The sequence below is a fragment of the Diospyros lotus genome, chromosome 7 (genome assembly GCF_014633365.1).
Source record: "Diospyros lotus cultivar Yz01 chromosome 7, ASM1463336v1, whole genome shotgun sequence".
NCBI classification, from domain to species: domain Eukaryota; kingdom Viridiplantae; phylum Streptophyta; class Magnoliopsida; order Ericales; family Ebenaceae; genus Diospyros; species Diospyros lotus.
In genome coordinates, this window is record NC_068344.1 from 2,469,898 (window position 1) to 2,701,006 (window position 231,109).

A 231,109-nucleotide genomic window follows, 5' to 3' on the forward strand; every position below is an offset into this window, starting at 1 on the left:
GATGCAGGTGTGGTACCCCAGATGACCCTCACTCGGGAGTGTGTGCGAAGGCGGGCGAAGATGTAGGTACGGGCAATAAGTAATGCATGTGAAGTCGTGCGAGCAAGTGGGCTACGTGTGTGGGGGTGCACAAGGCCGCGTGCGCACTAGGTTGCACGCGCGGCCCTACTATGGCAGCGTGCGCTCAGTACCTTGAGTGGGGTCACTTGGGGTGTCTTACCCCCGAGTGACCCCTACTCGGGGGTAACGTACCCTCGAGTGCCCTCACTCGGGGGTGGGGTTGCTTGCGGGGATGCCTCTCGCCAACCTACAACGTGGCGCCCGCGTGGGGGTTTCGCCTTATGCGCCCCCCGAGTGGCACTCGGGGGTGGCAGCCTCACACGAGTAGCCTCCCAAACCACCTATGGTTACACTACCACGTGACGCTTCTTAAGGCTGCCACGTGGCATTTCTTCATCTTTACTATTTTATGTTTTTGCCAATATTGTTGTCAGGCATAACAGTAGTATTTGTTAAAATAAGGATGATAAGATTATATTAAGATAATATTGAAATACTTTTCAAATCAAGATATAGAATGATTCAGATAAACCTATGAAACATTCAAATAATTTTATAAAACTATTTGTTAAATTTATTGAAATGCATTAGAAGAAATATGTGTCATTTTTTCTTATCTGAATGGGGAGAAAAATAAATTTATTTAGAAAAATTCAGATAAAAAATCATTTAACTTCTTTTTCAATGGTCGTCAGATAAATTTAACAAATACAATAGAAATCACTTTTGTTTAGAATATTTTTTATATCTCATTTTTTTTTGTCTATATATTGCTTAACAAACATTACCTTAATGATATTAATGTTGAAAGAAATATCGTCGTAATTTCAATAAAATTTTAGAACTCTTACAACAAAAAATCAAATTTAGTAAAAGTTCCATTCAAATGTATACAATTCAAATATTGTAAGGATAATTTACGAAAAATAGTATTTTCATACATTACCCATGAGGTTTGATTAAATGTTTGCTACGGCCTTAATGTTTTTGAAAAATGACGCAAACATCTCATATTGTTAATATATATGGTAATTGACTATTTTACCTTTATTTTAAAAGAATTTTATATGTTCTCTTATATTATTTCTTATATTTATTTTTTAACAACTCTTGTTATCACCACTTATTAATGCTTTGACATCATTAGTAACAATTGGCTCACAATTTTTATCAATTTTGTTGTTACTCTTTAAATCATCGATATTGCCTTATTTAATATCGTCGATGATATATAAAATTCCGCTCGGTCAAAATCATATGACCACCGCATCGTTGCCACCATTATTAACATTTTTATTGAGTTGAAGTAATAAAGAGATTCAGCTTACAAGTTATTTGTCATTCAATTTACATAGAGGTTTGAAATCAAACTTTCATTTGCAACTAATTGGGGTTTGATTTGTGAAAAATTCGGTTTGAAATCAAACTTACATGTAAATATAAATATAATAATATATGTATTTATATACATCATTTTCTTTATATATGCTTATCTTTTTATGATTTTATTCGAACTTATAAATTTGCGAAATAAATAGGTGGTCACAGTCGTCGGTGATGCAATTTATAGCCACTTGTAACTTTTGTTTATTATAAAAGGGAAACAAAAATATTTTTATTATTTTTTTAAAAATTTAACAAGTATTTGTTAATGACTAGCTTGCATAAAAACGAAAACGAGAAACGAATATAATATGAAACGAAAACAGAAAAATAATATTTTTTAAAAAATAGAAAAAATGCAAGAATACATATAAATAAAAGATGTACGAGTATTTTTTTGTAAATATAATTTTTAGTATAGAAAATTATAAAAATAAACATAATTCCATAATGCATTCAAATTAGAAATATATTTTTAATAATTTGTTAATATTTCAAACGACTCCAAAATATTATTGAAATTGTAGAAAAGACCTATAAATATTTTTTTTTTGAATATATTTTGGTGTTTTAGAAACAAAAACTCATGGGAAATGTCTAAACAATGCCTTTGAAACGTTTATGTGCATCATAGGTTAACGACAAGAGAGTAAGTGATCTATATTTATAAAACTTAAAATAAGTATTATTTTAAAAGATGCAAAGATAGACCATACAATTTAGTCAAACACATGTGTAATAAAAAAAAACTCAAAATAAACAGCAAATAAGTAAAAGCTGGGTGCCGGAAAAGAAATAAAAGGAAAATTGTCATCTGCCGAGGGCACGGAACAGCGCAAAAACTCAAAATAAACAGCAAATAAGTATAAGCTGGGTGCCGGAAAAGAAATAAAAGGAAAATTGTCGTCCACCGAGGGCACGGAACAGCGCTGGGCGGGAACGTTTTCATCCTTTTTCAAACTCTCACTCATCTCAATCTCCGCGATGCTTCTCCAGAAGGGCTGAGGAATCAAGCTCCACAACAATGGAATCTCTCCTGGAAATTTTGTCGAATACCTAGGGTTCGATCGAATCCAGGTGGCCTCATCGCCGCTACCACTTTCTGTGCTCGGCCCTTTCCCGGTTCCAGAAATGCGGAGGACTTGTTTGAAGTTCGAGAGTCCGATCCAAGACGCGGTTTCCAGGCTCAGATTCGCTCCTAAATCAAACAATCTCCTCATCTCGTCCTGGGATTCCGTCAGTATTCTCTAAAAATCTCTCTATTCCTCTGGTTTCTCTCGCTTGTTTGTATATGCAGTGGCGAAATACACGTGGTGGTGTTGATTTTGTAGAGCCTTCGACTGTACGACGTGGATAGCTTGACGCTTAGGGTGGAGGCTCGTTGTGAAGCTGCACTTTGTGACTGTTGTTTCCAGGACGAGTCTATTGCTTTTACCGCCGGTTCTGATTGTTGCATAAGAAGGTTCGTTGACCTTTTGCAGATACAAGTATTTTGGGACATAAAGTTATAATAGTTGACTGAGAAAATGCGACTGAATTAGCAGTATATAAAATGTCACAAGAGTATAGTTGCATATTACATACTATTGTAATTTCAAGAGACTTGAATTGTGAACCAAATGAAGAACTTTCTTTATGCTGCATTTGTTGAATTATGATTGGAGTCCATGGCTCAAAACTATGAGGAAGGAAAAGGGTCATGGGAAGGAGCAGCTGGCTCGAGTAGTATTACAATGCTTGCAGTTATTACCCAGGGCAGTACTTGGGGAACAAGGAAGCTCGGTCAAGAACAAAACTAGCATGTGGATGGGCATTGATGATGCGGAGCCGATCACCTTCTTCTGTCTTGGACCAAGTACCTGCAAAAAGGGTGGGGACTTGCTCCCCGTGATCCCTCCGACGCTCAAGTCAGTTCATAGGGTTTTTGAGGAGTATAATAGTAATGGAAAAATAATATATGAGTCCCTTAGGAGTCAGATCCCCCATACCTGTAGAGGTTGCCCTCTATTTATAGATGTCCCGTGGCCTTTCCAATAGGAGATAAGATACCTTTCAAAAATAGATGTTGATCCACTTTCCATGGCGAGAAAAGATAACCTTCACTAATGGAGATAATTCTTGGGATGTTGGAGATATTCTTGGTTGATTGAATCTTCCTCTCTATCTCTTCCAGTTCAAAATCATAATAAAGATTATAAAGATAAGTGGAGCTCCTAAGACTTGACATGTGGCGATCGCCCATTGGCCTTTACTAGCACACATGGCTCCAAGTTAATAGTAACCTCTAGGGGTAGCACAGTAAAATTGTCCCCCTATAAATATTCCCTCATCACTTGCCCCCCCACTCCTTGAGCTGATCGAGTAAGGAGGTTGGGCAGCTGAAGGAGTAATTGTCACTGTTTTTCTGAGCCTCTGTAAAAATGTTCTATCGGGTTAGCAATCTCGGATGCTGAATTCGCTTTTCAAGTCCCACAGTGCCCTTTCACTCTTCCCATGCAAAAGGTGATTAGGTCGCTCGAGGTGATAGAGACGTTCGGGGATTTTCTTATAGTAGAAAGGGGCCAGCTCTTAAATTAGTACATATATATATTTTTATTGTTATTTTTGGCCTAGGGCCGAGGCTATGCTGGTCGAGGCCACATTCCTTATCTTCGGGGGCCGCTGGTCGAGGTTGTGGTGGCCGAGGTCGCGTGCCTTATCTTCGGGGCCGCTGGCCGAGGCTGCTTGCCTCGTCTTCGGGGGTCGCTAGCCGAGCCTGCGTGCCTCGTCTTTGGGGGCCGTTGGTCGAGGTTGCTTGCCTCGTCTTTGGGGGCCGCTGGCCGAGGTTATGGTGGTCGAGGCTGCGTGCCTTGCCTTCGGGGCCGTTGGCTGAGGCTATGGTGGCCGAGGCTGCGTGCCTTGCCTTCGGGGCCGTTGGCTAAGGCTATGGTGGTCGAGGCTGTGTTGGCCGAGGTTTCCTTCTTTCGGTTGCTTTCCAGAGCTCATAAAATCTTGGCCCTTAACCATTTAGGTGTATTAGGATAAGCTCTACTATCCATTTGAGACAGCTTTTTCAGGTAGCGCTGCTTGCTTAGCGAGAATTTTAATCCTTCGGCTTTCGTTGGAGGTTTTTTCCGAACCGAGGGGGGGTTATATCGAACCTTCTTTTTGTTTTGGGAGTGATTCCTGGAATTGATTCCTTAATCATTAGGGGTAGTCCCCTTTTAACCTTCATTTGGTGGAGGTTCGTAGCCTCCGAACTAGTGCCTTAATTAGTAGGGGTGGTCCCCTTTGGTCTTCATTTGGCGGAGGTTCATAGCCTCTGAACTGATACCTTTTGGTCTTCATTTGGCGGAGGTTCGTAGCCTCCGAACTGGTGCCTTAATTAGTAGGGGTGGTCCCCTTTTAACCTTCATTTGGCGGAGGTTCGTAGCCTCCGAACTAGTGCCTTAATTAGTAGGGGTGGTCCCCTTTGGTCTTCATTTGGCGGAGGTTCATAGCCTCCAAACTGATACCTTTTGGTCTTCATTTGGCGGAGGTTCGTAGCCTCCGAACTGGTGCCTTAATTAGTAGGGGTGGTCCCCTTTGGTCTTCATGTGGCGGAGGTTCGTAGTCTTCGAACTGGTGCCTTAATTAGTAAGGGTGGTCCCTTTTGAGTCGTTCATGTTTTCTGGTTAGGGGTTCGAGGCCCTGCAAGGATCACATTTGATCCTTTCATCTTGAGTGTTCGGGGGTTCGAGGCCCCCCGAGGATCATATCTGATCCCTTGTTTTTCAGTGTTCGGGGGTTCGGGGCCCCTTGAGGATCACATCTGATCCTTTACTCTTGCGTTGTTGAGGCCTTTCGGACCTTCGGTTTTCATGCGCACATGCTAGCTTGGATTGTAGTTGATGACGGGATTTCAAATAATATCCTTATTTTATTTTCGCGGTTCGGTGAAATGCCTACGTCCGCAATTAAAGAATAATAATATTTTGTCTTCGTGGTTCGGCGTAACGCCTACATCCGCAATTAAAGAATAACAAATATTTTGTTTTCGCAATTCGGCGTAACGCCTACATCCGCAATTAAAGAATAACAAATATTTTGTTTTCACGGTTCGGCGTAACGCCTACGTCCGCAATTAAAGAATAACAAATATTTTGTTTTCGCGGTTCGGCGTAACGCCTACGTCTGCAATTAAAGAATAACAAATATTTTGTTTTCGCGGTTCGGCGTAACGCCTACGTCCGCAATTAAAGAGAGTATTTTATTTTTGCGGTTCGGCATAACGCCTACATCCGCAGGTGTTCGGAGTTTTAACAGGATTAATTAAAATTCAAGTCATTGGAGCATATATATCAAGCAATTCAAATTAAAACCTTTTGCCTCTGCCTATATATCTAGCAATTCTCCAATAGATAGTAGTTAAAACACTAGAATGATAAAACAAGGGAAATAAGTTTTAACCAAAGCGACATTAACGGAGCTTTCGTCGCAGCCATTATCGCTGCTTGCTGCGGCCATCGCCTGGCTCATCCATGGTGGTTTCTGGGTATATACCCTTTTTCCAGGAAGCCTTCCCCTTTAATATTATAATCTAACACCTCTTTTCTTACTTACTCTGCTAGGCTTCCATGATGAGCTTTTCTCCAACATATATATATATATATAATATGAATGTAATGGCAGAATTACGCTTCTTTTATGTGATTGAACATATATATATATATGAATCTTTTGGCCTTCTCTTTCAATTATTTTTACATAAAACAATAATTGAAAAATAAAATCGTAGGAGGCACAAAAAATATTAAAAGAGAAACAAGCGTACCCATGATGCAATCAGCAAATACGTGTAATTGAGTTGAATAGATTTCCTACGGCTTGAAATTGTACTTGGAAAACAGAAGGAAAAGATGAAGGCCCCACGGTGGGCGCCAATTGATGATGCGGAGCCGATCACCTTCTTCTGTCTCGGACCAAGTACCTGCAAAAAGGGTGGGGACTTGCTTCCTGTGATCCCTCCGACGCTCAAGTCAGTTCATAGGGTTTTTGAGGAGTATAATAGTAATGGAAAAATAATATATGAGTCCCTTAGGAGTCATATCCCCCATACCTGTAGAGGTTGCCCTCTATTTATAAATGTCCCGTGGCCTTTCCAATAGGAGATAAGATACCTTTCAAAAATAGATGTTGATCCACTTTCCATGGGGAGAAAAGATAACCTTCACTAATGGAGATAATTCTTGGGATGTTGGAGATATTCTTGGTTGACTGAATCTTCCTCTCTTTCTCTTCCAGTTCAAAATCATAATAAAGATTATAAAGATAAGTGGAGCTCCTAAGACTTGACATGTGACGATCGCCCATTGGCCTTTACTAGCACACATGGCTCCAAGTTAATAGTAACCTCTAGGGGTAGCACAGTAAAATCGTCCCCCTATAAATATTCCCTCATCAGGCATGCTGGACGCACGCTTCTTGTTGTTCTTGAGAGCTGCTGAGAACGATGTCCAAGATACTTCGTTAACATTGGTTTTTTCTTACGCATGTCATTATATTGATGGTATTGGGGTTGCTAATTTATTAACAGTCGTCAACATAAACTTTCATTCTCCATTCTAGACAAAATTCCTAGGCATACCACAAAAAGTTGACCTCATAGAGATTATGCTTATCAAAGCACACGCTCAATACCATGGTTGATAGAAAGAAGGAAAGGGAGCAACAAATTTCTCTCTGTCCAACCTTGTTGCTGTTTGCTAGTGTTTTGCATTTTTCGTTGTTCATACTTCCTCAAATGCATTTCCGTACCATGTATCAAATGCCTTTGCCTAAATATTTGATGTCAGGAACATATATTTCACAAAATTCAAAGAGTTCATATAACATCAAATTTATACAAATGTAGACATATTTCTATATTATATACATGTTCCAATAAATGCATCACTTCCATAAACACTCTGTATAATTTAGCATGAGCACCTCTTTTGCCAATGCTGGCTCATAAGATTTCATTTATGTTTGGCTCATTAGTTTTCTTTGATATCATTCCTCAGATGTACTAATTATTCAGTAATTATAGAGGCCATATAGCAGTTAATGCTTGTATTCTTAAAGCATATAACTAAATATGGAAAGTATTTCTCGTAGTAATCTTCTACTTTGTCATGCTGTTTTATATTACAATTAATAATTTCGTATTTATTGAGTTCCTTTTTTTTTCCCCATAGGTATGATTTGGATTCACAAATTCATGATGTCATAGGAAATCATGATGATGTAGTTAGCTGTGTTGAATATTCTGATGAAACACGTAAGCTACTGGTACTGCCTAACTTCTATATTTGTTAGATTCTTGTTTATGATCTCATTGTTATCCACCTTGTCTCTATATGCTTATGTATGAGTGGTATTATGTATGAGTTACAAACAGGTGTTGTGATTTAAGGCAAGCAAACAATACTGTAAATATCTTCTGTTTGTTTCCTTGTTACTTTTTATATTCTCTGAAAGGTACAATTTAGCATTTTAATCATGCACTATCATTGGCCCCCTTAAGGAGGAATCTACATTGGCAAAAATGAAAGCTCAAATTTGACTTACTAAACTTCAGTTCTTGCTTTCAGCAACAAGGGGTAAAATATGTTACCCATTTGCCCCTTTCTGGATAAAGAACAAAACCAAGTGCTTTCAGGTCTTCAATATACTAATAGGTTGATGGATATAATCCTTGGATATTCTCAACAAATGTTCAAGGAAGTCCTGTTGATGAAACAAATTTGTGTTAAGATGACCTGAATTTGTTATGGACGCTTTACAAAAAAATGATAATAAGTAAATAAGTGCACCGTAGTCATTTTAGTGGACTATGTATTAGTTGTGAGCAGGTTTTATTAGGCTTCATTTGTGGTTTCATTATACTGGACAATGTGATTTGCAATATTTTTAGGAGTACATATTGCAAGCTATTTCTGTTAAATCACTGGATCTTATTGATTTGAGGGTCAATGGAAAAATTGTAGGAAAAAATCTTTATAATCCAGGGTGTTAAATTTCACCTGTGTGCTTTAACTTTATTGGGCATGAAGAATTTGAGATTCTGAAGCAAGATTGTTTTGAAGAGACAGATTAACTATTTTATTCACTGTCCTCATCTATTAATATAGATATAATGAAGGTGTTCCTATAAGAATTATGGCTGGTTGGCTTTAATGGCATAATGACAGGATCATCTTCCCAAATGTTCTCGTATAATTTGGAAATTCTGCAGAAATTTATTCCTTGAAGATAACTTAAGGATTAGTGTCTTGAGCCCTCAATAGATGAGCAACAATCCTGAGATGTGGATGAAAATATAGATAGATAAGGAAACTCTTGTGGGTCTTTCTTTTTCTTGTGCTTTTTTCTTGTTGAAAACTGGAACAAATAATGAGAGCAAATCTGGATTGGAAGAACTTGGAAGAGCAAACCTACTTCCGTCATACCCTTTGATTATACCATAAGATGTTTAAATAGACTAAAGTTCCTAAAATCTAGGAAATTTAAAATACAAACAAACTTATTTAAAATACAAATACAACAACATATCTAATAACAAACTTCCTAAACTTTAGAGATAGATAAGATCTTATCTCTTCCTAGATTTTAGAGAGATTGGAGGAATTATCGATATTATCATATTTCAACACTCTCCCTCAAGCTGATGAATGAATATCTATCATTCCAAGCTTGCATATTAGATCTTCAAACCTCTTGGCTGCCAAGCCTTTTGTGAATACATCAGCTACCTGTTCTTCAGATGAAACATGAGGGATATAGATTAGACTTGCATCCAATTTTTCTTTAATAAAGTGTCGGTCTATCTCAATATGTTTTGTCCTGTCATGTTGAACAGGATTGTGTGCAATGCTTATAGTGGATTTGTTATCACAAGATAACTCAATTGCTCCCTTAGTTTTTATCTTCAAATCATCTAGGATAATCTTGAGCCATAACAATTCACATATTCCGAGGGCCATAGCCCTAAACTCTGATTTTGCACTTGATCCAGCCACAATACTTTGTTTCTTACTTCTCCAAGACACTAGATTCCCACCTAGGAATACACAATATCCTGTGGTCGATCTTCTGTCAGTGATAGATCCAGCATAGTCTGCATCAGTAAAGCCTTTCATATCAATTTCCCTTCCTCTTTTAAACAATAGACCTCTACCTGGATTAGTCTTGAGATAGTTAAGTATCCTCCTTACAGCTTGCATGTGCTTCTCAGTTGGATTATGCATAAATTGACTTATGAGACTGACAGTAAAGGTAATATCTGGTCTAGTATGAGAAAGATATATTAATCTGCCTACTAACCTTTGATATCTACCTTTGTCAATTGGTTGACTCTCAGGATTTTGCCATAGTTTTCCATTAGGCTCCACCGGGACACTAGAACCCTTACCTCCAGTAAGCTTTGTTTCAGCAAGTAGATCCAAAATATATTTACGTTGAGATAGGAAGATACCATCTTTAGAATAGGCTACTTCAATGCCCAAAAAATATTTGAGGATACCAAGCTCCTTGATTTCAAATTCTTGAGCCAGATTCCTTTTTAGCAGTATTTGTTCCTCCTCATCATCCCGTCATAATTATGTCATCCACATATACTAGTAAGGCTGTAATTTTTCTGTCTTTTGAGTGCTTCATGAAGAGTGTATGGTCACCCCGGCTTTGACTATATCCCATAGTTTTCATGGCTTTAGAAAACCTCCCAAACCAGGCCCTTGGAGATTGTTTGAGTCCATATAGAGCTTTCTTGAGCCTGCATATTTTTCCCTTTTCTTTTTCTTGAAAACCTGGAGGCATCTCCATGTATACTTCTTCTTCTAAGTCTCCATGAAGAAAGGCATTCTTAACATCAAATTGTTGTAATGTCCATCCAAAACATGCTGCCAAAGAAATCAAAATTCTTACTGTTGCCATCTTAGCTACTGGAGCGAATGTTTCAAAATAGTCTATGCCATAGGATTGAGTGTATCCTTTGGCTACTAACCTGGCCTTGTACCTGTCCAATGTTCCATCAGCCTTGTATTTTACATTAAAAACCCATTTTGCAGCCTACCGGTAAAATCCCTCTCGGTTGTGACACAATTTCCCAAGTCTGATTTTTATTTAAGGCTCTCATCTCTTCCATCATGGCTTGCTTCCAATTCTGATCTCCTAGGGCCTCTTCTACTGAGTTAGGAATGATAATTGAATCCAAAGATGCTAGGAACCCTTTGTGTTTTTGAGACAGCCGGTGGTAGGACAAAAAATTGGTTAGAGGATGTTTGGTACAGCTTCGGATACCCTTCCTAACAGCAATAGGAAGATCTAAATCATCAAAGCTTGGGTTAGAAAGGTTAGAGCAATCTGAAATAGGGAGTTGGGAGTCTGAAACAGGAAGTTGGGATTCATTTTCTGGAATAGAAGATTGTATAAATTCCTTACCTTGACTAGGATCAGATGGTGGCACTTGCTGTGGTTCCAGAATAGGCTGTCTTCTTCTGAAAACATAGGGAGAACCCTTAAATCGGCCTGGAAGCTGCTGGCTGGATTTTTGGCTTGATAGTTGCTGAAGTTGCTGGCTGGATTCCTGAGGAGAGAGAGAACTGGAAGAGGGAGATGGAGAACTGTTAGGTAGTTGAAAAATATCCCCAACCACTGCCTAGTCACCATCTAAATGCTCCCCCTGATGACCAGTCAGATAAGAAGAGAAAAAAGGTTGGGTTTCAACAAATGTAACATCCTTTGAGATAAAAAATTTCTTGGTTGTTGGATGATAGCATTTGTATCCTTTTTGGGTAGGAGAATAGCCTAGGAACACACACTTTAGGGCCCTTGGATCAAGTTTGTCTCTATTTTGCTTGGGAATATGGACAAAGGAGACACACCCAAAGACCTTTAGTGGAAGAGGAGAATGCTGATGTAGATCTGGATAATGATTAGATAGAAGCTGAAATGGTGTTTGATGGTTTAAGGTTTTTGAGGGTACACGATTTATTAGGTAGGCTGCTGTAAGAGTGGCTTCTCCCCAGAAATTTTTAGGCACATTGTGATGATGTAGAAGACTTCGTGCAACATTAAGTAAGTGTCTCATCTTCCGTTCTGCCACTCCATTTTGTTGTGGAGTGTGGACACAAGAAAACTCATGAATGATCCCTTCTTGTTGAAAAAATTGATGCAAATGATTATTAACATAATCCTTTGCATTATCAGTCCGAAATTTCTGGATTGAACACTTGAATTGAGTGGAAATTAACTTACAGAAATATGGCAAAATGGTGCTAACAGCAGCCTTTTCTTTTAATAGGAAAACCCAAGTCATTCGAGTACAATCATCAATAAATGAAATAAACCACTGAGCCCCAGAACAATTTGGTATTTTAGAGGGCCCCCAAAGATCAGAATGAATCAAAGAGAAAGGTGTAGATGATCTCTTATTACTAGGGGGATAGGACACTCGGTGATGCTTAGAAACTGCACACACATCACACTGAAATTCACTAAGGTCTAAGGACTGAAACAAAGAAGGAAACATTGTTTTTAGAAGAGGGAATGGTGGGTGACCAAGTCTGTAATGTTGCAGCCAAACATGAGCAGTGTGGTTAGATGAAAACTGAGAGAATGCAGCAGTCTCAAAGACTTGATTTCCAGCAGAAGGTTCCTCTCCTTTTCTTTCCAGAAAATACAGCCCATGCTGTACCCTAGCTGCACCAATCATCTTCCCGGTCTTCAGGGCTTGAAATTCACACACATTAGCAGAGAAAGTGGCATGGCAGTTTAGGTCATTAGTAAGCCTATGAATAGACACAAGGTTGGTAGATAGATTTGGCACATGTAGAACTTTTTGAAGGGTAATATTGGGACTGAGGGTGACTGTTCCTTGACCTTTGATGGGTACTGAAGTCCCATTAGCAATGGTAATATGTTTAGAGGTTACAATAGGCTCATAAGTGTCAAAAACCAATGGATTAGGAGTCATATGATCAGTGGCTCCTGAATCTAGGATCCAAATGTCATTCTTATCAGATTTAGAGGCATTAAGAGAGGCTGAATGTAAACAATTACCTTGCTGGGCGAAAACACAGTTTCCATTGTTGATAGTCTTAAGAAAAGCCTTAAGTTTGTTAATTTCCTCACCATCAAGTTGTGCAAGATCAGTACTTGAATTTGATTCTGTCTTACTGGTTGCTTCTCCTTCCTCATGCTGTTCTTTGGTAGATATGTAAGCCTGCTTTTGTGCTGCCATATGTTTGAAACCTCCCATCTTCTATAACACAGCCTCCTTGCCATGAAGTTTGAAGCAATTATCTTGAGTATGCCTAGGCTTGTTGCAGAAACTACACCATAGTCCCTCACGATTCTTTGCTTCTAGTTTACCCGCTCTGAACCGCGTCCCATCCTTTCTTGCTGTCACCATGGCTGATCCTTTGGTTCCACTATCATTCAACATGACTCCCCTTCGGTTTTCTTCACTCCTTACCATAGCAAAGACTTCATTCAAGGATGGTAGCTTCTCCCTTCCAAAGATCTAAATCCTAACTTGATCGAATTCAGCATTTAATCCAGCTAGGAATTCCACAATCCTATCTCTCTCAATGATTCTGCTGAGTGTGGCAGCATCATCACTACATATCATCTTGATTTCTTGATATTGATCTAGCTCTAACCAAAGGTCATTCACCTTGTTAAAGTACTCAGTAACAGTTAGAGATCCTTGTTTAGTACTATTAATCTTTGTTTTGATATCAAATATAACCGAAGCATCCTGTACCTTGGAGTAAGTCTGCCTAATGGTGTCCCAAATAGCCTTGGCCGAATCTAAAAACATATAGTTTTTACTAACCTCAGGTTGCATGGCATTCCATAGCCATGACATGATAAGGGAGTCCTCGATATCCCATGTAGGGAAGGCTGGATCAGTAGACTTTGGTGGCGAAGCAGTGAGATGTCCTAGCTTCCCCCGTCCTTTCAGAAAGGTTCGAACGAGTTGCGCCCATTGGAGGTAATTCTTGCCATCCAATCTGTAGGATAAATGCATGCCCGACAGTTCTCTACTGCCCAAACCAGGGAAGGTTCCTCCTCTTCCATTTGTCCCAGTAGTCAGATCTGGTTCTGACTCACCAGTAGCTAAACCAGGATTAATATCTGAGATTCCCGACATCCTTAGTACCAAGAAAACCAAGAGAGGGCAATGAAGGCCTAGGGAAGGAAATAAAGACCGAGAGGCAAGAGTGCAATGAAGGCACGATGAGATTCTATGAGCAGAATGAAGGCTCTGATACCATGTTGAAAACTGGAACAAATAATGAGAGCAAATTTGGATTGGAAGAACTCGGAAGAGCAAACCTACTTCCGTCATACCCTTTGATTATACCATAAGATGTTTAAATAGACTAAAGTTCCTAAAATCTAGGAAATTTAAAATACAAACAAACTTATTTAAAATACAAATACAACAACATATCTAATAACAAACTTCCTAAACTTTAGAGATAGATAAGATCTTATCTCTTCCTAGATTTTAGAGAGATTGGAGGAATTATCGATATTATCATATTTCAACATTTCTTAAAATCAACTATTTGTTAACTACTTCGTGAACAAAAAAAGTCAACCATGTAAATGATTAAATCATAGTTTCCTTATGTGTTTTATGTCAAGGTTCCTGAACTGTTCTCCCATTGTTTTTTGAAATGAAGATCACATTCTAGGTTTGAAGGCAGAGACTGAATGCTACCTTGCAATTTTTAAGCCTCTGTGGTCTTTCCAGTTTGTATTTATTTGTGCATTGAGCTTCCACAGGGTACTCAATGAATCATTTGACTAAGTTAACAATTTCATGTATAATAAAATTGAACTCTTAGATCCTTTTTCTCTTGATAAGTAAAAAATCAATCTTGTTAAGGCAAAATTTAAAGTCATAACACAAGCTGGGTTGCTAAAATTTATTACCTTCCTCCAAGAGGATACCAATTTGTTTCTGAACAAGGATATTCTCTATTTAAAGGGTTTGAGTTGGCTAATTGTTATATTGTGTAACTTTTGTTACAGCTGCTTAAATTTAGATATTACAAAAAAAATGCAGTTGAGATACTTTTGTTCTGGATACTGGAATTTCTGAAGATACAATATTCACATGCAATGCACATATGTCATTGGAGATAAAGGTTGTAGAACGTTGCTTTCCCATTGCTTTTACCCTGGAACTTTTGCAAGCTCCTGGAATACAAACTGACAAAAAACCAATATAGATAGAATCATCCATTCCATGAACATAAATCTCTTCATGTTCACTGTGTTCCAATCTGCTGTCAGTGTAGTCAAAGGCTGATTCAAAACATAAATCTCCCCATGTTTATGGCGTTCCTATCTACCAACTACCATTCTCTTGATGTTTTTGTGCTTCTGAAGCAATTATTAATTGTATGTTCTTTTCTTTCTCTTTTTGCTGCTGTAGGTCAACTAGTCTCTGCTGGTTGGGATAAAAAGATAATTTTTTGGGATGCACGCTCAACCAAATGTCTAGGATGCCTGAACACTCCAGGGGCAGAAGTGGAATCCATGGCCCTCTCTGGGATTAAGTTGATGATTGCTGTTGGGTCCTCTGTAGAGTTATATGACTTGCGTAACTTTAACAAATCAGTTTATGTGAAGGGATTATGTCCGGGCATTCAAATAAGATGTGTGCGGCCAATTTTTCATTCTGAAGGTTTGTTGGCAGTGATTTGCATAAGTTACAACATGTAGTTGCTGTTTTGCTCATGTATTATATCATGCAACAATCTTGTCAAACTCAATTGATTGTTATGTTGGAGCAGTCTTAGATTTTTGCATATGCATGCCATGTAAAAATTAATGCAACTAATTGTTCCAAATTTTTAGTTCCTTACATTTGTTCTCTGTCAATAATTGTGGCAAGGCATCCATTTGTGCAGGCTTTGTGGCCGGATCAGTTGATGGGCGGGTAGCTGTGGAGTATCTTAATTCTAATGATGCTGGGTAAGTTTTGGTTTGTGGTACATACACCTGTTGCCAGGAACTTTGGATATTGATTCCTCTCATAATTGTTAAAATTCTTTGTTTTAGTTTTGTAAGTGATAGGAATAACATGAAATATTGCTATAAACATCCAAATAAAAAGTCTGATAACATTCTCTATGTGATAATCTTATGAGCGCAAATAAGTGTATAAATATTGGATGATGGGCTTCTCCTAGGGTCTGATAATTGGGTGGTGTCCTTGTCCATGTGGCCGACCTTCTTAAACCTTTAATCTTAGAATATTGAGATGTGTGACTAAAGTTGGCATGTGTCTATGGACATTTTATGAACATGTACATTGCGTAATATGTTAGAGAAAGATAATGATGTTAATTAAAAATGTATAAAGGTTAAATGAAACTTAAAATGAGATTTCTCCTTCTTAATAATATTAGAGGCTTGAAAATATCTTTTCTTCTTTATCAATGTGAGTTTCCTCTCTGAAAAAGGAATATTATTAAAAATTAGAAAATCTGAGTGTCCAAAATTAGTACAAATGTTGTATGTATACCACGTTTTTATCGTTTTCACATCTATGGACATAGGTACACAAGGAGAAATAAAAAAGCCCATGTAATGTGCCTTTTAAGTTTATTTTTTTTAACCAAAGAAGTATCTTGTTGCTTAAGTTACTGAACTACGTATGCTTGTTATTCATATATCCAATTTGTTCATTTTGAAGTTGTGTGAAATTTCATGAGATTCATTTGATTTCTAGGAAGTCTAAATGGCAAGGCAGAAAAAAAAAAAAAAAACATTGACACAATGCTATAGTAGCTGCTCTATAACTTTTACAAGGTTCTGGGATTTTGTATTTTTTTTCCATGTCCCCTTATTAATCACCATATCATAGTTGTAAAGGTATCACTTTTATGTGAAAAACCAAAAGGTGCTTTTGAACTTTAGCTTCTAGTTTAGCATGAATTGGATAGCCTTAGTTTGGTTTGGTTCATGGTAGCACATGCTTGTTTGTTGGAGTTGGAAGGTAATAATTTTTTCAGTGAAGCTTCTTACCACAATACATATTTGCTAATTTATATTATGTATTTGTATTTTAGTATTCTCTTTGAGATGATTGGTATCCATGTGGCTGATTTCACCTACTAGGATTAAAGATTGATGTTGTTAGAAATTATTTTGTTTTGTTAAATGCAAGAAAAGTATAATGACATATGCCTTTTGCTTGCTGATCATGAAGCAAAAGTAAAAATTGGAGAATCAAGAGGATATACTAGGACCAACTTTGGACACAAGGAATTCAACATTCATAAAAGTTAAGTGGCTGTTTGATAGAGTTTCCGGTTTTCTATTTTGGTTTCTCTTCAATCTTTGTTTTCACTTTTCAAAACTTAAAACATTTTATTTGAAAATGTTGTTTTGTTTAAAATTTTGCTTTTGCTTTTATTTTCTTCTTGTTCTTCCTCCTCCTCTTCACTGCTGAAGGCAACTCTCAAATTGCTTTGGCAGTTGCTGACGACTGCCAGACCTGCTCTGGGGGTCCCAATGTCTCCCAATTCCCAAATTGCTGAAGGGTTACAACTTCCAAATCTCTGTGTACAAGTGCTGGCAACTAGGTTTTTTTTTTTTTTTGAGGGGGGGGGGGGGGGGGGATGGTGGGGGGGTTTGTCGATGGTGCCATATTTATGAGCAGCCTTCCCTTTCTTGATTGCAAAATAAGGGCTTGCCACATACTTCTACCATACACCGGCCATGTATAGGAGGTGAGTTGGCCCAAATTAAATTGGGCAGACCCTCTTGGGTTTAATAAAAAGAAGATCAGGCCCCAAAAAAATTTGGGCTAACATGTTAGTGTAGTACCAACTCATGAGAAGGTTTATTTGGATGCTATGGACACATGCATCAAAGACTTGTGCTTTCTTTGATTAGGAAGAATGACAGAGTCTAAGGTAATCCTGCATGCCACAGATGGCACCACCACCATTCAATGTATACGCATGGCTGTATGTGTATATGTGTGTGTGAGTAGGTTTGAGGAGCCTAGGGTTTTTCTAAAGGAATTGAGAGAGAGAGAGAGTACGCATAAATCATAACGTAGAGAGACAAAATGCGTTCCTAGTGCATGAGATTCCCCACTTTGGGAGGGTGGGGAAGGTCGTATTTGTAAGCAGCCTTCCATTTGCTTTTTGGCAAAATGAAAGGCTCTCCCCTTGATTTACCCCTTGTATAAATGGGCATGTGAGTCTCCCTATGGGCCCCATGTGGGCCATTTAGCTTTGTGCATGGTTTTTCATACAGGTGGGCCATGTATAGGGGGTGAGTTGACCTGAAATTGGGCCAGCCCCTCCTTGGCTTCATAAAAAAGAATATTGAGCCAGGCTTGTTTTTATTTTTATTTTTCAGCCCTGAAAAATTCAGGACCTAACATGTTAGATATGGTGCCAACTAATGATAAAAATCAGAAGATTTATTTATGTGCTTTGAACATTTGCATGAAAGACTTACATGTTTTCTAATCCAGGAATAGTGACACTGAGTCTGAGCTACTCCTCTGGGTCAGGGAATGCCAAAATTAATTTAGATTGAGATAATAAAGAAAAAGTCTCTTGTTTTAATTGAGTTTGGAGCAAGTGATAGACCTATGTTGCTGCCTCAAGTGGGATAAGATGTGTGCAAGTTTAGTTTCAATTTTCCTGATACATGATCTAAAGCAATGTATCTTATGCATTTCAAGATTTGTTTTGCAGATATATTTTCTGGTGTCATCCAAAATCAAAGGATGGAACACATCATGTTGTACCAGTTAATGACATTGCATTTAATCCACTGTATGCCTTCTTTCACTGATAATTGAATATAATTGATTACAAGCGACAAATGATTGAATAGGTCTTTTTCTTTTTCACCCTTTATAGCATCTTCAATGCTTTTGTCACTGGCAACAACATGGGTTATGTTGCCATATGGGATGCCCAAACCAAGAGGAGACTACTGCAGGTACTAGTGAGTTTAATAGAATTTTGCACTTGTCATCATGTTTGATATAATGCTTGACATTCTAACCTTCATGAAAGAGAAGAATTATCCAATCTATTACTGAAGGGAAAATTAGTTGCAAAAAGCCACCCCTTTCAAGTGAAGATTCTGAAGGTCCAAATGCAAAATTAGCATGGTAATTGATGACCTAATTCATTTTGGAGGGTCCCACCAACTTGAGAGTTAAAACATTTGGCACTATAAGTACTTACATGTTTGTCTTGTGTTTCCCTTATCAGTTTTCATTGTTGATGTACTGGTACAAAGTGTGCCATCTAATGACAGTTTCTCATATTTGCGTGTTGTTCAATTGTTTCCTCGTTAAAAAGTGCAAACCAAGTTTCTTATCCTAACAGATTGCATTTTCTTTTAGTTGATTTTCTATTAACCGCTTGTGTCTTTGTCGGTAGGCTAACCTTCTGATAGTTTTAGATGCCTAGGTACTCCAACAAGGTGGCATCCTTATCATATAACCATGATGGACAACTTCTGGCTGTTGCATCAAGCCACACATACCGTGAAGCAAATGAAATGTTAGTCAGTCTTTTCATAATTTTAGCTTTCTTTTGTTTGTCTATCATGTGTTTTTATTGTGCTAATTCTATATTTTTACCTACAATCATCAGCTACATGTTTATATTTGTTAGTAATTGTAGTATGTACTACGTACTTGCGTGAAATGTGTTCCTAGCATGTCATTGAGGATGGCTGTGCCCTAGTGACTAAATGGAGCACCTGGATTTCTTGGCTTCATGCAAACCAACATTTGAAGATCATTTAGAGCTGTGCTGCATATAGTGCTTGACATCCTGTTTTTGTCGTTAATGCTTTTGAACCTAATTACCAAAAAGCATTGATTGAAAATATACTTGTACTAAAATATGAAGATGCTAATCAATCTATAATAATGAAACGCATAAAAATATTGGAAAGGTATCACTAGCTTAACATAAAGATACTATTCAATACATAGTAATGATAGGATAAAGAGTAAATTGGACCCAAGCCCCCTATGGTTTGTGTTATTTGCTAGGAGACCCTCTATGGTTTGGAGTTCCTTGTGGTTTACTTTTTTTTGTTCAAACACCTTATCCACAAATATTTTTAAATTCCTATGGTTTGGAGTTCCTTATGGTTTACTTTTTGTTTTGTTCAAACATTGTTGGGTCGAGACAAGACTTGGCCAAAACACTTATACAAAACCCAAAAAAACAGAGCCTCACAAAACAATCAAGAGACTAAAAACTTGCATGTAACAGAAATGAAAAGTAATGCAAGAATAAACACAAAGCAATTTTACTGTGGTTCACCCGTTAATGAGGGCTACGTCCACGTTGAGCTTCAGCAAGGAGAGTTCATTGCACTATCGGAAGAAATGGACTATAGTCTCAATATACAAGTCTCACTCACTGTACAAACAAACGACTCTCTAATAAAAAATGCCTCATAACCACATGAATACAAATTAGAGGCGATAACCCTAGAGAGAAAACATAGAGAAGAAACTATACAGAGAGCAAGTCGTAGCAGAGAATGAAACAAAACCCTAAAGGTATACCCAATTCGGAGGCTGTGCATATTGGATCTCGAGGCGATGAGAGAATAAATAAGAGAAGGCAACAGTGAGGATTTAATCATGTAAAGGCAACATCAACGACTAGGATAACAACAGGCTAAGCGACAAGGAGATTGTGCAAGCTTGATGAAACGACATGGGGTGGTTGTCGTTTTGGCCCTCCAACTCATGGGCCCAGAACGACAGCATTTTGGGCATCCAATGGTGGTTGCCAAAAGACCATCTGACCCTTCTTGAGCCTTCAATCAAAACAGCATCGTATGACGCTTCACATTAATCCAACAATCTCCACCTTGAAGCTTCAACACTTCAGGGACACTCTTCCAAAAATAGTGCAACATGCTTTAGTCCTTGCCATCATTATTCTTGTTGGTTGTTCCTTCAACCAACTTCGACATGTTGTAAGCCTAAACAATGTTTGAACTTAGCTGCAGTCACTATTTTTGTTCCCATATATGCCGGATTGGTTTTAGTAGGAACTTTCTGAATGTTTATAATACCTTTTGCCACTTGATCCCTTACATAATGGTATTTCACATCTATATGCTTTGTCCTTTCATGGTACACTGTATTTTTACACAAATGGATATCACTCTGGCTATCAGAAAATACCACAACCTTACCTTGTAACATCTGAATTTCCTTCAAGAGACCTTGAAGCCAGATGGCTTCCTTAAATGCATCTATCACAACCACATATTCTGCCTCAGTGGAAGACAGTACAACTAGAGGCTGCAACTGCAATTTCCAATTGATACAATTACCACTTAAGGTAAAGAAATAGGCAGTAGTGGTTTTCCTTGAGTCTCTATCTCCTGCGAAATCAAAGCCTACAAGATCAAGTGCATCACGTCTTTTCTTGTAATTTAAACCAACATTTAAAGAACCATTGATATATCTTAATAAGAATTTTAAAGCTTCCTAATGAGTTTTTCTAGGGTTAGACATAAATCTGCTAAGTAAAGAGATTTAAAATACAAGGTCTAGCCTGGTACTAATCATAGAGTACGTGATGGTTCCAATTACATTAGCATATGGGATGGTTTCCATTTTTAATTTTTTAGAATCAGATGATGGGCATTGTATTTTAGATAAAATAAAATGACCAGCTAAGGGTGTGTTTACTGATTTACAACTTGACATGCCAAATTTTTGTATAGCCTTTAGCAAGTAGTCATGTTGGTGAATTTTTAAACAAGATTTACTTCTATCTCTCTCAATAACCATTCCTAAAACTTTTCTAGCAGGTTCCAAGTCTTTCATGTCAAAATTTGTATTCAACGTTGATTTTAGTTCACATATTTTTGACTTAGACTTGCTAACCAACAAAATGTCATCAACATACAAAAGCAAATAAACAGGAGTTTCCGAGAGGATAAAGTAAAGGCAGTTGTCATATTCATTTCTAATAAAACCAATCCCAGTTACAAAATTATCAATTTTTTTGTACCATTGCCTTGGGGATTGTTTTAATCCATACAAAGATTTTTTCAATAAACAAACATATTCAGGATGAAGTTTATTAACATAACCAGCTGGTTGTTCCATATAAATAAGCTCATCTAAGTCACCATATAAGAAGGCAGTTTTAACATCTAGTTGTTCTAATTCTAAGTTATACTAAACAACTAAGGCAAGCATCATACGTATAGTTTTAAATTTAACAACAGGAGAAAAAATTTCAGTATAATCTATACCCTTCCTCTGTGTGAAACCCTTAGCCACTAGTTTAGCTTTGAATCTTATAGGATCAGTGGGAGACATACCTTCTTTGAGCTTGTATAGCCATTTACACCTTACCAGCTTCTGTTTCTTAGGTCTTGTGACCAATTTCCAAGCGTTGTTGGCCATTAAAGAGGCCATTTCCTCATCCATTGCATGCTGCCATTTTGAGCAGTCATGAGAGCTGACAACCTTCTCATAGCAGGATGGCTCACTGCTTCTCATCTCCATACCTGCCACTAAGGCACAGTAGATTAGTCTGAATATGCATATCTAGCAGGAGGTCTTACAGTCCTGCTTTTATCAAGGGCCAACTAATAATCCCTTAAGTTTTGCTGGGGAGAGTCATGTTGCTCTATCTCAGCCTCAGGGACATTAGTTGACTCCTCATGATCACTTTCGTGGTCAGAGGTTGGATCAATGTTTGGGATGGGGTCCTAAGAGACTGGAGCAGCTAGCAAGTCATCAACACTTGTTGGTTGCTCCACTTGAATATGAGTATTACCATTTATTACAAAGTCATTTGGGATACTAGGTTTGGGATCTATTTCTAAGTTTTCTAATTTGCAAGGGAAAATAATTTCATTAAATATAACATCCCTGCTTATATGATTATTTTAACTCCACCTGAACTCCTATCCCACAACCTATAGCCCATAGTTCTGAAAGGCGCGAGGCACAAAAGGTCCTGGAGCTTGAGGCGCACGAGGCAAGGCGTGCCTTTGAGAAGTGAGATGCACCTTTTAAAAAAAAAAAACTCAAAATCTTGTAAAATCATAAACAACTATCAAATTATCAATAATAACACATTCATATCATTCATGATTCATTATCTTCAAATTCTATAAACTAACGACATCAAAGTTGATTCATTCATCATGTAAATTCTAAACTAGAAACATCATCAAAGTTCAAACTTAAAGTCTCAAATTCAAACAAGTATCAATCATAATGCAAAGTTCTAAACAAACGCATAACCACTACAAGTGCATAAGCACTACAAGTCCACAATCAATATAAAAAAGTGCGTTTGTTTAGAACTTTGCATTATGATTGATACTTGTTTGAGTTTGAGACTTTAAGTTTGAACTTGATGATGTTTCTAGTTTAGAATTTGCATGATGAATGAATCAACTTTGATGTTGTTAGTTTATAGAATTTGAAGATAATGAATCATGAATGATATAAATGTGTTATTATTGATAGTTGTTTATGATTTTATAAGATTTTGAGTTTTTTTTCTAAAAGGTGTGCCTCGCTTCGCAAAGGCGCGCCTCAGGCTCCAGGACCTTTTGCGCCTCGAGCCTTTCAGAACTATGTTCACACCTCAACAACAACAATCAAAAGCCATAATCCCACTAGATGGGGTAGGTTACATGAAATCTAGATCCCTAGCCATCTCTATGGATGATCCTACCATTATATTTTATGTTGTGTTTAAGTATTTCCGATAGAGTTGTTTTGGTTGTCTTCTCCCTTTTCTACTACAAACTTCATTTATTTCATCCACTTGCCTCATATGTGCGTTGATTTGTCTTGTTGTCACATGCTTAAATCATTTTAACTGTGACTTTTGCATCCCATCATCAGGAGGTGCCACCCAACCTTATTACATATGATTTTGTTTTTTCTCGTATGATTACACATCCACCATAACATTCTGATCTCAGCTACACTCATATTTTGCATATATTGCTACTTAACTGTTCAACATTCTAAGAATACAACAAAGATGGTCTTGTAACTATACATAAAATTTGCCTTCTAACTTTAAAGAGATTCTACGATCATGTAAAATGTTGGATGCATGTCTCTACTTTAACAATTCTTCCTTGATTGTATGAATAACATTTGCCATAATCTCCTTTTCGTTTTGAACAATTTATCCAAGATATCGAATTTAATCTTTTTTGGGGATACAATTGAATTTTCAAGTTTCACAATAACATCATTTGTATTTCTATTTTTATTGAACTTTACATTCCAAATATTCAGTGTTCGACCTTAATTTAAAACTTTTGGATTCTAAGTTGTTTCTCCATAATTCAAATATGATATTCACGTGTGTGTGCACGTGTGTTTTGTCTTACCCACCAAGGCAACATCTGAAAGTAACAAATGCATCCCGCATTTTACATGATCAATATAAAAAAGTGCGTTTGTTTAGAACTTTGCATTATGATTGATACTTGTTTGAGTTTGAGACTTTAAGTTTGAACTTTGATGATGTTTCTAGTTTAGAATTTGCATGATAAATGAATCAACTTTGATGTTGTTAGTTTATAGAATTTGAACACTGAGTATTTTGGGGATACAACTGAATTTTCAAGTTTCACAATAACATCATTTGTATTTCTATTTTTATTGAACTTTACATTCCAAATACTTAGTGTTTGACCTTAATTTAAAACTTTTGGATTCTAAGTTGTTTCTCCATAATTCAAATCTGATATTCACGTGTGTTTTGTCTTACCCACCAAGGCAACATCTGAAAGTAACATACACCAAGGCACGTTTTGAATGTGCTTTGTGATCTTTCACAAGGGCAAAGAAGTTAAGGGTCAACAATGTAGATCCTTGATGTAATCCAATTGTAACTGGAAAAGCCTTAGTATTTCCTCATCAATTCCTAAGACACGAATTTGCTTGATAATGCATGCCCTTAATAACCTTTATATATATAGACATCCTTGAGCTGCAATATTAATGGTCTATGGTCTAAACAACCTTCAACCATTTCCACCTTTCTTAGGTTTGTTGTTTATACCCCATACCCATGTCACCATTTTACCACTGCTAGCCATCATTCTTCCATCTGTTAGGCTAGCAATGAAACACCATCTCTTGAACCCACCACCAATTTTTTAAACCCATAACCACATCCAGCAGCCATTACTAATTTATGTTTATCTCACCCTCTGCCTGCCACAGAACATCTGGATGTCAAATCACCATCTTGCTCACCGCGGGGGAGGGGGGGGGGGGGGGAGTATAGTGGTAAGGTGCATGAGAGGGTAAATGAAGATGGGAATTTTTATATGGAGAGAGTTTGATCTGCGGGTTTGTGATAGGGCTCATGGAAGGATGGGGAGAAGAGAGAAAATGGAGAGGGAAGAGTGGAGGTATGATGATGGTATGTTGTATATATAGATGTATAAAAAATGGCTTCACTAATAGCGTTCAAAAAGAATATTTGATGAACATATGAGGGAAAAGTTGTCTAAGAAATCTCTGATGGTCTGTATGTAGTACTGTTCTGAAGTTGAATGCCTGAGTTTGTTCTTGCTTCAGTCTAGTGGTAGCCATTCTTCTACATGAACTAACCTTAGTATGCTTAAAATTGGACACATTCTCTGTGACAGAGAGGAGTCTCCTCAAATATGCTTGCATGAAATGGATGAGTTCTCCATTGGATCCGCTGGAAGTCCAAATTGAATGACGGAGTAGAAGAAGATGCTATCTGAAAGAAGGTGATGGCTTTCGTCTTTGGATTTTGCCTTTTTTTAAATTTTAACCATTTGATTTCCATGAATTTGCTGGATGGTTTTCCTGGTCAACCTATTAACAAACGACTTACCTGTCTCAGTATTACCAACCAGAGGGTATTACGGTGCAGCATTTGGTCAAAATGCATATCTCTGACTCCAAGCACAATCTCTCAAGTATTGAAGTCTAATCATTTCATATTATTTTCTTTCGATCTTCTAATTATTGGTAGGCCAAGTTAATTTACCTGTCTCAGTATTCCCAACACAGACTTTGTTCCCTGAAATTAAAAATCTGGATTCGGGCGAACAGATCTTAACTACTGTCTGATCACCCTCCCAAGGGTAGAGATTCCATTCTGTTGTAGCCTTTCTGGCAGAATGCAAGGGAGTCTCTTCATGGGGAATTGTTGTATTGTTACTATCATGGGGGACCAAGAAATCCTAAAGAGATAGAAGGCACGAAATGCAGCCGAGAGGAATGAATATATATTTGGCATTGTTGTAGGGTATTCTTATTTTAATTGGTTTTTCTTATGCAAAATGTCATGTAACAGTCGGAGTTCTGTTGCCTCTTGTCTTAAGCATTGATTGGATTTTGCTTTTACTAGTTTGTAAAATTTTCCTTTTGTTTGAGCACATTGGAAGTGGTGTTTTATCTATGCCATAGATGTGCAGTTGGCTAAACTGGGAGTCAATAGCAAAGTTAGGACCCCGCCCCGGGGGAGGGGCGGAGCAGAAGTCTAAGTCTATTGACATTACTTTATTACTCTTTATCTTTTTTATTTGAGAGGGATAAGTGTTAAAAGGTATAGTAATTTATGCATAATATCGAAGGCAATTTTAAAAATTAAGGGGGGGTTGTGGGGGCGCAATTGCACACCAATTGGACAAGCATATCTCATACTAAATGTGTATTTAGTAAAATAGGGCAACATAATAGGGATGGATGGGACCACTTAGCAAGTGTTGTTTTGGTGTTGACTAGCAAGTGATTGTGACAAGTGTAAATTCAAGAATTGATTCGAATTAATAAGATTTTTTTATTGTAATTGAGTTTAGTTTTAAAAAAATTGGACTTGATTGATGTTACTTTCTTAAATTTGGGTTATGTTCAGGTGAAGGACTTGACTTGAGTTAATGGGTCATTATGAAAGACTTTTAAAATTTAATATGTATTTTGGTTTTAAATTTGAGTATTTCAATTATTTTAGTTTAGTTTAATCTCTATATTAAAAAAATTAAAATAATTAAATCGATTAAAATGTTAAAAATAAAGTTATGTTTTCAATTTAAGTATTTATTTAATCGATTCGATTTAGTTTATAAAAAAAAATTTAGCCTATTTGATTTAAGCAACTTGATTGATTAATTCGATAATCGGATCAACTAAAGTAATCCTCTTTGAGATTAAATAAAATTTGAATTAATAAATACATAATCTTTTGTGATGCAAAAATGCTATTTAAGTATTTGTATATTGATATATTATTATATTTAATATTATATTAATATAAATATATTAATATTAAGAAGATGTCATGTCACAGCTAAAGATTTAAACGGGGACGCCACTTGGATTGGGTCGTGCATTGAGTTGATAGGCAGCCATGACTTATTCTTCTGAACCCATTTGAACTGCCACCGCAACCCGGCGGTTGCCTCAAGGCACCGCAGAAGAGCATTTTCTTGATAAGCACTGGCAAGAATTGACAGTAGCAATTTTGGAGTCAACTTATAAAATCAACAAAATATGCATTAAACTATTTATAATATTAAATATTTTATTTTAATATTTTTTTAAAAAATATATTAGACTATTTTTTAGTTAATTTTTATTTTATAAAAAAATATATTAACAAAAAAAAAATAGTTAAACATCAATAATTTATGTTAGGATATTTCTTGAACAAATGCAAAGAAAGAACAAATTTAACACAAATAAGATAATTTTTGGGTTAAAAATATGTAAAATTCTTCTTGATTTTGGTATATCGAATACATCGTAAGTACGTTAATTTTGATACTCGAAAATTCCTCTAAGAGTTTTATGTGAAAAAAAATGAATATTATTCATAAGAATCTTACATTTAGTGGATAATAAAATATTAGGATAAATTTTATTCCAAAAAATCTTATTTTCATTGAATTTTTTAATATTAGAATAATTATCATATGAAAGAATTCCAATATTACGGGACTTAGATAAATTTCATAATTCTCTATAAATAGATAAGTCCTTATTTTAAAAATAATGCGTCTCTTATACTATTTGTAATGTGACATTTAAATTTTTAGTATCTAAATTAAGTATTTAAATGTTAACGTAGGAACTATCATGCGCCCTTTAATTATTTCATTTCTTATAGAGTTTAAGTGATTTAATAACGATATTTTCACTTAGAGTGTGTTTGATTGTACATATTTATCATAGAAAATATGTAATTATTACATATATTTTCTATGAAAACAATCAAACACTCTTAATTTTTTATAAAAAAATACGTGTATGGTACAAGCATTTAAAATTTCTTTCTGTAAAATTCATTTTCCAAGAGGGTATAGTGATTTTTGTTTTTTAAATAATACAGTTAAACACATCTTTAATAAATTTTATGTCGTATTCTAAGTGACAACGATAGATGATGGATTAACTTTCATTTGTATCAATTAAATTATAAAAATCAATTAATTAAGATTAATTAAATCGAATTAATTCAAATCAACATCGAATTAATTAATCTATAATTAACTCAATTATTATAAAAAAATAAATTAATTAATTAACATTCAATGAATTGAAAGTTTTCATTTGAGCCCTTGACGAAGATGCTATGATATATATATATATATATATTATATATATATGTTGGGGGAGAGGTACGTGTCCCGCACGTAGCAAACGGGGCTTGGCCGTCAATGAACAGACGCAAGCTAACTTGAATTAAACAACTGCCAGTTGGCATTAAAAGACTACCCAATTTGCATTCATGCCTACATCATGCTCACAGATGTCAATCAAATCCATCCCTTGTTCGTGCCAACCCATCCATATGCCCATCACCACAACCCCCATCGTTATTCCCCCACAAAAAATATATATATATATATATATATCACTAAAATATGGTAATTATGGTTATATATTTGATAAATTTATATTTTTAAAAATTATTTATTAATTAAGATATAGATAAAAAAAAATGAGATATAAAAATTATTTTAGACACAAATATTTATTATTGTATTTGTTAAATTTATTTAACCATCATTGAAAAATAAGTTAGGTGATTTCTTATCTCAGTTTTTTTTAGATAAATTTACTTTTTTTTATGTTCGGATAAATTTATCTTGATTTTTACACATAAGAAAAAATGACGCATGTTTCCTCCGATTCATTCCAAAAAAATTAACAAATAATTTGATAAAATATTTAAATATTTTTCAGACTTATCTTAACCATTTAATATTTTGATTTAAAAAACATTCTAATCTTATTTTAATACAATATTATTTTACTCAATGAAAATAAAAATAATAGTAACAATCACGATGGTGGTATAAAAAGTAAATTAATCATATATTTATTGAATTATGATCGTTTAGTGAAGTACGTGAATTGACACTTGGAATGATCGCACTTGCACGATTCCATGTGTTCGTGTCTTCGATTATGCCAAGAGAAGTAAATTGCTGGTTGAGCATTTGACCCTTACGCAAAGCGATTATCAAACTCGCAACTCTCTAGATTCAAGCTATTCGTCTATATGTTTGTTGTCACTTTCTCTATACGTTCGTTGTCTACTCCTCTTATTCATGTTACTTAGTAATTGAGGGGTTAATATCATAAATACTAAATTTCACATCAAATTGTAGCTTGCGTTATGAATATGCTTTTAACACTCTAAACTAATATTCTAATGAATTCACCTAGGGTCGTCAGTATCGCTGATAATATCAAAATAATACTTAGGGAAATGATTTTCTAAGTGATTGGGAGTTAGCTTCGTAGTGTAGACTTTTGAAGAGAACATCCTCTTACACACGCACATACTTGTATAGTTTATTTTTAGATATTTTTATATTATTTTAATGTTAATATATTTTTAGATATTTTTAAAATAAGAAACTAATAATTTAGAATAAGGGGTTTTATCTCGATTTGATACTACTCTCGCATTTCAAATTGAAACAATTCTTTACTTTTAGATGTCTAGTCAATTGCTACGTCGCCTTTTAAGGAGAAACCAACTAGCTTTAGTTTGAGTGGCATTTCACCTTTAACCAAAACTCTAGTTGGTTTTAGCTGTTACAAAACTAACTAATCTTTTAAATTTTTAATGGCACTTTAATGAATAGTTTTTTTTACTAAGATTTTATAAATAAATTTAAATTTAGATAACAATAATCATTATCTTTAAAATAATAGTTAAGACATGATAAATATATATTATCTACATACAATATTTACTTATTACACCTTATTTTTAGATACGAAACATTTTTATTGACTAATGAAATGTTGTGAAACTCGAAACGCTTATTATCGACTTGTAAGGGTATTTTATAATTAAAAATAAAGGTTATAAATAAATATTATTTAAAATAAAAAATATTTATTACATCATTAATTAGCGTTAGCTTAAGTTTAAACCTAAAATCATTTAATTTTAAATTTATGGAAATAATACTATATGAAGGGCTAATTTTTCGTACCAGCTCCGTGGACTTTTTTCACTCGGAGTTTCAGATCCTCGAACCAGAGAGAAGCTGCGAAGAGCCAAAGCCAAGAAGAGAGAAGACAACGACGAAGAACTCTTATGGATAGAAGAAATCCCTAATAAGAAAGCACCAGACTGAGAGTTTCGAAGGGGTCTTTCACTGCAGCTTCAATGGCTAAGAACGAAGGATCATCGTCACCGCCACCGCCAAGGACTTCTTCGTCAGCTTCCCTCCGCCCCTCCACGATTACGCTGCCGCCACGTGGCGGCATAGATGGCCTGTTCGCCGGCCTCGAGGGCTTCAGTCCCGGCCCCATGACTCTAGTCTCCAGCTTCTTCTCCGACGCCGACCCTTACTCCGATTGCCGCTCCTTCTCTCAGCTCCTCGCCGGCGCTATGGCCTCCCCCGCCGCGAGGCCCGACGATCCTTCTTCCAGGGATAATAAGGAGTCCGGAGATTTCGATTTCCGGTTCAAGCAGAACCGCCCCTCCGGTTTGATGGTTCCTCATCCGGCGGCGTTCGGTGTGCCTCCCGGTTTGAGTCCCGCCGGCTTCGTCGAGTTGCCCGGCTGGTTCTCGCCTACTCAGGTATTCGATATTTGAATTTGATCCTTCTGTTTCCTTTGTTTTCAATCAAAAATTTAAACACTGCACTACAACCACCCAGGACAACAAAGTCTTAATTTTTACAATTAAGAAAGTTCGATTATATGGATCTATTTCATCAATCAGCTATAACCCTTTATTTGTAATTGTAGGCTTATCTCTTCAATCATTCTTAAATTGATTAATTTTTTTGGTAAAGCAATTCTACATTCCGTTCGTTTCTCTTCTTACACAATTTCAGCACTTGTCCATGGGGGATACCCCTTTTAATTCAAATCTTCAAGCCTGACCATATCATATACACTTCCATTTTTATTAAACTCATATTTCGTATATTTGATTTTTGACCTCTGAATTTGAAATCTTAAAGGCTGTTTGCTAAAACTTCCCATTTTATCTTTAGAGACATTTCTTATCTCGATTTTGTGAGTAACAAATTCTCAATAATTTCTCTCTCTCAACAATTGAATTAATATATGTAAATTATTATTATTGTTTTGAACTTACTCAATCTTCAAATCTAACCATTTCATCATCCATACTTTCATTTTTGCTAAGGTTATACTCTGTATATTCAATTTTTGTCTAGCTCAACTTAAAATTTTTGAATTCTAACTTGTCCCTTCATAACTTGAGTTGGTATTCACATTTTATTTATCAGGGCACATCTTTCGTTGGATGTATTTAGTGAGTTCATTTAAGAGCTCCTCGTTGATTTTTAATGTAACCTAATTTGTGATTGAAAAAGTCTCAATATTTCCTTCCCAAGTCCTATGACACATTTCTGCTCATTAGTTATATTTATATGAGGAACAGTTAATAGGATATTAAGGTTTTCCGTTTTAGTTCATTTTGTTTGCTCATTAAGTTACTATTTCAAGTTCTATGGTAAAAAGTCTCAATATATCTGTCTCTTGGTGATGTAGTCTTGACTATTTGAGACCAGGAGTATTGTCTTCTTTGCACCTGTTTAAACTGTTTGGAAAAGCAATATTTTCAATTTTCTGTTCTTTCTGCATTTTCAAGTCCTAACGAGCTGTTCTCTTTAAACATCCATGCTTTTACTGGATGTATCTTAAAAGTACATCAATGGTGAACTTCTGTCTCATAAAGAATGGGCTGCACCCTGTTAATTGTAAATTTGGTGGATTGATTCTGCTGGTGGTATTGCATGCTCTAAAAACAAAATTATAATTCTTTTATGCTTAGGATTGCCTATTGAAACAGGCTTTATGTATACAAGTTGGCTGGGGTTTAGCATAAAATGGTTGTAGTTTCATGAATGGTATAAATGATTGTTGAGAATCAATATAGACATTTGAAAGAAGCTGGAGAAGAAAAGCCAAGAATTAGGCAGTATTGGGCTTGTGAGAATCCGTCCTGAGACAGAAATTGCAGCCTAGAGTACTGATCCCTTTGAAGTGTTTTGGCACTACCATGGCTAAAGGTTAACAAGCATTTTGTGTCTCCTCAATTTTACTGGGATAGAAGATCTGTTCTCTTGATAATATGTGGGAAGGACTAAAGAAATGTGGAGTTTTGGTCATAACAATTAATGCTGAAAAAATGGAATTTTGCATTCAGGCAAAATATTATTTTCCTCCGGTGAATAGCCAATCATCAGTTATGATAGACTCTTATGTTTTAAGTCCTTGACAAGGTTGGTTCTTTCTGTTGAAGTGCAACTGCAGAATAATTGGTAGCTTGTGCTTGATCTATGCCAGATTTGCAAAAAATTTGGTCTCAAACTTTTAGTTGTCTCTCTCTCTCTGTCTGATAAGAAGTGAAATTCTCCTTTAATTGAATTTGAAATCGCAATAACTTGGATTCTGAGGCCTCTTGCTTTTGTTGTTGTGCTTGCACTTCAATCATAATGCCTTCTTTAAATTCATTGCACTGAGTGTTCTCTGTCATCATCTCCGATTGCCTCATGGATTCAGTGGTTTTTGATCTAGTTCCCTCAGGCCATGTCTTACCCTGCGAGCTTCCCATTACCAATTTCAATGGACATCAGGGACAGAGTTTAAATGTGGGTTCTGATACAGAAGCGCCAATGATAGAGGATTGTTCATTGCTTCAACCCAGTGATCAGATTCTTCAATTGAAATTGAGTTTAAGAAACTAAGAGAATGAGGATCAAGAGAGAGAAACACAGATTTTGAGGGAAGAATGGTAGTTACTTTTCATTACTGATTCAATATGGCTGGTTGGACAAGGTTGGACCATAAACTAGTCGCCGAGCTGGTTAGGTTCGAAAGAAGACCAGAGATGCATATAAACCAGTCCAAAATGACCTGGTTTTACTGGTTTATTTGGTTTTACAGGTTCAGAACTGGTCATATTAATTTTGTTAAAATTGCTGAATATCTCATAATTTTTAATGATCTATTTTCTTTAATAGATGGGTAAAAATAGAGAGGAAAAAAATAAAAAAAAATGAAGTTTTAAATAGTTCGATTCCTTTATTTTTTTAAAATCCCCAATCTCTATTAGTACAAACTCTTTGTTTTAAATCCCCAATGGTTTTCCTGATAAATGGCATCTCCATCCAACCATACCTTTGCTTCCATCACCAATAGTTTAAATTAAACTTTATTTGCATGTATTATGATGATGATATTTGAACACCTTTGTTAATTAGTTGTATTTTTAATTACATTGTAATCATGAAATGTGAACATTTAATTAGTGATTCATGTTTTATGATATTTTAATATTTTTTTGAATGTTACTAATTGCCAATAATATGTTCATATATAACCTAAACAATGACATTGTTATATTATAGGTATAAGTTTCTAAACCATTGGTTCGATCATTGAACCAATGAACTAGTATCCTGGCTAGTTCGATGACCAGTCCAGTTTTAACTATGTCCAAAACAGTTGCAGTGTGTCAACTAACCAGGCAACTGAAAACCAACCCCTGCTAACTACCAACTATCTATATAACAATCCTCAGCTACCATGTCCAAACAATAAAAGCTCATAGGAAATGGCGCCACAAGCTAGCTTAACTAGAGTTGTATCTGAAGGCATGCTATCAGAAATACTTGATTTCCTGCTTAAGTTTCCCTGCTCAACCTCAATCAGAATTCTTCAATTCCAGCTAGTATCTCTGCCTGGACAAGCCACCTTCCTCTAATTCTTCTACATACTGAGCTCTGCTCTTCTTTTTGGATTATGATTGCTCTTCTTCTTTTGGTCATCAATCCCCTTGTGATCAATTTGATCTCTTCCTTCTCCTAATTGCACGTCAGATTCATTGTCTCCTCCTAGGGGGTTTATCTTGATCTGCATAAGATTCAAGCAATTGTAGATTGGCAAATTCCAAAGTCTATCCATGATGTTAGCTGTTTTCATGGATTAGCTACCTTCTATTGTTGGTTTATTAACAGGTTTAGCATCATTATGGCTCCCATCAGAGAATGGATGAAAAGAGAGGGAATGCTACTGGACAAAATACGTGACATAGGCATCCGAAATCATAAGAAACACCCTAGTAATGCGACTTCTAGATTTCTCTAAGGAGTTTAAGGTGAACCGTGACGCATCGGGGATAGGCATAGGTGGAGTCCTTAGTCAAGAACACCGCCCCATTGCTTATTTTTTGAAAAGCTGAAGCCAAATAAAAATAATCGACCTATAGCAAGGAATCTTATGCAATCACCCAATCCTGTCATCGGCATCACTACCTGTTACCCCAAGTATCTGTCCTCTACTTAGACTATGAAGCTCTTCATTTCTTGAATTCTCAAAAGAAATTGAACTGTAGACATGGCCATTGGATTGAATATCCGCAAACCTATTCTTTTGCTGTGAAACATCGATTAGGAGTTGAAATAAAGTTGCCGATGTTCTTTGGAAATACATTATCTTCTTAACCACATTGAATGTTGAGGTTATAGGGTTTGAACGACTTAAAAGGGACACATGCCTTGACTTGGGAGAAATCTTTCTTGCCTAAAGGAAGGGCAACTTGACACCTTAGGTGATTTTTACCTTCAGGATGGATACCTCTTTCGTGTCAATAGGAGTTGTATCCACAGAACACTAGCAAGAGATTTCTTGTGTCATGCAGGAGCTATTTTTGGACACTTTGAGCATAAGAAAACCATTGAAGAAGTAGAATGCAAATCTTATAGCCAAGTCTAAAAAGGAGTTATAGTCAAGATGCTCATTCAGTCTTACATGTGTCAATTGGCCATGCATGAGAAGCGCAACACTGTATTGTACACTCTCTTACTTGTCCCTAGCTGTCAGTATGGATTTTGTCCCTAAATAGTATGAGTCAATTTTTGTGGTCATGGACCGATTTTCCAAAATGGCCCATGTCATCTCATCTAGCTAGATGTCTGATACCTCTCAGATTGTTAGGATTTATTTCAGTGAGATGGCCTTCCTTCATTAGTTATTTTTGGAAAACCTATAGCATCTGGTAGACACCACGTTGAAAATTTCCCATTGCATATAATCTGCAAATGGACAAACAGAGTTTGTCAACCATACCCTAGGAAACTTGTTGAGATGCTTAGTCTGAGACAGCCATAGGAACTGTGACTTGATTCTCCACACTGCATAATTTGCCTATAATAACTTTACTAAAAAGGTTTATTGGTATAAATCCTTTTGAAGTGGTACATGACTACAAACCTGAGAAGTCTGTAGACCTCATTCCCAGGTCACCCCATGTCTGATTGTCAGAATCCTTTGATGCATTTGCAATTTTGCACAACACATTCATGATTTACATGTTGAGGTCAATAAGCAACTCGAGGCAAGTGCTGCATTATACAGACTTTGAGCTAACATTCACATGTACCTTGTTGAATTTATGTTGTGGTCAGTTGTAGGCTGGAGTAGTTTTTTGCAGGCACAAATTAATCTCACTTCAGGGACATTTTGGTAATTTACCCCTTGGCTTTTGTTTTGTGTGTGTGTGTGTGTGTTTAATGTGTGGGCGAGTGTAATTTCACCTAGATAACTGGACTTAAACAAATAATAATATGTGAAACAGACAAGTAATTTAGGAACCTATCCTCGCATCTTGACCGTCATGATTCATTATCTTAACTGGCCAATTTCAGTTGGGGTCCAACATGCTATGGCTGCTAAAGTTATTCAGAGAAGGTTAAGACTGGCTAGGCAGGGTTCTATGAAAACAGAAAGTCAAAACAGGTTGGGTGTAATTTGTGACCTTCATAGTAGTGTCATGGTGGGGGGTAATAGTTTGGGTTAATTACAGCGGATTAAGTGCGTCACCCCAGACTGGAATTGGCCAAGTCATAGGTTAATTAATCACACTGGTCAAAGTCAGAGGATAGGTTCTTAAATTCTGTGTATTTTTACATATTATTATGTGTTTTAAGTCCAGTTATCGAGGTGAAATTACAAAAATATCACCACGGGCAAAATTACGACAATGCCCCAGAAGTGAGGTCCATGGCCCTGAATGGATACGAGGAGTCATGAATGTTTCGGTAGAGAATGTGTTATCCTCTTGTCTTGGGTTTAACTGGGTTCGTGGTTTCCCATAGATTCAGTTGAAAGATGATAAATCTTTGTAACTAACTGTGGCTAGTAGGGTTAATCTCATTTAGTTGATCACATAATGTGATCTAGAATCTTGAGTTCACTGCCTGCTTGTTCAGTTGTTTGGGCATGGTACAAAGATGATCATCTTGTTGATCTGTACAAGATGCTCTTGGGACTTCCGTTGTGATGGTCAATTTCTCTGGCCATCACCACTGTCCACTGAGGTCTCAATCCCCAAAATTGAAAAAAACAAAGAATAACAAAAATTTATGATTCAAAAGTTGAGATGATTTCAGCTACTAATTTTTTGTTTATGCATGTGCAGGGTGCGTTTGGAATGTCCCATCAGCAGGCTCTGCTTCAGGTTACAGCTCAGGCTGCACAAGTGAATTCCCAAATGCACAACCAAGTTGAATTTCTGCCTTCTTTATCAGCTGCTCCTGCTGGATCACTGTCTCAATTCCCATCCTTTGTTTCCAATGTGACAACACATCAACAAATTCCGCCGGCCATGCTAGACCCTACCACCTTGAAGGAATCTTCTGATCTCTCCCTCTCTGACCATAGATCCCAGCCTTCTTCCTTGGTTGTTGATAAGCCCACTGATGATGGTTTTAATTGGCGTAAATATGGGCAGAAGCAGGTGAAGGGCAGTGAATATCCTCGAAGTTACTACAAATGTACACATCCAAATTGTCCAGTCAAGAAGAAGGTTGAACGTTCTCTTGATGGCCATATAACTGAAATCATATACAAGGGCCAGCACAACCATGAGCCACCTCAACCTAGTAAGCGTGCTAAAAGTACTGGAAATTTGAATGAAAATATAAATAATCAGGGAAACTCTGAATTTCCCAAGGAAGGTCATATTGGGAATTTGAAGAGATCTAAAGAAGGGTTCGCTGCTTATTCACTGTCCATGAAAGACCAGGAGTCAAGCCAAGCTACACCTGAATGTGTTTCAGGATCTGGCGATAGTGAGGAAGAAGGTGCAGATGACAGTAGAATTGATGAGAGGCTTGAAGATGAACCTGAAGCAAAGAGAAGGCATACACTTTTTTGCCTAAACAGAAAACTATTCATACAGGAATAGATATTTATTTTCAACTTTTCCTTATCGCTACTTTTTTCCTTTCCATTTTTCCTTATGCAGGAACATAGAGTTAAGGGTTTCAGAGCCAGCTTCATCACAACGCACAGTTACAGAACCAAGGATCATTGTACAGACAACCAGTGAAGTTGATCTTTTGGATGATGGTTACCGATGGCGAAAGTATGGCCAGAAAGTTGTTAAAGGAAATCCTTACCCAAGGTAATACTTCACTTTTGATTTATCATCATGACCATGATAAAATATCAAATCTGTGGCAAGAGGTCCTGGTTGTAGCTTCTATGAGGATCTTTCAGAATCCATTTTCCTTATACCTCTTATACCAATTGACCCATGATCATCACTATTTCCGTTGCCCTAGAATTGACATTTTCAGAATCATTTTGCATCAGCCAGCCACAGTTTCATTCCTCTTAGTCTCTGTGCGGAAACAATTAATTACTGTGTTCCTTTTGTACAAGGCAGGGGAGGGGCTAGGAAACAAGAAGATTGGGACTTACCTTTTTTGCAAACAAATATGTTTTGTTAGACTGAGGCAGACAATAGACAATAATTATGTAACAGAACAAATTTGCAAGTCCTCATCTTATTGTAGATGCATACCTTATGGTTAACTTTTTGTTCTCTAGGTTGAAATGAAATTTTGGGAGGATTGTGGGGGACGAATATTATTCTCAGGAATAGATTGAGCCGTGCAATAGCAATTATGGTAAATACATAATTGACTAATTTCAGGTCCTAATATAAGGATAGGTGATGCAGTGCTTAAGTAATGTCTTATATGGGAGGTCAAAGCAAAAGAAAGCATTTTAATACTGTAAACCTTATCTTATCTCTGCAGCTTATTTTCTTATCTCCCTTAGAAACAAATCCATCCGGGCTCAGCCCCCACCTACACAGCTCCTCCTTGACATTTCCTTAGGGCTAGGCTCAATGTCCCATGAAACAACCATGGCAGGGAGGATAAGGGAGGATGAAGTGTTCCATCCTGTCTAAGCTGTCCATTCCCAACTCATTTCATATTTCAGATGTTAAAACATACCATAGAAAATGATAAAACTAAGCCAATTAATTATTTACAAAGACATCTGTAAAGGCAGAGTAAACTAAGAATTAAAGTTGTTATTACAATATATCAAGTCAGCAACCATCATCTAATACAATAAAGGAGGAGAATGAAAAAAATAGGTGAAGAAGAAAAGAAGTTGTAGCAAAAGAAGAACAAAGAAGGGAAAAAAATAACGCAAAGAAGAAAAAGAACTGCAGTAGTGGAAGAGGAAAAACTGCTTTAGCAGAGACAGAAGAAGAATTAAGAGGAAGAAATGCGACAGGGAAAAAAAAACTATTGTAGCAGGAGGAGAAAATTAGGTTGAGAAGAAAAAGAACAAGGGAAAGGAGGAAGAAGAAAATGGGATAAATTAGGTTAGCTTCTTCTTATATTCTTATGTTGGCTGCCTAATAACTAGCAAAATTAAGGCATAAAAAACACCAATTTTTTATTATATGATAACTGGGACAAATCAGGTTTGTCATTTTTGAATATTTTCACGACTCAATCCCACATTGGTAGTCTATTAGAGAGGTCTTGGGTATATGGGACACCGTTGGTGCTCCCTCAAAAGAATTAGCTACAGGTGGCTATTGGGTTCATGGGACCGTGATGTAATATACTCAAAACCTGCCTAGTAGATTATCAAAATGGGGGTTGGGTCATGACAAATATATCATTTAATAACCCTAAAAAACATTTCTCAAGTGTATCTAGCCCAATTTCTGGACATATATGTCCCCTGCATGTTGACAACATATCCAACAAAAAGAAATGGACAGCTTGGACAGTGTCTGCCACGTCACACGCTTGTCTGCGTTCACAGAATGTTTTGTACCTGTATATGTTGCACACGAGTCGCAAATGTTTCTGCTTTTGAGGCTTCAATCATTCTGTGCTGGTAATCTGTTGCTGTTGACTATATCCTTAACGTGTGCCAGGGTTGCTATGCTCTTTTTAACTGCTACTGCATATTGTTTTTTCTAGTATTTTTCTTGAAGCATGTTGCTGCTATCTGCAGGAGCTACTATAAGTGCACATACCAAGGTTGCAATGTCCGTAAGCACATTGAAAGAGCTGCAAGCGACCCTAAAGCTGTGATAACAACATACGAGGGCAAACACAATCATGATGTACCGGCAGCTAGAAACAGCAGTCACAACATGGCAAACAACATCTCACAATTGAGGCCGCAAAATGCCTTGATTGACAACAAGCATACTTTAACAAGACAAACAGATTTGGGGAACAATAATCCACAGCCTATAGCAGTCCTAAGGCTTAAAGAAGAATTAACATAGCTTCTTGGAATCAGATGACAGGGAAAGATTCAAGAGACTGGGGGAACTGAAGATTGGAAATTAATTCGCCAGAAGATGTGACTTCCATCTCTTGGTTGTGAACTAATGCTTGAGACCATGGTTTTAGTCCAGCCTCAACTTACAATGTGCAAAAACAATAAAGGACAGGATATACAAAGAGAAAAACAAGTAGATAGTTTGAACCAAAAGGCTGTCACTACAAGCATGCAAAGATTTAATTGCACAGAGAAATTGTTGTATCTATACAAATGTGATGGGGGTATACTGTAGCTGTAGTGTCATTCTTCTGTGCATTCTTTTGTTAATGATAATTTGATGGTAATGTTGTTGCAATTGTTACTGTTGCAGTTGGAATAAAGAGTAGGCATTTGGGCTTCTTCATCTTCTCTCTCTCTCTCTCTCTCTCTCTCTCTCTCTCTCTTTATATATATATATATATATCTGCTTCTTGCTATATTTCCAAGTTCTTCTAAACTTGGTTTAGTCTGACCAAAATGAGTCCATTTTAAGTGAGCTGATGTTACATGTAGTTTTTTCATGCCCTTTCTCCCTCTCATTTTCACTTGAGGTAGTGAATTCTACCCTGCAAAAAGAAGCCATCTTTTGACATGGGAGAGTTGAACATGGGAGAGTTGAACAAATGATAAAAATGAACACGTTTTTCATTGTTTTTTTTTTTATGTAAAAATAAAAATATAAAAATAGATATAAAAAATTAAAGATGAAAAGAACCCTAAAAAAATTAATTTTCTAATTTTTTAACTTTATACCATGAATTGGGAAATATATATATTTTATTTTTATCTAAAGTTATAGTAAATGAGTAATATGACTTTTTAAAACACTAAAAATTTAATTTTTAGTAAATGAATAATATGACTTTTATTAAAAAAATATTTAATTAAATATAAATATAAATTTCATTATCTATTTAAGTAAACATAAACATAAGTTATTTTTATCGCCAATGAGATCACTAAAATAGTACAGACATAATTGTTCTCATCTCTAATGTAATTACAAAACAGAAACATGTTTTTAAATTAAAAATACATTTTTAATATTTTTTTAATATTGAAAAACATCTCAAAAACGTTTCTAAAATTACGAAAATAGCTTAAAAATATTTTTTAGTATTTCTTGACATTTCAAAGAAAAAAAATGTTTCAAAAACCCGAAGCAACACCATGCAATATAGGATACTTCATTTATATTTAGTACAAAATGGTAGCAATACCAAATGACATTAAAGGTACTGTTCCGGGTATATTATTTATATATATAATAAAAATTGATAATATATATTATATTTGTAAGTAAGGTCGTAGATAAGGTATCAAATTTGCATTAAATACAGTATAATCAATGGGCGAATAAAGCATAACCATATCTATAATAAATAAATTATAAGCTCTCAAATAACATAATAATTAATTCAAATAAAAGATAATAATGAATAAATTCATCGTTATTTGTTTGCCAGCAAAAGAAATTTCAATAAAATAAAAGATATTTGGAGGTTGCCATTTTGGTACATTATTTTTTGGTACATTTGGGTCTAAATTTATCCTTTAGGTTTGAACCTAAGAAATAGAAGAATCAAGGGTATTATTGGAAATGGCAGATTTTCAAATGACATTATTTAAAAACCTTCTATCCCAATGCAATTAACATAGGCTCATCATAAAAATAATTCAATCTTTTGTGAATTCCTAATTTTATACAATCCTTTAATTTTGACAATTTAGTTTAAATTAACTCGATTGAATATAACTTTATCTATTGATTTAAAAAATATATATTCATACTTAACATGTCAGGTATTATATAGTAATACTATTAATTATACGTGCATATAAATAAAAAATATATATATAACTTTTTACATACAATCTGTTTATTTTTTTATTTATGTATATATATATATAAATATTATTATTATATAACATTTAACATGTCAAGTTAATATAAATACACTTCTTTTAAATTAATTTTATATATTTAAAAAAACTATACCCAAATAAACTAATTTAGATCAAAATTTAAAAAATTAAATAAAATTATAAATTCACGAAAATGATTGAATTATTTTGATGATTACCCCTTTACATAGAGAAAAACATACAATGTACAGGCTGATTGGTTGTGGTTGTCTCCATATGTTTGCTAATCTGATTTCAGTGTGGACACATTTCCACCAAAATACATGTTCTTTTTTAACATTAATAAAAGAGTCATCCACCTAAGGGGGAACAATATTCTTGAATAAATGAGCTCCAATAGCTATAATTTAACTGTAACAGAACTCAGTCAGGTACCATTACCAACAATAGCTTTGTATATCTGCGATTAAGTCCCAACAGCATCAGATATGTATACTCTAAAACGCTCTTCCATGAATGTAAGCATATATTCTTGGGTATTGTTATTCGTTTCAACGATACCCTAGGCTGCGAGACTCCTTGCTTTGTAAGAGTTGAAATATGATTGCATTTGTGTGCAAGTACTAAAATATAAAAGAAACCATATTTTCCAAAAACCTAGGTTAATTGGCTGGCTGCATCATACATCCACTTTACAGCCTATACCGGTGCGACCTAACCCTACTCAACAGGGATTAAGGCTCTACAAGTTGCAGGCCTTGCAAAGGCTGCATTGTTCTGAGTACATGGTGCAATACACACCCTTCTAGCCCATGAATTGAACAAGAACGATGCCAATTGCATCTCTTACCTCCATCTTAGTTTTTTTCTTTTTTCCTGTAAATTCCTCCATCTTAGTCCAGCAAATGTATCAAGCAAGACTCCTTAAGCCTATGGCAACGGGTTAAAGCAAGATTCCTTATGCCTGTATAAATTGCCTCAACCCCTTGTGGCAACAGGCTCTAATCTTGCATTATAACCTGATTTCACTATTAGCTTCTCTTTTCTTGCCATTATTTTGGATCCTACACAGTCTATTCTAGCCCTAGGGCTAGACACTCTTACCTCCTCATTTCCTTTTGTTGCCTTGGTTCTCTCCCTCCACATCTCATCTTAAGGAGCTTTGAGTGTCTGTGTAACTACCATTACTTACCAGGCATGCTAACATAAAATCCCAGCACTCATGTTGCTACTTAGTCAATGCTAATTGTACTTAACAGCTTAAGACAGCAATACTATATTGAAGTCAATATATATGGATGTATATCCAGTTATTTAGATCTTTCTTTGGCATATTAAGTTTTAGATTGATTCAGAATAAGGCCGGTAGAGAGCTTGGTTTCATTTTCTAATCAAGAACCTGAAATATACGTAATCCCACTGCCACATTTCAAAGAACTTATCCAGTTCCTGTGCAATTTCAAAAATATAAATTGGTATCACAACATCATAATTGTTAAGACAGAAATAAAGTTATTCTTGGTGAAGGGTTAGAGCTTTTACACGAACCACTTTGTTATAAGCACATGCTCAGTTCTCAAAATCCCACTTGGAATAGATTATAACCATTTCAATTTTCATCTACCAGATCATTCAGGATAAAATCAAGGTAACCATATTAGCAGTTACTACTTAACACAGGAAAGTTTTAAGAACCTATATCTCCATAATAATAATGAAACACACTAAGACAAACTATATATTACACAGCAAAACACTGACTCACCAAGTCCACTGGAAGACTAATCACATGACAGGCCACTAACCTCAAAATTCATTAACCTTGGATGAGAAACATGAGACAAAGACCATTGCATCCGCGAAAAGGCAAGCTAACAGTTACAAGAAAACTTGTAACTTCCAAAGCCGACTCCTAAGGCAAAGTTGCTACAAGTAACTGTATTTGAGGCACATCATATACCATTGTTAGGTACAATGCCTAAACCCACCAGTCTCTCCAAACAATTAGACGCATAAATGAAACTACTAGAGCTAGTTCTTGGGTCATTTCACATGAACCCAGCCAAGTCACCAAAAAGAAATTAGATGCATGATAGAGCAAGTTCTGGGGTAATTCCATATGAACCCAGCAGAGTCCAAAAAAAGGGAAGAAGAGGAGGGAGAAGAAGAAGACAAGCAGACACTCTCATCCCCTTTACCAACAGCTCCACCACACCATAACAGATGTCCATGTTGGTTGGACAACTACAATTGAATGCGCCGTACCCAATCAGGCCAATCCATTTCTAAATGAACTATGACCAGCACCAAAATAATTGAAAGCACAAACAAAATCCAATAAAATGATTTGAATTGGAACTGATCTCAAACATCAAAATTTCAACAGCTTTCGACACCAACCCAGTAAAAGCTCAAAAGCACCACAAACCAAAATCACCACAAGTTGGGAGGGACAAAGGGGGAAATGAATTAACAAGCAATTTGATAAAAAACCATGGTTGGTAATGAAGGATCAAAAAAGCATAAACAACAACGAGAGCTAGGTCTTTCAGAGAGTTGTTCAAGGTGGAGATGAAGTGTTGTACTTGTGGGTGTGGTTCAACTGCTGAAGACACTTCAGGGTGCTCCTTTTCAATTTCAAAGAAGTAGGTTCAAAGGATTGGTAAATGATGTGAGTTAAAGAAAGTAGGAAGTAGGATGATGGAGAGTACAATTGATGAGCGGTAGGCCTCCATAATTTGATCAGGCTGAAAGGGGATCTTAAAGAAGCTGAGGTCGAGGGGAGTCAAGAGTGTGCGTGGGCACATGTGTGTGTGTGAAGAGACAGAGTCATGGAATGGAACATGAAATATTCACTCCTTGTTTGGAAGAGTAGGGGATGAAAAGTAATGTCAAGTATTTACAGAAAAAAAAAAAAAGAAGAGAAAAGAAATGTAAAGTAATCAAAAATACATTCTCCTTATTCAGGAGAGTTATGAAAATGAAGAATAGAAGAAAATTAAACAACAATTGATGATTAATACCCTCTTAATGATAAGGTAGTGTTTTGTTAATGGGACATTGAAGAGAATGGACGGGAAGTGAATTCATCAATTTCCATTTCAGCCCATTACTGCTATCTTTTCCAAATGGGGAGATACCCTTCCATCCATTTCCATTCCACCCCCTCCCAAACACACCTTTAGGCATCATATGAATAATGGCCACACAAAACAATATAACCACAAATAGAGGATATCGGGTGATCTAGAATCCATATAGTTGACTGTACCTAGTGGGACTAAGACTTCATACATTGGTAGTGGTATTTGGAAACACATATTGGTAGCAAAAACAAAATAAATCACAATGACTGAGACGCATGTAAAAAATGAGGCCAATTCAAAACCTTGAAGTTTGTACCACAAAGCGGATTTGGTACCTGAAATGCTTCCTTAAAACTAAATAGGCTCATTCAAGAACTGATCAATACTGCCACAATCATTTCATTCCTCTAAAACCAAAGGAGAAAATCAAATTACACATACATTATATAAAAGCATTTCTAAGCTTTGATGAAACTACTGTCCACATCCACCGAATGTTGTATGTTATGCACAAAGATTAACAAACTACAATACACAAAGATACATCCACCCGTCAAAAGCGACAGGTAAGATTAGTCAGAAACAGGCCACTGACCTCACAAACCTATCAAGCTTGGGCAACAAAGACAACATGAGGGACCTTGGCATCATCGAAGGGCAAGCTAACATACTCACGAGCGAACTCTTCAGCAATTTCCCAAGCCAATTCCCCATTTAAAGCTTTGCAATACATATACAGCACTGTATTGGCGGCCACATTATAAAGCATAAACAAAGTCAGGAAACTCGAGCCCGCCACGGTCTGCAGAACGAAATTCAAACACTTCCACACATCCTCAAAGCTACCAGAGCTAGGAGTCGAGTTAATCCACACAGAAAATCCAATCAGAACCCCGAAAAGTAACAGCAAATAAAACGAGACCCTTCTCATCCCCTTTACCAAGTAACTGCTCCGGCGTAGCGGCTCGAACCCCCATTTCGACTCCACCACCGCGACCACAGGCGCCAGCGCCCAATTCACTTGCAGATGGACCAACACCAAGACCAAAGCCACCAAAACCACCACGCAGAAGATGATGAAATATTTAGAATCCAAAACATTATGAAACCCAAGAAGCTCAAGCCCCTTGGCGACCAACCCTAGGAAAAGCCCAAAAGCAGAGCAGACGAGGAGCTCCACGATTTGCGAAGCGAACGCCGTGAGAAGGAGCGGGAGGAACGAGTTGATCATCGATTTGAGGGCGGCGGCGAGCCTGACGGGCCGGCCGTAGAACCCATGGAAGGTGCTGTAGGTGATGGTGGAGACGGCGGAGAGGGAGAGGACGACGACGAAGAGGAGGTAGAGGAGAGGAAAGAGGATCGACGGAAAAGAGCCAGCGGCGGCTCCACGGAGCAGGGAATTGACGTGGTACGGCTTCGACTGGTGGGAGAGAGTGGTTTGGAGGGTAGGGAAGATGATGAGGGAGAAAGCGAGGGGCAGGAGGAAGAAGACGGATAGGGCCAGGAAGTGCCGAGAGTGGGCGCTTATTATGCGCTTCGATTCGGAGAGCACTCCGACGAGGTTCAGAGACTGGCCGAAGGGAGTTGCCGCCATGGATTCAAGCACAGTTTGCAGAGATAGAGAGACAGAGAGAGAGAGATGTCTGGATGGAAATGGTGAGTCGGCGAACGGTGACACAAGAGGAAGCTTGATCAATTATACTCTATTTTTTTTATTTGGCGTGCTTTCCCAACATTTAAAGAATAATAATGATAAATTTGCGTGGAAAGAGACCACTCGACCACCGGATCAAGTTTCCATCAGCACTCGCCAGATTCAGTTATGAATCAATTAAATTATTTTAATTAAATAAATTAATTTTTTTTTAAAACAAATTAAAGATGCTTAAATTAAAAAAATCAAATCGATCCTAAAATTTAATAAAAATAATGTCATTTTTAATATTTTAGTTAGTTTAATTATTTTAATTGTTTTTAATATCAAAATTAAATTAAACCAAAATAAAAATAGTAAAATTTATATTTTCCAACCGAAAGTTTCGTTGTCTCCTTTTCTTGTTCCATTAATAAAAAAAGTAACTAGTGGCGCTACTCTACGTGAAATAGTCAATTTTTCACTATTTTTATTATTTTTTTCTTTTTTTAGTAAAATGGTCATTTTAACAATTTTTGTTAAATTATATTTATTATTATTCTCTTACTACAAATATTGTTATTGGATAAAGAATCATGCTAGATGTACAACCATTTTGTACATCTTGGACTACATAAGAGGGTATTATGACCAAAATACCTTACACCTCACTTGCGCTTCACGCGCCTTTATGCGCCTCATGAAGAATATTTTTGTCATTGATACACCTTTATATAGCCCAAGATATATACAAAACTATACCAATAGTATTTTCCTTGGACAAATGTTTAGTTGGGCCGCGTCAATGCCGTTCAATTATGACTCGAGGAGCAATCTCTATGTTATAAGAAAATAAGATTGTGTTTTATGAATAATTTAAATGTTTAGTTTTGTGGTAAGCATCTAATCTCATGAATGATATTAAATTTTATTTTTATACCAAATATACTTAAAAGTGAGACATCTAAACTTTTGATAATATTCATGTATTTATATTGAGCCAATTTGCTCATATTAATTAAATTTTAATAATTAATAAAAATATTTTTATAATATAAATATTTTCTCTTATTCATGAAAAAAGTAAATTTATTTTGAATTAAAAGATAATTATTTTTAAACATATTTTCTTGTTTTAATCATTTATGTCTCAAAAACTTATATTTGAATTTTTAACTTTTGAATTAAATGAGAATTATTTTAAAACATATTTTCTCTTACTCATACAAAAAATAAATTTATTTTGAATTAAAGCAGATTGCTTTGAAACAAGTTTTCTAATTTTAATCATTTATGTCTCAAAACCTTATATTTAAATTTTCAAATCTTGATTTATCATACAAAAAGTAAATTTATTTTAAATTAAAAGTGAGACATATTTTCTTATTGTTTGAGAAAGTTTAAATATTTTTTGAATTTCAAACTTTATATTAACCCTTTTATTTAATAGCTAAGATGCTTATAAATACCTTCTCAAACTCATTTTTTGAACATTCAAATACTTGCATTGCATATCCAAAACACTCAAAAGCTCTCGAGTAAAACACCCAAGCAATCCGAGACTCTCAAAGCATTATTGTACATCCACTGAAGAGCCACAAAGCAATAAGAGAAAAGTTCTTCAAGTCTTCTACGACAAATCTAAACTTCTCCATTTGATATTATAAATTGATTTATTTATTTAAATATTATTATTTTGTATAATTTATTTTTAATTGCTTATTTGTGTCAAAATGTGGACAAATTATTTATAAACATTTAAATTATTATTGAGGATTGTATAGGTTTCCTAGATTCGTTAAAATCTAAATGAATCTAGTTTCTAAGGTAAGTTAAAGCAGAAAATTTTGGCATAGTAGTTGCTTAGAACCCGTTATAATATAGATGTGTATCTAGTTTTCAATGTAAGTTAGTGTGAAAATCTTTGTTAAATTATTTTAGTGGAACTCCATTTGTGGTTAGACATTGGGAGAGTAAATTAGGTGTATGTGAAGACATTGAACCATTATAAATTGCCTTGTGCCTCATTGTATTTATTTTTATTATATCTTGTGGCTTATATTTATTATTAATCTCAAATATAATTTATTATATTTATCAAATATATTTTTCAATAAAATCTTTAATCAATAATATTTATTAAAATTAAGAAAAAATTTATTCATTCAATTCACCCCTCTTGAGTCGTTATTTCCTAAGCAACCAACATGTTATATTTTATATTATATTAATATAAATATATAATATATCAACACATAAATATCATTAAAAAATTATAAAAACATTTAAAAATAAGTCATTTTCTCTCTTCTTGTTAGGAAAAGGGATTTAAGCAATTATAGAAAGTGGCCTCCAAGTCTTTTTCTTTCATTTTCTTGGCTCCCAAAACATATCCTCTAAGGTAGACACAAGTCGAAATTCAAGATTTATTCTTTAATACAGACACAAGTAATTACACAATTTTATACGAAAATAGAATTAAACTCAGGATCTCGTAATATTTTAAGATTCCGAACACATGAAACGAACCATCTAATGTTACCTCCAATTTTTTTTTTTTTTTCAAACTACTACAGATTTTCATTAGAATAGTTTTGAATGAATAAAAATTTATTCAAGTTTTTGTAAAAGAGTGTGTTTTATTTATATTTATATTTTAGAAATTCATAATAAAATTCATTCAAGTTCAAATCTTTAGATTTGTGGACCCGACTTGAACTAATTAATATATATATATATTTATAAATTAAAAATATATCATATAAACGTATAATCATTCAATGTTATTTGATATATTTTGTGAAATTATTGGTTATTTCTTGTGAGTTACTTGTTACTGTTTAACAAACTGCTAACTACTTTGTAGAGTGTGTAGTTGATTTTGTTTATTAAGCATTGGTATTATTGTTAAGTATTGATATTATTGTTTTCAAGATTTATATAATTTTTTTTAGATTAATAGATTATATGTAATTGAAATTAAAAATCGAGTCGAGCCAAACCAAATTAATCCGACTCTTAGCGAGTTGGGGTTGGTTTGATTTTGTATATTAATTAGTTTAATTTTGGGTCTAATTTTATGGAGCCAATTGAGATTTGAGTTAGTATTAAATTCAAATCAATTTGATTCATGGAGACTCTTTAAAGGTCTTTTACAAATGAAATAAAGAGTGGTTATAGGTGTATAGGTAATTTGACGATTTACGATCGATGTTGCTTTCTAACCGAGGATGTTCTTGGAATGTCTTCTCTTATAGGGACTTTCGCCGCTTGATTCCATAATTTTCAACCGAAAATGTTCTTCATTTTATTTGTGATTCTCATTGCACAAGGGAAGTGTTGGGTTTTGGCCATAACCAACTCTTTCGTGGGTAGACTAGGGATTGGCAAATTATACTCCAATGTTTGTTTACATTGGGGTATCATTTGCCCAAGACCCCTCTAGCAAAGGTTCAAACGCCCTTTGAGGTGGATATTTGTAAATTAAAGTGCCATCGGAGGCATCTTGATAGATAAATGCTTGGTTTTAATCAAATTACAATCCTTCTTTATATGGTCACTTTTTTATTACAATTATCTTAATTTTAAATAATAATTATATTTTTCAAACGATTTTACTATTACACCAATAATCATTTATTTAAGATTTTATTTAAAAAATTAAAAAATAAATTATAACTATCAAATGTCACCTCATGAATTTTTATTTAATTTTTGTAACATATATGTAGCATGAACTAAATTTCTATCGATTATATGTACAACATAAATTATTCTTAAAGAAATATACAAATAACTCGCTCTTAATCTATGGATCGTAGATAATTAGGAAAAAAAATTGTCTACAGACCCTAGATTATATTTATAAACAAATATTAAAAAAATAACTCAAACTACAAATAAATATTAAAATAAAATGTAATTGTTTTTTATAAATAAAATAAAATTTTGAATTACTTTTATTTTAATATCATCTTATACTTTGCCAAAGAAATGGACAATCTTTGCTTTTGAATATTCATATTGAGAATGTTGAGTGGTAGTTTACATTTTTGTTTCCATTTCAAAGTAATTTGGAAATGCTACTTAGACACTAAATTTAATATTTGTAGTGATATTTTGTGATGTGTCATAAGAAAATATTGTTGAACTATCACCTAAATTTCAAGAATATTTATGTCAAATCACTAAAAATAAATAAACAATAAACGAAAACATACATGTATCAATTATTATGATAGATCAAAACGAGCATTTTGATCTTATAATTAATACATAGTTTCTTTAAAATTTTTCTATTGATAAGAATGCAGAGATATTAAAAACTAACTATCAATTGAGGACCATAACTCATATATAACTGCTTTTAGCAATTAACAATTTTTAATATTTTCAAATTGACCTCTCATTAATTTAGAAATGCAACTTATGTCTTTACATATTAATCTCATGATAGTTTAATACCCAATAGTCCAAATATTAAACTTTACAAATCACTTTTAAATTGTTAAACTTTAAGATAGCATTACATATTTAAAAATACATTTATGACCATATATGTTGAATCATTTATTTTCAACAAATATAAAAAAAACTCAAAACAATTTTTGGGGGCTACAAATAAAAATTGAAATTGTTAGACTCCAAGAAAAAATGGTCTCCCAGAGACCACGAACACACTTCTACGGGACATTGTCAAACTTTGAGAGAAAAAACATTTCAGAGGTCAAGAACACGTGTTTCCCATAGACAATCCCAAAAATCAGTGGTCAAAAATAGGTATTTTGAAGAATTTTTGTCTCCCAAAATTTGTAAGATGTCGTTTAAATTTTCCCTTTATCTTGGTGGGTTCCTAAACAAAGCATAAATTAGATAACTCTAACATTTGAAAATATTTTTGAGAGTTTTATTAAAATGATATATATTATCCGTAAAAATTTTAATTATAATGAATTTCAAAGTGTTAAAATAAATATTATTCATAAAAATTCTAATCATAATAGATATTGAAAAGCTCCATACTCCTCTATAAATAGATAAACTTTCATTTCAAAATAGATATGCATCTGATACTAGTTTTAATATGATATTTAAGTATTTAGTATATAATTTAAGTATCAGAGTATTTGCGCAAATAATGGCTTATGCCTTCTGATCATTATTTTTCTTGTAGAGTTGAACTTGCTTGACAACGACGTTTTCAGTTAATAAATTTATTATTGTGTTCGAGTGATAATACTTTGCATTTATATTTTATATTTATTTTAAATTATATTAATATAAATATATAGGATACCAATACAAAATGCCAAACAAATTATTAAACTTAATTATATATAAAATATCTTTAATGTATATTGTTTAAAAATTAAAAATTAAATATATTAATAATATTTAAGTAATAATTAATTTTTAAATTAATTTTATCACTACACTAAAACACATTTTATTTAAAATTTACCTACAAAAATTAAAATATAAATTGTTATTGTCAAATACCAATCGATAAACTTTTATTTAAATTTGTGTATATTCGCATAGCACGAGCCACCTTATAATATAAATTTACTTGGTTTATGTAATTTATAAATTAAACAACAGAAATATTATTTGTCTATGAAATTTGTACACTTTATTATATTTTTTATAGCAACGAAATTAATAGTATTTCTTCAAAAAATTATCAAAAAGTATAAACATTTTTATGAACAATCTCTATGTACAAATTAACTACCGATTAAATAATGGATCACAAACCCTTTAAATTTTAAAATGTGATTAATTAGTTCATAAATTTTTTAAAATTAATCACGATATCTCTCAAATACCAATGTTGAGGAAGTGTTATAATAAGTTTAGGAGATCAATTTTGAAAAGTTTTAAAACTAACATGGCGAATTTTAAAATTCAATAAATGTGTTAGTTAAATGACAAAATTTTGAACCATGTTATTCGTACTCTTTAAATTATAGAAAATGCCACACACATGTTAAAATGACAAGATACCTTTATGTTCTTTGCAAATTTACTTTCCTCACCGAGCGACCCATGTCGCCTGCTCTTTAGTCTCTCCTTCTTTCTCATGGTCGCCTCTAGCAATCACCTCTCATTTCGCATGCCGACCTTTGCTAAGAAAATGGGGAGATAGTAGATGGCTATTGCATTGTTGGGTAAAAGTAAAAAGATGAAGAACAAGGAAGAGCTCTATAATTTTGCAAAATGAACGATTATATTTTTGTCATTTTAATTGCATTGTGTAGTTTAAGGAATATTAATAGTATTTTTTCAAAATATTAGAACATGTGATAAATATTATTAAAAAGAATACTAATGGTGATATTGACCAAAAAAAAAATAAATAAATTCATATAACACCCTTGAAGTTTATCATAATTGTAATAAGTACTTTTGATGTTTGGAAAAATATAGTGAATACGTTTAAAATTTAATATTATGTTACAATTTCCCTTTTATATTTAAATATTTTTTCTCTATTTCTTTTTTATTTAATTATTACTCTTACCAAATCTTTTATTTATTTATCTCTATTTTTTATTTTGGTCAGCAGCAGCAACAACGACATTTTAAATTATAGATCTGGATGATCATTTTAGATTTGTAATGATTTGACTATACTTTAAATCTGGATAATCATCATAAATATAAAATTATTTAAATAGTAGCAACAATAACGAGTAACAATGAAGACAACAACTCTTTATGCATGTAAATGCGAGCTTATAATGGATTATCCGTAATAAATCTAGATAGTTTTGGTTAATCATTATTCTAGATTTGGGCAATAATTCAAGATTGAAATAATTTAAATCATGGGGTGATAAAATGATTTGGTAATGAAAATTTGACACAGACAATGGTGATGTAAGTCTTTTTCTTTATCTCTCTTTTATAGAATGATGATTCATTGGGCCAAATTGGGTTTATTACAGTGATTATGGGCTTGTCATCATTATTTATCTTTTTATCTATAAAAAATTTAGGTTTATCGTTTTATTTTTTATTTTTTTGGAATAGCTTTCGATAGTCCATAGTCATTGGTTATTTTTTAATTTTAATCTTTAAATCAAGGGAGAGGGAAGAGAGATGAATTGTAAAATGGTTATTTATTTATTTTTAATAGTAGGGGTGACTATTGTTATTTCACAAACATTAAGATTTTTTTTACAATTTCACCAAATTTAAAAGGGTTTCTTTGCAATTAACTCAAATAAATAAAAATGCCCTAAAATACGCTGGTGCATGCTTCTGGTTCTGGTAGCGCTGTATCAGGCAGGTGACGTCGCATATACGTCGCATGATTTGCACAGTGATATCATAGGCGATAAAGGGAAAGCCCCAAGCCCGCTATGATCCTGCGCAGACGTCCATTCTCCGCTGCCTCTCTCTCTCGCCATTGGCTTTGGCGACTCTTCAGCACTCCTATTCTTTCCCCAATCTCCGGCGCGAGGCCTCTCTCACAAGCGCCTTCCGGCACGCCAAGACACGCTTTCACGTTTCCAGATCCAATCTGTATCCATGGAGGTATGTGTTGTGCCTTGCAATGTATTGGCTACTGATATGATTGTCTATACCAATGAGTATTTCATGCTACTAGGGCTTTCCTTGTGAAAAACGTGGCTTGGCGACATGAATTAAGGGGTTTGGTTGATACTAGGTGATCTGATTGAATTTCAGTGCCGATAGAAACAATGGAGGTTTCTGCCGGAATTAGTCCTAGAAAGCAGAAGCACGATGATCCGGATCTTCGAAAATCTGAAATCAAGTCTTCGGATCACGGTGCTGTGTCCGATCATCAGTTTCCATCAACGAGTGCCTTGGAGATTTTGAGGGAAACGGTTAGGGTTCTTCGGTTCAATTTGACTGGATTCATGGGTATAGCCGCTTTGCTTATATGTCCTGTATCCGCTGTTCTTTTATCAAACATGTTGGTTGATCATTCCGTTGTCAAGAGACTGACTATAAGGCTATTGTTGGTGGCCAAGGCCAGTGGATTCCCTCTCAAGCCTTTTATCAAACAGTCGTGCCAAAAGTTTTCTGAGATGGTTATCTCTTCCGCAATGTGCTTCCCCTTGTACATCACATTGTCTCTGTTGTCAAAAGCTGCGGTTGTTTACTCTGTGGATTGTACTTATTCAAGGAAAACGTTCAGCGCATCCAAATTCTATCTAATTGTTACTAAGATTTGGAGACGGCTTGTTTTGACGTATTTGTGGACCTGTATGGTGATTACTGGTTGCCTCACTCTGTTTCTTGTTCTCCTTGTAGCTGTGAGCAGCTTCTTTTCTATACTTGGGTTTGCTTCTGACCTAATTGTGTATCCTGCGCTGATGGTGGGGTTTGTTTTCTCCATCGTTTTTGCAAATGCTATCATAATTTGTAACATTGCTATTGTAATCTGTGTACTGGAAGATGTTTCTGGGCCCCAGGCATTGTTGAGGGCTAGTTTACTGATTAGGGGCCAGACTCAGGTGGGTTTGTTGATATTTCTTGGATCAACAATTGGCATGGCTTTTGTGGAGGGGTTGTTTGAGCATAGAGTGAAAACATTGAGCTATGGAGATGGGTCCTCAAGGATATGGGAAGGACCCCTCTTGGTGCTTATGTATTCATTTGTTGTGCTTATCGATTCCATGATGAGTGTGGTTTTCTACTTTAGTTGTAGATCTTATAGCATGGAAGCTCTAAATGGAGAAAGTCAATCGATATTAGAAGCCATGACCATTTCCTCTGGAACTAATATTCAGTGACATGTATATGATCTGGAAAGCTTTTTACTGAGTAGATGAGAAAAAGCTAGGTGCTGCAATGAGGATGTCACCCCGGTGTTACCAATCTTGCATTCTTGAGCACATGTAAGGGGCAGTATATCAGAGAACCTTCCCAACCGACAGGAAGATAACCTTACTTGGCTCTCAACTCTTCATTGGATATATGATTAAAAAAGTTGATCTTCAGTGATGAATAAACATGGGGACCTCTGGAGGTTGACATTTGACAGCCTGGTAACTCCAATATTGTTGAAGTAATTGTATTCCTTTAAGGAGAAAACTGGACATTATAGTTGAATACCCTATATTTCTTGTTTCCCTTCATACTTAATTCAAAATTTTTGAAGTCCTTATGATGTTGTTACATATCTTGAACATATGGAATGGCATTCAACATTTGGGCTCTACAGCTTCGAAAGCCAACCAGCTTGCGTGTAGTTTAAAAAATGAAATTACTTTTTATTTTGTAGAAGAGCTCCTAGTATGAGTTTGAGAGTTGGAAATATTATTCATGGAGAAAAGTTAACTTGTGTTGATATTTTAGGTGTTTGGGACAATAGTGGTGTACATGGACTTGCTTTTCTAGCAGCTTGTTTATCTTAAACAAATTATTCTAATTTATGTATTTATTCATGATTAAATAGATCCAGTTTATGAGCTGCTTCATGTTCCACTATTTGTGTTTGGATGAACTCAATTGATTTACTTAGCAGAAAACAAAAAAACTTAATTGATTTGAAGGGAAAATATAAAAAATTCATATCCTGCGAGTTGATATGAGAAGATATACCTGGCTGCCTCCAGTACATAGGTCAAGCAATTAAGATATTTATCCATCAAATTCTGTTGGTGCATGCTGAAAGATGGATCTACCGTAGTTGACATTTCTTGTACCTTTGGAAAATAGACTGATTTGCTAGATTCATGCCATCACAAAATAAAGGTGGAAAATTCTCACTGACATCCCTGTTGAGTGATGAGGGTTGTGCACTTGGGATTAGAGGATGCATGCACATATCATGGGATTTGACAAAAATGTGCCCTTCCATAAGTTGATGCATGCCAGATTTAGGAATAATATCCTTTAAAAAACGATTTTATTTGGATTATGGATCTATTTGTCCTGGAGTTCTATATGTGTATAATTTTAGTTTGTGAAGAAGGCTTGACTGAAGGTTGCCTTTGTCCATGTTGCAAAATACATTACACAAATGGTTGTATTAGAATGTAACAATGTATTGGAACATCCATAGAAAAAATATCAAGAGCCTATTGTCAACAGTAAAAGATCAGATCTTGTCCTTATTCTCGGACAAGATCAAATCAGTGATTGATTGATTGATATCAGTTTTTATGTTTCCTAAAACAGAATGTATCTTCTAGATTTGCTGCTGTATCTTTATGTTATTAGTTGTATCTTTCTAGTAGTTGTATTCCAAATTTGTGTAAGTTTCCAAAGGTATATTTGGAAGCATTATTATTAGGAACTTCCTAATCTGTGAAGGAAGTTTGTATATATTTGATTCAACCCGTCAAAGGTGAATAAGATTTATAGAAAACCTTTCTTTCCCACATCTTTCTTGACACATATTCATGTAATAATCGCCATACCTTGTGTGAGGATGCAATTATATTTGTTATCATAATTCTTGACATGTTTAAGAAGAGCTTTGAACTTGATGATTGTGGAACCTTTCATCAGAAACTAGTGGCTTGACGGTTAGACACCACATTCATTCATATAATTTGGACATTGATATAACTTTATAAGGTTGGAGTTGTAGGGTCCATTTCCGAATATTCGAAAGAAGGTCCTTACATAGATGATATAGAACAAAACTGAACTCAAGTAACAACTCATTTCATTTCTAGCAGCGGAAATTAAATTAAGATTCAATTACATTCCCAATATCTCATAACTCTAGGCTCGACAGCCATACAAAATGATAAGAGGCTCAAATGCTAATAACATAATAAATTCTCATTATTGCAAACCTCACCAAATCACTAACTAGGATCTTTAAAGTTAGGATGTGTCTCCGTACACCACTATCCCTGGGCTGTAGTTCTACTGGACTTGCTCCCAATAACATTCTTTCTTTCACCTGAAATGGCAAAGAAGATCAAGTGAGCCACAAGGCTCAGCAAGTTCGAGAAACAATAAACGATATATAGGATCCAAGAACACGATGACTCCAAGAAGAGTAATCAAGGACTCCACAATTATATACAAGATTCATAATTCATGAATTTATCAATTCAACTTAATATATCACGTCACCATGTATCACTGTGCAAATGTGCATAAAATTCCAATATCATTATCAATTCTCATAGGCTCGCAAGCCATCAATCAATACATGCAAGAGTGCATCATTTCATTATCAATATCAAATTTTCCCAGCTCTCAAGCCATAAATCGATGCATGCGAAAGTGCATAAATTCCATAGAATCTCACAAATAAATATGAAGCTAACCTGCCGGGCTATGGCCACCTCGTCCCGTGCCAGGTGCTTTAGGGTACCTTTTCTCCCTCCACGCAAAATAATAGGTGCGCAAAACATATATATATGAAACATGTACATGTATGCATCATGTATGCATTTGCCAACCACATGTATTTAAATTCTTGTTTCTGCGATATTCATGCTGTTAACATCACTTACCCATATCGGGTATTTTTCCATCATCAGATAAATTCAACATATCTTACTTCATAATGTTTATCACATTCAAGATGTAATTTACAACACAAGAATACTTCTGTGAGAGATGCTATTTAATATTAAAACTCGATTCACCAGCTGAGGAGTATTATAATTTAATAACTATTTTTTTTTTCCATCATAAGATTGTTGTGATTTCATTTAACTAGTAATAGTATGCATTTGTACTCATATCTTAATTTCATGATTTGTCCCCATGCAATTAAAATACCACACCATGCGAGTTTGATCATTGGCAAGCTAGTATTGATCTTTTACACAAACAGTGGGTGTTTAAGTTGATGACCATATTCTGAGAATTATTTAAAAGGAATTTCACTAAGGCATCTCATAATTTGGACATATTTGGGATAATTTAAAATAGATAAATTGTGCATTCAATACACTTACCATGGTCACACTTGTGTATTCTTATTTACCATCAGATTCGGCTTGATTTGCTAAAATGGTTTATAGCTTAAGGCAATTTGATTTCCAGAAGATGACCATGCTAAGTTATTATTTAATAGGTATATATATATGAGCATGTTGATAAAGTTCATTTGAATTTAGAGTGTGGTATTCAGAGGCCAGCAAAGGTATTTGGATTTAAGGCATGGTATTCAAATACAGTTAGGGTTATTCGTATGATTATAAGATACATATGCAAGGGGTTTCAAATGAAACAGTGAGGCAATTCGAATGACGTATATAAATATAGGTGGGTATGATTTGAATAGTTCAAGAGGCATTCGGATGAGTTATATGTATATATGTAGATCAATTCGAATAGGTTCTGAGGGTATCATTCGGATAAGTCAAGGGCATTCAAATGGGACAGCTGAAATTCGAATGGATCTTTAGGATTAAGGGCACACCATTCGAATGGCAGCCCAACCATTCGAATGGGCTTATGATATATATATATATATATATGCGATTCAAACAGTTGCAAGATTTTCAGATTTATTTTATCCAAGATTGACGGGGCCATTACAGACTCAATTCAAATCCAAATAACGCGGGTAATATATCAAAACGAAGCCTAGGATGTCTAGTTTACAACCCAAGAAACGGATCTTAATTTCGAGGTGGGAACATAAATTTATAGGCCAAAGAACACTATGTGGTCAGATTACACGAACAGAAAGTTACGAATTTCATGACAGAAATTAATCGGGTTGTTACGGGCTCAAAACATAACCAAATCATTCGAATAATATATCAAATCGAAGCCTATGAAGTCTAGTTTCCAACGCATCAAACAGATCTTAAATCGGATATCATCACAGGAAGATATACCAAAAAGAGTGAAGTATGGTCAGAACTGCTACAACAAATCACAAGTTTGAAAGGCACATTTGAATGACTTCTAACACATTCGAATGATAGAGAAATTCATTCAAATGAGGGAACTGTTGCATTCGAATGTTAGGCAAAAATCAGAGCAATTTGAACAGTAAATCATGAAATTCATTCGAATGAGGGAGGAACTCATTCAAATCTCATTCGAATGAGATTATTCTGGACAGATTCGACATTGATTGGTAATCAGGGCATAACTTTCTCATCTGAGCTCCGATTGAGCTGATTCAAGATGCTATGGAAAGTCAAGAAAAATATCTACAACTTTTGTGTTTTGAGATTTAAGACATACATGTTTGATCAAGGTCAAAAGCAGGATCAAAGTTTCTTTCATTGCAATTTGTCCAGATATGGCTATCCTTAAGTGTAGCATTCGATGGGTTTTATATATATTTAGATGAGGCTATGCACATTCTTTTATCTTTATACAAACTCACTCGGATGAAACACACACTCTTCCAGATGTTACTCACATGACTTCTCAAGAATCATCCGAATAAGATACACGTGTATATATATATATATACATATAATACACTGTTCCTTCAAATGTAGAACGAAGAAAGTTCATCATCCTTTTCTAGCTATATAAATGCCATTCACGAAAGAAACTTGGGATGATTCAAACCCCAAAGAGACATTAATGAGACCGTGAGAGAAAAAGTAGAGAATCCAAAGACAACAACAAAGGGGCATCACATACAGCAACCAACATTTATATATATATATATAAGCATATATAATCCCTCACAGTGACTAAATTAAAAAGGCTGAGATGGGGACTCGCATGAGAACAAGAAATAACAAGAGAACTTGCACTAAAAATAAAGGGTGAGTGCAAGAAGAACTTGCCTGGTAAATGGAGAATCCTCTGTTGAAGCTCCTGATGCAACTAACAGTGGGAGAAAAAGATGAAGGACTATGAAAAATGTTGAATAAGAAGAGGTAAATGAAGAATGAGAAATGGCATGTGAAAAAAACTGGACGTTGGCAGGTTACATGGAAGAGGAAAGCTTCAAGCACAACAGAGGGGAAAAAGGAGAGGGTTGCAGGTTTGCATGCTGCATCCTCGTGGAATTACTTGATTGCCCCTCACTTTTTCAATAGTCAAAAGAAAGACCAAGGGCACTATTGATATTTGATGGCCAATTTATTTTATTATGATTTTCCTTAAAAAATTTCAAATCTCATTTCTCAATTGGGCTTAGCCCATGCTATGGGCCATTCCATGGCCCAACTCACTAACCCAAACAAATTATCATAATCCAAGCCCATTCAATATGATTAAAATTTCAAACAATCTCAATGGCCCAATCTACTTGGACTCTCCCCACATTTTTGGATTCCATTTAGATGGACTACTAAATTCTTATTTCCACTTACACTTTATTTCAAAAAATATATATATATATATATTTTCAATCCTCAATTAATTAAAGCAAAAAAAAAATTTGAGCCCATAATAAATTACTCAAAAACGCCTAGACCCCCTAATGGGTCGTTACAGGAGTGGCTTTAAACTCCAGTTGTACTTGTCATTTCATCGGTTTATATAATAGACTGTTAAGTTGAATTATTTGTTTCTTCTATATGTAATTATGTACCCATAGATGCCAAGTGAGGATCAGAACCTCTTTTGTGTGAATAAACCACCAAACTAGACTTGTATTGTATTAAAAAACACAAGCATCACTATCTTGATTTCACTGTCTGAAATTTTACATGTAGGATTATAGTTGGAGCATGTATTCAACCATCAACTTCATGAGAAATATAAGTTTGATAGAAAAGTTATGGAACGATGTAAGATTAGCAATTTGATGAGGTAGGTCTTGATTTCTGGATGATCTTAAATTCTACATGTTGGATTACCATAGAATGAACATGTATTCAACAGTCAGTCTTCTGTGGAATATAAGTTTGAAATGAAAGCTTTGCATGGTGCATAAATGGAAACTTTCACCTAAAACTTCTCAAAACAATTGCATGGTCCTTCATATCTTTCTTACTTCAAAAAATAAATATGCTAGTGTGTTTGCTACCTGTAATAAAAAAGAGAATGGCAACTTGTTCCACAGGACATCAATCCTGAAGTTCCATACTTCCTCATCATGTTTTCGACTTATTTGACCAAATTAAGCTAGCAGTTACATGGTGACATTGTTCTACACCTCTAAGATTCTGGAAGGAGATGAGTTTGTTTGGTGAGAGCAGCAATTTGTTATTTTTAAGTCTCTGGTTGCCTATGGCAATCAGATTTTTGCATCGTGATATATGCAGGCGTAAGGATACAAATATACAGACAGCTGGGATTGGCTAGGCCCCATGGTTGAAGATTCCATTTTTAGCTGTTCACTACTAGAGCCAATTGCATTTATCTTGGGAGTTAACGGCCTTGCACTACTTGGCCTTCTCCATGTCTATGTCTGTGTGATTGTGTGTCTCTACATCAGCATATTGCAACGTTGCAACAACCCAAAATGGATATATTGTGAAGAAGGGTGGCAACAAAATTTCCCTTGGAGAAGTCAATTCAAAGATATCTCGTGAAATTTGTACATTAAAATGAATTACTTTTTTTTCCCAATTCAAACTGTTTTTATTTGTACTTTGGGGTGCATTCATCTCAAAGGAGAATAAATTTGTTCACATATGAAACTTCTACCATTTGTCTAGAATTTATGTTGTTTGATCCAATGAGTTTTACATTGATTGTCTACTACCAATGCTATCGTTCTCCTTTATTGGGGCTTAGGACCTGTAAATAGGAATTCACAGGCAGAGTTTGCCATCTTTTCTGTATCATTCCAAGTTTATTGGATGTTCCTGAAGGGTTGATATGTTGTGATATGCTTCTACCATCTAAATATGTTGCTTGGTAAGTAAATTTATGCGTATCACCAATCCGGTTATATTGTTATAAATTTGTATTTAGATTGCTAGTTTCAAGATTTAAGGCTCGTTATATTACAGCCAATTGCAAGCATATGACTGTCATGGTTTAATGCATGGATTCTGCTTGATTGTTATTGTTTTTCCCCCTCGCATTGAATATGAGTATGCTAACATTGTTTAGTTGTTTCCTGAATTGGAAAGCCCAAAATCATTTAGGTTTTATGCATTCAAATTAATAATTAATTCATTTCAACCACCTATGGGAGTAAACTCATAGTTTTCGTGTTATATTTTATTACATGCAATCAGTTTTTGTCTATTGCAGATCTTATACCTGAATATCGACCACCGGTAACTAGATTTGGAAAACGTGAATTGGTATAGTTTGGCCCTTATGTGCCAAAGGGTATGGAAATGCTATATGATCTCCCATTTCACACCTTGGAAAACACTGTTCTTATAGAGATAAAACATCTTCTTAACCCAAAATGGCAGGAGAGAAGACATTGTCCATTTATTGAGGGTACTCTTGTGCAACCTGTAAAGAACTATCATTCGAACCTGTTCTATTTACTAGGTGCAACTTTGCCTTACCAAGCCTTAATCCTACTATGCATGATATCAAGCCTTAAGTACTGCCAATAATTTTTATTTATAGTCTCATCTTCTATATAACCCTTGTAACTCATATCTTTTGTAACTCATCATATTTAAGAGACCATTGAGTTGTGAAAAAATGGCATTAGTTTTCTAGAAAATTACTCTACATAAAATGGAAAATTATAAATCTTGTCCAAATAGAAAAGTTATCCAAATAGAAAAATTAAGATGGTGTTCTCTTCGTGTTTCAATTTTGAGTTTTGAGTTTTGAAATCATTTTCGATTTTGTGTTTTGAGTGTTTGTTTTGAAATTTTTGAAAACTCGTTCTTTTGGTTATTCTGAAAAATTATTTCTCAAAACCGAAAACTAGAAAACACATTTATTTTGAAATTTTAAAAATGATTTCTTTTTATTATTATGATATTTAATTGAATGAATTTGATTGAAAGTAAATTATAAACATTTATTAGGAAATTATAAATTTGGTTCAAATACATTAAATTATAAAATAAAATACAAGAAAATAAAATAAAAAATAAAAATCTTAAAAATATTATTTAAAAAATTAATACAAAAAAATCATATTACATATGAAAATAAAATAAAACAAACAAAATCAAATAACACACAAAAAAAAAAAAAAAATCAGGGAGGGGAGCCACACCCATCTTCTTCCTTCTCTTCCTCACCCACATTAGGGTTTACTGTGCATCCTTGCGCCGCGACCGCCGCCTCTTTCTTTCACCGTCGGTGCCTCTATTTCTCCTCATCATTGTTGATCGCCCCATTTCCTTCCTCACCCATCACCGCGGCAGCTCGATTTTCTTTCTAAACAACAACCACGAAGGCTGTTGTTCGAAAGGAAATGGGGGAGGAGACCAACGCCATGGCCGAGAAGAGAGGAGAGAGAGACAGAGAAGAGATGCGAGACTAGGGAGGGGGGGTTGGATCTGTTTTTGCCATGGCGAGAGTGAGAAGAGATGCGAGACTGGGGAGGGGTGTTCGGATCTGGTTCCGCCATGGCGAGAAGAGATGAGAGAAAGTGAGAAGAGATGTGAGACTGGGGAGGGGGGGTCGGATCTGGTTCTGCCATGGCGAGAAGAGAGGAGAGAGAGAGACAGAGAGTGAGAAGAGATGCGAGACTGTGTTGGGGGGGGGGGAGGCGCTGTGTGTATTTTCCGCGTTTTGGTTTTTCTTGTGTGTTTTCACAGTAAACGTCCAAAACAACAAAATGTTGTTTTGGGTTTTCTTCACAAATTTTTTCTTTGTTTTGAAAAATGTGTTTTTGAAAATAGAAAAGAGAACCCGTTTTCAGTGTTTTGAAAAACTGAAAACTCAAAACGAGTTGAAAACAACAAAGAGAACATGGCCTAAGATTTTGAAAATGTGGTTTTCCAGAATTGAACTAAACTTGGAAAACACCTACAATGAGTTTCTAAGGTTGCGATCTCTTTACTGTTTTCAAGTCATTTTTAGTTTTCAATTTTTTAAAATAATGAAAACGCGTTCTCTTTACTGTTTTTAAAAATGCATTTTTGAAATAAAAAAAAAAATGTAAAGAAAACTCAAAACAACAAAAAGTTATTTTGAGTGTTTTCATCAAAAATAAACTCAAAGCTCAAAATATATTTATTTATTCATATTTTATTATTGTAATGAAAAAATATTATAAAATTCATTAATTTTAATATATATATATTTTTAATAATATATTAACATTAAATATTTATAATTTACTTAATAATCAAATTTATTGAATAAAATATTATTAAAATAATATCTTCAAAATTTCAAAGAGAACGCGTTTTCTAATTTTCTGTTTTGAAAAATAGTTTTTCAAAATGATAAAGAGAACGCGTTTTTAATTTTCTAAAAACAGACTATCAAAACAGAAAACTGAAAATGAATTCAAAACTCAAAATTAAAAATTGAAAAGTAAAGAGAACGCACCCTAAGTTTTCCTTATTAATTTGGAGATTTGAAAAACATGGTTTTCCAAGAACTTTCCCTAAATCATTTCGATCTCGTTCTCTAAGTTGCCCAAAAGAAATTAAAACAACTCTATCTTTTTTGAACATATATTCCAATTTTCTAGATTGGAAATTAGTTTTTTGTATATCTAACAATTGAACTCGTTTTTCAAAATTTCTACAGAAAATGAAAACAGGAGATTTTGTAAAAAAATTGGAAATTGAAAACTACAAATCATTTTCTACAACTAAACAATGCCTAGGAGTCTTCTGCTAATTTTTTCTTGCTCTTTCTCTACTTCTTTTACTAAGTACTTATCCCATTCCATCCATCTACTCTCTTGACAAGAATCTCAAACAGTATTCTTCTCACACGACCAAACCAACTTAACCATCTCTTACACATCTTGTCTTCAAAAGGGTTACTTTGACCTTATTGTGAATAGTTTATTTTCTAATTTTATCTTTTCTTGTATGGATACACATCCATCTTAAGATCCCCGTCTCCACTATGCTCATATTATGCAAAATGATGGTATTTTACTGTCCAATATTCTGTGTCCAATTTTTGGTGCAGCATGACACTATGAAGGGATAGGCCCCAAGTCTTTATTGCTTACTGACAATAAAATCACAAAGCTTTTGCTCCTTCTCTGTATTGCAGGTGACAGAAGGCCTCCCTCTCAAAGATCGTATAAAGAGAAGTGTCTATGTACCAAAAAAAAAAAAAGAAGCTGTCTTTAGGAGGTAAGGTTTATTGTTATTTCAAAGTTTAATTTATATTTAGAACTTCCATATGCTCTCTATCTCAATAGTGCTAATCTTTTCTCTTATTATTCTACGGAGTTTGAATCAGTTAACCTTCAAATGAGTAACAATGGGGTGGATACTCCTTCTTCTCTTTGTATATTCTTTTTTTCTGTTTCTTAATTTTTGATCACTGCAGAGCCTTGGCTTGTAGCTGCAGAGTGAATGACGGATTATTCATGCTTGTGTTTTTCCTATACTGCGGTTACAGACTTACAGTGACATAGTTGGTGTTCCATTGAAAGTTCTGAGTGGGTTGGCTAGTTTGAATGACACAATTCAAAGAAAGAAAAAGAAAGAACTACTTTTTATGGTGAAAATTTATTAGATAGAAGCATTGTTGTTAAAATCCCGATTTTATGCGTACGATTTTACGATTCGAAGACTTCCAAACGATTCAAATCCCATGTAAAATCCAATTTGGGATAAAATCCTATAAAATCTTGATTTTACATGTACGATTTTACGATTTTACGCTTCAGAGATCCCCAAACGATTTTACGATTCAAAGACCTCTATTGATTTAAGTTGTAATTTAGAGGATGCTTCCAACGTCTCAATGTCACATAGCATCTGACATTGGAACTTATGCAATGAATTGTTATATTTTGCCTCTAAATTGGAACTTGATTTAACATTGATTACATAAATTCCAATGTCACATAGCATCTAACATTAATTGCATAAGTTCTAATTTACTTGATTTAAATTATAATTTTTACTTGATTTAACATTGATTGCATAAGTAAATCAAGACAAACAAGTAATTAATTAATGGACCACCCAACCCCAAATTGGGATATTACTTGATTTAATCAATGTTAAATCAAGAAAAAATTACAATCTAAATCTAATGGAAGACATTGGAAGCATACTCTAAAGAATTTTAAACTATATTTTACCTCTAAATTACCTATATTTTGCCTCTAAATTGCCTATACCAACTTGCTAGTTTTTGAGCTATATTTGGGAAGTATCATTTTTTGAATTATAATAAGGAATAATCAAGTTATTAAATAATATTAATTCATTTTCTACAAAATTATATTATTATAAACATATATTTACAAAAATTAAAGGGTATTTTTAATTATCTCTAAAATCTTACGATTTTACGATTCGATTTTACGATCCGATTTTATGGACCCTTTGTCGATCCCACTTAAAATCTCGATTTTAACAACCTTGGATAGAAGGGGTGTGTTGATTCAGTTTGCATTTGGCATTTACTCTTTTGGTGCATATATATACAGATGTATTGGACAGTCAATTGGATAGTCTTCTTGCACAATTTTGTAAGTTGCAAGAATCTCTGGTTTCCATTCTTTTTGGCCTTTCATGCTTGTAAGTGCATGGTTTATTCTCGCCTGAACTCTGAAGAAACACCAATTTGGTAAAACCTCTTAGTTTTGCTAAGTTGAGTGCATTTGGATTGAATACTGTTTACAGCTGTGATGCTACCATATCTACAGTGTTTACGGCTTTGCTATTGTAAGCCACCTATTTCCAATGGAAGTAGCTAGATTCCTTATAGTATATTTTCTAGAACAAGTGTTGCGTTAGATAGTTGACATCAGTTGAAAAATCGTTAGATTTTTTAATATGAATTCTACACAAACTTTTCAGTGCTAAAACTTATATGGTCGATTCCTCTCTTCTAGGAAATAGCTTGGGATGGCTTCTATTTTTAGCTTTAAATAGCATTTGGTTATTTATTTTTCCTAGAATAAGTGTTGTGTTAGATATTCGACTTCAATTGAGAAATCGTTAGATTTTTCAACATGAATTCTACATAAACATTTCAATGCTAAAATTTATACCAACCATCTGGTCTCTTAGGAAATAGCTTGGGATGGCTTCTATTTTTAGTTTTTTGTTCTTTGTTTTCATTTTTTTAGAAACAAAGATTAGAAATAGCATTTGGTTATTTATTTTGTTAGAACAGGGTGTTGTGTTAGATAGTCGACATCAATTGAGTAATTGTTAAATTTTTTAATATGAATTCTATGCAAATATTTGAATGCTAAAATTTATAAGATCGATCTGTCTCCTAGGAAATAGATTGGGATGGCTTCTATTTTTAGGTTTTTGTTCTTTGTTTTCATTTTTTTATTATTTTAGAAACAAAGATTGGAAATAGCATTTGGTTATTTATTTTTGTTTCAAAAAATGAAGACAACAAATTCTTTTTATGGATCTGACATAATAAATATATAAATGTGTGAAATGATCCGAGAAATAGTTGAGAAATAATCTTAGAAATATTTGAATTTTAGTCGCAATTGTTTTTATATGATTTATGACAACAAATTGTGAAAAAATTCAAATGGGCATTAACATTGATGAATGAATTTATATTTTTGAATTAATTTAATTTTTATATTTTCATTTTTTTTATATGATAACTTAAATTTTTCGTTATTTCAATTATATTCTTATATTTATAATTTTTTAATTTATTTATTTTAATATATAAAAAAATAAAATGAGATAAGTTAATTTAATTTTTTTTATATATTAAAATATATGTGTTAAATTGAGTTGAAAATGCAAATATAGGGGTGTGATCAAAATAACAAAAATTTTGAGTTATTATTAAAAAAATGTTAAAATATAAATATTAAATTAACTCAAAAATACAGATATAAAAGTGTAATCGAAATAACATGAGCAAAAATATAAATTTAATTATTAAATTTTAGTATAACCAAGAAAAGATGTAATATTTAAAGAGAAATATAAAATCTTACTTATTGTTTTACCATAAAAAACATATACAAAAAGTAAATTGTAAAAATATTATTTTGGTCGCCGGAGCTTTTCCACCGTACTTAGAGGTGTAGCCGTCTCGTTCTTGATGCTCTTAACCTTAGGACTCAAAAGGCCTCTATGGCCAAACCCATAAAACTCGAGCACTTGATTGTCTGCAAAATTGAAAGCCCTCTCCATGCTTCTTAGGCACTTCTCCGCCGGATAATCGCCATAGCTGTTGCAGGGCTTGCAGCCGACGAAATGCGTCCCAAATGGCCACCTCTCATCGCCTAAACCTGGATGATACTTGCCAGCCATTTCCTCGTACTTATCCACCAGCCCCACCCAATACCCATGAAGATAGTAAGAATTTTCCACGAAAATCTTGTCCATCCACTCGTCTTTCCTGGTGATCAGCAAGTATATGAGTGCAGATTGATCGTCGGCCTCAAACGCCGGTCGACCCTCCAAATTCTTCATCAAGATCTTCCCCGCTTCGTCTCGGACCCGACCTCTCAGCCCCATCGGAGCCCAGGCGTCGAGCAAGTCCAACGACCACTGACAATTCCTTAGCAGAAAGCTCCCCGTGTTCAGCGCGATCCATGACTTTTGATCGAACAACAAGTCAGGATAGCTATTAGAAGAAACAAGAGACTCAAATTACTTTGAATAATATTCCAATCTCTCGTGTCTGAAGGACTTACAGACAGCTATATATAATGAGCAAGATTGATTAAGATTTTTCATATATACCCATGAAGAACAAGATTGTGATGATTGTATTTCTGAAATGGGATTTCAAAAGCCATGTCGGTGAACATGGCGTCGCTGTCGATCCACCATATCCACTCCACCTCCGGGTGAGCCAGCATCAGCCGCCGTATCAGCAGCAGCTTCGCCCAGTAACCGGTGAGCTTGGCGTCGAGATGGGCCAAATTGTAGACAATCTGAATGCCATGGATCCAGTAATAATCGATCTTATTCTTCACGGACTTCAGCAAATAGTGATCGCCGATCGAGTTGTCGCACGGGGTCGGCGGCGACCCTGTCACGAGCAAGACTCGAGCTTCCCCATTTACGTGGCTGGGAAAATTAGGGTTCCGGTGGAGCCAAGTTTTTCTCGCGCCGTCCCAGCCGGAGATTTTGGGTCCCAAAATGTAGGTCGAATTAGATTCAGATTTTTCATCGGGCGGATCGTCGCTACCATCGTCGTCGGAACGGATTTTGGCGGTAAGGAGGTTAGCTTCTTGGACGAGGCGGTGGAGTTCGGCTTCGGCAGTGGTGGCGGCGGCGTCAGGGAAGATGCGGTTGACGCCGACGGTGCCTCGCAGGACAAGGATGGTGATGAGTGCGCAGATGATCGTGAGGCGGATGTTGCCGAAGCCCCTACGGGAGCGGGTGGCTCTGTGTCTGGCGGCGGCGGTGGGGAGACCATCGCCGGCGGCGGAGAATCTGTTTAGGCCCGTGAGGTGGCCCATTAATTATTATTCATGGAGATTATTGATCCAAGAGAACTAGACGAAGCCGAAGGATTGGAAGGATGAAGAAATGCATTGGATTAGATTGATAATTGTTTAATTGGTTGATTTTTCGATGAAGAAAGTCGACATGTCGGGATGTCTGTATCTCAATGGAGATGGATCGTACGTGCATGGCGGCGACGAACCGCCCACGTAGCATTCCATTAAACATGGACGGCTACAAAGACGCTCTTTTTAAGTCTACGAAAAATGCTACTTGCACAGGTGACAACTTGATGACACCTAAATTTATGGCGAAATTTTGATTAAAATATTATGATTAATTTAATTTAAAATTAATTTAATAACGACCCAAGCCTTCTTTCTTCCTCATTCTCTCTCTCTATCGTCTCTCCTTCACCTCACTCACTCGCATTGACGTAAAAGCTCACTCGCCCAAAAATCCATCTCCCACAATTGCCGACGATATTGGCATATTCTCCTCTCACCTACTCTCTTTCTCTATCGCGTTTGTTCGATCTCATTCGTCTACACTAAAGCAAGAACTCACTTCGCCAAAAAATTGGACACTTCCATTGGTTTCATCTCTCACTATTGTCGAGGACAATCTCTAACATTTGTTGTTGCTTCTCGATTGCGAATTAAACATATTTTCAAATCGATATAGTTTTGACGTGTTGTCCATCTCCATGTGTGCGTCTTCTCCTATCATTGTCAATTCTTATTAGTAGTGGTGTCAGTTCTCCGACGTCCCTTTTAAGAGTCACGTACATCTGAGTTTGGATCCTATTATATTTTCATCATGAAAATGATCTGATTTACGAGGAGATAATTTTTTTTTAGTCTAATCATCACTACGTGTCTTGCAAATATTTTATAGAGTTTAATCACCACGTGTCTTGCAAATAGAGGAGGTACAACTTGATCCCAGTACTCCCGCGGCGCATGCTAGAGATCAGCCGCCGATTCAATCACAGCCGTCGTTCTTTCAATCACAGCCGTCCGTTTCGCCATTCCAAACAGCCAACTACAGTTACTCGGGACTTGAACAGGGCCTCTTTTTCAATACACACACATATATATATTATATTATATTGTCTCTCACATAGATGCGTAGAGAAGGCTTACATCTGTTCTTGATCTGCGATCGGTGCTGTGGGCACTGTTTCCGCTTCCAGTTCTTCCCAGTCTGAGGTGCGGTGAACTCGCTATTTATGTTCTTAATGTCTGCCCGAACAATGTGATGCCAATTTCTCAGGTTTTTGGTTTTAGCTAGGGTTTTTTGTTCACTTCGTTCTCGATTTTAGCTGCTTTTTCTGACTTCTCTCACTGATTAGAAGTTTCTTTTGTGCATTAGCTTGCTTTGATCTCTCTGTTACTCAACCTTCCTTTATTTATAGAAGTTTGAATGTTTGTTGATGAAATGTGCACAATTCGATCTGTGATGCCCATGAATTCTACAGGTAGAAATTGTTCTATAGTGTGTTATCGGTCACCATGAGATTTTTTGGAAGGATGTTTCCTTTTTCATGGTTAAAATTTATATAATTATTAACATCATATTTAGCAATGCCTGGTTAGTCGATTTGTTTGCCGAATTAAAATTGCTGTTTAATGGGGTGCATTCAAGTCCATTTGTCAGGACACCGTTGCATGACTGGATTATCCTGAGAAACGATTTGGCTTTGTTAAACTTAGACATCACTTCTATCTGGACAAAATGGTCTTGCCAAACAGCTAGTTTATTCGGGTACTTGTGATTATGGTTTTGTGGAATGGTTCCAGAAAGCTTGGCTAATAGAATTTTGCTTTCTCCACACAATAAATAAACCAAAGGAGCTCTTGTTCACCTGCTTTTAACTGTGGGCAAGAAGGTTTCCCAGTTGGAGCTTTTGAGCTTGCAGAAGCTTTTGTGAAGTTGGGAGCTTGAGAAATACTAGTGAATTTCACGGACCGTGATTTCGAACTTTATTTTGACTTAGAAATAATAAAACTGTAATGAGTTATCTTTTGGGTTATTAACTTTTTTCCTTGACATTGTAACTGCCCTCTCTTCTCTTGTTCTGAATCATTGACTTGGAACTAAATTAAGAGCTTTTATAGAAGATATTACTACTTGGTAATTGGTATTGGTTACAGTGAAACTTGGTTTTGTATAAACATCTAGATTTTTTTATTTATAAATTTGAATTGGTTGAAACTGGTTTTACGTCATGTTGGTGTTATTTACTAATACCTATCTAAGAATCCTTTGATTCATGTCTTTGACAATTTGTTTCTTCTTGATAACAATTATGCACTTTCAGACCTTGTCTAGGATGTTGTTTCTTAGTATTTGCATGCTATAATCAGAAACCAGTTTCAGACCTTGTTGAGGATGTTGGGTAAGATGGGTTTTAAACAAGTAATTCCATTGTACATTTTGTTTTTCATTGAGGTGGGCATAGTTTTCTTTTGGATTCATAACTTCAATAATTTATTTCTTCCGGACGACAATCATTTAGTGGAGCACCATTTTGACATTACCTCTTAGGTTTTCTAATTATTATTATTTTTTGTTAATTTGTTCCTTATCATTGGCATGGCATGTACTAGAAATCAGTTTCAGACCTTGTTGAAGATGTTGGTGGCTAATGTTAATAAGTAAATACAACGTGCCTTTTTTGTTCAGAATTGAGGTTAATCCATCATGCTTTTTTTGTTTTCTTTTGAGGTTGGCAGTGGTTCCTTCATTTGGTTAAGAGTTGACTGATCGAATGTTATGTCACTGTAGTTTCTATTTCATTGACTTGTACCAAGTTTGGTGAGGATTACTAAAATACAAACAAGTTTGGGGAGAACTGAAAAAAGTAGTTGTCATTTGTCAAGAAAGATGTGGGAAAGAAAGTTTTCTCTCAATCTTATTCCCCTTTGATGGGTAGAACCAAATATATATACAAACTTCCTTCATAAATTAGTAAGTTCCTAATAAGAAAGCTTCCAAATATGCCATTGTAAACTTATACAAATTTGGAATACAACAACTAATGGAAAGACACAGCTAATAACAGAAAGATACAACAACAATCTAGAAGATACATTCTGTTTAGGAAACATATAAAACTAATATCAATCATTCATTGATTTGATCTTGTCCGAGAATAAGGACCAGATCTGATCTTTTATTATTGACACTCCCCCTCAAGATTGGGAGTGGATATCGTGCATCCCAATCTTGCTTATCATCTTGTGGAACACGGCTGCAAGAAGTCCCTTAGTTAATACATCCGCTAGTTGATCACTTGAAGAGACATAAGGAGTACAAATCAAGCCGTTGTCCAATTTTTCCTTTATAAAATGTTTGCCCACTTCAACATGATTTGTTCTATCATGTTGAACTGGATTGTGGGCAATGCTAATTGTTGATTTGTTATCACAATACAACTTTGTAGGTGCTGTCCACTGAATCTTGAGATCATCTAACAATATTTTCAGCCACAATAGTTCACACATCCCTACTGCCATGGACCTAAATTTAGCCTCTGCACTTGGCCGAGCAACTACATTCTGTTTTTTACTTTGCCATGTCACCAAATTACCTCTTAACATGGTACAATAGCCCGATGTTGACCTCCTGTCCACCATGGATCCTGCATAGTTAGGATTCGTGTAAGTCTCAATGGTCATGGCTTCTCCTTTCTTGAATAAAATACCTTTCTCGGGTGCTCCTTTCAAGTAGTGGAGGATCCTATACACTGCCCTTAGATGTGTCTCCCTTGGATTGTGCATATATTGGCTAACTACTCCAACCGCATAGGCTATGTCTGGCTGAGTATAAGCCAAATAAATTAGCTTCCCAACCATCCTTTGGTAGGACCCCTTGTCAACCATATCATCTTCCAAGGCCTTTCCTAGCTTGTGATTTGGTTCAATAGGAGTTTCAGTTGCCTTGCAGCCAAACAGTCCAGTCTCATTAAGGAGATCTATTATATACTTATACTGTGAGATGAAAATTCCCTCTTTTGAGTGGGCCACTTTTATCCTTAAAAAATGTTTCAATTTTAATTTCAAATTCCTTGATCAAGCACTCCTTTAGCTTACGCATGCCTTTTTCATCATTTCTAGTGACAATAATGTCATCAACATACACTATAAGGACTGTTACTCCCCCTGTAGCTGAGTGGTTAATGAATAGGGTATGATCCCCTTGACTCTGCCTATATCCCATGCTAAGCATCACACTTGTGAACCACCCAAACCAGGCCCTTGGGGATTGTTTTAATCCATACAAGGCCTTCCTCAATTTGCATACTACCTTTTCTTGTGTTGTTGGGCCATATCCTGGTGGTATATCCATGTAAACATTTTCCTCTAGATCTCCATGCAAAAATTCATTTTTCACATCAAATTGTTGTAATGGCCAACCTAGGTTAGCAGCCAAAGATAGGAGAACCCTGACTGTGTTCAACTTTGCCACCAACGCAAAAGTATCTAGGTAGTCTACCTCATACACTTGAGTATATCCCTTGGTCACCAATCTTGCCTTATACCTATCCAATGACCCATCAAATTTATACTTTACCATATACACCTACTTATAGCCTACTGGATTGTCATGAACCTAGAGTTCATAACAGGTTTAAGAAGTAATTGGGGAGGAATTGAGAGAGTTAGATATGAAGAAATGGAGGGAAATTAAGGAAGAACAGAATAAAGAGGGAGATTAGAAAGAACTGAGAGAAAGAGAGAGAAATTGAGAGATTATAGGGGATTTGGAGGGAGATTGAGAGGATTCAAGAGAGGGAAATGAGAGCATTCAATTATCAATTCAAACATACATTCTCTAAGTACTATAGCCTATTTATAGGCTGTCTAGGCAATGTAACAATTGAAAAGTACAACAGATAAGTAGTAACGTACATCAAAAAGAAAATACTTGTATTAGATTTGTTGATGTTTTGCCCGAGTTAACGTGCTGGAAGTCTAGAGGAAATCGGAAGAGATTATGAGGATGATCGGATGACAGTTAGATTGTAGGACTTAGTTGTAATTAACTATAATTAGTAGGGGTATTTTAGACTTTGTAATAAGTCAGTTATTTCCCCTAGAAAGGTCTGCCATTTTAGTTTATAAATAGAAGGGTAGAGGGACCTATATTGATCAATCAATCATTTGTCATTCCATTCTCTTGTTCGAGTGCAGTGAGAAAAGAGAAGAGAGCTGTGATTAAGTATAGTTCTTGAATTCTTTTCATGTGAGTATTGTACTCGAGAGATAAGAGAAGGCGAGTGAGGGATTGTTGTATTGATTTCTGAAGTTCTTACTGGATTGTTCTCTTCGTTGGAGTGCTAGATGTAGTACCATTTCTATGACATGAATCAGGGTAAATCGGGTGTGTTGCATTATGGTTTGAATTATGTTCTTTTTCAATTCTGTCAATTATTTACTTTCTATTATTGTGTATGTGTTGTGATTGGTTCGGTGAGAATTGAGTGAGTGTTGGGCATAATATAAGTGTTCGGTTTTAACAAGATTATTCCTAATATATCCTTGGGTTGTGACATGGATGTTTTCCTTTAGGCAATTGCACAAGTTCCCACGTTTGGTTCTTTTCTAGGGTTGCCATCTCAGCCTCCATAGCATTCTTCTAATTCTTATCCCCTATTGCTTCAAAAAAGGTCTTAGGAATAGGGATTGTATGAAGATTGGTAAGGAAGGCCTTGTGGGTGGGCGACAACTTAGAATAAGAAAGAAATAGATGCAGGTGATGTTTAGTATAGGTTCTGGTTCCCTTCCTAAGGGCAATAGGCCAATCAAGATCACTTTTAGAAATGTCAAGTGTGGGCTCAGTAGACTCAGCAGGGCTATCAGCAGATATTAAAGGATTAGCAAAGGAATTACCTGGTGATTGTTCAGAAGAAGTGGTTGAATTGTCAGTGCTGTCTGTAGTGAGATTAGGACTAGTCGTGGATGATGAGGCTTGCATAGGAGGAGGTTTTGGTCTTGTCCTTCTTGAATATACCTGCAATGGTCTGGTAGTTTCTGTAGTAGGCTCTTTTGATGTCATACCTAGTGAATCTTTTGAAGTAGGGGATGGTGTTGAGGAGGATGATAGGTCAGGACCAAGGAGAATAGGAGAATGATCCCTATTAGACAAAGATGGTTCTATTTTCGTGTGTTAGACTGTCTAAAATAGGAATCATTTTCTGAAAAAGTTACATCTGCTGACACTAAGAGCTTCTTTGAAGGAGGATGATAGCCCCAATACCTCTTTTGAGTAGGAGAGTATCCAATGAACACACTTTAGAGCACGAGGGTCTAATTTTCCCCTATTGACTGTAGGGATATGAACATAGGCTACACACCCGAATACCTTGAGGTTCCAACAACTAGTCACATGAAAATCAGGGAAGTGTTTGGTTAGCAATTGAATTGGACTATGAAACCCAAGAGTTTTTTAGGGCAGTTTATTGATAAGGAAGGCGGCTGTTTGAGCTGCTTCGCCCCAATAATGTTTAGGAACATTATGATAGAACAAAAGAGCTCGAATAACAGCTAAGAGGTGGGCATTCTTTCTTTTGACCATTCCATTCTGTTGAGGAGTGTAAAGGCAGGAAGACTCATGAATGATACCATTATGTTGAAAGAAAACAGAGAGAGATTGATTGAAAAAATCCCTAGCATTGTCTAACCTAAATCGTTTTATTCCCACCCCAAATTGATTCTTGATCATGTTGTAGAATATAGGGAACACATTACTAACTTCAGACTTTGTTTTCAACAAATATAACCACACTGACCTTGTACAATCATCCACAAAAATAACAAACCACTTTGCCCCAGAAATATTGGGAACATTTGATGGGCCCCAAATATCACTATGTATTAGAGTAAAAGGAAACTTAGTTCTTTTATTAGATAGAGGAAAAGATATCCTTTTGTGTTTTGTGAACTCACACACAACACAATGAAAATCCTTAATGTCTAGATCTTTAAATAATTCAGGAAACATCACCCTAAGAGTTAGAAAAGAGGGATGACCAAGTTGGTAATGGTGTAACCACAATAGGTCTCTGTTGGACTGAGCTAAGTATGACACAAGAGAAGTACTTTCCTTCTTGTCCTGCTCACCTGGTTCTACAAGATAGTAAAGTCCAGCCCTAGCCTTAGCAAGCCCAATTATCCTCTTCTTGCCCTGTTCCTAAAACTCACAAATGTTTGAATAAAAAATAACACTGCAATTAGTGTCCTTAATGAGTTTCTGGATATATATGAGATTGGTGAATAGTTTAGGAGGATGTAGGACATTTTTGAGGGTAAGATGTTGTCCTAGTTGTGTTGTGACGACTGCCGTCCTTCTAACTCGGTATGAATTAGAAGGGACTAGAAGGAAAAGGGGAGAGAGAGAGAGAGAGAGAGAGAGAGAGAGAGAGAGAGAGAAAAGGAGAGCGAGAGAGGGAGAGGGAGAAAGAGAAAGAGATAGAATATGAAATCTGTTAATTGATTGATTCTTTGCAGTAGGCTGACATAGTTTATATAGGAATCCATAGGTGCTGCCACAGTAGACCTTCTCTCCTCTAACAAATTCTTTTGTCCTATCCTAGTCCACCATAACACCTGGCAGACCCTTTTACACCTGGCATAACAACCTAACAAACTACCAGCTGGAAATGTTAAAGACTATAATTAATAGTGACAAGAAAATAGCTAATCTCTACTTAATATCCGCAGCAAAATTTATCAGACTTCCGGCCTTCCTCTTGTTTCATGACAATACCCCCCCTCCCTTCAGCAATTTCTTGTCCTCAAGAAATATTCAAGAGGTTGGCTGCCCTCGGAAACTTTTGTAGTAACTGAGGGAGGTATTCCCAGGTAGCCCCTTTCGCAGACTCTCCTTGCCACCTTACCAGCACTTGGATGAGAGGGGCTCCTTGGTGGTAGACCACTCTTCTTTCTAGTATAGCCTTGGGTTTCTTTGTTCCTTCTTTCTCCTTCAGTAGTACTGGTAGCTTAGGGTTAACCCTCTCCTTGCCGGTGGTCCGTTTTAATAAGGACACATGAAAGACCGGATGAATCCTGGATCCTTTCGGCAGTTGCAATTGGTAAGCTATTGTGCCAATTCTAGCGGTTATGGGGAACGGCCCGAAGTACTTAGGGTTGAGTTTAGAGATTGGCTCTTGAGAGATGGACTTTAGGTGTAGATGCTTGAGTCTGAGATGGACACTTTCCCCAATCTTGAACTCACGATCGCTTCTCCGCCTATCGGCGTATTGTTTCATTCGATTTTGGGCCGATGCCAGCTCCTGTTTGAGCTGCTGTAGCACCTCCCTTCGCTGTTGCAAATACTCTTCCACAGTTGGAGCAGTGGTGTGCCCTCCAATAGCCGGTAGGGTCGGTGGACTATACTCGAACACTGCTTCAAATGGCGTTCTCCTTATAGAAGCATGGTGGCTGGAATTATACCACCATTGTGCCAAAGCCAGCCATCTATGCTAACTCTTAGGCTGTAACAAACACATGCATCGAAGATATGTTTCTAGGCTTTGATTGACCATTTTTGTTTGCCCATTGGACTGGGGATGATAGGCAGTTGAAAGGTTGAGTTCCATGCCCATGTTCTTCATCAACTCCCTCCAAAAATAGCTTGTAAACACCTTGTCTCAATCAGATATAATGGATTTAGGAACCCTATGCACAGCTACCACTCTATCCATGAATGCCTTGGCTACCTTTTGGGCGGTGTAGGGGTGAGCCAGCCCTATAAAATGTGCATACTTAGTAAGTCAGTCCACCACCACCATTATACAATTCTTTCCCTTTGATTTCGGCAGACCTTCGATGAAGTCCATGGACACATTTGTCCACGACTGTTCTGGTATTGGCAGGGGTTGCAGCAGCCTTGGATATGCCACGTTTTCCTATTTGCACCTCTTACATGTATCACATCCCATCACGAAATCCTTGACTGCCCTTTGGAGTTGCGGCCAATGAAACAACTGCCTCACCCTTAGATAAGTGTTTTGGATACCCAAATGCCCTCCTAGGGGGGAGTCATGCAGAGTTTGTAGGATTTTTTCTTGAGTTTCTCATTGTGGCCCACTACAATTCTTCCCTTATACCTCAACAGCCCATCCACCATGGTGTAACCTTCTGCCTCCTCTCTTCCCAGGGCTAATTTCTCCTGCAGGCTCTGGATGTGTTCATCTCCCTCATAGCTATCCACCACTTTCTTGCACCATTCAGGGATCACCATAGTTATGGAGGCTGCACTACCTTCCTCTTGTCACCTTGACAAAGCATCAGCGGCCAAGTTTTCCTTGCCCTTCTTATGTTGTATAGAATAATCTAGCCCCATCAACTTTGCCATTCCTTTCTTCTGCAATTGAGTGTGAAGCTTTTGTTGTAGCAAAAACTTCAAAGACTCGTGATCAGTTTTGATCACAAACCTCCCTGCCTCTAAGTAGTGCTGCCACTTCTCAACAGCCATGAGAACAGCCAAAAACTCCTTTTCATATATACTCAAGCCTAAATGTCTTAGACTGAGGGCTTGACTTAAGAAGGCCAATGGTTTGCCATCTTGCATCAAAACAGCCCCAATCCCCACGCCACATGCATCCGTCTCTAGCACAAAAGACTTGCTGAAATCCGGTAGACCCAATATGGGGACCTTGCTCATTGCCACTTTCAATTTTTCAAAAGCATCTTCTGCTTCCTGCCCCCACTGGAAGTTTCCATTCTTTAACAAGTTGGTGAGGGGCTTGCTAATAACTCCATATCCCTTCACAAATCTTCGATAATACCCGGTGAGCCCTAGGAAACCCCTGAGGGCCCTTATGGTAGTGGGCCTCGGCCAGTTGAGGATAACCTCCACCTTCCTTGGGTCGGTGCTGACCCCCTTGCCCGAGATTAGGTGCCCCAAGTACTCCACTTGGTCCTGACCGAATGCACACTTGGACTTTTTGATGAATAGCTGGTTGTTTCTAAGGACCTCGAAAGTGGTTTTTAGGTGGCTAAGATGTTGGTCCAAAGTTGGGCTATAGATAAGGATGTCATCAAAAAACACAAGTATGAATTTCCTTAGATAGGGTTCAAAGACCTGGTTCATTAAAGATTGAAAGGTGACCGGGGCATTGGTGAGCCCAAAAGGCATCACCAAGAACTCAAAATGGCCATGGTGAGTTCGGAAGGCAGTCTTTTGGACCTCTTCGGGCCTCATCCTGATTTGGTGGTAGCCCGAGTGCAAGTTAAGTTTGGAAAAGAATTTGGCCAGGTGAAGCTCGTCCATTAGGTCTTTAATAAGGGGTATGGGAAACTTATCTTTGATGGTTAGAGTGTTAAGTTGGCGATAATCTACACAAAAACGCCAAGAACCATCTTTTTTCCTAACTAACAGAACTGGGGAGGCAAAGGGGCTCTGGCTCGGTTTAATGAAAGTTTGGCTCATCATTTCCTTCACCATTCTCTCAATTTCGGTCTTCTGGATAGGGGTGTAGCGGTAGGATCTGATATTAATAGGCTCAATATTCTGTTTTAGGTTAATGGCATGGTCCAAGGTTCGGTTAGGAGGGAGGGTATTTGGGTCCACAAAGAGGTCCTTAAATTCTTCCAATAATTCATCAATAAGAGGTAAAGTGCGTACCTGGTCAGTTCTCCCTTGATGATGACTGACAGTGAGCTGTAGCTCCCCCGACTCCTCTCCTTCAGGACTCCCTTCCACTTCCACAATGGAAAATAGCTGTGTGAGTTGACTCCACTTGCCCTTGAGGACCCTTTGCAGCCTCCTACCCGTAATCATCTTGCAGGTAGCAGTCTCTCTCCCACCGGCGAGTGTCATTCTTCTTCCTTCCTTTTCAAAGGTCACCTCCATATGGTTGAAATCAAAGCATATGGGACTAACCCCCTTCATCCAGTCCACCCCAAAATGACATCACACCCTCCTAACTACAGCAACCTGAGGTCTGCCTCGAACTTCTCCTCCTGCATTTCCCATATGAATCCTAGGCAGGCCGTGTTACTCACTACTCGGTTTCCATTAGCCACCGTGACACTCAAGGGCATTGTACTAGTGAGCTGACACTTTAGTTTCTTGGTAGTGCCATCGTTGAGGAAGTTGTGTGTGCTTCCGTTGTCAATTAGGATTGACAGGCTACCCCCCTTCACCTTGTCCTCAACTTTAATTATCTTGTTATTGGTGATGCCCTTGAGTGCATGGAGGGATATCTCCCCATTATCCTCTACTCCTTCATCGATTCCTTCCACCTCCACCCCTTCTTCGGTTCTACTTCTTCTTCCCCTCGGCCTTCTAACAACAACAACTGACGTTTGCATTGATGCCCTGGGAAGTATCTGTCCCCACATCTATAACAAGCTCCCGGCTGCCTTATGGGATCGTTAGGTCTCCTACCAAAGTTGGAACCACAAATATTCCTTCCCCCGGTGTTACCTCTCACCAGCTCCTTGTTGACCACCTTATTGTTTCCTCCTTGCTGCCAATTTCCTGTGTGTACCGCTCTTTGTTGCTGTACCTTCTGCTTTTTTTAACAGCGCATCAACTACCATTTCTTGCAACTTGGCACTCTCAGCTGCTTGCTCCAATGTCCGTGGCCTGATCATCTTTACCATAGGCCTCAATTTCTCGCTCAGGCCACTGAGGAAACTAGAGACAAAATATGCCTCTGTTAGGTGAGGATCATGACTACTCATCAAAGACTTCAGCTCTTCAAATCTCCTTAAGTATGATCCTACATCACCTGCCTGCTTTAGCTTGTTGAACTCCTCAATGATATCCGACATGCTCTTTTCTCCAAACCTCTCACACAGCCCGTCAGTGAACGCTCTCCAGGTATAGTTCCCCCTTACTCGCGTCCACCCTTGAAACCATGCATCCACACCATCATCGAAGTAGGCAGCAACCAAGGCTACTCTTCTTTCAATTGGCACATTGTACCACTCGAACAATTGCTCGCATTTTCTAATCCACCATCTGGGATTAGTTCCTTCAAACACGGGTATTTCTATCTGGAGCATGGGGAACCCCTGTTGTGGTGGAATTGCCTGGTCCTCATGACCCCCTCCTATCAACGTCTCGGTGTCTTCTCCCTGTTCGACCACAATTTCATGGGCTTTATTTTCTTGGTTCACCCATTCATCTCGTAAAATGGGATCATTCCTATCTCTATGAGGAAAGTCGGGAGACAACCTTACCTGATTCTGCTGGGTGAACATCAACATGAATTGTTGAAGTTGATTGCCCATCTCTTCCCTCATATGGTTGATGTCGTCTCTCATTCGATTAAGTCCTCCTTCCATCTTGCGATCAACTGTCGTAATTGCCTCATGGTTTTTCTAGTTGCTAACTTCCAGTCGGTCCACCCGATCCTGGAATTCTCCCACTGCCAAACTGAGCTGAGACTCCATGTTCTTCATGCGCATCCCTTCGGCCATCTGTTACGCCTCACACACTCCTTGCCAGCACCGGAGCTCTGATACTAATTGTCACAGTTGTGCTGTGCAGTCCTTCTAACTCGGTATGAATTAGAAGGGACTAAAAGGAAAAGGGGAGAGAGAGAGAGAGGAGAGGGAGAAAGAGAGAGAGATAGAATATGAAATTGGTTAATTGATTGATTCTTTTGCAGCAGGCTGACATAGTTTATATAGGAATCCATAGGTGCTGCCACAGTAGACCTTCTCTCCTCTAACAGATTCTTTTGTCCTATTCTAGCCCACCATAACACCTGGTAGACCCTTTTACACCTGGCATAACAGCCTAACAAACTACCAGCTGGAAATGTTAAAGACTATAATTAATAGTGAAAAGAAAATAGCTAATCTCTACTTAATATCTGCAACAAAATTTATCAGACTTCCGACCTTCCTCTTGTTTCATGACAGATGTTCATTAAGAAGAACATCTCCTTGGCCAGCAATAGTGGTTAGGGAACCATTTGCCAATGTAATTTTTCTAGAGCTAGGACAAGGATTATAGGTGTTGAAAGAGTGTGAAAAATGGGTCATATGATCTGAAGCTCCAGAATCTAGGACCCAAGAATTGTGGTACACAATTTCTGAAGCATGTAGGGAAAAAGAAGAGAAAGAAGTACCTGTAAGGGCAAGAGAGTAGGTACCTTTCTCTGCCTTTTTGTCGAGAGATTCCAAAAAACTCCTCAACCCTTCAATCTTGGCTCTGTTGAGCTCAAGAGCATCTCCTTGATCTGGATCTTTTGGTTCAGGTTTTTGGTGGCCGCTAGCCATATATACTTGCCCTTGTCCTTGGTTTCGTGCTGGTCCTCCTTTGGGTGGTCTTCCATGAAGCTTCCAGCATTTCTCTATGGTGTGCCTAGGCTTTTTGCAGTAAGTACACCATAGAGAGTTTCTGTCCACAATTTTCTTTTCTTCTTTAGATCCTTTACTTTGACTATTAGCTTTCAAGGATACTAGAGCAAAACTTTCCACCGGGGAAGATTCTAGCATAACTCCTCTTCTCCCTTCTTTTGCACGTATCTGGGAAATCACTTCATTCAAGGAGGCAAGTTCTCCTTACCTAGGATTTGTACCCTTACCGCGTCAAACTCTATGTTGAGACCAGTTAGGAAGTCGTATGTCCTCTCCTTTTCTACAAACTTTCTATGCAATGCAGCATTTTCACTGCATTTCATCTTCAAGCACTTGTAGTGATCCAACTCTTGCCATAGAGTCTGCAATAGGTTTGCATACTCTGTGATAGACTTTGTACCTTGCTTGGTTGCTGCCACTTTAGTCCTTATCTCATAGATCTTGATTGCATCACCAACCTTGGAATAAGTAAGGTATATTGTGTCCTAAATGTCCTTGGTTGTTGTCAAGAACTTAATTGTATCGCTAATCTCTGGAACTATGGAGTTCCAGAGCTAGGACGTCACCAGGGAGTCTTGCTCATCCCACGCGGCAAATGTTGGATCCCCCTCCTTAGGACTGGTTCCTAATAAATGATTGAGCTTTCCCTTTCCTTTTAGAAAGGTGTGGATTAGTTGAGATCACTTCAAGTAGTTCTTACCATTCAATTGGTAACTGCTTGAAGGTTTTGCAATTCTCTTCTTGAGCTTCCATTGTTAGTCCCAACAAATTTAGTTTTTTCCGTATTGCTAGAATCAGCCGAATCTAGTATGGGGTTTGGGGTGGTAGACATGACAACTTGTAAAGAAGATTGAGGAGAAAAAGGCCACGGTATTCACACGAACAATGGAAAAACAGTGACTAAGATCCTATGGCTTTGATACCATGTCAAGAAAGTTTTCTCTCAATCTTATTCCCCTTTGATGGGTAGAACCAAATATATATACAAATTTCTTTCTTAAATTAGGAAGTTCCTAATAAGAAAGCTTCCAAATATACCTTTGGAAACTTATACAAATTTGGTATACAACAACTAATGGAAAGATACTGCTAATAACAGAAATATATAGCATCAATCTAGAAGATACATTCTGTTTAGGAAACATATAAAACTAATATCAATCAATCACTGATTTGATCTTGTCCAAGAATAAGGACATGATCTGATCTTTTATTGTTGACTGTAGTATCTACAGGGGAATTTGACAGTGCTTCCAAATTTCTATTTGCATTGTTGCCTTTTCTTTCTTTCTTTCTTTATTTCTTTTTTTTTTTGTGTGTGTTCAATTTTCTTTTTTGGTTAACAAGATGATAATAAGTTGTTTAATAACTCTATAGATGATTGTTGCTAGGAACTACCTGACAGAATTTGAGCAAAAAACTTAATTCTATTTTATTCCAAGAATAAGTCTAAATATATATAGTTTTGGAGAGTCAACAAACCACTTTCCTAAAAATAGGACACTAACTTAACCACCTAAACTGAAACCTTAGAATTAGGGATAAGAGGATGAGCCCACTAATGGATCAGCAACTGGCCACTAAACTAGGAGTCAGTTTGACAATTTGACTGCAACCTCTTGCTTGAAGGTAAGATAGGAAGATAGGATAGGATTACACACTTATCTCTTGACACTACCAGAATAGCTTTGGGAGTTGTCAGCTCCCCAAAAGAGGGTTGTGAAGATTTGACACCTGTCATGAACCTAGGGTTTAGCTAGGATTATATTGGAATTCGGAAAGATCCGAGAGGCTTAGGATTAAGAATAGAATGTTTAGAGGGAAATTTGGATAGAAATGGGGGAAGATAACATATAGAATTGAGGGAGAGATATTGAGAGAAAAAGGGGGAGAAACAAGAGAGAAATGCGAGGGAGATTGGTGTCACGCTATGAGACATACCTTAGGAATAGATTTTTGATTTCTTGCATTCTGTTAGTGTTATTTTTGTTGGTGTTATTTCAGTAATTTCAATTTCTATAATGCTATGATTCTGAGTTTGTTAGCTCAAAGGAATTCACGTGCAAGTGGAGTGAGCTAGTAGAGGCAGTTACAACAGCCAGGCTGTAAGGAATCTTCCTTGGCTGGTTGTATAAATCACCCTCTACCCATTCCCTAGAATTTTTATGAAAAAGGATATCAGATCATCTATTCCTCTCATTGTCTCTCTCTCAATTCTCTCTATCTACGTCATTTCTCCCTCCGCTCACTACTTAGTCTCTTAGAGGATATCTTCCCATTCATATCGAATAGGAAGAAGGAAGACTTGTCAGGATCAAACCATGACAATTGGGTGAGAATTCTAGAGAGAAATGAGAATATTCATTTTTCATTCAAGCATAATGTTCCTCCGTTTACAGTAGCCCTTTATATAGGCATATTTGGTTACTAACTAATTTCCTAACAACACCCATGTGCTCCTAACAACTTGTAAAATATCTTCTATCAACTATCATAAGCCTATTACCATATTACCCTTTTATTGCTCATTGGGTCATGGCAACACCTAAGTTCACTGATGATGGAGAGAATAAGAGAGAAAAAATGAGAAGGAAATGAAAAATGTGAAAACACCTTTGTATTGTTTTCATTTTTTAAAAAGTTCTCAATATTTTAAAAAGCTATAAACATCATTTATTCACTTATTTTCCATAACAATGAAAAGGAAAACAAATTTTAAAATAGAAGTCCTGTTGTGGAATTCTTGTATACAGGTTATAAAGGACATCTATCATCAAGCAAAAATGTGTTATAGGACTTATGAAGGAGATCCTTTGGCCTTTTCAAATACAATTTTATTACATCAAGAATCTATATTGAGCTCTTATCTCTTTGCTTTTGTGATGAATGAACTCACAAAACACATCCAAGAAGAAGTTCCTTGTGTATGTTATATGCAAATGGTGTTGTCTTGATAGATAAGACAAAAGAACATGTGAATGATAAACTTAAATTATGGAAAACACCTTTGAGTCCCAAGGTTTTAAATTAAGTAGGTTGTTGAGTATGTGGAATGCGAGTTCTTTAGAAATAGAAGCGCATATGGTATTATTGTGTGAAATTTATAAATCAAGTTATCCAAAAAAGTTCAATTTTGATATTTTGGATCAATTGTTTAGAAGAAGGGAGATTATTGAAAGACGCTACTCATAGGATCAAGACAAGATGGTTAAAGTGGAGAAGTGCATCTAGCATTTTATGTTATTGTAAAATCTTTTTAGAGCTAAAAGGAATGTTTTATTAGATAGTTATAACTTATGAGACCATCTTTGTTGTATGGCTCAAAATGTTGGGTAAGGCAAAATATAAGCATATTTGAGAGGAAAATGTTACAGTAGATATGTGACTATAAAGAAAAGACAAAATAAGAAATTAGATCATATGTAATAGGGTTGGAGTGACGTCTATTGAAGATAAGCTGTGGGATTCACAATTAAGATGGTCTGTACATGTGAGAATAAAACTGATAGAAACACCTGTGAGGTGAGTGAATGAAATGGAGGAAATTGTAGCAAAAGAGAGAGAGGGAAACTATAGAAAACTTAGTGAGAAATCTTTAGACATGACATAGGATATGATGTCCTCATAGAGAATATGGCGATTGATGGAAATGGTTGGAGATCTAGAATTCATGTAGCCGAACCCACCTTGTTGGATTAAGGCTTGTGATTGTTGTTGTATGATAATTTACTCTAGCAAGTATTTTCTTTGTTGAAACTTTTTATAGGAAGAAACAATTGTTATTCTTCTATTTGTTGATGTTTCATAGTTACATCTTTAAAGAAGATATTTAGTCCAAGACTAGCAAAAAACTGTTGATGGACAGATAGAACAAGAACTGGGAAAAAGATAAAGAAAAATAAATCTTAAAGTATCAAAGTATCAGTGACAAAAGCAGGCAGAAAGATTGCAGATACTTGGTAAAATTTGGTTTAAAAGGTTGAGGACTTGCTCAAACTCTGAAATTGACATATTGGTGAGGTTATTCTGGTTCATATTGCAATCACAACCTGTGGTGCACAGGTATGACTGCTTGCAATTAAGGGCATATAGAGAGAGAGAGAAAGGAAGGGGGCAAGTGGAGGAGCAGCAGAAAGCACTGGAATCCCTGGCTTCAGGATTTGGAATGTTTAGATAAAGGGTGCAAGAATTTTGATGCTAAGAGCCTGAGTATTTGGTCAATCATCCAAGAAGATTCTATTCACAGAGATATATCGAAGAATAGCATATTTTTCATGTCTAAATTTTACCATGAAATCATAGTTGGATCATAAATAAATTAAAAACAAATTTTTTATTTTCCTGAGTATAATTTCTATTTATTCTGTTGATTGATCACACTGCCTAGCTTGGAAACTCTTGTTGCTTTTATCTTAACCATTGGGATTGATTTTAGTGCATGCTGCCAGTCCAGTCCTTAGTAACTGGTGATTTAGATCCTAGTTAAACAATGAAACAAAAAATGCTTATGGTGGAGGGTGTAGTTTCCATACCCCGCTTTATTCATCTGCTCTAAGTTAGTAGTTATGATCTTATTGTTTGCAAGCTGTTGTTTCAGTGCAGGAGCTGATTGATTCTTTCACTTAATCGAATTGGTCAAATTTAATTGTTTCCAATCCTGGACAAGTAGTTAAATGATGCTTGTTTGATGTTTGCCAAATGATCATTTCTAATAGATATGAAAAAAAAAAATTGTATTTGGGTATAATATATTTTGCCTGCATGAGAGGTTTGTTATCCGTCATAAAGCACATTTTCCTCACATCATAAGAGTGAATTTCTTGCTGCTAGGCTCGGTCAGATGTTCCAGAGTCACAACTGAAGCCGAGATTGTTTATTAGTGTAGATACTGTTCTCTGTTAACAAGAGGTGTACCCGATATTAGGATGACAGAACAGCAAAAGTTTCTAGTTGTGGGTCTAAATTACTAGTTTAAGTAGACAGTTCTTGGAAACATTGTTTTAAACATGTCACCAAACAGATGATGCTCAAAAGTTTTGGGGCTTCCTCCATTGTGAACAGTGAGAAGAAGAAAGAGTTGTTATATTTTCTATTGAATTAGAATCATTACCTACATTTACATGGCTTTATTGGGTCTCCTCATGGTAATGGCATTGGTGGGAGAGGGAGAACTATTGGTTATGGAATCTCCAAGAGGGTTCCTTTTCAATTTGCTCCTACAGTTTTTTGCTGAAGAGGTGTGATTGTTTCCTTGAAAAGGTGTTTGGAGAACCCAGCTCCCTGAGATTTTTGCCTTTTTGTTTGGTTGCAGGGGCAATCCTGATTTTGAATTTTGAATTACTTCCAGAAGATAAGACAATTTTGTTTCAGATTTGTGGTTTATCTAGAAGAATAACAGAGAGGTGGACAGAGACATTGGGTCTCTCTTCATGTATGCTTCTGTGGTAGATCTCATGCCAGTTGGAGATGGTGTTGCCCAGGATGAACTGTAAGACAAGACAAGCTTGGGAAGCCTCTCCTCATATTTGGTGGTTATTTCTGCATTCTTTTTTGTTTATTCATGGATTCTTCGAATGGGTGTCTGTCGTTACGTATTTAGCCTGTTTCATATTGGTGAATCCCCTTCATTAGCAATCGTCTTTAATGCATTCTCCCTGTGAGAAATGAATCTCAGATTTAAAAGGACTTGGATTTCCTTTTTGAGAACTATGGTGCTTGGTTTCTAAATCATCATATTGGACCCTAAATGATGAAAGCTTTTTTACTTTTTTTTTTATTGATAGAAAAACATACTGCTAAAAGGGTGAACCATTTACAAGAAGAAAAACCAAAATAAGTGAAACCATAAAAGCTCATATAGGAAATGAGCAAAGGAAGAAAAGGAAAGACAATCCAAGCCGGTATACTGCCAAGTTTGCGAATGAGACTTGAATTAATAGAGAATTAGAAGAATTGAGAGAGAAGAGTGTCAGATCTTGGAGATCTGACAAGAGTTCTCAAGAATTTTGAGTAGAATTCTAGAGAACAGGGTAGAATTTGGTAGAGAAGAGAGAGAGAAAAGAGAGAGAGAGATTGAGAGAATTGGGAGAGAGAATTTCAGAATTTGAATTAAACTTCTCGTGTCGTACTTGGGCACGATTAGGCTCTATTTATATTGATTCCCCAAGTCACATGGGAGTTCTTTGTTGCCAAAAGGCAATAATCGCCTAGGTACAATCATACAAAGCATATGCTTAGTGCAAGGCTTCTCAGTCGGTATTTTCCCCCTTATTCCTGTGTATAACATATTAAGTAGATACATAACTATTTCCCACCCCTTGAGGAATTTCTTGTCCTCAAGAAATACAAAGTAGGTTGGCCACCCTAGGGAACTGCTTCAGTAAGTCTGAGAGGTATTCCCATGTATTGTTATCTATATGAAGGTTGGACCACCTCACTAGCACTTGGGTGATTGGGGCTCCATGCCTGTAGATGACCCTCTTCTCTAAGATAGCCACAGGCTCTGCTACAGGGTCGTTGCTTCCAATCCTTGGAGGTAAACTTGGGCTTGTTGCCGGACTCCCTACAGATTTCTTAAGTAGGGACACATGGAATACCGGATGAATTTCGGAATTCTCCTGTAACTGAAGCTTGTAAGCCACATTCCCCAACTTGGTTAAATTGGGGAAAGGTCCATAGTACCTTGGGCATAGTTTGGATATGGGTCCTGCCATCACCACCTTGAGGTAGGATCGCCATAGCTTTAGATAGACCTCTTCTCCCACTGCAAATTCCCTTTCACTTCTTCCCTTATCTGCTTGTTGCTTCATTATATTTTGGGCCACGACCAACTCCCTTTTAAATTGCTGCAAGATCTCCTACCTCTGTTGAAGGTGTGCATAACAGTTGCCACATTGGTAGGGTTGTGTATGGCCGGTAGGATGGGTGGTCTATAATCAAATAGGGCTTCAAAAGGGGACATCTTGATTGAGCTGTGGTGGCTAAAGTTATTCCACCACTGGGCTAAAGATAGCCACTTATGCTATCCCTTAGGATACAAAAAACATAAACACCTTAAGTAATTCTCCAGGCACTGATTCACTCTTTTTGTTTACCCATCAATTTGAGGGTGATAAGCATAAGATATAATTAGCTTGGACCTAAGAGCCTTCAACAATGTTTGCCATAGGAGACTTGTAAAGACCTTATCCTGATTAAAGATTATGATCCTGGGAACTCCATGTAGTTTAACAACCTAGTCAAGAAAAACTCTAGCAACCTCTTAAATGGTGAAAGGTGAGTAAGAGTTAGGCTCAGTAAGTGTGCAAACTTTGTGGACCTATCCACCAGTGTTCTAAAATGCGCTAGGCGCTAGTCGGGCGCCAGACTGGGGCCTAATGCTTAGGATGCCTAGGTGGGGCCTAGGTAGATTATTGTTGTTGTTTTTCTTTTAAGTTTTTAATATAATTTCATGTTATTTTCAGATAAATTAAAGTTAAAAAGACAAATAAAACATATATATATATAAATCAAAAACTTATATATATATATATATATATATATAAACTGGGGTGATGGCTAGAGTGGATGAAGAATAGCAGAGATGGAGCTTGAGTCAATGAGGATGTGCCGGTGAGGATGGAGCTTGATGGCGGTGATGGTGTAGAGGTGGTGAGGTAGCGATGAGGTACTGGCAATGGCGATAGCATAGAGATAGCGATGAGGTACAGGCAGCGTTGAGGCAACAACGTTCAGGTAGCGGCGACCTTGGGTTAGAGAAGGGGGAGACGATTGAGAGATAAGAGGGGGAGACGACTGAGAGATAAGGGGTTTCAGAAATGAAGAAACCCTAAAACGACTAAAATTTATAGCAAAAAATTAGGCATCCCAGGCGGCTAGGCGCCATCGCTAGTTGATTAATCGGGCTGGCACCTAGGGGGGCTGACTAGGCCAAATTCGCGACGGTCGCCTAGGCTGATTTTTAGAACTGACTAGGCCAAATTCGGGACGGTCGCCTAGGCCGATATTTAGAACACTACTATCCACTCCCACTAGTATACAATCCCTACCTTTTGATTTAGGCTGCCCTTCGACAAAATCAATCGATACATTTTTCCAAGTTTACCTTGGTATGGCTAAGGGTTGTAGTAACCCTGGTGAAGCCATGGTTTCATGCTTGCATCTCTTACAGGTGTCACAAGCCTTTACAAACCTGATTACTGCCTCCTTGAGTTTAGGCCAAAAGAAAAGTTGTTTGACCTTATGGTAGGTGTTTTGTATCCCCGAATGTCCTCCCAACGGGGACTCATGCAATGTCTAAAGTATCCCCTTCTTGAGATTTTGGCAGTCACCAATTACTATCCTCCCCTAGTATCTAATCAACCAATTCTTCAATGTGTAACCCCTCCGGCTGGTAGGGTCTAGGATCAACTACTCCAACAGACACTTAAGCGGCTCATCTGACTCATAACTGGTAGCCACCTTCTGATACCGGCCAGGCACCAGAGTGGAAATAATAGTCAGCTCCCCCTCTTCTTAACACCTTGATAGTGCATCAACTGCCACATTTTCCTTCCCCTTCTTGTATTGAATGATGTAGTCTAAGCCCATCAATTTGGCCATCCCCTTTTTTTGCATTTTTGTTGCAGCAAAAATTTTTAACTTTCGTCTTGATCACAAATGTGGCCCCTTCAAGGTAATGCCTCCACTTCTCCACCGCAATTAACACCGCCAATAATTCCTTCTCATAAATGCTCATACCCTCATGCCTTGAAGATAGGGCTTGGCTGATGAATGCTAGTGGCCTTCCCTCCTGCATTAGAACAACCCCAACTCCTTTCCACATGCATCAGTCTCTAGCATGAAAGTCTTGCAATCCCAGCACTGGGGCTTCACTTATTTGCCCTTTTTAATTGTTCAAAGATTGCTTTAGCCTGGGGACCCCATTTGAAACCCGTTTCCTCAATAACTCAGTCAATGGCTTACTTATCATCCCATAGTTCTTCACAAACTGCCTGTAATACCCAGTTAGGCCCCTCAATGCCTTAATGGTGGTTGGCCTTGGCCAAGACTTCATGGCTGCCACTTTCCTGGGATCCGTGTTGACCCATTTGGTTTGAAATAATGTAGCCAAGGTACTATACCTACCTTTGAGCAAAGACACACTTCGACCTCTTTATATACAGTTGATTGACCTTGAGGATTTCAAAGGTAGCCCTTAGGTGTGTTAGGTGTTGGTCAAAGGTTTAGCTATACACCAATATGTCATAGAAAAACACTAGGATAAAACTTCTTAGGGAGGCTCAAATATCTGATTCATCAAGATTGAAATGTGGCTGGGACATTCTTCAGGCCAAAAGGCATTACCAAAAACTCATAATGGCTCTAGTGGGTTCGAAAGACAATTTTTGGTATGTCTTGGGGTGCCATCCTAATTTGGTGATAGCTTGAACGAAGGTCAAGTTTAGAAAAAATGGTGACATGCTTTAGTTCATCTAATAGGTCTTCAATGAGCGAAATAGGGAATTTATTTTTTTAACTTTTATGACGTTTAGCTGGCGATAATCCACGTAAAAACGCCATGATTCATCTTTCTTTTTGACTAATAACACTGGGGATGCAAAAGGGCTGTGGCTGGGTTGGATTAAAGATTTTTGTAGCTTGTCTTTGACCATTTTCTCTATTTCTGTTTTCTAGGTTGGGGGATACTGGTATGCTTGAGCATTAACAGGCTCAGAGTTGGGTTCAGGCTAATGGAATAATCATGGGGTCTAGGAGGGGGTAAGGTATTTGGTTCCCTGAAAAGATCTTCAAATTCAACTAAGAGTATATGAAGTAGGTCAAGTTGTTTTACCTCCCATTCCATCTGTGGTGGGCTGCTGACAACCAACATAAGTTCATTCCTCTCCTCTTGGCTTTCGTCCTCACCTTCTTCTATGGCCTAAATGGGAAAAAGTTGGACCATCTTCTGTCTGAACATCTTTTGTAGGTGTTTTCTCGTAATCATTTTGCACACTCCCACCTCGTTACTGCCTCTTAGGTTCATTCTTCTTCCTTCCTTCTCAAATGTCACCTCCATCTTGTTAAAGTCAAAGCATATGGGGCTCACATGCTTCATCCAGTCTACTCCCAACACCAAATCACAACCTCCTAGTTTGAGCAGCCTCAAACTCCTCCCTTGCATTTCCCAACAGAAGCCAGCACATGCTGACTTACTCATCACCTTGTTTCCATTGGCTATTGTGACTATGAGGGGCTAAGTGTTGACCAAAGGGCATTTCAATTTCTTGGCCGTCCCTTCATCCAAGAAACTATGGGTACTCCCACTGTCAATTAAAATCATTAGTCTGCTATCCTCTACTCTCCCCTCCACCTTGATAATATTGCTATTTGTCAATGTAGAAAATTAGAATAATTCTTCCATATATCTCGAATGTAGATGGTTACATCCTCTTATAGAGGAGAAGAGATACAATATAAGGAAACTAATGTAATTACTAGGAAGGAAAGAAAAACAAAAGGAAAGGATACATACGAACATTATTAGGAAAGTTTCCTAAGTCTAATTTACGAAATATCCTCTTCCAAATTTGGAAACTTCTAATCATATCTCTTTGTTGATATTCTTTCGTGAATCAACACTCCCCTTCAAGCTGGTGAATGAATGTCCATCATTCCCATCTTGCATGTTAAACCTTCAAAACTTTTTGCAGCCAGCCCTTTAGTTAGCACATCAACTACTTGATTTTCAAATGACACATAGGAAATACAAATTAGACTTGCATCCAACTTCTCCTTTATGAAGTGCCGGTTTATTTCTATATGCTTTGTCTTGTCATGCTGAATAGGATTATGAGCAATACTAACAGCTGATTGATTAATGATTATCACAAAATAGTTCAATGGAACCTTGAATCTTGATCTTCAAATCTACTAGGACAATGCGTAACCACAACAATTCACATAAACCAAGGGCCATGGCCCTAAATTTTGCTTCTGCACTAGATCGTGCTACAACGCTTTGCTTTTTTCTCCTCCAAGACACTAGATTTCCCCCAAAAAACACACAATATCTAGTGGTAGATCTTTTATCAATCAAAGAACCTCCATAGTCTGCATCAATGAGCCTTTGAACATTTAATTTAGCCCCAGTTTTAAACAAGATGCCCTTACTAGGTGTGGTCTTTAGATAGCTCAAGATTCTTCTCACTGCCTACATATGCTCCTTTGTAGGGTTGTGCATGAATTGACTCACTAGGTTGACAACAAAAGCTATGTCAGACCTAATATGAGAGGTATATCAGCCTGCCCACTAGTCTTTGGAATGTTCCTTTATCCACTGCCTGCCCATCAGGGTTTTCCTGCAATTTTATGTGACCGTAAAATTCCATTAAAACTGAAAGAAAAATTCTATAGGACAGCTATAAGACTAGTTTTGTTGTATGACTCAGAATGTTGGGTAGTCAAATACCAGCATGAACAAAAGAAGAGCGTAGCGAAGATGAGGATGCTAAGATGGATGTGTGGCCATACAAGAAAAGATAAAATTAGAAATGAGATTATTCGTAATAAGATAGGAGTAGTGGTAATCGAGGAGAAAATGAGAGAGACTAGACTAAGATGGTTTGGTTACGTGAGAAGAAGACCAAGAGATGCTCCTGTGAGGAGAGTTGATGAAATGAAACAATTAGCCAAAAGAAGAGGTAGAGGCAGACCCAAGAAGAATTTGGGAGAGACATGAAAGTTTGATATGAAGTGTATGGGTCTAAATGAAGATATGACAAAAGACAGAAATACATGGAAGTCTAGAATTCATATAGCTGACCCCACATAGTGGGATAAAGGCTGGATATGTTGTTATTGTAGTAGGCAACTTCTATTCTCAAAAAGTATTTAAGGCTCCCAAGGTCTTTAATCTCAAATTCCTTAGCCAAATTCCTCTTGAGAATCTGCTGTTCTTGTTCATCATTTCCAGTCACCACCATATCATCCACATACACTAGCAAGGTTGTGACTTTTTCTCCCGAATGTTTGAAGAAAAGGGTGTGATCCCCTTTACTTTGGTAGTATCCTATAGACTTCATGGCCTTAGAAAATCCGTCAAACCATGCATGTGGGGACTGCCTGAGCCCATACAATGCCTTCTTAAGCTTCCACACTTTCCCTGTATCTCCTTTTTGAAATCCTAGAGGCAACCCCATGTACACTTCCTCCTCCAAGTCTCCTCCAAGGCATTCTTCACATCTAGTTGTTGTAGCTTCCACTCGAAATGGGCTACTAGTGATATAAGGATGCTCACGGTGGTCATTTTTTCCACGGGGGGCAAAAATCTCAAGATAATCTATGCCATAGAACTGAGTATTTCCCTTAGTCACTAGCCTAGCTTTATATCTCTCCAAAGTTCCATCAGGCTTGTATTTCAAATTAAAGATCCATCTATAGCCTACTGGGGTGACTCCCTTAGGTTTAGGCACCAATTCCTATGTCTGATTTTTATTTAGAGCTTTCATCTCATCTAGCATAGCTTGCTTCCACTTCTGGTCTTTTAGAGCCTCATCCACTGACTTAGGAATAACACTAGTATCCAATGAGGTTAGGAAGCTTTTATGGTTTTGAGAAAGACGATGGTAGGAAAGGTAATTAGACAAGGGATGTTGTGTACACCTTTTGACCCCTTTTCTTACAACAATTGGTAGGTCCAAGTCATTAGGAACAAGGCTAGGTAGGGTGGAAACCAATGGTTGAGTGAATTCCATACCTAGGCTGAGGTCTGATGCTGATGCAGGCTGAAAGTCCACAATGGGCTGCCTCTTTTTAAACACACAAGGAGAGCCCTTAAACCTAATTGGAGATGGTAGCTGTTGGGCAGCCTGCTCATTGCAGTTTGCGAGCTGAGGGGAGATAGGAGGAGGAGAGATAGCTGGCTGAGGAGAGATAGGAGAGGAAGTAGGAGAAATAGGAGTGGAGGTAGGTTGAGGAGACTGATTAGTATCAGTGTCAACTAGTTCATTGGAGCTGGTTGGTGCTGATTCTAAGTCAGGAAAAACATCCCTGGAGCTTTGGTCACCATATTCTCCAGTCTCCCTCTGGGGACCAAGTTGAGGAGGACCAAAAAAGGACTGAGATTAAACAAAAGTAACATCTTTGGAGACATAGAATTTTCAAGAGGAAGGGTAGTAACATTTGTAGCCCTTTTGGGTAGGAGAGTAACCAAGGAAAACACACTTAAGAGATCTAGGATCGAGTTTGTCTCGGTGAATCTTAGGAATGTGAATGAAGCACACACAACCAAACACTGGAAGAGGGGTATGCAAACTTAAGTTGCTGAAAAAAATGAGGACAGACAGTAGAAAGGATTCTGGTTATTTAAAACCCTAGATGGAACCCTATTAATCACATAGGTTGTTGTTAGAACAGCCTCTCCCCAAAAGTTTTTAGGAACATGGTGATGGTAAAGAAGTGCTCTAGCAACATTAAGGAGATGTCTCATCTTTTTTTCAACTACTCAATTTTGTTGTGGAGTATTTATGCAGGAAGATCGTTCCAATGGCAGCTTTATCTTTTAATAGAAAGACTCAACACATACGAGTACAATCATCTATAAAGGAAATGAACCACCTTGCTCCAGAACAATTGGGGATCTTGGATGGTCTCCAAACATCGGAATGGACTAAGGAAAATGGTTTATATAACATTTTATTGCTAATTGGATAGGACACGGTGGTGTTTAGAAATTACACACACCACTTTGAAACATACTAGGATCTAAGGTCCTAATCAAGGCTGGAACCATACTCTTTAACAGAACAAAAGGAGGGTGACCTAGCCTATAATGATGGAGCCAAATATTGGCAAGGTTAGAGTTTGGCTGGGATTAGGGATGGCAATTGCAACCAAAACCGTGGGGAATCGAACCGAAACTGAACCGGTCAACGCGGTTAAAAACCGTTTGACTGGGAAATGGTTTGGTTCGGAGAAAAACCGAACACTGTTTCAATGGGTATGGTTTGGTTATGGTTTTCACTAAAACCAAACCAAAACCCGAACTGAAACCGAACCGAACCGAATATATATATAATATATTATATATATAATATAATATGTATATATAATGTATATTATATACAACTCCGTCCACCTGAGACTAGCCCACCCCAGCCCAATTGCCTTGCTTGCAAACCCTTCTCCCCTTCTCTTCTCCTTCCTCTCTCAACCTCGCTCTCATTCTCTCTCACCCTCGTTGCCTCTCGCTCGTCCGCCCGCTCTCGCCTTTGTTCTCTGTATGTCTCTTGCTTTTGCTCGCCCTCGCTGGATCTCTCTTGCTCTCGCTAGGGCTTGGCCCCTGCTCTCGCTTGCCCTCAATCTCTCTCACCATTTCTGCCTCATTTCTCTTGCTCCTCCGCGCGAGCTCGCCAATCGCCCTCGCTCTCTGCATCTCTCTTGCTTTCACTCGCTCTCGCTAGATCTCTCTTGCTCTCGCTCGCCCTCGATCTCTCTCACCCTCGCTGCCTCTCGCTCTCTGCCTCATCTCTCTTTATATTAATTTATTTTTTATATTTATAATTTTGTTAGATGGAGTTGGCTCATTCATTTCAGATGGATATGCATCAATTTACGAAGAATATATTAATGTTGTTGATGAAGTATTAACTTTCGTAGCTAATTTTTTTTAGCTTAAATTACAATTTAATTATGCACATATTAATTTATTGATCTTAACAATTGTAGGTTTGGAAATGTGATTTTATATCCAATAAGTTTTGTAACTTTATGCAAGAATAAGGTAACTTTATTAGAATTTATCTTTGTTTGTTGTGAAATTATCAAAAAATTTTATGAATGCTATTTGTCTTTGTTTGTTGATATGGATTAAACTAAAAAAATCATGGTTAAACCGAAACCGAATGGTTTGGTTATGGTTTTAAATTTTTAAAACCAAATGGGTAATGATTTGGTTTTGGTTTTAGTAATTTAAGTTTGGTTTGGTTATGGTTTTGGCAAAAACCGAAACCAAACCGAACCATTGCCAACCCTAGCTGGGATGAACAAGCAACCTTTTTTTGCCTCCCGTTAGGATCACTCTCCCTTTGTAAGAAGTATGGTCCATTATGTTCCTCAACCACATCAATCATCTTCCTTGTGCTCACGAAATTCACACATATGAGGATAGAAAATAGCACGACAATTTAATTCCTTGGTAAGTTGATGAATGGAGATAAGGTTGGTAGCCAAGTTAGGTACGTGAAGTACCTGTTTGATAGATACGATAGGGCTAAGGTCAACCTTGCCCTGGCCAGTGATGGGAACTGAGGTTCCATTAGCAATGGTTATCTATTTAGAGGTTTCAAGTGGCTTATATGTCTCAAAATTATTCAAGTTAGGGGTCATATGGTCAATGACTCCCGAATCAAGGATCCACATGTTATTCCTATCAGTCTTAGAGATAGGAAAAGAACCAGAATGTAGGCATTTACCTTGCTGAGCAAGAGAATAGGCTTCGTCCTAAATTGTCCTTAGGAAGCTCTTAGGAAGCTCTTGAGTTTGTCAATCTCTTTTGCGTTCAATTGAGTAAGATCAGACCCAATAGAATCTATCTTTTCGGTGGATCCAACTTCCTCTTACTCCTTGCTTGAGATATAGGTCTGGTTCTTGGGAGTTAGGTTTTTAAATCCTCCCATCCTGTTCAAAACAGTTTCTTTCCCATGGAGTTTGAAACATGTATCCCTAGTGTGTCTAGATTTCTTACTGTAGGTACACCACAACCCTTTATTGAGTTCTTCACTAAAACCTCTGATTTTCCTGCTCTAAATTTTGCTCCATAGCCGAACATTCTGTATTGGGTTCATTAAGCTTAGTTACCCTTCGGTTTTCTTCACTTCTAATAATGGAAACAGTTCACTAAGAGCAGACAGTTTCTCCCTACCAAGAACCCGAACCCTCACTTGATCATACTTTGGATTTAGGCTTGCTAGAAACTCTACAATCCTATCTCGCTCAAGAATCCTATTAAGGGTGGCAACATCCTCACTGCACACCATTTTGATGTCTTGATAGTGGTCAAGTTCTAGCCATAATCCTTTCATCTTATTGTAGTACTATGTTACAATCAAGATTCCTTGTCTAGTGCCACTGATCTTAGTTTTAATCTCGAAAATTACCGAGGCATCTTGGACTTTAGAATAGGTTTGCCTCACTGTCTCCCAAATATCCCTTGTTGAAGTTAAAAACATGTAACCTTTGGCTGCATGGCACTCCATAGCTAAGACATGATCAAAGAGTCTTCAATATCCCATGCTGTGAAGGTGGGATCCGAGACTTTTGGAGGGGGTGCAGTCAAGTGGCCAATCTTCCCTCTTCCTTTAAGGAAGGTCCTCACAAGTTGGCCCACTGCAAGTAATTCCTACTGTTTAAACGGTGGGAATGGTGCATCCCAGGCAGCTCTTCGGCTCTAGTTGGCTGATCAACTTGGGTTGATTCCGCCATTGTCATGGATGGTGCAGTTTTTGATATTTCAGACATGTTCACAGGAAATAACGGTTGGATAGTGTGGAAGCAATGAAGGCTTGGAGAGATCGGACGAAAAGAATGTGCAATGAAGGCACACTAGGGTTTTAGGAAGAACAAGAGGGTATCGGTGGCTCTGATATATGATTCTTCCATATATCTCGTATGTACATGGTTACATCCTCTTATAGAGGAGAAGAGATACAACATAAGAAAACTAATCTAATGTCAAGCCCTCAGATTGTGGGCTGGACAATCTAAAGGAATTCAAGCAGAATTCTAAGAAGAAGAGATGAATTTGGGAAGGAACAGGTAGAATGAGGAAGGAGGAGAAAGTGAGAACAAGAGAGAATGAGAGAAAGTAAGAGAGAGATATGGAAAGAGTTGGAGAGTCCTAGGATTCTAAGGAGTCTTTATGTGGGAAAGAGTATGAAACAAAAGAGGAGACTGTTGAAGATATGGGCCTCGGTTATGGGCTGTTGTGTCAAGATAGAGAAGAAGAACTAAAGAAATAAACTTCCTAAAAATCAGGAGAAATTGTAGGAATGGGATTTTGTACATTATCTTGTAAATAACTTCAAATAATGTTGTATCCTATCTGCTAGGTGTTAGGAAGAGATAGCATTATCAACTAGAATTTAGGAGAAGATAGTATAGAACCTCTCTATATATTATCCCTTTCTTGGAAATTTAATGTAGGAGTTTGATTTCCACAAACTCAATTGTTAGTTTCAGGTTCCATTCCATAGGAACCGATTTTGTTCATGGTATCAGTGCAAGGCTCTGTCTAACCTAAAAATCCAAGGCAGATGGATCCTCAAGGCCATGGGAATGTAGCTCCAACAAAGGCGGAGACTTCCATCAGTTCAACTCTTCAACAACCGGCAATTCCGACTGCTATAGCGTTTAACAACATCTTGTCTTTAGACAACCATACCTTGTAGATCACCCAACATAGGTTGAACGGTAGAAACTTTAGAGAATGGTTTCAATCTGTAACCTTGGTGGTCAAAGGCAAAGGGAAATATGGCTACCTAACTGGTGCAATTCCAACTCCACCAGAAAATTCAGGAGATTATCAAAGATGGGAGGTAGGGAACTCAATCTTAATGGCTTGGATTATCAATTCAATGGAGCCTAAGATAGGCCGACCCTATCTATTTTACAAGACAACAAAAGAAGTTTGGGAGGCTGTCCAAGAGATTTATTCCGGCCTAGAAAATACAGCTCAATGCTTTGAAATTAGAGCTGCAATCCGGACTACCAAGCAAGGCAATTTTGGAGTAACAGAATACTGCAACAACTTAATGGAGCAATGGGAAGAGATGGATCTATTTTATGATCTAGCTGGAAGTGTGCAGAGGACATCCAAAAGTATAGCAAGATGCTAGAAAAAGAGAGGATTTTGACTTCCTCCAAGGACTCAATCCAGATTTGGATGAGGTGAGAGGAAGACTTTTAGTTACCAAGCCCTTACCATCTCTCCGAGAGATATTTGCAAAGGTAAGGAGGGAGCAAAGTTGGAAGAGAGTCCTGCTGTCAAATCCAACTGAACCTAATTTAGGATCGGCTCTCACTACTGCCAAAAGGGAAGACAACCCAAGGGGGAAATAATGGTGCGAACATTGCAACCGACCCTATCACACAAAGAGTACCTGCTGGAAGTTGCATGGGAAACCCCCAAACTGAAAGCCTAGACCTAAGAAGGAGAAAGATAGATCTGCATGTGCAGCAACAAGTGTTCTCACAAGTGAGAAAGGAGCAGGTATGGGTTTAACTAACGATCAAATTGAGTTCCTACAAAAATTGTTGCAAAGCTCTCATATTGCAAAGGAATCAAAGGATGCAACACCAAGTTATTCAGCTTCTATGGCACAAAAAGGTAATCATCCTTTTTCCTTGACTGCTAGGAGAATGAATAAAAATTATTGGGTGGTAGATACCGGGGCATCCGATCATATGACCGGATCTACTACAACACTCAATAATTTTCAGATGGGAGACAAGGATCTAAATGTACTGATGGCTGATGGAACACAATCACTGGTAAAAGGAAAGGGGAGTGTTTGTGTGGCTGGTTTATTACTCAAATCAGTGTTATATGTGCCAAACCTAAGTTATAATTTGTTATCAGTAAGCAAACTAACAAAGGACTTGGATTGTATTGTGACCTTCTTTTCTTCCCATTGTGTTTTTCAAGACCGATCATCGGGGAAGACAATTGGCAATGCAAAAGAAAAGGATGGACTCTATTGGCTTTCCGATAACAAGAAATCCCTTAGTCAAGTACCATATAGGTTTTCTCTTACTGTTAGTTTGGATTCTGAAATTTTGTTATGGCATAGATGTCTTGGTCATCTTAGTCTTTCATACTTGAAACACTTGTACCCTAACTTATTTATGAATAAAGAAAAATTGGTACTTAAGTGTGGTCATTGTATTCTTGCCAAGCAAACCCATGGTACTCATCAACCTAGCCCATATATTCCTTCTAAACCTTTTCATTTGATTCATAGCGATATATGGGGACCGGCTAGAGTACCTAACCTAAATGGTGCAAGATGATTTATAACCTTCATTGATGACCACACAAGAGTATGTTGGGTATACCTAATGAAAGAAAAATCTAAGGCATGTGCAATTTTTCAGAATTTCCATAAACTTGGACCGGCTAGAGTACCTAACCTAAATGGTGCAAGATGGTTTATAACCTTCATTGATGACCACACAAGAGTATGTTGGGTATATCTAATGAAAGAAAAATCTGAGGCATGTGCAATTTTTCAGAATTTTCATAAATTCATTTTAAATGTTTTCCAGTACTCTATTTGTATCATTAGGATTGACAATGGCTGAGAATACTTCTCTTGCCCATTCACCCAATATCTTACAACCAATGGGATCTTCCATCAAAGTACTTGTCCCTATACTTCTCAACAAAATGGGATAGCTGAGAGAAAAAATCGACACCTGCTTAAGGTGGCTAGATCTCTTATGTTCACTAGTTGTATTCCTAACAGATATTGGGGGAAGGCAGTCCTAACGGCCTCTTATCTAATCAATAGACTGTCTTCCAAAGTCCTAAAGTACCAAACCCCTTTGCACAACCTAACATCCATCTTTCCCAATGTTTGGATTCTAAATACCCTTCCTCCCAAAATATTTGGATGTGTGGTATATGTTTATCAAACCAGTCCAAATCGGAATAAACTTGAACCAAGGGCATCAAAGTGTATATTCATTGGGTATTCTCCTACCAAAAAAGGGTATAAATGCTTTTGCCCGACATCACAAAATTTTTTTATCTCTTGTGATGCAACTTTTGTGGAGAATGAGTCCTATTACTCAAATACTCCATCACAAATGGAAGACAATCATTGGGATCCTACCGTGCCTATGCCCATTCCATTACCAATACCTCATTCTATCCCTAATGATAATTCTATTCAAAAGGCTGCAGTTGATCATTCTCAGCCAGCACCTATTGAGCCTCATTATTCGAATTTATCATCCTCTCAAGAACCCCAAATCCCTGCTGAACCTATGGAAACTGACTTAGGGGAGGACTTGGGCCCGGAAAAGCAAATGAAAGTTTACTCAAGGAGAGGTAAACATCCAGCTCCTCAACTCGGCCAATTGTTAGAACCGAGGGGAAGTCCAGCAAATGAAGAAGAAAACAATGCAGTTGACAGTGATTTGAATCTTCCTATTGCTATTAGGAAAGGGGCAAGATCATGTGTGAAGCATCCAATATCAAATTACTTAACATATTCCAAGTTATTTCCTCAATTCAAGGCTTTCACCATTGCTTTAGATGAAACAACTATACCTCGAAATATTCAAGAAGCATTGATCGATCCCAAGTGGAAGGAGGTAGTAATGGAGGAAATGAGAGCACTAAAAGACAATCACACATGGGAAGTGGTTGATATCTCGGAAAATAAGAAGATTATATGATGCAAATGGGTATTCACAGTCAAATACAAATCAGATGGGAGTGTGGACAGATATAAGGCAAGATTGGTTGCCCAAGGCTTTACTCAAACTTATGGGATAGATTATGAGGAGACATTTGCACCGGTTGCAAAACTAAATTCCATAAGAGTGTTGCTATCTATTGTTGTAAATATGGACTGGGAATTGTTCCAATTTGACATAAAAAATGTGTTCCTAAATGGGGAGTTAGAAGAAGAAGTATATATAAGGGTTCCACCTGGATTTAAGAAAGAAGAGGGAAATGGAAAAGTGTGCAAACTACATAGATCTCTCTATGGATTAAAACAGTCTCAAGGGCATGGTTCAAGAAATTTAGCTTTACACTCACTAAGTTTGGATATAAACAAGGTGAGGCTGATCATACCCTTTTTATTAAACATGCTGCTAATGAAAAAAAAATGTGTTTTAATTGTGTATGTAGATGATATAATTATTACAGGAGATGATACTCTTGAGATTACAGCCTAGAAATAGAAGTTGAAGGATGAATTTGAAGTTAAAGAATTGAGGACAATGAAGTATTTCCTTGGAATGGAAGTGGCAAGGAGCAAACTAGGTATTGTGATCTCCCAACGAAAATATACTCTTGATCTTTTAAAGGAAACAGGAATGTTGGGTTGTAAACCTAGATATACTCCCCTAGAAAGAAATTGGAAATATGTGAAAAAAGATGATGATTTATTGGTAGATAAAGAGAGGTATCAAAGTTAGTTGGGAAGTTGATTTATCTCTCTCTAACCCGACCAGATATAGCCTATGCAGTTAGCATTGTGAGCCAATTTATGCATGCTCCTACTCAACAACATATGACAGCAGTATACCACATTTTGAGGTATTTAAAAGGAACTCCCGGTAAGGGACTATTATTTCAAAAAGGTGATGAAAGAGGGGTTGAAGGGTTCTCCGATGCAGACTGGGCTGGATCAGTTATGGATAATCGGTTAACATCTGGCTTTTGTACTAAATTATGGGGAAACCTAGTCACATGGAGAAGCAAAAAACAATTAGTGGTAGCAAAAAGCATTGCAGAAGCAGAATTCAGGGCAATAGCACAAGGTATATGCGAGCTTATTTGGTTGGTAAGGTTAATGGAGGACCCACAAATGCCTCTAACTCAACCAACAAGGTTATATAGTGATAGTAAATCAACCATATGCATTGTTAATAACCCGGTGCAGCATAATAGAATGAAGCATGTCAGGATTGATCGGAATTTCATCTAAAGGGAAATAGTGGAAGGAGGTATAAAGCTGGTTTATATTCCTACAACAGAGTAGGTGGTAGATGTACTAACAAAAGCCATGTCAAGACCTGGTTTTGAGACCGTGATTAACAAGCTAGGAATGAGAGACATCTATTCCTTAGCTTGAGGGGGGGTGTTGGAGAGGCCTAGGATTCTAAAGAGTCTTTCCGTGGGAAAGAGTATGAAACAAAAGAGGAGACTGCTGAAGATATGGGTCTCGGTTATGGGCTGTTGCATCAAGATAGAGAAGAAGAACTAAAGAAATAAACTTCCTAAAAATTAGGAGAAATTGTAGGAATGAGATTTTGTACATTATCTTGTAAATAACTTCAAATAATGTTGTATCCTATCTGCTAGGTGTTAGGAAGAGATAGCATTCTCAGCTAAAATTTAGGAGAAGATAGTATAGAACCTCAGTATATATTATTCCTTTCTCGGAAATTCAATGTACGAGTTTGATTTCCACAAACTCAATTGTTAGTTTCAAGTTCCATTCCATGGGAACCGATTCTGTTCAGAAAGTGTGGAAATTGTTATTAGTCTTGATGATCTTCCCTCCTCACTGTCACTGATCTCTTATAAAGCTTATAGCAGTGCTTCTAATAGTATAACAACAAGCTAACAGTAAAGCTAATTAACGCAATAGCAAAGAGTAGGTTGTTGTACAATTCTAACCCCCTAAGTACTTAAACCCCCCAGCTAATTAACCACTCGCCGTTAATACAAGTTGTTCTACCATTACATTTACTAACTTACCCCTGGGGTTGTGACATCTAATTACTAGGAAGGAAAGAAAAACAAAAGGAAAAGATACATATGAACATTATTAGGAAAGTTTCATGAGTCTGATTTAGAAAATATTCTATTCCAAATTTGGAAACTTCTAATCATATCTCTTTCTTCATATTCCTTCGTGAATCAACAGTCAATCCTCTTAGTGCATGTACAGATATCTCCCCATTATTTTCCTCTACTCCTTTAGGCACCTCATTCATCTCCTCCTCTCGTCCTTCACTTCCCTCTTCCCCTTCCAGTAGAAGCAGTTGCTTCTTACATTGGTGGTTCGGGAAGTACTTATCTCCACATCTTAGTTCTATAATCTTGTCCACTTGTGTCTTAGGGGCTGGTAAAGCCAGGCTTTTAGCCCCCTGCATGCCGTAGAGAGTGTAAGGTTGCACGAGTTGGCAGTGGAGGCACTAATGAGGAAACAAAGGCTGCTAATTGTCAGATCTTGGAGATCTGACAAGAGTTCTCAAGAATTCTGAGGAGAATTCTAGAGAATAGGGTAGAATTTGATAGAGAATAGAGAGTGAGAGAGAGAGAGAAATGAGAGAAAGAGAGAGAGCAAAGGGAGAGATCAAAAGAATTGGGAGAAAGAATTTCAGAATTTGAATTAAACTTCTCATGCCTTCCTTGGGGATGATCAGCCTCTATCTATACTGATTCCCCAAGTCACATGGGAGTTTTTTCTCGCCAAAAGGCAATAATGCCTAGGTACAATCATACAAAGCATATGCTTAGTGCAAGGCTTCTCGGCCAGTATTTTCCCCAAACCTTTCACATAGTTCCTTTACAAATTCAGCCCACAAACATACTTCCTTCACCTTGGACCATCCCTGGTACCAGGCATCACCAGGATCATTGAGGTAGGTTGTAGCCAAGGCCACCCTGTGTTGATCTGGAATTCCATACCATTCAAACATCCTTTCGCACCTTCATGGGGGTATCTAGCTTTGGCATAGGAAATCCCAGGTGGTTATGCCCCCCCAATTCCTTCTTGCCTACGTACCCCCATGTTCTCCCCTACTTCCACTAGATCATCTCCAATTTCAGAGGTTCTACGCATCCTCTCATTCATCCCTTGTTCGAGGAGAATTGGATTAGACCTCTCTTTAGGAGGAAAATCAAGGGAAAGCCTTACAGAGTGTTGTTTGGTAAACATCATCATGCAGCCCTGCAATTGCTCCCTAATTTGAGTCCCAACCTCCTCTCTAATATAAGCATTGTTGTTAGAATTGTACGATTCATGATTCGAATTGTACGATTCGACTCGATTCATATAAAAATCGAGTTGAATCTATAAGGTGAATCGAAAATCCCTTAGAATCAACCGTGAATCAGATAAATCGACCGTGAATCACATAAATCACACAATTCGTTTGATTCATCCGATTTGTGCAACTTTGTCTGCATGTGCGCTTTAATCAAATATTCGTTCGATTTGACTATCTTTGAAGACAAAGAAGATGGTGAAAATGATGAAGATGATGATACTCTTGAACTTGAAGATGAAGATGATTGATAACTAGTGAAGATTATGGACAATGGAGTTTTTTAGTAGCCTAATAGTTGTAGTTTTTTTTTTTTCTAGCTTGTTATTTTGAAAGTGGTTTGGTTTGGTGTAATTTGAATTTAAAGGCAACATGAATATACTTTTGCCTTTTGGTATAATTTTAAACTTAACAAATATATTTAGAAGTATTATTTATCTATTTATATTTAAAAGAATTGATCATGGTGGACACATTATTTATTTTTTATGGATATATATTATTTATAGTTGAAATTGAGAATGTGTATTGAATCTTACGATTCGATTCGATTCTCGATTCATAATTTATAAAATAAAGATTTTGATTCTCGATTCGAATCTCGATTTAACAACTATGGATATGAGTAATCTCTTCTCAGATCTGAGTGGCTGCCCCATCCAATTTCCGATCAATGGATATGATTGCTTCATGGTTGTGATTGGATCCTACCTTCAACTGACCCACTCGCGCTTGCAAATCGGCCACTGTAGAGCCAAATTGTTGCAACTGCATCTCCATATTCTTCATCCGCATTCCCTCCACCATCTACCTGAATTCACCACCAACTGATCTGGCCTAAAACATGCTTTGATACCAAATTGTCAAATCTTGGAGATCTGATAAGAGTTTTCAAGAATTCTGAGAAGAATTCTAGAGAACAGGGTAGAATTTGATAGAGAACAGAGAGTGAGAGGGAGAGACATAAGAGAAAGAGAGAGAGAGATTGAGAGAATTGGGAGAGAGAATTTCAAAATTTGAATTAAACTTCTCGTGCCTTCCTTGAGGACGATCAGCCTATATTTATACTGATTCCCTAAGTTGCATGGGAGTTCTTTCCCGCCAAATGGCATTAATCGTCTGGGTACAATCATACAAAGCATATGCTTAGTACAAGGCTTCTCAGCCGGTATTTTCCCCCTTATTCCTGTGTACAACATATTAAGTAGGTACATAACAAGGAGAAGAGAGTTTTGGAGGGAGAGTTTGAAAGAATTTGAGAGAGAATTAAGAGGGAAAGGAAATAGGAGGGAAATAATTATGCTATTACTTCACATGAATTCCCATCCTCAAACAACTTAGCCTTATATAGGCTCTTCCCTGCAGTTACAGCATTACCGAGGGGTACATTTGACAGTCAACATGTAACTAATTCAGTTGGCTACTGCCAATACATTCAAAAAATTCCAAAAAGTCCCTTGGGTTGTGACGAAGACCACAAAAATAAAGAGAAGAGAACAGAGCCCTTGAGGAAATAAATGGTTCAAAGCCCAATTACAAAACTTCACCAAAATGATGACTCATTGGTGACCCTAGTCCCGCATTTGTATATCCTCAACATTAAGGAAATATCCCTAACTTACAAAAACTAATGACATGTATTAGACACTGCCTGGATATACATCCTAAAATAAACATAAGTAACCGTACTATTTCTATCATCCATATTTTTTTAAACTTGCCTATTCTGAGATTCTTATAGTCTAGGACTCTAGATCCATTATTCACCTATGTAGAGGATGGACAATATTACTAAAATTATATTCTAAGCAAGCCCATTGGTGTTCTTGGCATGCTGAAAGTACAGAGAAGTCCAAGGGTTAAATATGATTATCTCTGGTGTTGCAGAATTATGGATCATGTGGAGCATACTTTGCATAATTGTAGAAGAAACTCCAGATGGATATTTTCTTTTCTCTGATCTTGGAGAAGCCGTTGTTTAATATAATTCAATAGATTAGGCATGCCTCTAAGATGTGCAGCTCCAGTGAGCTAGTTCGCCTTTTTCATCTCACTGTCCTTGCCACTATTTAATTTAAGGGGCTGGAAAGTGTCTTGCTGATTACTATCTTAATTTTTCTTAAATGTGATGATCATCTGGAATTGCCCTCTGTTAGTCAACGTTTCTTGTATCATTAGCAGGAAATAGGAAATATCAATTAACAGGTTTATGCTACCTTTACCTTACTATTCATTGGGTAAATAGTGCCACTAATATAATTCCCACCAGTAAATATTAAAATCATGGTTATTTTCTTGAACAGGAGGATTACCTGATAAAGCATAATGTATTGGTGCACATAAGTTGCCACACAATACTTGATTACACTGCATTTCATTTTATTATTACTGGAATTTAATCCATTCATTGTTCAAAGCTTGTTTGGTTGTGGGAAATCAGCATAGGCCTAATGTGGATGGCAAGTGTGGTTTAGGGTGGACTTAGCAGTGCGTTTTCTTGTGCATTCATGCCCTAATTTTGTGGGGGCTGATATTTTTGGCCATGACATGTGATGCCACCATGTCAGCCCATCTTTTGGGTACCATGTTATACCTCTTTGTACTAAACTGATATGTTTACATTCTCATTTTGGCCCGCTTTTGATAAATGATATCTTACCACCTTCAATCCCAAACATCTCCTGCATGCATTTAGTTTATATAATGTATATATACCCACATTGTAATTAGCAATTCAAAATTTGCCAGCTAACTAGTGGAAAATACCAAATACCAAATACCAATCAATAAATGTAGAGGTTGATACATAATATCTAAATTAGCTGGTATATATTGTTTTAAAAGCAACTGTTTTATTTGACATATTAATAGACTAATATACATATTCTACCTAGCAAATATATATATTCTCTATAATTCAAATGATGTAGTAGCCCTGTATTTCCCTGTTTTTTTAGCTGAAAAAGTATTCTTGTTTGTATTTGCTCTTCTCTGTTGTTTCTCTCGTAGATGGCCTTTCATCTGGAGATGTTTAAATTTACAGTTTTTTTTTTTTTTTTTAAATTTCTTTCCTTTGTGTAAGGGTTTGCTCAACCAGGGCCTGGGTTCCTAAAATATTTTTGCATTAGACACCCTCGAGCTTTCATTCCCAATTTCATTCATCTAGTTCCATACTTGGGCCCTGGTCAGTGGTTTGTTGTTTTATTACTTCTCTTTACGAGGATACTTCAAAAATATATCAATATGTATTGCAGTGGTAACTTATTCATATTGTTGGTGAAATTGGTCTATGAAAACATTTGTATTAGTCACTTAATCCTTGCCAAGCCTTTATTGGCTTTGTTTATTGATTATAAATATCTAAAAAGTGTTTTTCTTTTTTTCTAATTAGGCTGTGAAGGTTGATTTGCCAGGTTCCACATTGGAGACTAACTATTATTACAGATTGAAACTGAGCTCTTAATTTAGAGTTCAGGTTCAACATGGGACGTCTAAAGCTACAATCTGGAATAAAGGCAATTGAAGAAGAACCAGAAGACTCTGAGACTTCACCTTCGAGTAAAGCTGCCTTAGCATGTATGATCAACTCCGAGATAGGTGCTGTGCTAGCTGTTATGAGGAGGAATGTGAGATGGGGAGGTCGTTATATATCAGGTGATGACCAGCTAGAGCACTCTCTGATACAGTCACTGAAGGCATTGAGGAAACAAATTTTTTCATGGCACACCATAAATCCTGCTGTTTATCTCCAACCATTTCTGGATGTTGTTCGATCTGAGGAGACTGGGGCGCCAATCACGGGCGTAGCTTTATCTTCTGTTTACAAAATTTTAACATTGGATGTGCTTGATTTAAATACTGTCAACATTGAGGATGCTATGCACTTGGTAGTTGATGCTGTGACCAGCTGTAGATTTGAGGTGACAGATCCTGGATCAGAAGAAGTAGTCCTAATGAAGATACTTCAGATCCTTCTGGCTTGCATGAAAAGTAAAGCATCAATTATGCTGAGTAATCAGCATGTTTGCACCGTAGTGAATACTTGTTTCCGAATAGTTCATCAAGCAGGAACAAAAGGCGAGTTGTTACAGCGGGTTGCTCGCCACACAATGCATGAACTTGTTAGGTGTATTTTTTCACATTTAAAGGATGTCAACAGCACAGAAGGTTCTCTAGTTAAAGGAACCAGCTCTATCAAACATGAGGTATGCTGGCATCTACTTTACATCCTTATATTTTGCACAAAGGTTCAATTATTTTCTTTCTTATGCTTATATTGGTTACTGAAATTGTGTGAATAAATGATAGAAGCTCATAGAATTAAAAACTTCATAATAAAAAGATTGTATTCTTTATCCCATTTTTGGTGTTTTCTGGCATTGATCTTATGCTGTGAAAAATGATGGTGCAAACTATCTCAGGTTATATGTTGTTCAACTTGTTTTGAATTGCTGGGAAACTGATACATATCTCAATGTCCGAACAGGAATGGTAAAAACTCACCTGTATTTTGAGAAAATTATGGATGGATTTATGTCCTTAGTTTGTAAACTAAAATTTTTGACCCAAAACATTTAAGTGAAAAAAAAAAGAGCTCCATGTGGCAGGAACTTTCACTTTGATACATTACTTTTTTCAAGATCTTTTCATATGTTTCGAGATTTTTTAATATACACTATGGTTTTTCACGGAACATTTATAATTTATTCATAGTTTTTGTAAGGATGGCCCCTCCAATATCTTATACCAAGGAATAGAAAAAGAAACACGGAATAGTTTTGTAAAAATAAAGTACATGCATTTTTTGTTTTATTTTTACCTTACGCATTATATCTTGATTAAGCCTATGCTAATATATATGAATGCATATAATTATGTTTATACATTAACTCTTTAGCCCCCAGGAGAATATCTATTACGCCCCCTCCCCTGTTAAAGGTAATCTGCTGTGTATTCAGAATGATGGATCCTTATACTTGAAAAAACTGATCAATCAAATCCAAAAGAATTTTGCGGACCGAATCGTTTACTATTTCCTTTTCTGTGAATTTGTATGAATCCTTCTTTACCTCTTTTGCAGATTGGTGGCATTGACAGTGATTACAATTTTGGGAGTAAGCAACTGGAGAACGGCAATGGTAGTTCTGAATATGATAGCCAACCATCCTTAGCAAGTTTGGCTTCTAGTGCTTGCAGCGGTCTTGTTACTGGAGTGATAGATGACATCACTGTCCGGTCTGGCAATGGGAAAGATTCTGTTCCATATGATCATTTAATGACTGAGCCATATGGAGTCCCTTGCATGGTTGAGATATTTCATTTTTTATGTTCATTGTTGAATGTTGTTGAGCACATGGGAATGGGTTCCAGATCGAACACCATAGCTTTTGATGAAGATGTGCCCCTTTTTGCTTTAGGTTTAATTAATTCAGCTATTGAATTAGGCGGTCCCTCTATTGGTCAACACCCTAGATTATTAGGTTTGGTACAGGATGAATTATTCCGTAACCTGATGCAATTTGGCTTGTCAGTGAGCCCACTTATACTTTCAATGGTATGTAGCATTGTTCTCAATCTATATCATCACTTGCGCACTGAACTCAAGCTACAGCTCGAGGCTTTCTTTTCTTGTGTGATTTTGAGGCTGGCACAAAGCAGGTATGAGGCTTCATACCAGCAGCAGGAGGTTGCAATGGAGGCTCTTGTGGATTTCTGCAGGCAGAAGACATTTATGGTTGAGATGTATGCTAACGTAGATTGTGATATAACGTGCAGTAATGTTTTTGAAGACCTAGCCAATTTGTTGTCTAGGAGTGCATTCCCAGTGAACTGCCCTTTATCTTCAATGCACATTCTTGCTTTAGATGGCCTTATTGCTGTGATTCAGGGAATGGCTGAGAGGATAACCAATGGATTAGTCACCTCAGAGCAGGCGCCTGTAAATCTTGATGAGTACACCCCATTCTGGATGGTGAAGTGTGATAACTATAGTGATCCTGATCAATGGGTTCCATTTGTGCGGCGGAGGAAATACATTAAAAGGAGGTTGATGATTGGAGCTGATCACTTCAATCGAGATCCAAAGAAAGGGTTAGAGTTTCTACAGGGAACACATCTCTTGCCTGAAAAACTCGATCCTCAGAGTGTGGCTTGCTTTTTCAGGTACACTGCCGGCTTAGATAAGAATCTTGTTGGGGATTTTCTGGGAAATCATGACGAGTTTTGTGTTCAAGTTCTACATGAATTTGCTGGGACTTTTGATTTTCAAGACATGAATCTTGATACTGCATTGCGCCTATTCTTGGAAACTTTCCGACTTCCTGGAGAATCACAGAAGATTCAAAGGGTACTTGAGGCATTCTCTGAGAGATACTATGAGCAATCGCCTCAAATTCTAGCTAACAAGGATGCTGCTCTCTTGTTGTCTTATTCATTAATTATGCTTAACACAGATCAGCACAATGTACAGGTGAAGAAGAAGATGACGGAGGAAGATTTTATTCGGAACAACCGGCACATTAACGGTGGTAGTGACCTTCCTCGAGAATTTCTGTCAGAATTGTATCACTCCATATGCAAAAATGAGATCCGCACTACCCCAGAACATGGTGCTGGGTTCCCTGAAATGACACCAAGCCGGTGGATTGATTTAATGCATAAATCCAAGAAAACTGCTTCATTCATTGTTTCTGATTCCAAAGCCTACCTTGACCACGACATGTTTGCTATAATGTCTGGCCCAACCATTGCTGCCATCTCTGTGGTATTTGATCATGCAGAGCATGAAGATGTGTACCAAACCTGTATAGATGGATTCTTAGCTGTGGCTAAGATATCTGCATGCCATCATCTTGAAGATGTTCTGGATGATCTGGTGGTGTCTCTCTGTAAGTTTACAACCCTCTTAAATCCATCATCTGTTGAAGAACCAGTCCTAGCCTTTGGTGATGACACAAAAGCTAGGATGGCAACTGTAACAGTCTTCACTATTGCAAATAGGTATGGTGATTTCATCCGCACAGGATGGAGAAATATCTTGGATTGCATCCTAAAATTGCACAAACTTGGTCTTCTTCCTGCTCGTGTGGCCAGCGATGCAGCAGATGACTCGGAGCTCAGTTCTGAGCCAGGACACGGGAAGTCTCTCACAAATTCTTTATCTGCAGCTCACATGCAATCTATAGGTACTCCTAGGAGATCTTCTGGGCTGATGGGCCGCTTCAGTCAGCTCTTATCTCTAGACACAGAGGAGCCAAGGTCCCAACCTACTGAACAACAACTTGCCGCTCATCAGCGCACTCTACAGACCATTCAGAAGTGCCATATTGACAGCATATTCACGGAGAGTAAGTTTCTGCATGCGGATTCTTTATTACAGCTTGCACGAGCACTTATTTGGGCTGCAGGGCGACCCCAAAAGGGGAATAGTTCTCCTGAGGACGAAGACACTGCAGTTTTCTGCTTGGAGTTGCTGATTGCAATTACCCTTAACAACCGGGATAGGATTGTCCTCCTCTGGCATGGTGTATACGAGCACATATCTAACATTGTTCAATCAACAGTTATGCCTTGTGCCCTGGTTGAGAAGGCTGTTTTTGGACTCCTCAGGATTTGCCAGCGGCTGCTCCCTTATAAAGAGAACCTGGCTGATGAACTGTTGAGGTCTCTGCAACTGGTTCTGAAACTAGATGCCCGTGTTGCTGATGCATACTGTGAACAAATCACACAGGAAGTCAGTCGTCTTGTGAAAGCAAACGCCACACACGTCCGTTCCCCAATGGGGTGGCGAACAATCACATCCTTGCTCTCCATTACAGCACGTCACCCTGAAGCTTCTGAAGCTGGATTTGATGCATTATTGTTCATTATGTCTGATGGAGACCACTTGTTGCCAGCCAATTATGTTCTCTGCATAGATGCAGCAAGGCAGTTTGCTGAGTCTCGTGGACAGGCCGACAGATCTTTGCGAGCTCTGGATCTCATGGCGCGTTCTGTCACTTGTTTAGCACAGTGGGCGCAAGACTCTAAGGATGCCTTGGGAGAAGTGGATGCTGTGAAAATGTCTCAAGACATAGGAGAGATGTGGCTGAGGCTAGCACAGGGCCTGAGAAAAGTTTGTTTGGACCAAAGAGAGGAAGTCCGGAACCATGCTCTCTTGTCACTCCAGATGTGTTTGACAGGAGTGGATGGCATCCGCCTTCCCCATGGCTTGTGGTTACAGTGTTTTGACCTCGTCATATTCACCGTGCTCGATGACTTGCTCGAGATCGCTCAGGTCCACTCCCAAAAAGACTACCGGAACATGGAAGGGACCCTAATCCTTGCCTTGAAGCTTCTCTCTAAAGTGTTCCTGCAATTGCTCCACGAGCTCTCCCAGTTAACAACCTTCTGCAAACTATGGCTGGGCGTGCTCAGCCGGATGGAAAAATATCTCAAGGTAAAAGTCCGAGGAAAGAAGAGCGAGAAGCTTCAGGACCTCGCCCCTGAGCTCCTCAAGAACACCCTGCTTGTAATGAAGAACATGGGAGTCCTTGTGCAGAGGAGTGCCCTTGGTGGAGATAGCTTGTGGGAGCTCACATGGTTGCATGTAAATAACATCTCTCCAGCCCTGCAATCTGAAGTCTTCCCGAGTCAAGATTCAGAGCAGTCGCTGCACCCCGAAGCAGCTCGAACAGAGGAAAATCTGGCTCCAAACCAGGTAGTCGCCTCGGAAGGTCCCCATTCGGGAGGGTGAGCCATTCCACATGACCTCTCATCTTTGAATGCAGGCCGCCGTGAATCTGGCATGGCTGTATATCTGTGTTCCTATCAGTATTAGATTAGATATGCTGGAATTTGCAGTTGAAACTGATTGAGTTGCTCTAAATGTCATGAGTATTGTTTCGACTTGCAAGATCCAATTCATAAAAAGTGATGCAAGAGTATGTGAAGTTGAGGTTGAGGTTGCTTGTGCACGATCTATGGGGTGGTTGGTTTGTTGATATTCCTTCATATCCTTCCGTGCTTGGTTCCTTTTCGGACTTCTATCTCCAGGACCGGCTCAAGGGCTTAGGGGCCCTAAGCCATCAATAATTTAGGGGCCTCCAACCCCTTAATAAAAAAATAAAAATTTATTAATTTTATTTTAATAATAACATTAAAATAATTATTTATTAAGTTCAAGGGATTGAGGCCCTAGGCAATTGCTTCACCAACCTATCCCTTGAGCTGGCCTTGTCTATCTCAATGGAAGTTTTAATACACGATATTTATTTATAATGATTACAGAAAAAAATTATTTTTGTACATAATCGTATTCGTAAACCCACTAATACTATTGGGAGATAATTGAGTTCATTTTATAACCATCATCAATCTTTTGTAATTAATTTCTAAGTTGTATACAATTGTATTTGTTTGTAACTTAGTTTGTATTTTTTTTCCAAAGCAGTTATTTTGGTTATTTGTCACTTTAGTTTTTTATTATAAATGGACAATCTTGTTTTTATGATAACCGTACTTATTATTTATTTTACAATTTATTATATAATTCATAAATTTAAGAACGAAAACAAATGACTTCGTATTATATTAATTATAACAAACACTAAAATATATATATATAGTTACGTATGTATGTAATGCTTTGATTGATAAATATATTAAAAGAGACTTATTTATAATGTGATACAAAAGTTAATTTAAGAGAGGTTGAATTAATTTTTTTTATTTTTTTTAAAATATTAATTTAAATGAAAGGATTTGAACTAAGAAGGTTGTAAATGAAATAATAATAGTAAAATATATATGATGTAAAGTGATTCAATTTTAAATGCTTAGTTCACTATTTTAGTTCACAAATAAGGATTTTGCAAACACACTCACAAGTGTATTATATTTTCTTATAATTTTTACAGACTCAACTACAAATCTACATAGTTGGCATTTTTACAAATAGACTCAATTACAATCATTGCTTTTACATAAAGATCAAGTTGTTTTTTTCATAAATAAGTTAAACCACAACCACTATCTTTTAAAGGATTAGGCGTAACATTTACAAGAGTTTCAAAAAAGATGTGAAGGATTTCTCAAAAAAAAAAAAATATGAATGAAACAGTAGGCGCTAAACCTTTTCTCTTGATAGAAACTTACAAGATTTAGAATGAGAAACACTCTTTAATAAAATTCTCACTGAAAGATTTGAATAATAAGCTTGTGAGAAACATGAAGAATTTGAAAGAAGAGTTCTTAAAGCTCTTATAAGTTTTGAATTGAACATGTGAATAGCTAGTGTAACTTTTTTCGTACAGTTTCATCTTCTATTTATAAATTTCTATCATTAAATGTCAGGTGACGTGGCAAAATACAATTGGAACATTTAATTTGTCTCACAATTGTTGCTTTTTGTCTTTGTAAATATTAAATAACATTTATTGATTTATTCAATAACATCCATGTTGTCTGAAATGCATTAAATGAACTAAAAAGTTAAAATTGAAGAGCATTTAATACATTTAACGATTATATTTTAAAAAATCCGAAAGCAGTCACTCGACTAATATCGCACTTACTTGATTGAACTTTTTAAATAATAAATTATTTAGAAAGTTTACTCGAGTATGACCACGTCATTATTCGACGAAATCAGAAGCCATAGAAACTTTGCAATAGTCACTTGATTATCTAGATAAACTTACTTGACTAATATATAAAAAGTACTCGAGTATCAATATTAGTTACTTGATTGCTTTTAGGTTTAGAGACTTAGTCAGATACAATCCAAACTTCACTCGACTAATACATATAAATACTCAATTAACAAAACACATTAGTTGATTGAAAATATCCTCATTTTTTGTAATTATAGAGGTAGTTTGATTTTCACAAAGACTTACTCAGTGAAAGAATCATTACTAGATTATAAAAACACCATACTCAATTTAGCTTTAAGAAATAAAACTTTGCATAGCATACTCGAGTAGAAACTTATAATAGTCGATTGAGTTACTTCAATACTTTATTATTTTTGAAAGTTATATTGAGTAATACTCGATTGATTTAACCAAAAAAAATCTCATACTTAGTTGATTTTTCATAAAGGTTTTCTTACATGCTTTATAGCATATTAATGCATAAATATACTTGATTGATTTTAATAAAAGATTTTTTCATACTCAATCGATTTTTAAGAGATTTTCTCACAAGCTTTATAATATACTCGACTAATATAAAACCATGCTTGATTATTTTAAAAGAATTTTTGAGTATGAGTTTTATCAATCATAAGAATATTATAAAATGTTTTACAAATCATCAATAAATCACATTTATTGAAAATTATATTTTTTTTAAAATTATTTTTTCAATAAATTAAGATACAAATTTTTCAACATAATAGTTAAAAAAAAGTTATTTTTATACATAATCGAATTTGTAAACCCACTAATATTATTGGGAGAGAATTGAGTCCATTTTATAACCTACATCAATATTTTGCAATTTCTAAGTTGTTTACAATTGTATTTGTTTGTAACTTAATTTGCATTTTTTACAATAGGGGTATTTTGATAATTTGACACGTGAATTTTTTATTATAAATGAATAAACTTATTTTAATAAGAGTCATTGCTCGTTATTTATTTACCTTAATTACTATTTATTACATAATTCATAAGTTGAAGTGTGGGAGCAAATGACTTTGTAAAGGTAATGCTTTGATCGAGAGATAGATTAGGGTATGATTATTGTTTTCAGATGTGATTAATTAATTTATTTTAGTTAAAATTGTGATTGCAACTAAAAGCATTTTATTTAATTTCAAAAACTAAAAGAATGGATTAAAATTTAAGTTACAAAGAAATGGAAATGAAAAACGGATTTTATACCAAATAGAAACGAAAAAAATAACATTTTTTAAAAATATAGAGAACGGAAACGTATGATAAATACGTAAATAAAAAAAAATTATATTATTTATACATCAAGAGTTACACTTTGACCTACACATGTATACAAATAATTAAAATACTCTACGCACATTGTCTCACTATCTTAGATAAAGGGTATTTTAATCATAAGTCTCACGTAGGCGCAGAACCAACATTGTAGAATAGGATGGGTTGGGTTGGAAGTGGGTTAAACTGAATTTGAGCTGGGTTTTATCTTAAAATTTTAATTTTTTTTGTGGACTGTCCTGAATTTCAGCCCATGGCAGCTCACATTTAGATTCACCTGGTCTCACGCCACCTTGTCACATTGAGTGAGAGATATTTTTATTATTTTAACTATATTATATAGTTTAAAATATAGTTCAAAGAGCACAAATAGTATTTTTTTTATAAAAATTATAAAAATAATTATTTAATTTAAAAATAAATATAAATTTTATAATGCATTTAAATATTTTTTTTTAAAAATAAAAATTTTAAATTAGAGACTACATTTCTAATTTTTTTAATATTAAAATGCAACCCTAAACGTTAGATAAATGAAATGAATCCCACGTTGAAACTGAAAGGATGATATTAGATGCGTCCATGAACATGAGTATGTATTTGAATTAAGAGCCGTGTTACAATGCCCGAAAAAGGTTACAGATTTATCAAAAAATTATTAGGCGGACTTCAACAATATTGAAGTTTGCCCACCGTGCAGAGATGAAGTCCGCCCACTTCACTTTGACGGATTTCATTATAGAAGAAATTCGCTCGGATTTTATTTAAACATGCGTAAAGTGTTTTTAAGGTAAGGATATTTTTGATATTTGATATTTTTAGTCATTCTATTCATCAACTAATTCAGGCAAAGTAGAATATTCCTTGATTAATTGGTCCATGTAAAAGTGAATCCCACATCGAAAGAATATTATTGGATGCATTCATGAACATCATAATATCTTTGAATTTCGGTCAATTTCTTCACAAATTGGTCGTCGTCCGCGAAGAACAAATTCGGTGAGTTTCCTTCTCCGATTCAGCTTTCCCTTTCTCTTCTTCCGTCACTCATTGGAATCTCTTGCTCTGATTCTCTCCTCCGCCCTAACTCTGCTGTCTCTGTTTTTCTTCTTGATTCTGGTTTTCTACTTCTTCTCAAGCTCGTTGCAAGCCCTAGGTTTCACGAAATCTCAACGATCCGCTCACAATTACAATTCCTCTCTCTTACGGTTCGATTGTTGTTGCGAAGGCGGTATGGTTTTTCCCCCCTTTTTTGTGTTTATCGTTTGCTCTTAGTTTTTCATTTGTTGTTCTGATTTTCAATTTTTATGTTTAGTTCGGGAGTTACAGTTCGATTGTTGCTGCGGATCAGCTGGTTCTTCGAATAGGTAAGAAGCAATCATTATGCAATTCTTAAATTTGATTGCCCCAGTGGATACAAATTTCAGATTGCCCTGCTGTTGATTGTTCTAGCTGTTGTTTATGTATTTGCTTTCTGGTTTGTTTTTTTACCATTCTTACTCATTTGCTCAAGTGTATTTTGGTTCATCACTTCTCTTAATGTATTTCTGTGTGGTTTTCTTCTTCCTTTTTTGCTGTAATTATGATTTTATTAGCTTTGCAATTATTATTTTGATTGCTCTAGAGATTACAATTCTTTACAAATCTACATTTTACGCTGTGATTTTGTCAAGGAAATTCTTGACAATATCGATTACAAGTTTGCATAAACTCTGTTCTAAAGTGTTTGGAGGAAGGGTCAATGTTGTTGTAGGTGATGAAGAATTGCTTGGCCATGTTTGTTTTTAAGTTGTGCATAAAATTGCCTGTTACACGAGTGATTCTATACCCTACACCCTACACTTATAGAATTATAGCAAAAATTTTAGGCTCTTAAAGATTCATTGGTGTGACCATTAACGCATGTGTTTATACGAAAACATTTCAGTACTATGTTTTTGAATCGCGTAAGCCTGTACTTGATTACCATCGATGGATGCCTACCCTTGGTTTGTTTATGGCAATTTTAGAGTCAAAACCCTTTTCTTTTCTTCACATTACAAAAGGCTTTATTGCTTTACACTGAGAAGGAAACCTCTCATTTCTTTCTACTTCTTGTCACTTCTTTTACCTTTTCTTTTCTTTAGTATTTGTTATCAAACCAAATAATTCCTCTTATGTTTTTGTAGTCATATAGCTCTCTTTCCTTTCTTTGATGTATTGCATTCTCTATCCCTCTAAACCTGTTTCTTTGAAGCTCTACATTCCTTTCCTCTTTAATGCAGAAATTGAACATGAATTTATTTCTCTATAGAGTAGAACAATGTACAACGCTTGCTCTTTAAGAGCTCAAAATTTTTAATCATCCTCTAAGGGTTTGACATAAAATCGCTCATATGGAAAGTGGTTATATGTACCTTAAAGTCGCTTGTCACACAAGCGATTCTTTATCTATTATAGCCATGCTGGCCCTTCCCTGTCCATGGCAAGGAAGAGTGATATTCTAGTAATTATTTTGCAAGGGGTGGTATTTTACAAACATTTTTTTAAAAAAATTGGTAACTTAGTAACAATTTTGTAACATACAAGATGCTCATTGATACTCTTTTACAAATCCTTAAAATAGCCTCATGAAGAATTCCCCATCTCTATTCGCATTTGTTTTGGGTTAGCTCCATGTTAGAATGAGTTACTAACATGAAATATAGTTCTATGCGCATAGGAAGAGCTTACAAATTTGAGTAGATTACCTTAGTTACAACCTTTCATTTAATTCATAAAATCACCAATTGTCTCAAATGATATTCTTTCTAAAAATGATATGCATATGCTAAATATTAACAAAATGTGGGCAATGGTTGGGCAATAGAAACCCACCACTCTTAAGTGGTATGTCTTTATCTATTGTTTTTATTAACTTATCATACATACAAAAAACTTCCTTGTGTAACAAGTTAAAATATTGCATATCCAAAAACAATGGTAAAAAGTAGCAAACTATAAGACCACGCAATGCATAGAAATAAGTACGAAGAATATGCAAAAACAATTGAATGTACATATTAAACATATGGGTGACACAAAAGTTTATATATATGTAACTATGCATTAAAAAAAGAGTCATGACCTAGAGTCTTCCTTATCCTTGTAAATTGTCTTAGAGCATTGCCACTAATGATAGTACAAGAAACTGTCAAACGATACATATACACAACCAAGGGTTATGATGCCCTACTCTTGCCAAAGAAGTGATGTAGTAATAAATTACAATTAAATAAAGTATATATACGTATATCAAATTGCTAGTGTTGAATATTGTAGTATGTTGAATCACACCCAACAATTGAAATACCATTGAAGGTTGTTGCATGTAGAAAGATAATTTGTTGGGTGATGCCATGAAACCAAATCATAACTATGCTATCGAAGATTAGCCAACTCCTTTTCCCTAAGTATTATTACCTCACATCGACTCTCCCATAACTTCACATATTATTTGTGTGAACCTAGTCCTTTGTCTTTACACATTTGGGGATGGATCACACTAGTCCAAATTGATGCAAGACTTATGATGGGAAGTGACTCAATGGTGTCAAAGAAAATGAGTGGCACTTTAGCACACTATATGTTGTTATCTTGCAAGGTAAATCATAGGCAGCTGACAAATGACCTTCAATTTATACAAGTGTTAATTGATCAAAGATCATCAAATAAGTAGCATGTTAGTTATTAATAATGGAAGAGATAGGCACATCAATAAGATAAATAAATAAATAAGAGGTTGGTAGTCATCCAATTTGTCATAATAGAACACAAGCAAGTGTGGAGTCACGTTATGTGAATGTGTGAGTGCAACCCTCTATTGATGACCAAGGGGCTTAGTATTAGAATCCAAGTGCATCTTATCAACCCTTAAAGTATGTTCGACATGCAATCTCTCCCATGACCATATATGGAGGATTGAAATAGGCCCAACAAGTTGCTTTGTACCTCATGTTTGCACGGCAAGGTGCTTTGTATAGGCATGCAAGGATTGCGCTACCCTAGCTAAGTGTGTCGCAATGGTCTAGGTCGTAGCAATGAGAGGAATGTCAATGGTAGTGTGTTTGAACTTGTTTAACATATAATTGATCAAACAAGCATAAAATGTACTCCTTGACTTCCTCATGGCATAGAATTTGTGCTTACTTACTTGGTTGTATGTTGGCAAGTTTGAACATGCAGTGTAGGTGGCATTCTTACTATTGTTATGAGACCTAAACCATTACGACACTCTAGTCCTTTTGTGCCTTTATGGGGCATGATGTGGCACAAGTGTGAGAGCTACATAGTTGTTTGTTGGGCTTATTTTCATCCTTCAATTATGATCATTGGAGAGATTTCAAGTCAAATGTCCTTTGAGAGTTGATACAGTGCACCATAGTTGTTAAATTGAGATTTGAATCGAGAATAGAAATCCTTATTTTATGAATCGTGAATCGAGAATCGAATCGAATTGTAAGATTCGGTACACATTCTCAATTTCAACTATAAATAATATATATTCATAGAAAATAAATAATGTGCCCACCATGATCGATTCTTTTAAATATAAATAGATAAATAAACTTCTAAATATATTTGCTAAGTTTAAAATTATACCAAAAGGCAAAAGTATATTAATGTTGCCTTTAAATTCAAATTGCACCAAATCAAACCATTTTCAAAATAACAAGTTAGAAAAAAAAAAAAAAAAAAACTTACAACTATAAGATTACTAATAAAGTCCATTCTCTATAATCTTTACTAGTTATCAATCATCTTCATCATTTCCATTATCTTCTTTGTTTTCAAAGATAGCTAAATCGAACGAATATTCGATTAAAGCGCACATGCAGACGAAGTCACACGAATTGGACGAATCGTGCTATCCACACGAAGCGCACATGCAGTCGATTCGTCCGATTTATAGTTGATTCTAAGGTATTTTCGATTCACCCTATAAATTTGACTCGATTTCTATATGAATCGTGTCGAATCGTATGATTCGAATCGTGAATCATACGATTTTAAGAGATTTTAGATTCACCCTATAGTTATAGAAATCAAGTCGAATCGAATCGTACGATTCGAATTGTGAATCGTAATATTCTAACAACAGTGTAGTGCACTTATATTTTGAGACCAAACCCCTTAGTTGTCAATGCAGGGTTGCACTTACACATCCAACATAACTGGGCTCCTCACGAGCTTGTGTCCTACTGTGACAAGTTGGATCAACAGAAGAACTACCAAGTTCCTTTTTTATTAATGTTACCTATGTGCCCATCTCTTACATTATTAATAACAAGTAGCATACGCCATTGTTGTTAGAATTTTACGATTCACGATTTGAATCGTACGATTCGACTTGATTCATATAGAAATCAAGTCGAATCTATAGGGTGAATCTAAAATCCCTTAGAATCGTACGATTCGCGATTTGAATCGTACGATTCAACTTGATTCATATAGAAATCGAGTCGAATTTATATAGTGAATCTAAAATCCCTTAGAATCAACTACGAATCGGACGAATCAATCGTGAATCGCATGAATAGCTCAATTCATCCAATTCGTGCGACTTCATCTGCATGTGCGCTTTAATCAAATATTTATTCGATTTGGCTATCTTTGAAAACAAAGAAGATGATGAAAATGATGATGCTCTTGAACTTGGAGATAAAGATGATTGATAACTAATGAAGATTATGAATAATGGAGTTTATTAGTAACCTTATAGTTGTAGGGTTTTTTTTTTCTAGCTTGTTATTTTGAAAGTGATTTGGTTCGGTGCAATTTGAATTTAAAGGCAACGTGAATATACTTTTTCCTTTTGGTATAATTTTAAATTTAGTAAATATATTTAAAAGAATTGATCATGGTGGACACATTATTTATTTTCTATAGATATATATTATTTATAGTTGAAATTGAGAATGTGTATCAAATCTTACGATTTGATTCGATTCTCGATTTACGATTCATAAAATAAGCATTTTGATTCTCGATTCGAATCTCGATTTAACAATTATGGCATACGCTACTTGTTTGATGGCTTTTAACCAATTTACATTTGTATAAATTGGGGGTCATTGTTAGCTGAATGTGATTTGCCTTGTAAGACAACTACATGTAACATGCTAAAGTGCCATTTAGTTTCATTGACATCATTGAATGACATAACTAGGAGTCTTGCATTAATTTGGACCAATGCAACCATTCCTAGAGATGGAGAATGAGTTGTGCGATTTGGATAGAGGTGGATGACCCACCTAAGGCTAGGGGGTTCACTGTACATGCAGTTATGGGAGAGTCAAGGTGAGGTAGTCATACATGTGGAATGGTTTTTGACGATTTTTTACTTATTTCTATGCATTGTTTGGTCTTTTTGATGATTGCTGTAGGTCTTGTTCCTTTATTTGATGAATTGCTCTTTTTCTCCCTCTTGACTTTATTTCTCTAAAGCTCTAAATTCCTTTATTTATTAGTGTAGAGATTGTACATGAATTTTTTTCTTTGTAGAGTAGAATGAACATAGAGTTTGAAGAAGAAAAAGATAGAAGAAGAGACTAATGACTATTTTAAAATAAATATTCAAGTCGTTAGTTGGACCAAAGGTTTCTCTTTAAGAGCTCAAAAATTTTAATCATCCTTTTAAGGGTTGGATAAAAAATTGCTCATATTGAAAGTGGTTCTGTGTAACTCAAAATCGCCTGTCACATAAGGGGTTATTTATCTCCCTATAATCGTGTTGGCCCTTCCTTGAGCCTCGTAAGTGAGCGTTTTATTCTAGTAATTATTTTGCAGGGGGTGGCATTTGTCTTGTGGGGAAAATTGCAAGTAGCTGACTGATGATCTCTAGTGTACACATCACACATCTGTGAATTGATCTAATATCATCAAACAAGTAGCATGTTAGTTATTAATAATGTGAGTGATTGGCATAGTAGTAGCTTTAATAAATAGGTTCCTAGTAGTCATTATTTTGATCCAACTTGTCAATGTAGAACATGAGCTCGTGAAGAGTTAGGCTATGTTGATGTGTGAGCACAACCCTCCATCAACAATCAAGGGGTTTGGTTTTGGAATTCCAGTGCACCTCATCCACCCTCAACAGAATGTTCGGCGTGAAGTCTTTCCCATGACCATATGTGGAGGATGAAAATAGGGCCTAGCGAGTTGCTTTTTAGCTAATATGCTCTCACAATAAAGTACCCTATATAAGCAGTGGAATTGTGTTATTGCAGCTAAGTGTGTTGTAATGGCCTAGCTCGTAACAGGGGATAAATGTTGACTATAGTGTATGCTTGAACTTATTAGCATATAATTGATTAAGGGTGGGATGTACTCCCTAACTTGCTTAGGGCATAGATTTTATGCCTACTTGGCTAGATGTATGTTGACAAGTCCCAGCACACAGTGTAGGCGACATTTCCCTTATTGCTATGAGATTTGGACCATTGCAGTACACTTAGCTAGGCTAGTGCGGTCTTTTCATGCTTATATAGGGGACATTTTCGTGCTAGTATGAGAGGTACATAACTGCTTGTTAGGCCTATTTTCATGCTCCAATTATGGTCATAGGAAAGCCTTCACGTCAAATTTCCTTTGAGGGTAGATTATGTTCACTTAGATTTTGAGATTGACCCCCTTAGTCGCATTGGAGGGTCACACTCACATTAACATAACCCAACTCCAAACGAGTTCATGTTCGTTCGTTACAAATTAGATTGACAAAATGACTACTAGGTACATATTTATTACCATAGACTAATGCGTTTGGCTTTTACATTCATAACAATTAACATGTTACTTGTTTAATTATGTAGCCAATCTTATGCACTGAAGTTCATCAATGAGTTGCTTGTGAATTTGCCTCACATGGCAACCCATATGAAGTACCACTCATTTTCTTTCACATCATTGAGTTGCACTTCCCATATTGAGCCTTGTGCTAGTTTAGACTAGTGTAACCTATCCCCCTAGATGTAGACATGGAGGAGGAGTTGCATGATTTGCACAAACATGGACAACCCATCAATGACTAGGAGGCTCACCACCATAGTTCTGAAAGGCGCAAGGTGCAGCGAGGCGCAAAGGGTCTTGGAGCTTGAGGCGAGGCGCGCCTTTGCGAAGCGAGGTGCACCTTTTAGAAAAAAAAACTCAAAATCTTGTAAAATCATAAAAAACTATCAAATTATCAATAATAATACATATATCATTAATGATTCATTATCTTCAAATTCTAAACTAACATCATCAAAGTTGATTCATTCATCATGCAAATTCTAAACAAGAAATATCATCAAAGTTCAAACTTAAAGTCTCAAACTCAAACAAGTACCAATTATTATGCAAAGTTCTAAACAAACATATAAACACTACAAGTCCATAATCAAAAAAATGTTTTCATTTTGAAAAATGTTATTTTTCTAAGTCTGGAAGATTAATGCATTATAAGGAGACATATAAGAAAATATTTTCATTTTGAAAAACTATCTCCCGGTATTTTGATAGCTAATATTCATTGTTAAAATGATTTTTAATAAAATTTTCAAAAAATAGTAGGTATGTATTTTGGGGTGGTAAAATCGCTAAATCCCGAATTTATACTAAAACCAAAATTCTATTTTCTTATTATTTTGGATTTTAATTTTTTAGATATTTTTATTGAATCCAAATGGAGGGGTATTTTCTTATTTACATTTATGTATTAAAGTAAATGTCCATATTTACCTTCCATTTACTTAAACTAAAGAAATGTAAATATATTATGTTGTAATGTAAACATGTTAGAACTTAGAAGAGGGGAGGAATTGGGTTGTCTAGGTTTTACTTAAAACCTAAGTTTCATGAGGTGGGCCTCTCGCCTCGGCGCCTCACCGTGCAAGGCGAGGGCCTTGCTGAAATCGCCTTGCCTCTGCCCAAGCGAGAGGCGCCTTGCACCTAGGTGCGCCTTTAACAACTATGCTCACCACTATAGCTCCACTGCCTTGTCTACCTCCTTGGCCACCTACCACATAATTTGATTGAGCATGTGTCTCTGAAACAAGGACCTCTTACACCATAGTGTCTGCAACAATTTGAACCTCTAAGGATGTACCAAACACCCCAAGCTCACCATTTGTGTCCCTAGCATCAAACTCATGCTTGATTATCTTTATACTTGTTCCCCAAGTCTCAACATGTTCATCTACCACAACTTACTTGACATGCACATCTACCACCACGTCTTGCTCAACATGCTCATTAGCTTGGTGGATCCTCGTGTGCTTCAATTGCTCTACCTCGAATACCACACTACTAATGGCCATTCTACCTTGAAGACCATGCTACCAATGGTGTCAGGACCTTAGTCTTAAATTTTCTTTAAAGATAAAATGTGAATTGAGGGAGAAATAGACAAAATAATAGGAAGAACATACACAAATGTATTGAGAGTAAGAGAGAAATTGAGTTTTGATATTTTAATAATTCTAATCTCTTTCTTGGAATTGTGCATGGCCTTATATATATAAAGTTATCTACTAGTTATTTAGTAGTAGTTACCATTACACCACTACTTCCCTATTACTCCATAACTATAAATTAATTGTAAATAATACTCAATTACTCCTAAAACATAACTATAAATAAAAACTAAATAAATATACAATATAACTGTCTAATTCACTTGGGGTTATGACATTCCCTCCCCCTTAAAGAATTTCTTGTTCCCAAGAAATCACAACGGCCATTGTTCTTCATCCAATCTCAATTTTCACTATCTACATCATCTTTCTTAGACCGTTCTTTCTAGTGATTTGGCTAGAAATGCCTAAAAGATTAGTGAAGTCTGTTACCAGTTGAGGATGAATTTTAACTCATTTTTCCTCCTTGCTAACTCTATCCAGTAAATTCCCAATTACTAGCTTTGCATTGACATTAAATATTGGAATGGTACATATTCTTTCAAGAATAACAGGCTTGAAATCTTCAAAATCCAAAGTTGGTGTAATAATAACCTTCTCCAACTTCATAGCATCTTTTGCCTCCTAATCTAGTGTAAGTAATTCATCAAGTTCCTTCAAACTGAAGGTCTTGGGTAGGATTTTAACACTTATTTAAATCGATTTTGCAATAGATATTGAATAAAGATCCACTGATATACTGACCTGAAACTTCTTTGAAATCAAATCCAGTAAGTCATCCAGTATTTTATTGAATTCTTCCTTGAATACTTTCTCTAGTTATTGTATTCTCTCAAGAGTTCCTTCGGCCATTATTTCCTTAGTCAAATTCTTCTGACTTCACTCTAAACAGCAATTGGAACTGCTTCCAATATCGGTAATTGCCTCTAAAACTGTTTTCAGAACTTGTCTTGTATTGCTCGCCTTTAAAATCTGATCAAAAACACCTATATCCAACCAAGAATCAGACTGCTTTGATATCAAATATCAGGACCCTAGTCCTAACGAATATTTGAAGATAGAATTGGAATTGAGGGAGAAATGGAAAGAATTGTGAGAGAAACAGACAAAATAATAGGGAGAACATACATAAATGTGGAAGAAAATTGACAGAAGTATAGGGAGAGATTTGAGAGTAAGAAAGAAAGTGAGTTCTGAAATTTCAATAATTTTGATCTCATTCCCTGAACTATGCATAGCTTTATATATAAGCTATTACATCACTACTTCCCCATTACTCCATAATTGTAAATAGTATCCAATTACTTTTAAAACATAATTGTAAATAATAACTAAATAAGTGTATAACATAGCTGCCTAATTCACTTGGGGTCGTGACAAATGTTGGATGCCTTCCACCTGCAAAAGAAATAATGTAATAATTACATTCAAAATATATGGGTGACACTACACGGCATGCTTAATCCGTTTAATTAAACGAGTTAAATAAATGGGTGACACTACATGGCACGCTTAATCCGTTTAATTAAACGAGTTAAATAAATGGTGTCATTCACAATATAACACATTAACTCATTTATTAAATAGATCTTTCTAAACATGACACGAAAAGACATGTTAACAAGAAAAAACAAGTTAAACCTGTTAAACATGTTAACAAATTTAATGCATTAACTTGTTAAAATACATTTAACCTGTTAATAAACAAATAACCTAAATTACTCTCCCACATGCATATTTAAAAGTTTAAAATAGAAAATACAACAACATACAAGGTTTAAAATACCAAATACAACAGTTAAAGTCTCAATCCCAAATATTGTCCATGCATAAAAATACAGTTATCTAAAATACTCATTTAAAAAAAATACAAACTGTAAAATATTCATTTTCCATCAATTAATTATCATATTAATTAAATGCAGGAATTAGAACATTGAGTTGATGGAATGCTCTCTTTTGAAACATCCAATTGCATGATATCTTTATTTCGCATCAAGAATAATATTCACGCCATTAATTATTAATTATTGATAACATAATTCAACAAAATAGAAGATAAAAGAAAATATTTATCATTTTCTCCAAACATCCAATCTCTCCTGCAAATGATTGTCTCTACTGTTTCATGCTTGAGAGAACTTCGATATTAATCAAGAATTCGACCACCAATGCTAAAAACAAACTTAGAGGCAACTGTAGATATAGGGACACTCAAAATATCACGAGCCATAGAAGCAAGTGTAGGATACTAAAACTGATTTGCTTTCTAATATGATAAAATATCTAAGTTTAAATTCCTATTCACTCAGGCTCATCCAAATAATTACTCAAATTGTGATTTTTGTGTTGAAGTAGCAATCATTGTACTTTGATAATTATCAAATTCCTAACAAATTAAAACTTTTCAACGATTAATGGTAGAACAGTACTGTCATATACAAAATAAAATAAAAAATAAACTAATAATGAAGAGGAAAAAATGATGAATTACCTTAAACAACTCCCAAGCACCCTTTTTAATTGTTGGTTGGTTGAACTCTTGAATATAAGAAGCTAGACATGGAGGGGCTAGAGTAAAAGATGAAGGTGAAACTGGTTTGACATACTCATTATAAAGAGTAAACAACTTCTCATGGACTTTTTAAACTGTGGTGAGTTGTCACCATAAATTTTCTTATAGATCCAATCAAGAAATTGAATTTTATATCGGGGATCTAATATGATAGCAACAGCTAAGACCATACTAAATTCAAACCAGCATTTCTCAAGCTTTGCCATCATCAAACTTGCCATATTTTTCAAATACTCATCATCCAACTCCATATTATCTTTCAGAGTCACATAAGCCATAAAAATAGAAAGAAAATACAAGTTTGGTGGATGAGTAACTATAACTAGTCCTACCCTTTTATCTGCTTTGACATTGGACTGGCTTTAGCCTTCATCAATATTCATATTTTAGGAGGTTGTTATATTCCTCCTAACGTTTCAAAGCTTGGTTCTAATATTCTTTCATCAATAATTGTCTTATAAGTTGTTTAAAGATAATAGCATGCATGCATGACGGCACATGCATAACCAATTTTTTGCAACTAGTTATGAACCTATATATATATATATATATATAGCTAGCTAAGGACGTTTCATACTCTTACAAACAAAGTGCATATTTTAAAACATATTTTTTTAAATTGCACCGATCATTTGTTAGCCTACCATTAATCAACACATGTTATTATAAAAAAATAAAGAAATTAAACAAAATTTCTAGTGGCTGGCGAGGGTCACCAACAACCATCGCCGATCACTTAGATAATTATTCATGATGTTTGGTCTTTGAATGAACTCAGGGTTAATCTGAGTTGGTCAAAACAAACCACAAACCCTAGATGGAATTGGCCCCTGCCACTATAGTCATAGACACCGCAAGTTGATGTCATTGCTATGTTGGAAAATATTGAAATTGGTTTCATCTATATTTTTTAGTCTTAACCTAACAAACAATCTAACGAACAAGCTAACAACCAATTGTCATTACTAACTATAACTAACCAAGCAGAACAATCTACACCTTTACAATGAATGATTTATATCTATATAAATATATATATATATGTCCTTACAATTACTCTACGTACCATGTGTAAGAAGATAGCTCATATCTTTGTTTTTCCCAAATTCAAGGTTGCCTAAGTATATGTAGTTTGGTTCTTATTTGAAAACTCATGATATTTACAAAAATTGTTCTTAATTGCAAAGTAGGGTTGTCTAAGACCAACTTGCAGGTTATATCAATATGTTTGTGGGTAAAAGAAAGCAATATGCATACCTATAGCTGAATTTAATATATATATATATATATATATTATGTATGTGTGTTGGTGTTGTTGCTTGAATACAACAATAAAATTTTGGTGTAGGAAAATGCCTCGATAAAGTGCAAGTGACCCCTTTTGCGGGTGACTTGTTGTCGTGTGACTTACTAATGGATGACTTACAGAAAAAAAAATCAATTAGGGGAGCAAGTGAATGTCCTTTTGATGTGTACACACACCCACAATTCCATAGGAGCACTCTCCTGAGGGTACGTTTTTTGTGTTGCAGAATTTTTTTTTCCATTTGTTAGTTTTTGGGACTAACTCATTCCTCCTTCTTTGTTTTGTAGAAATGGATCTCTTAAGGGAAGCAAATCGCCGAAAGCGTGAGGAGAATGCTCTTAGATTAAATGCCAATCCTCCCATCCCAAGAAAAAATGCAAGTGTGCTAACTTGGAAGCGCTCGTGCCTTCGAGATAAGGAGGCGAGTACCTCTGCCAATGCCCACTATGTCGATTCGGTTATCCATACGACAAGGATACCCTTTCTAGGCTCGCCAATATTCGAAGGCACTGCTCAAGATCCCCCTTCCACTCCTAGTTTCCACGAGGGAAGAGCCACTTTCTCTAGCCCTAGTTTTGATGAAGACCCCCATCGAATTCAAGACAAGTTCAACTAGCCATTCATTCCTCATCGCAAAGATCGGAAGAAATTGGAAGTGGAAAAGTTGTTGAGAAACCCCCCAATTTTGCCGACTATTGGGGAGCCTTTTTAGGGCTCAATGCAACTCCTTGACTGTTGAAGGCTTAAGGGCGAGCATTTCCAAGTTTTCCCTAGATTGTTAGACACGGATACTGTGGTCGACCCAAGGGTCGGTGCTCGGCTCATGCATTCCTCTATTTTGCCTAGAGATGAGCATCGATTCTTTGGAAACTTCCCCTAAGTCCTTGATGAGCCCGAACGGAAGTTAATTGAGGTAGGCCAGCTCAGTTATACTTGCGGTCTCTTTTCAAGCCATTATACTTCGCATCCTTTTTTCTAGGGTGTTTTCAACTTTCTAACATTCTTTCTTTTTTGAAATTGGTTAGGCGGTCCAAGGAATAGTGATGGCCAATGCTCAAGGGAGGGCTTATCGTCGATTTATGGAGAACCAAATGGAGAGATGGAGGGAGCGCAAGGCGAAATGGGACGAACATGAGCAACACCTCCAATTACAAAATAGTCAACTAGCATGAGAGGTTGCGGAATTTCACATCAAATTATCATATGCTCACATCAGTTCCTCAAGCCTCAAGGAGGAGGTTTGGGATCTTTGTTGAGCCAATGAAACATGGGAACAAAAGTGTGGTGAGCTCTAGACGACATATGAGACTTTTTCAAGAGCATGCCCTGCAAGTTGATGAGTTAGCTCGTTGTCGATCTCGTGAGCGTGCTTGTCAAGCCCAGCGGGAAGAGGAACTCTCTGTTGCACGGGCTAAAGTAGTCAGGGATTATTGCCTCTCCAAAGATTGCCATGTGAGGAAGGAGCGCTATGCCTCCTGCTTCACCAAATTTGGCTTCTACCTTGCTCGCTCTTATTTGGAAACACAACGCCCAGAGGAAATATTTCCAGAGCTAGTTTTCACGCTTGAAGTGGTAGATTTCGATGCCTCTAATTGGTGATGTTACGACCCAAATCCCATGAGCCCTAAGACTTATGTCGCTTATCTCCTTGAGGATGACCTGAGCAACTTGACAGGCCCTTGGGAGCCATATTCCCTAGGGTCAAAGGGCGACAAGATGATTAACGCCCTTCAAAACTTGGGGGGGCTACTAGTCAGGATAGGGTTGAGGAGTTCCCCACTCATCACGCCTCTCCATTGACTATGCATGAAGAGGGCAAGATCTCGGGCACCTCAGCTGGCATCGATCCTCCTCCTTCCTTTGGTGTCCCCAACAAGCATATAGGGTAGATTTTTAGGGAGATGTATTTTCACTTTCATGTCTTTTGACTTTATCATGTAGCTCTCTTCTTTTCTTGAATATAATTTAGCTTTTAGCTTCCTTTTTTCATTTCTCTGCATCATTGATTATTGCTGTATCTAAATGTTAGTTTTCCATTAGTTAAAAAGAAAATAACTAGTTAAATGCACAATAATAAATTGAGGCAAGCTAAGAGGACCCTTTATGTTAGTATGTCCGTTACGGGTTTGACTTTAGGGTTTCTATCATTCGGGGCTTGAATTGTTAAATTATATTGCATGACAAACGATGAGTAGTTTCATTTTATTTTAACAATTTAGATTGCACATAAAATTTAAACTTATGGCAGGCCTTTAGTTACCTCTATTACAATTAGCATAAAAAAATGATTTGCACCTTCTGAAATAACTATAATGCCATTATACTATTTAGAGTCAAGACCTTCCATGTTAGCAATAAGATACCCTTCTACTGAAGTTATCTTAACATTTTTATTGCTTGTTTTAACCCCAGCTAAGGAATCCTCAACTTTTCTTAAAACCAAATCCCATACATTAGTTGATTCTCCATATATTGGACTAGGCACCTGGGTAATGCAAGGGACTTTGCTTCCTTTGTCAATCCCTTCATTAATCCTTCGTTTGCTTATTTTGGTTGCATAACAACTATACCCAAATTAATGTCAATAGAATTCTCCTTCAGTGGAGTTTCAATATTATTTGTAGTAGGCAAACTACCTACCTTCTGTAGTGTCAGCAGCCAATATATCTCCTTCCACAACAACTCCATCATTTGAATCAACCATCTTCGATGGTGTCGCAGTGACTATTCCTACAATTGCCATCCCTGTCTAGAATCGGATGCATGAAAGCTATCCTCCTCGCAGTTCTCACCTCCAGTTTGATTTATAGCCTGCATACCCACTAAATCACCAGCTTCTTGCAATTGTAAGATGTGACCCACATGGCTTTCCTTGACAATTGTGACATGATTCATTTCAACGTTTTTCTCCTTCGTTAGAGCTTCAATAATTGCTCCAATAGCTGCCCTTCCTCCCTTGTCATCTTGAATAACTTACTTCTTGCAATCATTAATTCGAATCTTAGGGGCTCAGTAGTCTTAGGAATACCTCCCATCTATTATAGCATAACCGTTAAGCTAACGCCTGTGCTTTTTAGAAATTGCTTCCAATGTCGTTTAATGAAACCTTGCCCTTTCCACCACCTGTTTTACTATGGTAGGACACATCATTCTCACAATAGGTCTTAACACATCGTTAAAACCATCAATGAATTTCAACACAAAGTAAGACTCCTTCAAGGTCAGTTGATAATTAAGCATCACCGCTTTCAATTCCTCAATTTTGACCTCATAATCCATTATTTACCCTTTTTGCGTTAGATTATTGAATTCATCTCTAAGTTGATTTAAGGAAGTAGAGTACTCCTTAGAGAAGCATTCAACATGAACACTAACTTGATATTTTTGTGAGAATAGAATCATCAAGTTGTCCAGCTTTCATTAGAGGTTATCCAATTCATTTCTCGTTGCGACCCATTCCTCCTTGAGTGTTTTCTCCCTTGACTATGCACTTCCACCAAGTGTTGCGGCCTTTTGCACAGTTTAATTTCCTTTGAAAATCTTTCATAAATTAACTTGCTCTACTACGATCTTTCCAAAAGCACAATTGGTTTCTGTTGCTGCTAAGAATCGATTAGAAATTGCCTCACAAGCAGCGACCTAGATCATTGGATAGTCGATACCCTCACAGCAGTCTCCTAGGGGAATTGATCGCCTCACAGCAGTTCAAACTTAGAGGTGCTTGGTCAATTAGCCAAGTATTCCTCTTGCTTCGCCTTTGCAATTCAAACTTAGAGGTGCTCGGTCTGCTTTGCCTTCAATTGTCAGACAACACCTACTAAATTTCACAATTGAGAGTCAATTATCGAATTCTCCTTCGAAATTCAATTTGAGAGACTTGCTTGTTCTGAATCTGCTACTAGAGGTTGTAGTTAGAATTCGACAGTCAAAAATATGTTGTGTTCGTTGATGTTCACAGTCAAGCCTAGAGTTGCTTCTGACTGCACCTTTCTCCTCGCTTGACCTCTGGTTTTGCAACTAATCAACGACTGCAATTGACAACAGCCACAACTCCTACTTTCTCACCTAACTCACTCGTGAACCCCCTATTCATTTGCGTCGCCAACTTCGACAAATCTCCCGCCCCAGTCGTCAGCTTTAGTTGCAAACCTCTTGGCCATCCGCATCACCACCTTCGACAAACTCCTACACCAATCACGAATGTTGTCTATTCACATCGTCTTAGGTGTGCTTGCCTATTGACCCACTCTAATTGCGAATGCTTCTCTATTTGCGTTGCCTCTAATGTGCTCGCCTCTGGTAACGCTTTGTGCGCGTCACCACCGGTGTGCTCACCTATCAACCCGCCTTTGTTTGGCTGCCAAGACCGTGGGCTTTGGATTGCCTGACTTCTCGACCTTTCGTAACTTAATCGACTTCGTTCATCCCTTTGATAATCGCCTGAACAACGCCTCTGATCCGAAATTGTTTTCTAGAATTTGCAGCCTTGAATCAAAGAATTAGAGGGAAAGAATTTCAATATCATTTCACACATAATCCATATTCTTACAAGTGGCCCTTTTATAAACATAGCTAGCTGTTAATTGAATTCCTAATAGGCACATGTGTGCTCCTAATAGATTACAAAACATCTTCTAACAAACTATTATAACTCTATTATAATATTGCCCCTCTATTGCTCCTAGAGTCATGACAATAGTGATCCCTCAAAGTGTGTTATTGAAGATTTGATGTAACTCTTACTCAAAATTTGGATCTCTTCTCTATGCAAGTCTTCCTGCCGCTCTTGTGTACAAGGCATTTCTTTCATACAAATCCTCCCTCATAATGTATTTCAAAGCTATGAATGCATAGTCTTTCCTATGACTTTTTTGTTGTAGAGTTTATTTTTTCCCTGTATAATGTGCTTCACCTTTCAAGTTCTTGTGAAGAAGGGGTTGAAAACATCAATACTATTTCAAGCCATAGATTGCCCTGTTGGTGAAGCTCTTGGACTGATACTGAATAAACAAACCTGGGAATTATTCATTGTTCTTCTAAGGCCATTTGTACTATTGACCTGTAAGTTCCAAAAACTCTGCCACCGTTAACCCCCCACCCAAAAAAATAAAAAATAAAACAAAAGAAAGGGTATAACCTTAGGTGATTCCTATAGTTGTCAGGTCCATGGGAGATTCAATTGAGTCATTCCTCTTTCATTGTTGTGGGCCCCATCAGAGACTCAGACCATGATGGGCCCCTCGATTCCTCAAGAAAATCAGACCTAGCATGATAAGGCGCATCATGTGATTGGTTGGCCAATATTATGCCCTACATCAGTTAGAGATGGAATAACATAGCTGACAGTAATTGCTTTTAGGATGTGAGCCCGTAACACATAGTTGTACATCTGACCCCAATTGAGGGATGCAAATGAATAAGGTGTCCCGTGCATCTCTCTGACCATGTTGAGGAGAACAGGTGTGAGTCAAATCATGACATATTGAAAATTATATTCTTGGCAGGTACACCCATTCTACCAGGTATCACCCTTGCTAGTAAAAAATACAAATCTTTTTATCTAGGGGGAAAGAACTAGGATGAAAAAGTTTTAAGAATTTTTCTTCAAGAGCACGATTGATTCTGTTAGATTTAATTGTCTGCTTCCATGACTGCCCTCTTTACCACATAATTAATTTGATTCTCGACTTCTTAATCTCTGACCATTTCAGAAGTCCTTGTTCATGTTGCAGTAGGTTTAGTAGTCAGATCTCTTATATTAATAATAGCAACAGCTTTTGTCTGCTTTTATGTAGTATTTGGAGAGAGAACTTTATAATGTGTTTTCAAGAGGAGTAAGATATATTAATATGGATTTCCTTCTTTTTAGTCTTAGTATATTCTTTGTTAACTGAATATATTAAAAATATATTTCAACAGATATATTCTTATTATAGCACAAAGTTCTGGATATTGATGGATCACAATAAAGTTGTTAGCTTTCATTTAAGAAGCTTAATCCTAATAAAACCAGCATTTGTTTTGTGTTAAAATGCGGAAATATAGAATAAAACCAAGTTAGGACACTTACCTTGATGATTCCATAAGAGTAGCAATTGATTTAATTCATTCCAAGCCTTAGTGTAAATCATTAATGGAAATACACTGTCAATCACAATCCTATTTATCATAAGTTTTGTTTCAATATGCGGAAAATGGACCTTTTGATGGGATGGGAGAGTTTTTGCGCCTTGATTCTTGTTTTTTTTTTTTTTTTTTCACCTTTGCATGGTCCATATATATAGTTGCCCAACAGTTGCAACTACTTTAAAAATAAAATAAAATTGGTGCAACCATTTTCAACAGTTGCATCTTTTTAAATATATATTATATATATTTTTTTTATTTTAAGCAAAACGGATCTGGGTCTGGGTCAACCCGTCATGGGAGCCCAGCCCGATCCAAATACCAACATTTTGTGTAAACAGACTCGTTTCAGTTAAAATCCTAACTCAAAATCTATTTAAATCATAACATGCTATTGACATATAAGCAGCAGTCTGAAAGCAAAAATGTTCAATCAAAAGATCAAACAAGTTTTGGTTTATTGGGGTCAAGGCAAGCTTGGAAAGTAGGTTGATTTGTGGCAGTTTTCTTGCTTAGCTGAGTTCTCCTATTTGTGAATTAACTGAAATGTGAGGCCCTATCAGTTGTTGGGTCTATTCAATGATGAACAATGTGCCTTAACCTTTCCTTTTTAGTTCTTTGTTTGCGTTCTTATTTCTTTTGTCACAATGATAATGCTCCAAGATTGGGTATACTTGTGCAACTTTATCTGTCTATATATTCTCTTAATGAAATGATACACACTTGAATAAAATGCCTGGTTGCTGCCGCAAAGCAGATGATGCATTTATTCTTTATTCAAGTTATAATTTCCTTTGCATCCTAACTTGCTTAGTATTCTTCTCTTCATGTTGGAAGACCATTTCCATTGTTTAAGATGTGGAGGTGCTTTTGTGATATCTCAGACCAGGGGTAATGGCTGGCAAGGCTGCGAAAATGGAAGTTATTGCTTTTCCATCCCTTCCAAAGCAATCCCATCTTTACACCTCCGCAGATGAGGTTAATCAGCTCTCTTCTTGATTTGCGACCGGAAAAGTGGGGCCTGCCAGCATTTGAAGACTGTAAACCTCTATCACAATTTTTCAAGCAAAGTAGGGTTTGGTTGTTATCGATCATTTTTATGAAATTCAGTCACCTGTGTTTTGCAGGGATAGAGGGTACATTACCCCTAGAACCTGGGGTATATTGGGGGCCCCGTTGTTAAAGGATTTGGCCGCGGCTCAAAGGTGCTTGGCATTTCTACAGGTTCAAACGTTGTTGTTGACTTCCTCTGTTTCAACTAAGCAAAGACTTTTGATGAGAATACCATGTTTTGTATGTCATACACAATGCTTCTCTGCTTGTTGCTTACACGTCATATCTCCGTCCAATTCATTCGCATGATGTTGTGTGGTTGATCATGACTTCCAACGAGTTTAAATCTAATTGGACCAGTTTGTTCTGACGGCTAATTTTATCAACTGAAGGCTATTCAACTGACCTTTCGGAGCATCCTCCTGGGGTATGCTTTGGTTGGGTCTGGATGGTCGACACGTGGGCTTTATAAGATGGTCATGAGTATTGGTTGGAATCCCTACTTCAACAATGCTTGAGAGAAGACCATAGTGAGTAGAATGTGGATCAATGTTAACCTTTTCCTTTTCTACATGCTAAGTGTGTGTGTATTGCATGCAGAGAGAGCACTTGACCTTCCATTGTAAGCCAAAGTCCAGAGAAGACCCCATATCTGAAACTGAAACCCATCCTCTTCCCACATGGATAACAGTCATCTATGGCTTCTCCTAAACCTTTATTTGTTTGATTATTTATTTGTTTATTCTCACTTGATCAAATTGACAAGTGATTGTTGTTCTCTAAAGATCCCACGAGAATTTATGTAGTCACTACACGCTATTATTGTTATTTAGAACGTAAAGTCGTAATATTAATCTCATCAATGTGCAAAATAATGACTTTATCTTGTCACAAGTTCTCTATGGCAATGTTATTTAAAATATTTAGAAAATTATAAGTATTTTTTTAAATATTATACATTTTGAAAGTAGTTAATAATTTTATTAAAAAAAGCATTATAAAATTACAAAATGCAAGCCGAGTACTTCTATTTGCCACCGGTGTTGGAGGCTTTGATGGCATCGACGGCAACGACAACAGCTACAATGGCGATAACATCCCATTAATTTTTAGATTTTGTCCTTTCACATTAGGGTTTGACAAAAAAAAAAAAAAGAAGTGTGTGTGTGTGTGTGTGTGTGTGTGTTATGTGTGTGTTACGCGCACAATTTTGGAATTTGAAGTGCCTCATCGATTCAAATTTTAATTTAAAATTTGAAAGACACAATAAATCAACACACCAAATTGCCTCTTATGCCATTATTATAAGGTAAGTTGTTGACATCACTTTTATGTGGTTGATTTCTTGCAAATCAAGGGGCACCTAAGAGAGTGTGTACGTTCAAGGCGTAGCCCCATTTAAAAGTGTGTAATGGTTGAGGTCAAATGCCACTCTCTCTTATTTCACAACATATTCTTTCATTCTCCCAAGTAATAGCCTATTTATAAGTCTTATATCTTTCAGTTATTCTCCAAGTAATAGCCTATTTATAAGTCTTATATCTTTCAGTTATAACTGTTAACTGAAAGATATAAGTTGCTCTCAACAGTTACAACTGTTAATTGAAAAATATAACTACACAAATTAAGAAGCATATTTTAGTTAATACCTAGACAAGTTAAGAAGCATGTTTTTATTTGATTTGGTTGGCAAATTTAGTGACATTAAACAAATTTTAATTTCAAATATAAGAAATGAATTACTTTTTTTTCTCAATTTCTATTTTTGTGAGAATATTGTATGTAACATAGTTTACCTTTTTGTATTTTTATTTTTTCAGACAAAAGAAGTTAAGGGTGTGTTTGATAGCATTTAGGTAGAAAGGAAAGTATTTTCCAATTTACATGAAAAACAAAAATTATCTCTCCCCCTAAATAGAATTTTTCATGGAAAAGAGACAAAAATATATTTTAATAATTGTACCATAGAATTGAATTCTATAGAAAATATAGTGTATCAAACACTAAAAATGGAATTCAATTCCTTAAATGAAACATTTTTCATGTATTTTCCATATTATCAAACACACCCTAAGTTCAGCGTTAAAGAAATCTATTGATGGGATCAATCAATCTCAATTCTAACTTAGAAAGGGTGAATAATTTTTTATATTGTTTAACAAATCACTATTTAAAAGTTGAATAAATGGCTATTTCAACCTTTGTTGATTTTCAACCCCAAACATAATCGTCACATCCACCCTCTTTAGATCTATTCAAATCTTGATTGTTTCCACCATTCTCGCGTCTATTTCCTTTCTCTGTCCAGCTCGTTCTTTCTATGATTTATATTAATTTTTAATAAATATTTATTATTTACATAATTTATATTATAAGTTAGAAGTGTCAAATGTTCGAATTGATCCAGTTCTATAAGAATTTAATAACCAAACCATTTTTAACGATTCCAAAAAATTAAGAACCGTAATCGAACCATTATATATATAAACCAAACCATGACCAATCCATCACACTGGACTAATTTAGGGTTTATCTAATTAACATTTAGCTTCTAAACATTTTCGCAAAATATGAAATTACAAACAAATTTGTTAATTAAAATAAACCCATAATTTCATTAACGCTTCAAGTCTTGAAGTAAAAGTAGAACAAAATAATTCATAGACTATCTCATCAAATGAGATTACATCGACCATTTAGAATAGCAATAGCGCATAAAAGTCTTGAAATAAAAGAGTTCATGAATAACAATAACCAACAATAAAAAAGAAATAAACAAAAACTAATAGATTAAAATTGAAGCAACATATATATACCTAAAAAATTATAATATATATAAGTATATTATTGGTTCCTCTTTGGTTCGAACCATGATTTAAAAAAAAAAAAAAACAGTAACCAAACCAAATATATTGATTCTTAATTTTTTAGAACCAGAACCTAACATTTGAACCATAGAACCAATTCGAAAGGCATGATTCGGTCCGATTTATTCTGGTTCATTGATTTCCGAATATTTTTTGACACCCCTATTATAAGTCAAAAAGACATTTTTAAAAAATACCAAACACATTAATATTATTTTTAATAAATTTTAGTTCATATTTATCATATACACTAAATATATTAATATTAAAATTTTAAAAACATTTTAATTAGTGAGAAGGCAGCTTTGTAATTGTAGTCTCCTTCACCTTCCAAGAGAATAATACATTGGGTTTGGGCGTTCGCATCGGATGCTGTGAAGTCCAAGAGGTCAAGCCATTCTTTGATCGGCGATCGGCGGAAACGAACTGATCTCCGGCCTCAAATTCAATCGGTGCTCCGAGACCCAGCGATTGAAATCCCTAACGCATCGTGTCAAATTCCCAATTCTCGCTTTATTTCCTGGTAAATCATCTCTTCCGCTGCGATCATTTCCTCTGGAAATTAATCTGACCGCATGTACATACACAGGCAAACACACGTATGGAAGTAATACTTAAGCGCGTTTCTCTGCCCGTATCATTATGTAGTTTGATTGTCAGCATCGATGAGGAACTAGGGTTTTGCATGACTTGTTTTAAAGTTAAAGCTCCGCTGTCTGATTTGAAAGTATTGATTTCTTAGAATTGCCTGTCTGTTAGGGGCTTCGTATTGTTCCCATTGGCAAGGGTGTTTGAAGCTTTGAACTAGAGATGAGTGAGGTCTTCGAAGGGTACGAGCGTCAGTACTGTGAGCTCTCTGCAAGTTTGTCCAGAAAATGTAACTCGGCTGGGCTTCTTCCCGATGGAGGTAATAAATAAGTAACCCTATAAGTCCTCAAAGAAGTCTAAGCATTCACAATTATTTCATTTCATCTCAATAAATGATTTCAATTGTGTGAATCTGTAGTAAATTTTAACTTTGAAGTCTGATCAGAATATATTGCTGTAACCATTGTCAAGAGTGGGCTTCACATTAGCTGTAGTCTTTCACTTGGTAACTTGATGATGTCCATATGGTGATTTGCTGAGAAGCAAATCTCTCTTCTCTGAGCATGGTATCTTTTATTTGGGGAGGCTATGCAAAAACTGACAAAAATATCACTGTGAAACTGGACATCTTGATGGATATCTAGACAAGTTTTACCTTTTATATTGTACATCTAATCCAAGTTAAGAAAAGTTTTTTAATGGTTCTGAATTCTGATTTAGTCTGGTAGAATCTTTTGCAAGCAGGTTTTGGAGATCTGCAGATTATTTATTTATATTGATGTGCCTCTGTTTCTCAAAGCTTCAGTGTAGCTGTGCAATTTGCTTATGCATATTTATGATCCCAAAACACATTCATGATTGTCCTATGATCTATGAACTTCAATTGATGTGATGCCATCTTGATTGGCAGAGGAAAAAAAACAAAAAATTTCTGAAGTTCAAACTGGGCTGGATGATGCTGATGTTTTGGTAAGTTATAAGTTTAATCCTTATTCAAAGAAGAATTTGTTCATTCTGGTTTATAATGTGATCTTCTTCTTCATGTTAGATACGTAAAATGGATCTTGAGGCAAGAAGTCTGCAGCCCAGTTTGAAGGCTGTCCTACTTGCTAAGCTAAGGGAATACAAAGCTGATCTAAGCAAGTTAAAAAGGGAAGCTAAAAAAATCTCATCAGCTAAAACTGGCCAGGTTTCCCGCGAAGAGTTGTTAGAATCTGGAATGGCAGATGCTGAGTCGGTATGCCTGGATTGGACTGTTTTTATTGAAATTTCGTTCCAAGACAATGACTATAAATGCATTTTTGCTTTGGAATCTATTATTGAAAGACAATGAAGGAAGTGAAACACGAAACTAGATTTGTTCTTTTTTAAAAAAAAAATTAAGGAAAGTAGATAGATAGATAGATATATCTCAAAGAGGTCTTTTTTTTTTTTGGTTTGATAATACTTTATTAATGAATTAAGTATAACTAATTTTGTATTTCTTTCCTTTGAAAAATCGAACAATAATTAGTTCAGTAGTTTTGGGACTATATTCTTGTGTCCTCCTCGCATTTGCTCATAACTCATAGCTTAATTTCCAGAGTACATTTTCTGTGGCGTGTACTTCTCCCTAGTTATTAACTTACTATACTTTATCCACTTCTTGTTGCTAATAGAAGAATCAGTTTGTTTGATGGGCATGAACTGGCTTAACTCTTCCTTTTGAAAAAATCTCCCTTTTAATAGGTAGGTTCTAAGGACTAGGTTCCAAGTTAGTCCTTAGATTCGATTGTCACAAACCATTAATCAGTCAGGAGGTGTGGCCATTGAAAATGTGGCCTGATGGTGCCTCGTGGGAGTGGAAACCTATTACCACTTTTCTGAGTAGGGCTAACAACAGACTACAATTTTATCTGTCGTGATTACTGCAAGAACATATGCAATACAATGTTTTGACTGACTCCAGGGGCAATCCTTAATATCTTATATGCCATTCAGTTCTGTTTTTGGATCATTCTGAATCATGGGCCATTGTGTAATTCTTTTGCTACCCTTGCATTGATCTTTATTAATTTCCTCCTGTTAGGGCAAGTTTTCTGCATGTGTCAATCTGCATATCTGCGACCACTGTGATCATCAAACTACTTCCAAAGTTGTTATAGTATGAGTGAAAAAAACATAATTGGTTGGCATGATACAGGTCTCTATGGGTCAGCGAGAAAGATTGGCTATGTCAACTGAGAAGGTAAATCAGTCGGGTGAAAGGATCAGGGAGAGTAGAAGAACTATGCTGGAGACTGAAGAGCTTGGTGGCTCCATCCTTCAAGATTTGCATCAGCAACGAGAAACTCTTTTGCATTCCCATCACAAGGTATGCCAGCATACCATTCAGGCATTGTTTCGCAATTTATCACTCACGTACTAACATTCTACCATGACCGAATTTCCTTTACATTTTAGTTTGTCAGATATGTTTACTGGGCCTCTTCAGAAAGCAAATTGCTTCCTTCTAAACAGTTCCATCGCTATGACCCTAAACCCCTTCTTCTGGGCCGGGAGGCTGTTGATTGAGTTACCATGACCTTAGGCATAGATTCAGCCAATACTCATCTGTAGACTTATTTTCTTTATTGTGCAGCTTCATGGAGTAGATGAGGCCATTGACAAAAGTAAAAAAGTCTTAACCTCCATGTCTAGAAGGATGAGCAGGAACAAATGGATTGTTGGTTCGGTAATCGTTGCCCTTGTTCTTGCCATTATCTTTATCATAATTTACAAGGTTTCTCACCATTAAGTCGACATGAAATAATCAGAATATCTATCCTTTTCTTGCTTCTTCGATGTAGATGTTGTACTCTCTGTGCTATTTGTATATGTCAATCTTTACTCAAAGGATCTGGTACGTTTGCGGTCCCCAAACACTATATCAACTGTATTGTTGACTTTTTTAACAGTTTATACTTTGTCAAGTCTGAAGTATACTCTTCAATGGAGATAGATGAATGCTTGAACAGTTATTTTAACGAACTTGAGTTCCAGACTTGAGGTTCGATAGCAACTGTAATGTTGCTCCGTTATTATTGGAGTGTTGGGGGGAGTTGTGGAAACAGTTTCTTTAATTCTTAGCTAATCTCTAAAAGCAAGATTAGTACAGTACGAAGTACTTCATTTTTTTGGGTCATTCACGGTGGGTTTTTTAGTCCGATAGAATTTTGGTTAAATTGAAATAATCGAACGAACTAATTGAAGTTGCCGGGCCGGTTCGGTTCAGTTCAGTTGTAGGTCGGATTGGTTCGGTCGAATTTTCAAATTTGACAATTTTAATTATTTTGGTTCGATTCGATGTTCGTGTTGAAAAAAATTGCAATAACTGAATCGAAATATAAAAAATGACATTATTTTTTTATCAACATTTTTATTTGGGTTTTTTTTTGGCTCTTTTCAGTTTCTTTGGTCAGTTCATTTTTTTTTGTTTTTGTTTTTTTTTTTTTGGGGGGGGGGGGGTTTTGATTTGTTCGGAGTTTGACAACATTTAGGTCCATTTAGTTTGTGCCATTTAATCGGTTTGGTAATCGAACCAGTTGAATGCTCACTTAGTTAAGTTTTTATTATTTATTTCTAATTTTTCCAATGAAAATAAAAGTCTCACGTTACATGCTTTGTTACATTGTATAGAATAATGAAGAATAATATCATGTAAGATATTTTAGTGTTAAAATTTCAAATGGTACTATTACAACATGAGAATCAATCTCATTTGGTGATTAGAAAGTTACTTAGATTAAAATTGTGATGGGATAAGTTAAGGATTAGGTAACATAATAATGAACTTTTAAATAATATTGTATTATATTTAGTAAAAGAGATATTATTTGATATTATAACTATTTCATGTATATATATATATATAGCATGGGGGGTTGGGCTGAAAAACCCTGCCTTGCTGGGAATGAGGCAAGGAAGAGGGAGTTGGGGTCGGACATAGGGCAGCATACTGCATACACGTCTTTACCTTGCCCCAAGTCGTCGTCGATCCCGCGTGGCAGGATCCACAAATGGTGAGGTCGAGGGAGAGGGAAACATACCCAATAGATAGAAAAACAATTAGATTTAGGGGCGTTTGGTATGGGAGAAGTTTTTAAATTTTCGAGATTCATGATTCTTGCGAATGTTTATGGAAATTTTATGCAATTCTATGTTTGAATACATTTAAACATTCTCAGGAATGTTGAGTATTTTTTTTCTGAGAATTTTATATTCCTATGTTTGGTTTAAATATAATATTCTTAGAAATTTATGTTCTTTTTTTAAAATTACTTTTATTTAATTTTTTATTTAAAAATAATAAATTTCTTCTATTATATAAAATATTGGGATCCATAATATCTTTAGAAAATAAAAAATATTATTTTTTTTACAAATTATGTATATATATGCATGTGTGTATATATATATAATATATTATATGTTTGTATGAATATCTATTTTAATATATATAATATTTTATAATAAATAATATAAATATATTACATATATATAATATATATATATAATATATTTGTATGGGGTTATAAAATAGCAAGGGGTGTTTTAATTTTTTTATTTATTAAAAATATTTCCAAGTCCATGGAAAATTTGGATTCCCAACCCCCCATGAAAATCTTTTTGTGGGAAAGTTACTTAAAAATTATTCTCGAGAATTTTATTTCTTAAGATTCTTTTTATAAAAAAATTGTACCAAATATGAGAATACAGATTCTCAACCTAACATTCTCAGAAATTTTAAAATTTCTCTTGTACTAAACGCCCCCTTAGGGGTTAGGAATTAGTCGAAAATGTTTTGTTGCCCGCTTCGAGCCAGCAAGGGAAGTAAAGGGGATCCAATTATCTCCCCTGTTAGGTTACGTTGGACAACATAATAATTTTGAGAAATTAATATTTCTTTAATCTTATATTGGTTAAATAAATCTATTTAGGGAAGAAATTGATATTATTTTATCCATGTACCAAACAACTCCTTAAAGAGTTGTAAAACAAGCATCATGTGTTGGCTTAAAAAATATATATATATATATATTTAGTAATAATGCGGGTAAAGGAGAAAGGTAAAGTTTTTGAACATCTTGACATCTGTTTTTGTATGATTTAAGGTTGCAAAATTAAAAATTGTAGACTTGAAAATTATTAGTTTTAAAAAGAAAAAAAAAAGTAACATAAAGTATATTGAATATTCTTAACGTTTGATATGAATATAAAGAGTAGTCGTTACAATTTAAAAATTACACTTTTTTCATTCAAAAGTTGTATAAAATTACTCTTATTGATATATTTGCATTGCACGTGTACTCAATGTTTTATGTACTCGCCTATACCGAGTTCAAAGCAATCCTGCCTATGCCTTCTTGACAAGAGATACTCACCGACAATGTTGCACTGCAACATGAAACGGCTCAAAGGAGTTATTTTTTCATTTTTGAAATGTTTTTTATTTTCGTTTCAAATCATATTTATGCTTATTTTTCTTAGAAGAATGTATGTTTTCGCATTTCTATTTTGTATCAGAAACATTTCTTACTTTCGTTTATGTATAATCTAGCTCAACAACAAAAAAGTTAAGTGACACTTTGTTTAAGCTTCATTTCTCTTGATCAGTCTATCCCAAATAGAGTTTCTCACTAAAAATTGAAAAGGGTAAGCTAAGTCGAAGTTGACTACTCAAATTTTATATGGTGGTCGAGTTCGAGGTTAACAATTGACGAATAGTCAAAGCATGGGCTATAATCCCTAGTCTTGAACTAAGAAGTATGGAAACTGTTCGGAAAAGTCGTTTTGGCATTTTTGAATTGTTTTTGTTTGAAAACGGCTCGAATCGATTTTTGGGTCATTTCTGTAAATTGTGAGAAACACGGTTCTCGCTAGAAACGCGTTTTCGATGACTATGGTCGCCTGCAGCGGGGAAGACAAGGGTTGCCAAATTTGCAACTCAGGATACCAAGAAGTGAGGTGGCGACGAGAGCATATGATGCAGTAGTGAGAGAAACGAGGCAAAGTGGCCACTAGAGCGAATGATGCAGTAATGAAAAAGGCAAGGGGAGGCAATGACAAGAGATGTAGGGCGGTAACAAAGATGGAGAATGCAGAAGTGAGGGCGAAAGGTGAGATGGCGGCCAGAACGGCGAAAGAAATGATGGCAGAGACGGAGGATACATTGGTGGTGAGAAGGCGAGATAGGTTAGCGACAAGAGCAACTAACACTCCAGTAAGACAATGGTGTGGGTCTCTCTCTAGCTGCTTCAAAGTCCAAACCTTCAACAACTTTGCATATCTACAATTTTGAATCTAGGGTTACAACTTAAATACTATTTATATCATACAAATTATAAACTAATTTCACATATACGGCTATATTTTTTAAATTTACAATTTACCCTGCGTTTCTGTTTCCTAACTTTTTAAAAAAATGTCATTTTGTTTTGTATCGGAAACGTTTCTCATTTCCATTTTCATGCAAAATAGGTCTTGAATAATACTTGAACTTCATAGCCCCTCACCATTTCATGGTTCTTGGTATGACTGAAAACAATCTCAAAACTCATATTATTCATTTGGGTAGCATTTGTTAACCACTATATAAAATAAAAAATATAAGATATGAGAAGTATTTTAGACTTTTTAGTTTTTCAACATGTTTGTTAAACTTATCTAACAATATCTAAAAAAATCTTCTAGTGACTTTTATATAACTTGTTACAAATAAATTTATCTAATCTTCCTTTTCTGATAAATTTATCTGACATTTTATAGATAAGCCTAAATTATTCGTATGCGTTTGTATAAAACCCTCACCCATTTGTTTTCACACTTTCATTTTCTTCCTTGTCACTGAACTTTCTCCTGTTCACCGATTTATGTTCACCTTCATCTTCTTCCTCACCTATTTTTGTTCACGGATTTCTTCGTCTTCTTCTTCACCCATTTCTATTCATCGATTTATTCATCTTTTTCCTCACCCATTTCTTCTCATTTCCTACTCACAAATCTTTCCCTTGGCTTCCCTCTTGTCGACGCTGGTCTTCCCTCTTCGCCTATTTCATCGTTCATCTTCTCACTGATCTTTCTCTTCTTTCCTTTTCTCCTTCAATTTTTTAAATTATTTTATTTAATTTCATATTTTATTATCTAATATCAAATATGTTTTTGTAATTTTTAATAATGAAAATATTTTATTATTATAATTTCACCAATAATGATTTCTAAGTCTTTTTTATAATTTATTTTTAAACATAAATTTAGAAAATAAAACTTCAGTTTCTAATTTTTATTTTTTGATAATTCACATCAATTATAAAATAATATTTTAATCATAAATTTGTTATTGATATTAACATATAGTTTTGAAAAGTATAATTCTACATAGATTTCAAAAAATTGAACAAACAGTTTGATAGAAATTTTAAAATATTTCTTAGTCTTATTTTGATCATTTTATATCTTGATTCGGAAAGTATTTTACTCTTATCTTAATATTCTATTATCTTGTTTATTTTAACAAACATTAACTTAACAGATGAAATATTGATATATAACTTTTTAGATATAAAGATATACTTAATATGATAAAATTTCAATAAAATTTTTAAGTCTAATATACCCAAAAAGTCAAAAACCCGTTGGTTGTAACTCAAGGGTGGTAGTTCTACTAAAGATTTTGTTTTGTATTAAGAGTTATATCTTAAGTTTCAATCTAGTATTATAAAGTGATTACTCGTGAAATATTTAGACTGCGTTCTCTTTGTTATTTTCAAGTTATTTTTAATTTTTAATTTTCTAAAACAATAAAAAAACATTTACTTTGTCATTTTCAAACATGTATTTTTGAAAATAAGAATTTTTTTTATAAAAAAAATTTAAAACAACAAAACGTTATTTTGGTTATTTTCAACCAAACCAATATCTAAATTTAAAACATGAAAAATAACAATCTATTTTTCATGTTTTGGTTCTAAAAAAGAAAAGGGAAAAAAAAAAAGGAAGGAAGAAAAAAATTTATTCTTAAATTTTAAAAATAAAATTATATATTTATTTAAAATTTAAAAAATATAATATATTTATATTATAATTAAAAATATAAGATAACATATAGTATATTATTAAATATATTACACATGTATAATAATATTTAATATAAATTATCACTCAGATATCATTAATTTATTAATTAAATTTATTATTTATTTTAATAATAAAATTTTATTAAAATGAATTAATTTTATCATTTAATAATTAAATTCATTAAATAAAATATTATAAAATATTTTTTCTCAAAATTCTAAAATAAATGCATTTTTTTAATGATGCAATTTTATCATTTATAATCACATTATGTAATATTAGTTCATGTTTTTAATTTTTATTTTAATACTTCCTATATATAATCACATTATGATTATACTTGCTATTTTTTTTCAAGTTAGTTTATTTATTTATTTATTTAAAATTAAATAGTTTTAATTTTTTGGATAAATAAATTTATTTAATAAAATATTATTTTTAAAATTTTAAAAAGAACGCATTTTTTAAATTTTTTTTTTAAGAAATAATTTTTTAAAATGACAAAGAGAAAGTATTTTTTATTTTTTAAAAATAGAATACCTAAATAAAAAACTGAAAATGAATTTAAAACTCAAAATTAAAAATTGAAAAGTAAAGAGAACGCAGTCTAAGGATTTTAATCAAGGTGATTACTCTCGAAAAGTTTATGATTTTAATTAAGGGAGACTTGATAATTACTAGTAAGATTTTATCAAATAACTTGGATAAGAAAAACAATTTTGCTCTCTCTAGGGGTTAGTTAAAATGAACAAGATAAGATTGTATCAAGATAAGATTTGAATATTTTTGAATCAAGATATGAAATGGTCAAGATAAATATATGAAACATTTCAAAAATTTTATCTTGATAAATTTTTTGAAATGGATTAGAGGGTATATGGGTTATTTTATCTTATCTATAAGGTGTAAGATAAATTTATTTCAATGGAGAAAAATAAATTTATCTGGAGAATCTTAAAGAATAAATCATATGACTTATTTTTCAAGCATTATTAGATAAATTCAATAAAGATAATGAAAAATATTTTTATTTAGAATATTTTTCATGTCTCACTTTTTTTATCTCATATCTTAATTAACAAATACTATCTTAATATTTTTATTATAATTATTTATTACGAGAAGCAAATTGGAATCAATCAAAAAATTAGTTCAATTTATGCAAAATACTGTTTGATTGATTTTTTTACAAAAATGGTGATTGGAATATGGCTAAGATTTTATTTTTACCATCTTCTTAAATGTTACGTCGTCACGAGATATGATAATAATTTGAGATATTTAAAAATAGTTAATATCTATTATTTGAATATTATTTATCATGTTATTAATATATAGATAATTTTGTTTAACAAAAGATAGCTAATTTTTTACATCGACCAAGGGTTTTATTTTTGTTTTTAAATATTATAAAATATAATATAATAATAATAATAATGTTACTTAATATATTTTAACTCCATTAAGTCTTAGGTGGTAACATTTATTTTTAAAATTTTTATTTCATAAATTTGATTAATATATATTTATTTTATTTTATAAAATAAATATTAAAAATAAAAAGAAATATTAAAAATACAAAAAATAGAAAAGAGAAAATTATGACTCTTTATATATTCCCAGGTCCAGAAGGAATTTGAAAATTTGGATAATCACAGACAGACGTTAATCATCATCATATCGTTAAAATCTAAACAAATTATCCGAAGCATAAGAACGAACGCATCTTTATAGCTTAGTTTGATCTTCGATGGGGCTCCAAGTCGGCGATCTTTCTCCGTTTCCATCGGAGAAACCATTTATTATTATTTTCTTTCATTTTCCATCCAACCAAGCACAAACTCGTCTTCCTTTCTGTCGTTCCTTGTACTGATAGAAGGAGAAGAGAGAGCAAGCAGGCCAGCGGGAATCCAAATCCGAGGCTTTACGTTCATTGATCTATGCGTAATTTGAAAATATTATTATTATTGTTATTATTTATTTTTTGTTTTTTGGTGTTTGTGTTTGAATCGGTTTGGAGGATTTAGTTAGGGCTTGATCGAACATTTTCCAAGTAGTGATCGAGCTAGGGTTTCTCCGCGTCGCTGTTGATGGAGCTCTGTGGCTTTGCCTCGTCAATGCGATGAAACGTCTGGCGATTGTTGGTGGTTGGGGATGAAGCAGTGGCGATGAGGCGGTGTGAAGAGAGAAATGGAGGTTAGATCTGAGGGTGTACAGGTGAGGTGTGATAAGCTTCCGGCGCCTGTGATCCCTAGGACTCGATTACAGGTGTGGTTCATCAGGGTGTGTTCCAGCATTCTGATATGGACTTGTTTGGTTCAGCTCGTGGCGGTGGGCGAGCTTTGGCAGCCCCGCTTGTTAGGTAGGTTTTCGAACGTAATTGGGCTCAGTAAAGTATCGATCCACGTTGAAGAGGTTCCATCGCCTCCGCCTCTTCTTCCACCAAGTGAGTCCCTCTTAAAATGTTTATTTTGTTATGGATTCCAAGCATTTTATCGATTGCATGCAACTTTTCTCTAGCTTTTTCTGAGAGTGGCGAGCAGGAGCATGGTTGGTTCTGAAATATCCGTTGTTTCCTGATCCATTAACAGTTTGAAATAGATATCATTAATTAATCAGACGTATCCGTTGTAAAATGAGTTTCTTCTTATTTTAGCGGTCTATTTTCTTGATCCTGCGGATGAATCCAAGTTAAATTCAGGTTTACTGTGCGCAGAGTGTGTACGATCTTAATATTGACAGTTTTATAGTTCGTTTGTTTGTCCTTTGTGATTCTGGATGATCATTTAATGTTATTTAGACTGATAATTGACCCTAAAATGTGGATCAGAGGCTGAAAGCTGAGGATTTCCCACCTTCATTCAGAAGCTACGATTATGGCCTCCAAAGAAACCCTGGGAATCATAAAATAAGAAAAAGAGACTTTAAAATATAATCTGAACGTATTCTCTACCATCAACTCTGTCAGAACATATTTTATAGCTGATATATATAAATAAAAGATTAACATGCTTGGTTCTCAAGCTTTACTAAAATGGAAAATAGTTTAACTAAGGAAAATCTAGTCACCAATATGAAATACAATAAAGAAAACAGTAATTGATCAGATTAATCTGATTGTGATTGCAGAATTGACAAGAATATTGCACTGGGCCAAAGGGTAATCATAAAAGTGTTCCTTTTATTATATTTCTTGTACAATCGCCACACATATTACCCCATAGATCTGGTGTATCTCAATTTCGTTTACCCCTTCTCTGTGTGTTTGTATGCTGTATCTTCTTTCTGAAATACGTGCTATGTTAAAATGAGTAAAGTATGTGGAGCACTTTCTTTAACATCTTTATCTTTTCTACTTGAGACTTGAGCTATGCTAGAGCAAATAAATTACCTGAATATTTCTTCATGGCTTGGTTGCATGAATATTGTCTTCCCATCTGCTTTTTATTTTGACAATTTTTTCAATTTGTTGCTTACTGTATTTTGCTTTGTTTGCATGCTAAGAGCAAGTTGTCCTTCTTGAGTTCAAATCATTGACTGTATTTTTGGCTCATCATCTCTTACAATACTTTAGTGACAGCAGTATAGAAACTTTGTAGGTAATGCTGACAATTTACCAAAAAAGCTTCAAAATTGAGTAAATAGGAGGGTATAAGGTTGGATTGGGAGCGGACACCCTCTCGAACTCTTTCCCCCAAGAGGCCTCATCCTCATACCTTTTCTTGGAGAATTTATCATCCAAGCTACACCTGGTTGTTACTAAGTTGACCAAGTTCTGCCCTGCTTATTGGTCAGATCAGAGCTTGAGTTGAATGTTTGTACCTTGTGGTTACAGTATATTTACACCCATATGTTTTATATATGCATGTGCGAATAGGATTCTAGATGCTATAAAATCTTTTTCGTCTCAAAGAACCTGAAAAACCAAACTTTACAGAGAAAAAAATGAAATACAAATTGAGTCTATTTGTTTTTCTTACCTCCTGAAAGCATTCCATTGCAGTGGTATGAGTTGGGTTTCCTAGCCTACCAGATCAAGGGGGCACGGTCAGTTGGTTGTTGGTAATGGTAACATCACTCACATTGGTAACTCCTTAATTGCCATTACTGATTTATGCAAGAAAGTAAACCACTTTTAATACTGTTTTTCATGATTACTCTAATTTAAAGGTTCTTCAGATGGTTAATTATCCTGGAGCATTTTTCTGCCAGTTTTTCTTTTTCTTCGTTTTGAAGAGTGATCATCCTACAATTCTACTTTTTGATGCTGCAGTCCTCATCGCCTGATTTTGATTTTGGAGCATTATTTTTTTATTTTGTTTTGTTTTGATGGTTAGTTGGTTTACATTAATATCAGGTGGCTCTTGATGTCATTTGGTTTTGACCCCTTACTATCTTTTTCTATCTACAAATTATCCTGGCGTATTTGGTTTGAGTAGTGATTTAGGACTTCATAGAAGCCTGCCCTGCAGGACACGTGATGCATTTTTCTTTGATGTGATTGAGTTTGCTTTCCCCTTCTTTCTTTATCATATTCAATCTTTAATCAACAAAAGGTCATCATTTGAGTTCTCATTTTTTATTTCACTACTAAAACTAAAGATCCTAGGTTGATTGATGATGCAGAAACTTTTTTCCCTTTCAAAAGAAAAGATCCATAACTAAGTAATTGGGTGGTATCTGTTGGTATTGGATCTATGTGTCTACAGTGGTTATTATGGTTTTTGTTTTGCTTTCCACAAAATAGTACATGTCAACTCAATATTCATTGGTATTGGATCTATGTGTCTACAGTGCTTGTGCTCATACGACAATTGCAAATGTGTCAAATGCATGCTGTAGTAATATACTGCTGTGCAATATCAATTAAGATGCAGCAAACCTCATTCTTTTGCAATTGGGAAGCTGGCATATAGTAACCTGTTGAATCTCTGTTACTTTGTAGGGAATTACATAAGTAACGGTTTCCTTAAAGTGTCATGCAATGGAGGCTTGAATCAAATGCGTGCTGCGGTAGTATTCTTTGTTTGGCCTTTTCCTGTGTAGCTTTCTTATTTTAACATTGACTTAGCTTTTCTGGCTCTTCAGATTTGTGATATGGTAACAGTTGCTCGTCTTTTAAATCTTACCTTGGTTGTTCCGGAGCTTGATAAAACGTCATTCTGGGCTGATCCTAGGTAATCTCATAGTCTGAAAATGTTATGACTTAATTTCCTTTTCTGTCTAACTTGTGGCATTCTTTTGCAGTGATTTTGACGACATTTTTGATCTGAAGCATTTCATTGATTCACTGAGAGATGAGGTTAGAATTGTCAGAAGATTGCCAAAGAGGTTTAATAGAAAATATGGATATCATCCACTAGAGATGCCTCCTGTTAGCTGGTCAAATGAAAAATACTATCTACAACAGGTTTGTTACTATTGTTATTTATGAAAAATACCTTAGTCGTGTAAACCTGCACCCACAAGTTTATCTGTAAGATAAGACTTGCTCTAGCCGTTGGAGCTTATTTAATATTGATATAGTAGTCGATCTGGCCTTATCATGTTTTATTTCCAAATATCCAGACAAAGGTGTAGGCTCAATTTGGCTGCATGCAAATCGTCTTTTTGCAACATTTTGGCATCAACTCAATTTATTGTAGATAGCAAATCTTCTTGTCCCCGTCATTCTGCTGTTTACTGAATAGTGTTGATTTAATCTCATCGGATCTTAAACCATAATATCTGGTCTTAATCTCCAGTAATTATCTACTTTTAGTCAAAAAGAACAGTTCCACACTATTCTTTAATGTAGACAATTATTTAATCAATAAATAATACAGCAAAAACCCTTTTCTATGGATGCCAGACAATTTTCTGGAGAATACCTCATATAATCTGGGAAAAGCCAGCTATGTTGCAGGAAGAATTTGACAAACATAAATTCAAGAAATAGAGCTATGGAGGAGAAAAAGAACCCATTCTATGAGGCTTCTCGAGATTCATACTTAAGTCAAATTGATGTTAATAAAGAAAAAAATTGTTTCATCCTAAATTTGTAATGCAGCAAAACCCATTTTGTAGACCCTAGATTTCCTTGAGGCCACAAGAAAACGTTCTAGAAAATACTCCATATGATTTAAAATCATAAACGAATCACAATTTATAAATTATGTAAAATTTTGGACTGATAAATAGCAAGATTCTTGCCCAAGAAAAGACTAGACAAAGTTTATGAAACATTCTTAAAATAGGACATGCAATGAAAATGGAAATTTTAGTACACTTCCCAAAAATAAAAATTCTTGCCATGATAACTTTATAAACTCCTGTAAGGACTAACATTCCTGATCAAGAATGAACAAACATCTATAGCCCATCAAACCTGGCATTATTTGGCAGAAAATGTCTTCTTCTAAGTGATTCTGTGTCTTTGTCCTAGGATGGGACAAAATTCAATCTGTACATAAACAATATCTTTAACTAGGCGATGAAGTATGATGATGCACGTGTGTAAAAGAAAGGGGCTGAAATTGAAGCAGCAGTGGTGGTTGGATGTTGGCTGTGGCCGTAGGCATAGTATTAAAATCTGCATCAATCAACAGCAGCTTGTTGGCTTTTTGCAAGCCTTCTTAACAGAATGTCAGAACTCTCCCATATCAAAAGCTATCTCTTGATTCTAATATTTATCCCTGGTCCAACAATTCCACAGGTTCTTTGTCATAGTCCATAATGCTAATGGGAGTTTGCAATTTAGCACCATGCAAATTTGAGCATGTCCTCACACTGGGTATTAACGCCAGATTTGGGTGCATGTTCGTATGTTAAATCTGCTGGAACTTCTAAACTTAGGATATTGAAATATGTTTTCAGATATTGGTATGGTATGTGGACCAGATACAAATAAATAAACAGTTTCTTGTATACATTTTAATTTAGAATGGTGTTACCATTTAGATGTACTTGATACCTAGAGGCACATACATGAGCATCGGGCATGGGTATGGAAACATGTTACTTGACAATATTATTATTCAAGATTGAAGGGATGTGTCAAGAACAAAAATTTATTTTATTTATGTACATGCAAGTACACCTTCATTTTTTTTTTGTTATAAATCCATTTTTATATAATATTTTATCATTTCAAAATATTAGTAAATGTTCTTCACATTCTACTCATCAGGAATCAGGAAGCGTAAACACATATTTGTTATATATGTTCTAAAAATTTCTTTTCCCAAATAAGTTGATTTATATGGTTCTAATTCATGTTTTTTCTTCTTAGTACAAGTGTGTATCCCAAGTGTCCAAAAGGTACCACATCTGAAAAAAAAAAAAAAAAGGTACAATTTTGGATGATTGACTGACACATCTAGAAGTGTCTGGTGAGGCTTGATGGCTGAAATGGTGTCCAATATGACATAACATTTTTTTACATTTTTTGCTTATATCTTGAAACCCAATGTTGCCTTTTATGTCAACTAAATGAAACATATGAAAAATGAGATTTCTGTTTCTTATCCATGTGGTAACATTTCAGATTTTTCATTTTTCTCAAATATGACTATATGGGCTTCCTTTTCTCGATGTATCATTAAAAATTAGAGGATCCAACCATCAATATTAGGTGCAGATGCTGAATATATATTTCATACCCCTACCCTTGTTAAATTTGATGAACAAGGCTTATGCAAGGAGAGATAGTTTAGTCCATGTAACACAAACTACTGTACTAATCTTTTAGGGATCAAGTTTATCAGTGAACCTCCATCAATGAAAATATGAGCAAGACGTAGGTTATTTTGTGCCAATCAACTCTGGTGTGCTAAATACATCATAATGCATTGTTTGGCTGGGTTTTGGTATTATTTTCATTTGATTATTGATAGAGCAACAGCAATTGTATGAGGATCAACATATTCATGAGCTTCATCATTGTCGGGACCTTTTCTGGATGTACTAGTTGAACCCTCTTTTCTATGTTTCTCCGTTGGTCGTTTACTGTGATCTTCTCCTAGCTAAGTCCCTACAATAACACTTCCTTTTGTCATCAACAGTTAGAATAGGAGAGTAGAGATATAACGAGTATAAATCTTAGTGGACATTAAATGAGTAATGAGTTGGGGAATCCAATCTGATGGCTTTTACTTATCATGCAGATTCTGCCTCTTTTCAGCAAGTATAAGGTGATACACTTTAACAGAACAGACACACGTTTGGCAAACAATGGGATTCCTCTTGATCTTCAGAAACTTAGATGTCGTGCCAACTTCCAGGCACTAAAGTTCACACCTCAGATTGAGGCTTTAGGGCGCAAATTGGTTCAAATCCTTCAAGATAAGGGACCATTTCTGGCATTACATCTAAGATATGAGATGGACATGTTGGCTTTCTCAGGTTGTACTCATGGCTGCGCAGAGGAGGAAGCTGAGGAGCTGAAACGGTTGAGGTAAACTGGATTGCAATTCTTCCACAATTTACTAAGAGGAGACTTTTATCCTTAGTTCCTGCTTGGACTATGATTTGTTTTTTGAGTTTTATGCAATCAAATGCTTGTATAGAAGGATATAAATATGGGCATATCATATTGATTCTGATGGACATACTGTCATTCTTTCCTACACTATTTTTTTATTTTTTATTTTTTAAGTTGTTATGACATATTTTTTATTTTTTAAGTTGTTATGACAAATAAATGTATATGCGTATATGAAAACATATATAATCCCTTATGTGTTGCGTTAAATTTTATTCAATACTGTATCAAAGTTCTAAATTAGTTGCTATTTTACATTCTAAGTCACTTTATTTAAATTTGTATTGCTTCCTGTATTTCCTATGGAAATGCCAGTCTCCAAATCTCTGGAAAGTATTTGCTTCTTTGAAAATTAGTAAGGTAATAAAACGTGTTTAAGCTAGTATTTGGGAGTGTCTGATGGGAGTTAATATCCGGCACATTTACTGGTTGCCACTTGGCTACCTCTTTAAGTTATTTTTTGTTCTGTCAGATAGTGATACTTTCTTTCTTTTATGGAATAGTTGTTAGATGATGGCGGTGGCAATAACATTTTTATTTCATGCCCCTGACCAAGTTTATGAGTTGATATTCTTAGTTTTTTGTACTCAATAATCATTTGTTAGGTAAATTATTGAAGAGTTGGTCTGGTCTTTTTATTTGAAGAGGTATAGTAATATATAACTGTTTTTCTATTGCCTTGGGGGTTCAGGTATGCATTCCCTTGGTGGAGGGAGAAAGAGATAGTTTCTGAAGAGAAGAGATCACAAGGTCTATGTCCTCTTACCCCAGAGGAGGCAGCATTAGTTCTACAAGCATTGGGTTTTGATAAGGATACACAGATATACATTGCATCTGGGGAGATTTATGGCAGTCAACGGAGGCTTGTGGCATTAAGAACTGCATTTCCACGAACGGTGAGTTTATCTTGTGCCTGGTCTTATCCTTCTTAAGCTTGAAAACTTGAAACTCATTGAGTTACCCTTTTCTGAATCCATGAATGCTCTTGTCCAAAACCTGATTATTATCATAGTGGCAGTAAATGTAATCTGGTGATAATGATACCTCTCCACGTTATAGCATATGTATTAAGGATTAGGATGGCTTTTGACAAGTCCTCCTTGGAAAAATAGTTTCCAAGGATTTATTAAAAGGCCTATTTTGTCTGCCAATTGAGATATACAGGGACCAAAATGAAACTTGGAATAAATCAATGGGACCATTGGTGTAACGAATCTTTTGTCAAAATGTTCTTTGTTAAAATAATGACAGCGGTCCATCTGGATGTTCCAAATAACTAATTATGGAGTGGTTGGAGAACAATGACAAGCTTATATCGTTTTTGAAATCATTGAAATAGCAAGCCGGGGACATTTAAATAATTTTTTAGTATCATTTCTCTTCAAACTAGTTCCCGAGTATAGATATTTATTATGCTTAGATTGGGCATGGTGTTTTGTATTGGTTGTAACTGCACATCTTAATTATAGTTTGATATTGCTTTTCTTTTGATAAGTAATTGTAATCAGTTATCTTTATAGTTACTTTTGAATGAGATGTTTGACTCAAGCTGCTATTGTGATGTTCAGGTGAAGAAGGAAATGCTGCTAAATCCAGAAGAACTATGGCAATTTCAGAATCATTCATCTCAAATGGCTGCTCTGGATTTCATGGTTTCAATTGCCAGTAACATTTTTGTCCCAACGTATGATGGGAACATGGCGAGACTCGTCGAAGGTCATCGCAGGTACACGTATCTTAATGAGGTTTTCTTTTTCTTTTTTTGGTTCCTTTTTTAGAAGAAGACAACATTTTCGTGATGTATGTTGCAGACATTCCTAATTAAAATCTCATGCAGGTATCTGGGGTTTAAAAAAACCATCCAACTTGACCGGAAAAAGCTTGTCGAGTTTCTGGATTTGCATCAGAATGGAACGCTATCATGGGACGAATTCTCACTTGCTGTGCGGGCAGCCCACGAAGCCAAGATGGGACAGCCAGCTCGTCGCAGAGTCATCCCCGACAAGCCCAAGGAAGAAGATTACTTCTACGCAAACCCTGAAGAGTGCCTTTGCGAAAGAACAAGCTGCGAAGACTTGCTTGGCTCCCCCAGTAGCTCGACCACAACCCAGCAAGGCACGTCGTAAAATATATAGTATCTAGATGCTCCTTGTTTTCGAGTTCCACGGCGGAGCAACCAGCATGCTCCGATTATAGAGAAGGACTTACGATTGCTCTAGCCGGTGCCAGATGGGCTTTTCGGCGCACTGCTGAACGGAAATCTGGAGTTCATTAAGACGTCCGAATCGGATCGATGATGTGTTCTTCACACTCAGGTGAGTTAAGGGCAGTAATGAGATTATTTTGGAAGTCTTCCCTTTTGGTTTATATATGCTCTGGGTCAGGTCAACACAACACAACACGTAAGGTGGTGCGGTTACGTTAGATAAACTTCACGGTTTTGAAGCCAATTGCAAGCATTGTATTTATATTTTTCTTAAAGCTCCCAAATGCAATGTAATGTTGCATTGTTGTGGGAACCCCCTCCCCCCATGCTTTTCTTCACATTTCTTAACAATCATTCATTCTTTAGATAAAATTCCATTTCCTACTCCTAATCTTACTTTATGCCATGCCATGTTTGGGATTCGGATTTGTGGAGGGATGAAAAAGAAAGGAATATAATGTAAATAATTGCACGCAAATTTCTTCCAAAGGGGAAGCTACAGTGAGTGACGAGAGTTCAAAATTCCTTCTGGCGGCGACGAATCTATATATAGATTTTTGTAAGTTTACTTGGTCTGTGGGTTATGGAATGAACAGGGGAGCAAATGAGTCGAGCTCACGCTCAACTCGATAAATTTTATCACACGCTCAACTCTATAAATTTTATCAGAAGCTTTTAGGCGTAGCTCGAGTTTGAGCTTGGCTTAGGCTTAGCTCGTCAATTTGATTGACAAGCCAAACTCAAGCTCGAATCGAGTCCCAACTTTGAGCTTGGGTTCAAGTTGGAATTTATCAAAGTTTTATTTAAGAAAAATTAATAAATTGATATATAATAAAAATAAATATTAATCTGATAATCAATAAATATATCTAAATGAATTTAACTTGATAATTAACAAATATATCATTGACATAATAATTAAATAATAATAATATCACAAATTACAATAAGCATAATATTATTTGTTGTACAAAAAGATAATTAAATTACTTATTTAGTTATTTTTAAAATACAAATATAATTAAAATTATAACACAATAAAGATATTTTTAATTTAATTTCAAATTAGCTGTTCTAAATATCAATCTGTAATTTGAAATTGTAATATTAATTAATAATCATAATTATAAAATACTAACACATCAAAAGTTTTCAAGAATCACATACTTTGTTTTGTTTCATGTGGCAAAAGAATTTTTGTAATATTATCCTATATATAAAATATAAAAATTAATAATTTTTACCAATATCTACTAACAAGGTACTCATGAGCTCTATTCAAGATAACTTACGAGTTTATAATTGAGATAGTTTGCGAGTCTTTATTCGATATAACTTACGAGTTTATAATTGAATTAGTTTATGATCTTCTATTCGAGTCAACTTGTAAGTTATTGAGCTGAATTTTACTGAGCTCAAGTTTAGTTTGTTTATAAATTAAACTTTAAAATTAGGCTCAAATTTATTTTATTTATCTTAATAAATGAAATTGAATGAGTTTTTATCAAGTCAAATATCAAATCGAGGCTCAACGGCTTAACTTATTTGCATCGCTAGTTACAGAGTTCGGTAAGTTTACTCAATACACAATTAATAAAGTAATGATTGCGTTAAGATAGTAGTCACTCACTGAAACAGGGGTCCGTCCGTGATCAACTCTCTCTCTCCCTGTCTCTCTCGTGGATGGAGAAATGCTTGACCCTCTAGAAGCAGGCGTTTGGGGTCCTTGTAGTTGAAGCAGCGGTGGCCTTGAGCTTTTGAATCTTAGCCTGGAGTGGGAAACCCGGGGGCCGTGGGGACCTCACACGCACTCACTTATAGAGCTCCCGTCACGCTCTATGGCACAGCGCCAAGCGAGGGGTGTACTGTGGACCTCACTTTAAACAAAAAAAATGAAAATTTCTTTATATTAATGATCAAACATTTGGAAATACAACTGCTATGCTATCAATCAAGAATAATGCTATTGGTGTCCGTATGGACAGCTCAACTGGTCACAGCTGAGTGTGGGGGCGTTTGGGGTGAGCGATTCACCTTTTAGGACAAGAATAATGCTATTGGTACACCTATGTGTATATCTTGAGCTATACAAAAGTGTACCAATGACAAAAATATCCCTCATGAGACGCGTGAAGCGCATAGAGAGGTGTAAGGTATTTTAGTCATAATACCCCTTGTATAGTCTAAGATGTATAAAAATAATATACATCTAGCATGATTCATCAATCAAATGACTATTACCAGTAAATATATAACTTCTATTATTAAAAGAGTCATTCTAGAGACTAGAGAGAGCCTTACTTGACCCTTATTTTAAATTTTTATGTATTAGTCTAGTAAGGAATATTCAATGAAAATAGAAATGAGGAATTAATTATATTATCTAACGACAATATGGAGAAAAAAAAATTAAAGGAAAGAATTTTACTCTCACTTTTACTCTTTGAGGAGATTATTTGACAATGTGAGATATGTGACTCCATAATTGAGATTATGGGTTAATAACACATTAATGGGGTAATAGTTTCTTGATGGTAGAAATTTGATTTAATCGAACTTATTGAACTGAATCAATCGAATTTGTCAGTTCAATTATGTTATTTTCTTGTAATGGTTCTATTTGGTTATATTTTTTAAGAAGTTAGATTTTTGGTTCAGTTTTCTTTGTTGGAATAATCAAACTAATCGAATCGATTCAAGTATAAAACAATGTTATTTATTATTTTTTTTTTGTCAATTGATTTATTCGGTTTCTTCAGTCTATTGGAAAGTTCAATTTTTTTTTTTTGAACTTTTGTTTTAGTTTAGTTTTTGATTTTTGGTTCAGTTTGATTTTATCTCCTAATTCAATTAATTTGGTTAATTGATTTCGGTCAGTTCAGTAATCAAACCAATCGTTTGCACACCCTTATTTGATGGATGGAGAGAACACTCGTAATCACCTTTTAATTTAAAAAATAATAATTTTTCTTTCTACATGTGTACACAGAAATTCTATCAAAAGTGTGTATTAAGAAATTGAGGGCATTAAAGAGAATATATTTTTGGGCAATTAAGAGGAGAAATTCTTGGAGCTTTAAAGTATCGAAATGGTAGTTTCATCTTTAGTTAATTCATTCAAGTATGCAATTTATGTTAACTACTCAAAATAGACATGAAATCATTTAATTCAAGATTCTCATTATCTCATTTATGATACTGATTTAAGATTACGAACAAATGATATTACGCTTTCAATATCATTTATTGTAGGCTTATTACATGAATAAGCCTATCAACAATTAAAAAATATGACATTTGGTCTCTAAAATATAAAATGTTAAAATTTAATATTTTAATTATTAAAAATTATCGCCTTAAGCTTTTATCGTGATTGAGAGCGAACAAGGTCATTATCTATGCCACGTAGAATATTATGTCACATATAAAAAGTCATGTCAGCGAGACATATTAAATTAGATTTAATACATAGATATGATATTTGATCTCCTAACAATTAAAAAATTTGACATTTAGTCCATAATATGAAAAAATAAATAAATTTGATAAAAAAAATCTAAATTTTATAAAAAGACTTAAAAATATTAAAAAAAAACCTAAATTTCATAAAGAAAACTAAAAATAATAAAGAAACCTAAATATTTCATAAAAAAAGACCCAAAAATATTTAAAAAAAACCTAAATTTCATAAAAGATCTAAAATTTCATAAAAAAAACCTAAAAATAAAACATATAAAATGAAATTTAGGTCTTATTCATGTCATATTTATGTATTAAGTATAGTTTGACATGTCTTACTAACGCGATTTTTTTTATATGACATGGTATTCTACGTGACGTAGATAATGGCTCAATTTACTCTCAATTATGATAAGAACTTAAAATAATAATTTTTAATAATTAAAATTATCGAATCTTAACATTTTATACTTTAGATATCAAACGTCTTATTTTTTAATTGTCAAGGAAGTGTCAATGTACTAAGCCTTTATTGTATCAATATTCTTCACCTCGGATGATATGAACAAATCTAAGGTGAGGTCGTGTAATTTTTCAGAAATTAAGGGTAATATATGTAATTTGCCCAAAGGTTCAGCAACAGGGTTGAGACCGCGAACAAAATTGGTCAATCGGAGCGGGCTTAGCCAATATTGGTCCAAAAGGGCAGCTTATATGGTGATGAAAATTCATTCTTCTAATGGTGTGTTTGGTAATATAAAAAATACATAAAAAATATTACATCTAAAGAATTGAATTTTATTTTTAGTATTTGACATATTATATTTTTTATAAAATTGAATTTCATGGTATAATCATTAAAGCATATTTTTGTCTCTTTTCCATGAAAAATTCCATTTAGGGAGAGATGGTTTTTGTTTTTCATGTAAGTTGGAAAATGATTTCCTTTTCACACTAAAGATGGAATTCAATTCCTTGGATGTGACATTTTCTATGTATTTTTCATGCTATCAAACACACCTTAAGAGTTTGGAACTATTTGTTGTGGGTCTTGACGTGTTGATTTATGTTTATTTTGTATTTTTTCTTCTAATTTTCTCCCAAGAAAACATAAACTAAAGGTTGCATTTGATAATGTTAAGTCGGTTATTAAAATTTTAAAAATAATATTTAATAAAAACGTTACGTATTGAATTGAATGATCAACTACAGAGTAAATTACACTCCACTTCTAAATTAGAGTGTACTATTCCAAACAATCTATATACCATAAGTTTAAAGAAAAATAATAGTTTCATATAATTTTTAAATAATGTAATTTCTAAATCTCGAGTTCTGTTCTTTATTGAGAATTCTCAAGGATAGATATGCCTAAGAATCGAATCGATCCATTTAGGTTTTTTTATGGGTTAGTTTTAGTCTTTGCTTTTTATTTTTAAAATCGATTAACATTGAATTTGAGTATGGGTTATTCGAAATAATCCGATCATTTATTAGTTAGCCTTTCAATCAATTTTAAGATGTCACATAGTCCAAATTGAGCGAAACATATGGACCAATGAGTATAGGACATGTGGCATGAATCTAATGAGGAAGCTTAATCCACGTAGAGGACATCCCAACCCTCCACTTGGGAAATTAATTAAGAATCTTCAACAATTAATGAGCATGGTTTGAGAGATATGGCTCAAGCCCTTGAACCCATGTTCTGACCATATATAGCTAGTCATGTCTCGGGTGGGGCACCCATTGAAAATCTGATATAGAACAGTGTCGTGAACAGTAGCGGTGAACAGTACGATGAATAGTGTCGTGAACAGTACAATGAACAATGCATAAGGACAGAACAGTAATTACAGCATAATTCTATTTTAGATTATGTCTATTTTAGTCTTTTTTCATGTTAGGGTTTGCTATTATGATTGCTTGTTGCTAGGGTAGTATTTAAAGTCTTTTTCTTTTCTCTTAGTAGCAGTTTTTCTAATAGAATTCTGGAAATTTCTTTAAACTTTCTGGTGGAATTTAGTTCCCTTTGATTTCTTAGAGATTTCGCTTGAAATCTTTTCTTCTTGCTGCGTCAAGTGGTATTAGAGCACAGTTTCTTCGTCTCCATATCGTTGACTGCTATCTTTCTCTATCAAATCGACCATGGGTGATGAGATTGCTGCCATGAAGGCTGAAATTAATGCCCAAAACCAACGGATTGACAATCTATCCACACAACTTGGAGAGATTCGCCAATTGCTGTTGCAGGTTGCTGGAAATAGCGGAGGAAACGACGTTGGAAACCCTCCACCAGCCAACATTGGCAATCCGCAGCATCCTAACCAAAGGAATCATCGTGATATAAATGCCCATGGTGAGAGACAACGAGGAAACAATAGGCGGCCTGCAATTGAAGACAGTGAATCAGATTCCGGAAAGGATTTTGAGGATCCGCCTCAATACCACAATCGTCAACACCAACACCGAGGCACCTGTGACGACTATAGGATTAAGGTGGATATCCCTCATTTCTTAGGAAACTTGAGGATTGAAGAGTTCCTTGACTAGATGGTGGAAGTTGAGCGATTTGTGGAGATTATGGAGGTCCCTGAGGAGAAAATCGTTAAGATGGTAGCTTTTCGTTTGAAATCTACAGCTGCTGTTTGGTGGGATCAGTTGTAGAAAACTCGCCAGAGACATGGAAAAAATAAGGTTCGAACCTGGAGGAAGATGAAACAACTTATGATGGATCGATTTTTACTCGCTGACTATGAGCAGATTTTATATCGCATGTATTTGGGATGCACACAGGGCAACCGATCAGTGTCGGACTACACCCATGAGTTCATGAAACTAGTCGAGCGCAACAATTTGATCGAATCTGAAAATCAGAAAGTAGCCATGTATATTAATGGACTGAAAATTGCTTTACAAGATAAAATTGGGTTGCAGAATCTTTGGACTTTACAGGAAGCCATTAACATGGCATTAAAGGCTGAGATGATTGGAGTTGAGAGAGCGGCGACCAACTATCGTAGGGCTGCCACACCTATTGAACAACCACTAAACAATGCTATTGACAAAGGAAAAGCGATTGATAGCTCATCTAGTTCCCAGAACAAGGCTAATATAGAAGGAGGCAACACCAAATTTGCTAATAGAGGAATAGGGCGACTTCCACCTCAAAGGGAGAATCCATATGCCAGACCTTCAGTTGATATTTGCTACAGGTGTCGAAAATCTAGACATTGCTCCAATAATTGTCCAGAACGAAGACAAGCTAACTTGGTGGAGCGTGAGGCGTTTTCAGAGGTAGAAGAAAAAGTGGCGGATGAAGGTGATTATGATGGAGTAGAGTTTTCTGTTGAGGAAGGATTGGAGAGACTAAACTTGGTGCTGCAACGAGTCCTCTTGTCACTAAAAGAAGAGGGACAGAGACATAACATATTCCATTCGCTTTGTTCCATTAAGAATAAAGTGTGCGAAGTGATTGTGGATAATGGAAGCTGTGAGAACTTTGTATCAAAGAAATTAGTAAGTATGTTACAGCTACCAACTGAGAACCATCCCAATCCATATTCCCTTGGTTGGGTGAAGAGGGGGCCTTCTGTTCAAGTTACTGAGACGTGTAAAGTACCGCTCTCCATTGGAAAACGTTATAAGGATGAGGTGATATGTGATGTCATTGACGTGGATGCATGCCATATTCTTTTGGGTCGCCCTTGGCAGTTTGATGTTGATGTTGACTCTACTTTCCGGGGACGTGACAATGTGGTGTTATTTATGTGGGACAGCTATAAGATCGCTATGGCTCCTCTCAAACAGACGGGAAGTGCGAACAAACAAAGGTCAGAAAGTTTTCTTACTCTCACAAGCAACGAACAAGAAATTGTGAATTTTGCAAGGCACTCTGACTGCATCTGCCCAATAGTGGTAAAAGGGCTTATGGTGGTTGGGAAGGAAGGAGACATGGTTCCAGTTGAAGGACAACAAATATTAAATGATTTTCAGGTTTTGATTTCAGATGAGCTCCCAAATGAATTGCCTCCTATGCGAGATATCCAGCACCAGATTGACCTCATGTCAGGAGCAAGCCTTCCAAATTTGCCTTACTACAGAATGAGTCTGAAAGAGAATGAAATTTTGAGAGAGCAGATTGAAAACTTATTGAAGAAGGGGTTTATCAGAGAGAGCATGAGTCCTTGTGCAGTCCCCGTTTTGTTGGTGCCTAAGAAAGGAGGGACTTGGCGCATGTGTGTTGATAGTCGCGCCATCAATAAAATAATTGTGAAGTACAGGTTTCCTATTCCACGACTTGAAGACATGTTGGATGTACTTTCGGGGTCTCGTATGTTTACAAAGATAGACCTTCGTAGCGGCTACCACCAAATTCGAATCAAGCCCGGGGACAAGTGGAAGACTGCATTCAAAAGTAAAGAAGGGCTCTACGAATGGTTGGTATTGCCCTTTGGGTTGACCAACGCTCCTAGCACCTTCATGAGATTAATGAACCAGGTACTTAGACCTTTCATTGGCTCTTTTGTTGTTGTGTATTTCGACGATATTCTCATTTACAGCAAGAACAAAGGAGAGCATCTCACTCATTTGAGACAAGTCCTGGATGTGTTGAAAGAAAATCAGCTTTAGATCAACCTGAAGAAGTGCACGTTCTGCACCAATAAACTCCTATTATTGGGCTATGTGGTTGGTGAGGATGGTATACATGTGGATGAGGAGAAGACAAAAGCAATCCGAGATTGGCCGACTCCAAAATCAGTGTCCAATGTGAGAAGCTTCCATGGCTTAGCCACTTTCTATAGGCGATTTGTACGACATTTCAGCACCATAGTGGCACCACTCACTGAATGTCTGAAGAAAGGAAGATTCAGTTGGGGAGAGGACCAAGATAAGAGCTTCGCCCTCGTCAAGGAAAAGTTATGCACTGCCCCAGTACTAGCCTTGCCAAGTTTTGACAAGGTATTTGAGGTTGAATGTGATGCCAGTGGTGTAGGTGTTGGAGCAGTACTCTCTCAAGAAAAGAGACCTGTGGCTTTCTTTTCTGAAAAATTGAGTGAGGCCAGACAAAAATAGAGCACTTATGATCAAGAATTCTATGCAGTTGTGAGAGCCTTGAAGTAATGGGAACACTACCTTGTACAGAAGGAATTTGTGTTGTTCACTGATCACCAAGCCTTAAAGTTTATTAACAGCCAGAAGCATGTCAATAAGATGCATGCTAGGTGGGTAGCTTTTCTACAGAAATTTCCTTTTATGCTTAAACACAAATCTGAGAGTTCGAATCAAGTTGCTGATGCCCTTAGCCGAAGAGCCTCTCCATTAATCACACTTTCCCAGGAAATTGTGGGATTTGAATGCTTAAAGGAGTTGTATAGAGGTGATGATCATTTTGGGTAGATTTGGAGCAAGTGTGTGAATCACGAGCCTATGGCAGATTTCCATATCAACGATGGGTATTTGTTTAAGGGCAATTAGCTTTGTATTCATACCTCTTCCTTACGTGAGAAGTTGATTCGAGACCTACATGGTGGAGGTTTGAGCTGACATTTGGGGCGTGACAAAACCATAGCTACTTTGGAGGAACGATATTACTGGCCTCAGTTGAAGAGGGATGTTGGCAGCATAGTCCGAAAATGTTATACATGCCAAACGGCGAAGGGTCAGGCCCAAAATACAAGATTATACATGCCACTTCCCGTTCCCAAAGGCATATGACAAGATCTCGCAATGGATTTCGTGTTGGGATTACCACGGACTCAAAGAGGAGTTGACTCAGTATTTGTGGTAGTCGATAGATTTTCCAAGATGGCTCACTTCATCGCTTGTCGGAAAACTTCTGATGCCTCGAATGTAGCCAAACTATTTTTCAGGGAGGTTGCTCGCTTGCATGGGGTTCCCAAATCCATTACTTCTGACAGAGATACAAAGTTTTTGGGGCACTTTTGGATTACATTATGGAAATTGTTTGGGACGAAATTAAATAGAAGCAGCACTACCCATCCTCAAACAGATGGACAGATAGAGGTCACAAATCGTACACTTGGGAATATGATTCGAAATGTGTGTGCAGACAAACCAAAACAGTGAGATTATGCATTAGCTCAAATTGAGTTCGCGTATAACAGTGCAGTTCACACAGCTACAAGTAGATCTCCATTTGCTATCGTGTATACCGAAGTTCCCTATCATGTTGTTGATTTGGCAAAGCTACCTAAGGGTAAGAGTACGAATAAAGCTGCTGAACAGTTGGCTGAAGAAGTGGTTTCTATTCGTGATGAGGTAAGACAAAAGCTAGAAAAGACTAATGCAAAATATAAGACAGCGACCGATTCTCACTGTCGAAATAAGCAGTTTCAGGAGGGCGATTCAGTGATGGTCTTCTTGAGGAAAGAGAGGTTTCCTGCTGGTACCTACAACAAGCTGAAGCCTCGAAAATATGGTCCTTTCAAGGTGCTTAAGTGGATTAACGACAATACCTATATCCTTGATTTGCTAGCCTCCATGGGAATTTCTAGTACCTTCAATGTGGCAGACTTGTATGAGTACCATGAAGATTCCGAACCCCTCTATCCAAAATATAACTCGGGGTCGAGTTCCTCGGAGGTGGAAGGGACTGATATAGAATAGTGTCGTGAACAGTAGTGGTGAACAGTGCGTCGGTGAACAGTACGATGAATAGTGCCGTGAACAGTACAATGAACAGTGCACATGGACAGAACAGTAATTACAGCATAATTCTATTTTAGATTATGTCTATTTTAGTCTTTTTTCATGTTAGGGTTTGCTATTATGATTGCTTGTTGCTAGGGTAGTATTTAAAATCTTTTTCTTTTCTCTTAGTAGCAGTTTTTCTAATAGAATTTTGGAAATTTCTTTAAATTTTTTGGTGAAATCCAGTTCCCTTTGATTTCTTAGAGATTTCGCTTGAAATCTTTTCTTCTTGCTGCGTCAAAATCACACTTGAACCATTCTCATGTGGATAGGTATGCATTGACACATTTTTTATTTGTTATCTTCTTTGTTCTCTAATCACTAAATATTAACTTCATTGTAAGAACACATACCGAAAGAAATAGCCTCAAATTCTTAGGACATGGCACAAGGGATAAAGTTTTTAAGTTTTGTGACAGGAGATTAATTTTTGGTAGAGTTAGAAATGATTTATTTAGTAAGAACTAATTGCGTGTCTTCTTAAAAGTATATAAATTTACAATCGTATTCGATTTATCTGAAAATCGAATTAGGAGAGAAGGCCGGTCTCCTTCAAAACCATTGTTTTAAAAATTGGACCGGACCGGCCGATCAAACCAATTTAACCGGGAACCGGTGGACTATTTGGTTCGATTTGACTTAAAAAATTAAATCTCTTTCAACCCAGTCAAAACCGATCAAAATATGTTCAAACCGGTGAATCGGGATCGGGTTGATCCCAGTTTTTTTCACCCTCACTTATTTTTAAATTTTTAATTGTTAATTAATTCTTTAAAAACATATTTAACAATTATATATAAAATATTAGTTGTATATTAGTTAATAATAGCATTTCTCATAATAATATATAGAATATTAGTATTTCAAATATATATTAAAATATATATTATTTAATTATAATATATATATATATATGATATCATCCGGTCAGATCACTCTGGTCTAACCAATCGGAGCAACTGACGCGTGACCCAATTAACAGATCGGTTCGCTCTCCGGTCCGATTTTTAAAACATTGTTCAAAATTAGACGGACAAGGTAGGTTATAAAAAAAAAAAAAAAAAAGCCTCAAAATTTATAAAGAATTGTTGGGTGTTGCCACATTCTTCAGCAACGTCAACCAACCAGACCTACTTATCCATTCAAGCTATTAGAAGGAAATCTAAGAATCCAATAATGTTGCACACAGTAAGCTAGCCAGGGCTTTCCTGTTGGTGGCTGCTATATCTAATAATGGTTAAATACATATATATTTTAGTCTCGATAATTGCACTTTTTTTTATTATTTTAATTATACTCTTAAATTATATAATTTTAAATTAATTATATTTCTTGGCAAATTTATTTAAAACAATAAATTAAGTATGGTGGAATAGTCTTAATATGTATTTTGCCATATAATAATGGCTGTTTCAAGCTTCTAGATGTTAATTTATTCTCTTGCCCAAGTTGCTTGTTGCTATTTCATACTTGAAGTTGTGGGCTTCCTGAATTTATTGCCTTTGCGTTGCTGAGTAGCTGTCACAGGTTGTCTTGTCAATTCAAATTAATTCGATGCTATTTCTTTTTTTTTTTTTTTTTCTTTTTGTAATGTTGTTGTCTTGCTAATGACCAGTTGTATTCCTACATTATGATTATCATTATCATTATCGTCCTCTTGTTTTATTTTTTAGAATTGTTATTGTTGAGATATACAACAATAAATTTATACATGAGGAAGAATTTTCAATTTTCGGGAGACCTGATAAATAGAAGACAATCAGAGGACGTGAGATATGTCTCGAGCGTGAACTTTTCAATGCTTAAGTCAGATCCATCAAAAATTAAAAAAGAAAGTAGTGTATTTTGTGTAGTATTTTTCATATATTAAGAGGGTGTGGGGTCACTCCTGATTTATAGAGATTGAAGATAATAAATGAAAAGTATCAGTGTTTTCAGAGATTATTCGTTTTGACTTTTAAAACATCAATTTTGAAAATAAGTTAACATGTTCATTTAATTAGCTGAGAATAAATGTCGAGAGAAAAGACACTTGGGGGATTTACACGTCTTCAAAAGATGTTAAGCCTCGAAGAGTCTCCCACTTGGTCTAATTGTCAGCGACGATCTCACCTATAATTTTTAAAAACTCTGGAGAATAAATGGTCATCCAAGCTCTTCAAACCTTTATTTGTTGTCTTGGGTATATTTTTAGGCTGTGCATATCAAGAACCATAAACTAACTTGACTTTTAATTGGGTTGGATTGATTTTTTGGATTTGGGTCTAAAATTTCAGAACTAATTACAATTAGTTCAACCAAACTCAAACTAATTACCTAAACCCACACTCAAAGCACTCCAACTGTCTCTATATTTCATCACCAAGCTATAGTTAAAAGAAAGAAGTGTAATTAGTGACTTGTTGGGAAGTTAGGTTAACAAATAAAGTGGTTAGACTGTTGCAATGAAAACCAAAATACTAAAGGCAAAAAAGACAATTTGAAAAATAAAATTAAAGCTGTATTTTTTTTTATTTGGAAGCCAAAGAAAGAAGCAAAAAAGAAAATTGAAAAGGAGAAGTGGAACAGTACCTCATATGTACTTTCCCTTGGGTGGAATATTAGTATGGGTTAGTATTCGATTTGGTTGATCAAATCGACGCAATTGTTATAATTGAATAGACTGATATGTAGCAAAAAATTTGAACTGAATTGATCGAATTATTTATAAATTAAAAAAAAAAATTTGTTTGGTTGATTAACCAAAGAGATTGAATTTTTAAAACAATTGAAAACCTTAAGTAGCATAATTAAAAATTGAAATTAAAAGAAATAAAAATTCACCTCAAGGCTAAAGTCAGACGAAGAAAATGAGTCGTATGTTGGGTGTGGGTTAGCGACGATAAGTCATAGAGAAAAAAAACAAAGAAGACAACAAGTCAAAAACGACTACTATGCCTAGATCAATTGGTGATCATGGCAACAAGGCAAAATTGAAGAAGGTAGTTTAGAGACTTAAAATTAGGATTTGATCGTCAGTTTGATTTTGATTTGGACAAATTTAACTTAAGCATACATGTTGCTACATAGTGCTTACAGCTCGACTCGATTTAAAAATTCAATTTGATATTGATATTTGGTTAGTTCGGTCAAAACAATAGCAGTCGATTCAATTTTTATGATTTTTTTTATTAAAGTAATTGAAATCAAACCGAATTGAACTCATCGAATTACTAAAAAAATTAACTACGTACATCAGTTCAATTAGGTCCATTTAAGTAACTTTGTACTAACCCCAAAATATTAGGAACATAGGCCGCCATGTTTGGAAAGATGCAAGTCAAACCGCATCAATTCAGCCATCAATGCATGCATTCAATGGAGGAATAAGAGACTCCATCAACCCAAGCCACATGCTCAGAAAGTTCAACTGCAAGGAAAGAAAATTCGCCTTAGAACTGGACGTACATTAATTCTCTCATTCGCATGCTTATATAAGACGACAAATAATTAACCTAATTCAGCTTGCATTGTTCTCCCGTACGTTGCCTTTCGATCGATCGGTTCTTCTTGTTCTCGATCGACGAGCTTAGATCAAGAACATAATATATATATATATATCTCGATCTGAAAGAACATTTAGAATCAGCTAGGGTTTTTGTAGATCTCAATCAGAATTGGCAAGAAACATGAAGTTTGGCAAGGAATTTGCTTCTCAAATGGTACCGGAATGGCAAGAAGCATACATGGACTACGCCTACCTCAAGGAGGTCCTGAAAGAAATCCAGCGTTTCAAACAGAGAACGAATAGGCATCCGCCGGGCGCCCCCGCCGGACTGAAGAGGGCGCTCACGCTGTACAGAGCTTTCAGCGGCCTATCGCACCGACGCCATCCGCCGGCGAGCCCGACGACGCCGGACTTCGACATCGAGAGCATGGCCATTTTGGTGAACTCGGTGAGACGAGACGGCAGAGAAGGCTACGAGACGATGTTCCTCAAGGCCTCCGAGGAAGGAGGCGAGTACGAGTTGGTGTACTTCCGGAGGCTGGACGATGAGTTCAACAAAGTACTTAGGTTTTACACGTCGAAGGTGGAGGAGGTGGTGCAGGAGGCGGCGGTGCTGGATAAGCAGATGGCGGCGCTAATTGCGTTTCGGATCAAAGTGGATAATCCGCAGCGGTGGTTCAACAGCTCGGTGGAGATGACTCGTCTTGCGTCGGAAGTTGCTGCGTCGACGGCCTCGTTATCGGCCACCACTCCGTCCGGCGCCAGGGCAAGCAGTGAGATTTCTACACTCTTACCACACTTTGCGGCCGGAAAATAAATATTACTTTTTTTATAAAATGACGTGACTGGTTTACAAGTTTAACATTTTGACCCGCCTTTTTATTAATATTATATATAAACACACACACACACACACACACGTGAGTCACACTACTTTCACTTGGGATTGTACTTATTTTTTTAGTTTAGATTGTATTTATTTTTTTACAATTTTGACTGTAAAATATTTTAAATATTTCTTAATAACTATATATACACAAAAAGTTATAGGAACATTTAAAATATTTTATAACGTAAATTGTAAAAAAACAAATATAATCTGAACTGAAACTAGTTTTATTCATTATATATTTATATAATATAATATAAAATATTAAACCCAAAAATATACTTTTACCTTAGGATTTATATATATATATATATTTTATATAACACTAAATTTTTCGGAGTTTTAAATGCCTTTATGAATCGTGTAAAATTACTCATTTAAATATTTGATTAACAAATGATACACACACGCGCTCACATGGCAGTCATCCAGTATCTCTTCAACTCTTTTTTTTTCTCTGGCTACGTTTCTAAAAATATAGTCGAATAGAAATAACACATATTCGAAAAAAAATGAAGTTGAGAAGATGTTGTCGGTGAATAAGGGTGTTCAAAAAAATTGGTGCACCGCGGAAACCGACCAAATCAAACCGAACCGGTCAATTTTTTTTTTTTTTGATCCAAAATGGTTTGGTGGTTGTACAAACCACACGGTTTGCAGTTTGTATGGTTAGTGGTTTGGTTTAAAACCAAACCGCCCAAGAAAATATATAAAAAATATATTATTATAAAATTCACCCCAAAAGCCCCTATAACCCTTATTATTATAAAAATCACCTTATATTTTTATAATAATATATAACAAGTTTATAATAATATAAAACTATTATAATTGACAACAGATTATAATAGTTTATAATAATATATAATTATTTTTTTTAATATTTTTATAATATATTATATGTTGTCAATAGTTATTTTCAAACCGCAATAAATCGCACCAAACCAGACCGCGGTATGATTTTATCAAAAAATCGCACTAGCAGTTTGGCTTGCTGAAAATAATTCAGATCGGCCAAACCGTACCATGAACACTCCTATCGATGAGAAAGAAAGAGTTGAAGAGATGTTAAAAAACTATCATGTCTATATACGTACTGATCAAATGTTTAAATGAGTAATTTTATATAGTTTGAATGAATATTTAAAATCATGAAAAATTTAAGATTTCACAAAATATATATGTATATATATATATATAATGTCAACGGTCTTGCTAACGCATGGTGTCTCTGCAACGACCAATGGGCGTTGCTTACAGGAAGAGTTCATATGGATGTGATCGACGAAGAAGAAGGGTCAAGCAGGGGGAAGCAATCGGACAAGTCACAAGCTGCGAGCCAAAATGCTCGAGAGCAAAGGCCAAACAACATCGTAGTGGACAGGCCTGCTCCGCTGGAAATACTCAACCACGTCAAGATCAACAAGCCCATTGACACTCCTCGTTCCACAATCCGAAGCTTTCTCACAGCTCCTGACGATCAGAAAGAGATCAAGTTCAACAGGGAGAATCTGAACAGAGTCGAACAGCAGCTCAAACGCGCTTTCATCGAGTTCTATCACAAGCTTAGGCTTCTCAAGAGTTACAGGTGAGTTAGTTTTTTTTTTTTTTATGCTTTTAATTTCCGCCGGAAAATGAAATTGATGAGTTCTTTCTGGAACTGCATTCGATGGTCTGATTGGCCTATAACTGGACAGCTTTTTGAACATGTTGGCGTTTTCGAAGATCATGAAGAAATACGACAAGGTACTTTCCCTGTTCGAGAGCCTAAATTCCATCTGTTCAATTAGATATAAAATAGAATAAATTTCTTACATGGCTGGCTACTGTGTTGAAGATTACGTCAAGGAACGCGTCGAGATCTTACTTGAAGATGGTGGACAATTCCTACCTTGGTAGCAATGAAGCGGTGAGTTTCTCCCTCGGCATACGAGTAAAAATATATATCACGATGAGGAAGAAGGAAAGTTCAATGGAATACGATAGAGATATTAACTAGGAGACATGCATGTAATTCTTGATGAACAGCTTGTTATCACCATTTAAAGTCACAAAAACTCCAATGCTGACGATTGAATTGTTGCCATTTAGGCTACCAAGCTCATGGACAGAGTGGAAGACACATTCATCAAGCATTTTTCAAACTCAAACCGCAGAAAAGGAATGAGCGTCTTGCGCCCGAAAGTGAAGAGGGAAAGGCACAGGGTGACATTTTCCTTGGGTAACGAACCATTTACACTGTCAATTGAGGAGGAATTACTTGTACATTTCAATCACTTATGATCTGTTCTTACCTTTCCTTTTGGAAAATTTCAGGTTTCTTTGTTGGCTGCACAGTGGCTCTCGTTGTTGCTCTTATTTTAATTACTCGTGCCCGCCATCTCCTACACCATCGTAACAGAGATAAGTACATGAAAACGATGTTTCCCCTTTATAGGTAGGTCATTTACACCTTGCTCAAATAATTAACCCATATAGTTATGCTTCAATATTTTTTTTCCCTCTGTTTTGGGCCTATATAAATTAGGTCCAAGATACCTTTTAAAACAAAAATTTAATCAGAACACCTCATTTTCAGTAGATGTCAAAAAGTTAGTTTCACCGGGTTCAAAAATCTTTATGATCTGAAAGTGAAAATCGTATAAAACAATGCATGTTTGAAGTTTTCATTGTTTGTCAACCTGGAAAACTGCTCTTTTAACATGTTGAGAAAATAAAGACCAGAAGCTCAAAAAAAAAATAATGAAAACATAACTGAAGGGGACCTAATTTCCTCCAGATCTTCTACTTCTTGTTGAGAAAATATCTGCAGTTAAAAGTGCTCTTTTAACATGTCATGTAAAATTACACTTGCAGCTTGTTTGGTTTCATTACTCTTCACATGGCCCTGTATGCTGCAAATATATACTTCTGGAGGCGCTACAGAGTCAACCATCCATTTATATTTGGTTTCAAGCAAGGAACTGACCTGGATTACAGGGAAGTTTTCCTCCTCAGCTTTGCAATTGCAGTCCTGGCAATAGCCGCTGCGCTTGCAAACCTAGACATGGAAATGGATCCCAAAACTCAAGATTACAAAGCAGTCACTGAACTCGTGCCTGTGGGACTTCTTTGTGTAAGCATATTAAACTCAGGTAGCTTTCCTAGTTTCCCATTTTTAAGACCTGCGTCAAAACTGATATCTTTCTCTCTATGCAGCTCCTCCTCGCCTTGTTATTCTGCCCATTCAATATTCTCTATCGATCAAGTCGGTTCTTTTTGCTTGTATGTGCCTTTCACTGCATTTGTGCTCCTCTCTACAAGGTAAAGTTACCCAAAAACTTAATCTATTATATAAGTTAGTAATTTTTATCTTTTAATATTTATAGTCTAGTTTGAAAGGAGACTTTTGTTTGTTCCAATCTCATATTAAATTATTGATTAATGTTATAATTTGTAGCACGAGATGGTTAAAGTAAAAAACAAGAAAACAGTGGATGCCTAGTATTCATTTGGTTGGGCAGTTTGCCTAGTCCACGAGAGAGAGAAGTTAATTATTCTCTAGGAAAAAAGATGGGGCATAAAACAATTATCTATATGGACAAATTAAGTTCTAAATTCTAGTTACTTGGATGTCCTAAAAATTTAAAAAAAAATTGCCCCCAAACATAGCAGGCAGCAGGGTAGAGCCATGCACCCCTCTTCTTTCGATGTGGGGGAATGTACTGTTAATAAAACTAGCATGGCTAGTTGTGAAAGCTGAGTGTCCCTCTACTTGGTTTTCTTTATGCTCACCATGCTTAACTCTAGTTCGCTCCCTTAGCTGGCCTTTTACCTGATAATATGAGACACTGATATCGAAATCGCCAACCAATCTAAAAGTTAAAAATTTGTAGATAGAGCTAAATATATCTTTAAATTATTATTTATTCACTCCACTTGGCTACCCTGATATGATAAGGAAAAAGTTACTTTGAATTGATTCAATTATTGAGAATATATCTTTCCTCTGCAGGTGACTCTTCCTGATTTTTTCCTGGCTGACCAGCTAACAAGCCAGGTGAGCAGATAGCAGTTCATTATGCTAAATCAGACTAAAAATGCCTCTTTGATTTGAAATTGTTCAAGTGTTGGTTCATTGTGGTGTTGCAGGTTCAAGCATTTCGAAATCTGGAGTTCTACATTTGCTACTATGGATGGGGAGACTACAGGCATAGAGAAAATACTTGCAAAGGAAATAATACTTACAAAACTTTCTATTACATTATTGCAGCGGTTCCATACTGTTCTCGCCTCCTTCAGGTGCGTCTCTAAATAGCATTTCCATTAATGAAATTCCACAGTTGGCTGAAGCCATTCCTTTTTTCCCTCGTTCTCTCAGTGCCTGCGTCGCTGGTACGAAGAGAGAGATGCCATGCAAGGGCTCAACGGGCTTAAATATTTCTCAACTATAGTAGCAGTTTGCTTGAGAACGGCATACAATTTTAACAAAGGGACTGGCTGGAGGATTTTAGCTGCTATTGCCTCAATATTTGCAGCAATCTTTAGCACATATTGGGACCTTGTCATGGACTGGGGGCTTCTGCAAAAACATTCTAAGAACCGGTGGTTGAGAGACAAACTTCTTGTCCCCTATAAAAGTGTGTATTTTGTTGCCATGGTAAGAAACATATATTTATGAAAGTTAGCCACAATCATATACTCCTCCTGACCTTTTTGGGTTCATTTCTGGAAACAACCTATTTTCAAAAAAGTAAGGGGAAGGTCGAGCATAAAAAGGGCCATCCCTAGCCTTTGAAAAGCAGGGAACCTTGTGTAATGGGGATGCTCTTTAACTCTAGCTATATGATGATTAAGTGCTAAAACTAAAGAAACATCCTTAAATAGATATTGTTCAGTATCATCTAAAACTAAAAGGATGGTTGTTGAATGAATGCAGGCTTTGAATGTGGCGTTGAGATTTGCCTGGCTTCAAACAGTGTTTAACTTCCAAGTTTCTTTTGCACATCCAGAAACACTAGTTGCAGTCGTCGCTATCCTAGAGATCATTCGCCGCGGCATCTGGAATTTCTTCAGGTGTGTTGAAGGAGCTCCGGTGATATATACATATGTCTATGTGTGTGTGTGTCTGCTCAGTTGTTTATGAATAGCATTGATTGATGTATTTGTAGTCTATCTAACAGAACTGGACTCTAAATTGTGTGGAAAGGATGACATATTCTTTCAAAACTGATAGTTGCTTTGGTGTTTGATCAGGTTGGAGAATGAACATCTGAATAATGTAGGCAAATATCGAGCCTTCAAGTCTGTGCCTTTGCCTTTCAACTACGAAGAAGACGAGGACAAGGACGAATGAAAGACTAACAATGAATATCCTTCTTATATATATATATATTCTTTGTGAATATGAAAGCTTAGAGAGATTTCATATTTGTATCACTTGAAACATTCTTTCTATACCACTGAAGTTGTGGCCTAGTGATAAAGTGGTGAGTCTGAGGGTTCGAATTTGAGTTTTGTAAACCTCAGTTACTCCATCGCTAGGTCTCTAGTGGTATAATTTTATTTACTTAAAAAGAAAATATTCTTTCTATATTTTTTACATGCCATTTTCTGAGTTAATTTTGTGTAACAAATTTCTTTGAAATAATTAAAGTAACACTATTTTATTCTTGCAAGACGAAACTATCATTGTGTTATAATTGTGACTTAAAATTCAAATTTGATTATGATTGACACATTAAATTTAATTGTGATTTGTGATATTATTTAAAATTGAAGATTTATTTTGTGACTCATCAAGATTTATCTTCATACCTCATCTTTTAATCAAAATATAGATTTATGCAAGTTAATTATTTCTTATATACATCTATAAATGAGTGATATAGTAATAGAATCAAGATATTGGAATTATTCACCATCTTTTTTTTATTTCAAGAGGAATAAGTGTTAGAGAGTATAATAATTTATATGCACAATGTTAAATAACCAAAGAGCAATTTTAGAAGTTGAGAGAGGCAATTGCACACCCTTAATTGTATGTCATTTCGCCTTTAGAGTGGTAAATTTATAAATAGATACTCAATGTTATGTAATTAGTAGCAGTTATGTCACTATTGTAATAATAATTATTCAAATTAAAAATAAATTTAAATTTCATAATTCATTCAAATAAACATAAATATGAATTTGATCATTTATGAATCATGACTTACTAATTACAAATAAATAATAAATTTAACAAAATCTTAATATTACAAAAAGTGATTCCAAAATAGCCCCAAAACGTATTTTTAAATTAGAAATGGGTTTTCAATATTTTTTTAATACTACAAAACGGTCTCCAAAATATTTTTAAAATTACAGAAATATCCCAATTTTTTTTTTTTTTTTTTGTGGTGTTTGTTAGTGTATAAAAAATATTTTGAAAACGTTAAAACGACACACCTGAGGAGTTTTCATGCATCATAGGGTATATCTGTACATATTTTAGAGTTGAAACGGAACATAATTAGATTTAATTTTAGTTGAATTGAGTTGGTTTAAGAACCAATGAAAGACAAGTTATTTGACCCTTTTTGTTTTCTTTTAAAGCAATGGACCAACCCAATATGTCTAGTCCATTAACTTTAATCTACTTAAGTTTGATTTAGCAAAGGGTTATTTATACTATTTTCTTGGGTTGGTAAGACAGATCATTTGCCAATTAAAAAAATATTGACAACTAGATTAGAGTTTGCAACAGTTGAAGTAGGCCTAGTTTGTCTCTAATTTCGAACCCCAATATCTTGTCCCATATCTCGATACGATATGGGTTTTCTCCCTATTCTTGATTTCAAAAGGGCATAAGACAAGGTTGAGATGTGTCAAATCTCAAATATATATATATATATTTATATATAAACATAATATACATATATATAGAGAGAAAGAAATGTGGGGTAGGACAAATCGAAGTAGGGATGCCAAATATTATCCCTACCTCAACCCTGAACCCAACCCAATCCCAATTAATCAACCTTTGACCTCCTCCTTAGTACTTAGAGGAGAATTTGGGAGGGGGGGGGGGAGGGATTAGCCCTTCCCCATATTTGCCTTACAAATTTGGCTTATTTGGGGAGAGAATGGTTGAAATGGCTTATGAATTTGGGGGCCAATTTTCCCTAGATCTGCTCCTAGATCCGCTCTAGTTAGTACTTGCAAATTTAGAATACTTTGCCAACATTAAACACGACATTAAACACGATAATATTGCATATGATTAGTCTCTTGTTCAAGAAAGCATGAGATTAATGAGAGCATGATGCCATGTTAGATGGAAACACAAAAAGCAAACTTTAATAAATATGGGCTTAACTTCATTCATAATACAAACACATCAAACAACATAAACAAGAAAAGTAGGAACATACTTCTCTGGTGTACTCTCAAGCAGTGTTTGTTAACCAAGATATAGATAAAAAAAAAAGTAAAATATAAAAAATATTTAAGATAAAAGTATTTTTCATTATATTTGTTAAATTTATTTGACAATTCTTAGAAAAAAAAAGTCGTGTGACTTTTTATCTAAGTTTTTTCAAATAAATTTATCTCTCTTCCTCCAGATAAATTTATCATGGTCCTTATAAATAAGAAAAAAGACGCGTGTCTTCCAGTGCATTCCAAAAAATTAACAAATAGTTTAATAAAAATTTTGAAATATTTTTCAACCTTATTTTAATCATTTCATATATTTATCCGAAAAATATTTTAATCTTATTTTAATATAATCTTATCTTACTCATTTTAACAAGCGCTACTTTAATAAATATGAGTTTAACTTCTCAACCAAATGAACGCTAAATTTAAGGAAAATTAATGAGATAACGAAAAATGTTATGCTAGAGCCAACTCAACCAACTTGGAGGTCTTAGACGAAAAAGTTTGTTAGGGCTTTCTCAAAAATATTAACTTTCTTTTTTATAAAAAATAAATAATACACCTTTCTACATAAGATTTGCCAAAGTAAAGAAATAAAAGAATAAGAAGTAAATAAGATAAACTCACCTTATAGTGATATAGTCTTCACGAACGGTTCACCAATTACATAAAAATACTTCAAGAAAAAAGAAACAATGAAAACAAGAAGAACAAGAGCATATGATAATTGTTATTGCTTTTGATTGGAAGTTTGTAATTGAAATATTTTTTTTAGGGCTGCAATTGAAAGATTTATAATAAAAAATAAATTTACAGTTTTAAAGTCTAAGGGATATTTAAGAATAAATGGAAAAAATTAAGAAAAGAAAATTGAGAACAATGAGAATAGATAATGTAAAAATTGAAAAGAGAAAATGAGAATGACAAGACGTTGTAAATTGATTGGTGGGCAAATTGATTATTGGGTTGAGTGCTCGTGTATATATGTGAAATTTGGATTGAAAATTAAATTTTATTTAAAGCTCAATTTTATTAATAAAATATTTATTATTAAAAAATATATATATATATATATAAACTACAAAATTTTGGAACTTTCATAAATGCAGGGCTTAGGCAACTACTTAGATGGCTTCATAGTCGAGCCAACTCAAGGTTATGTACACAAATAATTCTCGTAAATAATTTTTATAAATTAACGTGACCATCAATTATTGAGATACAAAAAGATAAAGAGCGGTGGTGGACTAAATAGGAGTAGAAATTTGGACACTCATTTATTCTAAATTTTTATTTAAATTTATTTATTTAATAAATAAATAAAATCAAACTTATTCACAAAATAGTAGTGGTATATCAGTTCGTGTGCCTCGTATATCAATTTACCCTCATCATTTATGATATACTGAAACATTTTGGGATATTTTTGAATTATTTTTGTAATTTAAAAAATATTTCTAAATCATTTCATAATATTAGAATTTTTTTTTATATCTAATCAAGTTAGTAGTGGATTTTTTTTCTTATTTCTAACTTAAATTTTTAATTTTTTAAGAATTTATTTGAATGTATTATAGAATTTATATTTATTTTAAAATTAAATAATTATTTTTTATAATTTTATATATTTAAAATTATATTTATAAAAAATGTCCTTATATTTATTTATTTATATATTTCTTCCACATTCCTCTTGGGTGAATTTTAAATTTTTAAGGAAAGGGTTTAAGGGAGGTTTAAAGAGTGAAGTCGGCAATCGGCAATGGGAGCTTCTCTGTCCGCGCCTTCAACAAACCCTGACGACGCCCGCGCTCAGCAACACGCCGACACCGGAGAAGCTATACAGACGCCAGAATCAAACCTACCCGCACCAGATCAAGAAGAAGCGTCAGATCCGGTAACGCAACCCGTCCATTCAGAAGAAGAGGAAGAAGGAGAATGCGGCTTTTGCCTCTTCATGAAGGGTGGCGGATGCCGAGACAGCTTCGTTGCGTGGGAGAATTGCGTTGCGGAAGCCGAGAATAACGAGGAGGACATCGTCGAAAAGTGTTTTGAGGTCACCGGCGCTCTGAAGAAGTGCATGGAGGCCCACGCCGAATACTACGCCCCGATCCTCCGAGCAGAGAAGGCCGCCGAGGAGGAGGTCGTCAGGGAATTGCGCAAAGACGAAGCTGAACAATCTGGATCGTCTTCGGAAAGAAGATAAATTGTTGCTCTAGAGGCGAATCGCAGTCGCAGAGCTTTTTGTCAGGGAGATGCAGAATCAGAGGAATTATTTGAGGTAATTGAGGGAAAATCATATGCTGCGGCATTGTTTAGTTTACATTGTTGGAAATTGGAATATAATTATTGAATTTTTACTTCAAGGTGTGTTTTCATATTGTCTTTCTGCTTAAAAATCTGGCTTCTGCTTTTCTGTTTCTATCTTTTTAGTTTCTTTATTGGCTTGTTGACTCAATTGTGTTTCTGGTAGCTGAATCTGATGCGAACAGTTTTGGATAAATTAGGTTATTTCTTGAGCAATAGAATGATGCTGTTGGATAATTATTGTTGGTGCTAGAAGCATAGAAAGACTTAATTGGATATCTAATTCGACATATGTGGATGTGAGTTATGATCCGTCTGATACTTGCCTTCCTCATATTCTTCATGAGCTCTGATTAACAGATAGCGCCTCGAATCTGACAAATATTTCAGATCAATTTGATTTCAAGGTTTTGATTTTCCCTCAACTTGCAAATATTAAATGTATTTGTCTTTCATAGGTTATGGAGCTCATATATTCCTTGCTGGGGTGAACATATCACTCACTAAAAGAAAATGGTTAGCAATATGGAATTGGTTAGTCATGAAAATATAATTATTATGAGCTGAATTTTCTTTGACCGAGGCTTATGCTAGCATCAAAGATCTTCATGTGAAAAAGTTAGGATTATTTTCTATCAGCAAACTGCTAGGAGAGAATTTACACAATATCAGATATGTGAATTTGAGAGAAGAAACTGGTTTCCCCTGTATTTATCGGGAACACTCCTAATTGAGAATTTCACAAATTAAAAGTTAATGGCCTTGCATATAGAATTGAGTATCCATGAAAAAATTATGGAGAGGTACTGGCCTTTCGTATAGAATCTGATCACGTTGCTGGCTTGCTCCTTCACAGCAGGCTTTTGCTAGCCACATAAAACCTTTCTGATCTGGGGAAAAAAATCATCAATTGATAGTGCAGGCCGAAGGGAGGTTTCAAACTTATGGTTGTGAGCATTCATGTAAAATCATCTTTTGGGATGTCTCAGTGCATGAATGCACACCCAGCATGTGCACGAGTATGTTTGCATCTCAGGTAGGGAGGGAGGGAGTTGTCTAATAGCTGTGATCTCACTTGTATTACTTCATATTTCTTCTTAGTGAGTATTTTGGAGCCACTTTCTACTCTGTGCTCACTAGCTTGATTATGTCATCTATGCCAAATTCATGGTGAGGAAAACAGAGTATTAATGTCCAGAGTGCTGCCCAGTGTGACATAACACCAGTAAATTCCAGTTTACCTTCTAAAAATTTGATTACTTTAGTTAGCTTCTACCCTTTTTTCTATCTCGGTGAAGATTTAGGAACAGATTCATCTCAAACTTGGTCTTCTGCAGCAATTTAATCTGCCAGCAAACTTCACTGGTCATTGTCAGTGAAGCCTGTGGAGAGGAGTGTGATGATCTCCCTTGGCTTGAAATCCAGTTCATCTGCTAAAGCTGGAACTGGAAGCTACTCCTCTCTTTCAGAAAGAAAAAGACAGAGGAAATTCAAATAATTCAATTTGCAATGGTGTCTATGATGATCCCTGTTCACAAATGCAATGAATTGAGTTTTAATTGGTTTGAATCTTGGGACGGGTAGTTAGCTGAAAGTGAACACTATCTGGTAACATAAATTTGTATACATGCCCTAACTGCAGCAGTGCAGCCATGGAATTTTGCCACTTCTTTTGGTGTTGAGTCTCGACTCTTGTCTCTTGACTGAAGAATGATAGAGAGTTCCATTGTAATAGCTTCAGCATCCATATGATGATAAAACTCTCGGTTTCCTTAGCTCCAATTGCCAATGCATGGCAAGTCACTCAGGCTATACGTTGCCATATTTTTGTGTTTCAATTTCTTTGTGACCTACTAGGTCACAGGTCTAAGTTGTGAAAGTTGTATTTTTGTTAAAAAAAGTAAAGAAAAGACTAACATACAAGTACGCTCTGCCCAGGCTCTCATAAAGCAGGGAACCTCATGCACTGAAAGAACCCTAACATTGCATTATGCCACTGGATGATGTAGGACAAAGAAGTAGAAATAAGAATTAGTATTATTTATTTTATTTTGTACACTGATAATTTACCTCTACTTGTATAGCTAGACTTTTAGCAAGTCCGAAAAGCACACAGCTGCATTACAAAGCGACAAATGACTGCTTTTGGTAGTGTGTTTAGTTTTTATATGAGCTCCAAGTTACGATCATTGTGCTTTATGCAGAAATACTTCTAATTTTTCTTGTTTATTGAAATTCCTGGAAATGTTTGCTTTATTCTGATCTAATGTATATTGATGGGGGTTTGATGTCGACTTCAAAGTTTGTTGATACCCTGAAAATTCCCTACAGAACCCCATCATTTGGAGGTTGTGAAATGCATCATTGATCAGCCTGCAGTTATTTCATACTGGTATACATTATTTCTCATCATCAAATTATTGCATTTGGAGGGCCATATTTTTTGTGTGTACTGCTTTTGACTCTTAAGGACTTTATTATCTCAGATTAGCAGCAAGATAAATGATAAGAGTTTCTTCGTCATTTTCACTGAGTTAGCACCCAATCAGATGAAGACCATGAAGAGTGAGATGAAACTCATTTGCCTTAGGCTTTTCGAAATTGGACCTGTATTGTGCTTCTTGAGTAAGATGCATTTATCAAGTGCCCATGTTTCTTGCCTGTATCCTGAAACAGATATTTTAGCCAACCAAAGAGGGCCAAGTTCGGGATTAAGGATAATTTGGTGCAATTTAGCTGTGGAGTCAAAAACTCTGATGACTTGAAGGCTGGCATACTTCAGGCTTTGGAGGCTATATAGCTTGCATCATCGACAGTTTGTTCTCTCTACCTAAACTGCACCTTGTCATTTGACACGTAGCATAGTTCACCAAAGGACTAGATTATGATTTCTGTCCACTTGTGTTATCTTTATACTTGTAGGTGAGAGGATCTGCTAACTATTTGATAACCCTATTGAATCTCTTGATAATATTAGTTGTGCGAAGTATAGATATTCAGCGGATTGATTAGTCATTTGCAACTTTTAGGCTATTTACAACTGAAACAATTGCAATAAAAAGCATGTATCTTTTTCACATTGTCTGACTTAGAACTAAAAGATTTTCTCTTTAACTGATTACATGGTTAGTATGTTGCTATTGCTTTGCTTTCTCATTGTTGATATCTCAAGTCATCTGCAGAATTTCTGGCTTTAAAGTTTAGATATAAAGTTTGTTTTCAAGTTTCTCTTTCTTAATTCAGCATAAGAGCTAGGTTGACGAGTTAGGATTTACGTCTCTTACCCTAGGGTTCAAATGGTTTTGGTTGGTAAGGCAATAGCTTTACCAAACGAATAGAAATTTAGCATGCATATACCCAATCTTACGGAGTGAGATAAAGACTTGATATGTTGTTATGCCAAAGCCTAACAGAGCAATGCTGCCTGAACCAATTTGGATACCAAGAAAAAATGGAGATGGTTTTAGAGCTGCCATGATTTTCTCCTCAAGCTTTGAAACTGGTATTCTACACAAATCACAAAAAGCAAAAATAGAGGGGAAACATACCAAAGCAATATATTTTTAATTGCTATCCAATCGTCGTTAACTTCATATTCCAATCGTTAGTCACATAATTTAGTTTATGCTTTAACCAGGAGGTTATTGTCACTTCCAAAATTATTGCTTTGTGGGAGGTGGATTGAATTTAACTGCACACCACTTGAGCGGTAGGCTAGCATTAGATTGTTAGCGTGAGTATGTTGGAGGTCTTGAGTTTTGAGTCTTATGATTCTCGGGACACTTTTTTTGGGTTACATGGGTTCTCGTCGTTATTAATTGCGTTTAAGTGACTAAACTAATAACATTCTCATAAAAGCCCAGTCTGCTTACTTTTCTTGGATTGTCTTCCAATGCATGTTTGGTTAAGTTAGTGCGGAAGGTTGTTCACCATTTACATTGTTAGGGCTAACTCCATCTCATCATTGACAGATGCCTTAGCATTGGGTTTATTCCTTCGTATATAAAAAACAATTAATTAGAGATCTAGGGGAGTGCTTTTTAGGAACCCATCCAATTAGCAATTTCCTAGATTAGGTCCCCATGTGGTGCCCGCTTTCCTTCTTGTCCGTGCCTCAATGCATTGTGCTGTATTTGGCTTGGAACTTTAGGTTCATCTCCCTCAGTAAAAGAAATTGGAGTATTTCACTTCTTCCATGCAGAGGGATTAAATGCAGTAAACAAGTGATCACGAGAAATTTGAGTATTACACTTCTTTTCCTGTTCTCATTGGTGTTTTCAATCTAGTTTGAGTTTTTAATTTTTCAAAACACTAAAAACACGTTTATTTTGTTATTTTCAAAAACGATGAAAAATTTTGTAAAGAAAAATCAAAATAATATTTTGTTATTTTGAGTGTTTTCACTCAAAATTAATTGAAAACACCAAATGCGGAAAATGACCCCCCCAACCCAATCTCACAAAATCCATTGTATCTCTTCCTTTCTTCACTTCTCTCTTTTCTCTTCTCTTCTTTTCCTTCTCAAGTTGTCATTGACCTCGCCTGTCATCACTACCGACTCCTCTTTTCTCCTTCATCCTCTATCGCAAGTGGCCACATGAAGCTGACAATGATGACTTGATGATGTCCATGGCCGAGCAACATCCAAACGACTACCATGACAGAACAATAAAGATTGGTGAATTTTGTGTGTTGGCTAGCCAAACAACATCCAAACTACAGTCGGTCGGCCAAGCAACAACCAAACGATGGCCAACGACCATGAAACCATCGGTCATGGTGGCCAATGACAACTAACTACATTTTTAAGTTTTGATTGAAAATTAAAAATTAGGTCTACAAAAATTTAACTGTTAAATCTGACTTATTTTTGTGTATGTTAACCTTTTTAGTTTAATCTTTTTAATAGTAGACTTTGATCGTGTGAATCTTTGATCAGTGGTGGTCATCAAAGACGAAGAAGATGTAAGTCGTAGAGAGAATAAAAAAAGAAAGAAAAAAATATTTTTAAATTTAAAAAATAAAATTATATATTTATTTAAAATTTAAAAAATATAATATATATTATAATTAAAAATATAAGATAACATATAATATATTATTAAGTGTATTAACTTATTTTAAAAAATTTAAAAATAGATATTTAAAATATAAAATTAAAGGACGAAAATAACATCACCGAATCCATTCCACAATTATTTAGATATAACCCTCTTCTTGTGGGTCCTGCTTTCCGTACCGTGTTTAGTTCGTATCTGCTTAAACGCTAGTGGTCTCTTTAACTTAGGATTCGACAAGAAGAATATGAGGGAAAAGAAAGGGAAGATGGCTTGTTGACTTTGTGCGAGGCCTAGGAGGAGAACACAGTTGAATAAGTGATTCTTAAACTTTTTATTTTAATTAATGAAAAAGTGATTCTTATTTATTTTTATTATTATATTGTAAAGGAAAAGTAGTCATTTAATTAATTAAATAATTCTTATCTTCACGATACCTTTAACATGTGATGCTCACTTGACTCTTTGACAAGATAGATGAGAGGGGTTTGTATGGACAGCTCAGCTGATCACAGTTGGGGTATAAAGTATCTCTAATGTGAAATTTGGGACAAGAACCAAGGATCGAGTTTCGCTAGCGACAGTATGGGAGCAATCTCTCAAAATGAGGGGGCTCTTTATGCGCAATGAGCACTGGTCTAGCCACTGTGCCCGACTAAGTCACCATGATTAACCCTCTCACATTCTGTCGGGTCGAGTGTGGAGGCGCCTGGGATGAACGATTCACTTGTTTTTGAAACAAGATAGATGAGAGGGACATAAAATATGTGGACACGGCACGCTCAGAATACAAATCATGTGGTGCTAATAATACAAATTAATTATTTGATTAAATTATGATAAATTATAATTTATAATAATAAATTATAAATAAAATTTCTTATTTTATACCGTGCGTTAAAAATTTTAATTGTGATTTATTTTTTATTAAAATTAAAAACATAAATTATAAAAAATCATACAAAAAGATAATCTCAAAACATGTCTGCATATCTATATAATAAGGGAGGATGGTTTTTGAAATTGGGAGACAAATGTGAGGGGGATATTTTTTGGACGGTTGAGATCAATGAATGGTTGAGATGAATGGCCGCGATCAATTTTTTTTCCCCCAAAACCATCCCATCCTCCCTCACCTCACGCACACACACTCTGCCCAACCCACTAACACACGCACACATGCCCAACCCACTAACACACCCACTCACTGCCTTTCTCTCCCTCTCTCTTTCTCTCTCTCACAGTCTCCCACCCCACGCCATTGCTGCCCCCTCTGTCGCGCCCCACCAGCAACCGCTCACTAGCCATCACCCCCACCGCGCTGCCGCTCAGCCCCATCGGCGATACTGCCTCTCCTAATTTGCTGTGAAGCTTAGTTCAATGGCAGAGGATGAAAACGAGGCTTGACGAAGACGTTCAACGGATGAGGTCGTTGGCAACAGCGTTCAACGAAAAACAGAGGAGCAAGCCGAGTAGGCCGTAAGCGATGGAGAAGGCGAAGCGACAGCAAGCAAGAGAAGAACGGTGGCAAGAGCGGGTGAATGGCGACCGACGGGTGAGTTGCAAGAAGATGACAACCGCTCCGGCTGCCTCTGCCTCACCCTCTCCAGTCCCCCAACCAGCGCCAAAAAGTTTTTCAGTATGTATCTCTCTTACTATGTATATATATCACTGTGTATGTATCTCTCTTACTATGTATATATATCACTGTGTATGTATCTCTCTTACTGTGTATATATATACATTGATTCATTGTGTATATATATTGTGTATTTTGGGTCAGCTGTTGAATCGCCTCAACTGCCTCAAACGTGTGTGTTATGTGTGACGGTAAAAATGAGTGTGTGTGTGAATATGGGTGTGTGGCAATGGGTCGACGGCCGACCTTCGCAATGGCAGTGGGTGTGTGTTCATGTGGCAGTGTGTGTGTGTGTGTTTTGTGTGTATATATTATGTATATGTGTGTGTTCTATTTGACGGTCAAAATGGGTGTGTGTGTGTGTGAATATGGGTGTGTATAAAGGCGCACAAAGAGAGAGAGAGAGAGAAAGAGTGTGTGTGCCTGGCAATGTGTGTGTGTCTGTGTTCATGTGGCAGCGTGTGTGTGTGTTTATATTATGTATATATGTGTGTATATAGTGTGTGTGTGTATATTATGTATATGTGTGTGTTCTGTGTGATGGTCAAAATGGGCGTGTGAGAGAGAGAAAGAGTGGCAGTAGGTGTGTGTTTATATTATGTGTGTGTGTGTGTGTGTTTATGTGGCAGTGTGTGTTTATATTATGTGTATATGTGTGTTTTGTGTGTGAATATATCTATATAACCTTGGCAATGGCAGTGGGTGTGTGTTTATATTATGTATATGTGTGTGTATATTTATGTATTTCGTGAATTTTGTAGTCCCAAGATGGGTTGTGTATTCTGTATATTTGTTTTGTATGTGTAGACTCTATATATTAGATTAATTAAATTTTGTGTGTAAGTTCATAAACTATGGGGGAAATGATATTCAAACAGACTCAGTGTTTGAATTATGGGGGAAATTTTGTGTGTATATATATAACTAACTGAACAAATTTGGAGCACAAAATTGGTTTTAAACTGGGTTTTTGACTATGGCTTGATTAAGCAAGCAATCCTGTTGATGGTAACTAGAGGTTGGTTGATAGAATTAGCAAAATATGTTTGATAAAATGCTTACATGAACTATGAACCCTCAATGAGAGGCCTGCAATTCTTGAAAGATTTTTTAATTTTTTTTTTCTGTTGTGCAAATTATTTGAAGACTTTTGTTGAAGTTATTTTATCTTATTATTTTAATTCAAATGCTATTAATAGAGTTTTGAAATTTTTATACACAAAATATCATTAGAATTGTGTATACATAAATTTTTATACACAAATTTTTAAGTAATGTTCACGAAGATTATTTAAAACTCAACACATGTTTAAATATTTTTGAGTAATTTAGTTTATATTAATAGATAGATATATAATCTTTGCATGGATATATTTTTTTTTGTTGGCTTATGATGCTAATGTTCAAAGTAAAAATGTGAAACTAACAGCAAAATTGTTAATTTTCCATCCAGGGGCAGATATGCTTATTTAAGGAATCAAGTAACTAATTAGCTCTCTACACAGCAAGGCAATGCCTTCTCTTCTGCACCACCATATATGCATGTGACTCTTGCCTAACATGTATAATATATATACTTGCCATTTTCAACCAATAATATATATGTAAATATAATATAAACTCATCTTCTTGCCTTGCAGCTCTTCTTTGATCTTCTACGGGGCCGGGTTCAAGCGAGATGGGCAGACCATTGAATATCACGGCCTCCCTGACTTCAAAAAGGTGAGCGTGGAATTGTTAGAAGACATTAAGTAGCATGCTTAAACAATAAATAATTAACATTGTTATCACATTAAGAGTTAGTACTGAGCAATACATATACAAGCATTGGTGGAATTCATGTCGGAAATTAGGGGCAACAAAGTGAGCTTCGATCCCAAAAAGCTGGTTCTCACCGGCGGTGCAACTTCGACCAACGAGACTCTCATGTTTTGCCTCGCCGACCCCAGCGAAGCTTTCCTCCTTCCCACTCCATACTATCCCGGGTATGTTCAATTTTCAAGCTTCAATTCTACTATCCCAGTAGTTCTGTTATAACCCTTCTTAGAATTTACTTAGACTTGCTTTTGTGGTATGTATTTGAGGTAATTTCATTACTTAATGAGTTGGGAGGACAAAAATTGCTTGATAATAACATCAGTGAATGTATGGTTTTGTTTTATATCCTTTTTTGTAGGTATCCATTAATTTGTTCAATTTCCTTTGTATGTTCTTTTGTCTGGCATTGTCCATTGTTTGATGTTATTTTTTTTGTTCCCTCCTGTAATTTTTAGAAGGGAAGGCAGTTAAACTTGGCCAGCAATTGATTCATGTAATTGTTCTTGGTTTTTTTGTTGTGGTCATAACAGAGGAAGACATTCGTGAAGAATTTAAAAAATGATGAACTTCACCTTAACTCTTATACCATGTTCAAATCAGAAAAAAAAATAGAAAATTATGTAAATCACTGCACAAATTACATAAAGTCCAAACACACACAAATTAACATACATGCTATACCAAAATTAGACAAGAGTAAATAAGTCAATATACACCAAATATAACTACTCTAATACATTAACTCTAACTCTAACATGTTGTACCATATGAAAGTTGTATGCATTTTATCATTTTCCATTTTATTGTTGTACATTCTCCCAGTTGGAAGATACGGATTTGGAGTGATATAATGACATTCAAAGTTGTGATGGATAGTATTTACAATGATGTGTAGATAAATGACCCATTTTGCAAATATACTATATATAATTACTTTTTGTGGTTATTCTTTAATCTTATTTATGTTTAGTCACAACTATGGGTTTATTTTGCAATGGTAAATAGTTTGAAATACGTAGAACAATGGTTATTATTGTTATGATGTTTTGTGGTAATCAGCATGCATATGACATGATTTGGTTATGATTATAAAATATATAAATTTTGTAGACAGGTTGATATATTTGTGGTATCATATTTTCAAAAGATATTCTATTGAAAAATTGAAAATTTCTTACATTTATGTCAATTTACATTTTCAAAGGATACTCTCTCATTACATGGTTTTTGAATTAATCAATTTTTTTAGTGATCCAAAATATAATTCAATACCTCTTGCTTGGTTTTTGTTCATTCATTGAGATAGTGATTGATTTATAAGTAGTTTATGTCATTTTGTTTTGTGATTAAAGTAGTCTGTGATTGAAAAATTTTATGGGTTTATTTTGTCTGTCACTTTTACAAGTCTTGATATAGTTGTTTGTATAGGAAAAATGGTGTTATGGTAATTAGTACATAGTTGGATTTTAATGTGCATACATCATGATTTGATTATGATTATGAAATATATGAGTTTTGTAGATAGGTTGATATATTTGTTGCATCATATTTTCAGAGTATCCACATTTTTACCCTTTTTATTTCAAATGATTTTCAGCATTAATTGTTTGATTATTTAGTGTTTAAGAACTATATACATTGTCTTCAGATTCAATGTTCAATTTTTAGGCTTTCAATTTAATACGTATCTAAATTCAGTGCTTAATTATTTCGCGTTCAAATTCAATATTCAATTTTTTTTAGTTGCACCGTGCCTTAAGGCACGGGTTATCCCTAGTACTTGCCCAAAAAAAAAAAAATTAGGCAATCTCTCACCCATTTTCCAAACCCAGCGGGTTCTGTAGCACCGTCTTCCAAAATTATTGCCCACCTTAATTTGGAATTCTATAATCGAGTCCCAATGTCATTTCATCAGTTAATCACTGATGAGAAGTCTAGAAAAAATGTTAATTAGGTACATAAATTTGGGATTTGTAGTAATATTTTTATATTGATGTTTTAGATATTTATATTTATATATAAAATATATAAAATATTAATGTAAAATATCATCACGAGTGTCAAAACTTAGTATCCAAATAACATTTCTAAAATTCTAATTGGCCATTAAAATACTAACTCAAGACGACCAATGCTAATTAAATATTAATAAAATGGACCTCACAACAATTCTCCTAAAAGAAAGACAGAAAAAATTCAAACTTAAGGCGCTTTCAGCATCCGTAACAGGTTCTAATTAAGACGTAATTAGGGTGCCTAATGGGGTTGTTCCGAGTCTCTTCAAACCCCTTAGAAGAAAGGGCATTAGTTTAAGAAACAAGGAGATTTAATTGTTAATTGTAAGTGGAATAAATTTTAAGAAAATGCTATTTGTACAGGATCTTTTGTACAGAATATTTACAAAAATGATATATCGCGATATATTGACATCAAAATATCGCGATATTTCGTGATATTTTGATCCTGTTCATCCCCTTCTCCCTCTCTTCCCTTCCCTTGTCGCTGCAACTTCGCCTCCGCCTCGCCTCGCCTCGCCGCTGCAACCTTCACCGCCTCTGCCGCCTCATCGCGTCGTCTCGGTTGCCTTGCCGCCGTGCCTCGCCTCGATTGCCTTGCCGCCATGCCTCGCCTCGTCGCTGCCATCGCGCCTCGCCTCGCCGCTGCCACCGCCGCTGGGGTCGACGGTGTGAGAGGGAGAGCGAGAGAGAGACAGCAGGAGAGAGAGATGCTGCATTTGGGGCATTTGGGTCATTAATTACAAGGACAAAATGAATATTTTGATTGCCCTATAAATATTCTGTAACATTTGTTATGTACAAATAGCATGAACTTAAATTTTAACTTTACCCTAAATTTTAACTTTACCCAATACTCAAATGAAACTTTACACCATATGAAGGAAGTGGTACATGTGACTGCAAAAAGCCTGGTAGAAAAGCAGCTAGCTAGCTGCTGCCATTCAGCCCTACCAAGTAGGTCCACAAGGAATATTGTTGAGAGCAAGAAGGGTTTTTCAGGCTTGTTAAGCTCCATAAAAAACTAAAATATTTTCGTACCATTTTGTAAATTTATAAAGTGAGTTATTGTCATATTCTTTTTTCTCATTTTTTAGGGTCGTTGATGCAACTGTTGCCTTGCTGCTGCCTTTGCCTCAACAGAGACAAGGCGACGACAACGACGATAATTGCATTGACAATCATGAAAAAGGAGATGAGAGAGCAGGCCAGTTGCCTTGTTTTAGTTTGTCACTTTTGCCCATGCCTTGAATTGTTTTGATTTTGTTTTTCCTCATTTCTTTGGCTGGGTTTGTCAGAATTGTCTATCGTCCTGTGTTGTGCTCTGCTCTCTCTAGCAATTTGGCCCAACTTCCCTAACTGCACCTTGCCTCAGGGATCAGCTGTATATTACATGTTATCCAAGCTGAGAAGGGGATTGAACCAGCTCGATTTTTATAGGGGGGTTGGGTTGGCTCAATTCTATATTAGAGTAAAATTAATAAATTAAAAAATATCAAATTAAATTAATAATGATAAATTATCAAATCAGCAGCAACAGGAGTTTGAGATGAATCCATGTCCCACTCACTCTCTCCATAATAATAAATTAATAAAAATGTTGCTCCACACATAGTAGTGATATTTTTAGTGATAGTTGTAGATTATAATGTGTTATATTTTATATTAATGAGATATAATAATATAATAGTACATAAATATTACTAAAAATATCTAAATATCAATTCTGATAAATTAAATATTTTTGGTGATTTTGGTTGAGAGATGCAGATAAAATTATACCCAATCTTTGGATTATCGTTTTTGCTCGATTTTTCGTCGTTCATATTTTGAATTTTAGTAGATGAGGTAAATTGCAGGTGAATATTTTATCTCATTATTCAGAACAAAAAATTAAAATTATAATCTATTGACGTAAATCTCAACTTATCATGACTTAACTATTTTAATTTGTACACGAAAAATAAATTATGCCCAATCGTAGACACACAGAGGTTGGGACACAAAGCATTAAAGCATGTACTTGTCATGATGTAAATTCAAATGAAATGAAATGAAATGACAGATGAGAATCTCATGATGTTCATTCATGCGATCTACTCTTCCATTGCCATCCACGTACACACGGACTCCAAATGGTCCAGATGTGTGTTGTTGAGTGAATGTTAGGTGTTCATGTGATTCTCTCTTCCAGAACTAGAAATTCAAATGTTTGAATTTTTTTCCCTCAAAAAGCATGTTATGGCCTACTAGGTTGCATAGGGGCAGACAAATAAATTGGCCAGGTAAGAAGGAATCGTAATCTCTTTTGAGTATAAATTAAATAGTTACATCATGATAAATTAAATTTATATTAATAAATTATGATTTTGACTTTTTGTCTTGAGTAATAAAATAAAATTTTTATTTATAATTTATCTTATTTATTAAAATTAAGGGCATAAATAATGAAAAATCGCGCAAGGATGATAATCTTAAGAAAAAAAATTATATTTGAACATTTTCTTCTGTTTGTTTATTTTTTATAACAAAAGGACAGACAAATTTCACATTTTAAACCCATGATAACTTTTTGTTAGAAAAATAGTTTTATCATTACTATTTAAGCTCCCGCAAAATTATTTCCCTATTTTAGCTTGAAATTAGAAAACTCGTCACTTCTTGTAGTTTTGTGCCATATGAATTTTTAGCACGGATGCATCTTATAATGCTAAAAGAATTTTTACGCATTGATGGTTTAAGATTTTGTTTGTGTCATCTCCAAGTATCTTTTAAATAGGTAAACGAGTGTAGATTTCAAAATTCTTCAAATACTTAAGATGATCGTCCTTGAACTACTCTCGATACTCGTACTCTCAATTATGTTAGAAAAAGTAAATTGCAGGTTGAACTTTTGGCTCTTGCACAAGACAAGAATCAAACTCGCAACACATCAGATTGTACCGACATATTGCTCATCTTATCACTCAACCTGGGAGTAAAAAAAAAAAAATCTTCAAATCCTTAGAAAGATTGAAGTGCAGTATTTTCAAATCTTCTTTTGACATTCGTATGTTGTTGTAACAGGAGAATGTTGTTTGTTTTCATATTTGTTTCTTTATTTGGTTCTTTTGTTTTGAAACTCAATGTATGTTCTAATTTTAAACTTTAGAAGCTTTGTATTTTTATTTATGAAAAAAAAATTACATGGCATCATATATATTTGGCTTTCTTATAGGTTAATGATATACTATAAAATAGTTTTTCTAGTACACTAGACACTTCACTCTTTAAAACTCAAAAATGGTCTTTTTTTACATAATCTTATTCTTATTTTTTCAAAAAAAAAAAAATTATTTCTATAATGAGTAAATTGTAACAGTCAAATGTCACCTAATAAAGTTTTATTTAATATTTATCATGAGCGTCCCCCGCTGTTCGGTCTCATAATTTCAGCAGGAGAGGTAAATCAAGAATTCAGCAATCAAGTTTCGATCCCAAGTACATCTACTAACGTGAGGGCAAAATACCTATATCTGAATTGCCCCTTAACCACTGGGCTAATATTTTTATATTTACATACTACAAGTCTAGTTTTAATTATGAATGCAACAAAATAAGAAAGGCTTAAAGCATAAAATATTATGCTATTTTGGTCGTCTGTCACTCTCAACTCAGATTTTGATCTATTGTGTCTCTCAACTATCTAATTTTGCAACAATTAAACACCTCTCCATCCGTGTGACTACGCGCATTGCATAAGCGAGTTTAAAAAGTGTCCAATTGTTGCAAAAATTAATAAGACAATTGAGGGGTACAATGAGTCAAAATATGAGTTAAAGACAAAGCAAAAAACAAAGAGCCCTTAAACTCTATTAACTACTACTTCAAAATACATAATGTATTTAGCTATTTAAATTATCAAAACTGCTAATTTTGCACTTTCTTGTGGTGATTAATTCTTATTAATTAACACACTTTGATATATAGATATAGAAATGGTGAAATTTGTTGTACGAGGAGGTGAAACATAATTAAGAGTAGGTGTTTAGTGGCAACGGCTGGAACTGATGTTATCTTTGCACATTTGACTTTCAGGTGCAATGGGGTAGATTGCATCTATTCTCCCTATATTGGAAGGAGCCTCCCAGCCAGAGTTGGATGGATTGCTTCAACTCTTCAATCTGCAAGGTTCTTGGCTAATGAATTCTGCTTCTTCTCCCACCATTCTTGTCATGGATGCAGCAGCTTCAGGCGCAAAGGCTCTAGCTTTTTGCAGCAAATCAAGGAGCCTTTCGATACATGGCACAATTAGCAGTAGAGCTTTAGGAAGAAGAAGAAGCTTTTCTGTCCGACAAAGGGCTCCAAAGCCAAGAACAGGCGGCAATATTCTTTTCCTCACCCGGTGCTCCACGAGGCCCGGAATCGACAGCGATAGCGCAACGAATCAGAATAATCCCGCCATTGAAATGGGTGGTGGTTCGAGCAGGACTGCTGGGCACCCGGAAACCAGTACTCTTCCAAATCAAGCACTCCCGTCCACCATTTCCAAAGGCCTGGTCCTTGCTTTGGGGTCTGAAGATTCATGGGACGGCGCCGAGCTTGGCTCGCCCGTGGTGAAAAGATTTGTTGGGGACGATGAAGAGAGATGGTACATGTGGTACCATGGAAGGCCTAATGGCGCAGCCGACGCTGCTGCAGTCGACTGTCTTGGTTTAGCAGTTTCCAGTAACGGGATTCACTGGGCCCGAGGAACCGGAGCTGTTCGATCGAGTGGAGATGTTGGGTTGGTGATGAATTGCAGAGAGAATTGGTGGGCTTTTGATACTAATAGCATTAGGCCATCTGAATTGATTATGATGCCCATCCCCAATTACAGTTCTGTTTACTGGCTTTACTACACTGGATTTTGTTCCGAAGAATTGGAGCTTGAAAGCTTAGAAAGGCTTGATCTTGGCAGCAAGAAAGATGGCAAAATTCTGAAATCTCTTCCAGGATTAGCTTGCAGCCAAGATGGACGGCACTGGACCAGAATTGAAGGAGAGAACCACAGTGGGGCTTTGCTGGAAGTTGGGGCCAAAAACGAGTGGGATTCTTCGTTCATTGCATCTCCCAAAGTGGTCTTCCATGGCCGTGATGATCTGAGGATGTATTACCACTCTTTCGACCTCAAAAATGGGAAATTTGCAGTAGGGTTAGCAAGATCAAGAGATGGGATCAGGTGGGTGAAACTGGGGAAGATCCTGGGAGGAGGATCAAGAGGCTGCTTCGATGAACTCGGTTCGATGAATCCACACGTTGTGAGAAACCCCAAGGATGGGAGCTATTTGATGGCCTATGAAGGGGTGGATGCAGAGGGAGTGAGGAGCATTGGTATGGCGGTTTCTTCGGACAGATTAAGGCAGTGGGATCGGCTTCAAGACGCCGCGGTGCTGACGCCATCGGAGCAAGAAGGCTGGGACAATAAAGGGGTGGGATCGCCATATCTGGTTCACATGAAAGGACTTACTGGCGATGATCAATGGAGGCTTTACTACAAAGGGGTTGGTGACAATGGGAGAACTGGAATTGGAATGGCTGTGTGTGAAGGCAGTCAAGTTGGAAATTTTAAGAGATGGGAAGGCCTTCAATTGTGAGATGGATTCCAAAGTCTATTTTTTTTTTTTCTCTATTTGGGTAAGTAAAATTATATATGTATATGTATATATACACGTATATTACACGAAACTTATATTTGGTGTCACAAGCAACTGAACTTTACTAAACTCAAACTCAAGACATCGGATTCATTAGGTTATGACTTCACTTGAGTGTTTAGATGATCATCGCTGGTAGGGCTTGAGTCTTTTTTTAGGTTCTAAAATGTGAAATTCCTCGTCTTAAAGACCCGCTCAATTTCAAAATTTTTATAGGAGGGGTTAATCATTGAATCCAGCGACAAAATTCAAACACAAGACCCCACCAGCTATATAACGGCTACAGTCCAAAGACTTCTCAAATTTTAGCTCATTCTCACCGTCGATCGCTGGGCTACGCCGGTGAGGTCGGCTTGAGGTTTCCCTGCAACTCATAATCATGGTGTAATTGCGTGAAAGCAGTGATTGGAGTTGATGGATATTATGAAGCTTAAGCTCTCCATCATTAATTAATTAATGGCTTCCAGTCCTCATCAGACATGGTTAATCAGTATGCACATACGGCTTTTGACTACGTTTTGATTAAGAAATCAGAGATTAGGGTTTAATTAATTATATGATTTGTTTGGTAATTAATTATTTATTGCTGAATATTTAACTTCTTCTGCATGAATGGGAATCGGAATGGGAATGGGAATGGTTAGCGTTAGCCAGATGAGTTTTCATCACTGCTGGGTAGATATCAAATAAGGGAAATGTTAATTAATACACTTAATTTTAATAATTAATATATTATACTGTGTATTATATATCGATACATTAAATTTTAAGAAAACCATAAATAAAATAATTAAAAAGAAAACAAAAGGAAATAAAATACCTGTTGTTATACCCAATATATGTTGAGACAAATCCATACAATGAAACAAGTTTATATATATTGAGGTAGTGTTTGTTAATTAAAATATGAATTGAAAAAAAGTAGAATATGAAAAATATTTTAAATAAAAATATTTTTTATTATATTGTTAATTTATCATACAACTCTTGAAAAATAAGACATGTGACTTCTTATATTGAATTGTCCAAATAAATTAATTTATTCCCTCTCCATATAGATTTATTTTGAAATTTACAGATAAAAAAATATGACGTATATGTTCTTTAATACATTCTAAAAAATTCAATAAACAGTGTTATAAAAAATTTAGAATGTTTGTAAATCTTATTTTGATCATTTCATATATTGATTCAGAAAATATTTCAACTTTATCTTGTTCATTTTAACAAATGTCACTTAAAAAAATAATAATAAATAAACCTATATATAGTTAGGATCAAAACCCAAAAAAAAAGTATTTTTTTGTTTTTGGTTCTTTAATTTCCCTTATGATGATAGTGTTGGAGATCAATACGACAACTCTATCTCGATCTAAGCACTTGTAGGAGAAGGCAAGGCTAGTTCCACTCAGTATTATTTTCAATGCTCAAGTTAGTAAAGTAAATAAGTGATATACTCAAATTTGTTTGATTTACTTGTGGCGATCTTGGCCTTTATGTAGGCGATGTGAGATAAGATATTTGGAGTCATCTCTAAGATTCTTGAACTTAGATATCTCTAATTATTAAAGGATTTATTTAAGTAGATATCTCTCACATATTCTTAAAATTAAGTATTCATGGCTCGACTATTTCAAGATGGTAATAAATCCATATTATTGGGTCAAAGTTATCTTCTTGCAATTTTTAGAGTTATCTCCAAGTATCGTGAAGTCGATTTTCTTAAGATACTAACATATCTATGAGGCCGATTCGAGATAGGCTCCAATGACAACCCATCAAATTTGAACCAGATAAAAATCCATCTGTCCTCCCCTTGACGCTTGTTAATAGAGCACATAATTAAAATGAGAATGACTACTTCTAAGAAACATCTCGGTGATTTCATTATTAGATACCTCTTCTATCACATTCTATCTTTTATCAAGACAAATATGAGAGCGGGGAAGGGGCCCAAGCCCCCTCCCCCATAAACTACTCTGATCATTTTACTTGACAAAATGATCAAACACGGACTCCATGTATGGTATAGTTTGTAGCTGATGGAGACTTTGTCTTTTGGCATGTCTGATTGTAATAGCCAAAGTTCAAAATGCCATACTCCCTTCCACCCAATAAAGATTGAGGATTAGCCCAAACTTGATTTAATGAAATTTTATAAACAAAAGTCAATATTGATATAGAAAGAAAGATAGAGAGAAGATTTACTTAGAATCCCAAGAGAAAGAGGAGGATGAGACAAAGTTTGTTTACACCACCACATCTAATCATTCTTTGACTAGAAACATTTAGGGCAAATAGTAAAAAAAAAACTCAAAATTTTTATGAATTTATAAATTTATTTAAATATTTCAATTTTGATGATTATATTTCAATTGTTCAATTAGATGCAATTTTATCTAATACCTAAAATTAATTTAAAAAATGCATATCATTATTGACATGACAAGTCACATATCATAAATATATATATATATATTAGTAGGACTCGTATGTATATATGTGAAAAAAATAAAAACAAAATTATACGTACAGATTCCACTTATGTGTACATATAAGTCTCATTTATATATATATATATATATATTGAAAAGTGATTTATCATGTCAACAATAATACACGCCTCCTAAATTAATTTTAGATATTGGATAAAACCCCACTCAGTCAATTGGGATACAATTGTCAAAATTAAACTATTTAGATAAATTTATAAAAAAAAAAAAGAGAGTTTTTTTTTCACTATTTACCCAAAACATTTAAAAGCATACTTGTGATTATCATTATACTAATGGAATTCTAACACTATAACACATAAACATTATTGTAGTTAAGTTATCAAATGATACCAAAGATATTGGCTACTATTCTTCAATGCTATCATAAGATCCATACTTTTCCATTACTTTGTTTTTTAAATGATTGTTCCCTATAATTTTGGTTTTTTTTTTTATGGACCTAAATTTTTCCATATGTATTTGATACTAATTATTTCAATACCACTTTTATTATTTTTAGTGTCTGACTTAAACACCAGAGTATTTGGTAGAGATCTCCCTCACCTTCTAACTATTTTCTTTCTTGCATACTCAAATGATTTTATGATGACATTTTCAATCAAATAAATTTATTATTGTATCTCATCAACAAAATTACTATTTACCATAAATTTGATCTTACAAATCCTAATGTATTATGAATTTCTTTTTGAAGTACCAAGACTAAAATAATTTTATATGGTCAAACACAATACCTATAAGTCTAAATAATTTTGCGTTTCTATAATTAATTTTTTTTGTAACTAAGAATTATATTAACAAAAAAAAAAAAAAGAAGCAAAAGGCTACAAACTCAAGTGAAGCATGCCCCACACCAAAAGCCTATAATTAATTTATTGGTAATATTTGTTAAAGTACTGTAAACAATGGTTAAATAGCAATAAATGCAAGTTATTTTTAAATAATATGTATTTAATATATTTTATTTCAAAAATTTTATTAATTAATTAAATGGTTCAAAGTATTATTAGTTAATAGAACTATTTAAATGTTAAGAATAAGATATAATAAATGCATCTCTCATCCAAAATTAATATACATTTATTATTTTTTAACTATTGCTTTTGAGGTTAGGGATGGGCATTATGTCGGTTCAATTACTAAATCAACTAGATTGTTCAAACTGAATATATTGAACCTGTGTCAGAAACCAAACCGACCTTATAGATTATCAAACAGAACAAACTAAAAAATTGAAAAAATTAAAAAAAAACAAAAAGATCTATAAAAAAATTAAAATAATAAGGTACAAAAATAACATCGTTTTTGACATTTTGGTTGGTTTGATTATTTCATTATTTTTCAATATGGAAATCAAACCGAATCAAAATAACAGAAATTGTCAAATTTGAAAATTTATTCAAACTAACCTATAGTTTGAACCCAACCAAACAGGCAATTTCGACTAATTTAATTTAATTATTTTAATTTAATTGAAATATTACTCACTCCTATTGGGTAATGATTAACACTACCTTAATTTATATACAGTAATATATCCAAATTGATACCCAACGCTAAGTTTTAGCAAATATGTCCTCATTTCAAGTAAAGTATATTTATTGTGTCATATTTTTAATTTTAAAATAATTTTATTAATTAATAAAATATTAAAAAATATAATATATTTATAATTAACCTTAAATTAAAAATAAAATTCAATAAATACAATATATATGTATATGTAGCTATTTTGAATGGGCCAATGTATAGGCCCATTTCTTGTCTCAGGAGTCCTCATGGCCCAGTGTGTTCCGCCCATTTCACCTTCACTATGGACATAGGAATTTACATGAAATGATATAATATCTCGTTTACATTTATGCATTGAAAAAAAAAATATCTATCACAACAATTCGTATTTCGGGTTTAGTTAGGGTTTAGGGTTTAGAAAGTATTTATTAAAATGATTACATAAAGTATCATTTCTTTTTACAGTATTTTCTTATAGTTGCAAAGTTGGTAAGATTGTCACTAAATCCAATGCAATGCAAGATAAGGTATGACACTTAAATTTATTATTTTTGTTTCGAGTTAGAGGTATCAAACGAGTCGTGAAGTTGAGTTTACTCACTCTTTAAATGACTTTTTTTTTTGTGGGTCATACCAAGTTCAACTCCTTTCTGATCGAAATAAATTATATTGGCTTGCCCATGTTAGAAAAAGAATCGAGAAGGCATGCCACATGTTGAGCCAACCTTTGTCCTAGTGCATTAGATTTTTCGACTAAATGAAAATTATGTACATTTTAAAAGAAATCATTTCTTAGAACTCCTAAACTTTATGACCTAAAATCATCCAAATATTAGTGAAACTGAAATTACCTGCATGCACTTTGAATTCACAATTTGGTGTTTTTAAGCCCTTAAATGGGTTTATAATTTTAAGAGGTGAACTTAAATTTATTATAATAAATTATAAAATCAACCTCAAATTTTAAATTATTGTAAAGAATTACCTTATTAATTGATAACGATCACGAATAATATTTAATTTATTAAAATTTTCCTTTAATTTTTTTAATTTTAATTTTTTTATTTAAAAGGGTTAAATGGGCATATTGGGTTATATTTGATTAAAGGGTCATGTTATGCCATGCTAAATTAATGGATCGTATTGTGTTGTTAAGTTATAGTTCACATATCTCTAACTCAATATGACCTTATATTTTTAGACTAAATCATATAGAGTTAAGCTACTAAACGAGGGGAATGGGCCGACCCCAATCTATTTGACACCTCTAACTCCACTGGGATGTCAACGTAATAACAAAACAAATTTTCTTAAATATTTTATCAAAGTTTTTAGGATAATTTGCACTATAAGAAGATTTTTAAGGTAAACACGTTTTTGATGGTTCGTATTTTTTTTTTTTCACCCCCATTCTAAGTAGATAAGTTAGCTTGGTTGTTAACGTAACTTATTATGTAACGTCTCGTTTTTCGAGCGCATTAAAATTCATGACAATTCTAGAATAATAATTTTTTTTTCTAAAACTATTATTAAACCATATCATTTCTCATATCCATCCCAAAATTTTCATACATCTATCTCGAAAGAGAATCATCATAAACATCAAATGCGGAAGTTAGAATCAAACCTAACATCTTAACATTAATTATAAATCAGTTCTTACATCATCATTAGCCATAGGGTTATACATCATCATTTCTCAAAACGTTCAAAATCAAAGTAGCAAAACTTAAATACATAGGCTACATAACATACATTCAATTCATAATGCACTTTGTTAAGTGCCATTGCATGCCTCATTCATCCTCGTTTCTATTATAATCTCTATCTGGAACGTTTGAATATTTCAGGAACAAAACCTAAGTTAGATGATGAATCATTTAAGTAAGGGAACAATAAACATATTTCGTACATAGATGCAAAATATCATTTTTCATATCATTTCGGTTTGAATCGACCGTACCTTATTGCTACTCCCCATTTTCACAGTCTCCTTACCAGGTCGAGGTGTATGAGTGCACCCTTGGAAGAGCAGCGGGCCTGACTCGTACTCTCAAACATTTATGTGAATGCATGATATATCAATAATATCTTCGTGTACATATGCATATTTCATCATCAATACATATAAATGCAATTTATATAAACATATTCACATCAAGACATGGCAATATGACAAAATCATTTATTAAAAATTAGATTTTGAGTAGAACCACTTACAAATCAAGCATTTTCATAAAATTAAATCTAGTTGGAAAGTACCACTTATCTTACAAAAAGATAATTTTGCCCCTAACATAATTTTGCCTTAAAATTCGTGTCGAACTTCCAATCGTACTCAATTATGAACCTTGACGTACCTTGGGCATCATAATTACTTAAAAAAAATCAGATTTTTAATTTTCTCTAATTTTCCTAATTTCTCTCATTTCGTCCTATTATTTCCTCAAGATTATGAAATAAATACTTCATCATAAAATTTTCTCAATTTCTCTTCACAATAATTCCTAAAACAATATTTCTAATCCCCATAAATTTTCTCATAATTTTCAGAGTCCATGTTCTATTTATTTTTTATTTTCTCTTTGATTTTTAAGCATTTATTGCCTCAAAAATCTATAATAAATACCAATAATACATTTCTATTCCAATTTTATCATCACCAATTCTAAAATATCATTCTCATATTTCTGAAATTTTTTGAAGAAATTTTCGAAGATAACTCACCTTTCCGCGGAGCGATTCTGTATTCTTCTATACTACGACGAAGTCTCGATTTGTGTATCCAACGATGCCTTCTGCCACAAATTTTCACACGAACTACTAAACCCAGCCTATAGAATTTTTTTCTAGGAATTTTTGATATTTTTCTATATATATATATATATTTTTTATTTTCTTTCTTTCTTTCTTTTTTTCAAATTTCTCTCTTACTCTCAAATCTTTATTTCTTACAATATTTCTCTTTCTAATTCAAGTTCTCCAACCTTTCAAGTTTTTTCTATTTATAGAAGGTTGAATTAAGTTTAGCATAATTGTAGTGACCTACTATCTTTAATTATCTTGTCACATTTCTTAATTATTTTTTACTAAATCGCTCCTGTAATCTTTAATTATTTGTCCACACCCTACTTTGTCTCCCACATTTCTCTATTATTTCACTCATTATCTTTGATTATTTGTCTGCACCCTACTTTGTATCCCACATTTCTCAATTATTTCAACTCTTATCTTTAATTATTTTGTCACATTTCTTAATTATTTTTCACTAAATCTCTCACATATATAATCTTTAATTATTTGTCCACACCCTACTTTGTCTCTTACATTTCTCAATTATTTCACTCATTATCCTTGATTATTTGTCCACACCTTACTTTGTCTCCTACATTTCTCAATTATTTCACCCATTATCTCTAATTATTTTGTCACATTTCTTAATTATTTTCCACTAAATCTTATCAATAATCTTTAATTATTTGTTCACACCCTACTTTGTCTCCTAAATTTCTCAATTATTTCACCCACTATTTTTAATTATTTTGCCACCTTAATTATTTTTCACTAAATCTTCTCTTGAATAAATTATTCTTTTATTTAGTTCATTAATTTTAAACCTACTTTCTTAGCCTACTAATTTTAAGCCCATTTACTTAACTTTTGTTTTTTCAACTTAACCCACTAACTCTAAGCCTATTAATTTTGTCAATTATAATCTCTAATAGATGTTAAAAAATATTTTAAATATAAAAAATTAATTATTATTATTCTCAAAATACTAAAATATTACATATTACATATAGAGTCTCCATGAAAATAATCAAAACTATAAGAATCTCGATAGAATTTAAAGTAAGAATATAGAAAACAATGGAAACTTTAAATTAAAGGCATTTTAACTTATTATAACAAAGCTAACTAATAAAAATAGAGAGAAATTCATAAATAACCTAAAAGAAATTTAAAAAATTGTTTTAACCACTTTCTAGTAAAAAAAACATTTTTGACAAATCAAACAAACTAATTGCACTCTATAGCCACTTTTATGTGAGATAGCTAAAATACCCTTAATGAGAGTTTAAATTAGAAATGCTACAGTGTCCTTATCTTCATTTATTAAAATACTCTTGTCTCTTTCATATTGCTTTTCTCTTCTCTCTCATCCTCCAGCATTCACGTTACTCTCTTTCTTTCCATTGTCAAACCATCCAAACTCAGTCATTCATTATACATTCAATTTTTTTGTTTGTTGAGTCATTTAACAATATTTATCAATCACAGCGACCTCATTGAAATCTCATTCAACAAGATTCTTTCTCTCCAACAAACAATTTCACTGACTGAATTTCTAAGGATTGATTTCATTTCTATTTCTTTTGTTTTGTGATCACATTGCTAATAAAGGCTGTGTAGTATGTTTATGGTTGTAAATAAAACATATTTTAATAGATATTATTCTAAATCTATACTGATTTCCATGAAAAAATAATTTTTCAAAACAGCACAATGTCATCGAGTTTTGTGGGGCAACAAAACCCGGCCCGAGTTTTGTGGGGCCACAAAACCTAATTTTTTAATAAATATGGATTTTTTGATTTTTTTTTTTTTTGGCCATGGGATTTTTCAAAGTTACCCAATAAAAAATGATATATTTTTACATTTTTTGCTTAATTGAATTTATAATTCACAATAAACAACAATGGGATGATAATAAAACACAACCAATACATAATTAAGTGTTCTAACTATTAACAACATTGAATTAAATTGATATAATGATTATAAAATTTACCCAAAAATACAAATATAATTTTTAAACAATAATTTATTTTTGGAACTATTGGATAACTTGGAAAAATCCTATGGCCAAGAAAAGAAAAAAAAAGATCAAAATAACCATTTTAATAAAAAAAATCAGGCTTTGTGGGACCAAAAAACCCGGCCCAGGCTTTGTGGGGCCACAAAACCTGGCCGAGTTTTGTAGGGTCATGAAACCTGATTTTTTAATAAAAATAGATTTTTTTATCTTTTTTTTGGGGGGGAGCATGGGATTTTTCAAAGTTACCCAATAAAAAGTAATGTAATTTTACATTTTTTGACTTGATTAAATTTATAATTCACAATAAATAACAATGGAATGATAATAAAATACAACCAATACATGATTAAGTGTTCTAACTACTAACAATATTGGATTAAATTGATGTAATGATTATAAAATTTACCCAAAAATACAAGTATAATTTTTAAACAATAATTTATTTTTTGAACTATTGGATAACTTGAAAAAATCTCGTGGCCAAGAAAAGAAAAAAAAAAGGATAAAAAAATCATTTTAATAAAAGAAATCGGGCTCTGTGGGGCCACAAAACCTTATTTTTTAATAAAAATGAATTTTTTATCTTTTTTATATTTTTTGGGCCATGGGATTTTTCAAAGTTACCTAATAAAAAATGATGTATTTTTATATTTTTTGGCTTAATTGGATTTATAATTCACAATAAACAACAATGGGATGATAATAAAACACAACCAATACATGATTAAGTGTTCTAACTACTAACAATATTGGATTAAATTGATATAATGATTATAAAATTTATCCAAAAATACAAGAATAATTTTTAAACAATAATTTATTTTTGGGACTATTGGATAACTTGAAAAAATCTCATGGCCAAGAAAAGAAAAGAAAATCAAAATAATCATTTTAATAAAAAAAATCGGGTTTTGTGGGGCCACAAAACCTGGCCCGGGTTTTGTGAGGCCATGAAACCTGATTTTTTAATAAAAATGGATTTTTTTATCTTTTTTATTTTTTTGGGGCAATGGGATTTTTCAAAGTTACCCAATAAAAAACAATGTATTTTTATATTTTTTGACTTGATTAAATTTATAATTCACAAGAAATAACAATGGAATGATAATAAAACACAATCAATACATGATTAAGTGTTCTAACTACTAACAACATTGGATTAAATTGATATAATGATTATAAAATTTACCCAAAAATACAAGTATAATTTTTAAACAATAATTTATTTTTGGGACTATTGGATAACTTGAAAAAATCTCGTGGCCAAGAAAAGAAAAGAAAAGGATAAAAAAATCCATTTTAATAAAAGAAATCGGGCTTTGTGGAGCCACAAAACCTTATTTTTTAATAAAAATAGATTTTTTGATTTTATTTTTTTCTTGGGCTGTAACATTCGAAATTTTAGAGATAAATGATAATTATTAATTCTGATGTTTTAGAGTGATCGATGATTTATAGAATATTTGTGCCCAAAATAAATAAATAAATTTAAAAGAGGATAATTATTATATTTCCAAAAGAGGAAAGTTTGTAGAATTTATATGATTTAGATTATTAAGTGTTTAAGGTAAATAAAATATTATAAATATTAATATGTTTATATATATAATAAAATAATTAGAAAAGAAATTAAATGAAAGAAGTGATAGCAATTTGCAGCATATTGGCGTGCAAAGTTGCTCTCAATGTGGATAGGTAAAATATATACATAATACTATTATATAATTTATCAAGGGCATAATGTATAATATACTAATATATGGGTACATGTGGTATAGGCTCATAATTAGTATACATATAACTAATGGCAGCATATATATAGGTTGGCAGTATATATATATTTCATATAATAAGATAAAATAGTTTTAATTAATATATTAACATTATAATATATATATATATATATATATTAACATGGGAAATGGGCAGCAATAGGCATGCTGGGTTGTGGATTTGAAATTGCTCTTCATTCTAGTTTTGGACCAAGCTTCACGCACAAGTCTCCCCCATTTCAATCAAGTGATTAAGATTTTGTTGTTTGACTTTAGAAGCTCAAATGACAGGTTAGGGAAGCGTGGAGCTTAGCTGTTAAAAGGCAAAATTGAGGTATAAATAGAGAGCCAAACTCGGCCAAGGGTAGATTTGGGCACGAGCCAAGCATTGTGAAAAGCAAAAGGAAAATTTTATCTGCAACTATAACTTTTACTCTTCATAATTAATGAAAGTAAAATTTTAATTTTTGCTATTTATAACCAGAGTGATTACTTTTTATAACCATCTATATTTCAAATGTATCCTCTAAACATCCATCCCTCAAAAGATAGCTCCACACGCAACAAAGTCTCTTCACATCACTTCTCATATCAAACCATTTTTAGACCATTTCCATCTCGCCAGAGTCACTTGCCTCACCTGCCTTCTTCGTTGGAGTCCCTTGCTTTCTCGTCGGAATCACAGAAGCCAAGCAAGAAAGATTTAGGAAAATCTTATTTGCAACCAAGTGTGTTTTGCTCTTCGAGAGATAATATGGCTGCCCATCATCGCACCCGAAGATTTGGAAGCTTTGAAAGCACCTAAATCCATAATTCCAGGAAAATATAATTCTCCCAAACCCATGAATTCGAGAAAAATAATTTTTTTTGAATCCACATATATATGTATGCATGTAATATGAAGTTATTCTCATAAAATGTTGCTGCATTTGATTGGGTTTAACCATTTGTAATTTCCACAGGACAAACTCTTTCATTTGGAATAATTTATATACAAAATCATTATATATATATATATGTTTATAGTTATAATATGTATATAATTATAATATATATATGTATATAATAATATACTTATAATAATATATATACTTATATTATATATTATATAATATACTATATTATATAGTTTTTCCCGAACCCATAGTGCAATTTTGTTCACCCCCTTTAACGGGGGTAAACATGACCCCCCAGTACTTCGGGGTCAAAATTAACAGAGAGAGGGACCTCTTAAACAGCAAACTATCCCCCTCTCTGTTAGCTTTGACCCCCAAAGTACTGGGGGTCATGTTCACCCCCGTTAAAGAGGGTGAACAAAATTGCACTCCCAAACCCATGGGTTCGAGAGAAACAATTATATACATATAATATAATAGTACATAATATATTATACACATAAAATAATATAGATTCGGGAGAATTGCATTCTCCCAAATTTATGGGTTCGGGAGAATTGATTTTTTCCGAATTCATGGGTTCGGGAGAATTAATTTTTCCCGAATTTATGGATTAACCTTGAGTTTGGGGAACCTCAAACCCCCCGAAATTTGTTGTTCTAGGGGTTCCCCGAACCGCTGGGTTCGGGAAACCTCTCACCCCCGAACAACGAGGTTTTGGGAACCCCTAACCCCCCGAATCTCATTGTTCAGGGAATTACGGATTTCCAGAACCGTGGGGTTCAGGGAACCACTTACCCATCGAACAACGAGGTTCGAGGAACCCCTAACCCCCCGAATCTCATTGTTCGGAGGATTAGGGGTTCCCCGAATCGCGAGGTTCAGACCGATATGTTATTATTTTTTTAATTAATATTAAATGTAAATCGTGTATTATCTTATGAGAATTTGTTTTTAAAAAATATTAATAATTTGTGTGTGTTTAGTGTAATTGTGTAGATAAATAATGAGAATTTGTGTTTTAAAAATATTAATAATTTACGTTACCTCATTTGTAGTAAACGGTTGAATAGCATCAAATGACTATTGAAATGAAAAAAAAAATTATGTAAATAAAAAACATAAACAATTTGAAAACATTATTCAAATAATAATTAAATGAAAGTTGAATAATGTATGATACCTGATTATTAGTAAATGATTCAATAACATCAAATGACTGTTGAAATGAACAAAAATTATGTAAATAAAAAACATAAATAATTTGAAGTAATAAAATATCCTGAATCGTTGGATTCGGGACTACTTGACTCCCCCGAACCAAAGGATTCAGGGCATCCTCGAGTTCCCGTATCCTTCGGTTCGGATACTCAAGGAGTTTTTGAATCCTTCAATTTGGGAGGTATCAACTCCCCCGAATCCATGGATTCAGGGGATCCTTCTCTGGTCGACACTTCAAGTGTCTCAACTCCTAGTTCTCGCCTATTGATGATAAACAAAATTAGATATACAACAAATTTTCAACAAATTTTCAAATACCTCATGGATTTCATCATCTTGTTTCTTGCCGAAACAGGAATAGTTATTATCTTCTTTGTAAAACTCTGTAAACATTTGTCTATAATAATCTTTCATGCTTAACTTGCCTATGACGAGCAGAAATGTGCTTAGCAATCTTCGATGTTGAATAATAGTTGTTGTGCAATGCTCGATATTGAATAATAATGGTTGCGCGGTGTGGGTGAGTAAAGGTGTTCAGGTGTGGTGAGCTATAGCGTTGATGGGTGAGAAAGTACGTGCACGCACTTGAAAAAGTAATGGTGGGTGGTTGAGTGTAAAGAATTTAAATGAAGGGTAAATATGAGATTTTATCTTAGGGTATTTTAGGAATATTAAAAATGAGTTGCAGAGAGCAAAACTTATGGTTGCAAATAGAATTTCCCAAAGCAAAAATAGAAATAAAATAAGAAGGAGAAGAGGGAGGAACGGCTAGCAGCACGCGGGGAAGAAAATTGAAGGAAATGGGGGGGAAAATCTTGTTAATCTGCGTTTTAAGTAGTCGGGTAAGTTAAATAAATTATTAAAATATTATACACATAGAAATATTAATTTTATACGGTTGAAATTAATTAATTGGGGTCCGAGAACTCATTATTTATTTTAATTGTATTACTTCGCAGCGGGAGTGCGAGAGAAGTTAGGATCAGCTATTTACAGACAAGCTCTTAACCCTCTCCTCATGTTCTTTATTTCCTACGAGAGTTTTCGTTATTTTTTATATTTTAAACCCTCTCTCACCGTGACTCGGTTCTACACATAAATAATAATAATCCGTGTAGTAACCACTTTATGACTTTTATTTCATTAATGAGTTTATTGTTAATGGAATGAGCTAAGTAATGATATCTTGATGTCTTTCTTTTCGACCGTCACGGAACCTCGTATCGCTCCGTTTCCTTTGGGAATGATGCCGAACCCATTAGGGCTAGGTTCTTAGAAGAGTTGATTATGGTTTAATAGGGTTATGTTAATAACTTGTTATGAATGTGGAGATGGTTTCTGTGTATGAGAAAAGACGAGAACATGAATGACATAATGGTGTCTATGTTGTTATGGATAAAGTGAGCGAAATGATGAGTTTAAATGACTAAGTTTAATGTTGTCTATGTGTGTCTCAAGGGTATGAGGTACAAAGCCACTGACTGTCGATCGTTGGTCGTGGCAGTGGATGGCTGGATGTATGGGCGCCAGTCATCGACTGTTACAATAAGCGCTAGACGGGCCAGAAGAGTTGGTACTACCAGATTCCAGCCTTGGCTTGTGCATGTCATGATGTGTGTGCTGCATAGGGATTGGGTTGCATTCACTTAGGGACATGCTTTGTGTGTGATGGGATGTGTGAGCATATGCATGACCTAGTTGGTCTAAAAGCTAACTTGGGTTCTTTAAGTGAGTCAGTGCATTTAGAAGCATATTGCATGTGTGAATTCTTATGTGTGGGCGTAGCATGGCCTGATGCTTGGTTTATGGGGGCCTTGTCATCACGTTTATGCTACAAAAGCCGTTGCATTACCTAATTGTTGCACTGCATGGTGAGAATGTGCGTATTAGGTGATAAGTATAGGTGGTAGGGGTGGTCACGGTAAGACCTTGGGGTGAGACCCACGGCGGCATGATTCACAACGTGGCTACGGTAAAACCTTGGGGTGAGACCCACGGCGGCGTGGTCCACGATAAAGACCTTGGGTGAGACCCACGACAATAGATTATGATGTGAGCGACATGAATGGACATGTAAAGGAAACGGTATGGAGGTAGCCTATAGAAGGCTATCAACATGTATGTATGTTGGACTTGGGCGCCAGTGTGTGTTTTATGTGGGCCCCAATGACTGTTTATGTGAGATTTATTATATGTTTGTGCATCTAGAAATAAGGCAGGTATTGGTCATGGCATGATATGACGTTGCATTGGCATGATTTGCATGGGGCGTTATGGGAAGAGTCATATCCTAAACCTATTGCCTTTCTTTCATGAGCTTACTGAGTCTCTCGACTCATGTTTGCTTTACATCATTCCAGGTAAGAGTGTTCCGAGATCGCAGGTGCGTACGGTAGAGTTGGGTCCAGACCGTCGTGTCATGGTAACAAGTGCAGAGCTCTCCCGAAACTAGATCCTGGGTGTTTTTGTGTAATGTATATAATTTTGAATTAGATATATGTTATGTAAGCCAGGTGGGCTCACGATATGAATTTTTATGTAAGAACGACTGTGAGATGCTTTGTGAATAAAAATGTATGTTTTAAATAGGGAAGGTGTTGAGTTGTAGTTGCGTTATTGTTCGATATCATTTAAATAATGACCCTCTCACAGATCCTCTATTCGCGGTAGGGGCTCCGGGAGGCGGGCCGTTACATGGGCCATGGGATTTTTCAAAGTTACACAATAAAAAATGATGTATTTTTATATTTTTTAGCTTAATTGAATTTATAATTCACAATAAACAACAATGGGACAATAATAAATCACAACCAATACATGATTAAGTGTTCTAACTACTAACAACATTGGATTAAATTGATGTAATGATTATAAAATTTACCCAAAAATAAAAGTATAATTTTTAAACAATAATTTATTTTTGGGACTATTGGATAACTTGAAAAAATCCCATGGCCAAGAAAAGAAAAAAAAATGATCAAAATAACCATTTTAATAAAAAAAATCGAGCTTTGTGAGGCCATTAAACCTGATTTTTTAATAAAAATAGATTTTTTGATCTTTTTTTTTTGTTTTGGGCCATGGGATTTTTCAAATTGCCCAATAAAAAATAATATATTTTTACATTTTGACTTAATTAAATTTATAATTCACAAGAAATAACAATGGAATGATAATAAAACACAACCAATACATGATTAAGTGTTCTAACTACTAACAAGATTAGATTAAATTGATGTAATGATTATAAAATTTACCCAAAAATACAAGTATAATTTTTAAACAATAATTTATTTTTGGGATTATTGGATAACTTGGAAAAATCTCGTGGCCAAGAAAAGAAAAAAAGGGATAAAAAAACCATTTTAATAAAAGAAATCGGGCTTTGTGGGGCCACAAAACCTGATTTTTTTAATAAAAATGGATTTTTTGATTTTTTTTTTTTTTTGACCATGGGATTTTTCAAAGTTACCCAATAAAAAATTATGTATTTTTATATTTTTTGGCTTAATTGAATTTATAATTCACAATAAACAACAATGGGATGATAATAAAACATAACCAATACATGATTAAGTGTTATAACTACTAACAATATTGGATTAAATTGATATAATGTTTATAAAATTTACCCAAAAATACAAGTATAATTTTTAAACAATAATTTATTTTTGGTACTATTGAATAACTTAGAAAAATCCCATAGCCAAGAAAAGAAAAAAAAAGATCAAAATAACCATTTTAATAAAACAAATCGGGTTTTGTGGTGCCACAAAACCCGGCCCAGGCTTTGTGGGGCCATGAAACTTGATTTTTTAATAAAAATAAATTTTTTTATCTTTATTTTTTTTTGGGCCATGGGATTTTTCAAAATTACCCAATAAAAAATAATGTATTTTTACATTTTTTGACTTGATTAAATTTATAATTCACAAGAAATAACAATGGAATGATAATAAAACACAACCAATACATGATTAAGTGTTCTAACTACTAACAATATTGGATTAAATTGATGTAATGATTATAAAATTTACTCAAAAATACAAGTATAAATTTTAAACAATAATTCATTTTTGGGACTATTGGAAACTTGGAAAAATCCCATGGCCAAGAAAAGAAAAGAAAAAGTATCAAAAAATCCATTTTAATAAAAGAAATCGGGTTTTGTGGGGCCACAAAACCTGATTTTTTAATAAAAATTGATTTTTTGATCTTTTTTTTTTTTTTTTTGGCCATGAAATTTTTCAAAGTTACCCAATAAAAAATGATGCCTTTTTACATTTTTTGGCTTAATTGAATTTATAATTCACAATAAACAATAATGGAATGATAATAAAACACACACAACCAATACATGTTTAAGTGTTCTAACTAATAACAACATTGGATTAAATTGATCTAATGATTATAAAATTTATCCAAAAATATAAGTATAATTTTTAAACAGTAATTTATTTTTGGGACTATTGGATAATTTGAAAAAATCTCATGGCCAAGAAAAGAAAAAAAATAGATCAAAAAAACTATTTTAATAAATGAAATCGGATTTTGTGGGGCCACAAAACATGATTTTTTAATAAAAATAGATTTTTTTGATTTTTTTTTTTTTGGTTTGGTCCATGTGATTTTTCAAAGTTACCCAATAAAAAATTATGTATTTTTATATTTTTTGACTTAATTAAATTTATAATTCATAATAAATAACAATGGAATGATAATAAAATACAACCAATGCATGATTAAGTGTTCTAACTACTAATAACATTGGATTAAATTGATATAATGATTATAAAATTTACCCAAAAATGCAAGTATAATTTTTAAACAATAATTTTTTGGGGGGACTATTGGATAATTTGGAAAAATCCCATAGCCAAAAAAAGAAAAAAAAATTAAAAAAATTATTTTAATAATAATTGAATAACAATTTTTTAATTATTTGATAATACATATATTTTTCAATTTTTCAATTATTTTTATTTAATCTATTTTATTTATTATATATGTAATATTATTACATATATATATTTAATAATAAAAAAATAAAGGACGGGAACCGAATGTGGGTTCGAGACTCAACTAGTTATTAAATTATTAAAAAAATAATTATTATTAAAAATAATAGTATTTATTTGAAAATAATAATAATAATTTAATAGTTAAAAATTTATTATTATAATTAAGATTTGTAATTATTATTACAATTGAAAAATAATATAAGAATCATTGAATAACAATTTTTAAGTTATTTATTTAATAATACATATATATTTAAAATTTTCAATTATTATTATTTAATTAATTTTATTTATATGTAACAATACATATATATTTAATAATAAAAAAGATATGGGGGACTCACCGTGGGTTCAAGATCCACCCAGTTATTAAATTATTAAAAAATAAAAATTAATATTGAGAAATAATAATAATACTTTAATAGTTAAAAATTTGTTATTATAATTATGAGAGGGGTTTCTCGGGTTTACCCGTGAGATAAAACAGAAATTCAATCCTTTTGTTTATTTGGTATTGAGGGTAGTTTGGTAATATATTATATTTATTTTTATTTTTAATTTTTAATTAAAGTTGAGAGTTGAAAAGTCAAAAGTTGTGGTAAAAAGTGATAAAGTGGTTATTTTTTGTAACTATTTGTTTGTAGGGGTAAAAACATTTTTTTTGTCAAAAAAAAAAAAGGGCTAAAAAGGAATTTTCTATTTGTGGAGGGGTTATTTTTTGCAATTTTCACTAAAGACATATTTGAGTCAGAAAGACTAAATATAATAAGGATAATGCTAACCACTGTGCTTGATCAGCTAATAGTTGAAAAGTGTTAAATACACTTGTTTTTTTGGACAATACATGTCTATTATATCTCCTTTTTTTAATTGGTCTATGTTCAATCAAGTGTTTTTATTATAAAAAAAATCAGCTAATAAAAAATAATTAAGTCTAAAAACGAGATGTAATAAATATATATTATTTCAAAAATAAACATATTTAATATCTTTTAGCTAGCTAGGGTTTCGGCATATTAATGCTGACATTCACGGCAAAAGTCTTATAATTAATACTTAAAAAGATTAGAAAAGTGAATATTGATCGCTTTACTGCGATAAGCAATCATTTGAAAATTTCTTCGGATGATATTTCATATTTTTTTTTTATATTGGAAGGAATGTATCATTAATTTAACAGTTTTTGTCTTTTTTTTATTTTTTTTGTAACGTATAGCATAAGAATAATTTGTTTTTAAGTAATATGAATTTATTATAATTTACGACTAATTGAGAAAGAAAGCGGATGAACTATATATATATATATAAATCTCTGAGTTGATGATCTCTTCGAAATCGCAGTTTCAACATGATCGATCCTTCCCTATTTATTAGTTACCACTACTGATTCAGAACACCGGCGACCCAAACGGAGAACAGTTCACCAGATTCAGCACATTGTTCCAGTAGCTCGTATTCTCCTCAAACTCGCCGGAGCAGATTTCGCCCACGTCGCAGCCGGGGACCCCATCAACCACGCCGCCGGAGGAGTTCAGTTCCTGATCGTTCATGTTCTCCAGCAAAATATCAGTCAGCCCTTCCACGAAATCCGGCAGCACCGCGTTCGTATTCACAGCAGCATCCATTGAAAACGCCGCCGCAGGGAAGTTCATGGGGTTGGCGGCGTCATACTGATGAATGGCTGACAAGGGATGGATGCTACTGATGGGCGACTCCAGACTACAGTTGGGGGCGGCGGCGGAGGTGGTGGTGGTGGCGAAGATGGCGCCGGAAATGGGGTTGTATTTCACGGTTTGGACGTCCAAGTGAAGGGGCGCCACAGTGGGCGGCGGAGGGAGGTGGTGGAGGACCTTGGATTCGCGGACGAATCGGGCTTCCGCCTCGAGGCGGGCGCTCTCCCACTGGGCGAGGTGGCTGAGGGTAGTGGCGTCTTTGAGCTGGCGGGGGCTGAGGGCGTCGGTTTTCCGTTTATGGGTGGCCGGATCGATGCCCATCTTGCTTAGCCTCTTCTTCAGATGAGTGTTCCAGTAGTTCTTGATCTCGTTGTCCGTTCGCTTCGGCAAGTGAGAGGCTATGGCCGACCACCTATCGTAGCATCACATCATCATCATCAAATTACCCAATCATTTAGTTTAATTAGCGCTACTTAATTGTAATTAACTAATATTTTCAAATATAATCTCTAATTAAGTAAAAGTATATTGAGAAAAAAACATGCATTTAACATCATCAGCCATATATACGTACTATACATACAAACCCAATAAACTATAATAAGAGGAAGAGAGACGAGGATCGATGGAATGAGTTTAGGCTTGATATGATAATGATGATGATTTAATTAATTAATTAATTAATTAAATTAACCTGTTTCCAAGGAGGGCATGGAGTTGAATTATGGTCTGCTCTTCCTGTAAACTAAACTTCCCTCGTTTGATGTCTGGCCTCAAGTAGTTGGTCCACCGCAGCCGGCAGCTCTTCCCACATCTCCGCAGCCCTGTAATTAAACCACAATTGATCCATCATTTTCTCTCAACGCCCCACACAAAGAGGATTGATATAATAAATACGACTCTACCTCGATCACAAAGTGTGCGTACATGGAACCCAAGAAAGAGGTCATTAAGGACAAACACAACACAGCTCTCTCCAAACCCACAAATTAACCATTATAGTGATGGAGCGCTGGAGTAGAACCTGACTCCATATATAAACCCCCACCCACAAACCGCCATGCATATATATACGTATGGAATATGGCGCGCAGAGGAGAAGAAAAAATACCAGCTTTGGCGGGCAAGGCACGCCAGCTTCCATGGCCATGTTGCTGAATATAGGCCAACAGCTTCTGATCTTCTTCGGGTGTCCATGGCCCTTTCTTCAACCCCACCTTCTCGCAGCATGCTGATCTCCCCATTCTCTCTCTCTCTCTCTCTCTCTCTCTCTCTATATATATATATATATAGCTGGGGTGTGAATGTGATTGATATGTATATGTAGTTAGGTAGCTAGAGAGAGAGGGGTGGGGTGGGGTGGGGTGGGGGGGTGGTATGTGTATAGTGCCGTTAGTGAGGAAGCGTAGTGTTGAAGCTAGAAGTAGTAGAAGGGGAAGTTAGATTTTATAGGCAAATCAGGAGGAAATAAATGAGGCAATAGACATCGACTTGCCTGCAGAGGAGCACTTATTGTTACCATCTTCTAATCTTCTATATATCTCCCTCTAATATTATGCTGCTGCTGCTGCTGTGCTTTGCTTTCCAATCTGACATACGTACGTGCGGAATGGTTAATATTACGTACCTACATATGTATATACGTATAAGTATGCATGCAGTGTCATTCTCGCGCTTGTCCGAAGGACAATGGATCAGCTTTAGTCGTTACACTTTGGTTTCAAGGAAGGTATATTTATTGTATTTTAATTTTAATTTTAAAATATTACCATCAATTAAAAATAAATATATCGTGTTTTATAATATTTTATAAATTAATAAAATTATTTTAAAATTAAAAATAAATTGCAGTTTATAACTTAACTATGATCCTCTAAACAATGGTTAGAATTATATAAATATAGAGAAAAAAAATTATTATATTACCTAAATTGAACAATATAATAGTTATTCAATGCAAGCAACTGTAAGGGGAAGGGTGTGAGTCTGACCACGGGCCCCATCCCCTCCCCCTTCCCTTTATTAGTCTATGAGACAACATATCAATATTCTATATATGTATATATATATTGAGTTTATTTTTTTATTTTTTATTAATTAATTATCCACAATAGAAAAACCATGAAACGTAAATTTCTATATATATTCAGAGAGTAATATGAATCATTGATCATTACCCTTGAGCTTCAATAGATGAATCTTAATTTTAGATTAAATATATTATTTTTAATTTTAAAATAATTTAATTAATTGATAATTAAAATATTAGAACATAAAAATTTAAGTGTGTCACTTGATTTGACACTATTGTATTATTATATTATTATATATTTGCATTGATTAAATACACAATACAACACATCATCAATGCAAGAATACAGTCATATCAAGTCACTCTTAAATATTTAAATAATATTTCCAATATATATAAGTCTATAATATGCCAGTACATCAAATTAAATTGAATCAAATCTAGTTGATCGATCATGTTATATTAAACTCGTTCATTTCTTGAACTTTAGTGCAGGGGTTTCGCTTTCGTTTAGTTCTTTTTGCTCAATTGCACCATTGAACTCTTCCAAATATTTCTCATTACCCTCTAAAATCCTAGTTTTTGGTTTATTTTACCTTTGAAACTCGTTTTTGTTTACTTTTTCAATTTTCAGTTTTGAATTTTAAATTCACTTTCAGTTTTTTATTTTGATAATTTATTTTTAAAAAATTGAAAACGTGTTCTCTTTGTCATTTTGAAAAACTGTTTCTCAAAACAGAAAATTAAAAAATATATTCTTTTTAAAATTTTGAAAATAATTTTTTAATAATATTTTATTCAATAAATTTGACTATTCAGTAAATTAAAAATATTTAATGTTAATATATTATTAAAAAATATATACATTTCAAAGTTAATGAATTTTGTAATATTTTTTCCCGTTACAATAATAAAATATAAATAAATAAATGTGTTTTGATTTTAGAGATTGTTTTGGATGAAAATACTCAAAATAACTTTTTGTTATTTTGAGTTTTCTTTACAAATTTTTCTTTGTTTTCAAAAATGCATTTTTAAAACAGTAAACAAAACGTATTTTCATTATTTAGAAAATCGAAAACTAAAAATAACTTGAAAACATATTAAAGAGAACGCATTCTAATATTTTGGCTCAAATTCATCATGGAATTAATCCATTCAATCAAAAAATTCTTTCAAATGGTGAATTTAAGGTGAAAGGACAAAACAAAAATCTCGAGTTTAAACTGTTCAAAATCGAAAAAACTCATATGCCAAGTTGATTTTTTTTCCTTTTTAAAAAATGTAAAAATTATATTCGATCTGATCACATTTAGATTCACCATCTTCCAGACAGAGAGTTTAAAATGATGTATCCAAAGCAACAAAGATAATAAATATATAATAAAGATGATATTACAAATTAGTTGAAATAGTTATGAATGTAAAAGGAAAGAAAGAAATATAATAATTAGGGGCACAAATGAGAGGGAAAGGGTAGGGGGAGGACTGCTTCTTCATGGCCAAATTAAAAGTGGGCAGTGGTAAATTAATGCTATGAATGTAAAAGAAAGGACAAGTAATATTAATTCACCCTTGTTTTTAAACCCACACCTAAATACTTACTAGAGTTTATGAATCCCAAATGTCAACACGCATGCATGTGGTGTCAAAGCCAGCTGCCGCCATAACCACCACAACCCTACCTAGCTAGCTTCATCATATATAATATATATGCTATACCTAATTATTTATTTATTTATTTATATATATATATACACACACACACAATATTGCCCATCAAACAAATGAAGTATAATGTATATATTTATATGTATATTGTTAGAATTTAATTTGTTGATATATAAATGGGCTAATAATTATCACTAATTATGTAATTTTAGACTGTTAAAAATGAGTTGATCGGATCGATAAAAACTTACTTAAAGTGATATAATTAGTTTTGTGAACTAAGTTCATGTCAAACGTTTGTTTATATGTGATATCAAAAGGTGTAAAGTGTGTACAAGATATTAGGGTACTTAATCAAAAAATCCATTATCAAAATCCTAGGGCTAGAATCTTCTCTCGCACTCACAGAATAATAAATCGTCCCATTGAAAATTAAGTACCATACACAGATATTAGAGAAAAAAAAAAAACACCTTATTAGAATATGTGAATTTTCTCGTATTGATTCGATCTATCAGTGTTTATTAGTAACTCTCTCGTAAGAGAAGATTTAGATATTAGGAAACTTTTATATTTTATTTTCGTATAGAAAAAAAGAAGGGTCGTTTGTCAATATAGTATTGGATACAAGAATAGTGAGTTATTTTCTTAAAAATTTAATTGATGGGTAAATGTATTCTTACATTTGATATGCCACACTTTTAAAAGTGCAACTTGGCATTAATTTTGTAAAAAACATAAGAGGATGTTTAGTCGTGGAAAATGAGTTTTAGTTTTTTTTAACTTTAATTTTCTATAAAATATTTTATAAATCTAACTCGAATCGAATTGAGAATACTTTTCAGAATATACCCATATCGATTTTAGAATATTTTTTCAATAAATACAATTTTTAACTAAATTTTCGAACACTGTATTTGTGCTTCTAATTTTAAAGGTACGAAATTACTTTTACTTCCATAATTTAAAGATAAATTACAGACTAATTTAATTATGTGATTCAAAAATGAATTGGGTTTGACTTAAGTAATATAGGCCGATTGACTTTTACACTTCTTTAGAAATAAATTAAAATTTTGTTTGAGTTTAGGAACTAATTAGGGTTGTTGGGTTACATCTTTTTAATTTTTTTTTCTATTTTTTGCTCTCAAATCATTAATGGACGCCACTTTCTTTCACTTAAGAATAAGTTTAGTATTTTTATTTTTAATTAATTTGTAATAATTGAATTGTGTTTTAATTGCTTAAGATTAATTGGGTATTATGATTATTTTCATATAAATTTAATTTTTAATCAAATAATGATATCCGAATAAAACGTATTTATATTCGAAAAACCTCCCACACAACTGCAAACGCCTCACAATTACAAGAACCCTAGTTCGTGTATCACAAATGCACTCTTATCTAGTAAGTTTTAATTAATTTTGAGCTTAATTTTTGAATTAAGATTTGATTAAGAATAAAATCAATATCGTCAATACGATAAAAACAACAATCTTTGATGTTGTTAAGACGACATCTACCTAATGTAGCCCCGAGTCCAATATTTGACTATTTTAAAACACAATGATCAATTTAAATTATCTAATACCAAATATAATAATTTATTTAACACTTTACTTTATATTAATCACATTTCAATCATTATCCTTGCAATAACAACCAACATCACTCATGATTTTAATAATTACAGCAGTTGTTGGAACTAGTAAGGAATTAATTACATGACACCATTTGGGACAAAAACATTGGGAAAATCTATGAAATTCCATTGGGTGGAGACAAAAACATTGGGAAAATCTATGAAATTCCATTGGGCGGATGGAGACATTGGCCACCTCTTAGGGTGAAGAAGGAAAAATGGGAGAGATGGAAGTTTTTGATATTTAGTGTGACATTCAATATTATAATTAATTAAAAATTAATTATTATTTATCGTATTGTGAATGGTCATTAATAATTATGAATAATTATTGTTAAATATTTAACAAATAATATTGAGTGTCACATAAAATAAAATGTTGAAATTCCGTATACAGATAACATTTTCAAAGTGTAAATGGAGATGGGTGGGAGCAGACGCGTGTTTGGGTGCATTAAATTTGGGTTTAAATAAAATGTACTGAGTAGAGATGGTGGGATAGATATGGCACAGCCCTCACAGTTGGGAGTGTTTCCTCTTCTTTCTGTACAGACGTAATGTGCCCTCCAATTAAGGATACGTACAAGTACTCAAAGCACACGGGGCCCTTTCAATTCTCTTGCAGATGGAATGAATAATATTCCTAACTCCAACTTATCCCAGTTTTCCATATTGGGGCCACGGTTTGGGTCTCTTGGTTTTAATTTCATTGTGTTTTCATGAAATCATTTTTGGGTTTTATGATATTTAACGTAATAGAGAGAGAAAATTACGACGATCATCCCGTAGAGCTTGTCTTCACGTAGAGATATTACTCACGTTTCAAAAATACGAGAATAGCAATGATTTCTCTTGTTAGTAAAAAATAAATAAATAGAATAAAATGATCATTTTATCATTCTTTGTTTTATCATTTCTCCTCTCTTTCAATCACACACCATAATAAACTCCCAAAAATTGTCGAGGCTCTATGCAAATATAACCCCATCAATAAGATTCTTCTCCCCTCGATTGTGGTTAGGTTTCAAAAATTGTTCATCGATAAAGTACTCAATCTGATGATTCTTTTTGTCTATCTCTCCATCTCTCTTTGTCTGTCCCCTTCGCCCCCATTTCTCTCATTCTCTTCACCAACTAAAATGCATCGTGTCAATGGCCATGATGAGGGACCCTATCATCACGATGGGGTTCAAACAAAATCGATCAAGACAATTAATGCAATATGATATGCTTAACCCCTTTGCAATGGTCGTGACCCTAATAGAAAAAAGGAGAAACAAAGGCAGAAAGAGGAAGAAATATGAAGAGAATCATCAAGTAGGATAGGTTTAGAGAAAGGGTTTTTCGGCACTTTTATTACTTTTAAATATTTAATTGGGATTAACTAATAATAGGAAAAAACTGCAATGTAGATTCATAGCAAAAGTACTTGTTATATTTTGTCAAACGTTAAGAGTATTGAGCATATTTTTCCCTAACAAAAATGGTAATTTAATACTATAATACAATTCTAAACCTAAAAGGCTCTCTGGTGTGAATGAGAAATTAAAGTAACTTCTAGTAAGGGTGTGCAAATTAAATGGTCGGTTTGGTTACCAAACTTACCGAAGCTCAAAAACTAAAAAAACCAAACTGGGCTAGAAACCCGAACTGAACCGACCGAATTAAGCAAAAAAAAATGAACAAACCAAAAATCGAAAAAACCAAACAATAAAACGGAACCAACCGAATAAACCAAACAAATATAAGAAGACCAAACCAACCAAAGATCGAACACGTTGAAAAAATCGAGTAACTGACAAAATCAAAGAAACTGATACAGCTAAAAATAACAAAAATAACTGAAAAACTGAATGGACAAAATCAAATACAAGAACATATAACCATCAAAACAACGTCATTTTAAAGTTCAGTTAGTTCGATTAATTTAGTTATTTTGATAAAAAAAAAAAATTGAACTGAAATCGAATACCCAAACTTTTGTAAAAAATTAACCAAACCGAACCAATACAAGAAAAAAAAATCAAAACAAACTGACAAGTTCGATCGGTTAGTTTGAGTAGACCAAACTTTCACTCTCTCCTAATTTTTAAAGTTGGTTTGAAAAAAAGACACTATAGTGGATTTTTTCTTTTTTTGGTGATTTATTTCTATTTTAAATAATTATATGAATTTTAGTTCTCCAAACTTCTCCAATTGCATTATGTACAAAAAAAATTTACTAAATCTTTTACTCTAAGTAACCTTTTGATACAAATTGTCAGCATCTTATTGCTCGCTTTATAGTTGTACCTATTAAATATAAGGGGAAATTCCAATAATTGCCCTTGAAGTTTGACTTAACTGCAAAAACTACCTTTCATAATTTGAAAATAATAATAATAATCTCCCCTTAAACAAAGAGATAAAATGACCACTTTACCCTTCATTCTCTCTCATTTTTTCTCTCTCTCATTTCTTCTTTAATTTTAGGAAAACAAAAAAGATAAAAGAAACAACCAGTCAAATAAATCAAATCGAACCTAGATAATTTCGAACTCAGGTGCCGAGTTTGATATCAAAGCCCAAAAATATGGGTTTGTAATCTAAAGAGAGAGAGAGAGAGATTACTATTAGTGCCACCGTTATTGTCGAAGAAAAGTTGCCACCATCGACCTTTGTTAAGAAACAAAAGATAATACAAAGAAATAGAAAGAAATAATAGAGAAAAATATGAGAGAAGAAAAAAACCTTTAAATTATAAGGGCATCTTGGTTATTTTGTAATATTTAATTGGGTTTAACTAATTGCAGGAGAAAATTGCAACGTAGTATTAAACTTTAAGAGAATTTATTGTATTTTCTCAAATGTAAAAGGTAATTTTTATAATTATCCTAAATTTGAAGGGTAGTAGGTATAATTTTTTCTAAATATAATTAATAAGATGTGTGAAACTAATGATTAGGATAATTTGAAGAGGTAAAAAATATAAATAAATTAAATTGCATAAATGCCTTTTTCAAGACTTTTGTAACAAAATACTCTATCTTTAATTAATGGAATATGTTTAAAAAAAAAAACTCTATTTATTCAAAACGATTGTCTTTAAACTCATAAGCCACATTCTAGGTGATCAATTAAAGAAATTTAACTTATGTTAAAGAAGTCGACCGAGAGTTATTAGGTCATCATTTCTTAGTAGAGCACATGTGCCATGCAACCACCCAAAGAACCATCAAAAACTAACCTAGAGTGAAAACATCACTAATTGAGGATAAGCATGATTAAGTTAATCTAATATTAATACATCTAAAGTAGTGTTTGTTAATCAGGATTTTAGCTAAAAAAATAAGATATGAAAAGTATTTCAAATAAAAAAAAAAATTCATTGTGTTTGTTAAATTTACCGACAACCTTTAAAAAAGAAGTCACGTGACTTCTTATTTTAGATTGTTCAAATAAATTCACTTCTCGTTCCTCTAAATAAATTTATTTTAAAATTTATAAATAAGAAAAAAATTATGCATATGTCTCCCAATGCATTCTAAAAAAAAATTAATAAATAATTTGATAAAAAATTTAGAATATCATATTTTCAAAAAGTATTACAATTTTATCTTTTTTTATTTTAATAAACGGTACAACAAGTTAAATTCAAGTTAAAATTGTTAAACTTAGAATTCTGTTGCGGGTAGGCAAGGCGAGTTGTTTGGGTTGGGGGATACGTCCCTTTTTTATTTTATTCGTATCGGACAAACGTTACATTACGTTAGTCGATACAAATAAGATAACATTCTTGTCGATGCGAAAACTCATGGAATTATAGTAGACAGAGAGATGCTTAAAACTAGGTTTGGATCCCAATACCTATAACTGATTTAAGTATTGTTTTATTTTTAGGTTAAACTGTAAAAGGTAGTTGAAGTTCAGCAGCGTGAGTTAGGGGGGGGGGGGGGGGGGGGGGGGCGCGGGGGCTGTAACCAAAGGGCAATGAGAATCATGAAGATGACGATTGTGATAATGATGATAGTGACGGAAACCACTGTCAAATTAAACTCTCTCTCTCTCTCTCTGGTAGCCATTGCTCTTCTCTGCTCACATCATTAGATGAACTGTTTCTGCTGCCTTCTTCCACCAACTCATCAGTAGCCCCATTGAATGCTCTCTCTCTCTCTCTCTCACTCTCACTCTCTCTGTCGCTCTCTTTGGGCTTTCATTGCAGAGCTGCCCAGAGAAACTGCAGCCATTCACGTTTTTCACCTTTCTGTACGCCAAACTTTCACCCTTGAATGGCTTCTTATGCTGTGCTGCCAGTGCCACGCCATAGATGGATTCGAGCTTTCGTTCCTCAAAAGGCGAATTTATGGGGCATTCGGCAATCCTCCACTGCTACGCTCCAGATCGATTGTTTGCTTTTGCTTGTTCTAGAAACCGGTACTGCGCTACCGTAGCTGCAACTTCGGCTGATTCGCCGGGAGGCGGCGGCCGCTCCTCCCCTCTCTCTCTCTCTCTCTGCAATTTACCAGAAAGAGATAGAGAGAATCAATTCGGATTTTTGAA

The 231,109-nt window shown here is 35.0% G+C and overlaps 14 protein-coding genes across 34 annotated transcripts; 11 read left to right on the plus strand and 3 right to left on the minus strand.

Annotated features, from left to right (window-relative positions):
* Positions 1-2,313: 2,313 nt before the first annotated feature.
* Positions 2,314-25,937, plus strand: LOC127805922 (mitotic checkpoint protein BUB3.3). Of its 3 annotated transcripts, XM_052342763.1 has the most exons (10): positions 2,315-2,679; positions 2,775-2,905; positions 7,641-7,723; positions 14,897-15,148; positions 15,375-15,438; positions 18,186-18,266; positions 18,354-18,435; positions 18,907-19,007; positions 25,135-25,242; positions 25,359-25,934. In XM_052342763.1, exons 1-9 carry the CDS (start codon positions 2,575-2,577, stop codon positions 25,205-25,207), a joined length of 972 nt encoding a protein of 323 aa, XP_052198723.1. In that variant the 5' UTR covers positions 2,315-2,574; the 3' UTR covers positions 25,208-25,242; positions 25,359-25,934. The 3 variants fall into 3 exon arrangements, with proteins under 3 accessions (XP_052198724.1, XP_052198723.1, XP_052198725.1); XM_052342764.1 differs by having other exon boundaries at positions 2,314-2,679; positions 25,135-25,937; XM_052342765.1 differs by lacking the exons at positions 25,135-25,242; positions 25,359-25,934 and having other exon boundaries at positions 18,901-19,007.
* A 4,048-nt stretch (positions 25,938-29,985) lies between these two features.
* On the plus strand, positions 29,986-39,980 carry LOC127806625 (probable WRKY transcription factor 4). Its single transcript, XM_052344023.1, has 4 exons — positions 29,986-30,566; positions 36,444-37,165; positions 37,272-37,430; positions 39,299-39,980. Exons 1-4 carry the CDS (start codon positions 30,150-30,152, stop codon positions 39,576-39,578), a joined length of 1,578 nt encoding a protein of 525 aa, XP_052199983.1. The 5' UTR covers positions 29,986-30,149; the 3' UTR covers positions 39,579-39,980.
* Positions 39,981-44,940: 4,960 nt separating this feature from the next.
* LOC127805764 (uncharacterized) lies at positions 44,941-46,273 on the minus strand. Its single transcript, XM_052342529.1, has one exon. It carries the CDS (start codon positions 46,160-46,162, stop codon positions 45,176-45,178), a length of 987 nt encoding a protein of 328 aa, XP_052198489.1. The 5' UTR covers positions 46,163-46,273; the 3' UTR covers positions 44,941-45,175.
* A 7,218-nt stretch (positions 46,274-53,491) lies between these two features.
* LOC127805846 (uncharacterized) lies at positions 53,492-55,645 on the plus strand. 3 transcript variants are annotated; one of them, XM_052342650.1, is made up of 2 exons: positions 53,492-53,743; positions 53,897-55,645. In XM_052342650.1, the coding sequence occupies exons 1-2, from the start codon at positions 53,569-53,571 to the stop codon at positions 54,967-54,969; spliced, it is 1,248 nt and encodes a 415-aa protein (XP_052198610.1). In that variant the 5' UTR covers positions 53,492-53,568; the 3' UTR covers positions 54,970-55,645. The 3 variants fall into 3 exon arrangements, with proteins under 3 accessions (XP_052198610.1, XP_052198611.1, XP_052198612.1); XM_052342651.1 differs by having other exon boundaries at positions 53,596-53,743; positions 53,817-55,634; XM_052342652.1 differs by having other exon boundaries at positions 53,597-53,743; positions 53,877-55,637.
* Positions 55,646-68,133: 12,488 nt separating this feature from the next.
* Positions 68,134-69,563, minus strand: LOC127806358 (probable xyloglucan 6-xylosyltransferase 5). The gene is made up of 2 exons (XM_052343588.1): positions 68,839-69,563; positions 68,134-68,719 (listed from the first exon to the last, which is right to left on the minus strand). Exons 1-2 carry the CDS (start codon positions 69,561-69,563, stop codon positions 68,134-68,136), a joined length of 1,311 nt encoding a protein of 436 aa, XP_052199548.1.
* A 1,083-nt stretch (positions 69,564-70,646) lies between these two features.
* LOC127806012 (ARF guanine-nucleotide exchange factor GNOM-like) lies at positions 70,647-115,590 on the plus strand. 5 transcript variants are annotated; one of them, XM_052342945.1, is made up of 4 exons: positions 70,655-70,760; positions 88,189-88,405; positions 110,041-110,854; positions 111,730-115,590. In XM_052342945.1, exons 3-4 carry the CDS (start codon positions 110,132-110,134, stop codon positions 115,381-115,383), a joined length of 4,377 nt encoding a protein of 1,458 aa, XP_052198905.1. In that variant the 5' UTR covers positions 70,655-70,760; positions 88,189-88,405; positions 110,041-110,131; the 3' UTR covers positions 115,384-115,590. The 5 variants fall into 5 exon arrangements, with proteins under 5 accessions (XP_052198906.1, XP_052198905.1, XP_052198909.1 ...); XM_052342949.1 differs by having other exon boundaries at positions 88,189-88,365; XM_052342947.1 differs by having other exon boundaries at positions 70,695-70,824.
* A 3,867-nt stretch (positions 115,591-119,457) lies between these two features.
* LOC127806125 (uncharacterized) lies at positions 119,458-139,934 on the plus strand. 9 transcript variants are annotated; one of them, XR_008024351.1, is made up of 7 exons: positions 119,458-119,584; positions 119,725-119,816; positions 119,901-119,952; positions 132,164-132,789; positions 132,902-139,226; positions 139,448-139,585; positions 139,656-139,934. XR_008024351.1 is itself a non-coding variant. In XM_052343178.1 (5 exons), the coding sequence occupies exons 1-4, from the start codon at positions 119,511-119,513 to the stop codon at positions 138,999-139,001; spliced, it is 333 nt and encodes a 110-aa protein (XP_052199138.1). In that variant the 5' UTR covers positions 119,458-119,510; the 3' UTR covers positions 139,002-139,042; positions 139,130-139,186. The 9 variants fall into 9 exon arrangements, 4 of the variants coding, with proteins under 4 accessions (XP_052199138.1, XP_052199140.1, XP_052199141.1 ...); XR_008024353.1 differs by lacking the exons at positions 139,448-139,585; positions 139,656-139,934 and adding an exon at positions 131,919-132,082 and having other exon boundaries at positions 132,902-139,186; XR_008024354.1 differs by lacking the exons at positions 139,448-139,585; positions 139,656-139,934 and having other exon boundaries at positions 132,902-139,042; positions 139,130-139,186.
* A 2,307-nt stretch (positions 139,935-142,241) lies between these two features.
* On the plus strand, positions 142,242-145,519 carry LOC127805750 (vesicle transport v-SNARE 12). Of its 2 annotated transcripts, none has more exons than XM_052342511.1 (6): positions 142,242-142,445; positions 142,665-142,829; positions 143,421-143,479; positions 143,559-143,747; positions 144,693-144,863; positions 145,131-145,519. In XM_052342511.1, the coding sequence occupies exons 2-6, from the start codon at positions 142,733-142,735 to the stop codon at positions 145,284-145,286; spliced, it is 672 nt and encodes a 223-aa protein (XP_052198471.1). In that variant the 5' UTR covers positions 142,242-142,445; positions 142,665-142,732; the 3' UTR covers positions 145,287-145,519. The 2 variants fall into 2 exon arrangements, with proteins under 2 accessions (XP_052198471.1, XP_052198468.1); XM_052342508.1 differs by having other exon boundaries at positions 142,243-142,445; positions 142,682-142,829.
* Positions 145,520-152,263: 6,744 nt separating this feature from the next.
* Positions 152,264-161,732, plus strand: LOC127806718 (rhamnogalacturonan I rhamnosyltransferase 1). The gene is made up of 8 exons (XM_052344183.1): positions 152,264-153,050; positions 155,550-155,617; positions 155,693-155,781; positions 155,852-156,014; positions 158,749-159,038; positions 159,817-160,021; positions 160,694-160,851; positions 160,963-161,732. The coding sequence occupies exons 1-8, from the start codon at positions 152,795-152,797 to the stop codon at positions 161,249-161,251; spliced, it is 1,518 nt and encodes a 505-aa protein (XP_052200143.1). The 5' UTR covers positions 152,264-152,794; the 3' UTR covers positions 161,252-161,732.
* A 5,611-nt stretch (positions 161,733-167,343) lies between these two features.
* LOC127806360 (uncharacterized) lies at positions 167,344-169,422 on the plus strand. Its single transcript, XM_052343591.1, has 2 exons — positions 167,344-167,436; positions 167,587-169,422. The coding sequence occupies exons 1-2, from the start codon at positions 167,344-167,346 to the stop codon at positions 169,420-169,422; spliced, it is 1,929 nt and encodes a 642-aa protein (XP_052199551.1).
* A 5,593-nt stretch (positions 169,423-175,015) lies between these two features.
* On the plus strand, positions 175,016-181,481 carry LOC127805743 (phosphate transporter PHO1 homolog 3-like). Its single transcript, XM_052342502.1, has 13 exons — positions 175,016-175,764; positions 177,141-177,468; positions 177,578-177,626; positions 177,718-177,789; positions 177,972-178,101; positions 178,197-178,317; positions 178,737-178,995; positions 179,079-179,183; positions 179,875-179,919; positions 180,012-180,161; positions 180,241-180,519; positions 180,799-180,935; positions 181,116-181,481. The coding sequence occupies exons 1-13, from the start codon at positions 175,173-175,175 to the stop codon at positions 181,213-181,215; spliced, it is 2,367 nt and encodes a 788-aa protein (XP_052198462.1). The 5' UTR covers positions 175,016-175,172; the 3' UTR covers positions 181,216-181,481.
* A 3,529-nt stretch (positions 181,482-185,010) lies between these two features.
* On the plus strand, positions 185,011-188,691 carry LOC127805955 (uncharacterized). Of its 4 annotated transcripts, none has more exons than XM_052342809.1 (3): positions 185,011-185,562; positions 187,920-187,980; positions 188,075-188,681. In XM_052342809.1, the coding sequence occupies exon 1, from the start codon at positions 185,044-185,046 to the stop codon at positions 185,485-185,487; it is 444 nt and encodes a 147-aa protein (XP_052198769.1). In that variant the 5' UTR covers positions 185,011-185,043; the 3' UTR covers positions 185,488-185,562; positions 187,920-187,980; positions 188,075-188,681. The 4 variants fall into 4 exon arrangements, with proteins under 4 accessions (XP_052198769.1, XP_052198773.1, XP_052198771.1 ...); XM_052342813.1 differs by lacking the exon at positions 187,920-187,980 and having other exon boundaries at positions 188,075-188,153; positions 188,265-188,681; XM_052342811.1 differs by having other exon boundaries at positions 185,011-188,153; positions 188,265-188,691.
* Positions 188,692-200,173: 11,482 nt separating this feature from the next.
* On the plus strand, positions 200,174-201,896 carry LOC127805954 (uncharacterized). The gene has a single exon (XM_052342808.1). It carries the CDS (start codon positions 200,299-200,301, stop codon positions 201,730-201,732), a length of 1,434 nt encoding a protein of 477 aa, XP_052198768.1. The 5' UTR covers positions 200,174-200,298; the 3' UTR covers positions 201,733-201,896.
* Positions 201,897-220,818: 18,922 nt separating this feature from the next.
* On the minus strand, positions 220,819-222,591 carry LOC127806485 (transcription factor MYB106-like). Its single transcript, XM_052343824.1, has 3 exons — positions 222,334-222,591; positions 221,917-222,046; positions 220,819-221,634 (listed from the first exon to the last, which is right to left on the minus strand). Exons 1-3 carry the CDS (start codon positions 222,464-222,466, stop codon positions 220,938-220,940), a joined length of 960 nt encoding a protein of 319 aa, XP_052199784.1. The 5' UTR covers positions 222,467-222,591; the 3' UTR covers positions 220,819-220,937.
* Between the last annotated feature and the right edge of the window lie 8,518 nt (positions 222,592-231,109).

Excerpts from the sequence above, each read along its gene's own strand:
- LOC127805743 (XM_052342502.1), top strand. The coding sequence starts at position 175,173 with ATGAAGTTTGGCAAGGAATTTGCTTCTCAAATGGTACCGGAATGGCAA. Across the intron at positions 177,790-177,971 it reads ACCTTGGTAGCAATGAAGCG|GCTACCAAGCTCATGGACAG; the intron begins GTGAGTTTCTCC and ends GTTGCCATTTAG. Across the intron at positions 180,936-181,115 it reads GGCATCTGGAATTTCTTCAG|GTTGGAGAATGAACATCTGA; the intron begins GTGTGTTGAAGG and ends GTGTTTGATCAG.
- LOC127805954 (XM_052342808.1), top strand. The coding sequence starts at position 200,299 with ATGAATTCTGCTTCTTCTCCCACCATTCTTGTCATGGATGCAGCAGCT.
- LOC127805922 (XM_052342764.1), top strand. The coding sequence starts at position 2,575 with ATGCGGAGGACTTGTTTGAAGTTCGAGAGTCCGATCCAAGACGCGGTT. Across the intron at positions 7,724-14,896 it reads TGAATATTCTGATGAAACAC|GTCAACTAGTCTCTGCTGGT; the intron begins GTAAGCTACTGG and ends TTGCTGCTGTAG. Across the intron at positions 19,008-25,134 it reads TACCGTGAAGCAAATGAAAT|AGAGGAGTCTCCTCAAATAT; the intron begins GTTAGTCAGTCT and ends TCTCTGTGACAG.
- LOC127806625 (XM_052344023.1), top strand. The coding sequence starts at position 30,150 with ATGGCTAAGAACGAAGGATCATCGTCACCGCCACCGCCAAGGACTTCT. Across the intron at positions 30,567-36,443 it reads GCTGGTTCTCGCCTACTCAG|GGTGCGTTTGGAATGTCCCA; the intron begins GTATTCGATATT and ends ATGCATGTGCAG. Across the intron at positions 37,166-37,271 it reads GAACCTGAAGCAAAGAGAAG|GAACATAGAGTTAAGGGTTT; the intron begins GCATACACTTTT and ends TTCCTTATGCAG.
- LOC127806485 (XM_052343824.1), bottom strand. The coding sequence starts at position 222,466 with ATGGGGAGATCAGCATGCTGCGAGAAGGTGGGGTTGAAGAAAGGGCCA. Across the intron at positions 222,047-222,333 it reads TGCCTTGCCCGCCAAAGCTG|GGCTGCGGAGATGTGGGAAG; the intron begins GTATTTTTTCTT and ends GTTTAATTACAG. Across the intron at positions 221,635-221,916 it reads CATGCCCTCCTTGGAAACAG|GTGGTCGGCCATAGCCTCTC; the intron begins GTTAATTTAATT and ends ATGCTACGATAG.
- LOC127806360 (XM_052343591.1), top strand. The coding sequence starts at position 167,344 with ATGGTGGAAGTTGAGCGATTTGTGGAGATTATGGAGGTCCCTGAGGAG. Across the intron at positions 167,437-167,586 it reads GTTTGAAATCTACAGCTGCT|GGCAACCGATCAGTGTCGGA; the intron begins GTTTGGTGGGAT and ends GGATGCACACAG.
- LOC127806358 (XM_052343588.1), bottom strand. The coding sequence starts at position 69,563 with ATGGGCCACCTCACGGGCCTAAACAGATTCTCCGCCGCCGGCGATGGT. Across the intron at positions 68,720-68,838 it reads CACAATCTTGTTCTTCATGG|CTATCCTGACTTGTTGTTCG; the intron begins GTATATATGAAA and ends TTCTTCTAATAG.
- LOC127806718 (XM_052344183.1), top strand. The coding sequence starts at position 152,795 with ATGGAGGTTAGATCTGAGGGTGTACAGGTGAGGTGTGATAAGCTTCCG. Across the intron at positions 155,782-155,851 it reads TCATTCTGGGCTGATCCTAG|TGATTTTGACGACATTTTTG; the intron begins GTAATCTCATAG and ends ATTCTTTTGCAG. Across the intron at positions 160,852-160,962 it reads CTCGTCGAAGGTCATCGCAG|GTATCTGGGGTTTAAAAAAA; the intron begins GTACACGTATCT and ends AATCTCATGCAG.
- LOC127805750 (XM_052342511.1), top strand. The coding sequence starts at position 142,733 with ATGAGTGAGGTCTTCGAAGGGTACGAGCGTCAGTACTGTGAGCTCTCT. Across the intron at positions 142,830-143,420 it reads TGGGCTTCTTCCCGATGGAG|AGGAAAAAAAACAAAAAATT; the intron begins GTAATAAATAAG and ends CTTGATTGGCAG. Across the intron at positions 143,480-143,558 it reads TGGATGATGCTGATGTTTTG|ATACGTAAAATGGATCTTGA; the intron begins GTAAGTTATAAG and ends TCTTCATGTTAG.
- LOC127805955 (XM_052342811.1), top strand. The coding sequence starts at position 185,044 with ATGGGAGCTTCTCTGTCCGCGCCTTCAACAAACCCTGACGACGCCCGC.
- LOC127806125 (XM_052343177.1), top strand. The coding sequence starts at position 119,511 with ATGAACATCATAATATCTTTGAATTTCGGTCAATTTCTTCACAAATTG. Across the intron at positions 119,585-119,724 it reads GTCCGCGAAGAACAAATTCG|CTCGTTGCAAGCCCTAGGTT; the intron begins GTGAGTTTCCTT and ends CTTCTTCTCAAG. Across the intron at positions 119,817-119,900 it reads CGATTGTTGTTGCGAAGGCG|TTCGGGAGTTACAGTTCGAT; the intron begins GTATGGTTTTTC and ends TTTTATGTTTAG.
- LOC127806012 (XM_052342946.1), top strand. The coding sequence starts at position 110,132 with ATGGGACGTCTAAAGCTACAATCTGGAATAAAGGCAATTGAAGAAGAA. Across the intron at positions 110,855-111,729 it reads CCAGCTCTATCAAACATGAG|ATTGGTGGCATTGACAGTGA; the intron begins GTATGCTGGCAT and ends CCTCTTTTGCAG.
- LOC127805764 (XM_052342529.1), bottom strand. The coding sequence starts at position 46,162 with ATGGCGGCAACTCCCTTCGGCCAGTCTCTGAACCTCGTCGGAGTGCTC.
- LOC127805846 (XM_052342650.1), top strand. The coding sequence starts at position 53,569 with ATGATCCTGCGCAGACGTCCATTCTCCGCTGCCTCTCTCTCTCGCCAT. Across the intron at positions 53,744-53,896 it reads TCCAATCTGTATCCATGGAG|TGCCGATAGAAACAATGGAG; the intron begins GTATGTGTTGTG and ends ATTGAATTTCAG.